At 37.5% G+C, this 288,358-nt stretch overlaps 10 protein-coding genes and 1 long non-coding RNA gene across 15 annotated transcripts; 6 read left to right on the top strand and 5 right to left on the bottom strand.

The window, feature by feature from the left end:
- The first annotated feature begins 5,933 nt into the window (after positions 1-5,933).
- Positions 5,934-11,898, top strand: LOC139144193 (uncharacterized protein TM_0508-like). The gene is made up of 4 exons (XM_070714844.1): positions 5,934-6,040; positions 6,929-7,117; positions 8,106-8,550; positions 10,413-11,898. The coding sequence occupies exons 3-4, from the start codon at positions 8,112-8,114 to the stop codon at positions 10,646-10,648; spliced, it is 675 nt and encodes a 224-aa protein (XP_070570945.1). The 5' UTR covers positions 5,934-6,040; positions 6,929-7,117; positions 8,106-8,111; the 3' UTR covers positions 10,649-11,898.
- Positions 11,899-26,994: 15,096 nt separating this feature from the next.
- On the bottom strand, positions 26,995-34,460 carry LOC139144191 (uncharacterized). 2 transcript variants are annotated; one of them, XM_070714842.1, is made up of 3 exons: positions 34,324-34,460; positions 29,817-30,037; positions 26,995-29,173 (listed from the first exon to the last, which is right to left on the bottom strand). In XM_070714842.1, exons 2-3 carry the CDS (start codon positions 29,910-29,912, stop codon positions 28,367-28,369), a joined length of 903 nt encoding a protein of 300 aa, XP_070570943.1. In that variant the 5' UTR covers positions 29,913-30,037; positions 34,324-34,460; the 3' UTR covers positions 26,995-28,366. The 2 variants fall into 2 exon arrangements, with proteins under 2 accessions (XP_070570943.1, XP_070570944.1); XM_070714843.1 differs by lacking the exon at positions 34,324-34,460 and adding an exon at positions 30,164-30,311.
- A 19,706-nt stretch (positions 34,461-54,166) lies between these two features.
- On the bottom strand, positions 54,167-69,578 carry LOC139144521 (uncharacterized). The gene is made up of 6 exons (XM_070715219.1): positions 69,434-69,578; positions 69,104-69,151; positions 68,074-68,139; positions 67,386-67,427; positions 66,940-67,008; positions 54,167-55,651 (listed from the first exon to the last, which is right to left on the bottom strand). The coding sequence occupies exons 1-6, from the start codon at positions 69,576-69,578 to the stop codon at positions 55,341-55,343; spliced, it is 681 nt and encodes a 226-aa protein (XP_070571320.1). The 3' UTR covers positions 54,167-55,340.
- An 88-nt stretch (positions 69,579-69,666) lies between these two features.
- On the bottom strand, positions 69,667-94,276 carry LOC139143142 (uncharacterized). The gene is made up of 4 exons (XR_011554544.1): positions 94,075-94,276; positions 86,012-86,130; positions 84,238-84,300; positions 69,667-69,755 (listed from the first exon to the last, which is right to left on the bottom strand). It is a non-coding gene; the product is annotated as an uncharacterized lncRNA (long non-coding RNA).
- Positions 94,277-98,736: 4,460 nt separating this feature from the next.
- LOC139144190 (TM2 domain-containing protein DDB_G0277895-like) lies at positions 98,737-101,191 on the bottom strand. The gene is made up of 3 exons (XM_070714841.1): positions 100,786-101,191; positions 99,602-100,122; positions 98,737-99,377 (listed from the first exon to the last, which is right to left on the bottom strand). Exons 1-2 carry the CDS (start codon positions 101,123-101,125, stop codon positions 99,647-99,649), a joined length of 816 nt encoding a protein of 271 aa, XP_070570942.1. The 5' UTR covers positions 101,126-101,191; the 3' UTR covers positions 98,737-99,377; positions 99,602-99,646.
- A 1,516-nt stretch (positions 101,192-102,707) lies between these two features.
- LOC139144189 (caspase-8-like) lies at positions 102,708-111,591 on the top strand. 2 transcript variants are annotated; one of them, XM_070714840.1, is made up of 3 exons: positions 102,708-102,826; positions 104,694-107,995; positions 109,245-111,591. In XM_070714840.1, the coding sequence occupies exons 2-3, from the start codon at positions 107,905-107,907 to the stop codon at positions 109,862-109,864; spliced, it is 711 nt and encodes a 236-aa protein (XP_070570941.1). In that variant the 5' UTR covers positions 102,708-102,826; positions 104,694-107,904; the 3' UTR covers positions 109,865-111,591. The 2 variants fall into 2 exon arrangements, 1 of the variants encoding a protein (XP_070570941.1); XR_011554783.1 differs by having other exon boundaries at positions 102,724-102,826.
- Positions 111,592-114,748: 3,157 nt separating this feature from the next.
- LOC139144199 (uncharacterized) lies at positions 114,749-123,657 on the top strand. The gene is made up of 4 exons (XM_070714852.1): positions 114,749-114,906; positions 118,611-119,098; positions 120,132-120,336; positions 120,992-123,657. The coding sequence occupies exons 2-4, from the start codon at positions 118,649-118,651 to the stop codon at positions 121,489-121,491; spliced, it is 1,155 nt and encodes a 384-aa protein (XP_070570953.1). The 5' UTR covers positions 114,749-114,906; positions 118,611-118,648; the 3' UTR covers positions 121,492-123,657.
- Positions 123,658-126,053: 2,396 nt separating this feature from the next.
- LOC139144198 (BTB/POZ domain-containing protein 9-like) lies at positions 126,054-228,019 on the bottom strand. 3 transcript variants are annotated; one of them, XM_070714849.1, is made up of 13 exons: positions 227,896-228,019; positions 226,674-226,855; positions 212,418-212,647; positions 185,442-185,615; positions 167,394-167,565; positions 136,776-136,915; positions 134,466-134,582; positions 133,772-133,881; positions 132,862-133,002; positions 131,316-131,436; positions 130,743-130,831; positions 130,214-130,306; positions 126,054-126,331 (listed from the first exon to the last, which is right to left on the bottom strand). In XM_070714849.1, the coding sequence occupies exons 3-13, from the start codon at positions 212,556-212,558 to the stop codon at positions 126,142-126,144; spliced, it is 1,488 nt and encodes a 495-aa protein (XP_070570950.1). In that variant the 5' UTR covers positions 212,559-212,647; positions 226,674-226,855; positions 227,896-228,019; the 3' UTR covers positions 126,054-126,141. The 3 variants fall into 3 exon arrangements, with proteins under 3 accessions (XP_070570950.1, XP_070570952.1, XP_070570949.1); XM_070714851.1 differs by lacking the exons at positions 226,674-226,855; positions 227,896-228,019 and adding an exon at positions 215,473-215,551; XM_070714848.1 differs by lacking the exons at positions 226,674-226,855; positions 227,896-228,019 and adding an exon at positions 215,458-215,514.
- Positions 126,374-128,529, top strand: LOC139144201 (uncharacterized). Its single transcript, XM_070714856.1, has 2 exons — positions 126,374-126,715; positions 127,923-128,529. Exons 1-2 carry the CDS (start codon positions 126,497-126,499, stop codon positions 128,385-128,387), a joined length of 684 nt encoding a protein of 227 aa, XP_070570957.1. The 5' UTR covers positions 126,374-126,496; the 3' UTR covers positions 128,388-128,529.
- Positions 228,020-242,142: 14,123 nt separating the features above from the next.
- Positions 242,143-245,082, top strand: LOC139144188 (frizzled-5-like). The gene is given in 3 exon segments (XM_070714838.1): positions 242,143-243,936; positions 243,939-244,124; positions 244,127-245,082. Coding segments are annotated over 3 exon segments (1,599 nt in total). The 5' UTR covers positions 242,143-242,597; the 3' UTR covers positions 244,201-245,082.
- A 38,208-nt stretch (positions 245,083-283,290) lies between these two features.
- LOC139144187 (uncharacterized) lies at positions 283,291-287,530 on the top strand. The gene is made up of 2 exons (XM_070714837.1): positions 283,291-284,095; positions 285,068-287,530. Exons 1-2 carry the CDS (start codon positions 283,360-283,362, stop codon positions 285,229-285,231), a joined length of 900 nt encoding a protein of 299 aa, XP_070570938.1. The 5' UTR covers positions 283,291-283,359; the 3' UTR covers positions 285,232-287,530.
- The last annotated feature ends 828 nt before the right edge of the window (positions 287,531-288,358 follow it).

The following is a 288,358-nucleotide window of genomic DNA, read 5'->3' as shown; positions in this document are numbered from 1 at the left end:
ATTTCTGTCATGATTAGAATCAATCATAGAGGGCCTATGTACGGAAAATAAGATCCTGGGGTTATCTATAGTAAAGGCAAGCAAACGCCTTTCACAATTTTAATTGTTTATTATCAATTACTAAATACTTCCGGTCTGAGATGACTTTACTCTCCTAGATTTGCTGTAATCTTTGACGCGAAGTGTTTTGCGCTGACCATTAACGTTTATTGTGGGCAAGGGCGAGAGGAAAGCCAAAAATTAACGGGCGAGCTTGCCGAGCCCGTTAATTTGGCTTTCCTCGAGCCCTCGCCCACAAATAAACGTTAATGGTCAGAGCGGAGTCTGTTATTTCCATTATATTATCAGCGAACGCAAGAAAACCGTCAAAATTTCCGAAAATTTCAGGAGCGAACTACAACTGGGCCCAGAAACTGAGCAATACGCGACGCACTGTCACGCGCGCTGTAAAAATTGGCAAATCCGGAGATGTTTTCAGAAAAAAAGTATCTCAACTTGACCTACAAGTGCTCCATTTTATTTGTGATTGATCATGATTTACATTGAGCTGTAAAGTTACGATACTTTGAGTTGCTTATCTTATTATTCATATTCAAGGGCCTGTAAACAAACCATTACGTATAGAATAAAGCCCGAGTACGAGGCTCTTCTGGTATATAAAGTCCAACCCAACGATAAAATGTCGAGGCCGCAGGCCGAGACATTTTATCATAGGGTTGGACTTTATATACCAGAAGAGCCCGAGTACGAGGGTTTTATCCAACTTAAAAACTATCGCCCCTAACTGATATATTTTTGTTTGCAATGTGTTTTATGTCAGCCGTCCCCTTTGTCAATGTAACATGTTTAGGATATGAATTAATACTTTTATTTGTGAAATAGCCTTCCAATGTAATGGAACATCCTATAACATGCCCTAGAGCACATTATATAAATGCCCTTGGGCACAGAAGATTTTTTGTTGCAGCTGGTTTCGGCTGTGTTACCAAATTTGAATATTAAAACGTACCAGATGTCTACAGATATGACATGTTCACTTTGATTGGACAGTACTTTACTATGGCGCTGTCATTCGTTTTCTGGAATTTGGTGACCAAGGCTTTACGAGTAGATAAAACACCCTGCATTGAGCACTCTGATTGTGGTCAATCAACAGTAGATAGTTTTAATGTGTATCTTGTGGGTCTCAGTCCACGTGGTCAGGATCGACCAATCAAAATGCGACGGGCAGGGCATGGTAATATCAATTGACTGAGGACGGAAAGCCTGGGCAACCAATCGTTTTAGACCTTCAACAAACTTACTGGGTTTCCACTTTGAGGGGGGTTCACTAAGTCATTTTCGTCAAGTCTATTTTCCACAATAATTAAAAACACGATTTTTTTCTCTATTACAAGAGAATACATATTAATTGCACTTTAACAACGGTCATGACAACGTGCGAGTTGTAAGAGAACTCAGTTGTTACAACGTTTGTATATAACCTGTAATTTCATTTACAATATATTAAGCATTTAGGTTACATTTTGAGTCTATTTTGAACAGAATAATATGAACGTTTTATTATATTACGCAAATAGAGTGTATTTTGAACCCATTTTGAACCGAATAATACAAGCATTATAGTACCCATCTACATAGTATTTGGAACTTATTTTAACTACACAAAGGGAAATCAACCGAAAGAGCTTAAGTCTTGCCATGGGAAAAATATTGTTACCAAAACGCCAGAAAAATATATTTTTAAATCCTTGATTTCAGAAATGAGTTCAATTATTTTAATTCGCCATGTCTGTGTTATAGTTTGTATTCTTGTCATTCATGTGAGAAAGACACCTTTATTATATTATGTCTATATGGATTTATTGTTTCCCAACTCACATTTTTATGTCGTCTTGCAAACCTCAGTGAATAGCTTATATATTTTGTATCGTTATTACGAATTCCTTAAGTCTTTTCGTTATTAAAATTTAATTATACATAAAACATTTATTTTTTCATTATAACAAGCTGTAACTCTTGAAATTCTTTGACCTGAAACAGGCTTTCTATTTCCTCTGGTTTTCTGTAAATTCTACCAATTTAAAGGATATATTCTTTTACTACTGAAATATTGAACGAGTAAATTAAAATTTTAACCGTTATTTTGATTTTCCGCCATTTTTAAAAATTGGTAATATTACAAATGAAAAAAAAAGCATACGATGTCCCAGTGGAAAACATTCAGCACTATGCATTAAATTGGACTACTCTGGTGTTTCTGTCAAGATTCGAATGCATATATGCACGACGTACAGTGTTTTGCTTTATTTGCGTGAGGGCGTCATTTTAAGTTTTGGCACACGTTTAGGGGAGAATTTTGCCGATCAGCCATATTATTTCAATAGTTACTGACGTAACTCTACATGAAAATGACTTTTTGACAAGTTTGTCGAAGTTTTTTTGTAGTACGAAGCTAATATTGAAATAGTTATTGTTCAAGTTTGTGCTGCTCTTCGGAATTTGCATTGAGTGGTCAATCGATCGAGTTATAGAGTGATTGATTGATTGCGAATGCCTTTGAAGCAGGGAAATTAGCAGACATGACTTGCACAGCAATTCTCCTTTGTGACCCCTTTTACTTACCTTTTTGCGCATGAGTGCATCTATGCTAACTGAATGCTAACTGAATCCGATGTTCTAAATGACACATTTGTCAAAAGCATATATATGCCAATATCGTCACCATTGGCAGGACTTTCCAGTTAAAATACTTACAGATATGCTAGCGTCGGTTTAATGATGATGGCGCTCTGTTTTTGTTTTATGTCATAGGGTCATTGTAATATTGGGTAAGCAACATCATTCGTTGTACATGAAAAATTCGGACCAGATGATTTGAGCACAAGACAATTTTTGAAGACAACGACCTGACCAAAGTAACTGACAGGTCCCTGAGTTTCCTGATCACCAAAACAAGGAATCACGGTGAAGAATATGTAAAACAAATTACCTTCAAACTACTGCATATGCGTGCGTCTGATGTACTGAGGCTTGGCGACACGGAGCAGTTTTAGTGTCCATCACGTGACAATGTAATTCAATCAAAGTAAGTTAAATAGGGAATACATTACCATATACGTCTATAGAGCTTTCATTTATTATGAAGGGATAAGCCAGAGGCAATCGGAGCAAGTTCTTACTTTGAAGTGTTGTACTCCCCCAATTTTCTGTTTCTCAAATACGACCCTTCCTTTACAAACCTGAACGTGACCCTCCCTCCAATTCTCAATTTTACCGCGACTTTGAAAAATTGTTCGATTTTGATGCCGATATGTCGTGCATGCCATTACTAGACACTAAGTCATTCCAGACATTAAGTAGCTCTAATGGATATTTGTGTGCAGGAGCGATCAAACGATAAAATATACATTGTTTTATTATGAAACCGTGATTTCCAGGTTGTACTCACTCTGCCTGACTTCGAAAATTTGTTTTTTTCAGTTCCGGTATCACTATCATTGTCTCTGTTGCAAAAGTCTATAGAGTTTGTATCATCGTCACTGTCTTGAACATTTAAACCACATCATCATCACTATCACCATGAACAACAACAGCTCATCTCATCATCACCTCACCCTCTCCATCTCTCAAATTGCCGGTTTTTTTCCCTTTGGTGTTTGGAAACCCTGAGTCCCACACAACAGTTGTCCTAAATGTCCTAAATTTTACTTTGTAATTCTTTCAAAGTCTCATGGCACTGACCAACCCTCACGGTGACATTGTCACATAAAGAGAATCAAAGCTCATAAAACACTTATTGTCGACTTGAAACGTTTCCTCTGTTTCCTTTGTGTGTTGGTGTTGATGATTATGATAGAGCTTAAACATCTTTTTTTGATATTTCAGTTATTTTTATCTACATACACGTTATATTGATTTTTATACTGTGAGAGGTAGAGACACTTTTAATGATATTTTGTATCAACTACAGCTTTGTGCAGCCAAATATTCTTTGTTTATCAGCCTGTTAATACAGCCTTAATATGTATGTTTATCCAGCGTCTATTTTGTTCACGTTTACACTTTGGAGGCAATTCAACAGTGGTTTACATAGCGGTCGTAGTATGTAGTGTTTCAAGTTACACATTGGTCGTATGTAGTTGTTTTATTATTCAAGGAAAGCGCCACCACCCATCCATCGACTTGAAACACATTCAAATATAGCAAATATATATGGACACAGATGTAAAAATCAATCATACTTTCAGTTGTTCATCTCTCACACAACATGACATTGATAGAGAGTTAATTCAGTATAGGAGGGATATCTGTCGAAACTAATGACATAACTTTATCAAGAGTTGGATGTTCATTGTGATAGGAAGGCAGTAAATTCCTATGAAGCTATGTGTACATTGGACAAAACAGAAGTGAATTCGTCTTCAACGCGTACTTGATATTCCGTTTTTCACAAAAAAGGACTATACCTATTTTGAACATTTTTGTTTAAATGTCTAGCTACTTCAATTTCGAGACCATGATTTGAATATCGAAATTTTCGAAAGTGCAATTTTAAACTTATTTGGCGAACACACAATATCTTTCTGATTCAAGTTGAAACTTAAATAACGAGTAAAATCTAGGTGATTCGTTGTCTATAGCTTCATTCTTGTCTGTAGCTGTCTTTCAACCTTTGTGTAAAATACAGATAAAAATAACTCGGAATTACCCACTTGTTGCTTACTTTTAATATGTTGATGTTTCTATTTACCACTGTGATCTCTTCTGATTTCCTTTATATCAGACTGAATACTTCTTAAAATGTCCAAAGCACTTTCATCATCAGTTTCTCCAGAAGTCAGAATTTCAAAGTCACCTCTCGATGACAACTTAGCTTGATGTGGTTTAGGTGGGCCCGGGTTCAGCTCTTTGTCTCCAGATTGTAGCAATAATAGAGTGATAAATGCAGATGGAGATAGAAAACCTCCTTAGGATGGATATTTAAGATGAAAAGACATTGTAGTTCGGTGAGGAGAGGGATGCATACATAACCTGCATACACCATAACTGGTGTGTCGAGCGTTTCTTTCACATCCAATGGCCATGGCCGTAGTTGAAACCCCAAGACATGGCATAAATTCATTCATATCGACTGTATACGTTCCAGAAGCCAATGTTCCGTAACTTTCTAACCAATTTTGCCAAAACAGACCACAGGCAGCACAAGATATTGAGTATGTAACAATGAAGCAGCATGCCAACCTGTAACCAAGTTCTGTGCGAGCTGATCTCGTTGTATCTGGTGTGTACTATGAGTCCACTACAACAGGTCGCCAACTTTTCGGTTGAGAAAAATACCAATTACAGCACTCCAGATTTCTATACCAACACCAAACCAAAACCTGCCGTTCAGCGGTCCATATGACAAGCTCTCAAGAAGTGGAATTGAGAGTTGTAGTTGGTATAAGGAACACAAATTCAAAATGCCATTTTCCACAAAATTTTATCATATAGCACTTTGTTGATTCATGTGGTTCTCATTACAAGGCAAATTGCTAATAAATTCAAGTGAAATTAATGAAAATAAGCTCTGAACTGCATTAAAAGGTGAATCTATCCTTCAACTGTTGGCAGTTCTCATTCGATTGTACATGTTTATTTCCTCTTTCCATAGGTGATTTAGAATATTGGGAATTTTGTTCACTTTAAAAATGTAAAATTTCCAGATTTACCCTCCCAAGGACTGCTTTTCGGAATGTGAACCCCCTCCCCAATTCCACCGGCCTAACTCCCTCAAAATAAATGAAAGTTTCAGTTCTTGTCACTGTGACTGTTTGGAAACTAAATCTGGTAATGCGTATGTATTGGTTTTTCATAAAAACTCACGGTTAATGTTTTCAGGTTGCATGAGTCACAGTACAGCTACCCATTTCTTTCGTTTCGTTTCGACTTGTGTTTTCTGCGCCTGCGCGAAATTGCAAAGTCCATTTTGTATTTCGTCTCGTCTCTCTGTTTGCTGTTTGGTTCCTGCATAAGAGGACCACGCACTGTTCTGCAGGTATTCTAAACTTACTAATTTGTCTTCAGATTATGAAAAAGTTTTACATTATCTTTCAATTTCGACTACTTCCGGGTTCACAGTTTCATTGATTTCACACGTAGTCGCGTTTACGTCGCTGATACTGTTAGCAGACCTTAGTGTTACAAATATACCAGATCAAGTGCTTGATCATTCTGAAATCATAAATTGCATACCCATGGTCCTAACTGCCATTGTATTTGCTTCATTCGTCCGGAGATTTGGTATTGAGAACCATTATCCGAACACATTAATCCATTGCTTTTTGTACTGCCTCGCAGTTTTTGCTGATCTGTCTGTGGTATCAGCTGACCTATGATGACCTGTACTTTACAATGCCATTGTTCCACTTGTATTTTACCGTTGCACATTATTTATTTTAGTTTACTGATTGTTCGTTACGTTGTTCCGTGTCAAATCTGTGTCTCTCATTTTTCTACTTCACGAATTTTTTGTCATTATTATACGTATATATATATATATATATATATATATATATATATATATATATATATATATATATATATATATATATATATATATATAAAGGACTCCATTGCTCAGTGTGTCGATAACAACGCTACAACGCCCAGCCTATGCCGTCATTGGACAATTCAGTGAGTTAAGCGGAAACCCCCAGGGGCAGTGTATGCATGCAAATCAATCTTCACCAGTCGGGTCAAAGTTCACTCGTTTGGAAACCGGGATTCTGAGAATATATATATATATATATATATATATATATATATATATATATATATATATATATATATATATATATATATATAGTATTGTTGCAGCATTTCATTATATTTCAGTTTGAACACATATTACAGCCTTGTTTATTTTCTGTTCGTTTCATTTTAGCGAATATATTCGGCATCATATTCCTCGTCGCCTTTGTCGCTGACATCGTGACCACTGTTGTAGTTTATTATTGCTCTTTGGTTAAGTTCAAGAAGCATAGATACTGTTTAAGCGCCAACCAGGAAAGACAGAGAACAGGGTTGTTCAGGGCCACATTATTGCAGTCGTTTCGGTTACAAAGGTCAAAAGGTAAGTTGGACAAGAGGTCATACCATACAATAAACTGGCTCAACGGAATGAGGTCAATCTTATATTGAAGAGCGAGATATGTTCAGTTTATCACTCGCTAGCTCTCTCAGATAGCTTTATACAAACAGTATTCTCTCAGAAATACAGCCGTATGAGTTTTGTTTGTCGTCCCTAAGAAAAAAAGCAATACTAACAAATGCAACGATATGTACAAAACCACTTTTGAAACTAATAGGGAAAGAGCAGTATATATGGTGGCCCCGCTTTTGGAGTTTGGTATATCACAGTCCCTCAGCAATGTGGGTATTTCAATGTTTTTCACCCACAATGCCTTCTTGCCTTGGTGTGAAAAGAATTAATTGCAACATTTCCAGTCCTTTTTTATTCTAAACCAGACTAATTACATACAGATATGGCGAATATTTCCAGCATTAAATTAGTATTTATCATTAACAAACTCACCTGAGAAGTGTTTACAAAGAGTCTCGTCAACATTGTTATTTTCAACCCTAATGTATAGGTGTCAATTGAGTCCAAAACAAATCAACACAACTACCAGCATGCACAATCAAAATGTATATATGATTGATGCTATCCTAAAAGGAATACGCTAAAACTGCCGTTCACACATCACATAGCTCCGAATATCATAGCCGCAATAAAAATATTGCTTTCGCTGCAGTCTGCTGTGGTTCTTCTCCGAAGACTTTTCTGTCGTCGTTGGTTGTAATATCATTAATATAACACTAAGCGAAACATTTTGTTCAGAAGTACATCCGCTGCCAAATGTTTTTTTGGACGATTGTCTTAAGGTCAAGGGGTAAAAACCTTATTGTATGTGCTTAGACCTAGTCACTGTCCCTCCACACACTGTGACCTAGTACATCCCAATGCGATGAGCTTACTAACATTGCCATGTTCACTTAGAAAGCTATCTTTTCTTGATTGACCTCTTTCAATTTAATGTGTAACTTTTATTTCATTGCAGAACACCATGGCTGAAATGTTTGTTGAAGATGGCGGTTTCAGTTTGACTCTGTGTGAATACAAAGCTTCGAAGGATACATCTGTGAGCGTTCGATGCGGCGACATAACATTGGAGAAGGTTGATGCAATTGGCAGCTCAGCGAACGCAGAGCTCATACACGAAGATGGAATAGCTAAAGCGATAGTCAAAGCTGGCGGAGACAGCATACAGACCGAGAGCGACAACATCGTCCAGGAACGTGGTCCTCTTGATGTGACCGAAGTTGTTTACACCAGTGCGGGCAAACTAGAATGCCAGCACGTTCTGCATGTTGTATGCCCAATCTGGAGGGTTGATTCTGTCAGTGACGTCACTGACAGGCTGTTTGAATGCTGCCTCAATCTTCTGAACACAGCAAGCAAAGATACGCGTTCAAAGTCAATTGCCATACCTGCTATAGGAACTGGTGAGTTCATTATCATGGTCTTGTTTGTAAAAAGAAAACGATTTTTCAAAGAATAACTACGGATTTTGTATTTTCTTAGATTCCGTAAAATGATTTTCTGTATCATCCTGGGCACTTTAAAACTAAGTCAACTATATTTTTCGAGCACATTATTTGCTGACGGTGAATAAATCAGCCCATGCATGCTGCCCCTATAAATCAATGCAGTGCCAGATGGCAGGGTTATTTTAGGTGTCGATACATCTGTTTCCTCTCGAATTGTTTTCACTAGTCTCCATTGGTTGCCCATAGACTTTCGTATTACTTATTTTACTGCTGTAGGCCTAATGACTTTTAAAGCTCTACACAATCTTGTACCTTCCTATTTATGTAATTTATTCCATCCTCTCACAGAAATGCATCATTTAAATACGCGCCACACTAGTCACGGTAATTTATACACGCCGTCATTTAGAACTGCTTTGGGTCAAAGATCATTCGCTTATCGAGCAGTTTAAATTTGGAACGCTATTCCCTCGTCCGTATCGAAACTATCTCATTGGGTTAATGGTGGGAGACAGTCACTCCTATCATCACAAATATTGTAGATTTGAGATCATACTATGCAATTTAATGCAACTCGAAACATTGGGAGGAATTTTAATTTTGAGGTTCCTTTTAAACAGGCAATTTTGCCCACTTTGATGTCTGATTTATTATGACCATTTTATTATACTGTATTACTGCCTCACCAAACTCAGTCAACATTCTGCAGGTTTTCCTTCTTTTTGATAAAATACTTCAATAGTGATTCCCAGTTCTCAGATGCGTTTTGTAGTTTCCAATGACTCGTTCCTAACCCACATAAGCTTATGGGAAATTTATGAATGCATTGCCAACTGTACACAACCCGAAAACATGCTCTGAAAGTCTAAGAGTTCACTCCTTTGCAGTAATAATAGTTGAGAACATTTTTCACGGTGAAGCCTCGAGGTGAGGCCAAAACGTGGTCTAATTATGACATCTCGGCCATTTTAGTCATATCAGAACTAACCTATTGGTGTGTGCCAAACAAGACATATAGGAAACATGTATGTACTAGGCCGGCGCAACGTGCACCTCAGCATTGTAGTTCTTGTATTTTAAAGTACTGAAAGGCAGATATTGAAAACAGAAACCGAAAGTAACAGTACTAGGCATGTCTTTACATCTATCAATCATTGGAAAAAATATATCCGTAACCTTTTTGGATTTTTTTGTTTCATTTCATAGTTTCGTTAGTTAGTTTCAACGGCCTTTCGCTCGAAAGCATATAAGACCTCGATATAAATATCATTTCAACAAAATACATCACGATTGTGAAAGTAAAAGTATGCCAGTCAGCATGTCTTTTATATATATATATATATATATATATATATATATATATATAATATATATATATATATATATATATATATATATATATATATATATATATCGAAGTATACAGATGTCCTCGTGGGAAATTACAGTGCTCAATGCCAAAGCAGAGCGTTATAAATAAATAAACAGATTACTTCAAGTACAAAGTAATGAAATCTATTACTTAAGCTTCATGCATCTTGCAATCCTCAGATATATATATATATATATATATATATATATATATATATATATATATATATATATATATATATATATAATCGATGATGTACTAATTCACTTAAGCACAATTAAGGCACAAGAATGTGCATCTATCTTTAGGTAGTTAATAAGGAAAAGCTGTTCATATTTAATCTATAATTTAAAAAAAAATTAAATATGTTAAACTTATATTTAAGGAAGTATATAATTATGAGCGAGTCATGGGGTCATATCTAATGCTTTAGGGTGTTTTGCAGGTATATGTGGCATTCCGGCTGATGTATGTGCTAAGACGATGTATAAAGCGGTAAACCAGTTCATCGCTAACAAGTCATCGGCCGATTCATTGAGCGATATCCGGGTCATCGGTCTTGACTGGGACACCATGGAGATATTTCAGAAAGTCTTTGAGGAGAAAGGTTCTTCTGGAAACCAAGATACAGCTATCTATGCTGAAATTGATGACGACGATGATGATTCATCCGATGGCTGATATACAATAGTTAATTTTCAAAACCTCTTTGACTGATTCATAATAATTATATATCCAGCGGTCAGATCGATATTTCAATAAAGCCTATCAATATGTTCATTATCATCATTCACTCTTTGATCACCCTTGTAAATACGTCGTCTTGAAGTTACACGCGCTACGAAACTTGAAGACTGGCGGAATATCGCAACAATTCTCTTTGAAAGTCAAAAGTAAATATCAGTTGCCATCATAGTAAAATTGGTATAAGTAAAGTCAAAGAAATTTGAACGTAACAAGGCCGTTGTTTCTATGCTAAGTTGGAACTGAAAACTTAATTTTCGAATTGCAATTTTCGTTCCTGAGATAAAGGGCTTTTGTAATTCACATTTGGCTTTCACTCATTAATGAATAGGTATCCTGTTACTTTTGCATGCCACAAGTCATGCATAATCTGCAAAACGGTATCAATTTAATGGCTCTTTGTGCCTTTTCGAAATCATTTGCTAAACCTGAATTTACATGTTTTTCGTTATTTTGGCGCACTGGTCGTCTAAACAACGCTAAATAAATATGAAAACAAGAGAAGGCATGGTCCATGTCAGGTATATTTAGACATTTACAGTCATCAGTAGTTAGTCATGTAACATGTAAATATCTGTAAACTTTAGTCGTTATGCGTGGATACTTACGTACATTTCAAGCACGTCAATTGATAAAAAGCGTACAAGAACCTAGGCGACATAGGTCAGATTAAGTGTATGTCGTATATTTCAAGATTGTTTTCCAACGAATCAGGTACCCCGAAGTATACTCGAAATTCGTCGTGACTTTGAAATTCACAATGAAGTTCACACTTCCTTTCCAATTCCTGTTTTACAACTCATATTCTTATCAGTCATGTTTGTCATTAGAAAAGCATTGGACTGGAAATTATTCTCGACAGAATATTCACATTGTGCACCGTGAGTTCGAGAGCCTGTTTGATTTACTACAATATATTTACACATGATGTATGCTTTATTATTTCCAATAAATAGATGGTTTTGTGATCAGATAATTCTGTTATTTTGTACTAAGAATTTGTAAGTAGCAACATCTCATCACCATGCTTTTTTATAGAATGAGAATATTTACATGTATTATAATCACTGATCCAAAAACAAATACATTAATTGATATTTAAACCCAAACTCGAAGATATTTTACTTCAAGCTGCTTGAGTTTTATTTCGTAGCGATATTTACAATAAAAGCTGCGATCACTCACTATTTGGTATTTATTGGTCTTGTTGTTGTACATGCCAAAGTCATACGCTTCGGGATTGAAAAGAAATTGCGAAAATGGGTGCCATATTTTATAACGTGGGGCTACTCGAACACTGTGGCTCTAATTCAGGTATGCACTCGGTTTTATTTACCAATTTGGTATGTTAGGTACTTTTTTAATTGTCAGATAGAGCTACTGGAATTGCCTCGTAAAATGTCCTGCTTTACCCGTCATACTCTCCAAGCCGGTGTCAAACAATATCTACTATTACTGCTTGAAGTCACCACATTAAAGCCTAACGTGTACTTGTATTCTAAGATCAATTTTCTGATACTTCGCAAAGGTCTTGATAAGAGCAACCTATTTGGAAAAAAACGTATTTAAAATTGTGTTATCGTGCTAGATTTTCAAGATAAAATTGTGTTAAACACAGTCTACCGAAATAGTATCGATGCAGCCATGATGGTTCTTCCGATGAAAATACAACTGTTTCACATACATACGTTAGCAAAGCCACTAATGAAGCCTTCGTACGTTTTACAATTGTATCTACGCCGAAACAAAACGATGGTGCTTCAAACGTAATTGGCTTCCCACTTCTTTCAAGGCTGATTTTTTTTAATTGTTAGAAAGAGAAGAGAAGGCATGAAATCAAGTGATCTCTTGCAATGTAGCTGAAAAAGTTCGCTTGTCATATTTCCTGTCTTCTGACTAACCCCAATACCATAATGAATACATGATGAAGATCACTACGATACCCTTGGATTCGGAGGGTTCTCCACGTCGACTTCGTGACATCTTTCAACGTTGCAGAGGTCTACATGTGACTTCAATGTGCGACTGCGCAGAGAAGAGAAGTGACTGTTGAGCTCACCTAATATTGGACAAAACCATAACATCACGGGGTGCCACTTTCTCTGCTGAGAAATTGAGCTTTAGTATCACAAAGCCTTCGACAAATTGGGCCTTGTTTACGACGAATAACCGAATGAATACTCGAATCGCTGACAAGTAAATCAAACCGAATGAATGAAAATCGACGAATGAAACACATAATGAATTTTCCTTTGATGTGAAAGACCTTTTTGCAGTAGGTGAACGGCCTTTCCAGAGTTGAATGCCCTTTCCCGGGGTTAGAGCCCTTTAAAATTGCATATTAATGTCATCAAATAATGTGTGCGCTGTTTCCGGGCATTTCCGAGGATTACATTGTGGTCAGCAGCCAAGTTCATCTCATTTTATAGAAACCACTTGGAAGGAGCGTAGATTTAAAAAACTGAACGAGTGCGAAAATGACAATCATCGGATCGCGGTTCCGAGGCTGGCCGTCAAACAACGAAAAATGCCCGTATGTGAGCAGATCAGTCTGCAATGCATCACCGCGCTGAAAAACAATACTATCGCCAATCTGAGGGGATCACTGTTCAACAGCTTCATATAAGGTTCTTTTTATGATATTTATTCATTTATGATAATCAGTTTACGAGTCATCCCAGCAGTTGCAAGGAAGAGAAGACACTGTGTTATTAAATACACATAATGTTGTCAACTTGAAGAGATGACAGGAATAGTGCTGGCACCCCTACACGCTGCAATGGTTTATGCCGTCTGTGTCCACATCTAATAGCATCTCATATTAACAAACGGGCCAATTTAGGAATCACTCATTAGATTTTGGATTGGATCGGTTGTGAATGGAAACGAATTTGTAGAGCACGATTGCCACAGAAAAAACAAACTTTTTGCATCCTCACTACATGAAAAAAACGGTGTTTGGCAAATAAATATGCCTACTGTTGAAGGGAGTGATGAAAAGTGTATTTATTCTGACTACCCCATAAGTTGTACAGGCGTCACTAAATAGTGCCCTAGGTTAAGTTTTCCCAACAAAGTGTTCCCTGTGACATAGATATCAAATTGAATATTAGTTGCAATTGTGCAGTTAATATTTATCGCAGGTGTACGGCAAAGCAATTACCTGTACCAGTAAACAAACCAACAAAATATGTTTCGGTATTCTGCCTTGCCTTATTTAACACCGCCGACCCTTAACTTTGCTTTGCAATTTTAACAAGCATTTGCGATTTTGCTAAATGTTGACAGTTTTTCGTTAATCGCACCCATTAATAATGAACAACTTAGAAATGTCCGACCGACCTACAGTATTTCCTAAAAGCATGTTGACGAATATTTTTGGTGTTTGACCCGTCTGTTACAGATAGTTTCTAGGATATAAGGACTACCAGGTTATGGTATCGTTTTACTGCATTCAACATCAGAAGCCAGAGACATATTTTGTTCCTCGTCTGTAATTTTATATATTTTAATATTTTAGTCAATTTATATTCAGATATAAATTATATCGGTCACACTTCCTTACGTTTCTACATAACAGCGCAAGTGAGAATACGGCGTCAACTCTTCCTCTTCGGAAACCGTCAGCTCACTGGAAAAAACCAAGCGGCGCCGACAGAAAGTTTGGCACACCATATGCCCAATGGCTACGGGTGGTTAATATAAAACGTAGGTACCATACTTAGAGTTTAGTCGGCGATGTTTATCAATCAAATCATATTTGAATCATGTAAAATATGCCGGTGAAAGAGTCTGCGCACATTTCCTTGTTGAGGCGTGTCTCAGTCGATTGTGGACATTGATAGATGAGATTTGATACGGGTAGACATGTGGTTTGCTTGGCAAATGTAGGTCAATCGTGATATGGGGCGCTTACGTAAATGTTATTCAAAACCGTTTATAGGCAAGACTCAGAAAACACATAAATTGCTTATCATCAATACTGTCCCTCCACAAAAGTGGACGGACCGTGTCATCAAAGTCCATTACTTGAAAGCCACAATAGCTGCGAATTTGTATGCATTATTTTCATTATTTTCATGATTTTATTTTCAAACCAAAGTTGGTTCGTTTAAATGTGCTAACTGAAGGATGTGTATAGATGTATCACTGCTTGCTTATTTGAATCATGCCTACACATTTTTGTACAGGTTAAAAATAAACGGGTGCCGCACTCATAAAATGGTGCCCCATGAAAAAGTATAAAAATGCAGTATTTCCTGCACATGATCATACAAGAAACTAGCATGATGCCATTTATTTGAATGCACAACACAACATTGCCAACATTTTGTTGTTGTAATCTTAATTGTCTCTGTAACAATCATGATTAGTTTTTGAAATGGCGGGAAATCTAAAATGATGTTAAAACGTTTGAATTTTCGTGCCACCTCCGACACTTACGACAATATCATATACTTTTTTTTTTATTTAAACTTAAGAAAACTCTTTGAATACTGAGGATATTTAAAGAAAGCTCTTGGAATACTGACGATATTTTGAGATCGATTTATTACACATTCGCAGCGTTTGTTACTTTAACAGATCTAAAAAAACTTTTAAGTTAAAAGCTGATGCCTGCTCGTTAATCAGCTAATAAAAGGAGAACAACGTAAATATTATTTATAGTTTATTGTGCTAACGAGTAATTCTGTCTATACACAAAGCATTGATACTCCAGATACTCGATGTCGTGGTATTTTCGATTTGATTGGCATCTGACTATGAACAGTATCCATCCATGGCAAAATAATAAAATTACTCAAAAAACCATCAAGAATCAAGTTAAGATTTCACAAAAATAGGGCCAAAGAACGCAGTAATAAGTTGTGCCGATGATGATTGTGATAATACAAAGCCCTTTTATAATTTCAAAGAATGGAATGGCTGAGACACAACATCAATTATATAAAATATTCAAATTGTAATTCAAATTTGTCTAAGAATGTTCTCCTTAAGATGCAAAACACCTGACACAAAACACATATCTTCATGAATATCAAACAATCCGTCTTTCTCTTGAGTCCTGTAGTACACAGTGAAGTTCTTCGATTTTTCTGTGTGTTCTATTTTTTTCAAAACCACTATGTTTCTAAAATCCCTGGCACTTCTCTCTCGGTGTGCTAAAGGTTCACACAATTCTGAAATAATGAGATGTAAATGATGAAAAGTAAGAAGCGGGTGAACTGTTCTCTTGTTGAGATTTGTTTTTTTTACGTCAAATCAATGGTTTCATAGTATTATCACCATTATTTACTTTCGTCTACAACAGCACTGTATTGACCAAATGTCCATCATATTTATGGAATCAGTCACTGTTATTTATTTATTTATTTATTTATTTATTTATTTATTTATTTATTTTGTCTTCTGGAAAGCTGTCAAAACAATATCCACATGAAGGAATTAGATCTCATACTCGTGTTTGCAAATAAATCAAAACTGAAACTGATATTCGTGATTATTTTCCTTCGCGCACATAAAGTTTATCATTGGTTGAGGTCGTAATAAGAATTCATGTTCTCACTTTGTTGAGCCATGTTTCTTCTTTCTCGGAGACCTACCAACGTATGACATTTCTTTAACATAGTATGAAGTCTACAAAGTGTACTTACATCGCCTGAACAATCTCCTGACAGCACCGATCATTCTAAACCAAGCGATGATACTGTCACCACAAGCCATGTCACGTGACCTTTCGTCCTCTTCGGTATCCTTGATATCCGCCTCTGCCTCGGAATCTGAATCTGAATCTGATTCTAAAGCAATATCAACAAATTCTGCCTCCTCACCCTTACAAAACGCTGTGTGGTTTTCAAGAGCAATATCACCAAATTCTGCAGCCACGTCAACACATGGTACCCTAACGTCATCAAATTTGGAATCAGCTTCAATACCTTCACAGGCTCCTTCAAAATCACAAAATTCCGCGTCTGTGTGTTTAAATGCTTCCTCCATAGCATTCAGTTCTTCCTGTAGGCTGAGCTCATTGCCATCGTCATCGTCATCGCTTTCTGCATTGAAAAGAAGAAAATAGCACAGGATTTTTAGACATTCGAATATTTTACAAGTTTTTTTGCATCAACAGGAAAGAGGCAGAAGAAAGGGATATTGAATAAATGGTCTTGTGATAAAGGTCTCTCAGTAACAGAGACATCAAGATAAGGCACAGTGATATAAACACCAATCTGAAGATGTCGCGTTGCGTCGTCATCGCTTTAAAAAGTCAATCAACTGGACGTACCAACGTGAGTTTCAAGTTTATTTCCTTCTTCTTCCTGTTCCTTGTCATCTTGTGCTGACGAATTACCTGATAAGGAAAGACAAGTAAGCAAGTAAGTAAGCATCTAAGTAAGATATCATTGCAGCAAAACTGCATTAACTTCGTGAGAGATAGGCATGAATTATGTGTTCAGGAATATTATCTACAGATAAATGAGGTTTAGAAGGTCGAAATTAATATGAAATTTGACCTGTTCAAAAGTTAAGAAAATGTTATAACAACCTGAAAACAATACTGAAAAATTTGCATCTATTCATCTAAAGAGTAGCGACATTTTTAATTTTGTGTTCCCATCGCTCGACCGACCGTAAATTTCAGCTCCGACATGAAAATAAAAAAAACTTTTTTATTTGCGCCGCCTCTGAGGCGATCATCCTAGCAACAGCACCACCATCATCAAATTGTGAGATTGCAGCGACTCAGACTGAAAGGACAGAGAGCTCAGAACACTGAACTGAAAGACAAGAAATTGCAGTGACAGTGAATGGACAGAACATTGAACTGAAACAAATACAGTTTTTTTTGGTACTTGTTTTTTTTTTATTTCGACCGCCCGCCCTGCCCGAGTATTCCTCTGGAGATGAGAAACAAAAAAAAATAAAAGGGTCACCACCCTAAAGAATAGCGCCATCAATGTCCACTACAGTTTGATTTCACTGTCCTAAGACATGTCGTTGGAGGTCATTTAATATTTGGTTCGAGTGTTTATAGATTAAAAATTACAAATTAGCTCGCTTTACCAGAGGAGGCTCCAATCTCAGGAGGTGCAATATTTTCATTCATTGCAGGCATGATATTTTTGGCAATCCATAGATTGTGAAGAGACCCCTTGATCTGTGTCGACGACGCTGATTTTTCATATTCTTCCTGATCATCAGACAACGACTCTTTCCTTGCTGCTGGCAACTCCTCTAATTTTTCACACTCTGCAGAGAGCGACGTCTGGCCAGAAGTTACACACAAGTCAGCATTGTCACCTCTCTCTAAATTTGCAGTCCTCGACGCCGCCAGGGCTTTAGCCTGATTGTCCTGCTTGTTACTTCCGATATTCTCAGAGGTCGAAACCGAGCTGGACACGGGCTCTCCTTCACATGATGAGTCCAAAGGAACTGACTCGTATTGTTCCCTGTGAATACGTTTGGCAGCGTCTGCTGCGAGATTTTCGAGTATTCGCTGATTTTGTAGGCGCTCGTAAGTTCCCATATCCAGCATGGTTGGCAAGGTTTGTGTCAGGTCCCTGTATTGATCTTTGCTGGTACATTGAATCTGTATAGTCTGTAAAAGCCGAAAGAGTAAGTGGAATTTAATAATCCTGATAGTGGTATGTTCTTTCGATGATTAACGTATATGGTTGAACGGTTGTGCTTTGTTTGAAATGACATGAAAAGAACTTTACGCTTTTATTTTATTCCGATTTTGGTGTCATCGATTATGTGAAGTTTACATCTACAAACAATCTGTCTTGTAGATCTATATTGCCAGAACACTCAAATAAATAGGGATGGAATAAATACAATGTGTATATGTCGTAGATGTATACCAAGAAATATTGGTATCGTTCTGCAATTGCCACATTTACGAACAACAATATTAGTCCCAATACTGTAACTATTCTGAAGGGGTGGGGAAGGGGGTTCACGCGAAATGACGTGTGCCGAAGATATCGAAATGCTAACGTTGGAAGCATCATGAATTGCTATCTGAAAAGCACATTTTACAATTACCAAACACGGTTTCAACTTTTGCTTGCAAGTTGGTAGAAACGTTGCAAAGTTTGTCAAGTTTCGTCTTGTACAAAATTCTCAAAGTTGTCTTACCATATCGGGAAATACAGAAACCAGTGTAATCTTCAGGAATTTCCTTCTGAAGCCTCGATTGGTTGGATGCGGCTTAATCTTCATTTCTGTGTAATTTACAAAGCTGTATCCAGCCGCATTATCCATGGTTTCCTGAAAATATAACATTTAACAAGTAGCAACAACAAATTGCATTTCACTAAATTAATTTGAGAAAGATTTGTCAACAATCGATTCACTAAGAGGGAAAAGTTGAAAATAAAGTAATTAATAATTGACAGAACGCAAGCAGATTAAGTTATAACGTTATTGCTCATGTCTTTCGTCATTCTTTAAGCTTTTATAGCAACGTAGTGTTTGTTTTGTAGATTCGCACTTTTCGTAAATCCAGTCGAATGCGTAGATATCTCTTTGCAAAGATTATTATTGACAAAAGAAATGGTTAACAATTTCACTGAGCAGATGTTCTCTGTAAACATCCATAGATGCAATGGTTCATTCCTGGATAACACTGAAAAGTCAATGTTTCTTACCTTCTTAGCAAGGCGTAAGTCTGCCGGAAATCGAAGTTCGAGAAACCTTTTCTGCCAAGAACGCAGCAACCCATGCCTTGACTTTACCTTCACTTGACCTTTGTATATTACACTTCCAGGCTAAAGGAATTAAAACAGTAAGACATACATCGAAATATGTTACAGAAACTTCCTCCCAAGTTAAAAGTCTTCATCATTTAGTGTATAATTCAATATTAAATTTGGTTTACATGATGCAGTCTGAACTAATGTCACTGTAATAAGGGTCACACACCTTTGTTTTGTGTGAAATAAGAATAAAATTTCACTAGTGAACAACATAATGTATTCATCATTGCTTGTAACAAGTTATTTCCTGTGAGCAAAAACCCCAAAACGGCGACTTTGCTTTGGTACAATGCCACGGCAGGGGAAATCCTTTCGGATGTATGTGACTACAAAATAGTTTATGATCATTCGGAATTATGAAACAAAGATTAAAAAATTCACAACTGCAATAATCTCATTAATGTGGTGATTACTTTTTTAGGAAATAAGGCTCACTTTCTTCGGTAAAGTTATGGAAGACTCGGTCAATAGAACGTTGTTGTGTTGATATCCTTACCGAATATAAACTTGCCAGCGCATTGATGTTAAGAAAAGTATCTCCGGCCTCCATGAAATCGATGAATTGATCGTCAGCGCTTTCCATTCTTCTTACAATACTAGGAAGTACTTTGATGATAATATGATGAACGCTTGTAAAATCAAAATATTTTGATGAAAAGAATTCAACAGCAAAGAAGGTTTTTCGGTAGACATAAGTGTTACGCACCGAATAAACTAAGTATGGAATACAGAACGTTCCGTTGTTCCTTTGTTGTTGCTATAGCAGCAGCATCAATGGTTCTTCTCCGGAATAAAATGAGTATGCGAAGTGTTCCAAAGTCTCGGAATGCCAAAGAGTGACGTCATTGCGCGCGGCATAAACCAACGACGCGTACTACGGAACTACACGTTCTTTCTATGAACGTTTGTGCACGTGGTTTAGAAGCACTTGTACCGTGTACGCGTGACGACACGGCGGTGCCGATTTGGTCGAAATTTTAACCAATATCTGTTTAATTATTCGTGTAACCCAATAGTCTTGCCAAAAGAGTACGCATACATGATATGAAAGGAAGACCCACCATTTCCCAAGATTTCGTTCAAAGCAAACACTGGAAAATTTACCTGTAGCAAAGTTTCAATTCTAGAGTTTTCTTCTCTAAAATTTTAGATATGCGTGTTTCATAAAAACCTACATAATCACTCGCTGCAAAAATAGGCCTAGATAATTTTACAGGTATGAATTTTCAGGAATGCGATGAAAATATCTCCGGTCAGCATTATTTGGAATGTAAAGACATCTGTCTAATATGTCTATGTACTTGTTGAATGCTAATACACTGTGTTATTTCTATACCGTTGACAAGAGATATTTTTGTCCTTTATTGAATACGTTCAAAATTTGATATATTCAGTGCGGACGCAGATACCCGAGACGCGCAAAATCGATTTTCCTACGTGGGTGGTATGGAACGCGAAAATTTCAAAAAAATCACTAAATCTAGCGCTACACATTGTAAAGAAATATCTCCTGTAGTTCACAAAGAATTCAACTTATGTTAATTATAACTAGGCGAATTGAAAGATAAATAGTTAGATTTACCAAATCGTGCATTATTTAGTGTCTTATTAGTTTATATCGCTGAAAATAGCAAAGTCAAAATGTTGTCTCGTGCGTTTTGACAGAAAATACAACTCATTCACTCCTGAATTTTCCGGTCATGCTCATTACATGTTTCTTCTCCAAGTTTGATTTTGTCACTGTCCTTTTACAAAGACATCCAACTGAAACGCTATGCCCTCAGTTTTGGCGATAAGGCCGTGAGACGGAAATGTTAACTTAAAATAGCACTGGCGGGTACAGGTAGTCCTTGCAAATTCCTAAAATAACAGTTAAAGCGCATGCGTGAAGGTTGCCCTCTAGCGACGATACTCATTGTAGCGTTTCTCAAATATAATTTTTACTATAACCCAAACGGGATTCGAACCCCCACACACTCACAGCAACATCGCCTAGCTGCTAGGCCTCAAACAAAACCAGTCGGCTACCGTTTACCGTTTCTCATCCTGAACTTTTGCGCCGGAGAAAGTATCTCCCCTATAAAAGTGCAGAAAATTAAGCATAAAAAATGAGGCGATTTACTGAAGCCTTGTATCTCTAAAGTGGCCAATATGAATTTACTAAAAAAGCATAAATGAACTATTACTGATTGTCACTGATTTTTCTGAAATGCACACTTGCATATTGAGCCAGAAAGGGAAAAAATTACAAGTATCACAGCTTCAAGGCTTTACCTGAGTTCAATTATTTTAACAATTATTGTTCTAAAAGAACAGGTTTAATTAATGATGAGGTTATGCGATTTACCTAAACTAAAATACGTATTTTTTATAAATCTTTTACAATTTGATGCAATAAGTATCTTACAACAATACAACAACAATAGGCCCTATAAACTTTATTTTAACTCTATAGCCATGATAGGTATACGCCTCTTTTCACAAGGGTCAAACACAAAGAAAACTTATACACAGAAGACAGAGTACAGGATAACAACAACATTACAACACAGACAGGTTTCATGTAAAAGTGTCGAATAAGCTTTGTCGATAAAATTTGTAACAAGCCTGCTTAAAACCTCTAACACTTGTACAACTTCTTATTGCTGAAGGCAAATTGTTGTACAGTTAATTACTCAAAAAGACTGCTTAAATAATTCGGTTCTAGCAAATGTAACTTGTAGAGCTTTATTACTAATAAATCTTAAAATCTTTGTGGATCTTTGTACTTCGTTGTTATATCCCGGATGTATGGAGGAGACTGGCAATACCATACCCTTGTAAACAGACACTATTAGGTTGTACTTATAGCGATGGGATAGCAGATACCATTGTAGAAGTGTAAACATTTCAATGTATGAGGTACCAATGTCACAATTCAAAATCAGTCACATTGCCCGCTTTAAAAGACAGTTCAAGTGATCCATATCCTTTTGACTACAACAACCCCATGACGCCTTGCTGAAACTGGTAAAAATGCTGAAATTCTGGCAAGAAGATACAGATTACTCTTTATTTTTCATAATACTATCATCATGTGATGTTTATGATAAATGACTCTGAATCTTCCACACCAAGCAGCTTTTCGCTTTCTACATTTTCAATATCACTGTCACCATCTTATGATGGAACTGAGTTCATTTTCAACCAAAATTCATAAAATTGCAGCAAATCTAGATTGTAATAATGATTAATGTCTTTAATGGCAATAAATCATTGTTGTAATGACATGTCAAAAAGAAATTTAAATGTTTAGTCTTGTCACGCCTAACGTTCACTGGCCGTCAGTCCATGTAGTGTTGATCTGAAAGAATAAGTTCACACCACTTATTAATATACATGCATATTAAAAACCGGCAAATTTATCATTTATTATACATATTTTTTAAAAGTATTTGTCAATGATTATTTATCAAGTCCTCAGTCAATTGTTACGACAATTTAGTGCGTAAATTGTATAAAGAATGACACTCTTTGAAAATTATCACTTCAATGGATAAACATGCATGATATATTAACAGATATCAGTAGCAATTATTGTTATATAAAACAGGATTTTCACAAAACATCCTTCCATATCAGCTGTTCTGTGGAATCGTCCGACTTAAATGCTCTCATTTGTTTCTGATAGGATCTCATCTCACAAACTTAATGCACATCCGATGTGAACTCCCAATAGACTCCCTATGCTTGATATGAACTTCAGCCTAATTAGTACACAGCATCGCCCTCTAGACTATCATTTTCTCTAATGTGTACAGGTGAAGCTAAAAAATAGTCACTGCTATGGCTAAAGACGCGGGTCATAGGAAGGGGACTTTGTTTTTTTTTCATGTTTAATACTACGTCACATTGTAGACACTCAGAGAAAAATCGAGAGAAGAATCGGAAATCGTACCCAAAAATGCAAGAAGGTCGTTATTGACGATAGACTATAACAGGTATGGATTCAGAGAGGTATTGGAAGCCATCGATGCTGGTTTATTAGGTAAACTATAGCTTTTTGTCAGGAAAATCCGTCTCCGAACTCGCCTGTACGTGCGCATAGCGGCTATTCCATTTCCCGACTTCCTATGTTTCTAATGCATATCAAAGCGGCCATCACCGTATATCGAACAGCAAGTGACTGTGGCTCGAGGGTAACTTGCATGGTATTGTTTTTGAAATACCGCGACGGTTATAGCTATTCTGCATGATAATACATCAAGTAAGCGACAGAAGATTGTCAACTTAATGCTTCCCTAAAAAATAACTGGATTAAACGACCGTGATACTAAATATGAATATTGTGAACGAAGTTATCATCAATTATATCGCCTGGAAAGTTAATGTACTTCCGGTTTTCAGGTGTCTGCATTTCATACGCTATCGTACTGTCAAATGACCTCCTCCAGAAGAGATATTCACAAAATCTATTCCTATACATAAACTGTTACGGAAATTACCAAAATTGTTCAAGGTAAGGCCGTGAGACGGAAATGTTAACATCAGAAAGCAGGACATAATACTGACAACTTTCTCCTAACGATGCAATCCACTATCCTCAGTAATGTCAATTTTCTTTAGCCATATTTACATTATTTAGAGGAGGATTACTGCATGAACGGTCAATTTTGATCGGAGACCAGTATTCTTAAAATAAGATTACTTAAAATATTCGATCTCAAACTTACTTGGCGAAATTAAACGAAAATTTGGAGAGCTCCACCTACCTGAACCGTCACCCAGTCAGTCTGATGTTGCTCTGAAGCGCACGCAAGACCCCTTGGCAACGATGGAATTTGGCATAAGCATGCTTAGCAACAACGGAAAAATCGCATATCTGCGTCCGCACTGATTGGCACAGAAATCTGACACAACCAGACTTTGGGTTGATAATTGGATTAGCGTTTATATGAATATTCAATAGATGATTTAAATTGTGAAATTTACTTCTGATAGATGAGCATGTTGATTAAAATTGCATGCATTTCACTGTTTACTGAGTTGTCAATAAATGGCAAGATAAGCATTGCAAGTTGTCTTCAGATTCCTTCAGATTACATTCAGACTAATAAGTTTTGGAAACACGTGGACTAATTAGACGCAGTGTTGAATAAATCCAATCAAAAGCCATCAATGAGGAAATTTGCCGAAAGCAACTTTTTTAACTTTACGGGAACTTTCCTCACTTCTATTTCCAAAGGCAATTATCTCCTCGTACAGCACTGAAAACTGACCCCGTTGTTTCAATTTAGTTGGTCATTTAATTTATTAAATCAACCTGTGTCAACGAAACGTTTTATTCAAGCTTGAACGTTAACAGAGAATAAGTTATGTACGAGATAAACACTGCCCTCAGTGGTAGGGTTTACCCTCTGACAGGTGAAATACATCCACTTCCGACGACGTGTAAGCAAGTCCTCCAAGTGGTGTTTCCAGAACAGTTTGTTTTTAACCGATGTATGTACTGATGTAAAATATTTTGGCTGGAATTTCGGTATAGAGTTATCATAGAAAGGCAAGCGGCTCGATAAATGAGTGGACTTAAGCAAAACGCAAGAAAATAGTTTGGGATCTCAACGGATGTACCTGCTTAAGCCTGCCGCACACGAGAGAAATTAGTTGAACAAAATATCCAACGTGTTAGGTACTTTTCCTCTTCGTCGCGAGCAAAATTTCCCAACGTGTGCTATAGAGACAGGATTTTCCTCGCATGTGTAGATGACTCAGTGTGCATGCGGTCCATACTTTCCTGCATTACAGAGCATCAATGACAAAATGATGTAGTAGATGTATTGTACTCTGCATCTCTAAAACGATAAGTTTCCGATGTGTTACGTACAGGCATTTAAATGTTGCTATTTAATCAGCAAGTGTTAAGATCGACGCGCTGAATTCTTTGTTTTAAATGCTGGAGGGACGTGTATTGTCATGTGATTTCCCCTCATGCACTTGAGTAAAAAAGACGCGGAGAAAATTGCTTTCTCCGGCGTTCACTTTGAAGAATTTTGAATGAATCTTTGCAAAAAAAGTTACTTTTATTAAAATACGTCGTATGGTTATGTGCAACTGCACCTTTGCTAAGCAACAAAACACGAATGAACATTGACTCAGCAATATTCTCTGGTGTGCGACAGGCTGGCGATGAGACATGACTTTTCTCAACACATCTTGAGTCTGCAGCGCCCTCACTATAGCAGTCGAGACCTGGTTCAGTGCCCTTGTCGGTCCATTGCCTGTGGAACCATCGCAAGCCGACCCACAATGCGTGATCTGCGGTGATCTACCATACAAATGCAGGTCATTGACCATAATAATAATTAGCCTCAGCGATTTATTGTTTAAATTTTCTTGAATGGTAATAATTTAGAGAATTGAACACCTGGCTTTATAATACTAGTGACAGCAATATTCCAATTACCGAAAACCTTTGACACACAGGCTGAACTGTGCAGAACAAGATAAACAAGATAAACCTCTGGAAATAATTCCTCAATTCTGTCAACTTCTGCTTACACTTGTTTGAATGAAAATTAAATTAGACACGTACAATTGTTTTTTATTAACAGTAATTTTTTGGTCAATAATTCTACAATAAAAGAACTACTCTGCAATGAAAATAGCAACTGCAATCAAATTTTTGGTTATGTCGCGCTCGTAGTTAGGGGAATCACGAGTTGAGGTACCAGTCTGGATCGTAATGTTTTCAGTAACTGGAGCTTACACACCAAGATGTAGATTGTAACACAACCGTATACTTTATTACAAGATGGCGACCGTATCCTTCCCCGTCAAAGGTCTGATCTGTAATCATCTAGTCTAAATTCTCTACAAAGTTAAATACGCCTCTAAATCTTACATACTTACAATGGTTATCACGTAGTTAATTTTCCCGCCAGTTTTTGATTGTTTCCTAAAATAAAATAAGATCACATCATGGAATATCCAGTTCTCGATTGTTCTATTGAAATCTTAACAAACAATTGATTTAAAATATCACACTATCTCTTATCTCCTATCGTACGATTTTGAGTCAATGACCTCCACACGCCTTGGCCACGGGAGGGCCGCTTCAATATGAAAACTCTACAGGGGAGGGCATTACAGTTGAAGCAAAAAAAATCATTTTTCGTTTGAAATCAGAAACTTTCGGTTAAACATACATACATACATGCATGCATACATACATACATACATACATACATACATACATACATACATACACACACACACACACACACACACACACAGGCAGGCAGGCAGGCAGGCGTGCGTGCGTGCGTGCGTGCGTACGTACGTACGTACGTGTACGTACATACATATATGCATACATACATACATACATACATACATACATACATACATACATACATACATACATACATACATACATACATACATACATACATACATACATACATACATACATACATACATACATACATACATACATACATACATACATATCTGGCAAGTGTGATGGTAAAGCAAAATAACACAATATCAAATTTGTACAGAACCTTGTAATTTTTTTAATAACAAAAACAATACGTATTTACATAAATATCGTAGAAACTCAAACTTAGCATGACCGGGTGACCAATAAAAAAATACACAACTCAACTGAAAGATAAAGTCGACAAATGACGGTACTAGGATTTTTATGCGGTATATCTGTCGGACGACAGTTTACAAAGAAGAGTCAGTTCCGATGGAGCACAAGAAGAATACTCGCAGATTAAATTCTTCATTCTAGGACAGTTCCAGTCAAGGTGACGTCATCTTAAGAACTCCATAATAACCTCGAAAGTTTAGAATACTTCAAGCAGAATACCCACAGACAAAATACCGAAAACTAGGACATTCCCAATCAAAGTTGCGTACTCATGAAAACTCCTATAACAGCACTTTCTCTACAGACCGCCGGCAGAGACTACAACTATAATATCTGTTGACAGTAACGGTACCACATGTAGAAAATTACAACAGGATTGGATCAAAAGGTTTTTCAACACTGAGACAGCATGACATGCTAATCCAGTACTTGTAACAGGCTCACGACGTGGTAGAATGCGTGTTTTTAGACAACGAAAAATGAATAATTAGTAAACACCTGGTCACGCAGAATGTTCAAAATAAAAGAGCTAGAACAAGGTGCATCTGGTCAGTTATTAAAGTGAAATGATAACATCCTTTATTGTCAACTGCAATTGAAATGATAATTATTATTAAAATTTAAAATGTAGGTTTGATTGTAAAAGACTTACACCTTCAATAGCCGGCACACATTAAAAGATGGGAAAACCAAACTAGTAAATTACACAACAGAGAAGTAAGAAAGAAAGACAGCAGTAAGTATATACAATCAGAGCATAGAACGTACAGTAAATTGATATAACTCTGATAAAAAAGAATGGTGGTTCAGTTGCCGTTACGGATTACTGACGCAATCAAAAACAAAGTGAAATAACTACCAAGTATTCTCAGAGTCTAGTTTCATAATATAGATTGTTACAGTCAGGAATAATGTAACTTTACATGTGTGCGAAAAAATATGCAAAATTATAACTTACAAACACCTTGAGAGTGATTCTTTTAAGAAATTAAGGTGAAAAGAATGACATTGAACTATTCGGGAATGGAACGATAAGACCGAAAGATGAGCGAAATTAACACAGCAGCTTCAAATCGACGAGTGAAATTTTGAACAAGATTATGAGTGACAATAGTGTGAACGGTACCCACGATGGTCAAAGTCAACGCAAAGGCCATGCCATATGGCATATGCGCTGTTCCCTAGATAGTGAAAAGTCCCTAACATAACAGAGAGATTATCTTCTTGTAGATTTAAAACGAACCCACGTATGCATTCCCTTCACACGTGTGCTAGAAGCGTGATTGATTCGTGTAAGCGCAATGTTGATTCACTGAAACTTCGTATTTTCTCCCTCAGTCTCCTGCGTCGTTCTTTTCGTTCTGCCCTGGGTGTGTTGTGTGAGTTGTAGCTGTTATTGATGTTGTGAAGTCGTTGCTTGTTTTTGTCCCTTGTGACGTCATTGCGGCCGGTGCACACATCACTGAAATTCTGGAGAATGACATCATCCGTAAAAGATCGATAGTCGTTTGTATATTCGGTCAAAAAATTGCCGTCCTGGAGCACAGTCACGTTATTAGTGGAGGAATGTAGAATTTCCTTTCCAAGGTATTCTTGTTTATGAGTACTCAATACTGAATCTGGCTCAGGCTGCTGAGATTGGTTCAGAGTTGCTAACGACGAATGTCTGTCGTTGTGTGAAAACGGAATCTCGACATTTTCACCAAAGTCTAAACGCTTCCTGTAATTGTTACGTTTTCCTTTAGAGCGTTCTCGTTCGTCATCCGTACATTGCAATGTAAGGTCTAACAAGCTATCCTCTACCCGTAGAAAAGAGTTGTCCAGAAAACTGTCGTCATCCTCGTCCAGATCCTCGTACCAGTGAGGAGAGCTGTGAGGAGAGCTGTCACCATCGCTCTTCTCATGACGTTCGATGTTCCCGCCTTTTCCGTACTCGAGAATACATGGGCTGCCCCATGATGTGTTGGAATTTCTTAGTGATTTGACTGTCCTTCTTAGCTGCCTAACATCTCTCTTGATTGCCTTTATCTCGCTGTGGTGACCTTTGAAGTCTTCTTTTGTTGCTCTCTGCAGTAAGAATTGTATAGTATGTTAGTTCTGACCTGCCGCACCGTTCTTTGCGATGTAACTGCAAAAGCATTTGTTTATATGAAAGATTATGGACCGCAGAATGTTCACATCGTTTTAACGTAATGACGTCCGATGTGTTAAGAAACGGAATGCCAAATTTCATGAGTTAAAGTTATATTATTGCAATCATATAAATAACATAATGTAAACAATGAAAAAGTTAAAACTTTTGATGTATTGTGAACCCCGTTAAATGTTTTGACTGTGGCTTGTGTGCGAGGAGTTTCATTGTTACTTAGATAAATTTTCGACCAGTATAGCTTAATTCTAAAAGAACAACATAAACGCATTTTCCGTGATAAAATCATGTTTATGCTTGTAGCATTGTTATCTCCCTGTCCCCGACAGCGACGTACGTTGGATCGAAAACGACAATATTATTAGTATCTGCTTTCCCATGCAGGGCATTGCATCTTTACCCAATGTCCGGGCAGGTCAATTGTAATTGCGAATTACTTGAAAGTAGATTTGGATTTTCTTTGTCACGATAATTACTTTTTTCCGTCTTTCTTCACTATTGTTCGGGAAAACACTGTCCGTCAGTTGTGATCACGTTGACATTGATCCTACAGAAACTTACCATTTCATCTCTTAGAACAAGAAATAGTTCTTCGGCAGGCAACTCATCATAGAGTTCTTCAACGTTGTCGTACCTGATTAAACCAGGTATATCCATGGGTGCTGTGTTATTTATTCAAGATGTCGCTATTGTAGTACCGAATGTATTATTTGCCAACACACAGCCCCAGTTTTCGTTTCCCGACAGATCAGTAGACGCTGTCTTTGTTAGTCTTCGTTGACCTAAAAAGTAGGAACACAAAGGTTAGCCAGACATAGAAATTTCTCTGATTTCTCTCGGTGAAAATATGAAAAAATTCCACTTTCAAAATTCTTTGTATATTTTCCCTGATCTTGTCCAAGGCTTACATTATACATGTATTTTGCGTTTCACCGGTGTTGACTCATCATATCCCTGAAGCAACATTTTCGATGGGAAACACACACTGAATTTGACACTACAAAAGTTCTATGTATAGGTAAGCCTATCGACTTGAGCAAGTCTACTCATGATATGTACAATATAAACTATTCGGAGTAGAACTAAAATCTCTCACTTTGTTTTTTAGCTACTATAGACTATAGTCTATAGAAGCTATTGGGATGGGTATCCGTCCGGCGTCCGTCGTCAGTCTGTATGTATGTATGTATGTATGTATGTATGTATGTATGTATGTATGTATGTATGTATGTATGTATGTATGTATGTATGTATGTATGTATGTATGTATGTATGTATGTATGTCCGTTTGTGAGGCGTCCGTCCACTCAAATATCTTGAGAACCGCAGTACTTACTGATTTGATATTTGTTGTGTAGATGAAAAATACGATTTTGAGAAACAATTTTTTTTAATTTTTTGATATTGTTGAAAATAGGCAAATTAATGCCAAAAAAGGTGTTTTTGGTGAAAAATCTTCTTCTTCATAACCGCTGGTCAGACAGCTTTGTTATTTGGTATACAGGTCCCTAGGGGTAACCCAACTTAGACTTTTCAAATTGTGATGAAATATGCAAATCTGTATTTTTAAGGAATTTTTTTGTCATTTTTGGTCAAAATTTGACTTACATTGTATGTAATTCTTGTACTGTATAAACCCTATCAATTCACCCAGAAAAAAATAATTAATATGATTTTAAATAATTGAATTAATTAGGAAATCATCAAAGCCAAAATAATTTTAGTGTAGAATTATCAGAAAGTTCAACTTTTTTTGACAGTTCATAGTGAAATGCTTACCATCTTGGAGGATTAAAACATGTAAAGGCAACTTTCCTGAATCCCAACTTTGACATATTCTGAACCGTCATTTATTGTGCCCTGTATGTTATCTAAAAGAAATTGCTCAAAATAGTCAATAGAGATAGAGATAGAGATAGAGAAAGTTCTAATTTCCATTTATGGTTGACTTGGTAAGGATAAAATAAAATTACTTTTTGAGGAAAAAATAGAGTGGTCAATTAAAAGAGTGGTCAAAGTGATAGGGTTTTTATGGTAAAGCTGGGCTGTATAAAGATTCCTCTTGTGCTATTTATAGCAATTATGCAATCTGTGTAAACAGTGCAATGAAAGTGTAACATGATTCCTTATAATGCTTTTGATGACCTTGAACTTCTTAAGTTTCAAACCTTTGTCTCTTCAGTGTGCTTTCTCTGAGTATGTACAGTCTCAACTTATTAAACAGAACTCACAATGTTAATCAAAGATATCCACCTTCTTCATCAATACATGTGTCACAAAAGGTTATTCTCTACATAACTCAACAGAGCTCTGTCAACTGTTGAGTTGCTTGTTCTTTCAAAACCGCTGGTCAGACAGCTCTAATATTTAGTTTACTTGTCCGTAGGATGACCTTAGTGAGATAATTTCATACAGTCAGGAAATACTTAATTTTGTATCCATGTCTATAGTAGCTTCAGGGACTTTGGCCCTATGTTTATGTTACACAATAATAAATACTAAATTTACGCGTACTTGTTCTGTCCCGTGTGACTGTACGCCATAAAGGCGGCTCTAAGTTCAGATCAATAACGTTTAGTGCATTTGTGCAAATTACACCCGAGTGTAGCCCAACTAATTACACGGGATTTGAATAAGAAAATACGCAAGTCAGCTTTCACGAATAATCCAGTGATCAATGCGTAATGTTTGTTGTCTGGCCAAGTTTGTATCTTTTTATTCAATAGAATCACACTGCTAGAGATAATTGCATTGAATTACGTGAGTGACGTCATAGAAAAGCTATTGACAAATATTCACATCTACGCTTTCAACAGAAATATTAACGAAGGACCCGGAATCTGTCACTTTTGCACGACATGTCCATTCATGGAGGTACCTAAAGGAGGGTACCTCCATGGTCCATTCAAGCACCCTCCAAAACTTCCAACAAGTTCCCTAGGAGAGTTTGACCACATAGGTGTAATTACCACCTCTTTATCTGTTCAAGGTCGGTCCCTTGTCCTTTTTGTTATAGTGCCTATTATTTTTCAGTGAATACTCCTTACGTGTCGCTGTACGACTGAAACCAATTTACACATGTACTCTCTAAGAATGTAAGACGATAAATTTTATCCTTCTTTACACAGATCTTCGTTTATGTGCCACTAGTACAGTGATTTATGATATGCTCTCGTTTGAAACGAAAAGTAAATACAAAGTCGCACAATGAACTGTCGAATAGTACAAACGTAGTCTTTGAGATTGATGGCTCAAGTGTGTGTAAACTTGTAATTTTACTTTTACTAAGGCTCACAACATGAGTTTCAGAGATTCCCTTAGAAACCGCTTAGTGATTGTTGGCGGTGATGTAGGGACCGTTGATACCATATATCGGTTTGAACATAAGTAGTAGAACGAATCCCCTCCATGGTGTGATGGTATGATCCGGCGATAGGTTCATGGTGTGACCTGGCTCGTATATCCTTATAGTCGACCACTACAGGGTTTCTGAACGTACTTGTACAATGTTTTTTCCAGCATAGTTAATATTGTGGTGCCGACGCGTCTTGGGTCCTGGGGCTGAGACGACTTGGATTCGGAAAATACAGTGCGGAAACAACGGCGGCCGAAGCGACCAATAATAATAAGCCGATAATAATAATACAACTGTGAACTCGCATACACTCTTTGTTATCAGACATACCAGGGATGTCTTATCTGCGAACGTCTCTAAACTGGAGTCTGCTACATGTAAACTGTAAGCGAGACCGAGGTGGAGAGGCTACTTTAACAAAGGCCAATTCCCTTGCAAGATTTTTCGCGAAAGTAATTAGTGGTAAATTTTACTTTCTCTCTGTTAAATCCATGGTTCGTGACTTTCTTTCACCAACTTTGCATATGCACATTCACCAGAGATTGGAATTTCAAAAGTCTTTCTGTTAAACTACATTCAATTTGTTATTTTCAATAGAGTTTTAGCCGACTCTCTGAAGGCTACCAACGTTCCTATTGTTGGACGGACAAGTCTCAACGGAGGGACTATTGAGTAACCATTGTCAGCTTTCTTGACTTTATGCAAAATTGAGTCAACACACTTTGACCATTTGAGAGTGTTTTTGCCAGCTTCGAATTTATGAAATGTAAAGACACTAACAATTGTTGTTGTTGTTCTTTTGCATCAGTGCAAGCTTCATGTATTTGCAGACTTTATGATTTTTCTCTTAAAATAGTATTTACAAAGTAAACAAGTTCAAGATCATGAATACATTCTGCAATTTGGCATGGACACAAGCAGACAGAAAATTGCGTGACAGAGTGACACTTAAGGACAATATTGCATAGATGTTGTATTCACATCAACCAAATTGCAGTATTTCTCCGTTTTATATACTTTCCAGTGTAAGTAAACTGTAAGTACTGAGATCTTGTCTCTCGTTCCATCTATGTGAAGAGTACTGCAAAGGCAACGGTTGACTCTTCACCGAAGGACTATACCTAGAGGGGACTGTGACAGGTCCTTTGCAATATGATTTATAGACAGACTCGTTTGTTTGTTTGCTTGTGTCTACAACGTCATGTCAAGTTGTTGTCACTGGTGGACGGAACCTGGTCAAGCTGACCGACATTATACACCTGCGATGTTAGAAATAATTCCGGCAGAATTATCCAAGTAGATTCAACACGAAATGCCTGCGTTCATGAACACAAAACCAAGATCTCTTTTGTACACGTTGAGTTACAATCTATATATTGTTTCTGAAATAACAGTACTGAACTTCACGGGCAGAAAAGTACAAAAATCTTTCAGGCACTTTAGGACGTAAAGCCCTTGTCTTCGATAATTGGGGCTATATACAAAGTGGACCATTTTTGAAATATATGATGGTGAAATGGTAAAGTGCGAAATTTAAAGATACAGTGCTATTACATTGCAATATAAAGGCTGTGTATGTTATCCCCCATGGAGTTAGTAGCTACAACTACTACTACTACCTCCATGGTTATCCATACAACTTCATAATGCCTTAATACAGAGAGTGTGAAAAATTCTCCACCGAGCGTGGTGTACAAAATGATAGAACCTTACCGTAGAATTATCGCTGTGGCTGCTGTGAAAATGAGCATGGCGTGGACGCGTCTTGATCGACTGACCACAGGACTGTAACTGCCCTGCTAATCCAGTCTGTAAGCTATCAAATGAACACTGATTGTTAGACTAATTTGTTCAGAATGACAATAGCCTGGGAGGTCATACTCCAAGGCTTACATAAGCCGTATCTGCCCCTTAAGTGGCTACAGTAGTCAGCCTCTTGTGATCTTTTCACCGTGAGTCATCAATGAAAGTGTCAAAACAAGCGATTCGTGAAATCTGCTCATCGACCATAGAGTCGCAGATGCGAATGAAGGTGATAGTTTAGAATAACAAGGTGATCTAAGCACTTCTTGACTCGATCAAAGTGCTGGGTTTGGAAGCCAGTTTTCAATTCTCTGTAGTGTTTCTCCACATTAGACTGATGCACAACAATCTACGCGTATTTTAAATTGAGTATTGTACCGACGTGACGAACATCCCCCACAAACTATCATATGGAGAGAGAGAGAGAGAGAGAGAGAGAGAGAGAGAGAGAGAGAGAGAGAGAGAGAGAGAGAGAGAGAGAGCCTGTTTTGCTCAAAGTGAGGGAGATAGAAACACGGGGTGGAAATAAACAGTGCGGAGAAGAAGCAGCGTAGACGGACGAAGACTAACTATAGATGCACAGCTAACCGTTGGCAATTATGCAGTGTAAGAGCGTAAAGGGAGTGTTTTCAAACATAAGAGAATTGTTATCTAAGACCTGCAATAAATGATTTTAGTATAGTGTCGTCATTTTATTGCTATATCAATGGCTAATGGTGAAATGGCTGCTGTAAGCAAACCATAACACTTGTGTGTATTTGTACATATTTCTGATATGTTAAAACGATGGACATGAAATCCCCTTAGACAGTGGAAACAAGCGTGAAGAAACGAATGGCGAGGTGTTAAATAATGCTAGCTATTTACGCCCCATTAACGGTTTTGCCAACATTAGAAATTGCAACTATTTGGCGACGAGGAAAGAGTTCTTCCACTTAACGGCATACAATCAACGTGTATTCATCGTAGTGCATACCCTGAGCGTTTTTGAGCGCGTTGCTATCGACATGGTGATACACCGTACAATAGTTGGTGAATTGCTAATACATTCCTGAGTGCCTGGGTGTAAAAAGACCAGTCTAGAGAAAAATAGACAGGTTTTGTATTACATATATCTGCCCTTACCAGTACCTGTGCATACCAGACAAAATGCAATAATTGACGGCATACAAAGATTCATGATGCCCTGTGAATTTAATGAAAGCTTCGCTTGCTAAAAGTTGAGATATTACATACTGATAGCTCAGTTATGGAGGTAGCTACCTCCGTGGCTCAGTCAAGAACTAATGTTAGAGGCTTAAAGGTGTTTAAATATATGGATAAGGACATTGACCTTTCGAAGAATAATATCAAGTGTAATTTGTGCAAATAGTTTCAATATCCGTCAAAAAGTTACATTTTCATTCGCCTTTCTAAAAACTGATACCCTGCCTTGTCTAAACACGCGATGTTAATTGATTTTGTTTGTCTTGCACAATAAACAGCTGTCTTCTTTCTTGGGCCTTGACTTTTAATGATTTTATGACCTAGGAGATGTACATTGTTTACCGCTTTCATTTATAACTGTTGATAAGGATATATCCATGAAAGAAGGCATGAAAAGTTGGAAAAAACACACAGACAGCATAGCGAGTTTTGTGATTTTGTTTGAATGAGTGTACAGGCACAAAGTAGAACTCTCACATCGTTTCAAGCCGATGGTTAAAGTATGACATCAGAGTGACACAAGTCCAGCAAATTGTTTTTAAAGTCTGAGCTGGACAGATACCAGAGCAAAACCAAATCAGTGTTCAAATAACAAAAAAAATCACGTTGCGATTTATTCACCTACTACAGATTTTTCCCACATCTCAATAGCCATGGAGACCTTTTGATGGATAACCAAAGCCGTTATTTCTAAGAGAGCTTATTGTATTATCCACGGTCCCTAGCCTCTATAGGCGGTGAGGTGCAGTTCGCTTACAAGAGATTGCAATCGTCTTGAGTTTATTGTCGACTTAGAATGCACGAGGTTACGGAAAGTATTTGTCCGTTTTCTTGTTAAAATGCCATTCTGTTGACTCAGGGTCATATGACTACGTCATTTTGTACTTTAATCTCTGACGAGCTTGAGTCCTCCGTGCACTTATGCACGACCTTGAAATCCCGAACTACCGTTGTGTAAACCAAAACAATCAGAAAACTTACATAAATAAATGAAAGGATGACCAAACAGACAGACAGAGACAGACAGACAGACAAACAAACAAACAAACAAACAAACAAACAAACAAACAACAAACAAACAAACAAACAAACAAACAAACAAACAAACAAACAGGGACATGGGGCAGAGGCAGAAACAGAGAGAATGAGACCTAAATAGAAAGAGTGACAGACAGGAGCTCATTTCACACTGCAACACTTATCAAAAACTTTACCAAAGAAAATGTTTCTTCGCACCGCCACCAGTTCCTAGCAGACAATCATGGCAGTGATAGGTCAGTCGATATATGTGATAGATACATGTACACTCAACATTCCCATTGCTACATATAGTTACGCAACTACTAAAATTCTGACCAAGAAACGATTATTTGCATGTTGCAGACAATACCATGGGTGAAAAACACACCCTCAGAGAGAGAGAGAGAGAGAGAGAGAGAGAGAGAGAGAGAGAGAGAGAGAGAGAGGGAGCAGGCAACCATTTCCCAACCGATTATGCTTTATTGCTCTTTGATTAGCTATATCGTGAAAATTTTGGTTTCGTTCACTGTCACTTGCTCGTTGTCGAGTTATAGGCTCAACCAAAACCAGAATGGACGTAATCTACCTTGTGACGTCGTGCGGACAAGCCCAGAGCCGCACTGAGGACTTCGCAAAGAAGAATGGCGAATATGACTTGCTGCAATTACATTCCTAAGACTAAATCATCCGAAAATGGCAGCGTTTCCGACTCTGAAGCTTTAAGTTCCGGTAGTGATCCCGATGTAGGAAATCTATAAGTCGATCGCTGTCGCTGTCAGTTCATATCAACGCCAGGTGCGTGTCTCTATTTTAGAGAGTTCACTTTGTGTTGCATATAATAAATCGCATTTGAAAAAAAAACAATTCGGTCATTTACCACGAATGAAAATTGACAAACCCACTCAAAATTCTAATTTCTGACACAAAACTACATAGAAACTATTTCGTTTGGAAGGATATCACGACTGATAGCTGCCATAAAATAATATCCTTCAAAGCAACACTTCCTTACATATTAGGTTTAACCAAGAATTCGAATGGACCAGGGTACAAACAATTACATGCACAATGCCACAAACACGCTTAGAAATGAGAGTATTCCATACTACATTCTCTCACGGCCCTCGTTTGCTCTCTATATGATCTTCAGCCATAATAGTGATGCGCCCTCAAGGGTCTTTTCCTCGCATGCGAGGCTCACCATAGAAGCTTTGCCTACATTGAGTAAGGGACTGGACGTAAATTAGCAGGGGGGAGGGCCGGGGGGATTTGGGGGAGGGTCACAAATTTTTGAGCCTCTGTTTAGGGGAGGGTCACAATTTTTTGAGCTCCTCTTAGGGGGAGGGTCACAAATTTTTGGGCTTGTTGTCGGTGCACTTAAAGTAGAAAAGAAATTGTATAGACAATTATGGTCACATGACATCACTCGCACACGGCCTCTTACTTTCTATTTAGTGCTCATTCCCAACTGTCTTTGTATCTCTTCCTCACCATTATCTTAAATAGGATTGTCTCTCTTGTTGCTATTCTTATCGCCATTAAGTTTATAGCAAATCCAATTTATTGTTCCTCAGCTAACCCACTTTATGATTTGTGGCATTCTGGCTGCACATTGTACATGTAGTGTGTTTTGTTAATAAACACTGGACAGTGTTTTTGCTAAGGTTGGGGAACATTGGGAACCCTGGTAAAATTTCTGTTGTCCGCTAGTATGACTGCACTGATATACCAAGGCTAACCCTGGTAAAATGACTGGGGAACCCCAGTAACATTTACCTAGGTGCGGACCTTAACAAAAACACTGCTGGATATTACCACAATATCTTACATTGTTCTACTGATGTAGTCAATCTTGAACCTAACTATTTGACAATATTATTTCTCATTCCACTTTTTGTTGATCAACAAAAGTTCCCTCTCTTGCATAGTTTAAGGCCAAGCTCCACCCTGCATCAGTCACTTTTTAGGTACATGAATTTTAGTTTTTAGAGATACTATTGTTTGAAATTAAGAGCAAGCTTTGGTGTGATAATTAATAGGCTCAGAAAAGTGATTTTAGTATACTTAAATATTAAGATTCAGTCATCTGATTGGTATGGCTATTTGTGGCATTTTTCAAGTTTATATTGGCTTTACCACATGGGTACTATCTTTGGAATGGATAGTGTTCATTTGTGTTGTGATGGCAGGATATATGACATTTGTTGAAATTTAATGTGGATAATTTATACAGTGAATTAGCCATGTTGATCACGTATTCAGATTGAACTTGATTAAATATGGTGAAATCCCAATGTCATTTCAGAATATGAAGACTTGATTGATCATGAAATAGTATAATTTGCCACTTCTGTGTCAAATCAGGATCAGTCTATCCTCTATCATCTAGGCTGCTTTCTGTGATATGTTTAAAATGCAAAGAAATGAGGCACAAATATGACAAAGTATTGTCAATGTTAAAACATCATAATTTCACACTATAGCATTCAATCTGTGACCATACTTTGAATTGTTTGCTTAAATTATTGCTTAAATAGGCATAGCCTTTCTGTTGACCTTTCCCCACAAACAGGGCAACATGACCAAAACTAATCTCATTGTCTACATGTACTCGAACACATGGTACATTTTGTAAAACTGGATTTGATATGAGTGCAATGAGCACGTGTACAGATATTTTCAGTTCTCTGACTACACAGGTCTATTGGAAATATAATAAATTCAGTGAATAACGGGGTCAAGCACACACATGTAGTTCTATATCTGTACCAGGAACACATTTTAAACATACTTTCCATATTTCCTCCCCAGGTAGAGATTGAACTGCTCAATACATTGTCCATGACCAAATTATATTGTTGTGGAGATCAGTGTCACATTGTGTTTCTGCAGTATTCCCTAAATGGTCAATGTGATACATTCCAAAATTATGAATTTCACTGATATTTTGATGAATGTTAAATTATAATTCCTAAGAAAAAATGGCAGGCACATGTGCATTAATATAAAAGAAAACATTTGAAGAGCATTATTTATTACAATCACTCTTAATGGAGTATAAGTGTGCTCTAGTCCATTATGAGCCAATTTGGGCATTCATTATTGGAATTATTGGACAGTCTGTTGAATCATAACATTCCACATCTGCAGTTCAAAGCCAAAGTGAAAGGGTACATATTTACTGCCTACTTTACATGATATATGCCATTGACTTGGGGAAGCAGTCTAAGCCCTACGAGAATGGTAAGAGTATTCAGCTATTGGCTGCTTTGATTGCCTCCAACAACGGCATACTCATCACACACAGGTGCAACCACAGTCGCAACGCGAAGGCCTATGCACCCGGTAGAGAGAGCTCTTCTGGGTAAGTAGCCTTCGCGTAGCGACAGTGGTACACATATCCTCCTAGCATAGGGCAATATTGCCACCTCACTATTTGGACTGGTGTTTAGGTAGGACGTCAACTTGATCAAACCCTAAAAACTAAAAGCTTAAACTCTAAAAAGGCAAAAACTTCAGCTTCAGAACTGCAGCTACATAAAGCAATATATGATACCAAAAGAGTGCGGCAGCTCCCAGCTTTGCATGGCAGGGCTGTGCGTTACCTGTGTTATACGGCCTGTGGTAGGAGGCCTTATAATGCCAGTAACACACAGCCCTGCCATGCAGAGCTTGGTAGCTCCACGATGATACTGATAGTGATACGCTCCTGCTGGGAAAACAACACCGGGACTTGTGAATTGCAATATCAACATCCTTCTGATCCGAATATTATATTTTTCATAAGCCAATAATCAATCATTTAAACATACAGACCTTTATTTCCTGAAAATGATAGGCTAAAATGTACAGTCTACGTCCAGAGAACTTCTTGGTACAGCGCGACACTACACTTGTAAACAAACTTGAATGCGTTGAGGTTATTTGAATATTTTTAGAATGATGTTCACAGTCACACTTGGCAGTAGTGACAATTTAGTCCAGTGGTAAGTGAAACATATTTATGAAAATCATCATTAAATTTATAAGTACTTTCAATACTTAGACCTCAATCAATTTTGACAGTCAGGAAGAACGGACAGAAATAATTGAGTGAAATTAATGACTTACATGACGAATCTCTGACTTAAAATGACGTTGAAATTACTGTCATTTCCAGAATACATACGTACCAACTGCAGGTCAAGTGCAGAGGTCAAGTATGATGTGAATAGGCCCAGAAGAAAGTTTTTAAATAGCTTTGAAACAAGCAGACTGCCGATCTTGTTTAGCAGTCATCTTGTACCAAGACTTTAAATTTTTTCACATGATGCTATGCTTGGTGTCTCCCTCCATGGTGTACAACGTCATACCGGTACATGATTCGGCACTCAGCAGAGGACTGCACTTTCATATTGGAAATATTTGTGAGTTCACATGGTGGTGTAATCTAACATGCTGTTCAGAAATTGCTAATATTATGCTACTTTGGACCAAGCTATTTTGTCAACATTTTACAGTAGTATCTTGTCAATGCACCTATATACAGGGTTTTCTCTCGACTGCGCGATTGCGCAAATTGCGCATTTCGAGCCATTTTCTGCCCTTTAAAAGTTACTGACTGCGCGAAAATCGCGCACAAAACACAGCAAGCAAATACGCCCATATGGTGGTGACTCAAACGCATAGTGTAGTGAACTGTGAATTTGCTGTTATTTCTATTCAGAATATTCCCCCGGAAAAGACAAAATATCGCCTGTCGTTCAATTTTGGTGACGTGCATAACGTGGAGTGGACGCACCGAAAAGAAAACACAGTAAAGGACATAGTTGTGCTTCAGTCTCCATGGATACTAGTGCCATTTTATGTTCATGTTTTGATAGGATATGTTGTTTAATGTCATTAGTAAGCATTAAATAATACTGCCCCCTCAAATGTCAAGTTTGCCCCTTAATTTTGATGAATGGGGCAGAAATTGCCCACTTCAGTGAACATGCAGAGAAAACACTGCTATATAAAAAATTTCATTGCCACCATTTTAATACTTGAACAGTGCAATGGTCATGCTGCTTGACACTTGAATTAAAAGAATCTGTACTAGATATGTACCAAGTCAAAGGGACAAAGTTGCTCATTTTTGACATTATTTTGCCATTTAAATTTCTTTTGATGGATTATTCTCACTGAAATTATACGCTCACTCTCTGGTTATTGCAATTCAATTCTCACTTTTTATATCACACATTAACATGAGAAATTTACTATGTTACAATTTTTAGTACATAAAAGTATTAAGTGATCATATGTTATATTCATGCATGCATGCACATGAGTTGAGCTCTGACAACCAGAGATTGCAATTTAGCCCATTTCAGTGAGCAGCAGAAAAACATATATATACTCAACGGAAATTAAAATGACCAAAATTTTGTCAGAAATGAGTGACTTTGTCCCTCTAATGGCCAATGAAAATGGCTAAATTCCATGTTTGCTGTTTGTTATTTTTGCCTGTCAGTCACTGTAATTTGAAACAATGGTGCCTGGGGGAGGGTCACAAATTTTTCAGCCTTGCTTTGGGGGAGGGTCATAAATTTTTGGACTAAATTTGGGGGAGGGTCATGATTTTTTGGCCACTCTCTTGCGAAATCCCCCCGGCCTCCCCCCCTGCTAATTTACGTCCAGTCCCTAAGCAAAGTGACTTTCGAAGCTTGTAAGAATGATGGCGTCATATTGTGAAGTCTTGCTTCTGATGACCATTATTGAACGAAGAATGTTTTTAAAATATGATATACCACCATTATGTACTGCTCTGTAAGTGAAATTTGATACAGAGCCTCATCATCTGCAATATGAATTCTACACACACAACCTGAAAACAAGTACATGCAAACATTCACCACTATTGGCATTGGCGCTCTTTATGAAGATCCAGATATTGTCTCGTACGAAGAACGTTCTTTAAAGTGCAGACTAATGTACACGCAAAGACTGATCAGATCTCAAAAGAGATTTAAAAATCTTCATACAAATCTCTATCACAGACAATTGTCTAAATTTGTGGCTACTTTATGAGCAGGTATTGAAAAAGTCTTCTTTGATGTTTTGAAATTCACCCGAACTAAACGGGCGAAATGTGGCGGCAACGAAACATTTCTCTCAACTTGCTCAGTCTTGTTTAAGGTTTGTATACTGCATCTCTTTATCAAAATGCATACACAAGGAAAATACCACACAATACAGATACCAAGCACCATGCAACATTGAATCTAAGAATATAGCAAGCTTATTGAAGATATTTTAAAACTAGAACTCAATGCAATATCGTCACAAATAAAAGGGATTTCAATGCCATATTAATTGTCGCTAACAGTATCATTGCTATTCGATGTGAAAAGGGAGATGCTTATTTGACCGCAAAACCTAAGACACTTGGAAGATGATGTCCAATTCTAAGAATGCATGATCTATTGTCTTTGAATTCTCAATTTTCAATCCATCGATCGACAGGCCTAAATATAGAAATAACAATACGCACAGAAATATTTACTGATGACAGTAACTTTTGTTTATTTGTTCGTTTTACGCAGCCAATTATTTTAATATTGGATAATATAAATAACGCAAGAAAGGCAGCACCTGAAGTCGATTGCAATCTACGTTCGATAGTATTTTAAATTTGGTCCTAGCATGACATTTATCAACTTTACACTCACCCTATGCCGAACCCTAGCCCCAACTAGTGGGTGATAAATGTCCAAGGTGAACAGTCCCGATGCATGTAGAGGCTGTGGTGTAAGTTGCCATTTGTGTGTTTTGTTTGGTTTATCAATGTAACGTATCAGAGTTCTTGACTCCTTCAACGTTCTCATATCTCACCGACCTGGATTCAGTTTTCTTTAAGAAGCAGCACTGTGGTTGTACTCTACCTTGCATGTAAGCCCGTTAGTGTGTTTTAGATGAACACTTGTTTGCATTCCTATGAGTTACTCTGAGTGAAACTGCGCCTTCTTCGTTGGGGTTGAATAACCCTGGTGAATCACAAGTCCTATTCTTGAGAAGTATTTGAAAATTGATCTCATCTACGGCAGGTGTACGGGTACGGGTCAGGGGGTTTGAACTCGACGTCATCATCAACAAAAGAAATCCCATGGTCCAATCTAAGTACAAGAGACCAAGTAAGCCTGAGAAAATCTAATTTGCTGGCTCGACGATCTTCTTTAATAGGCGACAATTATGACTGAAAATGACGCACATAGTGATGGAGATGGAGGCTACCGTGGATGGCTGGTTGTCCTTGGCTCCCATATTTGTACGTTCTTTGTGTTTGGAGTGTATCAAGCTTTTGGTCCACTATTTGTCGCTATTCAGAAACATTTCGACGCCTCTTCAGCGAGGACGTCATGGATTCTTGCTCTCGTTTTGTTCGTACAAATGAGTTTCGGTATGTATACGTCACGTGAGAGTAATCACAGTAATCTTAGTTCACCTGCAAACTGATAAAAATTTTAACTTCTTCACAGTGTTTGATCTGACAGGCCAGTCAAGCCTTGCTTACATAAACATGTTGCAGTAGGTCCTATGCATAGAACCGTAGAGCAGAGCATGGCATTAATAGTAATTACTTTTTTTGATATTGAATATATAATATCTTTATATATATATATATATATATATATATATATATATATATGTTATATATATTGTTTTATATATATATATATATATATATATATATATATACATATACATATATATATATATATATATATATATATATATATATATATATTGTTGTTCCCAGAAAGCAATTTTATCCAGTTTGCATTCCAATGGCCAGCAGAAGAAACAGTTCATGCTGTAGTCGAAAAGATCTAACCATAAACAGGTGATTGTCGCCAAATATCACTCTTGGTTTTGTAATCTTCATAAATACATTGTACCTGGAACAGGTATACAAACATTATGAGGGTAGGAATGCTATCGTTGCTTTAACGTTGAACTTGATCATTGCGTATCGATACAATATAAGCTTAATATGACGACAGTAAGGTTGACCGATTACAGCAGTGCAAAGTTGTTGAAAGAACCTTGATCCCTGCATTTCTGTATAGGGGACAATGATAATTTTAGACCCAAAACACACACATTGCATGTATTTGCAGTTGAAGTTGTTAAGCATTGTTTACCACAGTTGATCATGTTAACAAATACTTTTGCCGTACAGTAAATTGATATCCACGTTAACTGGATAGTGACAGTGAATGATCTGAAAACACGTATCAACGTCAACCAAACAATAAGTATCCAAAAGGGAAACCTATACTATACGGTAAGGGATAAACATGACATATCGCGGCACGTTATAGATAGTACGCTTTGAAAATTGATACTATTCAAATCTGTACAGCCATGAATGCAATACTTGTCTGAACCTGAGTTCAGCACCGTCAAGCGGATGGTCATTTGGACTCCCGACATTGAGCAAACAAAATAGCCTTCTGCCAAGGGGCATTGAAACCCATGTATTCCGGCGATACTGTTACTATTTTACTCATGCTAGTCTATTCTTTTCCAAAAATCGTCTCATTTTCTAACAATCTGTCAATTCGATAGAAGAATATAGATTTGTAGAATGTACATGTAAGTTTATTATTGGAAAGGGATGTTATCATATTTTGCACGTCTACTATTGAGCGATTATCTTGAGGACGATTTCTCATCCTAATCATGCGGATTGTAGCTGACACGTGAACGCACCGATAACCAAAACCAAATCGACAAACTTCGGAGATTGACGTCACCGATGATGCTCACTTATGCATAGGTCGGGTTAATGTAAAATTGCACGAAACATGAGAATTGACAAATATTACTAGGTCGACAGCATTGCCCTATTTGAGATTAACATGCTTCTGATACAGACTTCATATAAATCTCGAAAGAATGGCTTGACAGTGCAAAGTGATTTATTATTCCTATACTTTACAAGTTTGCTCGCCAAACTAAATTGTTACTACAAATTTGAAACGAATAGTAGCTATGCATTTGGTCGGGTAAATACATTTGCCATTTTCCCTGGGCCCCTCCTGGGGATATCTATTCCAGTACCGAAAAAAAATTGTTTGTTTCATCTACTTGATGACTGTACATTTCCGAAAGATTGGTAAATTTGGCATTATATTTTCATTGAAATTTACCTCGATTTATCAGTTCAGTAAGTTTGACTACTGAAAAACAATAGACGCAAGGTAGTCGATATATGTTATGCCCATCGTAGAGTAACATACTCGTATACTCAACACTAATATGCTGCATATATACTATGATATACGGTACCAAAACGTATCTCTTTAAAATCGACACATCACCATCATGGCTGTATTTTACCTTACTGTACATTGTGGCAATACAAGGGGCACAGTGTTTATGATGTACCCGTTATGTAGACTGCAGACTGTCTCGGCACCTTCACTGTAAGTAATTCAGAGATGCCTCTTAGGTAGATAGCACTGACAGAGTAATAAAACTTTACACAGGGCCTATTGGAAATGTAGCGGTGAAGAAGATTGGTTTCCGAATGACAGTGATGGTTGGGACGATGTCTTCTACGATGGGATTCTTCGTGAGTGCCTTCGCACCGAACTTGGAGTTCCTCTACTTTAGTGTTGGAATACTTGTTGGTAAGTTTCCAAATCGGATACTAGTGACGCAGCTCGGAAATATGATGGGGGATTTGTCAATTTCTAGAGTGATAAACATCTTGTGTAGATGATCACACGTATATAGAAAGCAAATTGTTCAGAAGGATTAAAATATAAAGGTTTCGAAGTGTTAATGACATAGGTACACACATAAAATAATATACTCACCATATAATGGGCTATTCCCATTAATGTAACGGTGTCCATGAACCTGCATTTTGCATTTAGGGAATTTGACACGTACTGTAAACGAGCCATTGTAATACATATTCAAAAGTTTGCACTATTTTTGATGTTAGAGAACCACATTGATGTCATTTTTGTTGAGCCTGGTGGTGTGATTGATTGATTGATTATTGACTGATTGATTGATGGATGGATCGATGGATCGATCGATTAATTGATTGATATTTTTCCTAAAATCTGCAGGTTTCGGTTACGGGCTGATTGTAGCACCCGGATTGGGAATTGTTGCTCATTTCATTAAAACTCGTTACGTCATAGCAAATGCCTTGGCATCTACCGGGGCTGGAGTTGGTATTTTAATATTTCCGCCAATCCTACAGAAATTGATCGATGTTTACGGCTGGAGGGGTGCCTCGATCGTCTTTGCCGGTATGAATGCGCACATGTTAGTCTCCGCAGCCTTGTTCATTACACCAGCCAATCACAAGTCTCCTGACGACATCCGTCAACCGTCAAATGAACACCAAAGAAAAACTGAAGAAGAGCAGAATTGCACATATTTGTCACGAAAATGGAAAAGTTTACGTCTAATTTGTGACTGTAGCATGTTTGCTGAACACCTTTCGTTCACAGTTTTTATGCTATCTAGTCTATTCGGAGTAGGAGGCGGGATTTATGGAGTCGCGGCACACTTGTTAGCGCGCGCTGAGACGCAACACCTGGCATCACTCAACGACATTGCATTGATAGTATCGATGATTGGGATAGGCAGTGTGTTGGGAAGATTATCACCAGCCGTTGTATCAATCTGCGATCGCTTTAGAATGACCAGTTCAAAATGGTTCGGACTATCTCTTTTCGTGAATGGAGGACTGACCATCTTAAGTTACTTTGCAAGATCATTTTGGGCACACTCAATATATGCCTTTTTCTTTGGTCTTCTCAGTGGATTTATCTACACAATCATTCCACAGGTTGTCAAGGAAATTATCTCGGCTGAAATGGTTGTTCCTGGTCTTGGAATGTTCTCATTTTTCACCGCACTAGGTGGTCTGTTTGGTCCACCCTGCGCAGGTATGTTTTAAAGTGTCACTATTTATATTTCCGCTAGATTTAAAATGTTACTTATGTCACAGCGACTTGAAACGATAAATATTCAATAAGCTACATTTTTATATAAATGACATGAATTACTAAAGGTCCCACATTTTTACCAGTCTTCATTAGTTTTTGCCGTTTTCTAAAGGTCTCTTGAACAATGTTGCCTTATAAACATATATGGCAGGGCATTTTGCAAAGGGTTACAAGCGATATCGAAAGAGAGAACGACGTCTTCACGCAACACTTACTCTGAAATTTTGTAAAATAACGCATTCAGCACAAACGATTTGCGAAGGAAGAGCATAACTGCGAATTTGAGACGTCGTAATGTGAAACGAATATGGCATTTAGATGGAATGGCCTGCCAGTTGGGTTTGGGATGAAATAATTGCGGCTCCCTCAGAGTCTTGATCATACAATGAACATCAGTCAATAATAAGAGCATCAGATATGAAAACAAATACTAAATAATTATTTATTACAATAACTAGAGTACACAGCAAAAAACATTTGCCCTTGCGACAGGGCTTGTACAGACCCTTACACAACCCCATGGTACAGGCCTGTGACAGCAAAGATGTCCCACTCCTGTGACAGGGGCTGATGTACAGGTCTGTGGCCAGTGCTGTGATGACATGGCTATATACAGTGCTGTAGACACAGTAATGTGACAGGACCTGAAATGTCTGTCTGTCGCATCACTGTATTAACCAATCTGATTAAAATCAGATGTAGAGTACGGCGACGTCTGTACTTTCGCGGTATTCTCTTGCTGTCGCCCCCACAGCAAGAGAATACCGCGAAAGTACAGACGTCGCCGTACTCTACATCTGATTTTAATCAGATTGTGTATTAACAGGACTGTACACAGCAATGTGAATACAGACCTGTAATAATGTGCACACAGATTATGGGCCAATTTGATGACACAAATTTTTGTCATCAAATTGGCCCATATTTCTGAAAATATACACCCCTGGTATTTGACCAATTTTACAGTTCCTGTAACAGAGGTTATTTCGTAGAGACTGTTACAGGTACTGATCTAACCCTGTTACAGGTATGTACTAAAATCTGCCGGTCGTTTTCTTGCTGTGTAGGTTTTACAATACTAAAAGTTGTCGTGTAACTTTTTACACTTCATTATAGGACTAATTTATGACGTCACGGCTGATTACAACAACTCGTTCTACTTCTACGGAGCGCTATCGATGTTTGGAGGTTTCATTTCGCTGATACTAGGGCCAGTCTTCACTCGCAGGAGGCAGTTAATGTCACGCCAAGAAACCGTGGATATGTACATGGGAGAAGAAACGTTGTTGGGTGAGATTCCACGTCATTATTCCACTGTGGCCACTCAGACAGGATGATACGAAAGGTGATGTGATATCCGGAACATTATGTGAACTGACTTGGGAGTATCACTCAGCGAAATGGCCAAAAAATGTTGACCCGTCCTTGCTATTTCGAAAGCTCCAAAAGAAACTTATTTCTTCATGGAGACTTCATGGAGACTTTATCACATCAACCTAACAGTAGTTATAAACTTTCCTATTCACCCCAGATTCACTGAAGATGAGGTGAAATGTATAAGCGTTCCACAAATACGCCAGATCGGATCTAGCATATTTGTGGAACGCTTTCCATTAACATTTACTTCAAATGTTTGAATTAATGTCAAGATCTTGGGCAAGGGTGAGGACATTATGGCACTTTGAACTCTAGCTTGGTGTGGGTATGTGCTAGAAACAAGTGATTCGGCTCTTGTTTAGATCAAACGTTGAATCAGAGAAAAGGAACTGAATCACTGCAAGAACGAATGTAAAGACAACGTGATTCAGTTGTTGATACTAGCCCGGTGAGTATAGGTCAGCAGACCATTATATAATGGCCTAGTCGGATTTGATAAAAATATTACTATCACTAGATAACGCTTTTTGTTTCAATAAGTGCACAGTTACCCATTACTGCTTCCACAATATGTTGACTTTATGAGGAATTCATCACGAAAGCTGGCGTAAGTTCTTTTTTGCACATGCCTCTGCCTGTCTATTTCGCTATTAATGTGAATAGCGCCGACCTGCTTTATTAGTATAGGATAAAGCCCGAGTACGAGGGCTCTTCTGGTATAAAGTCCAACCCAACGATAAAATGTCGAGGCCGCAGGCCGAGACATTTTATCGTAGGGTTGGACTTTATATACCAGAAGAGCTCGAGTACGAGGGTTTTATCCGACTTAAAAACTATCGCCCCAAAACTGATATATTTTCGTTTTCAATGTGTTTACGTCAACCGTCCCCTTTGTCAATATAACATGTTTAGGATATGAATTAAAACTTTTATTTGTGAAATAGCCTTCCAATGTAATGGAACATCCTATAAATGCCCTAGGGCACATTATATAAATGCCCTAGGCACAGCAGATTTTGTGTTGCAGCTGGTTTCCGCTGTGTTACCAAATTTGAATATTAAAACGTACCAGATGTCTACAGAATATGACATGTTCACTTTTGATTGGACAGTACTTTACTATGGCGCTGTCATTCGTTTCTGGAATTTGGTGACCAAGGCTTTACGAGTAGATAAAACACCCTGAATTGAGCACTCTGATTGGTCAATCAACAGTGGATAGTTTTAAAATTGATAAAATCTATTTCTGCACAATCATATTAGCCATGATTTCACACCGTTTATGCTTTGACCGATTACTACTTCAGTGTAAACATTTTTTGTGTAAGCATTATTTCGACTTGTCACATGCTCATCTAAACCTTGTAAACAACTGTATAGAATGAGTTTTAGTCGAAGTTGTTAGTGAGCTTGTCCCATATTTTGTGAATTCATATCTTGTTTTCAAAACTCTAGTGAATGACTTGAATTATGTGTATACACTCAATAAATTGAATGCATCACGGTGACGTTACCTCGCATGACCGAGATGCTTCGATTTAAGGAATGCATCAGTGTAGATGGACTATCCAGGTGATAAAATAAACACACACCAAACGAGTGCTCGGAGCATGGAGACGCCATCTTTGCACATACAATGGCAGCAAATACAAATACTACAACCAGGTAGGTTCCAGGCTGTCAACATATTGTTAAGGAACAATAATTTGTCCTTATGTCAGTTTGTAACTTCTTATTGTGTCTAAATAGCGCGGTGAACTACCGTCGACGTACGGTCCTTCCATTCCTGGCGCATCTTCGTCTCAATCGACCCTCCAAGTACTCTACGCTAGCACTCAGTATAGCCATGAGAGTTTGCTTGAGGCCGTTGTTGAGTAACACGTTTGATGTCTTGAGAATAAATATTCGCGATTGAATTTTGCTGAAAATGTTTGGTGGCTCTATTGTTTCCGAAGTACCAAGTAGACGTATACAGATCGTCGATTTTGCGATAAACATAGACTCTATAATCGGTAAGAAGGAGGCATTAGCCGAGGCGGCCTGTATGTGAAGTTGATTTTGTCCCGGAAGTCGGATTTTGTCCACGACAGGAACGCTTGCGCGTTTCAAAGAGGGAAAAAACCTCTTAAAGCCAACTAGCTTGCTCGTATTACAGGAGCATCCGTATTTGTGAAAGTCCATTATGGTAGGAGGAGGGAGTATTTTGGCACTGGCGATCTCACCACGGGGTTTGAAACTCTCCGTCTGGTATGTTCATGAGAAGACACCGCTATCGGCGATAAACGTGATCGCTTCTAGTCCTCTCAGAATTATGATGTCATTCCTGCCGATGTCAATCCCCTAAAGTTTCATATTACAGGAGTTGTCATCATTAGTGAGGGAAATGCCGCAGCTTTACTAGATAAACATATCGCCAACACCGGTACAGATAATGAAAATTCAGACCATACCTCCAGCATGCTACTTGACACTGCTTCTAATGAAGATGCATCACAGTCACCCTTCCCTGAAGCTAGTCAGATGGGCACCAAGATTCATTCACGGGCAATGAAAACTGTAGCAAACCTAAGAAGGTGGTACCTAGGGGACACAGAAGGGGTGCACTCATTTGGATTAAGTGTCAGAGTTGTCAGCAATGGTACCACACAAAATGTGTCATGATTAGACCACGGTCACTCCACAAACCGTGGTTAGACCAAGGGGATCACCTTTGTTTGCAATAATTGTCGTTATCCTCATCATTAAATATGGACAAATATTTGTTTCTCAAAGTTGTGTTTATCAATATTTTTTGTCGAAGATAGACTTGGTCAGTAAAATTATTCAATATACATGCAATTCATATAACTCAACATATGTAGAAATAAAATTGATTCATTTAAAAAGATACAACGTTTTGTGTGAATGTTTCACATGCATGGAGAAACTTGTCGAAGCACAATTCTGCCATGAAAACCCCTGGCTATCAGATTTTATAAATCAACTTGATATCTTATGTACCGATGTTAAATATCGTCTATGACTGATGGGATCATTACCATGGAGATTGAATTTAAATTATTTGTTTTATCAAAAAGTAAACAAATATACATTTCTCTATGAATTATTTGGTTGCATTCACAAATATTGGGGAGGGCGCTGGAGGAATCCAGGAGGTTGAAATTGGCGGGGGGGGGGGAATAGTAGAGGAGAGCCTGATGATTTGCTCTTGGTGTAAGGGGGGTCAGAATTCTTTCTTTTTTATTTCTTTATTTTTTTACATTTTCAGATTGCATAGTTCGGTAGGTAAATAAAAATGAATAACATTTTAATGTCAACTAACGGTTCTTATGTTAGTGATAATCAAACAAAATCTGGAACCATCTTACCGCATTTCATTTCTTTTATTTCGATAAAATCTGAAAAAGTATGAATGACATTTGATTTTCTTAAGGAAAACAAGAAGCAGACATTGCGACAGGACAAAGGCTGCTGCTGTTCATATTTTTTTTGGTATTACTACGCAATGTATCAAATACACTTTCTTACTATCTCCCTACAGTATGCTGAAACATAAAATGTTCAGTTTGTCAACAAAGCCTGTATATTTATACCATTATTGAATATTATATTATAGCTTTGTCAATACCAGTGAATTTTGTGACGTCATATCCATACATTATTACTGATAATGTATTCCATTATTCAGCACTGCGGCCCCACAGCGAGCAAGTTTTTTTTTTTGGAAAGCGAAAATAGGACTGCGCATTAAAAGGAGGGAAATATCGGATAAACCATGTAATACACAAAACTATAAATCTTGACAATGGTTCACAATATTGATAATAATGTCTTACTGTACGATTTCCTCACGCACGCACTTGCCGTCTGTCTGGCTGGCGCTCAGCATGCAGTCCCCGTCCGATACGCTGGTTGTAGTACAACGTTTGTTTACAACATGGTTCGCTTGGTATAGGTGAAACAGAACTCAGTACGTTTGCAAACTCCTAGACGATACTGGGTTTGCATATTATGTATGTCAGTGGCCATGTAAACGATGCAAGCGTGAAAGGCTACTCGAACCAGCCGTAAACGGGCCAACAACGGCAGCTTGCTGTCATCAACCTTGACCGGAAGTGTCTACGGAAATTACTACGGAGCCATTCAAAGTCTCGGTCCAAGGTCAGCTGCAACCAACATGACGACCGTGGACTCTCCGTTGATCTAACATTTCGGCCACCTAATTCTGATGCACTGACTGTAATCGGAGACAACTTTCATTCATCGTTTTTTTCTCCTTGTCTGTGGCTTTACCTTGCCTTGTTCTCGATATCGCGACGGTACCGAAACCCTCTAGTGTCAACTGTACCTTTCAAGCACCCGTTTACGTCAAGTTCTGTCGTTCGCCGAAATAAAATAGCTCTTCTCAAGGAGCCATCGAAAATTAAATTTATAGACACAGTTATTATTGAAATATAAACATTTGAATAACAATGTTGAACTCTGTTGATATCGTTTGCAATGAATGCTGTACGGTACTACTAGCGACATAATAATGATCGTATTGATCAGCTGATACCATGGCATGCAGCTCGCTGATCATGCTGATGTCGATGCATGAACATTCCGTTTTCTTCATCTCTGGCATTTCACCGTGTCGATTTTTTGAATGGCATGATATTTAAAGGTGATGTTTCAAGTTTGATATAGACGGTAGGGATGCAGTTACTTTTCATTTCCCTCGAAAATACATCGTTTTTCAATTCAAAATGAACCGTGAAAGTGCTGGTCAATTTTTGTGCTGAACGCGTGTTCAGTGCAGTGCACTGTGCAGTGTGGAGTGCATGTAGTATACATACATGTAGTCAGGGCCGATCATGCTGGACGACGCTCACTGCGCTGGCTTCAAACTCAGTTAAAATTTCTTTTTATTCGTTTTCTACAACAGCAAATTCACTGGCATTGCCAAAACTATAAATAATAGCAATAATGCACCCCCTCCCGGCCCATAATGAAAGCAAACTTTGCACTCCATAATGTACTCGGCTTCGCCTCGTACATTATGTCGTGCAAAGTTTGCTTTCGTCCATTATGAGCCTGGAGGGGGTGCATTATTGAATTAGAGTCCGGACTGAAAGTCATTTGTCAATGATACAAATGCACAGTGCACATTACAAAGGCTGTGTCGGCAAGCTGAATACTGGACAGTTCAACATATAGTAGAACAAGAACTCAATTGATAAACTTCACAAGAATATTGTCAAAATTATCAAAGTTAATGCACCTACTTCCCTACTACTGCCTACAGGCAGTGTCACTGTCACTGCATAGCGGCAGTGACAGTGATAGTTCTGACTCTTACGCTCCTGAAAACGAAACATATTTGTACACAAAAGGCCCGACAGCAACATATCAAGACGAGGATACTTGACAGTTATGAATAAACAATTGCCAAAGGTGACAATAGGTCAATCATTGTTTACAAAATATTGTCGACCATGGCATAAAAAAAATGCATCTCCTTGAATGTATAAATGGTACAATTTACTTCTCGCTATAACTGTATAATGAACTTAAATCAGGGCTTAAAGACTGTTATTGTTCACAAAGATCCAAAACGTCTACAGGTGCATTTACAAATGACAAAAAAGTGAAAAACTAATTACAACATTACAAAACTAGCTATATTACCTGGTCAAAACCGATTCGTGCTGACTTCTTTTATATGGTATTCTGGCAATACAAACATTTATGCATAGTACTAAGTATAGCTTGATTCGCTCAAATCAAGCGCATAACTACCAAGAGAAGTAGTAAAGGCGAAACCTTACAAGGAAATTCCCTCTTTTGAACCCGCGTGCGCGTAAGTTTACAGGGGTTCGGGTAAAAAAACTCACACGTTTTCTTTGTTTGAAATGTTCTATCAAAAACCAAGCCATAGTTTTTACTTTTTGGCACTTTTTTCTCATCGCACTGTCAGTTATATTCTAACAATCGATTTATGTGGAAACATAAAACGGTAGCATTCAAACAAAACTATGCAAGGATTATTAGTGAGTAGATTACTCAAGGAAGACGTTATCTGATAGTTTGGAAAGTACGCCGAAATCTTCATATATCCTAGTCACTCATATGATGTGTAACAATGTTACACTCATATGTGGAGCTTACGAAAGCATATGGTACAGTCGGTATTACTTTTGGGGCAACTTTAGGAGAAATTAAAACTGAGTACCGAGGAGAAAGTGGCATATCTTGGACATCTACTCTTGTTTTTGTAATTCAGAAAGGCCCCATATTGATGTCACAGTATTCACATGATGTAAATTTGCCCAAGCAAAGTAGCTAAGGTTGTTGTTCATTTTTTTTCTCTACCCATTCTTTTAATACATTGTCTGCATCCTTTAAATGAAGTTCGTTAAAAATGTCTCTCATACGTATGACAGAAAATGACGGGTTCTCTGATTTTAATATGTCGCACATATCATGAAAGGCATCACACTTATTTTGGTTCACTTTTAAGATTCGTTGCCTTTCACTATATTTGATACCAAATTTTTCGCCGAGAAGTCGTACTCTTGTGTCGTTATGGCTGATTCTGCCATTCAGCTCAATCATTAATGTTGATTCTTCCACCATGTCTGTGATTGTAAGTCCTGTATAAGCATAAAAAGAAATAGTGTGAAAGAATGTACAATGGTAATACTGATACAGCATCAAGTCATTCCCCTCATATTTTCAAATTGTTTAAGTTTAACCCACAGAAAGTTTGATCCATTTGATGATCATACGGGACATTGCACTGGCAATAACGCACCAACGTTTAATTTTGAAGTTAATTTGGAACATGGTCAAACAATAAATGGTTATACCCTATTAGAAAAGATATGAACTGAATATGCTCACGTGTTTTACAACAGGTTCATTAATAGTAGTACCCTTCACAGAACAATAAGATATATGTTATCACTATATGTAGCAGGGTTTTTTTTAACTTCGCACAGTACTCTCAGAGTTTAATCACTAATTACAAAACTTTATTTAATATGCAAATGAGCTGTTAATTAACTTGACACTGCTCAATGCTTCATGGGACAATTACATATCCATCAGATCAACATTTGTAGCACGTTTTATTTAATTTAGTGCTGTAATTTTAGAGTAATGTAACTAATTACAAAGTTCATTAAATATGCAAATAAACCCTAAATTAACTTGACACTGTACAATGATTCATAGCACAATTAAATATTTATCAAATCAATTTCTGTAGCACGTTTCACAAAATTTGGTGCCGTAATTTCAGAGTTATATACCTAATTACAAAGTTTATTAAATATGCAAATGAACCTTTAATTAACTTTACACTACTAACTGCTTTACAACACAGTTAGATATCTGTCGGATTAGTATATGCAGCAGTTTTCATGACGTTTGATGCAGTTATTTCGGAGTTATATGACTAATTATAAAACTTCATGAAATATGCAAATGAGCTAATTATTAACTTGACACTGCTCAATGCTTCTCAGTACAATTGGATATTTATCAGATCAACATCTGTAGCAAGTTTCATCAAATTTAATGCTGTAATTTTGGAGTAATATCACTCATTACAAAGACCATTAAATATGCAAATGAACCCTTAATTTAATTTCACATTACTAAATGCTTAATACTACAGTTAGATATCAGTAAGATCAGTATCTGCAGCAGATTTCATCACATTTGGTGAAGTTATATCGGAGTTATATGACTAATTACAAAACTTCATAAAATATGCAAATGAGCTATTTGTTAACTTGACACTGCCAAATGCTTCAAAGTATAATTAGATATATATCAGATCAATATTTGTTGCAAGTATCATCAAGTTTGGTGCAGGAATTTCAGAGTTATCTCACTAATAACAAAAGTTCATTAAATATGCAAATGAGAAGATAATTGACATGACACTCACATCTGTGAAAAGTTTCATGAAATTTGGTGTAGTATTTCTTGATATATGTCTACACTGTCATTACCGTCTCCATAGGGAAACCATTGTATGGAAAAAAACAATATTGCATAACTTCACTATAATATGCAAGCCACACTGACCAAAATCTAATCAGTTCTTGCAAGTAGCATATAATATCTGTCTACAAAATCTGACTTGAATCCGTTCAGGCGTTTTTGAGTTATCGTGTAAACAGACAGACAGAACACACACACACACACACACGGACAGACAGACAGACATCGCTATGACATTAGCCCATGTGTTTACACACGTGAGCTAAAAATGAAGATTACGAAATTGATTAACACCAGTGTATAGTTTCTGTAAAGTTATTGGTAATTTATTGATAAAATAGATACACACCAAATAGACGCGGCATCCACGAAGACTCAAAATGTGTCTTTAAAATAATCACCGTAAATTTGAGTTTTATGAAAGAACCAGATATGAACTGAATATGCTCACGTGTTTTACAACAGGTTCATTAATAGTAGTGCGCTTCACAGAACAATGAGATATATGTTATCACTATATGTAGCAGGTTTTTTTCCAACTTCGCACAGTACTCTCAGAGTTTAATCACCAATTACAAAACTTTATTTAATATGCAAATGAGCTGTTAATTAACTTGACACTGCTCAATGCTTCATGGGACAATTAGATATCCATCAGATCAACATTTGTAGCACGTTTTATTTAATTTAATGCTGTAACTTTAGAGTAATGTCACTAATTACAAAGTTCATTAAATATGCAAATAAACCCTAAATTAACTTGATACTGTTCAATGATTCATAGCACAATTAAATATTTATCAAATCAATTTCTGTAGCACGTTTCACAAAATTTTGATGCCGAAATTTCAGAGTTATATACCTATTTAAGTTTATTAAATATGCAAATGAACCCTTAATTAACTTTACAATACTAAATGCTTTACAATACAGTTAGATATCTGTCGTATCAGTATGTGCAGCAGTTTTCATCACATTTGATGCAGTTATTTTGGAGTTATATGACTAATTATAAGACTTCATGAAATATGCAAATGAGCTAATTATTAACTTGACACTGCTCAATGTTTCTCAGTGCATTGGATATTTATCAGATCAACGTGTGTAGCAAGTTTCATCAAATTTAATGCTGTAATTTTGGAGTAATATCACTAATTACAAAGTTCATTAAATATGCAAATGAACCCTTAATTAACTCCACACAACAAAATGCTTTACACCACAATTAGATATCTGTCGGATCAGTATCTGCAGCAGATTTCATCACATTTGGTGCAGTTATTTTGGAGTTATATCACTAATTACAAAACTTCATAAAATATGCAAATGACTTATTTGTTAACTTGACACTGCCAAATGCTTCTCAATTCAATTATATATTTATCAAAACAATATTTGTACCCACAATTTCACTGACTTGGGTGCCGTAATTTCAGAGTTATATACCTAATTACAAAGTTCATTAAATATGCAAATGAACCCTTAATTAGTTTCACACTACTAAATGCTTTACACTACAGTTATATATCAGTCGGATCAATATCTGCAGCAGATTTCATCACATTTGGTGAAGTTACATCGGAGTTATATGACTAATTACAAACCTTCATAAAATATGCAAATGAGCTAATGCTTCTATGTATAATTAGATATATATCAGATCAATATTTGTTGCAAGTATCATCAAGTTTGGTGCAGGAATTTCAGAGTTATCTTACTAATAACAAAAGTTCATTAAATATGCAAATGAGAAGATAATTGACATGACACTCACAGTATCATCATAATGTTTTTAGATTGTCATCTGTGGAAAGTTTCATGAAATTTCGTGCAGTATTCTTGATATATGTCTACACTGTCATTACCGTCTCCATAGGGAAACCATTGTATGGAAAAAAAACAAATTGCATAACTTCACTATAATATGCAAGCCACACTGACCAAAATCTAATCAGTTCTTGCAAGTAGCATATGGTACCCGTGTACAAAACCTGACTTGAATCCGTTCAGGCGTTTTTGAGTTATCGTGTAAACAGACAGACAGACACACACACACACACACACACACACACACACACACACACGGACAGACAGACAGACATCGCTATGACAATAGCCCACGTGTTTACACACGTGAGCTTTATGTAAGAAAAATATCGGTAGGTGATTCAAATAAGATTTGTCGTTTTCGAGAGTGGTTGATTATGAATAAGTGATTGCAATCATTTACATGATTGTTTGTGTACGGAAACTTTCTGTATTAAATATGTGTAAATTGATATCCGCATGTTCATTTGATGATATCTTTATCGGTCAAATTCGACACATAGCCATGGTATGGTTGGCTAATCGACTACTTCACGTAAAATGAAATCAGTGGTGATTATCACCACGCTACGATGAATACGAGAAGAGACTGCCATTCTTTAAAATTTAGATTTGCCCCTACTTTCAGTTGGCGACACTCGCCTTTGTGTAACACGTGACTCAATTTCGTCGAACTTGTCTTCTTTGTTAATTTTGATAACACACGATATGAATTTGTGTTCCTGTAGTTATTTGTCTTTTGGGTCCTAAAGTCTATGCAGGAAGCTAAAATATTAGTAATGACTTGCGATGGGATCAACGATATAAGCTACGCTGCATTTTCACGACTGCATGTCTTTCCTTGTCACTCTTTAGCTTTTTTGTCACGTGACACTGTCGGGTACTGTCACTTGGAGAAGTCGTGCTCCGCAAAAAGTTCTATTATGTGGTTAAAATACGGTATTTTTCCGGTGAATCTTTGTTGGCTGTTTTGATAAAGAACATTGAAACTATGGGTGTGGGAATGGAGACCTGGCGAGCCGCAATTGGCGTGTTTTGGCAACCGAAATCCTGGAGATCTGTGTCAACTTGGGATCCATACACGCCGTACACACAATGGTCAACGGTCAATGAATACATGTACAGGTGCGGGTGCTGCTACATAGTTTTGTGCTACGTTTGCATTGCCACGTATGGACTGCTGGCTGCCCATGACACATTGCATAGTTGGATGGAGTCAAGAGGTATGTTTGACAGGGCATCGAAATTCTGTACAGAATCTACCCACACCGATACTGCTGCAAGTAATTTGTGCAGAAACCGTCACAGTTACAATCGATGCCAAGGTGAGTGGAATGGCATGAACAATCCAATTATTCAGCCTCACGTCCCATGTCTACTGGTATTGGGTGGCGACATTGAGTTAAACCCTGGTCCAACAACTAGAACACAACAAGCCACTTTATCGAGCTCAGGGAATATTGTACCTCCTTCACGCAGTCCTTCACAAAATCCTGTTGGTGCCACGTCAGAAGTTGAGGGAAATCAAATGATGGCAATACTTACGGATATACAAAAAGAGATGAAAGAGATTAGGAAAGAATTAAAGACAGAATTGGCAGACGTTAAAAAAGACATTGGTAAAATCAATGGCACCGTCCAGAGTTTACAAGATGATTACCGAAAACTTTTGGATGAAAATAAACAACTAAGGCAGAAGGTAGACAATCTTGAAGTCAGTTGTGATAATCTGCGTGGTCACAGTGGTAGAAATAATGTTATCATACAAGGAATACCTGAAGATGCAAATGGGACGGAAACATGGGATGACTGCGAAATCAAAGTCCGTCAATTTTTGAAAGAAAAATTGCAGTTTGAAGATGCGGATAATGAGAATACGTTGCACATTGAAAGAGCTCACAGGCTGCCGGATAGAAATACCCATGGCAATCCCCGCAGAATCATTGTTAAATTCCTGTCATATAAAGCACGATGTCGTGTACTTCAAGCCGGTCGATCCTTACTGAAAGGCTCAAATCACAAGGTCATGGAAGATTTTCCTCCATCGGTTCGAGCTAGAAGAAGAAATCTGATACCGTTTTTGCAGAGAGCGAGAGACGAACATAAAAGAGCCACCTTGATATATGACACTATTCTCATTGAAGGCGAGAAGTTTAAATTCGACGAAACAAGGCAAGAACTTACTAAGATATAGGGACTCGGCCGGCCCAGTGCGTCTTTATCGCGAAAAAACGGTCATCCAGCAGCGTTAACGAACTCAAAACTTTCTGTTGTTTCCTGGAATTCAAATGGTCTTAAAAAATATCAACACAATCAAGAAGTTAAAGACTTTCTGTCAAAATTCGATATTGTTGGTATATGCGAAACATTTGCTTCATCGGACACTGATTTTGATCATTTTTACCTGGTTACTCAGCCTTTTCAACTTCTCGAAAACGACTCTCGCAAACTGGAAAATTTTCTGGAGGGGTCACCATTTTTGTCAGATCAAATCTGTCACGTTTTGTTAAGAGAATTCGTCATGTAGATGATGCAGTATTTCTTCTTTTTGGAAAAGACACGCTAAATTCTGTGCGTGATATTATTATTGGTATGGTGTATGTTTCCCCTGAAGGTTCTTCAATATACAATGTAGGAGAACAAAATGGAATTTTACGGTTAGAAAGTTATTTAGAAGATCTTTTTGCTAGTTTTGTCAATTTTGATTTAATTTTAGCAGGAGATTTTAACGCACGCACAGCAAACCAGGAAGATTTCATTGTTCAACAACATGATGACAAAGACCCTTTTCTATCACTGAATTTAGATATTGATGATTTTGACAGGGCACGAAACTCAAAAGACGAAGTGGTCAACAACTTTGGTAGAAGTTTATTGGAATGTTGCTGTACGTATAATTTACATATTTTGAATGGTCGCTTTGAAGGCGATAATGAGGGCGAATTTACATGTGTTACAAACCAAGGTTGTAGTGTTGTGGACTACATGATTGTCAACAGTAGTATGTTTGAATATATTCAAAATTTTAATGTTGGGTCTTTTGATTTTTCTGATCATTTTCCCATACAATGTGAATTTCACTTTCCTGAAGGTGTTAATGTATCCAGTAACACACCAGTTAAAGAGTCAGTTGTTACACCTTACTACAAATATGTATGGAATGGCGATCAGATTGATTTCTTCTTGGGAAAGTTACAAGACGACGGTACAGCCACTTTACTAAGAGAGTTTAATGATCAAATTCATCAGTTTAATGTTGATGAAGCCTTGCGTGTTTTCAACACCATTATTTCCAGGGCCAGTGAATTCATGAAAATTAAAGCTGGAGGTTCCAAGTGTGGAATGTCAAAACCCTGGTGGGATGAGGAATGCAGTGAAAGAGACAAGAGAAATTCAGATTATTACGTAATTTTCGCCTTTCAAACAAACCCGAGGATTTTGAGAATTACAAAAGAGCCAGAAGTAAATTTAAATATCTCTGTAAAGAAAAGTTGTCAAGTTATCAAGAAGATCAGAAACAAAAGATGATAAATCTTTGTAATGACCCCCAACAATTTTGGGCTGTCATTAAAAAGTTACGCGGTAGTGCTGGGGGAAGTTTACAAGCTGAAATTTGTCCTTCAGAATGGTTTGATTACTTTAAGAATCTGTTAAATGTGCGAAATATTACATCTAATGATAGTGATTTCAGAAATAGAGTGAGATCAGAGTTAAGTGATCATGACAACCACTGTTTACTATGTACAGAAAATCAACCTGTATTGGTCAATGATACAATATCTGTTGAGGAAGTCCATGACGTCATCAAGAGCTCAAGTAAACAAGAAAGCCCCCGGCCCTGACGGTTTTGTTTCTGAAATTTTAAATATTCCATTGACATTGTGTCGCCATTATTGTGTAAACTTTTTAATGTTATTTTCGACGTTGGACAATATCCACAGGAATGGTGTAAAGGTATTATTTTTCCGTTACATAAAAAAGGTTCACTTCTTGATGTAAACAACTACAGAGGTATTTCGTTGCTTTCAGTTTGCAGTAAATTTTTACAAAGATCCTGAATCAAAGGCTTGTCAAATGGGCAAATGAGAATCAAATTATTGTAGAAGCTCAAGCGGGTTTCCGTAAAGGTTACTCTACTGTAGATAACATTTTTTCTTTACAATCCCTTGTTCAAAAATATTTATCTGCAAAAGGTGGTCGTTTATATATAGTCTTTATTGATTTTTCTAAAGCTTTCGATAGAGTAAATCATGAGTATTTATGGCACAGATTAATTTCATATGGTTTGCACGGTAAGATATTGGAAATGTTAAGATCAATGTATTCACAACTCGAATCATGTGTACGATGTAAAGATGGGTTAACTGAGTATTTTAATTGTACAGTTGGCACCAGGCAAGGTTGCATGTTAAGCCCTTTTTATTTTCGTTATTATTAATGAGCTGTCACAATACATGTATGACACACAATCAGCTGGTATTTATGTAAATGAGAATTTTCCATCAATCAGCTTGTTAATGTACGCTGATGACGTAGCTGATGTAGCTGACTTACCGATAGCACTGCAACGAAAACTGAATCACCTGGAAAAATTTTGTAAAGATTGGGAAATGGATGTAAATCTCAAAAAATCAAAAGTTATTGTATTTAGAAATGGAGGTTACCTTAGGAGGTATGAAAAATGGTTTTTCAGTGGCGAAAGAGTTGAAACTGTAAGTTATTACAACTACCTTGGTTTAATTTTTTCATCTAGATTGTCATGGTCGCCAGCAAAATTAACCTGGCTGCGAAGGGCTCTAAAGCGCTTTTTCATTAAAAACAGCAATTAGAAAACTAGGAGGGATGTCAGTGGAAAAAGCTTTCAAATTATTTGACGCTGTTGTTGTTCCTACCATATGTTATGGGAGCGAAATATGGGGATTTGAATATTCAGAAATTATTGAACGAATTCAGTTAAAATTTTGTAGATTTTTAATGGGAGTGAATAGCAGTGTAAATTCAGAAGCTCTACTTGGTGAATGTGGCAGGCTACCTTTATGTTGTTTTTATTTTAAAAGATGCATCTCTTATTGGGTAAAACTTCTTGTAATGGAAGAGCATAGGTATCCAAAAGCATGTTATTTAATGTTGAAAAAATTAGACGATGCAGGTAGAACTACCTGGGCAACTTCTGTTAAAAATTTACTTTTTAGCTATGGTTTTGGCTTAGTATGGCTTGAGCAACAAATAGTGACCCAGGAGTTTTTCTGTTTCATTTTACACAAAGAATTCAGGATTGCTATAGACAAGAATGGCACTATGCTTTAAGTAACTCCCCTAGACTTGAGGTGTACTGTACTTTTAAATCATTACTTGAACCCGAAAAATATTTAAACTACTTAAGTTATAGAAAAAAGAAAGTTTTAGCTGATTTTCGCTGTTCAACACATAAATTAAATGTTGAGTTAGGGCGCCATTATAAAATTCCACGTCATGAAAGAGTCTGTATGTACTGTAAAACTGTCAGAAATGTTCAGCATATAGAAAATGAATTTCATTTATATTTATTTGTCCATTTTATGAGGATATCAGGGTAACTTACATTCCTCTATATTCTAGAATGCATCCAAGTGAGAGAACTTTTATAAATCTGCTCTCGTCACAAGATGAACATGTAATTTCTCAGTTTTCTCTATATTTGCTAAACGCATTGAAAAAACGTGAAGAGCTACCACGTTTACCAAGGAGCTAGCATCTCCTTGGTCAAGTTTGGATACTTTTGAAAGTACATACCTATTTGTATTTTCTTTCTCTCTGTTTTGTAATTGTCACAGACCTCCCTATTATTGTATTTTTCTTTGAAAAGAATGTGCAATGGGCTGAGGCCTTGCATTGAAATAAAGATACTTACTTACTTACTTACTTTAGCTTTTTTGTGTTAAATTTTCATCAAGATGGTTCAGTTATTGTCAACAAAGTGGCAGCATGATGAACTTGACACTTTATGGGGGGATGCAGTATGTAATGCTTCTGTCAAAAATTGTGCAGTAAAACGTCCAGCAAAGTATGGAGAATGTTTGTACAGTTGATTACTGGACTTCAAAAGAAAGTGTCTTGTCTGGAACGATGCCCCATTTCCAAGTTTGCAAAATTCAGGTAAAAATGGTAATAATTTATGTGATGTGATGTGATGAATTTATGTGACCCCTGAATGGAAGGAATGACTTTGAGGTTGACAAAATTATAAACTTAGTTATCAAGCATTGGATTGACTGCTGATGACTCGACAAGTATTGACACTTATTACATGCCTCGTATATCGAACGTCGCGCGCTCCATAGGATTCAATGGTAACTCGCTGATGACGTCGCGGGCCGCATAGTCATCACTGGACTGAAAGTGAACCGGAACTATTTTCAACTTGAAAACTTTTGGATGTAAAAGTCTTGAAATTTCATGTTTTGCACAGAAAATCGGTTTTTGGAAAATTTCGCATAAAAATATTGATAAACCGCATAACAGTAGTTTAAATATATCAATGCACCATTCGATGATGAAAATCGTTCTATTTTTAACCGTTTTTCGTCTAAAATGAAATAAAGCATTTACTATAATTTTCCAATAAACGTAAATATTTTGGTGCAAACTGAGTAAGAGGGGCATGTAATAAAAGCATTGTAGCCCAAACAAGGGACTATGTACCCTCGGGGCAGGAGATCATTTGCCCTCCTTACGTCGGGCAAATGGTCACCTACCCTCGGGCACATAGTCCCATGTTTGGATTATAATATATATTATCAGGCACTACTGGACGCATGAAATAATACAGTGTGACATGAATTACTGCATACTTTTTGACTGTTATGAAGTTGTGTAAAACAATTGTATCTTTGACCTGTCTTATATCAAAGTGACAAATCAACGAGCAAGGAGATGTTACGCAACATTTGCAGGCCTCAGGATAATCACTAACCAAAACACAAGAACACAGACAGACATTGTATATTCTATCAGCAGTTCAATTGAGCACACGACGCGGAGTGGGAGACAGACTTCTGATAAGACTAGACGTGTATACCGGGCGTGTATACGGCTTACTGCCAGAGTAACTATCTCTGACGATGATTTATTGTATTAGGGCCTATGTTTTTCAATATTCCTGTCAATAGACCCAATTCATACCAATATAATCGACACCCGTGTGAGGCGTCTAATAAGAACAATCAGATATCTGTTATATCATTATATGTAGCAGGTTTCATCAACTTTCGCACAGTACTCTCAGAGTTAAATCACTAATTACAAATCTTCATTTAATATGTAAATGAGCTAATTATTAACTTGACACGCCCAATGCTTCTCAGTACAATTAAATATTTATCAGATCAATATCTGTAGCAAGTTTCATCAAATGTAATGCTGTAATTTTGGAGTAATATCGCTAATTACAAAGTTCATTAAATATGCTAATGAACCCTTACTTAACTCCACACAACTAAATGCTTTACACCACAATAAGATATCTGTCGGATCAGTATCTGCAGCAGATTTCATCACATTCGGTGCAGTTATTTTGGAGTTATATGACTAATAACAAAACTTCATAAAATAGCAAATAAGCTATTTGTTAACTTGACACTGCCAAATGCTTGTCAGTACAATTAGATATATATCAGATCAATATCTGTACCAGATTTCACTGAGATGGGTGCCATAATGTCAAGAGTTACTGTAACAGCTAATGTGGCTTTAACAAGCGTTTTCCAGTCGAACGATGCAAATATCTGGTATACCCCGTAATAAGATGCCCCTGACTTTTATAGTGATATCCCACGTCCAATGGAACAAAACACTGTTCAAAGTTTGTTAGGAATGGCCGGTCTTTTATACTTATACTTTGAACAGCATAAGTGGAGCAACATCAAAGTTTTACTGCGTCTTGATCGTCACTGATTATTATTGTCTATTTTCCAAGGATCCATCGATATTTTCCTGGATAATGATAGTACCTACCCTATTGCTGATTGTACTGTCCTTTCTAGAGCTGCCAGCGACCCCTTCAAACAAGTAATACTTCAGTGCATGTATAGATTGAATTTCACGGTAGGAAATAGACACTCACCTGTGGCTGCTTCTAGTTGTTCTCCACGGCATGGACTAGTACTTTCTTGCTCTGGGGTTGTCAAAATGCCTGTCAAAAACATTATTATGTCTTATCAAGGTGTTCGTACCATTTGGATTGTTGCTGTGCTTCCAATGATGAAATACTGGCAATTAAGACCTCACTATTCAACACCTAATTTACATCGTGTGAAAATGAAAATGGTCATTCTGACCTTAACTATGAATTCAGTTGTGATCGAGTCTTTGAAAGGCTGAGCATTCACTCCTTCAATGTAGCTACTATACTGCAGCCGGGGTATAATCCAGTCGCGTTTAACGTTTCACATAGAATCTTATAACCTGTAAACGATTTACGGCCCGTCGGCTAATTTGTTCACTACCCATTCAAGCCTTCCGGCGATTTATATATGCAGAACTTGTCATATGCCTTTCAGCGACACTCACCTCCTCTGTTTCCACTTTCTTGTTCTGGGAGTTTCAAATTCCCTGTAAAAAGACAACACACGGTTATGATGTCTGTACCTTTCGGATGCGAGTTACCCTGAAGGCTTAATTGATGTTATTCATCATGATTAAAAACGCGCCTTTCATTTTATACACCTAGGTCCGTTCTCTTGTTATGAGTAAAAATCTGTCAACACCATGATGTATTATAAGGGTAATCCAACAGTATATACTGTTGTTGCTCATTTGTGCCAAGTAAGTGAAGAGATCTAAAAATAGAGACTGTAAATGGCTGCAGACACTTTGGCGGTCTGAACATAACTAATCTGTATGTATGTGGTTCTCAGTTGGATGTAAAACATTTAAAATTATCGTCTGGCTATCTTTTAGAAAACTATAAATGGCATTGTAAGTAAGGCTCCTTCAACAATGCGATTGAAAGTATGTCCGTGTAAATCAATCCAAAATAAATTACTTATTTATCACAATGCCTGCAACAACAGAGAAAAAAAAACCTTCCAACTCAATGATGCAGTTTGACACAAGCTTAGAGAAATCTCCTGACATAGTCTTCTTTAGACCATATTTACTCTAACAATCTAAATCACTCCTTAAACTATTGTATCATGCGTTGTATATTTGGCATGAGAAAACCCTATATCCCTGTTACTGACGAACCAACACTTACCCTCTCCATTTTCGGTAGGTAGTTCGGATTCTCTTGAAGCAGACCGAGCATATTCCAATTCTTCTTCTGTACGAATAATTATATTTTAGTTAAATATATCTATTGTGATTAGTTTGTCGAATTGAAATTGAAATCGAAATCAAGATACTTGCCATCTCATGACGCTAATATTTCGTGTGGACATAATTTGTATTTGTAGAAGATGAAACGGCTTTGTGGCGGTTTATCAATTATCACTTATCTGACATGTTTAAACCCATTAAAACCATGTGATCATGACATAGTCCTTTCTTAGAATGTATATTGCGCTGGATGTTATTGAGACAAGGACACTCTTCTCTAGCATTACGAATTTTCCAGCAATTTGATTATCTAAAGGATTTCATCCATTGGGCTCTAACGAAGGTATGTGTTATTATTAAATATATACCCCCTGTATGGGGTTGACAGCCTGTAAAGATTCAAAAGGTTGAAATCACTAAACCACGAATCGGATTTGTTGATTTGGCTCAAATACCTTCCAATATCGAGGAAAGTTTATGAATTTGAGTCAGATTTTACCTCGTAATTTCATGAGAATGGCAGGAGAACTTGTGTAATGCAAATTTTATTTATACTGAAATTAAGTACATCATACCGCAAAGCAATTATGGGAAAAATTTCAGTCAAAAAGTGAGCAAAATATGCTCATCCATGAAAAATTAGAAACATTGCCGTGATTTTCCGAAATAAAAAAAATCGTAGCAGGCACGGTACCTACAATCCAGCTGCCCTCTATAAGAGCACTTATAATTACGGTGTCAAAGATAAATGTAAATTCCTCGACTCAAAGTGGGAAGATATCCAAGATGAATCAGAATTGAACGTTTCACGTTGTTGACGGGATCATCGATATGGCTTAGCCTAATTAAATTGGACCGGAAAGAACTTATAAGCTATCACAAGAAACCAACAAAAACTTCTAGCACCATGGTTTTGTTCAATGTTACAGAGTGAAACAATGAAATATTAATATGTTCACAGCACTTACCAAGGCTATCACTGGCCACTCCACTGTCTGGCTGTATTCCCGCAGACCCTTGAAAGGAAGATGGTAGGTGGATTAAATTTCCTTTAAATTTCCTCGCGTTACAGATGCAACATTGGACACAATGAACTGAAACCCTAACAGCAGTTTTCATTTAATGAGTATGTTGCAATTTCAGTTATTTCACAGTACAAGTCCTTAAATTTTTAGGATTTAATTGCAAATATTTAAAACAGTCTACCATTTCATGAATTTTACAACTTCCCTAGACCGTATGCTTGAAAGATGCTACATCCGGGAAAGTACAAAATAAGGGGGCACAGTCGAATTTACCTTTCTGATGTTGTTGAGTGGTGTTTACTTCATCTGGTGCAGCTGATGCTCTCGATGATTCATTTCGTTCGGTGTCTATGACTTGTTCGTTTGTATCCGTACGCCTGTCCTTCATTAAATGAAGTTCTTCACGGAATTCTTGCATATCTTTCTTGATCTGCTGGTGCTCTTCATCGTTTCGTCGAGATTGTTCCTGTATTTTCTCTTTCAGGTCTGATATACTTCCTTCGATATCTGTGAACTTCCCAGCTAAATGTTTAAGATCATCATATTTCGAAATAAAGTCACGGAGATTGTCAGCATCTTGCATGACTTTTATATGCTATGAAGTGAGAAGAAAAGGAGAAGGAAAATAAAAGAATTATTTTTGAAGTGTGATTGTATTTACATTGGATGTTATTGTGAACAAATCAAGCTGTAATGGTAATAAGCAGAGAGTTTCAGATATCCTCCAGCTACCCCCCCCCCCCCCCGGGGTCCTAAAATCAACTATTTTTCACCCCTCAGTGAGGCGACTATTAGCTAACAAAAACAGCAAAGAGCGAGCAAACTTGAAGCGGGAACCTCGCCATGTAATCAGATATCCAGGCACATAGAGCCACAAGCCTCGTTCATCAAATTTGCAGGGATCTGACCAGGAAAGAGTATTTTCAGTCGAGACATTTGTAACTCATAATTACGTATGTGATGCTTGCTCGCAGCTTTATATATGAGAAGACATACAAATGTCCGAATAGAGAATACGACTTCTCACGCAACGCAAAGGAACCCTGGGCTACACCGAGCAATAAATACCGAATTCTTCAACAAAGTGTTTAAAAGAGTCTATGTCACGCCCCAAACAGCAACTTCTGAAATCACTCTCTATGCCTTTGAGTCAAGTGCTACCCAAATCTACATTGAGAGTTGCGCCGCTGTAGGTAGTTATCAGCAAGTAAAAGTGGCAGATGGGCGTGTCTGAAAGCCAAGTCAGTCGACGTTTTTCGCCTTTCCGAAGCTCACACGAACGTTTATGCAAGTTTTTCACAACTCAAAAAGTTCAGTCTGAAAATAATTGTGGTTCCATTTGTATAATGTCCAAACTGATGACCTTCCTAACTCAGAGACATTCTCCACTGACCATGGTTGAAAGCTGTTCGTTTGGTAGCTGCGAGGACAAAGGCGGTTCGGGTGTAAATTTTATCCCTTCCCTCGCAATTCGTACCAAGCCTCGCCAGGTGCCTGCAGGCGTCCTGCAGAATTAGCAAATCATGTCACGCATCGTTTACGTTACGCATCGATACAATAGATAAATGTGACAGAACAGGCCCCGAGGAAAGGTTTTGAAGATAGTTGCCATGGGCGTGACGTAGACTCTTAACAAAGTAATGACTTCTTTAATCCCTTCACACAAATCATATTTTACAAGTTGTTCATTCACTATCAAAATGATTACATATACACAAAATGTTCGTGACTGTTCTGGTTTTTTATCAATTTGTATTTATACCAAGTGTGACTGCCTTAAATTTACCAATTAAAACATATAAAAGGTCAAAACATCTCCTGAAATTCAGTCTCGTCATTTATACGCACATTATCAATGGGTCACAGAGACGGTGATTTCAACAACCTTTCATCAGTTTTCTCGGGTTATAGAAGAACTTGTAATTGTCATGCTACAGGCTGTTTCATACGCTAAGCAATCTTCAGCAAACCTGATGATTTCAAAATTTCCTACATTTTCAGTATATATATATATATATATATATATATATATATATATATATATATAATATATATTGTAAATATGTACGTATGTATGTATGTATGTATACAGATGTCCTCTCGATGCGGAAAGCAGAGCGTTATTTTATATATATATTTATCACATGAACTGGCCCGAGATCCTACCTGTGTGACGTAGAACAGGACGGATAAGAAATCCGAATTACTCCTGTTGTACGTCATCAACCGGAACTTTTTTCTTGCATAGACCATAGACGTGATCGGTGGCGTGCAATCATGACATTTTTACAAAAAGGTGACCCGATAAATCCACATATGGAAACATAGAAGGCATGTCAAGCGAAATTTGGAGTCGCTTAAACTATAGCTGTTCCCGAGAATCGAATGGGGATACCGCCGATCGCTTAGCTTACGTCGCAGCGCCAGTCGAGTCGCGACGTAACGCTCAATAGAGAGGTTCGGCTAAAGTAATATTTAAAGCCTAATCACTTCGCTCAATGATATTGCCTATTGTATGAAGGATTGGATAGGATGCGAGCATCGTTGCTTCACACCAAACACAACGTATTCCTTTACTGAAACCTAGTCTACCATAAACTCTCAACCTCCCAATCCTTATTCTCCCAATCCTAATTCTCCCATTCCTCAATTCTCCCCATCCTCACATCGATATAAAATAAAGGACATTGAAAAATCATTTCACAAAAACTTCCCAGCCATTATACTATACCCTGACTTATATAACCTCCGGTATCAATCTGTCATAGATAGCGGATGCAATGAACTCGCCGAATTATTTGCCTGACAAATTCTTCTGACGTGTCACAGGAGCTGGCGATGGGTAGTCGTAACAATCCCCTTTTAAAGATGCCCGTGCATGGAGTTCCGTACTCCGATACTTTTACCCCTTCGGAGAGCCAAAGTTAAAATGGGATTACCTGGCAGATTTTCAGTCAACAAATGCTAAGCTGCAATGATTATGTACTTCTCCTGCAATGAACATTGTAGACGCCAAATTACTCTTATTTCTTGTTTCATTTTGGCTGACCTCTTGTGCTGTATGAAAAGCCTAGACTTTTGTGAGTATCGTCTGCCATAGAGGGCGTAGCTCAGTGACATTGACTTTAGATCATTCTGGATCAAGGACTGAACGAGGCCAGAGGGTCGGCGAACCAAAACACAAAAGTTTTACGGTTTCGTCTTGGTTTTGCGTTATCTACGGTAGTATAGTTTTCCGTAGTGAGTTGTTATAGTATTTCATAGGCATTAAATGATGCAGAAAGCATCTTAAAATGCATCATAACGTGAACTGCGTGTCTGAATAGCGACAGACAAATGACCTTGGTTGAACTGACAAGGTGAGTAGCAGCTACCCCGTGGAGTTGTTTATTCAAGGCTAGGCTAGACGGAATCAGTAAACTTGGAAGGCCCGCCTCCCTCTGAGGAACTGCAAAGGACAAGGTAGGAACCAGTAGGTTGCAGTAATATAGTAAAACTTTTGTGGAACAGAGAAGAGACTCTGTACATAAAGGCCGATTGATGAGACAAATTTCTACGCTGAGTTTCAACACGTGCTGAACGACCGGAAGGCCTGCGTAACAGTGAGCATACTGCATGTAGGAGGACACCGTCTAGTGGGGCGTACAGAAATTCTGAGAGAAATGTTTCATCATCGGATTTGGAAACTTTCGGGCAGTTTACAGACAGTATCTAGCTCAGACTGCGGCACTACAAGGCAATGGGAATACATCATGTCGGCAGTGTATAGCGGACCATTGAAACTACCGCGTATTCATAAAACTAATTAATATTCAAGGTCAACCACGTTTACGCGTCTGGTAATATTGAAACAGTGACAATATATTTGAGCAATATCATAGCACCAAATAGTCACGATGAGTGTTAAAGGTGAAGAAGGAGTGTTGGAGGACACATACACTGTAGATAGTGAACACGGAGCAGAAGCTTCCAAGCATGAATCAGTACAAACTGATAAGACACGAGATGAAGAAAAGAGAATGTTAAAAGGTTCCAGATCAGCTGCTTGTGGTCAGGTGACTGGAAAGATGAATCAATTGAAAGTTTTAATGGAAAATACAAGAAATATAGAGCTAGTGAAAAATGAATTGCAATCATGGGATAAGACGTATGAAAACTATAAGGCAGCAGATAGTAAATATCATCAGACATTAGACGAAGTAGAAAGGAAACAAGATTATCAGAAGCTGGTAGCACCTCGTCTGCAAGAATTTGATACATTTAGAAGACAAGTGGAGAATTGGCTGGCAAAAGCTGAGAGTACAGCCCTACAGCCAGAAGTAGATGTAAGGCCTGTTGATAGTGTCTCACAGATTGGACAAAAGGTGCATGTGCAACCAGCAAAGTCATGGGCAGGACGAAGTGGAGTATCTGCTTGCAGTAAATCCAGTAGCAGATGTAGCAATGCATCAAAAATAAATGCAGCTGCAAAGAAAGCTGAGCTATTAGTACAAGCAGCAGCTTTAAAGGAAAAACAAGCTTTACAAGAACGTGAAGCCAAAATACGCAGAAAAGAAGAAGAAGAGATTGAGGAAATTCACAGGAAAATGGAACTTTTACAGATTAACACAGAAATTGCAGCACAGGATGCAAAAATCAAAGTGTATGAACAGTATGAGGACCATGCTAGTGGTGTCAATGTGGATCAGTATTTGTCTGCCGAGTCTCATCAGGTCAGTGAAGTTGAAGGACAACTAGACTTGGAAAATACCACACACAATAAACAAATAACTCATAAAGATCACCAAGACCCTGACAGTAACAGTGATCACAGTTCTAGTGACGAAAGGTTTTCTGTTGTGATGCATCAACAAAATCAGATGACTAAGTTACTGATTGACCACAATAAGAGGGCTGCATTGCCACCTCAGAAAATACCAGTCTTCAAGGGAGACCCATTGAAATACAGATCATTTATTCAAGCGTTCAAACATAGCATCGAATCGAAGACAGATGATAGTGAAGAAAGACTGTACTATTTAGAACAGTACACTGATGATGACCCTAAAGAAATAGTGAGCAGTTGTGTGCATATGACTCCAGTTGAGGGGTATACCAGGGCCAGAAAGATATTGGAAGAGAAATATGGCAACGCCCACAGGATAGCTCAAGCATACGCCAAACAAGCAGAAAATTGGCCAGATATTAAGTCTGAAGATAAAACTGCAATGAATAAGTTTTCACTTTTTCTAACAAAATGTGAAAATGCCATGACAGGTGATCTTCACTTGAGGGAGTTAGACCACTACAAAAATCTACAGATGCTCGTGGATAAATTGCCATATAAATTCAGAGAAAAATGGAGAAGGAAAACGCATGAGTTACTACAGACACGTCCAGTTGTATTCAAAGATCTGGTTGAGTTTGTGAGTAAAGAAGCGGAAGTAATGTCAAATGTGATATTGGAAATTTAAATAGTGCACAGCAAAAGGAAAGGAGCTTGAACTCAAAGCGTGAAAAGAAGTCAAGCCCAAGGCCTAAAGGTACAAGTTTCGCTGTAAGCACAGAAACCAAGTCATCTGTGGCTTGTACATTTTGTGAAGAGACTACACACAACTTGAACAGTTGTAAGAAATTGATGACCAAACCTTTTAAAGAGAGACTACAGTTCCTGCGGTCTAAAGGGTTTTGCTATGGATGTTTAAAGAAAACTAATCACCTGGTAAAAGATTGCAATAGTAAGCTGACCTGTGATACGTGTAAGCGAACACACCCTACAGTGTTGCACAGGGAAAAGACTGAAGAAGGTACCACAGCAAACAAAGATGACAGTGGTAGTGGTAAAACCAAAGTTGGATATGTTGATGTTGTGTGCCAGAATGTCACAGCCAAGGATCTCAGTGGTGTTCCAGTAATTATGCCAGTAGTGGTGAACTGTAAATCCACAGGTGTGTCTTTGCAGACATACGCATTTCTTGATAATGGCAGTGATGCAGTTTTCTGTACTGACAAACTTAGGCGGCAGTTGAACGTTGGAGGGAGAAAAACCAAGTTGAATCTCCAACCTAAACTAGTCGACAGTTCTATTGTGAAAGACCTAGAAGTCACAGATCTGGATGGAAAGAACGTGATAGAATTGCCAACCATCTATAACCAGGATGAAATGCCCGTTTCGAAACGTAATATAGTGACACAGAAAGACATAGCACAGTGGCCTTACTTGAGTGATGTACGTTTGCCAGGTATTGATGCGGACATAGGGTTGTTAATTGGAAACAACATACCGAGGGCATTTGAACCATGGGAAGTTATAAACAGCCAGGATGAAGGACCGTATGCTGTAAGAACCTTATTAGGATGGGCTGTAAATGGACCTCTTAAAGGGGCCGGAGACACAGCAGTTCAAGCATCAATTAACAGAATCAAAGTGGAACCACCAATTGAACAGCAGTTGGCAAACTTCTTCAATCAAGAGTTTAGTGAAAGAAGAATTGATGATAAGCCTGAAAGGTCAGTGGAAGATCGCAAGTTCATGGATATGATGGTGACTGACACAAAGTATGAAGATGGTCACTATCAGGTGCCCCTACCCTTTCGACATTCTGATGTAAAGATGCCAGATAACCGATCGGTAGTAGAGCAACGCATAACACATCTTAAGGGAAATTTTCCAAGGATCAACAGTATCACACAGACTATAAGACTTTCATGCAAATATTCTGAACAAAGGCTATGCTGAAAAAGTGCCAGACCTTGAGTTGCAGTGTGAGGAAGGATTGAAGTGGTACATCCCACATCATGGAGTATACCACCCCCAGAAAAGGAAGATTAGAGTAGTTTTTGATTGTGGGGCAGAGTTCAAAGGAACGTCTTTGAATAGAGAACTGATGCAAGGACCAGATCTCAGTAACTCATTGGTAGGAGTTCTCACACGCTTTCGTCAATCGCCAGTAGCACTTATGGCTGACATAGAATCTATGTTTTCTCAAGTGATTGTACCTAAGGCTAGTCGTGACTTTCAGCGCTTTCTGTGGTGGCCAGAAGGAGATGTACATCAACCTCTGGAGGAATATAGGATGAAAGTGCACATATTTGGGGCAACATCCTCCCCAAGTTGTGCCAACTACGCTCTAAAAAGAACAGCTGAAGACTGTAGAGAGCATTATACTGAAGACATCATTAGTACCATTCTAAAAGACTTCTACGTAGACGATATGTTAAAGTCAGTACAGACGGATGAAGCTGGAAGGTCTTTGTCAAAGGACATTTGCGCAGTGTGTAGCCAAGGAGGTTTCCGACTAACCAAATGGGTTAGTAACAAAAGATCAGTATTGGAGTCTATTCCAGAGAAAGAAAGGGCAAAGGAGATTAAAGATTTAGACTTGGACCAAGATCGCTTACCCATTGAGAGAGCACTTGGTATGCAGTGGGACATAGAGTCTGACAGATTTGGATTCAATATCAGGATGAAAGACAAACCAGCAACAAGAAGAGGAATTTTGTCAATAGTGAGTTCAGTGTTTGATCCCTTGGGGATGGCAGCTCCAGCAGTACTGCCGGCAAAGATCATACTTCAGGACCTGTGTAAACAGAAGTTAGGCTGGGATGAAGAAATTCCTGGTAAGCTCAAGAAACGTTGGGAGAAGTGGAGGAAAGATTTACCAAAGTTGGAAGAAAACTACTTTGTAGAGCGATGTCTGAAGCCAGATGATTTTGGAAAACTAGTAACTACCCAACTTCATCATTTCTCAGATGCTAGTGAGTTAGGTTATGGCTCCGTTACATACCTACGTATTGTAACAGAACACGGTCAAGTCCATTGTACATTACTGATGGGTAAAGCGCGGGTAGCGCCAATGAAGCAAATCTCAATCCCTCGTATGGAATTGGCAGCTGCAACGCTGGCAGTTCGGGTAAACAAGAGCCTGAAGGAGGAGCTAAATGTTCAGGTTGATGAAACGTTCTTTTGGACGGATAGCATGACTGTTCTACGCTACATCAGCAATGAAACAGCAAGATTTCACACCTATGTTGCAAACAGGGTAACCTTGATTAGAGAGGGATCCACGCCAAGTCAGTGGCATTATGTTGAATCCAGCCAGAATCCAGCTGACGAGTGCTCACGGGGACAGTCAGTCGACAAATTCATCAAAAATGAGCGGTGGCTCAATGGACCCAAGTTCCTTTGGAATTCTGGTGAGGTGTGGCTTTGCAACCAAGGAGTTGATCACTATCAAGAGTTGATGGGATTGCCGGATAATGATCCAGAGGTCAGAGGTGAAGCAACGGTCAATGTATTGTCTGTGGATGTGTCAAATGAGACTGTGTACAAGTTGATCGATCACTATTCCAGTTGGTGTGCCTTGAAGAAAGCGGTGGCATATATTCTGCGGATCAAACAGATGCTGACGGACAGAAGCAAGAGTAGAAAGAGAGAGGATGAGATCAGTCTGTATAAGCAGTCTAAATATCTCAGAGTCAAGGACCTGCGAAAGGCAGAAACAGCGATTATAGGCTTCATTCAACAGGACGTTTTTCAGGAAGAAATTTCCACATTGACCGGGAAAAAAGTTCAAGGAAGTGGAGTGAAACGTAACAGCTACATCCGCAAATTAGACCCAGTAATCAGCAGTGATGGTTTATTGAGGGTAGGTGGAAGACTCAGTCGAGCAGCGCTACTGAAGAGATGAAGCATCCACTGATTGTACCAAAGGGGACGCACGTGGCAACGCTAATCCTACGTGAAATCCATGAGGACGTCGGGCATATGGGAAGAAACAGTGTACTTTCTAGGTTGCGAGAAAAGTATTGGATAGTAAATGCAAATTCAGCAGCCAGGAAGCTCATCAGTAAGTGTGTTACATGTCGACGTCTGAAATCCAAGCCCAGAGAACAGAAATGGCAGATTTGCCAATGGATCGTGTGACACCAAACAAACCACCATTTACCAGTGTAGGTGTTGACTATTTTGGGCCTATCGGAGTAAAGCGAGGACGCAGCATGGTGAAAAGATATGGTGTAATTTTCAATTTCCATTCGCGCTGTACACCTTGAGAAGGCAGACAGTTTAGCATGTATCAATGCTCTGCGGAGATTGATAGCCAGGAGAGGTAACATAAGGGAGATACGATCTGACAACGGTACCAATCTGGTTGGAACCCAACGAGAGTTGAAGAAAGAAAAAGATAATTGGAATCAGGCCAAGATCCATGGTTTCCTGTTGAGAAAGGGTATTGATTGGATTTTCAATCCACTGGCAGGATCACATTTTGGTGGTGTGTGGGAACGCCAAATACGCACAGTTAGACAGCTGCTGCAAGCAATTGCAAGGGAGCAAATTCTAGACGATGAAGGTTTGGATACACTTCTTTGTGAGGTTGAATACATCATCAACAGCAGACCTATTGGTACACCATCAGATGATGTTAGAGATCTGCAGGTACTCACGCCTAACATGTTACTGACAATGAAAGGCTCCAGTTTATCACCCTGTCTGACGGAAAAAAGAGACTTATATTCAAGAAAGAGATGGAGACAAGTACAATATATGGCTGACTTGTTCTGAAACGCTGGACCAAGGAGTACTACCTACTATGTTGCAAGAACGACAAAAATGGTAAAGCAAAAACCAAACCTTGCTATCGGTGATATTGTGCTCATGGTAGATGACAGCTTGCCAAGATGTTGTGGCCGTTGGAAGAGTTGTAGCAGTTATGCCAGATAGTAAAGGTCTAGTACGACGCGTGAAAGTAAAAATAAGATCCACCATATTGGAACGACCGATCGATAAACTGTGTTTGTTGTTGGAAGCTGGTTAAGTAGTTGATCATGATAAATATAGTGGTGTTAACTGTGAACAGTTACAGTTTAATATTGTTGTTGTGTTTAATCAAAGTTCAATTTGAATCACTTTAAAAATTTCAGTAAAATTTCAAATTTTCTTTTCCGTGCTTAAATATTGAGAGAGACATCTTGAAGGCACACAACAGTTGTTCTCAAGTAACAGACATATGAAGTACATTTGTATGCAGCTTCAAAACATTCATTTTACAAGATGTAGTAATCATTTGGCGCCATTGTGTATTTATACAAGAAAATTGTCACATGGAACATTATTGACAATTAGGGGCCAGGATGTAGACGCCAAATTACTCTTATTTCTTGTTTCATTTTGGCTGACCTCTTGTGCTGTATGAAAAGCCTAGACTTTTGTGAGTATCGTCTGCCATAGAGGGCGTAGCTCAGTGACATTAACTTTAGATCATTCTGGATCAAGGACTGAACGAGGCCAGAGGTCGGCGAACCAAAACACAAAAGTTTTACGGTTTCGTCTTGGTTTTGCGTTATCTACGGTAGTATAGTTTTCCGTAGTGAGTTGTTATAGTATTTCATAGGCATTAAATGATGCGGAAAGCATCTTACAATGCATCATAACGTGAACAGCGTGTCTGAATAGCGACAGACAGATGACCTTGGTTGAACTGACAAGGTGAGTAGCAGCTACCCCGTGGAGTTGTTTATTCAAGGCTAAACTAGACGGAATCATAAACTTGGAAGGCCCGTCTCCCTCTGAGGAACTGCAAAGGACAAGGAGGAACCAGTAGGTTGCAGTAATAAACATATTTAGGTTTCTGAAGGTCAAGTCGTTATGGGAGACTTACTCCTTCCTGCCAAAACTGCTTCTATGTAGAAACACTCGTGTCCGATCCCCGTCTGGGGGCGCCCTCTGGCTTACCCAGGTAAAGTTATCCGACGCTAAACACTGATCAACTGTAAATACATCACTTAATACATCTTTCAGTTTTGGAATGCCAAACTGAGCAAAAAGCCCTTGTAAAATTTACAGAGGGCGCCCCCAGACAGGATCCTGCAACTGGCAGGCGGCCGTAAGGCCAGGGCTTTTAGTATTCGCCCCCCTGTCTAAGGGAACCACTACTGAGAAACGACAAACTATTTTGCATTTTACACTTTAATGATCTTCTGCAAACTTAAACCACAACAAAATTCCCTCGGGAATTGACACAACAGATAAAGCACTTCAACTCTGTCGCTGAGATGTACTAACTGACTTCTCCAACTCGTCGAACTAATTTTTTCTCTTTCTGTAACTCCGACAGTTGGAGCCGCATCTACAAGCACATACACAGAAAGGCAGTTTCACAATAGCACACCTCAAATGTCTACAAGTTTCCTCTCCGAAAACTGCAACGGTGGGCATCACATACATCACCTTGCTATAAGCTTACGTTCAATCCCTCACAGGGAGAAATCCGTAACCATTTAGCCGTGGCCGTGACCACAGTTACTACATCTTCCATACTCTCGCAGGGAAGATAGGGTGGGCATCGCATGCAGCCACCTTACTATACATTCCGTCCCTCACAAGGGACTACATCATTCCCTCGCAGGGAAGACAGGGTGGGCATCGCATGCAGCCTTCTTACTGTACATTCCGTCCCTCACAAGGGACTACATCATTCCCTCGCAGGGAAGACAATGTGGGCATCGCATGCAGCCACCTTACTGTACATTCCGTCCCTCACAAGGGACTACATCATTCCCTCGCAGGGAAGACAGGGTGGGCATCGCATGCAGCCACCTTACTGTACATTCCGTCCCTCACAAGGGACTACATCATTCCCTCGCAGGGAAGACAGGGTGGGCATCGCATGCAGCCACCTTACTGTACATTCCGTCCCTCACAAGGGACTACATTATTCCCTCGCAGGGATCACGGGGTGGGCATCGCATGCAGCCACCTTACTGTATATTCCGTCCCTCACAAGGGACTACATCATTCCCTCGCAGGGAAGACAGGGTGGGCATCGCATGCAGCCACCTTACTGTATATTCCGTCCCTCACAAGGGACTACATCATTCCCTCGCAGGGAAGACAGGGTGGGCATCGCATGCAGCCACCTTACTGTACATTCCGTCCCTCACAAGGGACTACATCATTCCCTCGCAGGGAAGACAGGGTGGGCATCGCATGCAGCCACCAAATATACATTCCACCCCTTACGGGGAAAAGAAAAATTGTGGGCGATGTAAGAAACTGTGCAAGAAACTCTTAGACTTCATTTATTAACTCGTAATTATATGCATTTTCAATTCTCTCACATGAAAATAATGGGACAACTGTGCCAAACGTGGGCAACTTGTATAGTTTGCCGCACAGCTAAAATGAGTGGCCCACTGCCATACACAAATTGTAATGATGAAGAGCTATGTCACTGTCATCGTGGGTGTGCATCCATGCTGTCATATGGTCTTCGTAATATCTGACATAAAATCCATCCACAATACTCGGCTCAGTCTAAAAATACACGTACCTGAACGCTTTCTTTACCGGAGGTTGGACATCCCCACTAATGATGGTGGACGCCATACCGGCAAACGCACGTGGCACAGTAAGGGGAGCTGAGTGCCCGGCACAGGTGGCCATGAACGTAGCAACTGCCAGAACTAATCGTTGAATCTGGATTTCTCCGTGCGCTGAAATGCCTGGGCAGTCGCCGAGGTTGCACTGTTGGTATGAAGGGTGGAAGCTGAAACCATCCTGAGCTCGTTGTCGTCGGCGCCCTGGCTGTGTGAGGAATGACACCTTGTGTTCCCTGGGGACTACTTTATACTTTGTTGTATTCATGAATATTTATGAGTTCACACCTGGCGGAATATTTTCGCTATGTGCTTAGGCTTTGAATACACGTTTTACGCGAACGTGAACGCGTAACGTCACGAATTTCTGCGATGATGTCATCGACTTGTGCGTACGTTCTTCACGTACACGGAGCCGGCGTCGCGTATTTACGTGGAGACAGCTGTTTTCACGTAATTTGTAAACGTGTAAATTTATTCTCATCTTTAGGTATCAAAACATGGTAAAAACTGTGAATCATTCATGCGCAGTGTTAGTTGGATATATGATAGTGACATCCTCAAAGATATTCATGTATTTTCGTTATTTTTATGTGCAATTTCTTCGTCGATTTGCGGCATACGGGCAAACCATTGAGCTATCCCTGTGATGCGGAAACAGACTATACGCGGACCCAAGCCGGGCCGAATCATTTCTTGCGCGTGCCAAAAGAACGGTTGGCGTATTGCGTAGCCAAACGGACTTTTGCACGCGAACGTGTACGCCAACGCCAACGTGGATTCTACGCGTTCACGTTCACGTAAAACGTGTAGCCGAACTTCTCTAATGTGGACGTCGTACCTGGCGATCCCGGTTGTATAAACCTGAAATGCACACCTCAACGGAAGTTTCAACTGAATAAATGAGTACAGTATAATCTTCGGGAAAGCGACATAGGAGGCATAAGCATAAAGTCATTCGACTAACAACGATAAATTCCTTCATCATACAAAAATTCTCGCTCGGAATCAAACCTGTAGTGCGGCGTAGGGCTGTACACAGCGAAGACATCAGCTGTTGAGCTGTGCAGTGCAGCGCTGTGGAACCCGATGTACTTCGAAAGTTGACTCAGACAACACTCAAAACAGAGTTTCCGTCAAGTAAAATTAGGATGTATCTACGGGTGAGATATATGTCACTGCAAACATCAAAGTCCTTAAGACGAAAACATTGACGACCGACATTGGGATTCACGAGTTGACACCGGCAAGGCAGAGATCAGAGACCGATGACGGCAGCGTTGCGGGTATAAACATGCAATGAGGTACACTGTCACCGAACGGAATCTTTCGCGCTCGCCACGGTCGTAAACTTGTGTGATATTTTGAAAAGCCACGGAATCTCTGAGAATGAGAATTACTATTTCGATCGTGTCGTTGCATTTACTTCATAAATCTATTTGTAAATATTCTGAATAACTCTGAATACTTGGCTATCCGTCGCTAGCACGATGAAAGTTATGTCCACCGATAGCCGACTCGCGACTTGCCTTGGCCTCAGTACAGCGTGAGACAATGAATGACACGTTCACGTGACCGAATCCGTACGTTTGGTTGGTTGAGATACCATTCGCTGTTTCCAATTTCAGCTTGATAGGATTTATGAATGAAAGTATCTCCTGGGTTACGGACCGCTTCACTCTTTAAATGAAAGTAATCCGAGTAAGTAAAACACAAATCGCGACGAAATCCATGCAATTTGTTACGACAATTTTGATCAATCTAGGTCAAAAGAAAAATAAGAAGACTGTTCATGTGATAAATATATAATCCCATGGTATTTTTATCTGTTTGACGTCATCGTATACAACTTCTCGCCTTCCGCTCGAAATTGTACGGCTCCGCAAAAAACACTCGTATACGATGACGTCAAAACAGAGAAAAATACCATGGGATTATATATATATATATATATATATATATATATATATATATATATATATATAGCATATATATAGGCATATATATAGGCACATATATATAGGCAAATATATATTATATATATATATATATATTTATAATATATACATAATTGTATATAATATATGGTATAATAACACAAATTACTGCAAGTACAAAGTAATAATATCTGTTTATATATATATATATATATATATATATATATATATATATATATATATATATCGGATAAATAATTTGCACGCGTCTACTGATCTGCTTGTATATTTTCTGTTTATTCTGTTGTAACTTTGATACAACGTTTCGTCCTAAAGGTAGGACTTCATCAGGTTTAAGATGCAGTTTTGTTGGAAAGTGGCTACTTTCCATCTGCGCCACACATAAACGACATCTTCAACCTGATTAAGTCCTTCTTTTAGGAGGAAACATTGTATCAAAGTTACCAACAGAATAACCAGAAAATATACATGCAGATCAGTAGACGTGTGCAAATTTATTTATCCGCTATTACCAACCACGCTACGAACAACACTGGGAGCTATCTGTACATCTCAAGTATACGATATATATATATATATATATATATATATTATATATATATATATATATATATATATATATATATATATATATTTTTTTTTTTTTTTTTTTTTTTTTTTTTTTTTTTTTAAAGAGATATTCTGACAATACAGTGTGTGCATAACATAAGAACGTGCGGGACCAACAATATACGTGCAATTTTTATGAGACTGAATACTTACCGTTCTGCGCATCTCGCTCTTTTCCATTTCATATTGATTTACGTCATCTGCATCGGTGGCTCCCTTTTTTCAAGGGAAATTAAAATTATTACTGACTTGACAGAAAAGTTAAATACAATTACATGATTTTCCGTGCCAGAAATAGGTATTATGTAAATGTTAATTAAATGTCTTATAGCAATTGTACTACAACACAACACTGTAAGTACAGGTTAACACATTACATTCAATTTCCATCAATAAATATGTGTGCCATATCTCTCAGAAACCATGAGATGGTGTGTACTTGGATTTGAAACAGAAACCAGAATACTATTCATATCATTGAATGTGAACTTTGTAGTGATAATTTAAGGTCGTTGACTAACTGAGTCTCCGGGCCGAGCTTTTCATGCGTACAGAACTGCGCGGAGAAGACTCCTCTCTACGGCAAGAAAAACAGACTGCTTTGTCCTAAGTTCAGACAAAATTGTTCTATATTCGCAAAAAAGTACTTTATAAGATTTCAGAATCATTATGGTATTTTCTTTTCAATTGTTCAAAAAATGATCTGCTACTTTTAAATCTAGCTTTTCAAAAGTTAACAAAATAATAGCAATTTCATGATACAGCACAGCGCAACTCATAACAAAACATTCAGCTTGCATTCTGCGACAAAAAGGTGCCAGAATTGTCCTCCGACTTTTGTCGAAACAGAAGTATACTGGTCGGAATTAGATTCCCATGTCTATCAGAGACAAAAGTGTTGGTAGAAAGAGACCAGGAATATCGAATATCAAATGCATACTGAAAGTCAGTGCGGAAACTTTGATTTTCTCACCAACTTATGACATTAGATTGCCGTTGCTATTGGTGAAATCACCGCAAGTTGGCAGACTTTGGGCAACTTTTGAATGCTGCTCTCTGTACAAAATTGGAATTCTAGAAGATATTCTAGAAGATATTATACATTATAGCAACACGATTGGAACTGCAGTGGGAGAATTGGATCATTATATTTTTCAAATTTCAAAAAAGTGTCAGGTGCCATATAGCTGAAAGTTGCAATTTTACAATTATCTCATAAAACAAGTGCATTGCTTAAAGAGAAAAGCAGATGAGCTTACATTGCAAATTAAACCGACATTAGTCCACTATCCAATTATGTCAAATTAGTTGCAATAGTGTTTAGCCAAAACAAGGCTCGAGGCAGAGGACCATTTGCTCGATGTCAGGAAGCAAATGGTCTCAGGCCTCAGCGTACATAGTCCCTCGTATGGGTTATAAAGTTTTTATTACATGCTCCTCTGACATAATTTTCACTTGAAAAAATTGAGTGTATTTGCATATAGCAATTGGGGAAAATCCGTTAAACAACGATTTTTATTACCGAATGGCGAATTGATATATATGAGTCACCGTTATGCGGTTTATGTCTAATTTTCCAAAATTGTAATTCCCATGTAAACTAAAGTATGCAATTTGATCCATTTTTAATTACGAAGTTGTCCAGTTGAAAATAGTCAAGCTTACAGGTCACTTTCAGTGAAATAATGACTTTGCAGCCAGCTATGTTATCAACAAGTTACAAGATTGGGCGCCATCACGGCATGTAATAAATGTAAAACGTCCAAAATTAATGATTATTTTACCTGTATGGCTACGGGATGATTAGGCTGCATTTCTGGGGCACTGGATTAAAATTTCTGTCACACTCCTTTAATACAAACTTTTAATACAGCTTTCCAAGTCAAAAGCTAGACGATGGTTTTAATAAAATAAGTGTAATACTTACTCCGCTGTTGAAGAATCCTCATGAGAACAGAATAAATCATTGAGTGAATTAATCATATTCTCAAGGAGAAGGTTTTCCTTTTCTTGTAAAATTTCCTTCCAGATGTCCTCATCCTTGACCTGTAGATATCATCATAGAGTAACCTACCTAATCGTATAAATTCGAATTTTTAAAGAGACATCAAAGGTAGTGTGTGTGTGTGTGTGTGTGTGTGGGTGTGGGGGGTGTGTGTGTGTGTGTGTGTGTGTGGTGTGGGTATGAGACACGTGGCGCGTGCGTCTGTGTCTGTGAGGTGGTGTACATACATGAACGCAATGCTACAGTGATTGTGGTGGTACCACAAGTGTGTATAACGACATCTACGGTGCAGTCATGCGTTGCACCTTTTATGAGGTGTTAAGGTTGCGTTGCACTTAACCAACTTTTTCAAACATGAAGAACACAAAACGACAATTTTGCTTTGCATATCTTTTCCCATCTTTGAATGGTAGCGGTTGAAAGACTCACACTCAAAAAAGTAATTAAATCATGATAAGCAAAATTGAAAATACTCTTATTCAAAATGTAAGAACTATATTGCCAAACAAAATTGTCGTTTATTATAAAGTATTTAAACAACATATTTTGAAAATTTCACAAGATTTGACCCAGCTAGAGTGGAATTTTTTCCCTCTATTTTGAAATGTTGAAAACGGGAGAAAAAAGAAGTCAGAAGCACGACTTTGCAAAACTGTACATTTCTTTCTCGTCAACTTACGACCGCTTGTCAAACTAAAAGTGAATACAACCGATATTTTAATCTTGCGTTAGCATATTAATTAAAATAAAATGAATCTATGCAAAAATGATTTTGAGCAAAATACGCTAAGTTATGTACAAATCAATACCACACTAACTGCGATTGTACCATCAAAATAATTTTCTAGCCAATCTAAAACTTGTGACAATATGCACAGTACAAATAATCAAGGCAGTCTGACGAGTGCATAACAGTGCTTACTGTGATTATGCATTATATTAGTTACACGTCTCGTTATAGTACACGTCAGACACCATGTTTTGCATCGCCAACCTTCAGGAGTGACATGAAACGGCCAACTCATACAACATTGATTGGTATGTCTCTGTATGTAGCATACGTCGACCATGACTCAATAATGACTAGATGTAACCCGATGATGTTAACTTACATGCGATGCGGTCGCTGTGCAAGACGTTCGTTCTTCTACAGGCAGTGTAAATGAGAACAGCACATATAGTCCGTGGGCTGGAGGGGCCCACCGTGCACCCCCCCCACATCCCTACTTCTTGGGTATTTTTTTGTTCTTTAGGACCTGCTGAACAAGAAAAAAGATGTTAACATTGGATATTTTGGGATGCACTACCTATCTGGGCTGGTTTTTGATTTGCATGTACCGCAAAAAATGGCGAAAAATGGGTAGGGGTAGGGGGTACTATATCCTCCCCTACATTGAGTAAACTAGCATGAAATAGCACAAACCATACATTTTTGGAAAGCTGAGATTCTGCTCTTTACGAGGAATACCAACTTTAGCAAAATTAATTTGTGTACACAGAATAGGACGACTTTAAAATGAATTTTTTTGACAATTTTGAAATTTTTTACCCAAAATACCATGTAACAATTGTGATTTACTTGTTATTAAGCAAAATTTTGACAGCTTTTTGTGTTTGAATTATTTATTCCCACATATTAAACAAGAAAAAAAGTGTTAACATTAGATATTTAACTATACACTACTTCTCTTGAGTCAATTTTGAATTGCGTGTATCTGTATGGGGTGTGCAAAAGCTAGGGGTAGGGGTACAACATTCTTACCTTGATGAAGTAAACTGGCTTGAAATGCCATATACCTTATAGTTTTAGAAAGCTTAGATACTGGTCTTTCTAAAATGCATAAAGTTTTAGTGAAAAAATATGACGTCATAGAATTGGATAACTTTAAATCGATTTTTTCTGGTAATTCAGTATTTTTAACTGGAAGAAAATACGATAACTATTGTTTCCTCCTTATGAAGCAAATCAAACACATTTATGGATGTTATTTACTAATTACAATGTGCTGAAGAAGAAAATAAATGTCAAAATTGGGTATTACCATGCATTATTGTCTCTAGTCACTAAAATAGCAAGTTTTGCTACATTGGTATACCGTGAATGGGCATTTTATTGTTATGCAATGAACTAATGCACAGCCTTAAAAAGAAGACTCGAAAACGTGCACACATAGTCATATTGCCATTTTCTCCTTCAAGTAAATAGATTATTGACGACTGTCTATTGTTATAATTTAATTTTTAAATATTTTTCTATAAAATAATTTTGTTAAGGCGTATTTGGAAAATTGTCTATGCCTCCTTATCTTACTTTATATACAGCAAGCATTACTAACAATCTGTTAGGCCGACGCTAGAGGGGGCGTCTACGTGCACCTCCCCCCTCACCCCACAGGATAACAAACCTGTAATTTTCAGAAGCCTTGGATCCCTAGAATAAGAAATGGGATTTTAACAGACAAAATATAGGGACTCAATAGCTGTTACGGTCATGTTTTGAAGGGTACCACAAAATCACGATTTTGTGACCCACGTGGATTTTTTGTCAAACCTGACTTCTTGTACGTGATCTGCTGAGCTTACTGTTTAACATGATCTAGGTTATGGGGTATCATTAGAAAGGTGATTTATTCTTCTTGAAATGGTATATAGCAATATGCAATATCTTCTATAGTTTTTATGAAATAGGGCCATAATTTACCCCATACCCAAAGTTTTATGTCACAAATTACTGTCAAAACTAATCTAAATTCCACCAATTATTTACCTATACATAATACAAAAGGCAATACTGTGTATTAACTTTGTGTTATTTGCTACAGGTACATGTTAGAAACTTGGAATAAACTTTTAACAGAAAAAATATTGGGATCCTGTAGCTGTAACAGTCATATTTTGAAGGGTACCGAAAATCACAGTATTACTGACTCGCATTCATTTTTGTTAAACCTGTCTTCTTGTAAGTCTTCTGCTGAGCTTATTTTGAACATAACGAGGCCAATGGGGTACCATTAGAAAGTTAATTTACTCTTCTTTAAAATGATATGTTGCAATATGCAATATCTTCTATAGTTTTCATGAAATAAGATCAAAACTTACCCCATACTCCAACGTTTTATGTCGCAAATTACCATCAAAACTAATCTCAAATTCTACCAATTATTTTCCTAGACACATTACAAAAGGCAATTCTTAGTATAAAATATATTTTATTTGGTACAGGGACATGTCAAAAATATGAGTTAGACTTTAAAGAGACAAAATATTGGTATTGAATGACTGTTACTGGCATGTTTTGAAGGGTACTGTGAAGTCAGAGTATTACCGACTTGCATATGTTTTTGTTAAATGTGTCGTCCTGTAAGTTTTCTGCTGAGCTTACTTTTTACCATAGCCTAGAGTATGGGGTGCCATTGGAAAGACAATTTATTTGGCTTTAAAATGACATATTGTAATATGCAATATCTTCTATAGTTTTTATGAAATAGGACCAAACCTTACCCCATACCCTAAAGTTTTATGTCACAAATTACTGTCAAAACTAATCTTAAATTCTACCAATTATTTACCTAGACATTATACAAAGGGCAATGATTTGTATCAAATTTGTTTTATTTGATACAGGTAAATGTTAGTAACTTGAAATAAACTTTTAACAGAAAAATATCCAGATGCTCTAGCTGTAACAGTCATATTTTGAATGGTACTGCAAAATCACAGTACTGCCAACTCGCATACATTTTTGATAAACCTGTCTTCTTGTAAGTCTTCTACTGAGCTTACTGTTTAACATAATGTAGCAAGTTGGGCATCATTAGAAAGGTGATTAACTTTTCTTTTAAATGATATATTGCAATATGCAATATCTTTTATAGTTTTCATGAAATAGGACCACAACTTACCCCATACCCCAAAGTTTTATATTCCAAATTACCGTCAAAACTAATCTCAAATTCTGACAACTATTGACCGGGACATAATATAAAGGGCAATGATTTGTATTAAATTTAGTATATTTGCTTTAGGTTCATGTTAGAAACTTGAAACGAACTTTTAACAGAAAAAATATTGTGATGCTGTAGCTGTAACAGTCATATTTTGAAGGGTACCACAAACTCACAGTATTGCCAACTCGCATACGTTTGGTTAAACCTGTCTTATTATAAGTCATCTGCTGAGCCTATTTTTTAACATAACCCGGCTATTGAGGTATCGTTAGAAAGGTAATTTTTTCTTCTTTGATATGACATATTGTAATATATAATATCTTCTTAAGTATTCAGGAAATATGACCAAAACTTACCCAACACCCCTAAGTTTATATTGCAAATTACTATCACTACTAATAAAAAATTCTACCAAACTTTTACCTAGACATACTACAAAAGGCAATGATTTGTATGAAATCTGTTTTATTTGCTACAGAGACATGTTACAAATATTAGATAGACTTTTAACAGACAAAATATTGGGAATGAATGGTTGTTGCTGTCATGTTTTGAAGGGTACTGTAAAGTCTCAGTCTTGCCCACTCGTATGTGTTTTTGTTAAATGTGTCATCTTGTAAGTCATCTGTTGAGCTTACTTTTTACTCTAACCTATCTTATAGGCTATCATTGGAAAGAAAATTTATTTTGCCTTAAAGTGACATATTGTAATATGAAATATCTTTAATAGTTTTCATGAAATAGGACCAGACTTACCCCATATCCCAAATTCGCAAACTGCAAAGTTTTCGAACAGATGTAGTTTGCACATAAAACTAAGGGCTGAGTAAGTTTTTTGCCATTTCATTACAACTACAGATGATAATGCACTTTATCATATGCTAAAATAAAGAGTGATAAAAGCTTTGATATGATACCCTATAATCTGCGTTATGGATAAAATAAAGGTTGGCAGATAAATTTCATGGAAACTTGTTTAATAAAATTTCACGGGTTTCAGCAACATATATCCTGCTATCCTTCAAACTATGATGCTAACAGCTATTAAATCACAATAATTATCCTGTTAATGGTATCTTTCATAGTTGGAAATGTCATTATAACAAATAAAATAGGTTTCATACAAAGTTTGTCTTTTTTATAGAATTTATCGAAATTAAATGCCAGTTTTGACAGCAATATACAACATAAAACTTTGGGGTATGGGGTAAGGTTTGGTCCTATTTCATAAAAACTATAGAAGATATTGCATATTACAATATGTCATTTTAAAGCCAAATAAATTGTCTTTCCAATGGCAGCCCATAATCTAGGCTATGGTAAAAAGTAAGCTCAGCAGAAAACTTACAAGACGACACATTTAACAAAAACATATGCGAGTCGGTAATACTCTGACTTCACAGTACCCTGCAAAACATGCCAGTAACAGTCATTCAATACCAATATTTTGTCTCTTTAAAGTCTAACTCATATTTTTGACATGTCCCTGTACCAAATAAAATATATTTTATACTAAGAATTGCCTTTTGTAATGTGTCTAGGAAAATAATTGGTAGAATTTGAGATTAGTTTTGATGGTAATTTGCGACATAAAACGTTGGAGTATGGGGTAAGTTTTGATCTTATTTCATGAAAACTATAGAAGATATTGCATATTGCAACATATCATTTTAAAGAAGAGTAAATTAACTTTCTAATGGTACCCCATTGGCCTCGTTATGTTCAAAATAAGCTCAGCAGAAGACTTACAAGAAGACAGGTTTAACAAAAATGAATGCGAGTCAGTAATACTGTGATTTTTCGGTACCCTTCAAAATATGACTGTTACAGCTACAGGATCCCAATATTTTTTCTGTTAAAAGTTTATTCCAAGTTTCTAACATGTACCTGTAGCAAATAACACAAAGTTAATACACAGTATTGCCTTTTGTATTATGTATAGGTAAATAATTGGTGGAATTTAGATTAGTTTTGACAGTAATTTGTGACATAAAACTTTGGGGTATGGGGTAAATTATGGCCCTATTTCATAAAAACTATAGAAGATATTGCATATTGCTATATACCATTTTCAAGAAGAATAAATCACCTTTCTAATGATACCCCATAACCTAGATCATGTTAAACAGTAAGCTCAGCAGATCACGTACAAGAAGACAGGTTTGACAAAAATCCACGTGGGTCACAAAATCGTGATTTTGTGGTACCCTTCAAAACATGACCGTAACAGCTATTGAGTCCCTATATTTTGTCTGTTAAAATCCCATTTCTTATTCTAGGGATCCAAGGCTTCTGAAAATTACAGGTTTGTTATCCTGTGGGGTGAGGGGGGAGGTGCACGTAGACGCCCCCTCTAGCGTCGGCCTAACAGATTGTTAGTAATGCTTGCTGTATATAAAGTAAGATAAGGAGGCATAGACAATTTTCCAAATACGCCTTAACAAGATTATTTTATAGAAAAATATTTAAAAATTAATTATAACAATAGACAGTCGTCAATAATATATTTACTTGAAGGAGAAAATGGCAATATGACTATGTGTGCACGTTTTCGAGTCTTCTTTTTAAGCTGTGCATTAGTTCATTGCATAACAATAAAATGCCCATTCACCGTATACCAATGTAGCAAAACTTGCTATTTTAGTGACTAGAGACAATAATGCATGGTAAATACCCAATTTTGACATTTATTTTCTTCTTCAGCACATTGTAATTAGTAAATAACATCCATAAATGTGTTTGATTTGCTTCATAAGGAGGAAACAATAGTTATCGTATTTTCTTCCAGTTAAAAATACTGAATTACCAGAAAAAATCGATTTAAAGTTATCCAATTCTATGACGTCATATTTTTTCACTAAAACTTTATGCATTTTAGAAAGACCAGTATCTAAGCTTTCTAAAACTATAAGGTATATGGCATTTCAAGCCAGTTTACTTCATCAAGGAAGAATGTTGTACCCCTACCCCTAGCTTTTGCACACCCCATACAGATACACGCAATTCAAAATTGACTCAAGAGAAGTAGTGTATAGTTAAATATCTAATGTTAACACTTTTTTTCTTGTTTAATATGTAGGAATAAATAATTCAAACACAAAAAGCTGTCAAAATTTTGCTTAATAACAAGTAAATCACAATTGTTACATGGTATTTGGGTAAAAAATTTCAAATTGTCAAAAAATTCATTTTAAAGTCGTCCTATTCTGTGTACACAAATTAATTTTGCTAAAGTTGGTATTCCTCGTAAAGAGCAGAATCTCAGCTTTCCAAAAATGTATGGTTTGTGCTATTTCATGCTAGTTTACTCAATGTAGGGGAGGATATAGTACCCCCTACCCCTACCCATTTTTCGCCATTTTTTGCGGTACATGCAAATCAAAAACCAGCCCAGATAGGTAGTGCATCCCAAAATATCCAATGTTAACATCTTTTTTCTTGTTCAGCAGGTCCTAAAGAACAAAAAAATACCCAAGAAGTAGGGATGTGGGGGGGTGCACGGTGGGCCCCTCCAGCCCACGGACTAATATAGATGCGTTGTGCTCATATAATGGGTTTATCATTGTCTTCGTAATTTCCTATATTAATTTGGATAGTGCATCGTATCGGTATAAGTCAAGGCACAGCTGCTCAGCTGAGAAAGTAACCTTCAGCAATCGTTCATCAAATTCCTGCCAACCTTTGCCCAAACAGCAGCATGTAATTAATTGACGAATTGCTTCAATCTTAAATGTTGGACAATGACATTGATAACAACTATCAAATTTATTTAATGTAGTTTACATATCTTATGCTCAATGTTGTAGGCTTTGGCATAAAATTACTTCATTCCAATCGCGCAATAGTTAGCGCTGTCAGGATTCAAATGTGACAAGTCTCTATTATTAGGTAATATGAAAATATATTTTTTGTTAGTAATACTAAGACATTGGGGCCATTGGTGGTTCCAATCCCCCGTTTGGTTGCGTGGAAGTTTCCGAATCTTACAAATAGAAACACAAAAAGATTCTTGCTGTTACGGGAAATTCCCACGTTTACCTTTTGTATTTCTTGTTTTGCTAATTCAATGTCTTCCATGTTATGTTCATACAATTTTGACTTCTCTGGTCTCTCTTTCTTGATCTCTTCCAACTTGTTGATAGCGAAGTTAAAAACCCTAGAAATGTTTTGCAACACTTGTTCAATTCATCATCTTTCAACTCCAACCAAAGAGGATGCTTGATGACATTTCTTGACTTTAGAACCTGTCAAAATTAAAATATGACATCATTACAACCATATAAAACTTTACTGATATGGTAAACAAATACTAAACTGCCTCCTTGTCAGATTTAAAACCATATTAGATAAAACAAGGCAAGCTAAATTTCTCCTCTCTAAAAGCGATGAATATAATCTTATTTTTCTGAGATGACCCTTAACTACTTCGGACCAACTCAGTCGCGCTACAGCTCTAAAAAACTTCAACGGCGTAGATTTTAGACCTTTTGGTTATTACCTTCTTGGCATTCTCTACGACTTCCGAACCAAAATGTTGTACGAAGTGGCTGCAATTGGTCATTACATTCAGCAATCCAGAGATGTCAGTGGTGTCAGGCCCTGTGCAAGTTTTTGCTCTCTCACCAAGTGATGACATGTACATCTTGGTCACTTCCCAGTAATCATCTTTCCATCTACGGAAGTCAGAGTTACGCCAGCTAAAGCTTGGCTTCTTTGAGCTTGTGTGTTCGGAAGCTATAATCTTCTCCCACAAACTATAATGGGCTTTACACGGTCTCATTTGGTGTTTGTCTTTACACGTGTGGCATTTGCTTTCATCCATGTCGGACGGGGCATCTTTTCCTGTAGTTACACCAGCTTTCATCATCTGTTGCTTTTCTATTTCAACAATGAACGATATATCCGAAAAGGCCTTTTTCATTTCCAGTCCGACAAAGTTTTTTATACCTTTTCTAATCTCGTCCATGAATAATTCACATTTTAACATGTTGACGTATTCTTTATTCTTCAACCGGTCAAAAAGATGTTGTGAGGGTTTTGATGTCATGATGGAAGGCCTATGATTTAAGAATACAAATTCGCAAAGTTGAAATGTGTGAAGCAAGCAATCAGAAAAGTCTATGCCACATACCATGGCGAACATATTCAAAATGCCATGGGCTCATATATGAAAAGTTAGATGTGTATTTAGTGAGCTAGTCGTTAAAAGGATTTATCATATGGTCAAATTACATTTCGATTTAACTCTATACATGTTATGCATAATATATACCCCTAATCCCAGGATTAGCCAATGGTATTGACATACTGGTGACCTGCTGAAATGGTGAAAAGCATTGATCTTAGAAGGCAAGTATATACACTTCAGGTCAAAGAATTTGTCGGTGTAAGAGCCATTTGACACCTATTAGGTCTGTGTTCAGCAGCAGTGGATAATTAAAACTCGCTTGACAAACGAAACTCGTTGCGGTTAGTGTGTGAGCTTTACTCTGATTACTGCTCACAAATTCGCACCAACTATGTGCGATAATCGATCATTGTCTAAGTTTGCTTTGAAACGATCATTCGTCGAAAACCCTTTTCCCAACAACTTCTTCCAGCAGTTTGTCATGTTTTGAGGAAAATCACATCATTCTTTCGTCGTTGCACTTCTGATTTTTCGCCAAGACGAGGGAAATTACTTTGCAATCAAACGCAATGAGTTCCGATTGCGATGCGCTTGTAGTTAATGATATCCTGACATCGTTGAGTCTGTTTTATAGTGAGCGCCATCATCTTTGCATTTGGTGAAAAAGCTGAAGCGGCGCGATGATGATCTTGTCCCCTTCCCCATTCGACCGCTGGCTGCGCTGTTCATGAAAATAAGATCAGGCATGGGCAAATATTCCAGTCAGAATTTTGACCGCTTATTAATGAGCAAAGTCACCTGACAAGATCATGTGATCACCTCATCTTTATAGTGGCAAGCTGTAAAATTAGACGACGAAACATCGAACGTTGAAGTTATTTGCACGACTATTCTTCCATGATGGTATTTAGCGTTGAAATGACGATTATCTTCTATGAATTTTTTCTCAGACTTGACCTGGTGACCATGGTGACCTTTAGCATGTACGGCAATGACTCAAAAATAAACGATTTTCATTTTTTTTATTTTATGTCGACATAGGATACTTGGTTCGGAACACTGTGGAAATACAATCACTTTATGGACATACGAAATGTAAATTCAGCGCAGCCAGCGGTAGAAAGGGGGAGAGTTCAGACCAGACTACGGCAGTTGTAACCGGAAGTCTCTCCGTTGTATGATTTGGGACTGTGTATCGCAATTAATATCCACTTGCGTATGGTACCTACAGGAACACAGTTTGACAATTTTAATCGAATACAAAATAACCCGCTTTTGTGAACTCACAACTTCTGCAGGACATGCTTTACAAATCTACGCCAAAATTAAGGTGACAATTTACGTGAGTACATAAATAGGAAGTCAAACAAAATGGCGATCGTATAGGCCTATTGACAAAATAGTACGAATCATTGATCACCGTCATGATCGCAAAATCTGGAAACTATTTCTCTCCACTGTATGTGGACATGGTAAGAGAAAAGAGAAGATGTTTTGAACACCAAGCTGAACTCACCTTGTCCAATTTCGCCTTTAAAGTACAGAGTCCTTTAACATATCATGGAGGTACCCCATGGACGGTACACGTTACTAGCGAATTAACATTACCTGACCCAGACTTCTGACCCGGCTTTGCGTCATCTTGTTCATGTGTTTGTAGGTGTTTACAACAATATGGTTCCCTGCCCCTATTTCCGTGAGCGCGCAGCCAGCGGTAGAAAGGGGGAACCAGAATATGTATGCAAAGGCGTAAGATATAATGCAATTGCTACAAATACATGTAGTTCTGGGCTCAATCGCGATCATTCTGGCATCAAATCATTTATACACTGTCCTACTTGGGGCCTTTATCATTTCAATATCTCGTTGTGTTAATAAATAGGCCGAATGATAAACTATTCAAGTCTAGGAGACTATGGTGGATGATAAAATGTCGGGGGACTTTTCTCCCAACATTTTTGCCGCCTAAGTTAAAATATCTGCCAATGAATATTCCAAAATATGGCCCGTTGTTATTGATTATCTTAGCAAATTGCAAGAAATGTTCAATCATTATGCATGTGAAGGTTATCCTTAAGGTGACAAAGTCGGCCATTTTTCATGAATTTTGTTTGACACTATTATATTGTGTGTATGTGCGATGTATGATAGTGAGCATGCGTGCGTGAGTGCTTCACGAACTCTACAACGTGTTGAGCGGTCTCAGTCAGAAAAATGTAACAACTTAGCCGGCTATTGAACCACTCTTTTTTGGGAGTGGAGATTTAGCCGACTGGTTCTGTCTCTGGCCTCTCAGCTAGGCGACTGATGCCGTATGTTGTGGGTTCGAATCCGATTGAAAACTATCCGTATTTGACAGGATGAAGATACTGAATGAATGGGTGACTATGCATATATTCCACCAGGTTTTAGACACGATACATGAAACCAACGCGAGAAGGAATAAATGGTCATGACCATTTATTCCTTCTCGCGATGGTTTCATTTAATTTGTCTAAAACCGGGGTCAAATATATACATAGTCACCCATTCATTCAGTATCTTCATCATGTCAAACAATATAAATAGTGTCTCGTACCGCGGCCGACTTTGTCCCTTTAAGTGTCGGGACATTTCTTTCGTTACTGACCCATATTCAGAATTTTGGGGATGAAAAGTGGCCCATGTTTGAGTGTTTAAGTGCCGCTCGAATGGGTCACTATTTCACAAAAATAGTCTAAAAATCCCTAAGCACCCTGGACATGGGTTGATAACAAAGCAAATGTCCCATGCCTTAGGAAAACCTTTACATAAAACAGAATAAAATTTGTAAAGCAAACACTCATGATTAGTCATATTATTGGAATATACATGGGTAGATGTTTTCAACTTGAGCTAGGAGTACCCCCCCCCCTCCGGAATAAAGTAGTCTCGTCAATGAAAAAATGCGTAGATCGTCACGTGAGTAAGTGTGAGATATGAGTCATCTGTGTTGATGACAACATCATACTTTACAACAGTTGATATAACGCAGAATGTTTCCAAATTTCTTACTTCTTTCATAATGCAAATGGTTACTTCACCGCAAACTACAACGACAATACCCGACTGCGTCTGCGAAATTTATTGAAAAGCTGCATGAATGTGTCCGGCATTCTCTTCAAAAGGTAAGCAGGGAAACTTAGATTTTGATGACGCGAAAATTTGCCGTTCCACTGACTCTAGGTGGAAACCGATAATAGTCCGTCGAAAAAGTAATTCTTCATAAGCAGGAAAATATGACACGCCAATTTAAAAATTATCCATGGACTTACTTCTTTACCATGATGATGTGTTATTGTACGGGGGAAATTGACGAGAAAAATTCACAGATATTATGAATTTACGTTATCAAATCCGGCCTGGTTCGCTGGAAATTAAGTTGATCTCAAATTTTACGTAGTCGATACTGATAAGAATAGCGGCTTTCACCATCGAAGAAAGTATCAACAATTAAGTCAGAAAGATTAAACGTCTCTTACCTGATTGACGCAGCAAGTGCTACACTTTTCAATGCCGAAGAAAGGGTTCCAAATAAGAGAATTTTAAGGAAATTTTAACAACTAAAGAACATGCTGTATTTTATTGCAATACAAATAAAAGTATTGTGCTGTCACAAACTTTGTAAATTTTCAAACCTTGAATAGTGAATGGACTATACACAAATATTGACCAAATGGAGAAAACCACCGCAATTGGCCGTCTTTGAGAATGGGAGATTAATAGCGGAACAAAAATAACTTGTCCTGACGTGTTATTCGACGGAATCATGTAATCATACTATAATTATAATTAGCTGGTAAACTGTGAAAAGTTTGTGTAAAGTGTGATATAAAGGTTGATGTTTATAGAAGTACACATTTGACAAGAATATTTGAACAAAATTATTTTATAGTTATTCTACGTTGACTATGGGGATGGAAATATTGCAAATATATTTTCGTTGTTTTTGTCTTTGTCTTTCCCAAACATGATAATAAAGTGCATTTCCAAGCATTTCCTGTCGTACAAGTACTCTGAACAAACTTACCAAAGTCAGTTTCAATTGGTTTTTTCTTCGATATTGTTCACTTTCAAAAATGAGTATGGGTTGCGGAACGTGCTCAACTTTTCGACCTTGATCTATTTCTCATGAACAAAACATCTTTTGAGTTTTCAGCCTTATTTTCTAAACTCTCTGAAGTAACATTACAGTCTTTATTGACGTCAGTAAAGACTGTAATCTTTCTTTTGACGCAAAAAAGTGTGGCGTTACTTTAACTGTTCCCAACACTTTCATTGACCCTTTGGAACTTAAAATCTACATAATATGAGCAAGTCTATGGGACCTAAAAATACAAGTATGATTATTGGAAATAACATATTTATCATAAAAAATCATGATAACTGCTTCACTGTAAAACACGAAGTAAATGTTACAGTATGTAAATTACTTTGATTTCTACTGGATGGTTACAAACAGATTCAATGCACTGGTTTTTTATTAACACCATCATTTAAGTCCGGATATATCGCGCTGTCAAAGCTTTGGTGTCTGCAGTCTGGTTGCTGTGAAGTTGCAGTGGCGCCGTAATTTGCAGATACGGTTGAGTCGTAGGGAGGTGGATAAAATGCGCTGTCCTGTCTGGGTTGGAACCCATCGCCATGCTGGTAGGTTACGCCGTGATATCCAGGTGGAACGTGATAAGTAGAGGACGCCCCCTGTGGTACCGTGGGAAAATCTGTCTTGGCTGTGTTTACAGTTGTATAGATTGTGGTAGTTGGTGGCGTTGTCGTAGGAAGTTGCTGGTGGTCATGATTCTTTCTGATTTGCCTATTAACACTTTTGACTAGACAGGGCATGCGAATGATGTCAATCAACCAACCAACACCCAGAACGCCCAAGGTGAACATATAGATGCAACCCCATCCTGGGCGATTAAGGTGGAAATTGTGAAAACCTGCAAGATCAAATTAGAGTAATAAACATTCAAATCAAGGCTACAAATATCTAGAACTCCTTTCGTTGCTTGGTTGGTGTAGTTAGAAACCTTCAAAAAAGCTTAAGCAGCTTTAAGTACTTATATATAGAAAATGTGCGCTTTTGTAAAAAGTATCCAATCATGTATTGTCGACTCCAGACAATGTCAAACTTTGGCACCTTAAAAATCATATTCTCATTCCGTCCAAAGAGCTACTTGTTTTCATTTTAAGTATCATTTCATGATTTTATTTCGTCTGTTACAAAACAAAGCATACCAAATATTTCTTATCCTGTCTCGTTTGTAAAAAAGTGAGGTTTTATAGGCTGTTGAAGTGTAAAACATATATCTTAATTTACTTTATGGCAATGATCCACCCAAGTGTTGACAGATATACATTCTGACTTAATTCTAGTCTTTCAAGTCAACTGTTGACTTTTAGAATATTACAAGTAGATTCATTATGTCGACAATTACACATATATGCAGGTATTTCGCAAGATTGGCATAACATTTGTATGTAAAAAGTGACCACGCTAACTACATGATGTTTACTCCATATAAAACTATGCTGGCGTTGTCAATATGATTTAGTGGTACACCTGAGACTTCACAGTAACGTTTGTCACCTGTCACACTTACCCAACCAGCCGAAGGGTATCACCAAAATGTAAGCGTCGCTCAGCTTCTTTGTTGGCGGCAAGTTGTGGCCCTGTGCTTTCTCGGCTAATTGTCGGTTGACATCTTTGACAAGCCAATACATTCGAAGTAGGTCAACCAGCCAACCGAAGCCTAAACAACCCACAGTGAACAGGTACAAAAGACCCCAACCGTTTCTTCCAAGATAAAACTGGTGGAGTCCAAGCCATCCTAGTGGAAGCCCTAACACGTAAGCTTCAACAACTCCTTTGGTTGGAACATCCACGACTTCTGCTTGAAGAAGACGCGATTCGCTGCCCTGGGAAGTTGTGAGAGTCCCCATAATAGTGCTTTCGAACAGTATGTACGTCGTATGATGTGGGCAGTGATATCTATAGCGTAGTCTATGTGTGATACAATGAACTTTGCCCAGCTTGACACCTCACGTGCCTATGCGTTCTACGCACGTATCTGTGTCACGAGGATATCACGATGCTTGTTGTCATAGAAACACTCCAATAAAAGAAATTCTTTGTGTTGTACATTTATATTGCTTCAGAGAAACAAAATCTAAACAATCGCCTTTATGGCACTCATCAAATTTGAAGTAAACGCACTGACTACTCTGTCGCGTGTAGGTTGATGTAAAACATCCATGACACCTGCCCTATTCAGGCCGGTTGCACATACAGCTCATCCTAAACACCTAGATCTATATGCATCGTTCACGCTCTGATATAGAACAAAAAAGCAAACGAATGTGTGCTACGTTTGTGCTTTTCAGGGTTCCTTAATTCATTAATTGAGACAAATATCGAAGGGTGTACCCAAATAACAATGTACGATAGTATTTCAGAAGCATTGGGATTTTAAATTCCGCCCTTAACTTTTTCCCGCCGTTATTGATCATACAGCTATGGCTTTTGGGTTTGAAATATGGACGACTATCCAGCGAAAGGTTGATCTTTAGAAACTGTAATTTTCATGAACATGATGAATTACATCGTGTCTCAATAATAGCTTCGTTTAGAAAGTTGGATATGTCTTCATAGATACGCGAGGTCCTTATCTGCGAGGGTGATGGTTAATTACAGACAGCTGTACCATGTATAGATCAAATGTAAAGGAATGGGCTTTGGTTCCTGACAGATATGCACGTGCTGAGAGATTTTTCGGGAGAAAATATCTGGAAACAGCTCCTCAACGTATAGTATATAGGAAGCACTCGCTCATCAATTTTGGTTTTTGCATATTTCACTTTTTCTTAGTCACCAAAATTTGATTTTATGAAGAAAATTTTTCAAAAAATATGTTCTACGGGTATTTTGCAGAAGACACAACTATACAATAGATAGAGATTTCTTTTTTAATCGAACGTTGTCTTTGAATGACTCGGCATAAATTACATTTGAAAAACGAAAGTAGTTAATGGGTTTTTCAAAAAATCGGTAATGTAAAAAGAACAAATCACATCAACTGGTGACAGGACATGCTGCTAGCCTATATATCTTGCAAGTTTAGCTGCCATCATAAAAGACTGACTCTAGTATGGAAAATGGAGATATTTCAATGGTGATCAAGTACGGAAATTTTATGATGTCACCCTTCTATATTTATGTAATGACGTCAGATGTTATTGCCGAAAATCCAGGTCACATATATGCTAAGCATGTACACTGACATAGTCTCACTGGCATGAATTTTTAAACATGAATATTCATGAAGGAGTATTCTACGCATACAGGTGATCCAATTCTCTGCAACAGCGTCATGCTGTAAGCAGAGTATTGCAACACCAGTCGTCTAGGTTACCCAGACTGTTCTGCGGAGTTCTTTACTGGCAACCCCTACGAGCGGTCGGAAGACAGCCTCGCAGAGCAGTCTGGGTAACCGAGACAAAAACACCAGGAAATTCCTTTTAAGTCATATACTTCGCCGCCATTTTGCAGGAACTCAGGTCGAACACTGCATGCTGTTGAAATTCTTTCTGTGGCCAGCCTCCTCCAAGTCTTTCATTTTTAGCACGTAAAGCAATAGACAGAAGGTGAGTGTGGATGCAATTGTAATATCCGATGATAGACAAAGCATTCTGTACTATTGTTCTGAATACGAAAGCAAAACGAAAGCAAAAAACTGACCACCTATAACGCAGTACCGAGCTCGACTTTCGATATCCTTTGGGTAGAGATCGTTGTCATAAAGACGTTGTTTCAGCAACGTTGCATATTCAAAAATAATTATAGCAAGGAATCAATACTTTGAAAGCAAGTGTTCATTGGCAGGTAGGAAGAGGAAATGTTGTTCTTTAGATGCGAGTCATATTCAACGAATTCAAAGTATTCGTCTCTAAGGAACTTGTCAGAAATCACAGGGGGAGGTGTTTTTATTCAAAATAGTGACCCTTCAAAAGTGTTTGCAACAAAAAGTGACCCCTAATTTGCATGCGCAAAAAACAGTGACCCTACCCTGAATGCCATAGTCCGTACCAATAATATATTTCTCATTTGACCTTTGAACTTTCAGCGAATACTTTTTAACTTTTACAAATAACAGTTTTATGCAAAGTTTCAACTAAGATCACGTTTCACAGTAAATAATTCTATCAACAAATTGCAGTAAAATAGTCTACTCAAGATCAAAATGGACAGAAGCTGTGTTATAGTTTGGTTGATAATTGTACAGAGAGCAATATTGTTTGTCAAGAAAATTATTACAGCCTATAAGTCACTATTTAACCCATAAATGCACATATAAAGCAAATTTTGTCCGGGAAATGTTTAACAGTTTACCCCTAGACTACCATGAGAAGTGAATTGATATATTTGGGTAAAATTTCAATGTCATATTTGTTGTTGACTCCAATGTATAGTGAATCAACATTTTCTATGAAATCCAATAATCGCATTTCTTAAACATGTACACACATGCACTTTTTACATTCCACTTCAAGTAAAATACATTTACATAAATTATCAAAAATATGTAAAAGTGCAGATATAATTTGTTTTGTGTGGGAGATTGTAAATAGTTTGCCCAATGGACTCCCTTTATTATGATTTGATATTCATGGACGAAGCACTATATCGGCCACATCTTGACTTTGAATAGTTGCACAAAAAGGGTAACTCTCCCAAAAAGGCATGCGTGAAATTTCATGACCCTTCAAAGATGCTTGCTCTAAAAATAACGACCTACCCTCCAAAACACTAGCCCCCACTGATCAAACTCGTGGATTCATAATGAGACAAATATTAAAGTCATATTTCATGGAATCCACAACAATATGACATTCAGAAGTATTGACAAGCGTGAGACAGAATGTTTCAATATGCGTAGCTTAATGTTATCCGCTGATTTGCCGTGTGTCCCAGAATTCTTCGACTCTTATTGAAATATTTCAATTCGTCCTTGTCGTGCCAAACTTTGTGTACACGTTACTGCCCCCACATGGACTGCACTATACAGTACAGAAGCCCTGCACAGGAGCCGTCATCTGATGAAAAATCGTCAGAGGCGGACTCCATGAGCTGTCTTTCATTTGATTAATTTGCTGTATTCCCATAAACATCTAGCTACTGTCCATTGACAGACAATAAGCTTATCTGTGCGTTGCATCTGTCATCGGTATACGTCGTACGAGTTTCTTACTAATATCGTCAAGTGCATGGTCCTTTCAGTTTCACATATAAACTCTACTTGTACATAATCCTGGAATTATAATATTTTCATTCAGTGTAAACAAACAAACAAAAAGACAATGTAAGGAACGTATTATGGATGGATGCTCTGAAGTACAAAAGCCTTGTGCAAAATAAAATCCCTGGCACTCATTTTCTATTAATGTGTTGTCAGTGCTTTACTCTATGCAATTAGCAATTTCCACTTTGAATTTGTTTTTGTTTTGTTTGTAGGAGCTATGGCAACAATTTGGGATCCAGACACTATGGAGTATGATGCCAGCAACCTTAACCTGGATGATGTACCTGAAGATTTATGGAAAAAGTACACGAATGCAAAGATCGTAAACCTGTCACACAACAATCTTACATCATTGCCCAATGAGCTGTCGAAGCTTTCGAATGTCGAAGAATTGATCCTCGCAAATAATCTATTTGACAAGTTTCCAAAGGTCCTCTGTAACATGAAAAATCTTCGAATAATAAATCTTGGCTACAATGTTATAAAGGCAGTACCGATGGAGCTCTCAAGTCTTCCAAACCTAGAAGAGCTTAATCTTGGATGCAATGCATTCAAGGAATTTCCAACCGAAATTTGTACCCTTCGGAAACTCAACTCTCTTCATTTGGGCTTTGGTCGTCGACTCACATTCGTCGGTTCTGGGCAGTTGCCGGTCACCAATATTGTGAGCAAAATAACTTTTCCTGAAAACATAGCCTCACTTCCCCTTACTTCACTTCATATAAGTCACTGTAATATGCAATCTTTCCCTGTTGCAATATTCAAGATAAAGTCTCTGAGAAATCTTTCCCTTGAATATTGTAAAATATCGTTGCTTCCCTCGGGATTAAATATCGCTTGTCAACTTCGGGAATTGAGCCTGGCTTACAATCAACTTCAGATGATACCGCCAGCAATATTGAACATTAAAACACTTACGAAGGTGAACGTGCAAAATAACCAGATACTCACAATATCCGAGGACATTGCAAAATTGCAGGAGTTGCAGCAATTAAACCTCTCATGCAATCGTATCTATCAGCTTCCATCTACTTTGGGTACACTGAAACAACTCAGGAAACTCTACTTGCAGCAGAATGAAATAGTGAGATTCCCTGACACATTTGGTTTGTTGTCATCTCTAGAAGATCTCGATTTGTCGTCAAACAAATTACAAGCTCTACCAACTCAGGTATCTTCCTTGAAGGCATTGCGTTGCCTCAAGATTGGCAACAACATATTGACAACACTCCCTGATACCATTGAACAACTGCAAGAACTTCGAGAACTTGACCTATCATCCAACAGCATCAAAACATTACCTGATGCAGTATGTGGACTAGCAAATTTGACCACACTTGACCTTCAAAATAACCGATTAGAGACTTTGCCCAAATCAGTTTCTAATCTTCAAAAGCTGGAATGTCTGAGCCTCGCTAAAAATTCGCTAGTTCACTTACCAATACCAGTCTGTTCACTGAAGGCGTTGAAGAAGCTGAATTTATGGGATAATACAATATCAACCGTACCCGATGAATTGGATGAACTTGACTTAGAGGAACTTAATATGGCACAAAATAGGTTGAAGAATATCTGTCCTCTGATTGCCACACAGACAAACTTAACAAGGCTCTTCCTACAGAATAATCACTTGGAATCATTACCTGACACAATAATTCAAGCGTTTGGTAAACTCAAGGAATTGGACCTTTCCAATAATGAGCTTAAGGAGCTTCCTCAAGACATGTCTGAAATGCGATATCTAGAAACGCTTGATCTTAGTTACAACCGCGTACGCCAGCTCCCCAAGACGATGGATTGCCTGCATCAATTATATTCACTAGACCTATCATGCAATCTTCTGGCAGACTTTCCTGAGGTAATATGTAAACTGACAAACCTGCAAAGTCTTGATGTAGGAAGCAACCACATCACTAAAATACCAAAAAATATCAGCAAATTGGAACACTTGAGCTCTTTTAACATGTCATACAACGCGCTTTCAGATATCCCTGAAAAGATATGCACATTGAAGAATTTGCGGAAACTTGATTGCAGTAACAACAAATTGAAAACACTACCAGCTAGCATGGGTATGCTACAGCGACTTCAAGATCTGACCTTGTCGTGCAACAAGCTTACTGGAATTCCTAACAGCTTAGGCTCAGTTGAGAGTTTGCATAAACTTGACGCGGACAATAACAACATTACGACATTGCCAGATAGACTCAGTACCCGATTGTTATCTGTCGATCTTTCCTACAATAATATCAGAGAACTTTCACAAGCTATATATAATGTAAAACATCTACAGAAATTATCAATGCAAGGAAATAACATTTCAGAAATTCCTCTTGAATTTGGAAACTTACAAATGTTGTATGAATTGGATCTGTCGTTCAATCAGCTGCACGAAATACCATCTTGCCTGGGTAGGTTGAAGAGTTTAAGGAGAATAAATCTTAGACACAACAAAATCAAGAAATTGCCCGCTACGTTTTGTGGCCTTCGTAAATTACGTGATTTCAACTTAGCATTTAATGGCATCGAAAGTAGAGGATGGCCCTTGGAGATTGATGTTCTCTCGGAATCGCGAGCTTTGCAAAAACTCGATCTCTCTGGCAACAACCTTTCCCAAATCATGCCGGTTGTCAGTAACTTCAAAAGACTGCAGACACTTAATTTGTGGAATAACAGAATCAGAACTTTACCTTCTGACTTTGGAAAATTGTCTGATCTGGAAGATTTGAATCTTGCTTTGAACCACTTCACCAGCATCCCTGATGTATTGACAAGATTGTCATCGCTAAGAAAGCTTCAACTCTGGAGTAACGAGATAGCTTCAGTCCCAAATGCGTTTGCCCAGCTCAAGCATTTACAAGAATTGGATATGTCTTCCAACAAACTCAGCGAAATTCCAAAGACGATCTGCATCTTGCCATCCTTGAGGAAACTTAACCTGAGTGAAAATAATATCAGCCAGGTACCTGATGCCATTGGAGATTTGCAACAGCTCCGGGATCTAAATCTAGCTTTAAATAAAATCGCTTTCATTTCATTTAAATTGTGTTCCCTTAAGGAGCTCAATTGGCTTGACTTACACTGTAACAAAATAGCTAAACTTCCAAATTACTTGGGCAACCTTGACAAACTCCAAGTTCTGCAGCTGTATAACACAGACAATATTCCTCAAAGGAATAACCTGACATCACTACCGGAGAGTATTTGTCAGCTGAAGAATCTACAGTGCTTTGATGTCGGTGGTAATAAACTTACCAGCATACCTAGCGGCATGAAGGATTTGCCAACCTACACACAGTCAACTTTTGTGGCAATCCTCTCTGCAATGGCCACGACCTGCATTGTCGTCAAAATCACAATAATGTTCAAGAAATCATTGAAACAATTTTGCATAATATACCGGAGCAACTTGATAGATATGTAATGAAGAATAACCAACGGGGAATAGCAGTTATCATCAATAACCAGAAATTTGAAAATCATCTGTTTAGACATGGAAGTGAGGAAGATAAAAGTAAGTTAACGTTCAATGATTCTATGCTGTTTCCTTAGTGTATTTTAGCAGCGTGCATCATCAGCGCATAGTTTTCTGAAGAAATAGTAAAATAGTTGACCAAAATGTTATTCAGATATAAAATATAGCGTAAATTTTACAACTATCGTTGATGAAAATATTGACATTGCATGAACAGATGCAAGACTTTGTTTGAGAAGCAGTTCCAGAGTGGTAACAGCCCACTACATTTCAACATTGGTCGCTTATACAGTAGGCAATGTGAAAACAGACAAATAGAAACGGACTTGCAACGGGTATTGTTCAAGGCGTGAAGCGGTTATGTAAGTCATCCATGTTCGCCTCGCCTCAGGTAGCTCTCGCCTCGCTTTTCCGAAGAGTGCCGACCATGCGGTAGTTTCCGGATTTTCGCCAATTTTTAAGCGAAAGTATGTTCGGCAAAGTTTGTGTTCGTTGTCATGTGGTGCTGAGTGTTATCCGCATGTTGGCGAAAACGCGAAAGTTTTGAGCTTTCGGGAAAGTGAGTTTTACCATTTTAAAAATTCCTCTCACATTTTCATGAATATATAATGAGTGTGTTTCGACCAAATTTGAAAATCTTCTATCGATACTGCCTGGTTTTTACTCAATGGTTTACGGTCAGTCATATCGTCTATTAAAAGGACGTGTTTATGAAACTGCGGGTGTGTTATGTTTTGATTGGCGTGAAGCAGTGTTTCTGCCCTGAGAGCTCACAAAGTAAGTATGGTTACTACGCGACTGGCAGCACGATGCCATCTCGTCGTACTTTTTGCATAATCTCGTGCAATTATCAACCACGAACAAAGGTCTCAAAAAATCTAACACCTGTGGAGCTCATTTTAATATGAAAAGGCCATAATCTACCGAGACGACCATGGAACAAAAGCCATGCCGCGTTGCAAGTCTGTTTCTTCTATTTGTCTGCGCTTTAACTTGATTCAGCTTTATATTAAAATCACAGAATAGAAATGTTTGCATTTGAAATTCATAAACATGAAGTTTTTAACCTGAATATCATCAACTTCTGTCTTCGTTGAAACATAGATAGTAGAGATATATCACTTTAAAACGTTTCTTACAAAAAGTAACCATCCACGTGCCTTATAGCATTAGTGGTGCCAATAGACTTAACAATATTGTTTCTTTGACATTTCTGTCCTGTTTGTTCATCGCAAATTAAAAGTATTTTGTTTTTAATAATTTCGATTGTTTTGCTTTACTGTTACAGAGCGACTGACGGACCTACTTAAGAAGTTACACTTCTCTGTCGAGGTATATACAGACCAGACCATCCGGGAAATTGATGACACTATGAGGGAAGTCAGTCGGAGAGACCATAGTACCAATGACTGTTTAGTGGTTTGCATTCTGTCCCATGGCTCTGGAGATAAAATCTGCGGAAAGGACAGTAGTGGTGGTAGAGGTGTGGAGATTCGGGAACTGACAAGATGGTTTACAGCTGATAGATGCCGTGGACTGACTGGTAAACCAAAAATCTTCTTCATCCAGGCATGCAAAGGACATGATCGGATGCCCGGAATTGAAACCGACAGAATGCAGCCGAGTGATGCAATAACAGTTCCTAACCTAGTCCCAAATGAAGGTGACTTTCTCGTAGGACTTTCTACAGTTCCGGGATATGTTTCATACAGATCACCAAGCAGTGGAAGCTGGTACATTCAGACACTGGTAGATATGATAGAGAAGTACGCAAACAATGAAACACTTCCTGCAATTCTCGAGAAAGTGAGCAACCATGTTGGACAAATGATGACTGACAAGCCAGGATTCACTCAGATGCCATCACATTTCAGCACTCTCAGGAAAAAGTTGTATCTCGCATTTTGAACTGAACTTTGGTGGGGAAGGAGAAACTTAACGGTTTTCGATTGATTGTTTTCACTTCACACCTGCTGTTCATGTAATTATAGAGCTTCTTCAAAATTGTGAAGTGAACACCTGAAGTGAAGTGAAGTGAACACAGTCAAAAGCCTACTGTGATCAACTATTACATAATCTACACTTTTATGAACCACAGTCCTAAAGTTTGAAATGTGGGTTTGAATTCACGAGATACATCGCACCGTCGAATTTCATAACGTGTATAGCATAACACAAGTAAATGATGCAGGAGGGAATATCGATCCGTGACATGATAATGCCTCTTTTCTTTTTTTCAAATTGTGTGTTATAAGTTTGGCCTGCCATTATGTACCATCAAATAACAAGGTACTTATAGATTTCCAGAAGGGTATGAAGAAGTTATGGTTTTTGTCATGTTCTGTTTTGAGTGTAGGTTCTCAGACTATTAACCAGTCTAGGTTCCACTTATCAATACAGATCGTGGTATTGGTACAAAAGACACACAAAAGGGACCTTTTACAATCCATTGTAAAATCGGCATGGCCATTAAAGGTATACAGTCACCAGTAATCTAAATATCCCAATATATATTGTTAAAGAGGCGTTCCTTGGTATTCCAAATGCCCATGTGAGGGCGCTGGTTTTATAAGTGCCACAAACTGGTGTATATAAAGTAGTGTTTATTTGTAAGCTAAAGATACAATCATTGCATTCTGTTTCGTCAACACAGCGATGACATTAACCTTCGCTGCTGGAAGAATAAGGATAAAAGTATCATTAAATTTACTGAAAAGTAGCTCTTTTGTTAAGCTTTAGATATTATTTCGGTGATGTGTATGACCCAAAACTGTTATATTGTCAAATTTGGTTAAAAAATGTACACGTACACAATCACGATACAATATATCTAGAATCAGACGAAGGTCACAACAACGCTGTTTACGTTTTTTACGGGTAGGTTTCACTGTAACTGGTAATGTCTCTATCTGCTGTGAATCAGCAGATCCAAAATGAAACAAAAACAGTAAACTTAACAACAGAGCTGTTACTTTGATCATAAAGTTGTTATATTTTTATATTGGGACAACGTCAGACACACTCAACAGAAACACTTATATTCTGTATAGCCTGGAAGCTCCATCACTCAAGAACACTCGCTCCCGCAGTCTTTCGACTCTTGGAGGGAAGAAAGAGAGGTGTATCTAGAAGTGTCAAAGTTATAAAATAAGGCCTACTGTAGTTGTATATTTCTCGGTATGATTGCAATCTTCTAGCATGTCATTTGTCACTCAGGTCCAGCTTTCTGTACGACCCATGTCGTTCAGCTGTTGATGAAGCCAAATCAAAGAAATCATAAAGTGTGTTTGTGTGACAACAAATCAACAATGCCTTTACAGACAGAATGGCAATTTACATATTACATTGGATATAAACGGCCTAGATGTATCCTAATTCAAAATGAAAACCGGGCAACGGTGGTGAAAAGAAATTTCCACTAAAAGCACCTTTTCTTCTGAATGTACAAATAATTTCTGCTTGTATAGATCAGCTGTTGCGTGACCTCTGCTGTATGTATCGTCTGACGAATATTTATGTTATAGTAATACAATGTATTTTCATATTCTTACTTAACCATGCATTTCAATAGTTGTGAAAGATCATTCGTGTATTCAGTGTTTTGTTTTGTTGTCCGCCTTCAAAGCTGTACTCAGCTTAGATATGCTATTTATCCTAAATTGTATTGATAGTTGGAGTATTGATTGTGGGAGAGTGGATGCAGTGGCCAAAATATTCACTATCAACTACATTTGCAGACATTTCATATGCTGTACAATTAAACATAATTATTATGACTAAGATTCGGTTGAAAAAAACGGTTGTCTTATTTCATCACAACACTCCATTGAGGAATTTTTATCGATAATACTTCAATGTTATCTCAGAAATAGCTGGACGTCAAACTTGTATTTTTTCAATTAATAGTGGTTTATACAGAATAAATGTACATGATGTATATGGAACAATGCTCGCTCTTTGGATTTTTTTTCAATAATTCGTCAGAATATGCGAGGTGCATGTAATATAAGTTGTATATTTTGTGTGCGTATTTTAATAAATCCCTGCGATATGTAGCTAGAGCAGATGGAGATTATGCATGCCAATGCCAAGAATTTTGGGATTTTTCAATAGATTTTATGCGTATTATTATTATTTATTTCAGACTCAATTGTCCATATACAGAAAAGAAATTAAGTAAATAAAAATGAATACAAAACTGAGACTGTTGCAAGAAAAAGAAAAACTACTTCAAATACAGTTGTTTTCTCCAGAACTTAAAGAATGCACTATCAATTACTCTATCTGACTGCAAGGCTCTACAATCAGTTTAAGCTGAGTTTCTTGTGCGTGTACCATGGCATATTGAATCTCTGTTCCATTATCTTATACAAATCAGTTAACGGCAGCTCTCGGCAGCAAGCAAAATAAGATTTCTTACAGAGCTGCTATGGAAACACAGCCGCACGTTTGATGACTCGGGAAACAATATCTTTGGTGTGGTGTTTATTCTTTGTCTGATGAAACCGAAACTTGTCCGTAGAATGCACCTCGAAAGTGAAAGACTTAAACCGTTGCTCAAACTGTACTCAAGATATATTTCAACCATTCTCTTTCAAAATCAAGAATGAAATCGGGGGTCACCGTGCAAATTGTGGTACTAGAGAAACAAATTACCCAAAATTTACCGATATTTGAAATTCAAATGGCCCTGTGTTAACTCTATGGAAAAATAATATTTAGGATTTTTGAAAACCGAGACAGCAAAAAGTTTTCTTGTAGCAAGAGCTTTAAAATGAACCTCCACCATGTAGAACTGAAAAGAAGTGGAAAAGTTTAAGAGTCCGAATATCTTCCCCAAAAAGCATTTTACCTTATGTCGACCAGCACGTTATTGATGTAAAACACGATTGGAACTAATTTAGGATAATTGGACAAAAGCGTTTGGTGCCATATAGCAGATTAAAACGACCTTACTTCACTATCCAATTATCCCAAATTAGTTGCAATCGTGTTACATGAGTAGCACTTTAAATATTTCTGAGTATGGCTTTTGACTCCATCTCTTTAAAATATACGAATTTTCCTCGATGATTGTCAACTGAAGATACACAATGCTGTGGGAAAGTCGAAACAGACTCATTCAAATTCAAAACAAATTATAAATGTGCATTGTGACTCTTTTACAATTTATGATCCATCAGGATCTTGTCACGATGAAAGAAAAGATCGATTTTCACATAATTTACACTGTAAATAATAATCGGGTAGCATGTAGGTATGTCTGTCATTGAAGAGAAATGTTTTAATTACGCCATAATTTTCAAAGAAGGGTTTACAAATGCTATGGAAAATGAACACAGCATATAAACAAGCGCGGCTCTGGAAAATAACAGTTTATTTAAAAGGGGATAATATGCAATCCCGCCACTTCCAAGAGTAATCTATCCCTTAAGATATGAAATATTGTTTTCCAAAACCATAGAATCTATTAAGTGTTACAAGAATTGACAAAAAAGTAAAAACAAAGTAACGAAATAATACATATCACTACAACGGGTGTTGACAGTAAAGTAATGGCAATCAAGGAAAATCGAGAAAAGGGATATATCAGTGTGAAACGCCCTCTCAGTGCTTCCACTTTGTTAAATATTCTATTGTTTTTTGCACAAATACAACTGCCCTAAATATGTTTAACCTTGCCCTAAATATCTTTAATCTTTTGAACCCTTATCGAACACGGTTGGAAGTAATTTGGGATAATTGGATCTTTTAATCGTTCAAATTTGTCAAAAATGATAGGTGTCATATAGCTGAAATTAGAGATATTACAAATTACTCATAAAACAAGTGAATTGCAAAAAGGAAAATTAGATGAGCTTACATTTGCAAACCAACATTAATATGATATCCAATTATCCCAAATTAGTACCAATCGTGTTATTGTTAAAATGATAAAGACAGCCACGCATATTCTCACCGAAGGAAAGGACATAGCCTCTTCTTCATAATATACGCATTGCTGAAACAACACCTAGGATACTTTTGTACCCAGACTTTGTTGACATGGATTTGCGACTCCAGCATTTAATTATTGGAGATAATGTCACATTGATATCTAGCTATATCTGCGATTGTGTGACTGTCTGTATTGTATGCACGTGGATTTGATATTTCAAGAACAATGGATTTGATTGAAATGGAATTTACCAGATATCTGTATATTTTGAAAATTGTTGGATTTTTTGTCAGTTTGCATTGGAGACAATGTTGGATATCATTCATCCAGGTAGTACATGACTTACAACCTGCTGGATACTTGGCAAGTAGAGCGGTCACCATAGTTACAAATGTTACCGGCATCCCCTTTAATATTTGCATTGTGACAGTCACTACCAGATCCAATGGCTGCTATCAAAACTCAGGGTGCTAGTGGTCTCTCGGTCAAAACACAGGACTCCCTGTGGGATTTACAAAACTCAATTACTTCCTGGTGAGATAAAAAACCTGTTACCTAGAAATCGTAGCTCTAAAGCTGAGTTGGTCATCTGATGTGTAAAAATGTGACTTTATTGCTTGACAAAATACATTGACGGATCTTGGAAACTAAACTCGACGGGAAAATGAATCTGTTATTACTCTGAGCAGTTATGCCGCCAAAACAAAGTTCACCAAGTCGATCGCCCTCCTATAGCACTCGTTATAACATCGAAACTACGTTACTAATACACCAGCTGTTCGGTTAACTAAAGTGTTTGAGTGGAACAAGTTATTGATTTACCTTCCATTCGTCATATCAGACTGCAGATCATGATGACGTATCGTGCAGCCCAAAGGTCTAAAGATCGTTAATTATCATTTGCCCTAAATTAGGCGTTGCCACAAGCTCTGAGACCTTACGTCTCTTACGATAGCAAATGTGATTTTCAGTGACGGTCTCGGTAAGTGCGGAACGTTGCCATAAAGGATAGGTAGGTAATGTTTGTGAATTTTTTAAATTAATCGTACATTATCATAAGTCAATTTTGGACGGTAGGCTAAACCGTACCAAACAGGACAACAGCATTTCTATTAATACCCTGTTTAGTCGAAATCGTAGAAACAAAGGTCGCATACCGCGGGCACATTCCATTTGTTGCCGATAAAGGTACCGATCGTTTTCTTTTTCATTGCATTTTGCATAGTAGCTCGACTATCTGGCGATAGGAATAAGACGTTAACCCAAAGCCAACTTTCATTGTATTAGAGAGATTTAGTTACACGTAACTACGTTCCATCAGTACACATAGCGTCTGTGTCACGTGATAACCAGACATCGCGTATGTGTAGTACTAGAGACAGACTGCGACTGTCACTGATAGCACAGACGTTCGGCATGTCAAACGACATTTCTACACGTAGTCATAATAACCTGTAGCAGTTTTAAGACTTTCTTGATGTTTTCCGTGAATTTTGACAAGCAACCTTGTAAAGTATCGTTCTAATTTAGCATACATCTTTGATACCAAAATATATTTGCAGAGTTAGTTCAGTACAAGAAGTACTTGCTATGATTTCCTGACATGAGTGGAATGTACTGGTCTCATATCCACTTTTCATATGACGCCTCGACAATTTTTTTTCCTTCAACCTCATAAACAACTGTATCAAAACAAAGTGGCCGATTTAATCTGAGGGTAGAACAAGGTATAAGACACATCCTTGTGCAGAGAAATTATCTCTAAAAAATTATACGAATTTTGCAAAAATGCAGCAAAATCATCGGGAAACCACATAGCACAGATACGCGTACAATCACGCTCGCCGTCAGATGTATGCGTAATTACGTGGAACTCACTTCTCCTAATAAAACACATGTGTGGAAGAAAAGACAAGGGATGTAATGCCTTCATGGTATTACTGCAACACTGATCGCTACGGTGAGCAGTTGTTCACTGCAAGTTTACCTTGAGATTAAAAGCTTTGAAGAACATTGCTCGCAGAATTAAGATACTATTCATTCAATCATGCTAAGAACTTAACTTACATAGGTAGTCCTTACAATCAAAGAGAAAGAGACTGTCGGTTAGATCAATTTATGGATACTCCACCCGATTTGACAGGGGCTTGTCAGTCTTTGTTATTTTTGTTTCTTTTGCGTTACCAACGAAATGTAAGCTGACATCCTTTTTCTTTAAATACAGCCGACTTTGTGACTGACATATCCCTATCCACTCGGTTACGCATTATTTAATTAACAGTTGAGAATAATAATTAAACGAGAGAGAAGTTGTGGCAAAAATGTTGTGGGTAAGTGATGACAAAACAGGAAGTGTCGATAGATTGGCAGATTGCAAACGCGTTCGTCCGGCACTCAAATCCAACACTAATCGAAAATTTGTTACGAAAAATCAAACAGGCTAGAATTTACAGGGTAGATCATTAACTAATTATCATTATTTATACCGACGTCATGAATGCTTGTTAGTTATTGTCGATATTGAAATGAAAATTGCTTTGACTTTTAATTCTATTAATGTTCTCCAAAACAGGTAGGTACATAATATTATTTTATTCCTAAAGCATTGACAAGATGAAAAGATCTAGTCACATAAGGTTCATATTGTTGTTTACTGGCGATTTCTTGTCTGGACCAAAATTGAAATGTAAAAGAGCATATGATGTTTTAAGTTTAACACTGCCTGTTGTCACAGTTTTTGAGAAGAGAAATTTTATTTACATATAGAACAAAAAATAATATAACATACAATAAAATGTACTGCTTTTTCAGCTGTAATTGTTGTCAGAGTGTCACATACACCAATGCTTTAACACCATTAGGCCAATAGCATCATACTTTCTGACACAAAGAAACATTCATCTGTTAGGAAGTATAATCCACCTCAGTTTCACTTCGTAAAATAGGATGTATTTGTCAAATTTTAGGGAACTTTGTTCCAGCGCTGCTATAATATTTCCATGAACTTAATTTGTATGTCAAAGGTTTCGATGTAAAAATAGTACCGATATTGAAGTGGCACACTGACAAATGGGAGCAATTTAGTTTCTACATTCCGATTATGGTTGCAGTTGAAGTGCAGGTATAGGCAATAGTGGGTTGTGTGACAGGTTATACAGAGGAAATGTTATGGCACGAATACAATAAAGTGTAAATACTTTAATATATGACAACCAGAAAGATTTCTCGAAATGTGAAATGTTCACTAAAACGTTCGTTAGGGAAACTGAACACATTTTATCTTTTCAGTCTTTTCAATCTTTTCAGAGGGGTCGTTGTGCACACTTTGGTATACAATCAAGACCATGAAAAAACTTCCTTTATAATAAGTCCACACAAGCAGGAGACAAGCCCAGTACGGCAAAAAGTCATGTCCCCGCACATTCTACCCTAATAAAACGACAGACTGAAGAATTATTTTTGTCAAAATCCAAACAATTCTAGATCCAAGCAGGTAGTCTGAAATTCATGAGCAATGGAGAATACTGGTTGTCAAAATTATACTCGTTCGGGCATCCAAACGTGAACATGCTGTCCTCTAAGTTGGCCTGTCATTCAAAACATGAAGTGGTAAAAGGTGAGGTGTCATTTAAAGATTGATCAAACCTTTCATCGACTCGGGAAAAGACGACAGCCATACTAGATTACGCTGAATCAGGTATGTACAAGGTTGGGCAGCAAATAAAGAGTGCGGGTCAAAGGTCATAAATTCCAAATGGTTTTAGGAAAACAATAATTAACAAAGTGTCTAGTTCACTAAGTATGTAATATGGGATCTCATTTGACAGCCTGCAGTTACACATGTGCATAATCGATGAGGAATTTAGGTCAAACCACTTATGATGAATGTATTCTTGACATACATTCAGTTCCAATGAATAAAAAGGCGTTGTAAATGTATGTCGTCTATGCTTATAGCATCGATGCAAATCTTAAAAGAAATAGAAATTTGATATTATATATTTATATATATATATATATAATATGTGTGTATGTGTGTGTTGCCTGTCTGTCTGTCTGTGTCTGTCTTTCTGCCTGTCTGTCTGTCTGCCTGTCTGTCTGCCTGTCTGTGTCTGTCTTCCTTTCTGTCTGCCTATCTGTGTCCATGGAAGACATTACATACAGAACAAAATGTTCATTAAATCATCGTTTAAAAAGCGCCTTTTCGAGACATACTATTTCAGTTCGCTAGGCTTTACAAAGAGACACTAGATTCTATTGTCACAGATATTGTGACTAATTCACCCGACCAATGAAAAATCGCATTCCATTCTGTACAAGTAAAAGTTTACATGTTATCTTTTCCCTCTCCTTATTTTGTCATCAGACTATTTCCTTGTTTTAACGTTTTAAGCCTGCTGTCTTTGACAGTTGAAACCGTCCTGTTATTAACTTTGAACTTCCCTGTTTAATCCTGCCGACAACAGAATAGATAAATTCAAACGATTCTTTGTGCCTGTTGATTGTCGTACCTATAGCTGGATTCTCTGTGACTTACGCACGTATTGCTAGTTTCATCACAGGTTCACTTTATGGCTCAAACACTGCGGATATTTAGGTTACATGTCACTGTCTGCACAGGAAATAACGAGTTTATTATATTTTACTATTGCGATTCTTTCGAAATTGGGGTTGTCATAAAATCTTAATATAAACTATATACCTCTATTCCTCCAGGGACATAATAATCTTACACACTGCCAAGTTGAAGAAACATGCCTTGGTTGTCAGTCCAATACTGGAAAGCATGTTATAAACGCCTCAAATCAGAAGACAGCCATGAAATCTCAGCCGTGGTTTCCATCGACAATTTTATTTTGGGAGGTATTGGTGAAGATGATCATGGTGTATTTGAAATTGTCTCGGGAAGTATAGACGAGTGTTCCATTGACTTTGTGATCAAATACACTGATCGCAGGGATAGCTTTACTGGTAAGATAATTTCTCGTAGCTCTACTTCGATGAGAGCCGAAGGCGTGTTTGAATCTTCAAGGAATCCGAAATTTAAGGAAAAGTGTCAACTGACAGTAGAGATTTCAGCAGAAGTACAACAAGAGACTGACAATGCAGAGAAATGGATACACGAGACACTTTCCTACATACCCGATATTGCAGAGGTACATGATCAGATTGCTATCTGGCATTCTTTAAGAAGGGGAGTAAAGGTAAGCGTGGTCGCGAGAGACTTTGTTGAAGTGGAATAATCCTAAACTGCCCCGAATACCGCTTTTATACGCCTTTCTATTCTTTACTAGGGAACATAAGTGATAGCCCTTAAAAGACACGGCGTGTTTGATAGCTTTACCTGAAAGCAAATTAATAAACTTAAAATTTCAATGGAAAAGAAAGGACTACCACCATGTTTGTAAGTACTCAATGTCAATGACTAATGCGAGGGCAGGGTATATAGGATAGCCCTTTGAACCTGCACAGCGCGAGAACACATTAAATAGAGCTGCATATTGGAATCAACAAAATACATAAAATACCCTGAGAACTATTTTTAATAACCGGATAACACTTCGAGGCGAAAAATCTACATATTTAATTTTTTGTGTGTTTTAAGTCTCACGGAGACTATATTTAGATGGAAAATGGTGATTTTAACTTTAGATAGACCATAAACGATGAGAAAAGGGAAATGTGCAGACCTCTTCGCCTTTAATGGCTATCCAATTTTATTCAAAAATAGTTCATGTCATGATATTCATAATACATGGTGATTAGACATTTTGAATTTTGTTACTAAAGGGAGATTCGAAGAAATAAACACGCATTTCTGCTATCAGAGGGTATCTAGAGATATAAGTGCAATTTACATACTTTCATCGTTTTAATGAATTCTGTTTGCTCCAATCACACAATCATTGCTTACAAAAAGTAATTTTTGGTTTGATCAATTGCGAGAAAACTTATTAAAGGGATAAATTGTATGGAATTTACATTGACAAGGCTTTGCACACTTCTCGTGACCTAAGCTGTGAATATTAAATTCTGATCAGTTCTAAGCATTCCAAAATAAACCTGCTGTCTTGGCATTTGACATCATTCCAACCGTCATTCTCGAATTACTGAAATTTACAATGACTGTAAAGCTGACAGTGATGCAACATTAACTTAAAACTGACAATATACACGAGCTAAAATGACAGTAGATTTTGTGTTGTAAACAGTACTGTCATCCGATGTGTTTTTTAGGATTCAGAAAGAAGGGAGGCAGTAAAGCTTGTCGAATTGAAAGTGACGGACGCTGTTCACATGGCGAACCGGTTGAAAGATACCATACACAAACACCGAAAGGGAGCTATCTTGGGACGAGTTGGGAGATTTGAGGATTTGACAGAATATTCACAGGCATGTGTCAGAGACGTGGACCATTTTCCTCCGGCCTTTTCTGTCAATGGTATTTATTAATACACGTTTTTAGAACATGCATTCCGTTTGGTCATTTATGACTGATATCGGTGGAACAGCTATTCAATGAACATGGAAAAGGGACATTTTCGCACAAAGTAAAATATGATGTTACTTATCCATATTATGCTTACGAACTATATACACGTCAGTTTACTTTTTCGTAAACATTACCATGGAAATAGCGATTCTCATGATATCAAAATATGATATGGTTTATCTACGGACTTACAGGATTGACATGTACATCAAAAGACTATAGAAATTCTTAGTAAGGGATGAACAATGCGATCTTGGAAGATGGGGATGGTCACAATCAGATTGTGAATATTTTTTTTACAATTGTAAATTTTTGAAATTTATTTTTAAGTGAGTCATGATGTGGTAATTTTTTTCGAAGTAAACTGTCATATAGATCCTTTTTTGCGTTCTGATTTTTTTTTCTTATTTTGCAAACTAGTCTGAAGATTATTTTTCCTAATATTTTTGCTTTGGATTTTTTTTTCTGTTTTTGACCACCTCCTCCCGAGATTTAATGGTCCATCCCTAACTAATGTGATTAATAACTTTGATAGGTCAATTTCTCCCAGATAAGAGTATCCGCTTTAAATCTGTCAATTTCTACCATTGATATATTTTTCCAGGTACTCCCTTTGATGTAGGGGAAGAAGATCTTCCTGCAATTGTCATCGATTATTTCCGCCAACAAGAACAAGAGCGTATGCTTGGGTTGACGGCTGCGCACAGAGTACCAATGACACTTAAACATGCCATTTACTGGTTCCTGCACCGAGGAGACATGGTGTCCGCATTAAAACTGAATATTCTGGTACCGTATGCAATTTGGCGCGTGATTAGGGTGTATTTTGATAGTTTCGTCGATATTCTTATACAGATGACATGTGATTTTACACAAACCAATGGGCAACCCTTTCTAACTCAACCCGAAGCTGTGGATCTCATTTCATGGCTATACGACTTATATAAAACTGAACAGTTTTTCGATCTGTGTAAAACAGACACGAATATCAACTATTCAGATGTGTGTGAAAACTACATCGAGAAAGTTACAGGACAAATACGGTTACTTTTGGAAATGTTTAAACGTGGATATGAAAACAAACAGCCAGGCTCTAGGCAGTGAGTAAATTTGACTGCAAATAATTATAATTTACCTAATTTTGTATATTATTATTGAATAAATAGCTATGTAACCCTATTTATTATGCCGATTTGATTACAGTTGAGAGTTATTAAAAAAAGAAAACTGGTTGGTCAAATTCAACAGGAATATGTACCTAAGTCTACCGTAGATGTGCCCGTAGAATGAGTCTTTTTTCGTGGATTAGAATTTTTGACTGTGATGTTCAGTAAATCGAAAGTGCAAAACAAAGCAACAAATTGTTTATTTTCAGATGTTGAAACAAGAATTATTCAGTATGAAAATCTTGCTAATAAAACCGACAAGAAATTTCACCACTTTTTCCAAGTAATTAGACTTCAATGGACGTAAATTTAATGCAGTTATACGGCCACGTTTATCTCTAAATCTGGGAAAACATCATGGTATATAATGACCAATACAGATTTCTAAGGCAAACGGTTGCACAGGGAAAGTGCAATCAAGTTTCTGAACGAAATTTAGTTGTTAAAAAAGAAATCATTGCCACGGCGTAACTATTGTTGTTTCACTTGTACTGGACTATGCCTCGTACTGATTTTGTCATTTCTGGTACGAAGATTTGCTGAACTTCTTGTGAAAAAGTCTTGTTCTTCACGGGCAAAGTCTGTCAGAATGTTACGCAGAGGCAAAAACCATGTAAGCTTATTACGAAAATAGTTCTTTTTTTGAACTACTTTCTATCATTTCCTATGCATTCACACTATTTTTCACAAAACACATTTTACTCAAAAACATAAGTAAACTTTCAGTCACTTAATTTTTACTAAAGTAAGGAATCATGGAATATGATGTATAGAGTGCACTATTTCACTTCTGTCGGCTTTTTTGTGTGTGCTTGAAGTCATGAGGAGTTAAAGGGATTTCTATGATACCTACATCACAGTTAAAATAGTTAAAATAACCAGTGAAAGCATAAAGTTGGCAGCTATTTGCCTCTTAAAATTTACATCTGATATTTTTTTATATTCTAGATTCAGTATTTTTTCATTGACAATAATAGTATGATTCATTTTTCACTGTGTAATTTACCTTTGATAATTTTAACTATTTGGAATAACACAATGGTCCAGTCTCAACATACAAAAATGCCTTCATAATATAAGCTTATCCACAAAATACCGGAATTTTCATCAGAGTACATCGTGCAGCCAACAGAAGTGTGCGATGTACGCGGATTTAAATCCTGGTATTTTGTGAATTACATGCACCTTTTTAGTCCAATTTTACAGAAAAACTCGAAATTATGGCGCTATGAGGATGCCCGTCGCGTCGACGCAACGCACCATAGCAAGCATATTGGGAATGCGTTCAGGGAGAAGTGCACACAACGCTACTTTTCCTGCACAGTGCACGTGCTAAAAATCGTAGTTCAGCAGCGTAAGAATAACTTTATTGTCCAAAAAATGAAAAATCGTCTTCCTATTCTCTACGTGACGTACATGTAAGCTTACTGAATGTCTAGATTTATATTTTTCATATAAAATGTAAAATCTTCCCTGTTTATCCCTGTGTTGACATAAAGGTGTTACGAGGTCAAATGTCAAATAGTGTCCAATAACACCTAAAGTTACTGTACTCCGTACTGTACTTTTTGTAGTCAAAGTTTTATATTGGACTCCTCTGATACCGAAATTTTCTATACGATGAAATTCCATAGGTTACAGACATAGGTGTGTAATAATAAACAAATATCATGTAGATTTGAAGCAATTAATCTGAAGATACATGCAGGATATCATGCAGGCCTCAGTCATTTGAAACTTCTCTTTGTCCTGTTTCTGGAACAAATATTTGTCCACTGTTGTGTGAGTTCGATATTTCATATGTACAGTAAAGTTTCTTCCCAGACTCCTAATAAAGTTGACGTTCCACACCATACAATATCATATTCACATACACAACACAGTTGAAAATGTTATTTTTATGTTTTTTTCTCCTTACATTTAAAACTTATTCTTATGAAGTATTCAGACATCAGTTTCAAGTTGAGTTTTATCCTCTTCTTTATTCATAATACATACACTGAATATAAACCATATACACCTTGTTTAATAGAAATGTACACCAATATAAGACATTTTACAAAACATGAACAATAAATGCTGCATCCTTACTGGACAAGTTTCACTGAATCTTTTGCTGGCCTTAATTTCTATATTTGTACATACCACTTGTACAGAAAGCCTCAGGATGGTTTTGTGTTAACATTCATGTGTAAGTTTGTACACATGTGTGTACATGTGTATGTAGGCATGTACAAATTACGCCCGTACAGTATCATGTCTCTCACAAAGTTGACGGAAAAATTCAATCAACAAAAAAATAAGAAAATTGTCAAAAATCAGTATCAACAGAAGTACTGATCTGATTGTTTTGATATCTGTACAGTTAAAAATTGAAAGTGTATACTGAGATTGTACGTCATACTGTATTGTTTGAAAATTACAATTTTTAGTTATTTTTTGTCATTTTTGTAGATATTCAAACAGGCATCTTCAGGTTGTACAGAGTTGATAAATTCAAAGTCTTGATTAAAATGTATTTTTGCAGAACTCAAAACAATCCTACCAAACACAGTGTAGCTGACTTCAGCCAGGCATATAGAAAGTATAGGGAAATGAATTAAATCTGCATCACAAGTAATTGTCTTACTGATTGAAAATACTGTACAGAAATGATTGATAGAGTATGTGATGTCACAAGATTAACTGTAGATTATCACTTTCCAAGTAATCTTCACATGACATGTCATTGGACAGATGTCATCAGACCCAAAATCAAAATTCAATACTTTCAAAAAAGCACAGGTGAGATTTTTTATTCTTGATCAAGAAAAACGTTTGACCTACATTTTCTTGTTGTCAAATGACAGGATACCTCAGAAAAGGTTTATTGACCCATTATTTACATTTGAAAATAAAAGTCATCAATTTTCATATCAAAGGTATAACAAGATGTGAGTAGCGCAGAGTGCAACCATTGTCTTTGGACAGAATGTGATCTGCATATTAATGAGATGTAATATCTATGAAAGAGAGCACTTCCTAATATTGTCAATCAGTCAAATTTAAATTTTGAAGGTTAACTACAAAGTCTATTGTCAAGAAAATATTTCTACCAAACACAAACTGTGAAAAACAGCTGCTCTAATTTTCTTAGTACCATACTTGAGACAGATTATCAAAACTTGAACAGTTCCAGTGTTATAGGTAGTACTTTTAAGGATTTGATGATGAGAGAGCAGAAATATGTAGATATCTGCATGTATACCACTGTGTTCCAGGACATGATATTCAAAAAATGACAATCTTTCATATTATCTGCATCTTCCAATGTATTGTCAAAAAGAACTTTGATAGAGAGTTAAATTTGATTTGTCAGTTGTGGTCATTTATGTACAGAGAGTGTTCTCAGCACAAATGTTGACAATAAAATGCTAAGACACTTTAACAAGTTGAAAACTGATGATGTAGATGAAACATCTAGAAGTACATGAACTGAAACATCTTTGTTGCAAATCAGAAATACCATTTTGTCTTTGCATAGTGATGATTTCCTAACAAAACTCTGCTGTTTCATCTGGTGTGCTTGGATCTATAGTATTCAGAGTGGCAAACGGTAACAATTTTGTCCTTCTATATTTAGAAGGCATAAGAAGCACATAATTCTGGAATCTATAGTACTGTTTTATTTTGATTATGTGAAGAGAAATAAGTCATGTAGTACACCATGGGCAGACTTTAAAGAGGTTTTTTAGATATTTAACATATTTCAGTTTAATAGACTGAAAAATTCTTGTATAAGGATCCATGAAAAAGGAAACCTCCATTGACATATTGTCCAGGTTGCTACTTTCGTAATATTCTTTAATTATCAAAATTATTTAATATTCATTTTTTCAGAGTTAATATTGAATGGCAAGGTTTTTGTTGAATTGTCTTGTGTAGTTGCAAATGTGTTAAAATATCAATTTATGACACCAATAAATTCTTGTAGTCTTTACCCTAGTAATTCAAGACCAAACTCTATCTCACTTTCTTCAGACCATTCTGGTGTTTGTGCGAAGGTAAAATTCATGTGTGATTGCCCTGGATTGCAGAAAAGTATTTCTTGTAGAATATCTAAATAAATACAAAAGCTCCAAAGTGTCAGTGGAAGTTGGGGAAAAGAGGCTAGAAATAATTTCCACATCAAAATGTTCTTGCATAGAAATACTTAACAAGACAACGGAATGATTGTTATTGAGTACAGAAACTCAAATGAGCCAATAAAAATTTGAATTCTGGATTCTATAATCTAATTTGATTATCAGTTTTTGCAAATGATGAAAACTGACTTGATAATGGAATAAGATTAATCTCATTCAGTTTTTATAGATATCTACCTGTAATATTATTTGGGTAAATATAACAGAAACTTTTAACCTCTGAACCCATTTTTGACTGCAATTACCGGTGTAACTCTCCAACCATACTAAAGAAAGCAACAGAACTCAACTAGATTGTTGTTATTAAAGGTTTGAAATTTAAATTTGGCAAGCGATAACCATGATCGCCTTTTGTCTATGACATTATTGACCATGATGATGCATTATGTACAGCGCCCTCAACGTCATGAAAAAATCTGCTTTGGTGTGAAGACTTCATAGTCCATTACATTGAAGTGATATTCACCCATCAACAGATTGTGAGTCTTATTGTCTGCAGCATAGGAATGTGGGAAGTTAGAATATGATTGTAAACCTTGGTTGCACTCTGAACTTATGCAAATATCAGCACCAGCACCAAAGATTGGTCCGTACCTGAGAATACAAAGAAGACATGTAACTCATTATTCAAAGCCGAATTACTACGCGAAATTACTACGCAGATTATGAATATTCATATATGGTATTATAAAAGGCCAGTGACCATCTAATCAGTGTCACTTGCTAACGACGGAGGCTTCTTACAACAGCTGCACTGCCATGGAACCAACCCCTACAGCTTCCACTGCTGCTCAGAATTTTGCCTCAGCGCACGTACAACCACCTGTTGAGCCTGCAACCCGCATGCAAGCAGAGCAACCTCCGTCCTCGGCCTTACCATCTGCGACCGCCGCGGTTCCAGTGCCGTCTACAAATGGTGCTACTCAACATGTAACTACTCCTCCTACTGTGCAAGCAGTGGCAAACCCTGTGCCACAGGTTAGCTCCTCCATTTGTAGTTATGCTCTTTTTTGTGTGAGTGGGATACTATTTGATACAGAGAGCGCCAGTATTGCCCCTCTTCACGCTTAGCTTACCTTTGTCATTATTATTTCTTTCACGGTACAAGTAGGAAAATTTTGTTCCTCAGGTGAGCCCCTTCATATTGTAATTTTACTCCTTTTATGAGTGGGTTACTCCTTCGTGCTGACAGCGCCAGTTTTGCTTCTGTTTGCGTTTAGCATACTTTTTCTTATTATCATAGCACTTTTCTAATTTATTTCATAGTGTTTCTTGGTTGTCTTTGCATGTAGACATTCCTCACCCCTGTGCTGACCACAACTTCGTTATGCTATGTCGCTCACCTGTTGTCCTTTGCTTTCACACCTTTGTTTGAATTTCACCCCTTTTCACACCTTTGCCTTCCTTACGACTACAGCTATTTTTTTTTCCTTTCCTATTCCATCCTATTATCTTTCTCCATACTCTCTACTTGTTCTTTGAAGTCTTTTTGGTTAAATATGGTGGGAGCATATGCATCTAAACTGACTAAGTATAAGCCACTGTAGAGACTTGGGATCACGTAGAGATTTTATGCACGTGTACGTTGTAGATTTGCAAAGTTAGGTAAGGAAGCTCGTGTATTATGCTGTCTACGAAGAGGTAGACATTAGGAAGACATGTGAATTCCGGGTGTAGAGGCGCTCTTTATTTATTTGTGAAATGAATAAAATCTACTTGTTTTTCTTATGAGAGATTTGGAGTAGAGCGAGGAGGAGGCTCTTGTAAATGATAATGTTCTACGACGAGGTAGACATTGTAGAGCGATGAGGCTCTTGTAAATGATAATGTTCTACGAAGAGGTAGACATTGTAGAGCGATGAGGCTCTTGTAAATGATAATGTTCTACGAAGAGGTAGACATTGTAGAGCGATGAGGCTATTGTAAATGATAATGTTCTACGAAGAGGTAGACATTGTAGAGCGATGAGGCTATTGTAAATGATAACGTTCTACGCAGAGGTAGACATTGTAGAGCAATGAGGCTCTTGTATGATGTTCTACGCAGAGGTAGACATTGTAGAGCGAGGAGGCTCTTGTAAATAATAATGTTCTACGAAGAGGTAGACATTGAGAATAAACGGCTATAGAAATAAGAGTTAGTGAGATATGACTGTCATTAATTAGATATCGGCTTTATGTTGCAGGTATCTGACAGGAATGCTCTGCACGAGTTACAGCAAAAAGTCGATAAGCTGCAGCAAGCTGCTGACACAGCAAATGTTGAAGAAGCGCTATTGAAATTGATGGATTTAGCCCACATGTCCGCGTCACGGTATCAATTGGTTAACGCCCTTAGAGTGTTGGTAGACAGGGCTACGATTGTCAACCATCCGACGTTGAAGCGATACAGAGCAGTATTGTCTCAGTTCGAGGGGAATGAATTTGGAAGCGATGCTGGAAAACTAATTGTGTTATTGCTCGGAAATAAGGAAGAAGAGGAGATTGCCTCCAAAGTTGGAAAATTTCTAAAACACACCAGACCTACAAGAGACTTTCGTCCGTATCCAAATTCTCAACGTCCACGATTTGATGATTACCGTCAAAGCATGAAATGTTTCGTATGTGGAAAATTGGGTCATTTAGCAAGAAACTGTCCTGATAAAAAATGATCTTTGCAGATGATGACGGACTGGAACTTATGAACTTAACTTCCCGTAGTTTGGAATCTTGTGTTTGTGATGTTACTTTGCTTAAAAAAAAAATAAAAATTCTGGTTTGTTGTTTATTATGGCATTAAAGTGATCAGTGAGATAGCATGTGTCATTTCATTTACTTCATCCACCCATGATTGTTGGTACTCCTTGACAGGGGGGCCTTCTGAGTGCCCTCCGCCTTTTTAGGCGGCCTGCCATTCGCATGGTCCTGTCCGGGGGTGCCCCCATATCAACATCCATTTCCATTTATACGGAGAGCGAGATATATATATATGCAAAAAAATTATATATAAAAGTATGTATATATACATAGTAATGAGAGTTACATCTGTCAACAAATTGTTCATAATTGGGGAAATGTCTCATCAAGTAAATAACAGCACGGCTATCAGAAAAAAGTTATGGATGGATAACGCTTGGGGGCGCCCCTGGACCGGATCCACCTAATCTAAACCTGGCCGAGATTTCAGCATTGTCGAAAGGCGAGAACAAAAAATCGGCAAAGCAGTAGTGGTTTCGTAATCCAGACGAATTTATGGCCGGGGAACTTCATAAACACATCGATGAATGGAATGAGATCACAAAACCTCAAGACAATTTAAATCACCCAGAGTATTATCTGCTTGTTTGATTAAGAGCAAAAAGCTAGAGAGAAGAAGGTGAAGGGTGTGGATGGATTTATTTTTGGGGTATGAAGGTATGGGAATATATATGAAGTGGTAGAATGGATGTGATATTTATGACTTATGCGCAATGCAATGGCAAAAAGATATCCCGATCCCATACCTTATAATAATAGGCTATATTAATGAGCGTAGTAATGAGGCTTTAAATATTATATTATTCAAAGCCGAATTACTACGCGAAATTACTACGCAGATTATGAATATTCATATATGGTATTATAAAAGGCCAGTGACCATCTAATCAGTGTCACTTGCTAACGACGGGAGGCGACTTAATAACAGAGGAACCAGGCATGATAGCAAGAGCAAGACGTCGCATAGTATTGGATGATAGATTTGGTTTTCCCTCCCACCCACCCTCTTGACCTGACATTCGCTCAATGTATAGCCTCAAAAGATATCCCGATCCCATACCTTATAATAATAGGCTATATTAATGAGCGTAGTAATGAGGCTTTAAATATTATATTATCAGATGCAACAAAATTTTGTTCTTAAAACCTTTGAGTGCTCTAATTTTTTCCAATCAAAATTTTTGTGTATCAATTTTCCAATTTTTAGGAATTTTTCTTAATTTTTTTTGATGATTTTGGACCAAATGGGCATAACTTTTTATTTGCTACAGGTTTTGATACAAAGAATTGACTTTGGCACTCAACGGGTTAAATTTTATTCTACGTGTATCTGTATATGTCTGGATGTCTATCTGTTTGTCTGTCTGTCTGGATGGATGGATGGATAGAAAGATATTATGGATGTATGGATGTAACATATATAAGTTACAAATTCTGTACACAAGAACATTAATTTTGTTCAACAAACAATACATCTTCTAATTCTTCTCCCTATACTATGTTGAAATACCCAGTATTAGCCTATGCATTACATACATCATACTATATGCTATTGTTAATAAATAAATTCTAGCTTAAGTTGTTAGTCATTCTGACAAGGACCTGTGTATCAGCGATGTAACAACAATACTGCTAGTAAAATGGATCAAAAGATAAAAACTTAAAGGAGTTATAATTCAGCCTTTCCTTACATCAGTGAATGGGAAAAAATACATTTACCAACTAATCTTTTGCTACTTACCCAGGATGATGACAAACTGCAAAGTTCTTGTTGACAATGTCAAACTTTGAAGCAGCTATTCCATGTGCGTTCACCAACGAAAACAAAAATGAACTGTAAGAGTAACATAAAACAAAACAAATCACATTGTTACAATACTCACAAAGTAAAGAAGCAAAGCCAAGGCAGAATGCTCAGCTACTTTCCATCCTCAGCTACTTTCCATGACACACACTAAGTTGACTAATGACAGCCCTCAGAATGGCTAGTATACCATTACATGTATTTGGCTAATTTTGTGCTGAAACAACCTTCAAGCGATAATAGTCATGTTCAAAATATCCATAATTTCTACTAATTCATTTAATCAATATTCCATTTCAAGAATGATGTTTGGTAAATACATAAAAATATTATTAATTGTATTGAATTTACTCACGTGTTTGAAGAAATTCTTAGATTGTTCTAACAAGAAAACATACAGAAATAGACAAATCATAGACACCCTTGTGAAAGACAAGTAGGCATCTCTCACATTCTGAACACTAACCTCCCTGAAGTGACATATCTGCCTCTAGGGGGCGTACTACTGCTCCATGGCACGTCAGTGAAACCCCCACAGATACTACCATTGGTACCCTGTTGGAATAATAGCAAATTGATACAAACCTATTCACATATGAACAAGTATTAGAAAGTCTCAACATTAAATTTATGATACGAACATAGCTAACACAATTGGAACTAATTTGGGATAATTGGATGGTGAAGTAATGTTGGTTTAGTCTGCAAATGTAATCTCATCTGCTTTTCTTTTTAAGTTATACACTCGCTTTTATGAGTAATTTGTAATATTGCAACATTCAGCTATAGGGCACCTTTTGAGAAATTTGAACATGAAGATCCAATTCTCCAAAATTAGTTCCAATTGCATGAGCTATTCTTCTAGCTTTCACCACGACATTGTACATGCTTTTTAAACAACCCAAAATGTTAGCATCATTTAACCTATAGGTCTGGAAAAATGGAATAATATGAATGTTCTTAAGTTCTTGATTGTTCCATCTTGAAATGCAAAAGGGGTGGCAGAAGGGAAGAATGACATGAGGTCATGACCTCTCACCTGGATTATGACAAATGTTGGTGAGTGTCCATCACAACACTGATGGAAATCACTGGATCTATAGCCATCTCTTGATGCTTTGTACAACAGCTTCCATTCTTGTTTACTGTTGCTGACATACCTGTAATGGAAACAGGGATAATTGTGAAACTATAATATCTTATTCATTTCAGTCATTATAGCACTGGCAATGCAAATAGCATGCTGATAATTTACACACTTAAAACTCATTATGTACTATCATTTCACTACAAACATCTATCTACATATTTACAAAAGTATTATAAAGTTTTATAAAGTACAAACACTTTGCCCTTCAATAATTATTCTATAATATCTTGATTGGAAGTCTCTTGCTGTTATTTGTAACTTACCAAAGGTAAAGTTAGTTCATGATAGGAAACAGAACCGTTTGTACATAGCATTTAAATCCATGTACATATTACTTCACTTGTGAAGCATAGGTGCCAGTACTAGATGAGGTGAGTGGAAATCTACACTTCCAATGCACCACCATTCACTGGCATAATACAAACATTTCAGTAATACCTACCATTATACATCTACATTTGTAACCAATGGAGGCTCACCACAGCGTAAGTTTCGGTATAACTAGAAATGGAGTCCAATAACTTTGAGTATTATTGGATGCTATTTGACCTTTGATCTCAAGTTTCTTGCATACACTCAGAAAATAAGACAAGATTTCACTATCATTTTCAAAAAAGTCATGCAGTGAGCCATGGCCAGTTCAAAAACTTTGAATTTACGTGAAATAGTCTTGGTGAACACTGAACTACAATGTCTTCAAGTGCATTGCCCTGCGCACATTGAATTTTTATTCTCTATGCTGAGCAGACACACTGAATGTTCCTAGTCTGCATGTGATCTTGCAACACAGTGTATGACAGGGTATTCTCAACCTGCTATACTTTCAACTTTTCCTTGTTCATTTGACATAAAAAAGTGTATAATAATAAGGCCATTCACAGAATACCAGGCATTATGTCCTCACACATTGTACACTTTGATATTATCATAGCATATCCGACAAAGCCTTTGTTGTACAATGTACTTAGACGTAAATTCCTTCAGAAACTCATCAGAACTAGAATTATCTATGAACATACCTAATACAAAACATCATTGCATCAGTTTTTTATATGAACTATCATGAACGGAACAAAAATTTAGTCATGGACACAGACAGACATACGACAGACACCTAGATATATGAAATGAGCCATAATGTAGGTGTACATTGTAGGCTAGGCCTACATGTGGGCCAAAAAGTATGACATTTTGAGACATTTTGAAATGTGGATATCTAATGTAAACTAAATTTGAGAAAACCAACAAAAACACAATCATGTACATTGTTCAAATGCATGTGCAGTCGATAAAATTCTGTGATGATAAAAGTGTGATTTAATGTGGAGTCAAAATAGAATAAAAACAGTACGCTCTGCCGTATGTTTTTGTATTGGTGGACCCATCACTTTGTGGCTTGAAGTTGAAATTAGTCAGTTTGGAAGTCATTACTTACCAGTTATTGAGAACTTGTTGATATTGAAAGAGATCATCTTTCAAGATCTGTGATCCTGGGAAAAACTTTTTACATACTCTTGGGCGAAGTCTTTTATCAACATTCTTGTCAAATCTAGCAGGAACAGCAGCAAAGCGATACCTGAAAGAACACAAATTGTATCACTCGCATATGAATATTTTACTTCTAACTTTAAAAAATCTATTACTGTTCCCTGGGAAAAGGGTAAAATGATAACAAGTTGCATAGCGCCACCAAACCAGCACTGAAAAGACACTTTTCTTTTTATCCAGTTTACAGATGTGAGAGCCCCATTACTGTAGCTGTATCTTTTTTTGTGCTTTGTTTACCAAAAAGATCTCATCCAATCATCTGGGAGATCTTTTAAATTCCCATTATTGAGTCATATTGTCCTTGAAAATGTCACTATTTCCATCCTTGTTGATGGATTTAGTCGTTTGAAATCAGGAACTTATATTAAGCAAGCATTTAATGGTCACTTTTGTACATATTTTACATAATTATGTTTTGATTTTAAACTATCTTATTGAAAAAATTAGATACAGCTGGTGGAGCTTTAAGACTACTGAAGGATTGAACACACAATATTACCCTATACTCCTTTCCCAGTACAACGGTGACACTGTCAAGAATAAAAGAACAGGCTTCTTCTTAGAGTGTGACAGGGTTGAGGAATTTCACGTTTGAAGAAGTGAACACAAATGACAGATAATGCAACAGGTGAAAGAATATGTGTGGTGTGATACATGATAGAAAAGAGAAAATCCCACGAACACTAATTGAATACACGGAGACTTCTATACTTTGTACAGGTCTGTGTGGTTGCAAAGATCATGTGGCAATATTGATTTCTGTCATCACAGAAGTTTGTTCAACATTAGGCACACACCTCTCTAGTGACAGTTCCATTGGCACAGCTCCTGTAGGCTCCACCTCCTCTGCAAAGACAGTGCTGTCAATCAGAAGTAACTTGACATGATTGATGACACCAGACAGATACTGTAAATAAAGATATAGTGTGAATTCTTACAAGAGTAGAAAGGTGGGTTTTCTCTCTGTGTCCAAGATAGAAACAATCAGAAGAGCATATCTGTCTCTTTCTTGCCAAGTAATATCAAGTTAATATATTGTCGTCCAATCTCTGATTTATGAATGTATTTGAACAGTGAAATAAGACTTTATGGTCAATAAAGAAAAGAATTAGTTTGGGTTCTGCATTGATATAATGTCATGATGACTTCCTGCAATAAAACTTCCCATTGTAACACTCTATCTCCAATTTGTCAGCATGAAAATGGTGATATTTCTGAAATTTTACATGTTTTAAAACTATCCAGAAATAATTCCTGTTGAATGCCCTGAAAAAGAAACACTTCATATTTCTTTGTTGTTCTTTGTTGTTCTGTCTGATAAGCCTCACATTTCGTTGTATTTCAGTGCAGCACCTAAAAATTTCACAGCAATGTACAATTCATTTCCATTCCCTTCCACCTCCACCATCCCTCCACTACGGAGGTTGTAACCACTCATACAGTGAAGAGGTATACATGAATTTCAAATAGCGCCCTCTATGGCCGCATTACCTGACATGTCTTTCTCCTTTCATCATCTGTCCATAGATGTGCTGGTTTAGTGACACCAGCTTGGTGCTTGGCCCAGTGTAGAACACACCTCCATACATCCTCCTCACACAGAGCAAACTGTAAAGAATGCATTCAGTGAATAGCAACGTTGGTGGCCTCATCAGACTATACACACTGGAATGGGTTACAATGAATGTCAAAGAACTTTACCTAAAACTATTGATATTACGGTTAGTTTCTGATTCAGTCAGCATGTACTATTGCATTTTGGATTCAAAAAAATAAAATAGGCAGCATGAACAGTTAGGGGTGGACCATTTGATATCCTGGGGGGGGCTTGGAAGATTTGGGGAAAAAAAAAGATGCCAGGTGGAGTTGCTCGAAAAAAAAAATCTGGCTCTAGGTGGCTGATGGAAAAAAAATTATGGACCATTGCGACTCGGAAAAAAAAAATCTTGGCAATTGTTCGATGCACACTGCAGCATCAATAAAAATCAAGCAGTAGCTCTAGAGTTTTATAAAGCATAAACCATTTCAAGCTTGAGGAACAATAACTGAATATGAACAATTGTACAGTATACATGACCTTCTGATTAGAGGAAGTATGCTGAAATTGAAATTGCTCACCAGTGTTTTCCAGAAATGTGTAAATCCGAATGTAAGGATTTTGTCAAAATACCACAAGAAGAGAGACAGCCTGCAAACATTTTACTATTATCGTTTGCGCATAGAAAACTCATAACAATGAAAAAATGCGTAGAGACTCAATCCAATGAGTAATATTATTACGCATTGGATCGACACTCTACACATTTTTTCATTGTTATGAGTTTTCTATATACGCATGTTTTATTCGTAAATGCGAACACTGTTATAGTGAATTATCTTACCAATGTTTTTCTTAACAAAAGCGAATGTGTTTTGATTAGAATTGAATGAGTTTGATGGTTTTGGGGAAACTACTATGTGGTAATGAAGAATGGGAAATGGGCAATGAAATGAGCAGACAGCAGGTGATTTAAGATTAAATGTTACATCTTCACTGCAAATAAAACCATAAGTGTGTCATAAATAATACAAACAAAACAAAATCATGTTTGTTTGTTTTGTTGTATGTGAGCCACGTCTAAGAGACACAACAAAAGTACTGTTTCAGTCAGTAAATGTCACCTCAGATGCCACCAGAGAAAACCATTTCCACTCCAAAATTTCATTTTTCGCCTTGCGAGAGGGGGGACACCCCCCTCTCGCGCTCTCCCCCCCTCGTTCGCTACGCTCACTCGCCACTCAGTCGCTTCGCTCCCTCGCAGTCCACCCGTCTACTTTCTTAAATTACCCAGCTACTTTCAATGTAAGGACAACAATAACAAGTAAATGCCATAAATGTACATGATTTTACAAATATGTTTTTGTAAAGTGAATCAAAAATGTACATGTATTTACATAACTTCATTTAGTTTCTTGAATATAGTCTGTGTGCGATAGAACAGCATCTTGTTACTGGGTGTGAAAAACCAAGCAAACAAACATTGCACCGAAATTTGGTAAAAAAAAAATATATCTCGAAGAAGGAAAGTGAAAAAAAAAGTTGCCAGCATATGCCCTGTAGAAAAAAAATAATTCATGGTGAAGCACGTGGGAAAAAAAATAATGGCTCTCCACCAATCTTCCAAGCCCCCCCCCAGGATATCAAATGGTCCACCCCTTACTAGCAATGATTTGCTTCATTTTGTCAAAATTTGCATAAGTGGGTGACACAAACACCTCTATGTCTTCTATCTTAATCATTCCATTCATAATTAGTTTACTTGTGATCCGACTAAAGAATTACTAAACACCATGTTGACTACATGTTGACTAGGAATTAATATTTTCTTGTTCACAGTGGCTGCACTATCCTAAGGTCTCGAGCAATCTCAGCATTCGTTGTACATGGTACAGGCAGTCCACTAGTGTGACAAGTTATCAAGGTTGCAATCACATCAGGGAATAGTACCAGGTCCATACACTCATATCAAGGACCTTTTCAGTAATTTTCAGGAACTTTTTGAGGTACAAAAAATTGTCAGTATCACTTTTTACAATATATCATTTTTACATAACACTTTACATATCGTTATCATATCATGACCAATCATTTCGCAATTTACAAAAATTGTGAGAGGCATATCGATTTTTGAAATCCAAGGACTTTCCAGGAGCATATGGAACCTGATAAAAAACGACATGACCATACTTCCAAATCATTTATTGTCTGATAACTCCAACTCTACATAACAACTTAGTATAGCAAATTTGCAAACGCCTAACCTCTTCACTATCCAGCAACCTGAGGAGGCCCTCTCTTGACAGGTCGAGAAATCCTCTCGTCTTTACACACTCCTCAGCATTCTGCTCTATATACATGGCACATTTTTCCACCAGGCTGCCAGTGCTACTGGTCTCTGAATCTGGAAAGGAAAGAATTGAAAGTAAAGGTAAAACACTGCAGTGAAGAGAAAAAGAGATTTTAACCAGCTGAGATCATTCAAATCAACTCATTCTACAAACCTGCATATAAAAGCAATCGGATGAGGAGATCCTAAGAAATTCATTGATTTTTGGAAATTTTTGATCACAAATAGTAAAAATTGCCCAAACGGTGCAGTTTTGTAGAATTTTTCACATTTTGCACATAACTTATATATATCATTCCAATAGATCTTCACATCTACTTTCAAAGAAATCTGATGAGCAGCTTCAGCTGTCTATAAAAAAACAAACCAAATAAACCTGAAAAAAAACCCAAAACATACAAATATGCAAATGCCGGTGTGACATGAACGAATCTTACTGAAGTCAATCCAGGGAAACGCAATAGCAAGTTGCAAATCAATCAGACAAAGACTTTCAGAGGAGAATATTTTTGACAAAAAATGGGGAAAATTGCCCAAAAATGCAAATATGCAAATTCTGCCACAATCTGAACAACTCTTACTCAGATCAACCCCAAAAACCTGCATACAAGTATTAATTTCAAAGCAATGGAACTAGCAGTTTCTGAGGACAAGGTGAATGTTGACAGACAACAACAGATAATCCAGGCCTATCTGATAAGCTCTGCATCGTTGATAGTGGAGCTGACAATTGCATATGGCCAATGGCCACGGTAGAGAGGTATTCATTTTGTAGAGGACTTTTAACATATAAAATATTACAGGACTGCCACAAGGTGACCACCAAATTAGGTAACAGCTCTGAAAGATAACCACTATGACAGATTTGACTGTATATCATTAAACAATGAACAAAACATTGAGAACTACTCCGAAGAGACAACCTTTCAAGAATATTAATTGTTGAACTGATAACATACCAGTATACCAGTACTACTAATCAGGGTAGATCACATTTTGATTTTTAGATCAACATAACATTTCAATATGTTTCTCACATTAAATCAACTTAGATGTCCATCAACAAGGCTTTTACAATGCACTGTAAGGTTTTGAAAGTGATAGAGCAGCATGGAATAAACCATCCTCTAAGTTCAAATATTGGATCGGCCACATGGTGCAATACTACAAGATTCAACCTAGGTATAATAACAAGGATAGAAGAAATGCTATGCACCTCAACTAAATTGCTGTCACTTCAATCTCAACCAGAAAAATATGAATATTTCTGATCAATAAATATTTTATTGACATAAATGCCTGGGAAATTTGGAATTGAATCACTGCATTTGTGCCAATTACAGACTTCAAATATTTTATTAGATCAAACAATACAGTTAAGGCTGAAGACCCACTGCCTGGTGTCATAATTTCTTGTGACAAATTGACTCATTAGCTGCGACCTACTAGACATGAATATGAAGTAATGGCCCATGGGGCAAGAAATAATTAGTCTAAAGTAACGATAACAGCAAATTAAGCATGCAATAATGACATTGCTCAGTAGACCGTGAAATCTTGTTGTGATGTATGCACTATTCTCTCAGGAGCTATGATCACATGCATGTATTCTAGGCAAACAAAAGATGAATACTGAGATCACTGTCATCTACCAAGTCTGAGATATTTTGGAGGTCGTTCACCCCCACAAAATTAGACAGATTTGATTATGAATCATTGTAATGTTGTTACTTGACTGGCAATGGGTTTACGAGTCCGGTGATTGATGTAGCAGATGATGTCCTATAAAGTCTATAGTGTGTGTTCAGTGGGCTTGGAAATATGAATCTCAAGTACAGTGTATGTATTTCAAAAATGACTTTGAACTTGGCATTTAGATCTAACTGTATGGATTATGGATGAGTTGAATCGATTATTTATATGTACATGTTGGGCAAAGTAGCCTTACTTTATTTGAATTGAAACGTGATGACACAGAAAGATGTATCCAATCAGAAAAGGATATTATTATAAAAGTAACTTTCAAATTACACATGCTGTGCTAGTAAGGCTGACGTTACACTGTGTTGTACACACTCTGTATCTAAATATCACTCCGATGTGACTGCACTTTGCAAAGTGACATCTCTGACACTGACTGGTGTTGATTTTCACTAGACAGAGCTTGTTCCAATCTTGGGATTAAAATAGTGAGACGATGATACTTTGTAACTTGGCTCTTTCAACTTCCACTGCATGGATGGTAAATTTATTCATGATGAGTCATATTATTGAACCAGTCACTCGCTGTCCAATATTTTTATAATTCCTTAATACTGTGTCAATGGGTCAAGCTTCATCTTTGCTAACAAATTACCTTTAAGACGCATCACAGTCCAATGCTTTACTACAAAAAATCCATAAATGCCACTCAAAGCTGGTCAGGCGTTGGCGATGGATTTTGCCAATTGCCGGTATGCGGAAATCACAGCCATGTAAAAACCACAGTGATGATATTGATTGGGTTGTCAAACTAAAATGAAGAAACTGATATCCTTTCAGATGTCTGTGACTTTCCATTTCAGGTTGACGGATTTGGTTACCTTCCATGCAACAAATAGTGAAACTCAAACATTGCATGTATATCACTCTATCAGATAATGCTTATCTGGAGAGATTATTTATAAATGTGTATTACACTGGTAGACACAAATATTGACCATCACATAACACACGTCAGATTCTCTTACAGTCTGTCTGTGGAGAATTTTTTTCATTAGTAAAAAAATGTTGGTGGCTCACGACTGATGTAGGGATACAATTCACAGATGGTTAGTCACCTTGGCCTTTTCAGGGTTAAAATGTCGGCATTCCCATCCAGGGACCCCGTCATGTTCAACGTATTTAATACCTTTTATCTACAGTCAGCATCAGTGTACTCACCAGGCTGTGTCAAGACGGAGATGTTTCAATTAGCGATGGAGACAGTGTCGGCCGGCAGAAAATATGCCTATCACTCCTCAAAGTAGAGGTAGGGTTTTAACGTGCTGATAAAGCAAAATGTAATTCTTTTGTTGAACCAGTGTAATGATTTGCCTTGATTGACAAATCAGTTTAACTAGTTTAAAAAGTTGTGCTCTCGGGGCGCACAGAAGACTCTGGATAATTGTAGCTGCAAGAGCGTATGAGTCACTCTATATTGATTACACCTGTCATGTTGATAAAAGCCAAGCCACACGGCAATTCCGTCTGACAAGCTCTCCGATATTCACTAAGTCTAGACGATATGATGTGTTGGATTTTTTTTTCTCCTGAAGCAATTGACAAAAAACTCTAACTCAAAGTACAAACCATACGCCTCGAGGCATTTGTCTTCCATGCATGCTCCAAGAGTTTAGTAGCTTAGGGAACACATCTTTGAAAATCGATGAGTGACATTGCAGAGAAGGGGCTTGTGTCTGTTCTCTACATCATACTGCCAGACTGTCAAACACATCTACACAAGCCAGCCAGTCTTTACAAAAAATATTCATGTCATGTTACTGCCATTTTACATGTAGAATATTTCAAACCAAATCAACTAGTTATATGTAACTAAAGAAAATATGCGACTGGAAATTAGGTCTGAAAAAATAAATCCAAAATGGCAAAATGAATCACTTTACACAGTATTAAAATTGGCTTACGTATAACAATTTTCTGAAGAGATCTTTTGGAATACTGGGACATTATCAAAATGATGGAGCCAAATTCTTGACGTTTCTATATAAACATCATCGCTTTTCATTCACGACATTGATTACCTCATGAACATTTCTTTATAACAATCATTTCATCAAGCCTCATCATTTCAGTAAGATCAACTGTGCTGAATATTTTTGAAAACAGCATCCCTTCCCTGGCAGCTTTGCGATACCTTCGTATGCATACTGCGGTTTAGCTCTTCTCTTACAAAGGCCATACCTCTTATATTCCAGTTATCAGTTTGTTCTTTCAGGCAATAAATAAATAACTAAATAAAGACAGGGTTGGTTTCCTGTATCTTTCAAGGCAAGCCTGTAGTGAGACAATGTATCTTGTTCTGGTTAGAAGGCGTGGGGTGACTAGCGCCCTCTAGTGACAATATTCTACTGTTTCTCACAATCACTTGCTTGGGTGTTTGCATCCCCAACTTAGATGGATCATTATATCACATGTGAAACCTTGATATGTTAAAAATCAAAACTTTTCTACTCTTGGAAAGGGAACATAAACATCGATATTTCTAAGATTTTGTTGGAATATTGCAGAATAATAGGAGAGCAAAGTCAAATTTCAATGTAGTGTACCATTTTCTTCATGTGTCTCAACAATTGGTTTGTGAATACATGCAGAATAAAAGAGCTTCTTTGCAATTTTCTCTCTTATTGTGATGTGAAAAACTGGCAAATACAGGCTGGTGCACTTTTTCTCTAGTCAGACATTCTCGATGCCAATGGAAAATACAAAATACCGTGTGAATCACAGAGATGTGGCTTTGTTGCAAAAAGGATGTGGAGAATGAGCACAGTGTGATGCCTGCCTATGACCCTGAGAGTGAATCAAACCAATTTGGATATCTTTTAAGTGCCTAAACTAGGGCACCTCCAAGGGTGGCTCTATTCATGAGTCTGAAAACAAGAGTACTTCATTCAGTATTTGTGATTTCAATGTGTTGCCTGCCACAGTTTCTCAGAGTATCTAAGTCCACGTGATACAATCTACTAAAAATAATACTATCTAATTTACAGCCATTTTTATTTCTTCTTTCTGATACCAGTGAAATCCCTTTCACCAAATGTACCAGTATTGGGGTTGTAATCTGCTAAAACTACATAAAATTGGTAATATCACATTTCTTTTAGTCTCAAAGGCACATCTTGTTCCAAATCGAAAATTTCTGGCGTACAGTAAAGCCTGTAGTTAATTTTGTTCACACTCTTGTAGAAAAACCCTCTTTTCTCAAAGGCAGAAACCTAGTATTTGCACAATTCAAAAGAGTGCAATGCCTTAGCTATTCACAATGTCACAAATTCAAATCATAAAAGTGGCTGTTCTATGCAGTCCCTGGGGATATGTTGATTTTCCAATTGCTACATAAAGACATAAAGCAAATCTTCCAGTAGAAACCATAGATACAGGACTTTTCTGTTGTTGTCTATGCATACCATATTTATTTTTAAACAACTCCGATGGTAGCCTAATCACAGTGTTTGTATAAATGATTTACTGTTTATAAACTGTTTTGCAATATTATTATCACACATACAGTAGGGGTGGTGTTGTGTAAACCTGGAAGTCCATGTTTCCTAACGTGAAAACAATAAACATTACTTATCAACTGTTGTGTATTTACACTCTAACTGTGCATTATTTGTCACCGTTCACTGTGACTTTTGACATATTGTCCGTTGTTTTATTTCTGTGTTTTAGAACCATTTCTTGTTCTTCTGGCAAACCATGACAGTGTCTGGCATTCAACTTTGTCAACACAGCCTGCATCTGTGTCATGTCATATGCTGTTGACAACTGAGATTTTCATCTAGACTGGAATGCACCCATCAACAAGACCATTGCACATTGTCAAGATGCTTTGTGTTAACAAGCCTATACAGCATACTAATATACAGGTATTAAGGTGACCAGCCAACGAAAACAGAAATATAAACTTATTTTATGGAAAAAATAATTGAAATTTCAAAAGTTATAGCAATTGTTGCTGTTGCGCTTAATTATTACTTCACAACAATAGTAAGGATTGAACCATTGTACTTTCTCAGATTCATGCATAGCAATAAAGTTTTCATGAAACTCAAATGGTTCTTTTACACGACTTCTTTCATCGTAATTGTTTTTTAATTTCTTTGTGATAAGTCTCCTGGTTTATCATCTTTCATAATATAACCAAACTATATCAAAGTACATACATAATTCAGAGAATATATACGGTTATTTGTCATCTGAAAAATAGCCTGCAACGTTTACCCATTTACTTACATAGTCATACGCTGTCAGGTTTTCTGTCAAGTGTGAAAATCAAAGCATTTCAGTAGGCTGTAAAAGACATCACAAAACTAAACAAAACAGAAAACTCCAAACATCCTAGAGCTATGGTGCAGTGTCCAGACTCACAGTGCACATGGCAGAACAATCTTTTCATTAAAGCCTTCATTTGCTTGAGAACACATTGTTGGACAATGTGAACATTCCTGGGTGGGTTTTACATGTACGTACAACAACAGAAAACAAGTTGTTTCAATGAATGACACAAATTGGCGAATTGTTCTCTCTTGCCATTCACTTGTTTTTCGCGTCAAGTGAGATAAAGGTCAGTGCATGAAGAGTCTGCTCTGTGAAGGAAGAGTCAAAATGTGTTTTTGTTTCAAAACTGATCATTTTTTTCATATTTTGAAAGGAAACATTCATCTATTGGATTATTGAAAATTGATCAACAAATAGTGACTGCATTGTCAGGAAAAAAGAGAAAATAGACAAAAAACTTTTGTTTGTTTTCTGATTCATTAGTGTAAAAAATATAAAAATCTATCACCTGCCAATCATGTTTTCATGTACTAGTGCTGACTATGCTCTCTGTCCTGTCTCTCTCTCTCTCTCTCTCTCTCTCTCTCTCTCTCTCTCTCTCTCATAAACAAAAAATCTCTTTAAAAAACTAAGTACATCACAGTTATGGCAAAAAACATAAGCCTTGTAGCTTTATATACCAACAATAGTCTCTACATCTGTCTATCATAACAACAGTTTTTCTTTAAAAAGACTGAATGGCATTTTAACAAATATTTTTTGCCTTGTACGGGCTATTATAACTCCTCCCTCACCCCCTCCCCTTCGCTCTCTCATAAACAATATTTTTGTTTATTTGATTCAAAAAGTATTAAATTGTACACACATTCCCTGTCAATTGCCCCAAACATGCTGTTACATGTACTTTTTAAGTACTTTAATAATTTGGACAGACGATACTCTATTTTTACACTCTGGGAAAAATTTACAAGCCATGCAAGTAAGAATGGGTCATCCTACCAAAATCTTTCCAATCTTCAACCCCTTCTCTATAAATGGTATGATCTAGAGACTGCTTAAAACTGGATTGATCCATTACAAAATGGGGAAGGCAGGTGTGTTTTATTCTAAATGCAAAGTGCTAACTGCTTTGGAATGTTTTGCAAATGATTCCCTGAACACACAGCATGGGTGGTAACAATCTGAGTGCTGTAAGTCTCCAAAACAAACAATGAAGTGTACTGCACCGTTGAGGGACTATACTTCTCTGCAATGGAATTTGACCAATACAAACAACTATGCGCATATTGGGAGAGTGTTTTTCCCAACGCATGTTGTGTGTGACAAACACTTTCTAGGTGAATGCATGGCTTCATATTTGCACTATAAAGGATACAAATTAGGCATACACTGCACTGATCAAAACATGTCATCGGCCACACTGCCTCCAATATTCAACTCAATTCAACCACAGTTCTCTGGCGCCTTCTCTAATAATTATAGGTGACGTTGTAAGTGGAACATGTACAACAAGTTTATTGTGTGAGATTGGCAATGTCTAACTGCTTTACAAAGTGATATCAAACTCTGAAAAACTGCATTTCAAAAAGTGAGTGCCACTTGTGAATTTGCCTCATCTCCAATGAACTAAGAAAAAGTTGTGTTTCATTGAAACTTTGAAACTGCAATATTTGTGAATATGACTAACATTGAACCCTGCGTTAGAGAGCTTATTCTTGCAAAGGAACTAATTGAGTCTTGTTGCTCCTGTGGAATGCTGTACAAAAATAACCTCTGAAAAGTGTAACAGGTTAATGCAAAACTAACTTTTATTTAGGTTAAGTAAAGTCTCTGCCTTTCCTATGGGATGTCTAGGTATGTGAAAATTACAGTAAATGTTGGTACAACAAGACCATTCTTGATTCCTCTGGGTCACACAGGTGTAGCTTTTAATTAAAACATCCTTTACAACTCTTAACTGTAGATGCATGACCACAAATGCAACGTTTGCTTTCGCACAACAACAACACAAACTTTCAGCACGGTTCACTGAATACGGTCAAATATGGAAGCAATGTCCCCCTCACTTGATGGCTGGGGGTAAAGTTTTCCTTTGGCATTAAAACACATTTTATCATGTAGATAAGAGACTACAGCATACCAAACCTTCACAAGACACTTTTGTCAGATGCTACATAAACATGTTTGAGATCTGTCAAAGTTAACAATTTCTTATGATTGGAATGAACCATAAAGAAATTCTCATAAGTAAAGCTTGGATAATCAAGTTAGATCAAGACTATGTGAAAAATTGACACATTAAGGACAGATGTTAATCCTCATACACAATGAGGTACTAAGAGATGTTCAATATTGTATCTCAGGTAACACAGTAACTTCACATAAAAACAATCATCCAGTAAAATTCTCAATGCTGGACAAATAACTTTCTATGTAGAGTGTATGAGCTATATATTGAATTGTTATATATGTAAGCTGTTAGACCAGCGAATACAATACTAAACAATGTCTTGGACCAATAGTGAAAAAATTTGCCCCCAAAATTTCACATCAATTGAATAACTTGAATGAGGGTCATCCCAGGGAACTTTCAAACCAAATTTGAATGATATTGGACAAACAGTTACATAGCAGAACATGTTCAGGAAGATTGTGTAAAAATGTGAGAAAAAATTCTCAAAAATTCACATTTGCAAATTTTACATTAATTTTGTCGAAACTTTATAAAGGTATTGAAAAGAAGCTACACATCCAATTTGAAAGCTGTCAGACAAGGGGTATCTGAAGAGAAGCTGTTTGACCAAAGATGAGAAAATCAGCCAAACAATTTGCAGATGCAAATTTCCTCAACACTGAACAAATCCAAGTTCTGTTGTCCTTTGTGACTTGTTGACAAAATATTAAAAAGTTTTCTTAGTTGTGTTTTCAGAGAAGAAGTGCAGAGTTAAAGATGGATGATGACCGTACAGACAATCACCTTATCTGAATAGCCCTGCATCACTGACAGCACAGCTAATTGATATCATATCACTTTAGCAATTCATTGATTGACCATCTTTATCGTGAAATTTGCATTTCTCTAAAATCTTTCGGTATTCATTTTCAAAATTTGAGTAGAGTCTATGAAGATGACAAATACTACACAAATCATTGCCAACTGTTGGGAATGCCTCGACTGCAACATTGATTGAATGACCCGAACTTGAACATCTCACTATAGATTCAAATAGGCATTTACATCATAAACTTCCAAATAGATTTTTGCAGTCTTAATGTAATCATACAATAATTTGAATTTGCTGTCAATACAAATTAAGCCATGCAACCCAGACTGATCATGGACAAAACTGACTTGCAAATTGAAATTTTGATTCCGATGAGCCAACTAACTGGTCATTCTGATGACTATGTGGAAATCTGAATCTGGTGAAAATATTTCTGTCCCAGTTTGGGAAAATTTATTTATAAATATTTGGGGAGACTTTGAGATGAACTGTTAATCTCCTTGAGAGGGATAATACTTGTATGATGACAGTTTTATGATATGTTCATGTTCTGCCTAAATGTATGTTGTAATATAAAGTATGAATCTTTCCATTGCAATACAATGTATATAAGATGATACCAATCTTGTTGACAACCAATACCAGTTTGGAGTGAATACAGTGGTCAACAGTATATTAGACATAACATACAGAAACTTTGTTGATTGGTTAAAACTTGGCAACTAGGCAATAGAGCAAGAACCTGTACCTTACTTTGAGTGCAAACACTGGAAAATACACATAGCTGTAAATTTAATATTTAAATTACTGAGTGGATGCACACAAACAGTGAGACATTGAAGTGACAGAATATAGTGGACAGTGTACTTAAGGTAAATACTTTAAGGAAATTAGGTGTCATAAAATATAAACGGTTTGTGACCCTAGCCTTTGTGCTGTTAACCTATTGAACTTACAGCATACTGCAGCAAGCTGTTTGTGTGTTGATGTGCAATTAGTGTCTTCACTGCACTTTATCAAACATCGTCAAAAGCAGAAACCTTTTAAATTAATAACTGCAAAATAATGGTTAATCAAATCATATTTAGTTTGCGATAATCAAATTTCACAGGAAAGTTGCTGTATCTTGTACAATACAAGGTCATGAAGGTTGTATATACCTGATATGAAATTCAATTTGTCTCTCATAAAAAAAGACCACTTCATCATGCAATGTTATCATAAATTGCACCAGATGTGAAACTTCTATCGTTTGTTTGCGTTATTAATTTTAAGAAGTATGCAAACACATCTGTACAAACACAATTCCCCTTTTGCAGTATATATGTATTGTCATATGCCAAACTTTAATAATGAAAGTTACAAACTGTGGTGAATAAATTATTGCTGAAGGAAAAGGACAGACAAGACTATTGTAGTTTGAAATAAGGGTGGTATGCATCTTGAAACTGAAGGTTTATAATTTTGTTTAAACTTTCCTCAATGAAAGTTTCAACCATTCTCTTTCATTATCAAGTATAAAAATCAAGGATCACCTTCAAATTTTAGTGACAGTGTAACAAATTATCCAAAATTTACCGATATTTTTGATTCAAAATAGCAGCTATTTCTATGTTGATTCTATGGGGAAAAATTACATTTTGGATTTCACAAAAACAAAACGGTGAATTGGTTACAAATCTGTCAACACTGCAATAACAAAGCATTAGCAAAGAGGAAAAAACACATTTCTATAATTTTCTTATTGTTTATGTTGTGTTATCTCTCTACAAAAAGTGTTTTTTAAGAGTTTCTTATTCCACTTCATAAGTTTACTCCAAACATTCATGTCAAAATACCTTGTGATCAACTTAGCAATACTGCCTGTAATGTACAATGTCTCCATTGTTATCATTGTTGACAACCGACTTATAGCCTTGACAAGAATTCATTTTTCATCACAACCATTGAAAATTGTACACAATACTGAGTACATACGCAAGGCTACAACTTTACATCTCAACATATTTTAGGAAGAAGAAAACAAGAAAATAGTTGTTTTCCAGAACAAAAATAATCAAAATATGATGTTATGACTAAAGACCAATCAAAGTAGTGAAATAAAGCAGTTCTCAGTCTGACTTTAATGGGAAAATAAAAACAGAACGATTACCAATAGCCAAACCTTCAAATTGTAGAAGACATGAATCAGCCTTGTCATATGAGTTTTGCTCTCTGGCTCAGATAAAGATGTATTGTTATGATGCAGCATCTCACTCTTGTGATCACAAGATTGTTCACTACTATATGCCAGTGGTGAAAAAACCAGCAGTATAGTAGATTTTTCATATGACTGACCGTAATTTTTGTAAAGACATGATGTCAAGTGGTCAGTTTTCTGAATAGATAAAGACTAAATTCAGCAAATTCCCAATTGCATTCAAACCCACCGTGTATGGTTCCTATTTGCCTGGCAAAGACATCAGTTATCTAAACCACTCAGCTTTCAGTCAAATTTATCAGAAATTATCATAAATATCAAACTATTTTTCTTTCTTGATATTGTGGATCTCTACTGTCATAAAATTCAAACTGGTGTCATTCTTGGTTTTTGTTTTGTTTGTCTTGTTTCATTTTGTCTGTTTGTTTATTGTTTGCACTGGATGGAATGTTTATGTGTCAGATCAATAACGGCTGGATGATGAAAATGATAGAAAAAATGTAAATTGAAAATAAAATGCTTGGACTGATGACTACTTTGTTGACTTCAAAGATATATACATGTCACTTTGCTTGGCTTTGCTTCAGAATTCAATTAGAGCAAAGAACTATACAAGAACTGACAGACAAAATAACATTTTTTCTCTTTAGAATTGTCTGACAGTTGCAATTAGCCCAGGGCACCTACTCTTCCTCATTACCGCAAAGCAGCCAGCATTATGACCAACATTCATGATTTTGCCCATCGGCGTACCACATCACCATTGAAGGGGGTTAATTTGATGAGATGCAGGCAGGTGTGTGAGACATTTCCTGTCATAATTCCCTTTCATGGAGTTGTCAATGGAGTTTAAGGTATTCCATTAATCATATTCAATATTTAAAATTAGATTTCTCTGTCTGTTTGGTTAGGAACAATCGGCGGCAGTGCCACTGTAGCAATCTCCACTGTCTCTTTCATTCAATATAGCATAGCATATTACAAGTTTGCTTGACTGTGTATCTTTTGACCGGTTTATAAGTTGCCCCCACATCAAAAATGCATAAAAATATTAATAATTCAGTGGTCCATTTACTGAGCGTAGCATTCAGTTGATGGCAAGTTGATCTGCGTAGGAGAGTTGCATCTGACTGTCATTAGCTTTTTAACCCAGTGTAAGAGTGCTCAATGGTTGTCTTTTCCCACACAGAATGCTGTCTGTGTATCCATTCTATTGAAGTGCAGCAACAAAAGCTATGCATCCGTTTTCAGTGCAAACAGAATGAAATGCCAGCTTTTCTCAGCACTGGTAGAGTGGAAACCATCTGCTTTTCTCACAGTACATGGTATACACTGTGTGGGCTTATCGGAAGTCTTTCATGTCTACCACATTTACACATTTTCAGATCTGCAGCTAAAATTTCAAAACTCCCTTCAAACAGTCACTAAATACTTCAAATTATTTTTTTCATAAAACTACATTGCTTCCTTGTGGCTCTGTATATTGTTACTTTTGTTTCGCATTTTAGAAAGCCTTCACTGATTTGGAAAGGCATGTATGTGATGGGGAATTAACAGTTTAGGGGAAAAACAGCAAAGATGGTAGAAAAACTCAAAGAAACATAATACAAAGTGTCTCGATACCTGTGACGTCAATAAAATCAAAGATGAAACAGTGCTTGCATTATCAGATTAGTTTCTCTGTTACCACAGAAATAAATGACGAAGATTATTACACAATCTGGTAAGGCAATGCTAAAATTTGGTAGATTTAGTCAACAGGGACATTATTTCTTGGCATGGATATGTTGATGACAATTAGTATTCTTGAGTTTCTGCAAAAGTTTTCAATGTCTTTGCAATTGATGCACATTTCAGAAATTTATGAGGTCTTGAAGCTTCCGTGAATGCCTGAGTGATACGGATCAATATTCCTTCAAGCTACAAAAAATATCCTGAAACAAATTTCAAAAAGTCTTCAACGGTATTGATTTTCAGAATGAGCAAAATTTGACAGAGTGTGAAAATCCATGACAGCAGAGACAACTTCAAGGTATTGGATAGAAATTGGAATAACACTTGTGTTTTGTGACAGGGAAACATTTTAATAGCTGCTATGCCCTTTTCAATCGGAGAGCTAGAATAATGGCACAGTGATACAACTCAAGCTGTTACAAAGATGTTGAAATAAGACAAGATAAAATGACGCTCTGTTACACAGCTTCATTGTCTCTGAAATGCCACTGATATCTTCTTTACTTATTTTTTGATCACTGAAGAGTTAATCAGTAAATAAAATCCTCTCAATACAGTCTCACTGTCCACGTAAATCCATTCACATTTTTTTTTGTCTGGGTAGAGATTTCGATCTTAAAAATTGAAGACTTGTGCAGCACATTTACAGCGAGGCAGCAATTGTCACCCATTATCCTGATAATCCGAGGACTTCAAGCAATTGACGGGCAGGCCATACTGACAGTTGCTATGACAACGACACTGCTGATCCAATCAGAGTGAGTCATCACCAAATGGTGAGAAAGAAACGATGAACACCAACAACTTCCAGCTGACGGGATTACATCCTCTTCTATTCGATAACATGTACCTTCTTTGCATGACAAAATACCATGCCTTGTGGCAGCTTTTTTATTTTACCCCACTCTTCTTCTACTTTGTAAAGGGTTATTAGCACAAATATTTATAACTAAAGTTGATTTCACATCTAGACAGGCTCAGTTGAACAAATCAGATTTCGAGCCCACAGTGATTTCTCCCAGGAATACCACTGCAGATCTTGACTCAAAAAAGTTCATTTCACTGGGGAATTTTCCTAGGCGCTACACTCATTCCTTTTCATTTCCCTCAATGTTTTCATTTCCTGAATACAGCTAACCTTTGCAGCTGAGAATTCCACTCCTGCAATCACAACTTAACTTGTGTCAAAGTGTCAAGAACAATGGTAATTTGTCAAATTCAACACAGGATCAACTCATTAGAATTTACTATCAAAGTTTTAATTCACTGAGTATTTTGCCAACTTAACTAAAGCAAGTATTTTCAATTGACAGTTATTTTAAACTTATACACTGTTGATATGATAGTCTTCTTAAATTCTAGTAACATGTTCAATTTCATTTTACATACTTTTGGACGAAAAATATGGCAAGGATTATCAAATACCAACAGTAGAGAATAATCATATTCAAAGGACAATTGCTGTAGCTTTGACAGTATTTTTATTATTTCTCATCTCGAAAGTTACACATGAGGCATTTTGACATAAATTTCTGAGAAGAACGAGAAAATATATTGCACAAAGACAATATTCATACTGGAAAATATGCAAAGAAAATGTGTTTTACAAGAAAGTGCATTTTACAGACAGAAAAAAAAATTTACAAAAAATACTTAAAAAGTTCGATCCAAAGAAACTTTAATTCTCACTTTAATAGTTGATGATAGGTACTCCTGCTGTGAATTATTATAAAGCAGCAATTGATCCAAGTTTCCTTTGTTAGCAACAACTATGCATCAACAGACCATAAATGCTTGAAAAATTATCACCTCTGTTAGAAATCTGTGAGACTTAATTTGTTTCTAGCCATCAGCCATTGATTTTGAGATTTAATTTTGTAAGGTAATATATCGACAAATAATAAATAATACTGCAAAAAACCTATATTATGTCGTCTTTGTTATCTATAGAACCAACAAACATCTTAACATCTACTTTTATTCATGGACACTTTAATATTTCTGTCAGCTGTACACACTTTAACTCTTTCCAACTAAAGATCTCTTACTCTACTTGCATATGTTGCAATTCTAGCTTAACTTTCTCCACTGTATATGCATATTTATCACATCTATTAATAGCACGACTGTAATTTCACTCGAAATTTCGAAGGAAAATGGGTTTTTTTTCAAGTTGTGTGATTACTTTCATCCATGCCAACAACTGAACTGGTAGAGCAGCAGTTAGTTTGGAGTTGATGAGGTGCTTGGCATTGTACTGACATTCCTACAGCAATAACATGACTGATTGGCTGTGTGGCTGTATTTAGCGGCAAGATTTCTCTACCACTTGGCCGCCATCCGACACAATAGTTTCTAAAAGCTAGAATTGAATAATTCTGCCTTGCTCCAAAATACCTTGACTAACCAAGCTAACTGTGTGACAAAGGCCGACCTCTAGCATTACATTCCACTGCCTTTCACATCTCTCATTGTCCCTGAACACAAGATTGGCTGCTCATATACACTGAAACTTTGCATGAAACAAAATATTTGGACTGGTCTCTGAACACCAAAGAATAACAGACTCCGGCGATTGCTCCCGTAGTCCTGATCAAAGCACAATTTTCACAATCAGTCCCAACTTACTGCGTTGTACATTTTATGCATTTGGTCTTTACTATAAAAACTTTCAAATGTTCTATTTTGACTCAGGCTCCAATGGTGCATGAAAAGACCGCTATTACTGTATTTTCTTCCCTCACTAGAAAGATCAAACTCGATGATTCAATCAACAACACTTTCTATGCTGTACATGTCAGAATGGAATAAACTCTAACTCACTTACGAACAATATCAATCTTGATGAGCTCATTAAAGATGACAAATCCGATTTTACTGAATAACTTTATAGATGTCTTTGCATAATTCTTTTTACGGGCCATCCTCTCAAAATCAAAAGAAATTCTGCTGGCTTGAATTTTCTTGTTCACACCCACTAACAAGCTATTCACCCAAACAAGGATGAGTTGTTGAAAAAACATGGCAATTCGTATAAGCAGGCAAGTTGAACCAATGTTTTGTTTTGTTTTCCAAGCTGGCCCCTGAAGCGCTGGTGGATACGAAGTCTAGAAATTAACAAGTTGCTTGTTGGCTAAGAAAACTGTCCAGTGTGCACCCGTCTGCTTCATTTGCCAACCATAATGAGCTTTCCAAAGCTGCTGTGATCAAATACAAAGGCCAAAATGCCTCAATTGCCCTTCAAAGAGCTGCCATTTGTGTTAGAGAAGAAAAGGTGTTTTGTGGACACACTGAATGACATTATCATCAGCTTGACTGGCTGCAAAAGGCTTAGAGAGAGACCATCCTTTCACTCCTATGTTTTTTGCCCCCGGCAAAGTCCCACCAAAGGTAATACCGACAAACCTGACTGGAATAGGTAACAACAGTCGGAGAATGTAATTACCATGGATTCGGTGCCCAGACAAAAAATGACGGACACACTGTCACTTTTGTGATGGAGCTATTAAACAGAGATGCCATCCTAAAATCTCACTTAACCTTTACTAGATGCTCTCTATTCCAAACTTTAATCCTAATTTGGAGATTTTCCCGGATATTTTCAGACAGCTATTCCCATCGAGTGCTATTCACAATGGTATCTCAAAAGCCGACACATACGAGCAATATACGAGGTTCCGATCGTTTCAGAGAAGGATTTGCAGAATCACTTGTTTTATTCATAGGGATATACATCTTCACGTCACAAGCTCCAGGCTATTCTACAAAGCTTGTTGTAGCATCTTTGGTCACTTCTTTAGTCAACCCAGCTTAGGTATTGTCATTTAATTTTTTCATCAGCTGAGCACGGAAGCAGTTTTTTTTTGCCGCCATCAAATTAGTTCTAATCTCAGTAAATTGCTGGAGCAGACGTTAGCTTCTTAGTTGACTTAATAAGTCATTCAACCAGCGATAACCTCACTGGATTCAATGTCTGAATAGCATAGGTTCTGTTTGGCAGGCCCTGGGTCCGTTTAAACCACATCAAATCCATCTTTGCTTAACCTTACAAAGCTACACATTTCAAACCACCCTACAGAAGAATTGAAGTTTCTAATCCTGTTTTGATATTAAACTCTGTCAGTTTCAACTTACAGGGGAAAACCGATTTTCACAAAATAGTAGGTTTCAAAAACTTGAAGTAAATCAATCTAGACCATAACAGTCTACCAGAAGTGGTTCACATCTAACTAGACTCTTTCACAGCCCCTCATTGTGGCTGATGTAGCTTGCCTCAGTAAGCTGGTATTTCCTCACTGGCTATGCCAGCTTTCTGTGCTGGCTGCACTGTTTGTGCTGTCAGCCTGGCAAAACCAGCTAGAGTGCAGAGGTAGTGAAGGCCTGTGAAATTTTCAGATCCAAGATGAGATAAAACCCACTTTTTGAACTCACAAACTTGTCAGTACAGTACAAAATGCTACAGCTCCCTCACAAAGTTATCCCAGTTGAAACAAACCAGCCTATTATGGTACTTCTAGAACATTATAGATATCAAGGCCAGCCATCAATCAGGGAATTAGTATTTAGAACTCACATTATCAGCATTAATAGTCAATTACATACCATTTACAATTAAAATAAAATAATTTTGAACTAATTTCTTCTTGAATACCAAAGCAAATACAGTGTGATAATATCAAATTTAATGATTTAGGTGTACATGTATGCTATTGTATGAACTCCAATTCCTTCATAATCTCAAGTTCACTTTTAAAAGAACTGCACTGTATGTAACAGTGCTTGCCATAACTATAGTCATAGTCTGTGGTCTTTTCATCTTCATCACAAGACATTCCTCTTTGACGTTTTAAAGCCATTAATCAGCTAGGTATTACAGAGTATTGATGGTTGATACTTGACCCTGCACCGTCTATGGTTTCACAACAAACTTTAGGGAACAAAATACAACTTCATTCTCAATTTCACGTAGATCTGAACCAACCACTGATAACCTTTCTGTCTCTGCAAATCTAAATAATAAACATTTTGGAGGTTTGGGTTCACTGGATGAGCTAAACGAACAGTACTTAACAAGTCTCTGATGAACAAAACTTGTATTCTTTGACTAAATATATCAAAGACATACCAAAGCTATTCCAGGCTACCAATATGAGGCAATCATTATTCAGCATAAAATTTGCATAAATTATCACACTGGCGTGCATTGCCATAAAGTACTTGGCACTAGCCAATCAATGCACTGAGTTTTGCAACTATGGTAAAACCAAAAAATGGAAGATAAATGGAAGAAAACGGCAAGTGAAAATAAAATTTGTTTGTGAAAGTTACAAAATATCTTCACTGCAGCCTTTACATTTTATAGTGGACACAGACTTGCTTAAAGTCTCAGGCCATATAAATATCAAAACAGAATAAACTGAAGGAATAAACTTCAACAGACTGTCATGTTAGTGGTATGTTGTTGGGTAGATCACAGGGTGAATGTAATGACTCATAGCCAATATCTGCAGCCAAGAAAGCCAAGCAACTAGGGTTTATACTCTATTACTGGACATAAAGAGACATTGCTAATGTGGCACTCGTGCACATGGTGAAGTTGTACAGAAGCCAAACATCTCTCTTTAGCCAGTTCAGTTATCTTTTCACATACACACTGAAACTGGCATGTTACTGTCTTTGATACTTATCACTATTAGATTAGCAATGGATATTCCTTAGCTTTGCTATTGTCAATAATTCTTTACCTTTTAGTGTTCACATCCATGTAATATTAGTCTATCAATTATCACTTTGTCATCAATTCATTCCATCCAATTAGCATGAATTACACAAAATATTAAAAAGAACCAACATATTTTTTACTAATTAAAAGTACAAAGCCCTCTGATACAACTGTTTTACTGAATTTATTAATTTGTCCGTAGTTTTTGCTCACCAATGTATGATCAGACTTGCTGCTTGTAGAGATTAATTCCGTCAAGATTTAGTTCAATCATCTGTATCAGACATTTTAATCCATGAACCATAAATTTTTCTTCCCTGTGGTTTCAATGACTTTGCTATTTTGACCATAACAACAAATTTCTAAACCTGCTTGATTTTAAAATCACCAGACATTAACACATGACTTTACCATGCACTTTTCATGAAAGAAGGAGGGACGTTTTCACGCCAGGTGCAAGCTTTATTTCATTTCAGTGCAGTCAAGTGCTGTCGAAGAGTGTCAAGAGAAGTTACAAGGCAGAACTGTGAATTTCTATCCTTTCTCTGTATTGATGCAGGCTGTGTTGGAGGAGCCAGTACAGGGTGTCAAGTGAAGTTACTGGGCGGAACAGTGACTTTTTTCTTCCTCCCCAGAGTTTCACGCTATTCATCTATTGTCAGTGAATTCTGTATTGCATGACATTTAACAACATTCACACCACAAAAATTAGTTTTATCCTGTAACTGCAAAGAGTTAACCATTCAAGCGCCAAAGTCAATTTTTGTCACCTCTATAAAATATTCCCCGATCAATTTTTTCAGACTTTTGCCAAAATTTTGATCCAAAAATGTGGCCAAAGAAATGTGATGTCCACTAGGTCCAAAATTATAAAAAAATTTACAGAAAAATTCATAAAATTTTTTTAAATGTTGCACTAAAATTTTGGCGGGAAAAATGACAGCACTCAAAGGGTTACACCACCATCCCTCCACCCACAGAGGGTGGAGGGATGGTGGTTACACCATTCCGATTGAACCTCAGCTGGACTTCAGTTCCTAATTCACAAAGAACCACTGAGACATTGATTCATTTGGATACATCCTACATTTCAAGACAGCACATGGCTATTTCATTTCATTGATCTGTTTTTCAGTTTAAAGAAGCCTTTGCTGAAAAAATTCCCTTCATTAAGAATATTACATTTGATACTGTAAAATATTGTGTCAGCTGTTACCATGGTAAAGTTCTACGATGCAACTTTGCTAATTTTAAACCGCGATATTATTTGTACAATATTAGTGGCAAAAGGGTTAAAATTAATTTACTGTAAACTGTGAGTTGTGGAAATTTGTATGCAAATGAATGGCATATTACAGAAGATTTCTGTGCATTACAATTCACAAACTGCCCTTGCTAAATAGACACTGTGAAAGCCAAGGACATCATTTTGCTCATCTGGACTATGACACTGATAAATTTCAAGCAACTTTGCATGTCAGTGATAACTACACTCAACAACTGTGAGAATCATATTCCAAATTTAAGGCAGAGAGAAAGGTAGCATTAACCTAGATGTAGATATGAAAAAGAAAAAGAAACGATGTCTATTGATGTTTGCCTGCACTGGGCATTCACTATTGAAAAGAAGACTTTTTGATTTCTTTGAGAGAATAAGTGAGTATTTCATTCAATGATATGTCACTCTGATAAACATATACATTTAATTCAAAACCTCTGCAAATGACTGATTAATGAACTAGGCATAGATATGTTTTATGCAGACTTACTGAAGTTTTATGACCAAAAGAACAACATAAAAACCACTTTTGATTTTCCATCTACACATACTATACACAATAAATGAATAAAGATCATTTTATCTCACAATAAACTCTACTACCACCCACACATGCAAATATCCCTTACTGTATCGTATCTAATATTTGATGTTTTCTATTTTTATTTGTCACCTCTGTGATATTCCAGTAGACTTTTTAAGAATTGATGTACCCATTAAACCATATTGTAAAAGACTGAATTTTACAAGACTGAAAACATGTTTGTGCATTTATCGAGCAATTTGCAGTGACATATTTCATCACAAATGACATTTTTTGGTTTCTTTTCATGATGACAAAAGACATTTGATTGTGTATATCAACAATTGGCACCTGACAGTGTCTGAATAGAATGCAATATGGAGCGTCAGAATGCCATTGCATCGACTATGTCAACATACCTTTATGAAAATTGCAAAATGGATTTGTTTGTTCAATAAAACATGTTCATCTAAACATTGCTTGAAAGACAGCAGATGGAAGTTCTTGTGAAATCACAGCATTGTGTATGTGTGTTATTAGCTAGATGTATGTATATGGTATATGATCTGACAACGAGATTGGAATAGTGATAAAACCATGATGATAATGATAAATTGGGCAATATCATTCACAGAGCTTTATATCAAACAATTTGACTACTTAATGGTTACCACTCTTGTTGTGATAGTTTTTACAAATAAGAATTTTCAGGCGGTACTTGTCATGAGTTTTCTGGGTTAGATGAGAAGTAGAAAAGATGGACTGATTGATGAGTGAAACATATGGACTGATAGAATGAGACTTGGATGAATGTACAGATGGATGGTTGATTTACGATGATTATTGATGTTGGAAGGACAGATGGCTGAATGGTGGAATGGATGGGAAGAGGGAAAGATGGACAGAGACAAAGGAAAGGAAGCATAGTGATGTGAATACAAAGAAGAACAGATACAGAAATGACCTAGTGGTAGTAAGATGGCAGTTTGTGGCATTGCGTTTCCTTCTGTATAACTGACCAAATTCAGAAACTTTACAAAATTTTCAAGGTTAGTCAAGCAAACTGTCAATGTCAATACTAGCAGACACAGAAACCAGGGATTGAGTTCTGTGGCTTCAATGAATTATTATGACGTCCATGGATGACAATATGCAAATGTCTGATCAATTAAGCCAGCTAATCACAGGGTAAGTTCAATAACAAAACAATAATGGTGCAAAAACAATTATCACAATACAGAAAACACTCTTGGTTCCACAGATTAGCACATTTTCTTCACAAATTACAGCCAGGGCCATTAGTTGGGTAATTGTCTCAATTCAAGGACTCTGCAAGTACTTACCCAAGACGCAGGTACTTTACACATCATTGTCTAATGAGTCAAGAGGTTTTCCATCAAAAATGTCCAATCAGTCGCGATTGTATCGAGATATCCATGAGCCATTCAAAGAGTGAAATATTGTCAAGAATCAAAAATAAGTATGTTGAGCTGGGTGGAGAAATATGGAGTTGAATGTCTGATGATGTGTGATCTCTTTACTCCATCTTCTATTAACTTTTCTCTCAGTCTATAACTGAGCGTGTCAACGAATGTCAGGGTATCAGTAGATGCACTGTCAGTGTTCAAACAGACACAGACAGAATTCGGCCACTATTATTTTATACAACAAGTGTATATGTATACAGAAAACAATTTATGCAAAGAGGGTGACAGGAATACCAGAATGGTTAGAATAGCAGAAATTTGTACTCTCTGAGATGTGAAATCACAGAATAATATAGGGACTATAGGCACATAGAAATTCATAAATATGTCAGTGTTGTAAAATTGTCATTTTCTTGAGCCATTCACAGATAAATCTAAAAAAGAAGCTATTTTGTAAACCATATTCCAAAAATGGTGTTGCATGTCATGGATTTCAAAGGTCTTGAATATTTCTTTCATTATAGAACAGGCCCTGTAAAAGTATGCTGACTCAACAGTTTTACTTATTATTTAATATAAAGTGTATGAAATTGTATATTAATTAGTTGGTCAGTAACAACCTATATCTTCATATATTTGTGAAGGCACTGTCTGTTTTCTATTTCTTTGTTGTGACAAAGCAATATCTGCAGCATAAAATCAAAGGCTATAAAGATATATCTTTGTGCAATCTATGTATAACTGTAGCACAAATTTTTGTCATAGTATTTCTTGTCTACTCCCTCCTCCCTATAACATACAGAAAATGCCAATATTTTTCATAATTAGTGTTTCTCCACCCTAAAAGTGAATTGCTATGATGTAACACTATGAAAAAAGGTCCAATAATCAATATCACCCAAGGTAAATAAATGATAGCCCATGTCCAAGGAGCAAATAACAATAAGATCATCTTAAACCACTGTTCAGTGATTGTATATTAAACATGATTTTCAGGTTGTTTGTTTTTTGCATGCATTACCATCAGAATCAGGCCATGGATTTCTAACATGATGGACTATATGTCCATTTTGATGTTGCATATATTTTCATATTGCAGTTTACACTGTTGTACCTTGTCAATCTGTCATTGGGATGCTTAACAGCGTCCCTAGGTGCTCAAAGCTGATTCTGTGATATTGTGTTGTGATGACATTGGAAACCATGGTTACCGCAGTGGAAGAGACCGATTAGCTACTAAATTATAGTGATTGTGTATACAGTTCTAATAACTGCAACGCCAAGTTTGTTTAATTTTTGTTTCTGTTTGGTCAAGACAACACACAGAAGTGTCAAAAAAATGCAATAATAAAAAGTCAATCTGCGTAGATGAGCTTTGAGAGATTAAATCTGCCAGAAGATATTTGATCAATAATGCTGCACACAGCTGTTGACTGTGAGATCAGCAATGGCAAAACAACCGCCATGTAAAAAGGTCAAAACACCATACAGATACACAGATCACCAAATGTATCGCTAGAAAATCATTTCATAACTCAAATCTGGTCAGTATATTTTGAAGAAAGTAAAGATGCTGCCTCCTTTGACACGGAATAGCCAAGAAAACGAGAGGTTTATTTTATATTTACGGTTAATTTATATCGAGGTAAACTTTATTGGTTAACAGACTACAACTTTTAAATCAATACAAACATGTGAATGGGTGTTGCCCAGATTAAAACACCCTCCCCTGAGCTGATATAAATTCCTTTATGATAATAATCATACACAATACCAAATAATAGCAAACAAGAGTCCATTTTCAAGATTAAATTTCACAGTGGTGTTTCATTATGATAGCATATATGACCGGTGCTTGCCTCTGGCAGGCAGCCCCTACAGTGTGTTGGATCTTTTCCCGCTTATCTGTTTGTTTTTCATTACAAATGAAATCACTGCATTCATTGTTCATATTGGCTCTGCTGGTCACATCTGATGCTTCAAACGCGATATCAAATTGCAAAAATTAACACTTTTAAAGCCATGTCAGTCATTTTGTGAAGCAAAAAGCTAAGCCTGTGAATAATATATAAAACAAAAGTGTCATATTCCTGTTTTTCCCAACGCTTTCCAAATATTTTTCTTTCTGATAAAATTTATACAAAAGATTGACTTCTGGTATTCCGTTCTAAATTTCATGTTTTTCTGACATACTACTGAATGTGACTACTGCAAACAAACAGAAAAGCAATGACAAAAAGCTTATACACAATGAACTGAACATATTGAAACAGTCAGTGACTTGTTGTACGTCATGAGCTCTAACATTTATAGTTTTTTTTTTTCTGTAAATTTTTCTTATCAGGAGACAATGAGAAAAAAGTTGAAAATTTAACAACCTTGCCTACACAAATGAAACAAAGAGATGGCTATGACAACACTCCATGTCCAATTATCTGGATTTCAACTGGCAATACAAAGTGACAACTCTCATTTAATAGTTTCCTTCCAAGTTTTGTCGGAAGGGACTACTATATAACCTGGTGAGAATTTGCTACAAACCGACCATTAAAATCTATATGATGAACAATGGTATTTTCAACGTCAAAATTCACAAATGCAAGAAGTTACAGGAGAGGTACACAGGTTGAGTCTACAGGTTGATTGTACAGGTTGAGTCTACAGGTTGAGAAAGGAAAAGAGTCACTTGTTTGTCCTTCAAAGACTTGGGAGGTACGGTATGTCTACTGTACACTATGAAAGTCTCACAAAGCGAACCACAAGTTCCAACATCCTCTTGCGTCGTTTAAAGTCAACTTATTCCTAATGAGGGTATGAACCTTAGATTAACAAATGTCAGTCACATGCGATTCTCAAGTCCTTTGAGCTTAACTTTTTTTGTCAAAGTGGTACAATGTACATTTTATCCAAATAAAATCTACAGTGGATTATCAGAGGGGCTGTCAATCACATGACTATGATGTCGCTGTCCCATTATGGGGGTTGTAACCTGCGTTTTACTCGGCATAATTAGAATTTCCCCTCACAAAGAGCAGCTAAGATTTGCAAACATTTGTGAGAGGGTGTCTCTTTTGTGTGGAGATCTCCCCCTTGATTAGCAGGATACGCATCCTGGATGTGGCTGGCGCTGCCATTCCTTGAACTTTGACCCCCGGAGAGCGCGGGGGACCAGTAATTGGCACCAGAGTAGGCATTAGGTCTGTGAAATGTGAAAGTTGTACAAGATAACCTGCTGATACTTCAGAACTTTAGGTCCCCAGTGTAAATTAACCCTGTCAATGATGATGTCATATCTTATCAAACTTGTCACATGTCATTTTCTTTTTCACTTTTCTGAAAACAGCTGTGATGTAGGCTACATGTCAATGTACAGAACAGCTACATCCATCATCTATCGTAGCATCTCATCATCTCCGTGCCTTCTTTCAGCATTTACTGTGAACTTTCTGTCCTAAGTTTTGACCATTCTTGTACACTAGTATGATTCTAGCATTATTACATTACTGATGCCACAACGTTTTCTGTTACATGACTGTTGGTTTGAGATTTTCAGTTTTACTATTCTCCATTTGCTGGACTTTGTGATGTATTTTACAGCTTTTTTCATAGTTTTCAGAAATGCAATTTGACATTCTAATTCCAAATTCATGTTGAAATGCCTAGACATCGACTTGTCATCATGGTCTATGAATGTAACGTCAATTCTTACAGTTGACCACTGAGGGGTTTTTGTAAACCAACACAGTGACGATGCATTTTGTACACAATGCATTGTGGCTTAATACTTTGCATTTCAAAACACTTTAGGAAGAACAATAAGAACATCAAGGTAATAAAAATATTATGAAAATAAATTGTACAGTTATTTTTTATTGAAAATATATAGTGACTTCTGTCACTGACTTCACTGTAACCTTTCAATCAAAGGTTTTGACATTTCCTAAACACTGCATGTTTAACTTTATCTTTGTGATGCAAAAATATGCACTGCAGTAACAAACATACTTTTGCATGTATTTTGATAAAAAATGGAGATTATTTTAATATAAGAGTTTGCAGTAAAGTGTTACTTTCAAATACAAAGTACCTAACGTCAGCATGCTTAAAGGACCAGTTATTGTTACTTGTGATGATTTTTCCTGAATTTTATTTTTTATGTCAACTACTTTCTTCAACTCCGCAAAGCATGTTACGACACCAATTTACATGTAGTTTGTCAACTTAGAGTCTATATTTGTCAAATGTTCTGTTATCACTGTACCAATAGGCTGTCAAGATGTAATATCAAACTGTGTGTAATGCTGGGGACGGGATGGGATGAACATAGCAAGGAATGATCAAGCAGACTTCTGACAGCATCAAAAGGATATCTTTCTGAAGAAGTGCGAAGTAAGTATTCAGTGAGTTATTCAACCATGAGTGCCTCTACCAGATGTTTTAAACGATGTCAAGCCAATGTCAAGGTTGGGTATTCATGGAGGAAATGGGTTGGGGAGAACCGGAACACAAGGTGGATAAGCTTATACCGTACATGTATGAACCTTATGTGAAAATACATATGAAAAAGAAAACCTTGAACCGTGAAAAACTCATTGAAATAGGCAAAAATGTTCATGAACTGGGTTCAGGAAGATTTTAGATCTGACAGAGAGAGACATCTTTTTTATCACACAAAACTGAAATGGTTTTATTTCCACAAAGATCCGTTTCCGACAAAATTTGAAGATCTGTCTATGGGTACAGTTCATTATACATGTAAGTGTCAATGTGCTAGTGACAATAAACATCCTTTGGGCATGATGGGTGTAACACACCAAGGACTGAGTGGCCCTGGAGTTTTGATTGTTTCCACTTGGGACACCAAATTACTAAGTGAGACTCTGAGGGACTTGACCTTGAGGGGAAACCAATTTGGCACAGCATGGGTACATCCACATGTTCTGCCCATCCAATCAACTCCTTGTGATTACACACAGTGGGACTTTTTTCTTTGAAATATACAAACAGCATGCTGTTAAGGCTGCGCTGCCATTGGTTGATGTAGCTTGGTGATTCAAAGATAATTTAAACTGATAAATACCAAGGAGAAACTATTGTATCAAGAAGCTGTGTAAATTTTCATGGCAGGTCAGCTGAGTGATTTTAATATCTTATTTTCAACCCAACAATGTGCATAGCAGAATATAGTACTGCAGAGAGGATTTCAAGATCAATGTGAAGATTGATTTTACGGTCAATGTGAAAATTGCTTAGTCTGCTATAATTAGTCCTGACATTCAAATGTAAGAGATTTATCATGACCAACTTGGCAAACTATAGGTCCATTGACAGTCCCTCATGGTCCAGGTGAAGGACTCCAGTAAGTATTAAAATAGCATTTACTTCTGATGCAAGTTACAGGGGCCTTCGCCATGTATCATACCAAAAGCACTGTGAAAAACATAGAGTTGTCAGATTTCATCTCTCCTTTCTATTATAAGTGATGCATCTATAATATTTACTATGTGGTTTTTTACCAAAATGTCTTTTTAAACGGTTATGTACTTCCAACTAAACCACGAATGGGGAACTTCCTTAGTTCATGTTATCTCTGTATGTGTGGGGTCTGTTTGTGTATGCACAGACATTTCAACTATTGCTGACTCTGTTTGCCAGGGTCCTGCTGAGAATCTGCTCCGTCAGAAGTCAAGCTAATTGCATTTTGGAATTTTCAACGACTGTAAACATTGAACACATATGCAAACTTGTTACCATGACAGCAAAAATCTAGAAAAGTTTAATGTCATCAATCTCCACTGGTATCATGTAGAAATCACAACAAAAAGAAACACCACTTCCTCATGAATTTCAAATGCCTCCTGGACTCACATGGCAAGTGGAATAAACTAGGCTTAGATTTCACATGTTTATACAACACACAGAGATTTCTACAAAGTTTCAATTCCACAGTAATCTAAAATATACAGTCATTAACACCCACGTATCAAAATCAATGGGAGACTAGATTCACTTTTCAAGGCTAAATACTGTTTGAAACTTGAATGGAGAATCTGAAAAATCAGCGGTACATTTATTGACATTGAGTGGTTAAGTTTACATGTACAAGAACAAAGGCACAGTAGGTCCTCAATTTGTGTCTTGGACTCCAACTCATCCACTGACTGGCTGCAATTACCCTCGAAAAAAAAATTATTCATACAAAGAAATGGACTGGTGTAATCAGACTTGTGATGCGATCACAGTGTGACTGCTTTGCTGTAAATTATCGTGCTCTTTTACCGAGACCTGATGCCAATTAATTGTGCTTACAATATCACTTGGTATTGATACTTCATTTGTATGCTCACAACATTGACTGAGAAAACACGGGCAAGCTCCCGGAGGCAGCCATCTGACACAAGCCGTGTAATTACAATCAGTGTCAGATAACAGTCTCCAATGCTGCTATTCAGTATGTGTGTGTGTGTGTCTGTCCCCCTCTCAGTACAGCAATGATGACATTGTCTCTCTGTAATGGAGAGATGCAAAAATCAGCCAGCTGATGTGATTTGATGGTAAAAGACATGCCAGAATGATCTACAAAGACAAGATACTCATATGAGTGGCAAGTCACCTTTGGTGCACGATGATGAACAAAAGTTTACACATTATCAAATTGTTTGTTTTGTAGCTTTACATGACACAGTTAGTCATCTATGAATTAGATTCATTATAGGTTTTGAAATTGTTTATTTAACATGAACAAACAGAAAAGAAGGGCGTGTCTTTAAAAACACTAAAACATGCTTTACTTTTCTGGTTTTCATACGCAGGAAGCTTCGTTGACACTTTGACCGTTTCTGGTAGTGTTCAGACATGAAACGTGAGGGACGACTTTCACCCTTCCTCCAGCAAAGGAAGCTGATGACAATCAGAGGGGGGAACACTGAGTGCCATCGACAAAATAGTTCATTTGTCACCTTTGCCACAGGAATCCCGCAAAGACACTTTGAATGGCACCCCACAGTGTCACTCGCTACCATTAACATCACTGTCAGGCTGCCATTGATGGGATGTCTTGCCGGGGAAAAAAAACCTGGTAAAATTACTCAGGGGTTTTATTGACCACAACTATGTCCTGCTTTAGAGCAAAGAAGAAAGAGTTCAATTGCTGGTGACCGGTTCAATGACTGGATTTTGTGTGCTTGAAAAAAAAAATCAATGCAAATACATTTAGAAGGTGTGACAACTGACAGGACCACACTCCGACTCCAACGCATTCAACCATTGACATAAACCTGGCTCATTCTCAAACCAATACCTACATACCAAAACAACAAAAAAGGCATACTCCAGGATCTCTAGAGCATTTTTGGAAGTTTTTTCCTCTGCATATTCCTGCATTCTAGTTCTGTTTATCAAGTACAGTTTCTTGTTCTACTGCCACACTCATGCAAACACCTCCATTGCTTAACTTGTCCTCACACCCAGCTGCATGCATGTAATATGCAGTGTTTGTGTTGACAACTTAAGTGGAGTCCATACTAGAATTTACTCATCAACAATTATACAGTGCAAATTAATGCATTGATTTACAAAGCCAATAACTTTGTATTTCAAAGTAAGTTAAGAAGATGAATAAGAATTTGATCTTGCTTTATAAAAATGAAAATTGTATCAAAAGTTCTAGTTACTGTCACTCAGAAATTGAAATGCCAGTCCATTGACACATACTGCAGCCAGGCAGACAATGAAATTATCTAGGCTGATTTATAGCTTAAAGAATCATCAATTCATTAGCAGAGAGCTGCAACACTATAGCGCTAATTAGCAGAGATAGCACAAAAACAAAGTATAGCTAGAGGGGGAGGAGTTCAAAGGTTTGTAGATTACCTTAATTCATGTGTGTAACCTTGTACTCACACAAAGGAAGTTACGCAAGTTCAACTAATCACATTGTGGCTTGGATAAACCTAATTCAACTAATGAGCTGTGTAGACAAAACCCACTTTCATCAGAGTTGAATTGATCAGGGATGACCAGCGACGGTGATCTACATTGGCAGGTATAAACACACTCTCATCCTTTTAAAACACTTGTTCAGAGAGACTGTCATCAGCATAGCTAGATTACTTAACTGTGTAACTTTTGCAATTGAAAGATTAAGTCAGATACACATTTGTTTTAAATAACTTTATCACAGATGGTGATGCAAGCAAATTCTAATATGACTTATTTTCCACAGCCAGATTTGTTCAACAGCCATTGAGAAATATTAATCGTAATATTAATAATTGGTGATACATCATGTGATGACAAATGATCTCTGTTAGCCAATCAGAAGTCCATTCTCTCAGCGAACAATTGGTATCATATGGTCATCAGATGATGTCATCATCGACCAATCATAATGAACCTTTCAAACTATTTACAGAATAAGGGTCAGAATACATCGTCAGACGTAAATGGTGAAAATACGATTATTTCAGATTCAGCCCGTTCATTGGCAAATCCTGCTGCAACTTTTCCCATTCCTATTGAGGTTTGCCATCATTACACATAGTCTGGAGGCTGCCTCCAATGCTGATTACCCGGCTACATTTGCCTGAACACCACTGGCTTACCTGCTGGTTCCACAGGCCCTGACATCTGCATAGCTGCATTCAGAAAGTGGCAAGCATTGGTCACAGACAGGGAATCAACTACAAACTCCTCACACATCTGCTGAAGATGATTTATGCCAAGAAACTGAGAAATGCCCAGTACGTCAAAAACCATGGATTTTTTCAGTTCAATCTGCAAAGGAAAAGAAAAAGGAAAGAATATTATATATCAATTAATACAAATTTGCATAAAAGGTTTTGAACAATGGCAGGCTGCAAAAAAAGTTCTAAAAAAGTGTACATTAAATGTGTAGGAGGAGACATATCACCATAACAGGTTTAAAGCTAATGTTATGACAATGACTTATGAACCTTGTCAGAGTTTCCACAAATTTAGATAAAGCCAACACCAGTCTAACAAATCCAGTATCTTCAACAGAATAAACAGAGGGGAAGTTTGTGATTTGCGTGAAGACATTTAACTCATCATGTCACTATAGTATTCAATCATCATTGCATTCTGTGGCACACAGTGTAACATAATCAAGCACATCTACAAACAATAATGATAAAGAGTAACAGTAAAAAAAATATTTGAAATTAAACGCAAAATCTAGTACTAGCGTCTGGCAATCAAGCGCTTGTTCTTTCGGTATGAATGTTCATTTTACTGAATCAACACTGACCATCATATGAAGATGAATTTTCTGTAGAGGATGAATGTTGTGTTACTGTTAGAGTAGGTAGGCTGTGGTGTTACTTTTAGAGTAGGTAGGGTGCTGAATGGTGACTTTAGGAAAGAATACCAGTAATGATGAAATTCAATATACTAAATTTCTTGAAAATCATGATAATAGTGCATTCACTTTGTGAGACAAATGTAATGCAGTTGTAAAATTAGTGAAATTTCAAATATCTCTTGCTTTCAGTTTATGAGATTTTTTGACAGAAGTCATTTGAAGTCAGATTTGTTGACATTACAGACTGGTTTTCTACAAAATTTGAAGGCCACTGACCACATAAGAGAGATTGTTGTTCTGTAGGTATTTGACACACAAAAATTACAGGGTAGCCACATGGTGACCACTATAAAGAGTTGACCATTCTGAAGGGTGACCACTTGAAAAGTTTGACATTTTTTGTCTTCAAATGCACATGAGTGTTTTTAAAAATACTATATTAGCACTGGAGCAGAGAATTTCAATTTTCTGAACAACTGAGATAAAATCTGTGCTGTAAATATTGGCATATTTATTTCTAGTAGCTACAGAGGTTGCATAAGTTACTTCACTAACAAGTCGGTAATTTGCGTTCCACCAGGCTTTGACGCTATTCATGGGGTAAGTTTTGCAAATGTTGGTAAGAGTTCCAATTAAATGTAATCCCCGTGTGAAGGGTAATGGTATTTTAATTACAGTAACAGAGTACATAACAGTAAGTGTTACTGTACAGCAAGGGTTTTGTGAAATGCCTTCTACAAAAGAATAAGAGATACATATCATTAGAGGTCAAGTAGCTGTAACTTTTGAAATTTGGGTTTTTTTATGTCAATCGTATGTTTTTGTTCTACCCCTACATCACATTAAAGCACCTAATATTTAGTTTGCCAACACATCATTCATAGTTAAGAGTGCACTGCTATACTGTTTATATTTGAATTCAAGTCTAAACCAGACTCTGCTTGTCAACAATAACAATACAGTTTACACATGTACAGGCTGAGTTGACGAGCTGAATACTGTGTATTTCAACACGCATTGGTGAGCAGAACCAGAACTGTAATTGACATTAAAAATGAAAATAGTGAACAAATAATTAAAAGTTGCAACCGCCCCGTTAAGATTCTAAAATTCACTGTTACCTTGATGATAGGAAAAAGAACTCAGATTGTCATCATAACAATGAAACTAACGCTGCATTAAGAAATAATTGAAAACATCATCAACATTTCAGGATTCAGTCACTGGTTATGCTTACATCCAGACATTGAAATCTTTTCAATTTTTCCCTATCTGTACCCACTAGCTTGTCAAAATATCCCCATCTTAATCACAGGAAAGGCCACACTGGGTAGTAACTACCAATGCACCATACACCAGATCACATTGAAGAAGGCCGATATCTCAACAGTGTAGTATAATACAAAGGTGTTAAGCTGTACAAGATATTTATTGGAGCTCAACCTTCAAGCAAAGACATGTCATTTAGATACCAGGTGATCCTAATGGAGGAATTTTTTGTTTTCAGAGAAAGCAAAATTCTTGAAAAAAAACCCTGAATTCTTTTAACTGCATATGTCCTTAAACATTCTCTGCAAATATTATATAGTTTACAGAGGAAGGTTGTGGCTGATTGTAGGATACCAGGGACATTACTGACTCAAGGCTGACTTTTCCATTTGTATTCTGATATCCAGAGCATGATAATGATGAGTGTTGTTGATGATTGTTGTTCTCTGAGAAAGATTGTCATAGTTGTATGTACTTACCAAAGCATGGTGTTGAATAGCAGATATATTTAAAAGGAAAACAATGTTTTTATCAGAGAACTGTCTGTGATATCCAGTATTCTGTACCGGCAAGAGTAGTGTCTGTGATATCCAGTATTCTGTACAACCATGTATTACTGGGCTAATCCTGTGTAGGCAACATCTGACGCTAAAACTAATATGACTACACTGAACAGTACATGATTCAGACAACAGCTCTAGCAGCTGTTAAGCCATGACTCAACAATCACAACCTTTTACTTAAAAAGAGAGACACAGAAAAAAGACGATTTTAATGGCTAGCTCTGATTTAGCTGTGAATTTGACTTCCTCAAAGTTCCTGTCCTTCAAGGTTTTCCTGTCGTACAAATGATGTTCATTTCCCCATACGGGGTTGGAAAAAATATTAAAAATTAAGTTCAGGTGCAGGTTTTTGTTCAATTAATCATCAGAGAGCGTGTTCATTATCAATAAATGTACACGTTAGAACAGTACACACTAATATACGCTAATTGCTACACCTGGGATACACTAGTTCATCAAGGCATCTTTCTTTCAATTTTTTTCAGTCAATCATATAAATTTCACAATACTCGGCTTTTATGCCAATATCTTTACACTATTTATTTAAGACTTATTCCAACACTTGTGATTAAATTTGGTTGATACAATGCATTATTTTCCTGTAGATCTACTGTCATTTTTTGTCTGTCAAATTACTGTTTGTACAGACACATAGGCAAACAGGGTTTCAATTATGACGTTTAAAAGGACCAGGAGCACCATCTGTCTGGGTTAAATCCAGCACAATATCAATTAGTCGTATAAAAAATTCATTTCTGCTTTTTTGTGAGTGGGCCCATTTGTGGTCCATTTGGAATGCCAATCAATGAGACTGGCAGCCTTTCCCCTATTGTCTTCTCTCATTTGCATAAATGATTGGCAGTCACTGTGGCTCTCGTGTTGTCATTTTCCATGTGGAAGATTGATCGTAATCTACCATTGTTCGCTGGCACACTTTGCTTCTTGTTAACTGAGCTCTTGACGTGTGCACTGCTCAGAGGCCGATCGACTCCTGGACCAGTGACGCCCGTGTCAAGTGACAGATTTCTGTAACACGACCTGTTCTCCATTTATTGGGAAAAATTCTCCCAATATTGTCAGAGGTGTCTGTCACAGATTGCCTTTCAAGGCAATCATGCTAAATGGCCTCTCGAAAAAACTACCCATATTACATAAAATGCGAACTGCAAATGGCACGACATGCTCATGAAACTCAAAACCAAACACACTAGGACTTCATTTCTGCTAAAGATCACTTTTTTTCTGAGATCGTCTTTCACTGCTGTCACTTAAACTAGAGCGCTGTGTTTTGCACTGCTCTGAAACCACAAAATAAGAAACATCATTAACACCACACAGATGATTTTAACAGTGACATTTTAAAATCTCAATTATACACGACAAACTGTTGAAATCTGACCTTGAGCGGTTCATTTTCACTATTTACATTGGTAGCACATCAACACCTTATTGGCATTGGCAAATACCAGTTTTTCATCGATACACTGCTGCGATGGATTACAGCTTTCTGTGATGAATGTCAAATAGTGTAAAGTGAGGAAAGTGCAGATTTCATGGTTTGCATCTCAGATAAATTGTACATGCAATTACACAGAGTTTGAACCTATGTTTACTTTCACACCTATCACATCAATATCACCAAGTCTCTTATTCAGTAATATACTACACCTGTCTTCAAGCAAATTCTATGTACAGTATCTCTCTCTCTCTCTCTCTCTCTCTCTCTCTCTCTCTCTCTCTCTCTCTCTCCTCTCTCTCTCTCTCTCTCTCCTCTCTCTCTCTCTCTCTCTCTGAATGTTCAATTACTGAATTTGGAGTTCTGGTTGGTATGGATTTGCCTCTCAAAATTTAATATTGACAAATAAACAGGAAAAAGTTTTCTCTTTGTAGTTTTGGTTTGACACCACCAAAGGCGTACACGTGTACATAATTTGTATGTCCAGACACTCCATAAGCAAAATTGGAGTGAACTCTACTACAACAGGGGTACCTAAGAAAGTGTAGCTTTTGAATGAAAACGATACCTTTGACACCGTGCAGGATAGCTTGGGTAGGGAAACGATAGTTGGTGGAATGGAATCCGTAAGTTTGGTCTTCTAAAATGATAGCTTTGAACATATTTTGATGTTAATTGCGTAAAACAAGATGGCTGACAGCAAAAGCAGTGGTAGCGGCAGTAAATATTTTACCCGTTTTCGACAAAAAATCAGCAAGTTGTGTTGTGTAAGATGCTGCGTTCAGTGAGGTTCAGGTTCGATTACACTTCTGTAAAGTTTCTGTTTCTGTACAAAGTAACAAAGTTTTAACCCATATAAATTTCTGAATTTCTCTTTCATTAGTCATGAACATTTCTCATCACCAATGCAATGATTGACTCAAATGCATCGATCTGCGGTGATTTTTTGGACTGAATTTCACTCATTTGGACAAAAATGACTTTGCAAATAAGTATTTTTGTTACAACTGACAAAACATGTACAGCTTTGATGAGTGTATGAGATTCTCTCTGTACAGTACAGTGCATTGAACAGGTTGAAGTTTTGTTCCGTGCTTAGTGGACAGTCTGTTTGCAATCTTGTGAGGCAGTGCACAACGGGCATCCTCAAAATGCTGTAATTTTGACTTTTTCTTGTAAAATTGGACTAAAAGGTGTAAAATAATAAGGTTATTCACAAAATACTGTATGGGATTTATGTCCTCCTACATCATACACTTCAGGATTGTCCTTGAGACTGCCTGTCTTGGAAAATACCTGGATGATGTCTTGGACATAAATTCCATTATTTTGAGAATAACCTTATATTATTTCATTTGATTCATGGCAGAGGTGTTTGTGAAATAAATGTTCAACGTTACAATCCATATAGCTATATAAGCATGCCTTCCTCTTGTTTTGAAATCAGCACATTATTTCCTTAACCGTAGCACTTCAAAACTTTTAGTCATACAGAAAAGAGGCTATCAAGTTGAACTGATTTCACTGGTATTTGTTTTCAACTTTTGCGCTTTTTAAAAGTTCAAAGGGTGATAAAGAGGATTACAAGCAATAACATTCCTAGATAACAACACAGTAAATGACAACTTTTTGTCAGGTCGTAAATCAACAATACACATGAACTGACAAGTGGAAAAAATGTTGTTTTGTCTTTAAACACACCTGCAAAAAACCAGGTTGGGAATTCTCTGAAGCATGAAACCCACGACGGAAAAAAGATTTGTTTCTTAGAAGGGCAAACCAATTAGGGAAAGTCATTATCTGCAGATTATCGGAAGTCTAAAGTATCCAAGCATCGGATTTTATGCCGGATAAACCTAAGACAATGCTATGACTTCAGACACTTGCACCAAGACGAAAGCAAGGAAACAATACCTCCTTTGCTTAAACAACAGACACCGTAAATCTTAAACCGATTTCCATACCTGATTAGTGAATTCCATTTACCAATACTTAGGGAGTATTAAGGATCAGCATGGGATCTTGTATTTGTACATTTTGTGCTGATGGAAATGTTATAACTGCAATGTTTGAAGAAAAATCAAGTTTACACAAATTTAAGATGAAGGGAAATAGTACCATATAGTACAAAAGCTCTATCATTGTGAAGTAATAATGCTTCAAATGGCTCAAAGAAATGAATAAATATGAATTTTAAGAAAGTGTTAAATGTTTGTCAAAGAATATTCTCAACACTTTGAATTTTGATATTCATGGCCAAGACTTGACTGAAATAGACAACCCTGTCCAGTCTTTAAGCAAAGTTTAACTGGTTCTATATTATTGATCTTTACGCACTCCACTGAACCAGAGTAAGATGAAGTGAAAGTTTTTGTTAAAATATTCATCAAATGGCAGGGGACAAACAAAAAAAACAAGAAAAATATTGAACAGGTAACATTAATCAAGTCAACAAAGCATGTTATTTTTTATTTTTGGAAAACTATGAGACCACAATATGATTTAAAGACGAAATAAAATTGTAGCCCACATGTATACTGGTATGTCAGGTCACTAAAATCCTGCAAATGTTGCAGAATATTTGACTTCAAACTGCCCTACCTCCAATGATATAATAGACTTGGCCAACTTCAAAGAAGGATATAATGGAAGGAATAAGGTGAAGGAAAAACAATTCTGTTCAATGGTAACATACATGTAGTTTCAAACTTGGGTAGGTAGGTCAGTAATTTTTTCAATCATTTTTTTTGTTTCTTTTTCAGAGTTCCTTTGCTAAGTGCCTTTTCTACTGAATTTTTTCCTCATATTAACAGCTGTTACATCTGTCTCGTACATGTTACTACAGTAGTAACATGTACTAGACAGATTTTAATATTAAGTTTTTTTATATGTTTTGTTTTCTTATAAAGAACATTTAGCATAAATTAGGTTTATGTATTCATGTGTGTCTGACAGATTAATACCTGGATAGTCAACAAGTCCATGATTTTTATTGACATTGATTGGATGTCTCACAATAGCTTCCTTGCCATCACTTCTGTGTAATGACTTGGGGAAATAGAAGAAGTTAAACTGAAATTAAACACGTAAATATGAAAAAAAATATGAATTCAATTTATTTGGACTCTTTCAATTTGGAGTATGTGATTGACAGCTGAATTTGTTTGTGATTTCAGCAACAAATAATTCAAATATTTTACATATATGAATCAAAAGCCCAGATATAACCAGCATTCTGCCTTTCCATTGTACGTAAGATATCATGTTATTTTTACATAACTTGTTATTTTTAGGCCCCTAACATTCAAACGTGCAATCTGTAGAATTCTCCAAACACAGGGTATTATGTGCAGAATTCCATTTGTGAAAATGATACTGTTTTGTAACCCTCCCACAGTCTATTGACAAAGATGCTATTAATAATTCAATTGAGGTTTATATCGACAGTTGTATTGAATACTATTATGTGCCAGTACCATGCTTGTCTCAGCATGAGTTTGTTGTTGATTTCAATACATCCAGTCAGAGACGAACACAGCCAGTCAAAGCATACTGCCTGCATATTCATCATTAAAACTGAGTTTTCTATGTAAGACTTTATATCAAAAGATTCTCCATTTCCTATCCTCCTCCCCCACCTAACCCTGCCCCTCCTATCTTTCTTTTGTGGCAATCAGAGATTCAATGCTGTTGTGTTGTTGCAGCTCTTGACAAATGAAACAACAACCTTCTGTGCATGTGCGATGTTTCTGTGAAGGCCAACTTCAGAATAAAATGACAAGCATTATTATTGAACACAAGGTGACAGGGGGAAAAAGCGAGCTTTGGAATTACATACACCAACATATACACACATACACCAGCACTGAAAAAAATGTATACTTCCATGCTCACAACACAAATACTTTGTTTTTATGACAATTTTTTACATTTCAAACATACATTGTATTTTGAAACAGAGTTAAAAGTCATGAGTTTTTCTTATCAAGACTATAAAGCATTCAAACATACCAGTTGGACAGGTAATGTTTTCTTAAAGTTAGCTTTTTTAACAAAAGGCATGAGGATGAATGTAGGTGTAGTAATCATACGAAATGAGTTTTGTTTCTTGTAAGCTTGATGAAGTTGAATTCTCCTCGACAATATTGGAGTATTTAACCTCTTACCATATTCCCACCATATTTCATGTACAAATGTGTCTGACAGACAAGCAAAGCCCTGGCAGGCTGTGAGGGATCTGTATTAAGTGACATCATTGTACAGGGAGATCTTCCAACAAAGAAAACCACAGATTATGTATGGATAAAATGCATTGCAAAAGTTTGTCGACAGCCAAACTACAGAAAAAGCAGTAATTGGTTTTGCTAAGGAAAGTTAAAGAGAGTTAGTCAAAGTACTCGTCAAAAATACACGTTTTTGATTCAAACCAGACCCTAACAATTGCATGTGCTAGACAAGTAGGTTGTAGGAGACACATGTGCCAGACAATGCCCTTCAACAACATCTCTTCAATTCCACTCTATCTTTGACTTGAACTTTTCATCGAGGAATAACAAAAAAAAAGCTACAGTGGCAGATGGGAATGGTAAACACTTCATGATGAGTAAAAGTGACTTGTTCATGATAATCACCACGCATGCAAAACACAAATTTGGCACTTCCCGCTGCAAGGCAATGAGACTAGACTTCTTTGTCTGGCTGATCAGTGGATGACGCTCAGGCAACCAATACTTTTGCTGGATCTGACTGGCAGGGCTGATCCAACAGTCAATCTCCATTACACAACAATAAGCCGTCAGGTTTTGCCCAGCTCTGGGAATAGAGCTCTGCCTCGGCAGAGAAAACTCTTCGTCAGCCAGCTCAATCATGGATGTGTCATTAGTAACAAGCTTTTTGACCGTGTCACAGGCATTGTCGCAAGTTACAATAGCGTCTACATGAAGCACCAGCTCAGCAACAAAGGCAACCTTTCAGAGTTGCCAACTTCGGAAAGCCCTGAAGCTGTCAATCAAATCTTATCAGTGCATTATCACACGTCATATCAAAGCTGACGTTTGAAAAACAGGTTCTTCACTAAGCAATGATGATGCACTTTTTCAAAAGACCTACAGAAATGCAATTCCCATCGACCTATTTTTATCAGAAAATAAAGGAAATTTTGTTCAGCCTGGCACCTACTTCAATCACTAACTGACGCTGCAGATGAGCAAAAGGTGAAAAAACATGTCTTTTGATTTGTTCTGTTTTGCAAAAGGTGAACAGTAATTCAGACTTCACTTTCCGCTCCACGGCACAAATATTAAAATAGGAAAGTGTGAAAATTGCTGTTAGGAGAGACTGAATGCATTCAATGACTAGAGTACCTGCTTTATGCTTTCAGCTTTTAAAAGGCAGATTGAGATGCAGCATTTTTCATTTCATTGGAGTAAATTCACAACAGACACACACATGAACAACACATGCAAAAAACCCTTGATCACTTTAACAACCCAACGGAGGAATAGTCCATAGAGATTGTGTCTTTTAAGCTGGTTTAACTCGTATCAAACAAAAAATAAATGTTTATCCTTGAATAATATTAATTTTGGAAGCACTACGCCGTTGCGGCTTCATCTAAAGGAGAATGGATGAAATAAATGCCCTCAGCTGGAAAAAAATGTAAGTTACGCCTACAAACATATGACATTTAACTAATTAATGCTGATCTGGGTGGAACATTTTATGTAGCTCACCATAATTGGTCAATATTTGCTGTAACAGCCAATTGGAGAAGATTTAACAGGCAACTGGGCAAATCAGCAGTTGTTAAAGTGGTACCATTCCTTCAAGGTCATTTGCTTTCCATACACATAAACAAATTCATGTTCCAGATATCAATTCATGTTGTTTCCAATAGTGTACAAAAACACATTATACAAATTCTGTTGTACAACCACTGCCCTCATTGTGGCCATATGTCCCTAGTATATTTGTGACAGTTTATGATGTCAATGTCAATATCAATCCTTTTTATTAAATTTAATCCTGTTGAAAGTCTTCTCTGCCCAGGACACTTCAAGAAACATCAAAAACGTGAGTTCCACATCAAAAACAATCTGAAGTGAAATTTTCACATTCATAAATGACAATTCAGATTACTGATGGGCATTGAACAATGACATGTCAAATTACATGAAGCATTTTGTGAAATGCTTGTAGTGTGCAAGATCTTCAAATATTGGACATATATCATACTTACTTTTTTAACTAAATGTTTGATGAAATAATTGTTTTCCTTACTAAGGAAAAGAGGATGAAAGTGGATTATAGTTGCAAAAAAAGCAGAAAAATCCTATGGAATACGTGCAAAATGCAAGAATATCATACCAGTTTTAAATAGTTGATATATGCAAAAGGGGCCGCCAAATTGCTTGGACCAATAACAACAACCTATCAATAATATAAATTGATGTCACCAAGCACTTTGTAAAACATAACTCTAACTATAATAATTTCTCATTTATCACAACTCAAATAGCTATGACTAGTTTTACAAAGTTTTTCTGTTCTGAGAAATCCATCCTCACAACATGATATACAATATTATCCGGTACTGGTATCTTATGTTCAGACTTTTGTTCACTTAGAACAACTTGTGCAATGATGTGTGCATTGTAAGTATTGATCTTTTGTGATATCAAAATGTGTTGTCAAAAAAATTTGAAAAGTATATTAAATCTGCCTGACACATCTTTACTGAAAATCTTGAAGTTACAAATGAGACTCTGAATGCCACATGTACAAGACATGGTTGGTAAACTATACATTGTCTTATTGCTGCATCTTGACAAAATGCTAAAAAGTTTCGGCTGTTACCTCAATTAAAAATAAAGCACAGGAAACTTCAAAATATACACATAATAACATCTAATTCAAACTGAGTGGAATTTCAAAAAAAAATACTAGGTGCTATGAATTCTTTTTAATTGTGAAATCTGCTTGATCAAGACATTATAACAAACTGTCATAAACAATGCATTGTATTTACACGACAAATCATGTTACCACAACATAGTTTAGGGTACAGAAAAAGAAAATGTTTGTCTTTTCTTAGACAAACAAAATAAAAGTATTTTCATAAGTTACTATTATGGCTCCTTCAATCCAAATGCTTTGAAGGACAGAAAATTCATTCAAGGCTATGACACCTTTACATCAGGATAGGAATGATATACGCAACAAATCAACCATTCAAACTGAGTTAACAGTACAAAGGTCACGGTATAAAATTCCATGGGCAATTGAACATCTGGAATTCTAGGAGTACACACTGTGACAAATACTTCTGTGACTGGAATTTCGTCTGTTTTAGTTGATATCATTAAATGCCCATTTGAACACCAATGTTTGTGCAAACTCTTTTGGGTTTTTTTTTTGAGAAAGTTACACTTTCAGATGTAGAGCCTTCTAAAGTCTACATGTATGTTCTGAAGAATGAAATCTGAGGGACAGTGGTTAGATCTGTGAAGAATGAACAGTATGTTTCAGAGTGATGTGTGCGGTAGACCAAGGAGAGCCCCTATGAACACTTTCATGCAAAACAGTTTTATTTCTGTAAACTCCTAAACTACAGTTTCAATAATATTCCTGTTATGTATAAAGGTAAAAACATCAAGCAATGACTGTTAGCATTCAATATGAATAGATTTATCAATATGCTACTATGAACACAAACGTGAGATTTTCATATCACAGATATGTAAATCTGTTTGTATACTTACACGCTATTAAAATGTTTGTGTTGAAAAGGTCTCTACAATGTAGAACAATAAACACACAGAAAATTAAGGAAAGAAAAATGAAGGCAAAATGACTCAAAAACTGCTAGAAAGTCATCAATGTACATGTAAGTATGCAGAAAATACATACTAGCCTCTCCTGATTTATGTACCACAGACACCTCAATGACGAATTAACAGCTAAAGATAGAAAGAAATGTTGCAAGATGCGAAACAGTAAAAATACCCTGCATGGTCTGGTAAAGTAGACCGGTGTGAATGAATAGCAGACCAACACGAGACTTAGCTGCTTGTTGTAGCAAAATAGAGAGGTCTTGTCTGAAAGAGACAGGGAAAATGCATTTAAACATTTTCAGACTGTTCTGTGGGGTTAATAGATGCAGTATGAGGTGTCAATAAAGCCTGGTGCAGTGTCGTAGCTGCCTGACAAATGGAAAATCTCAGTAGGGAGAGAAAACATGATGCAATTACCATGACAATGGTATTCTCAATTTGCTGATAATTGGGTCTTGCTTTTACTTCACGTTCACCTATTCAACAGTGTATTTCTGCTGTCACTTCCACAAATGATGGAGATTTCTCTTTCTCCGCTTAAAACATCATTAATTTCAGCTCACAGCTAGGGCACCTTCATCCTGGCATACATTTCCCGTCTAAAAAATCGCAGCATATCCCCATTAGGAAATCTCCCTCCTCTTCAAAGCCAAACCACAATTTTTTCTTTATTTTATTTCTTTTGCAAGGAGCTGTGGGTTAAGTAGCAAACCATGTTGCGATGGAGACAGCTATGTGGGAGTCTGTAAACTTGGTGCAGTGATCGGTAAAATGGAATCTGACGAGCAAAATGGCCTGTATGATTGGGTATTTGCCGAGATCTGAAATTGAAATCCACTCTGCCAAGACTCAACTGTTATGCCTACTGAATTTGAAGTGGCTGCCTATCAGTAGATGGGCAGTTGGGCAGCCCTCTACAGTTGGTAAAATGACGTTGATATGTTTTGGGAAGGCTTATTCCAAACTGCTCACTCACATCATTGTGGTAAGTTCTCACATTAATGAGGAATTTATACAGTGCTGATACCAAAAAAGTGCCATCAAAAGTTTTAATTCAATATTGCCTTTCTATTCTTGCAATGAGGCACTTCAGGGTGTGTTGTCACATGTTTAAAAACTCTCATGTTGACAGGTATATATTGACGCATGTACTCAGTATTACCGGTACACAAAATTGTCCTTTAATGACGACAGCCATATCTCTTGCAGACCACATGACAATATTTGGTAAAAAGAATCAGTTATCTTTGAGATATTGCTCGGGGGGGGGGGGGGGGGGGGGGGGGGGGGGGGGATGTAACAGGCAACAAATAAACATTTATTATACAAACTCTGAATTTGTGAACAATTTCAACAAACCAGAAACTGTGACATGATAAAGTACCAATACACTTTAAAGCTTTTGTTTCAACAGCAGTTGAAAATTTTCAAAAATAATACTCACTATAACAATTAAGAGGAAACAGTTGAAAAGGAGATAACTTTGTTTTAATCCAACCAGTTACATGATATCCATTGTAAGAACATCACTTTCCCAGTTTGGAATTATTTGTTGAACATCTGATAAATCAATTTTGATATCGCTTAATACGGCCACTCATGTTGAAAGAGTCTAGCCAAAATTTACACAGCTATTGTTTACAAGTTAGCTGGTTCCATATTCATGCATGACTACACACTTTAAAACACCGCGTACATTCTAATACAGATTACTGTTTGTTCTTTCTTTATATATGAAATGTCAATTAATTAAGAAATTAATTAATTAATGGCTGAAATTGTCAATGTTTATGAGAATTGACTGAGTTCCCCTGCGAATAAGTTGACATGCCCCCTCGTGGGCTTCTTATTGATAACTGCCGAAATTGTAATTGAAAATTTAATTTGTGCGAGTGGAACATTTCTCTAATGGCACACAAGTAATTTGCCGACAAATTCACAGTGTTGCATGCTTATTTTCATAAATAGTGTCAAGTACTGAGCAGTCCAACAGCACATTGACAGAAGATGCCAATTCACTGGTCTTCTCTGCTTTCCATTTCTGATATTTTTACAATCAAAACTTTCTCAATTTCATGAGGAAAAGATCAATGCTGCACTTGTTTCCAACTAAATACACACCTGTAAATAGTGTGGTTAAATTATACTGGCTGCAATGATATCTTGTTCTCAAAATCCTGGAAAAACCTGAATAGAGTACCTCCAATAGTAAAATGACAGTACCCAAAGAAAGCATGTGATCTACGGAATGTCACTAACACTGATGTCAGACTAACCCTTCATGGTTTGAGTCTGACTTTGAGATGGAGGTTTGACTTGAAACATCGACATCTAACGCTACTGTTATTTATTTTTCAAAATTGCTGGAAAATGAACCTATAACCAGCATATGAATGAAGCAACAGAAAGTTTCCAAAGGCTGGGTCCATCAGATGTGGAAGTTGAGGTTTTCTATTTTATCCCATACTGAAATTTGGATGCTGTTCCAAAGATGTGAAAAGGAAAGGAAGTTGATATGGCAATGTTTAGAAAGTCTAGTAGACATTGATCATGCTGTGCTAGGCAATCCAGAACAACTATTTTTGTTGAGATTCAAAAGTTTTCCTTGAACAGAAGAAAATGAATACATACCCACTGAGATAGCTTTTCAACATGCTGATCTGTTATCGATCAATCATCGTAGCTGTGAGACTAAAGTTACGCCAGTCAATAGAAATTCAGCCAATTTCAAACATCTGAGAAACTGTCAGTCAGCCAAATGCTTGGAATATTGCATAAGATCATCAAGAGTTATAAGCAGGACTATTTTTGAGAAAAAAATTGGATTAAAAGTTCAGTGACTTTCACCAGGATGTGAAAAACAGAAAAAAGTTGCCCATTCTTGACTCAGATGTTAGCCTGGGAAGAGTAGCTAGATTTTAAACTTGGCCAGCCTTTGAAAACACATAGAGACAATTCAATGACAGACCTGTCACGCGTAATTTTGTAAGTTTGAAGATACATCTGGAAAAAGGTCTTTGAAATTTGTAAGGCTAAGGTACTTATTCATCTCACCAAAACTAACTTCTTGAAGAAACTTACGCAACATGAGGTCATCTTTATCAAGTCAGCACCGGGCATTCATAAGAAGGTTGAAAACATCTCTTGAGTGAGATAAAGGCAAATCCACTTTGCCCTGATATTACCAAGCCTTTCTTAAGTAGATTTTGAAGAAAAGCGCTTTTCTGCACTGTCCTAATCTCGTGTTATCAGCCTTCTGTCCAGGTGGATGTACTTAAGTCACGAGAGTGAAAAGCATCTGGGAAAGACTGTGCATGTTTTGCTGAGAGAGGGAAAAAGTATGCCGAGTTAAATCTACCGTATATTCCCCTGACGTTTCTAACTCTTTGGAAGTGCGACATCGTAAAAGCACCATTTTGGCTTGTATTCTGCCAAAATTAAAATGTTCTTAATGTATTAATTACACTTCAAGTAACTCCTGGTTGTTCATTTTAAAACATTTCAAGGAATTGGTATTGTTGGCTCACTGAATGATAATTATCAACATTTCTCCTGAGAGGACAAAGTTGATAGTACTCTGTCCATTACAGCATGTACAATTTTAGAATCAGTGTAGCCGCCGATGCTTAGTTGAGCTTGCCATTAGCAATGCTGAGCCAATCTCACTCAAACTTTGGAAAACTTTCATTGTACCAGTTCATCAAAGGACCAGTGTATGAGACTTTGATGGTTTTTTTTAACACTTTCATTTTGAATGTCAACTACAGTTTCTTGTTCTACTCTCCAAAGCATGTTGAGATACATGGTATTCAGCTTGTCAACTCGGCCTGTACATGTGTAGACTGAGTGTTATTGTTGACACGTGAATTCTGATCCGGACTAGAATTCAAATGTAAACAACAACAGTGCGTTTATGTCATATAGACTCTGTGTTGACAAGCTGAATAGTCGATGTTTCAGCATAAGAAACTGCGGTTGATATTAAAAAACACAAATAGTGAAAAAATCATCAAAATTACAGCAATTGACCCTTGAACTCTCAGCAAGGGTACAAATATGCAAATGGGGCAAAAACTTGAAAAGTTTTTTCCGAAAGGTATGAAACAAATCACTGTGATGTCATATTCATTTTAATATGATTTCACTACTTTTTTAATGCACTGATGAAATCTCTTCATCACAGAGATTCAGTATTTTGTCCTGGAAAACAGGTACATTTTATTCTTCTTCTCCCTACAGTGTGTTCAAATACAAAGAACTAGCTTTGTTAACAATGTATCATGTACATTGTGTGGTGTCATTGTTGACAAATGAATTCTAGTATGGACTAAACTTCACCAATCAACAACAACATTGGGCATTACATGCATCTAGGTTGAGCTGACAAGTCAAATGTTGGGTATCTCGATATGATTTGGAATTAGGATAACTGCACTGTACCAACAGAGTAATACCACTGGGAAAATTATAGTTTATCAGGCTTGAACTTATCTCTGTTCATATCAGACTCTGGAGAATCTAAAACAATTCTGTCCTGATTCTGTCAGGTACATTTTGTGAGGGCAATGACCTGACACTCCTGGACAGAGCTGAATAATTTACACAATCCTCATTTACACACTTTAAGACTTCAGACTTGGAAACTCATTCAGTGATGTCGCAAACCATTGGCAGGCAAATCAACTCAGTATTTAGTAATCTAAAGGACCACAGCGGACATCAATACAGTGGTTTTTCAAACCAGTGTGGTGGTTCTCCAGGCTTTCTTGGCAATGCATTTGAAGTAGTCACCAATCTTTAAGATGTATACAGATAGAAATGACAAAATATTGGCCAAAAATACAAGAGATTCAAGAATCTGACCGCTGGATTTGCTATTTTTTTAATGAAAACCTGCAAACTTTTGAGTAACAGTAGTACACAATCTAGCTGTTCAGCTTTCAGCAAAAATTGTATTGACTCTTTCAAAAGGCAAACATGAGATTATCATTGTATATATAACTACATTGAGTTCAAGTTCCATCTATTTGCTGTTGAAATCTGTTATATTATTGACTTGGAAAGTCCTCTGTTTGGTACGTAATATAAATAAAACATGATATACCATTTCATCAAATCAAAACACAGTTTTAAATTAACTAAATTCTAAGAGACAATAAATTGCAAAAGCAACACCGCAATATTAAAGTGTAACTTTTTCCCAACAATCTCCATTTGTGTTTGCCTCCAATATCAATGAGTACATGTAAATGAGCTCCTTCGATAAAACAAGTAAATGCCGTGATTGTTGATAGTTCAATCGCCACAGTCTTCATCCATAAAACTATTGTACGGGAATTTCAATGACCATAACTGAGCTTGTCCACAGTCAATAGACATGGTAGACAACAACTGAATTTTTTCTCAAAGGGTAGATTACATAATTATATTGCATGTATAGGTTTGCTATATCAAATATTATTTTACCTACGAGCTAAAACTATCAAACAAGGCAGTTACCGAATGTTTGCATTTTAAAAACCTCACATTATTCAAATTTTAGTGCATCTACACAACAATCTTCATTTTGTTTCTCTCCTGTGACAAAACAGCTCTCCCTTCCTCATATCTAAGCAATGCACACTGCCTCCACTGCTGGATATCCAAAGTATTCCAAAGAATGTCGCTTGTGACTCAAGTATCACACGTGTGCACTTAAAGTTTAATAGCAAGTTTCTACTCTTAGCACTACGCTGGCTTTACTTTAGTGGTAAAAGTTTTTGCATACAAACAATTAACATTAGGGCATAATTTCACCTCTTAAGGTATTTCACACTTCAAAAATAAAAGACAAACTTTTGCTCAAACTTTTGCTCAAACTTTTCTTAGGCAAACTTTCAACCATTCTCTTTCAAAATCAATTGTGCAAATTTTGGTACCATAGAAACAAATTATCCTATATATATTTGAAATCTAAAATGGCTGTCATCCTTGTGTCATCTCCATTGAGAAAAATAAGTTGCTGTTAATAGTGACAACAGACCAATCAGATATAACCTTCCAAACACGCTGCACATCAGCAGAGTTAGTACTTTGTTATGGCATTCCAGAGATTTACTTTGTCATATCTGTATGGCCTGTTGCTGACTACTTACATTAAACTTACTACAACTCTCTGAGAACAAGTTTGTCACTGTTCAGACATCATACTGTACTCTGTTTCAACTCACCTTGCCTGTGTAGACATAGCGTAAGACATTTCTGAATAGAACTGCGTTTATCTGAGGTAGTTTGATGACTGTGACCGTGTCGTGTGTCCCACTCTGGTCCATCAGGTCATTCTGCAGATATCGGTACCTTCTGCTTCGTCTTGAAAGAATCAGTTTGTGTGCGTACACTGGAATCTGATGGTATTTTATAAGAACAAGAAAGGATAATTGAGATGAATTATATCGGTCAGAATTCTACATGAAGTTTCAACTTGTAATCATAATCCCACAGGACACACAGATAAATAAATGATGCCATATGATCCGTGCTGATTAAATATCTCTGTAAGGATGGAATGATTAATCAAATCCTGTTTCAATGTCGATATCAAAAACATATCATTCAAAACCTAAACTGCTGAAATTTTCAAATGCTTCTCAGAATAACAAACTTGACAATGAATGATACATGCTTTATATCAGCTTTCAATAAAGAGATTACCATCCCTGGACAAAAGGAAATGTATACATATTTTATGAACTGATAGAACTTGAAGTGAAAGCCATCACTACCAGCTATCTCAGTTTATGTCTGCACACTGTCATACTCTGTTGTAAAAATACTGTAAAACACTAAAGAATAGGATACAACAGCCTTAACAGTACATGAACATTCTGTGAGTATATGTTTGAAAATATTGTTATCAGTTAGAACACTGAAAGATATATTCACACCCACTCAAAAGAGTATTACTTTTATGTCTAAATTTTCAACATATCTCTTTGTTAAGAGTTCACTTTTAAAGGATCTGATTGTTTTAAATCTCTGTATGACATAGTTTGTTGTTGTTATTGCCATATTTGAGCAAATTCTCCAAATAACAAACTGACTACTGTATAATCAGTTTTATTACACATAAGTCAAACTATACCACCAAACAAAATAGTTTCAATCCAATATGAGACAATAGACCATAATAATATCTCCTGCAAAAACCAATTACGTATCAATACATCAGTGAGGCATTTGAATCTTCTGATTGGACAAGTTGTAATCACTAACAAGTTTCATTTCTGTTTGAAAAAATTAACTTAGGATTTACGAAATTGAAAATACCGTTATTCACAAAATGAATGTCTACATATTTACACCAAACAACCAATTTACATCATTTGAATTCCAGTAGCTGTAACCTTTGTCTTTTTGAAGTATTTTTTGACTCTAAAATCATGTCACAATCTAAAATGTTCAATTTGTCGACACATAGTTTGTACATATGTGTAATGTTGACCTTTGCATCTCTTAGTCTGAACTTGAACTTATTTGTCACATGAATGTAAAAAGCTTATGCGATTGTTCATGCTACTGATATGGAACATAAAAATCCTTTCAGCTGTATCTTTTTGCATTTTGCTTACCAAATAAATGACCATCCAACTTTAGAAAGATGTTTGTGATTACTGTTATTAGGCCATATTGTCTTTGAAAATGTAAAAAATAGCGTCAATGACACTGTAGCTCCCATCCTGGACTATTTAGTGTTTGTTCTCTGGTCAGATATTTGAACATGTGTGAAAGGGATAAAGTGCATGAAGTGAAAATACTTAAATGAAATGTACTGGAGACAGTGAAATATGTTTAATGTAATTATTCAGAATATAAATGGAAAAAATACAGAATTAGATATATCGAATACTGTGATACAACCATTAACTCAACAAGTCATTTACAATGACATAGTCCCCACTTGTAATAGGAGTATTAGTCTTGATGGGGCAGGAAAATGTGGTCATTAAGAAGTATCACTGGAGTGTATATGTTGAGATCTATGGGCACATAGGTCTATGTCGTTGTTCCCAATTTGAAACACATGAGGCATGTCTAAGTTATGGTTCTAAATCGGGAAAAAAGATCAGACCTCTAGCAGTATTGGCCGGCCAAGAAAGACATATGCGCATTATAAATGAGGTACAAGATGTGACATCTTAAGGTCTAATATCCTATCAAAATTGGAGGGTATAGAACTTGTGGTTACTGAAATGTGCATACATATGTATAATCAAGGTAAAAGGTTATCGAGTCACGTGACATTAAAAAAAATTGTATTGCTAATTAATCCCTATATGCCGAAAATCAGACCTCTAGCTCTATTTACTTGCCCAGAATTAGATGTGTGCATAATTAATGAGGTAAAGCGTGTGTTGTCATAAGGTCTCCCATCCTACTAAATACAAAGGACATAGCACTTGTGGTTACTTATTTATTGACATAAACATATATTTTAGGTAAAAGGTCATCGAGGTCACATGACATTTGGTCAAAAAATTTCTCTCCTATAGTTATCCCTATATACCAAAAATCAGACATCCAGCTCTATTGGCTAGCTCAGAATGAGATATGCGCATAATTATTGAGGTACAGTATGTGGCGTCATAAGGTGTCCAATCATACCAAACATGAAGGTGTAGCACTTGTGGTTACCGAGTTATGGAAAAATATGTATATTTGAGGTCAAAGGTCACCGAGGTCACGTGACATTTTGTCAAAAAAATTGTTTTGCTAAGTTATCCCTATATACCAAAAATCAGACCTCTAGCTCTATTGGCTCACTCAAAATTAGATATGTGCATAATTAATGAGGTACAATATGTGGCGTCATAAGGTGTCCCATCATACCATACATGAAGGCTGTAGCACTTGTGGTTACTGAGTTATGGACAAATATGTATATTTGAGGTCAAAGGTCACCGAGGTCACGTGACATTTTGTCAAAAAAAGTGTATTGCTAAGTTATCCCTATATACCAAAAATCAGACCTCTAGCTCTATTGGCTCGCTCAAAATTAGATATGCGCATAATTAATGAGATACAATATGTGGCGTCATAAGGTGTCCCATCATACCATACATGAAGGCTGTAGCACTTGTGGTTACTGAGTTATGGACAAATATGTATATTTGAGGTCAAAGGTCACCGAGGTCACGTGACATTTTGTCAAAAAAATTGTTTTGCTAAGTTATCCCTATATACCAAAAATCAGACCTCTAGCTCTATTGGCTCGCTCAAAATTAGATATGTGCATAATTAATGAGGTACAATATGTGGCGTCATAAGCTGTCCCATCATACCATATATGAAGGGTGGTAGCACTTGTGGTTACTGAGTTATGGACAAATATGTATATTTGAGATCAAAGGTCATCAAGGTCACATGACATTTTGTCAAAATATCCGAGATATCTGCGTGAACGGATGGACTCACGGATGGACGAACAGACGGACATGTCTAATCTATAAGCTCACTGGACTTCATCCGTGGGGACTAAAAATTGTGTCACTGCATCCTTTTTGCAATATGAATACGATGAGAAACTAAATTTTTATTTTTCGTGGCCTTATACATGGGAGTCTATGGAGATCTGCATTATACATGGGAGTCTATGGACGTGTAAACTAAAAATATGCAAATTTCACCACGATTTGCCCAAATTTGGGAAAGGTCACTCCTATGCACTTCCATACCAAGTTTCAAATCAATCGGACTTGTGGTTTCAGAGTAGGAGATTTTTTGACCAAAAATGGGAGAAAATTACAAAAAAATTCATGAAAAATAGCAAGTCCAAGATACTGACCCAAGATGTGCACAATCATTTTATGTCAGCCCAAAGTACTTACATGCTAATTTTTCATGTAATCTGTTCAGTGGTTATTGAGTTTTTTCAATTTTGACTGTTTTTACATTTTTTCACTTAATTTGCATATTTTTGGCAATGACAACTTCATTTGAACAAAATCTCATCTACAGCCCATCATCCATGTACACACCAAATATCAAGATGAAATGTACAGCGGTTTTGGAGTTTTTGATGTTGACATACAGACATACAGACATACAGACATACATACATACAGACATTTCCCTAGCCTATAAGAATAGCTTCCATTGCCATATATACATATGGCTATGGGAGCTAAAAATTGTTGGTGGATTCAGTTGGTTGTCCACAGCTTTTGTGTACTGGCTTGCAGTAGCTATATACAACTTGGAAGTTGAAAATCATTTACCTTGTTAAAATCTACGTTGTATGGTTATTGTCAAATTTGGAAAAAATATTCTGTGGTTACACTTTGATAAAAGCATTCTTATATTATGGGTAGTTGCTTTTAATATCAAACCAAGTTATCCCAAATAATTGCAAAAGATATAGCTAAGTTAAAGGGGAAGTTCATCAAGGATGATTTTTACATATGTGCTAGCTGTGTGGTCACTTACCCCGGAAAAGCTATTTTCGCCATTTATAACCTGCATGATTTTTTACAAAACACGATAGAAATAGTACAGGAAGTTGCCAATGTAATTTGAATCATGGGAAAAAGCTCCAAGCTTGGAGCTTGCATCATGTGATATGGAAGGGACCCATGGATATGGCATTGTCCACTCAGCCATGCTCAAACCAGGCTGTGCGTATTTACATAACTTTTGTTTATACTGAGTATCCTTGCATAAACAATGAATCATTTATAATAAACTGTCTACTGTCAGATTTTGTGTTGCTGTTTACTCCCATGTTTACTACTGTGTTACTTTGAGTGGACCTGTATTATCTACTCTTGCAAAACAAATTTTAATTTGTCACTGAATCCTGTTTTTCCAAAGGGCTACAGTGAAATCTTGTTTCACACAAACTGACAGCATGATGATCTTGCACTTTAGAGTACTTTCCAAAAGTTCCATTTGATTGTATCTGTCATCCATTGAACACCCATTGGTGTGATCTACATATCAATTTCAAAATTTATCATTTTTTAAAGATATCATAATAACATGCACACACAACAGTTATTTTGAACTCGACTAACAAAATTATCTGAGATGACTTGGGTATAGAGATGTCCATAACCAACTCATAACCTTCCTAATACAAGTGTAAATATTTAATCCATGGACTCTCTGAATGTTAGGAGCAGCTTATTACATCCCAACAACCGTTCCTATATTCAGGAGCAGATTTTTTTTTTCCTGGTTGTCTTTATCTTCAGAACAAGGTTTCCTTTGATACATGGTGCTTGGAAGCAAATAGTGCAAGTCAAGCAGAAGTACTTTGGGAAATATTCACCCAGAAATTCATGACAGACAGGTACATGTAGCTTAGAGCCAGGGGGTACATATACACAGTGTAGCTCACTGCCATAGGAAGTGGTGAAGTGTAGTGTAATATCCTGCATTAAAACACACGGTTTCTGGCTTTTTAGCAGAGATTGCGTTGATCAAGGGAGAGAGATGCACTTCGCATCACTTTATCCTGGAGCCAAAACAAATTTCTACCTCATTCACAAATTTGTTTAGAAGTTGCATACGCCATGCAACGCCGGCAGTTATTGATTAGGTACCACTCAACATGGAAAGGATTTGTGCCTTTTTGAGTTTTATACCCTAAAGCTGAAGAAGACGGGCTGGATGACTTCGTGCTGTATCCGTCTTGCAAACACAGACATCATCTTCTATCACAGAACAAATCAATTCACCTCATGTAGTAAGTGCCTCAAATTTGCAATTTGTCTACTTTCTTACTTTTTTGAAAAACTTGGTGGAAAGTCAGTGAATCGACATAAAAATATCAGTTTTGGAAACTGATTATGTAGTATAATTAAAACTTGCACACAGTGAAACCTGTTCAGTTCTTTAGAAGGACATCTCTCTGTAACTGTACATTTTTAAAGTTGACAATTGAAGTTGAAAAGAATTTTTCAATCTATGAAGGACAGATATCATTGCACTGAATGCCTTTAATTGACAGGTTTCATTGAATACACAAAATGTTCTTTCATATTAAACACCTTTGTCTGTCTCTATGATGGTTATTCATTCAACATTTATACAACTCTAAACTCAGGTAAATGTTGAAGTATATTCTCAATCATCTCTATTGCAATGCCACCTACCCACTCCATGAAAACAAGCACTCATGTCTACTACCATAGTTATGTTGGATACAAAGAAAAATATTAAGAAACAGAAATCTAGTGAATATTTCTTTCTGCCCTTCAGGGTGAATTTCACTTGGTTTGTCAGACAAGGACTCTTAAAAACCAAGCATAGGTACTGAACACCTTAAAGGTAAACCCTAATTCAATTTGTTGAAATGCCTCTTGACCTCTATGGTGACCCCGCGCATGTAATTTTTACATTTTGAAACAATTAGATTCAGTGTGTAGATGCCACAATGCAGAGTCATAGCCCAGATCTGCTCCAAGGCAAAAGAGAAATTTGCTAAGTAACTGTGATCTAATGGTGAGACTCCAGAGCAGATGACGGCGATGGTAAGCAGAGTTTTGCTTTTTAAAATGCACAGCCTGCAGTCATCTCTCAGAATAAGTTTAGTTTCCTAATAGTATTAGCAGAACAGCGTAAAGTAAGTATACACACATTTTATACATGTACTGACATGGACATATGAAATAATTCTATTTATTCTGGCAGTGTACAACTCTACTTTCAGATTGTATTTTGATTTAACCTTCTCTGACAGTTCCTTGGCAGGCAGGCTTGATAGCTCATTTTTCTGTAATTTGTGGGTTTTTTGTAAAATTCTGGCTGATGACAGAAACTGCCAAGAAATGTGCATCAGTAGGTATGGTCAAAGTAACTGTCATTGCTAAGTTTGACAGAAAGTAAAACTTTACTAGCTTCTTTTTGAAGTTAAAAAAAGATGAAAACGTCTAACTATTTTGACATTTACCATTCATATACATAATATTTGTTGATATTTGCTTAAACCACACATTTGAATCTCTTGTTATTTTCACACCATAACATAAGGTATGTTAAAATACCCAGTATTCAAATGATGAACACTGCCTTGTCATCCTAAACAATTATATATTAATTTCTGGCCAAACCTCTTCCCGGCCAGGCCTGTCACATCCCCATCTGCCAAGTCAGTAAAAACTGGTATTGAGCCAAAACCTACAGGTATTTAACCCACTTGGCATGCATGTCATAGCGGCTCAAATCAGTAGTAATCACATTTACAATATCTATTTTCAGGGGCCTTAACATGTTCAAGTTTTTGTGAAAGTGCACCATATGGGACATGCAGTGGTTTACTGGTTTTAACCAACTTGACCTGATAGTGACGTACATCCATGAACTTGGTAGGATAAGGGTTAAAAATTCCATTACTTATTAGTGCAATTGTCAGTGCTGGCTTTCTGTTACATCCTGAGGCTGTGCTGACAAATACTCTGCAATCAATATTCTTTAGGGAGCAGACCAAAAAACTGTACGGTTGGACATTTTGTCAAGCAGTTTTAACTGTGATGTCCTCCTTAGGTGACTGGGTGAAGTACTATATGAGTTTGATCAAGAATTTACTGATTTAAACATTGGTAAAACAAATATAATGAAAAGCCAGTATTGTGAGAAGTTACTAATACTCCCCTGTCAAAACAATCCAAGTGTAATTGACAAAGTATTGTTGAACATTTTGTTTCATCTACCTTAGCCAATCAGGATAGCTGTTACAGAGCATCATGGACCACAGATTAATGATTCCATGACTCACTGTAACGGACTTCAAAAGTAGACTCTGACTCAGTGGGAAAAATTGCACATAATTGGCAACACTTGACATAAATGGTTCTCTTATTGTTATTTTGAGATATTTGAATTTAAAGAGGTACAGAGAGTACATGATGGCAATGGACGTGAGAACTCCAACTTGAATCGACACTGACCGGGATAGGAAATTGCAAAACCAACACGTCATGACTAATGCAGGTTTAGAAATTGATGGAGCATTTTATTAAAGGAGTTGACAGGTAGTAATTACTATCGTGATGAACTTGACTGCCTTTTACACTCAAAGTCCATAGTTTTTGATTCTATGAAACCCATGTACTGAATCTTTTCCTCAATGATATTATTACATCGAATCTTGTCACTTGTCTTTTTATGAAAAAATAAGTTGTATCAAAAAATTTCTCACAATGTTTATATTCTATGTACTGGTATATGATACTTACCAAAATATGTCAACATGCCAATATGTACATAATGCAAAATTGATAATTTGGGCAACATAAATCATTGGCTTTTGACAATATAAAGGTAAATTGATTTCAGGCCTAAATTCTCTTTGACTAGCTCACGTAATTGATGTTTAGGCAATAAACAACCCAAGAGATGGGTACACCACAAGATTTTGACCAGTTCACAATGTAATTGTAAATAAGTCATAGCAGATGATGCAAATATGGAGTAAACTGGTCAAAACCAAATATTATATTATACCAGTATACAGACAGCGCAAATACCGCCATCTGATTGGTCGAGACACAAAGAGAACCGTGGTATATTCGCGATATACCACGGCTGGCATACACGCGAGCTCTCGGATTGAGCAAAAATCCGTTTTTGATATTCCAGGCCAGAATTTCAATAAATCACACCCAGCGACAGTATACCACTCGATTTTGACCAGTTCACTTCATATATGCACTCGCTATCGCTCATGCATATATGTCGTGAACTGGTCAAAATCTCATGGTATACCATCGCTGGGTGTGCTTTATTGCTTGTATAAGTATATCCATTGCTGAGGTGGGTTATTGCCATTATATCACAATAGTAAATAGATATTCTGGCATGCAATAGTGTAAATGTTTTTTTCTCTAGCTGTACTTGTGTGTGTTCCAACTGTGCTCTATTGTGAATATTACACTGTTATTGTCAAATCTAAACCATCTGATTGCTCCGTTTTCACCTTCAATATACTGGTATACCGGTAATAGAGTTGTACATGTTTCATTGGTCATTGGACTACCAGCATACAACATGTTCACAAATTTGGCTGGTCGTCATCTTTCAACAACAAAGAACAACTACATATACCAATAAATTATCAAAATTGAAAACTACAATCCTTTGAAGACATCATATATGTACACACCACCAGAACATCACTAATGCTAGACAGGAAATCTACACAACATGTTTGGTATCCTAACTTTAATGGAGTGTTCAAAAGATGTGAAACATAAAATTTATTGTTTTTGTGTTTGTATAGTGTAGTTAATTCAGTCACATTGTAGTTGTCACAAATCTACCACAATGCATCCACTATCAAAAGTAGACGTAGATATGTTCACATAATTCAAGAGACACACTTGAGGCCTTAACAACAAAGTTTTGGCAATAAACCAGTGTTTGTAATACAAACTTGTAATACAATTTTACTACAAGTCACACAGATATTTATCATGCCTTGTGACTCTCAAGTCATTCCTTAGTTCTATACAATTGTGAATGAGTGTGCACACATGCTGAATGGTTCTGTTTTCATTGAAATACACGGTAAGTCACAGCTGATGTTATGGATGTAAGTGTGGACAGGACTGGTGGCAGAGAACATGCGTATATGGAATGACATTCTGGATACAGGTAGAGGACATGAGTATGTAATCAGTGAGTTATCATAGGGAAGATAGGTATGAATAGAAATATTTATTTTGTTATTTGCCAATAGAAGTAAGATGGCTTGTTGTGCATACAGACTTAAACTGAGACTGAAAAAGAGAAACAGAATAGAGTTGCTTTCAATGGAATGGTAACTGTGAAAAAATCTTAGATCTGTCCCTCATTGAAATACCATTTTCAAACAGAATCACCTGCAATAAATAGCTAATTTTATACTAAATTTTACACCAGAAACGTGAGCATTTCCTCAACCGTGGTTTAAATCTACAACTGCACTTCCTGTATTGTCACTGTGTATACCAGTAATGAGTGACTTACACAATGCATACATTGAGGACACAGATTTACACAGTGAATGAACAAAATTTTCAACGCGACCGGAAGAACCTCAAGGATCAATCATTTAGCCTTGCTAAAGAATGAATCAAGACACACTCATCAGTGGAAATAATAGAGAATATGTACACACACTTTCTTAACATTTAAAACACCCTTTCTTCAATTTCCCAGATGACATCGCTGAAAAATACATGTATCGGATTTTCATTAAACAAGTTGGCCAAAATGAATCGAGAGAGAATATGTTATTTTCCTTGGATAACGCCAGAATTAATCAACTTTCCGAGCAGATAACAAAGTCATTACACAGGTAATTGCAATATTAACCCTAACCATTAACACCCAAATAGGATGAGTTAATAAAAAATCCTCAGTAATCAAATCTAACTCCACAGAGTTTAGCCCGTCTCTAACCCGTGCTAATGGAAAATTCATTTCCCTTTATAGAGTGGCTCGAATCCCAGTAATTGCTTTCTTCGACCTCTGCAAAATTGAATATGAGTTGTCTATCCTTTTTTCACCATTTGTATCTTTTTTAGTAACTGGGAATAAAAGGTCATTTTTCCCTCGATTACAAAATCATATTCCGTTTGATTACAATTCACTGTGAAGACACGCGGTCCATAAAAGTTCTCGGAGATGTTGGTTGACTTTTGTGACTTTTATGTCAAACTGAGATGTATGACTATGACGGTGGATTATTCTGAACAGCACGATGTACCTAGCATACACAAGGATGATCTCATCGAACAAACTCACCTTCAATATTAATAATTTTTGTCTCCTTTACTTACATCATCTAACAGCTTCTATCACATCTAAATGAGCCCCTATTCAGAGAAAAAATACTGATGTTCTATTTCTGTTAATAATTCCAATAGACAATAATGTCAACAAGTCATCGTTGATGACACAGTCCCCACTTGTTAATCGGTACTTTGATTACAGGTCCTCAAAGAGGATAGAGTCCTCTTCATTAGGTCTGTGATAAAAATACTTTTGAATGAATTCGCTTGATATATGTCTGAGTTATGGTTCAGGACATGAAAAAATCGTAACAAAATGGTCGCACAGTGGCCATATTGGATCGCATCACATAACAAATTGATGTGCATAGCTATGACATTGGTCGATGTCCTTGTACCAACTTTGAATAAAATTGGTCAAAACATGCGGATATGCCTGAGAAATGGCTCTGTACATGAAAAAATCGTAATAAAATGGCCGCCTGGCGGCCATATTGGATCGTATCACAAAACAGATTGACGTGCATATGTATGACATAGGTCAATGTCCTTGTACCAACTTTGAATAAAATCGGTTGAGATATGCCTGAGTTATGGCTCTGTACATGAAAAATCGTAATAAAATGGCCGCACAGCGGCCATATTGGATCGTATCACAAAACAAATTGCCGTGCACAGCTATGACATTTGTCAATAAGCTTGTACCAACTTTGAATAAAATCGGTTGAAACGTGCCTGAGTTATGGCTCTGTACATGAAAAAATCGTAATAAAATGGCCACCTGGCAGCCATATTGAATCGTATCACAAAACAAATTGATGTGCATATCTATGACATTGGTCAATGTCCTTGTACCAACTCTGAATAAAATCGGTCAAAACATGCCTGAGTAATGGCTCTGTACATGAAAAAAATCGTAATAAAATGGCCGCCTGGCGGCCATATTGGATCGTATCACAAAACAATACAAATGATGTGCATATCTATGACATTGGTCAATGTCCTTGTACAACTTAACTCTGAATAAAATCCGTCGAGAACATGCCTGAGTAATGGCTCTGTACATGAAAAAATCGTAATAAAATGGCCGCCTGGCGGCCATATTGGATCGTATCACAAAACAAATTGACGTGCATCTGTATGCCATATGAAGTAATCCTTCTATCAAGTTTGAATGAAATCGCTCCAGGCATCTCAGAGATATCTGCGTGAACGGACGCACGCACGCACGCACGCACGCACGCACGCACGCACGCACGCACGCACGCACGCACGCACGCACGGACATGACCAAACCTATAAGTCCCCCCGGACGGTTGTCCGTGGGGACTAAAAATGCATTGATTTACTTTTGGCTTATTCTACTTGGATAAAATTTTAATTTGTTAAGGATTACTTTTCTAATCTGATAATATAACCCAATCACTTTCTAGCATAGTTTTATCAATCATATTGAAAGCAGTTCTTTGGAGTCTGTTAGTACAAGGCTTCATTCAATTTCACTGTTTGATTTTTGCAAAACCTGATATTGATCAGGTAAGTCAAAATTCAGAAATGCTAAAAATTAAATTGAAATTAAGTTTCATTGAAGTCTCAGTTTCCTAACTTCAACAAAAAGGAGAATGAAAATGAGTAATTTTTTGTGGTAGAATTCTGGCGAGAAGGTGCTTACACTGTACACACAGTAGATTTGATGTTATTTAAAGTGAAGAGCTCTTTGATTCACTGTTTACTGGATGGCTGCAATTCAAGGGTATTTACTTCATCTCAGAAATCATGACTTGTCAGATTTAATTGAGACCCACGAGATCAATTATCAAATAATTCCAAGGCGGGATAACTTGTCCCTGGAAAAGCAACAGTCATTAATTTATAAATGTGGCCATTTTGCGCATCAGAAGAGATGACCTAACTATCTCCGGTCACAGCTAATCTGAGTTAATTCCAATCAAATGTCTGTGTTTTTCATTACACTTACAGTGCTGACAATATTCCATTAGATGTACTAATAGACTTCACAGACACTAATACCACGCGATGCATTGTGGGAGTCTGACATGGCTGGACAGTGGATTTTAAAAAAATTTCTTGAACAGCACCTTACGTCTGTCTAGATTTTTGTTGACTCGTTGATTTGATTTTGCATTTTGATCTTTTTTGTATGTGTTGCACTTTTATTTCTGAATTAAAGTGATATTACCTGTTCCTACATGTACTTTACTAATCTCATGGAGTCAAACTACCATTGGACAAATTTCTTGTGTATTTGTGATTGTATATGTAAAAATGTTTGGTTGAGTGAATGTGATACAGGAAGTTATCCTAGAATCTCAGAATGGCTGGCTGGATTTCACTCAGCCCTGCTGTGTAGATTCCACTCTGGTGTGTTTGTCATGAACTGATATTAATTTTGGCTTATAACCAAAGTCAAATGGTTTTGCATGAAATAAGGAAAGAGATATGACACACTGTTTCAAATGACAAATTTTCTATTCATGAACTTGAACCAAGCCTTCTCCTGTGTTCTTCATTTCTGATAGCTCATTCCATCATGGAATTTATTTAGTTCATATCCTGATTACAGGTTCTTAGATTCCACAAAGCAAGTCCATGGAAAGGTAGAGTTATTTACCCTTTCATGCCCAGACTTTGGTAGATTCCAATTGTTTTCAATAGGTTAGGTGGACCCATACACAGAGAATGGGGAGGTAAAGGATAAGCTGGTCTTCAACACATTTGGACCAATAACAATCATGTACAATCAAATACAAACTAATGAGGAAGAAATGTAAACATTATTTGTGAGTAAAAATGTTACTTTATCAAACCAATACAAAGAAACAGCACACAAATAATTAAATTAAACATTTTATTTTCAAACAGTGATGCACATTTTATACAAAATGGAAATTTACAATGAAATTTACAATGATTTCTACAGCTTAAGATTTTCAACTAGTACATTTTATGGATCACAAAACATTATCACCTATCAATGTTTGTGTTGGGCTAGGGTGTTAAGACACCACAATGAGAGAAGTGTTGCTGGTTTTACTGCTTCGCAAAGTCAATTACATCTTGATGTGATGTCTTGTCTCAGTACAGACCATTTACTGTTCCATTGCGATAGTTACATAATGTTTTGTACAGGGCAGTATACCAGTAAATATTACCGATATTCATGCCATTTCTCAGAGATTCCATACTCTTACATCAGAATAACCACATCACGCAATACCAGCAATTCCACTATTGTGCAAATACTGAATTTTGTGTTTCAGACAAATCACAGGTAAAATACAACAAAATATCTTGATTGAACAACAAAGCCTACGTAAGATAATCCCATCTCCTTCCATGTAAGATTCAGGATATGTCTATTTATTTTTTTATTTGTTTATTTATTTCAAGGAAGACCAACGGGAACAAGTCCCATTTAAGGCTCCATAAAAAAATTAATAAAAAAATACATAAAGTACAATAAAACAATAAAACGACAATGGACAGAAGACTAAAAGTATAAAACCATTAAATATCTACAAATTTAAGCATAAAATCCTGATTAGGCGTCTGAAACTTCGATAAAATGAACTGATATCAATGGCTGGGTTAGAAATGTACAATTCATTTAAAGTGGCCATACATCTTTGAAGTGCCGAGTATTTAAAAACATTGAGTTTACTAACTGCGAGTCTAAAAACAGTGTGGGTTCTTGTAGTTCTCTGGGCAACATTAAAATTAATACGAAAATAATTTGTGGACAATCATACATGTTATTAACACATTTGTATAAAAATATAGTATCTGAAAATTGTCTCTGATGATCAAGAGGCGAAAGGATAAAAAGCCAGCACAATTCTTCATAATTATCTAGTCTCTCTTTTGGTGACAGTAGAATGACCTTGAGATAATTTGGTGACAGTAGAATGACCTTGAGATTAATTTGGTAAATAAGCAAATTCAACAATAGTCTATTCCTCTGCTTCTCTTTGTGATAAATTCACAGACTGATCTGAAACTCAAGCTAAACCAGACACACTGGCCACGGTGACGTAGAGTAACCATGCACTGATTAAATCACCAACACTTGGCAGAAAGCACTCACCAAAGCTGAACACGTTAATGAAAGTAAACACAAGACAACAAAATCACACCAAACGGTAGGAGACAAACCTAACACTTTTATATTTAAGAAGACACACACTGGTATATGGTGAGTTAATGATAGCTTATTTGTCACAGTAAACATTGACAATGAGGTGTCTGTTCATCTAACTATTCTGACTCTGTGACACAACTCAGCTCTATTAAATCAATTGTTTATTTTCATTTTTTTACGGATTGAGGTGATTTGGGTGATTGGAAATTGTAATTTAATACAAAGCCAAGTTTATTTTTTTGTATTTTTTTAAAACCAGAGATAATTTGGGCTAAAATGAAAAGTTTATGTCAATATGGACAACTTATTTGCCCATTGTTATGAGCCATCTGCCGCAAAGCAAAAAAGCAATGGATGTCTGTTTTATCCTTGAAAGCGACAAGTCCTTTTCTCGCTCCAGGGTCTATGGTTTATGTCAGTCAATGAGAGATGAGACATGCAGGGAAGGCAAGGTTACAACAGATGGCATAGAAAACACTTGATGATAATGACTCCTCAACAACAGCGCGTGGCGTGACTCCCAGTCCTCTTTAACATGAAATTATCACATTGTTTTGCCACCACAACACCACTCTAATACCAGCAACTGGGATGATTGCGACCAAAGATGAGGGTCCTTGAGGTGTAGCAAAAACATGACTTGTGAATGGCAGCTCTTTATAAAATGTGTCCATTAAAATGGAAAGATCAGGAACCAGTGATATAAATGTACCAGCAGTGGCTGTGGTTTCAATCAAGGCTGTATCAGTAGCATGAATGTCCTACATGTACCAACACCCTTTTCTTGAGCAAATATTATTAATTCTCTACATCCTAAACTTTAACCAGTTTGAATTGTTTTCAATCATATTATATCTTTGTTGAAATATGAGATGGGATATGGATGGCAGGCGTTTTGGCAGCTAATCAGATAACTATTTTAAAATATCATGTGTATACTTGTGAAAGGTTGATCAAACTTTGACATGAAGGTTTCACATTCTATGGACCACAATCGAGACACTTGGACAAAATCCAAAGACATGAACAGAGAATTATGACAATGACACTAGTTGCATATCTGATGATGCTACGATAACAATATCATTTTCACTAAGAGATTAAAAAACAACAGATTTGTGTAATTGTGCAATGAACTGCTCTAAATCTTACCAGTCAATTTTGCCAAAAACATCTTCAACAAATACGCTTCTTTCATTTAGTGTAGCTCTCATCTCCATAGCAACTAACCTGATATTATCAGTCTCACATCATTACAGTTTTCATACACTACTGTTTTCTACAACAAATACATTACATTTGCACAACAAGTAAATCTTCCATTAAAAATTTTGGCCAAAATTGTGAAGAGATCATTCCCTCACAGAGGTCACTAGTATGCGTTGACATTCTCTGCATTCAATATTCAGTGTGAAATATGGCTAATCTCACACTTGATAGCTTATACCTGTTTCTCAGAGTTTGCACAATTTCTTTTAGCAGAGACTGGAGCAAGGCCACAGTCCCCGCAGAGACTGTGACAAGGGCAAACCATTTAATGCCTCCCTTGCAAAACTTTTTCATTTTCTATGAAAATGGTCATTTGTAAGTCAAACCCTGGATTCGAATAGACCATTGGTACACACAAAACCATGAGCACAAACGCACATAAAAATATGTGCATTTCTGTATGCGTTTGTACACACAGGTTTATTTGTACTGCCATCACATGGTCTTTTGGGTGTACTGGCTCTATGGAACTAATCACATCCTTTTATTCCAGAGTGGCACCATTGATCATTCATACTTCAGATTAGTGCATCAAAAGAACCAGGTATGGAAGTAATGTGAAAAAATATTATGTCGAATAAAAATTTAGATATGTCGAGGAATCGTGCTAGATTTGTCGAAAAATGAAGGATAGCACTGACTTTGGACTTAACATTGCAACCAGGATATTCTATGATTTTTAAAACTGACTGACCATCCATATCTGAATGCAAATGACAGGCTGGAAACCCATGAACAGGATCAACAAAACACCATCTTCTTCAACCTTTCCTCCCTTTTTTTTCTCTTTCTAGACGTCTAATTTGCTGCTGAAGACAATAAGTTGGTACCAAAACTGGTCGGGAGGTCTGAATGGCACAATGAACATAACTACATCCTTTGCATGGAGATGTAATTGTAAAAAGTAAGATTACCAGAGCAATGGAAAAAATACAAATAAAGTTCAAAGATGCTGACAACGATGTGCATCTTGTGAAGAGAAGCTATGTCTCCCTTGTGTTTTTTGCTTTCAGTCTCACAATATAGATTGTAAAACTGTAGCACGATGCAAACCACTTGCAGTTATCTCCATGACAACAAGCATACCATGAAAATTAGGAGAAAACCTTGCCACAATCTTAATAGAAATTAACAGCTTCACAAGAATGCCTTGAGAGCATTTTCCTCTGCTTTTGAAAGTGCCATGCGGGCTTATTGAAAATCAGAATAATACATTAAAAAGGAAAAATATCAAAATGCATCAGACATACAAGGGCCAGCAAATGACACTATGGAGACGTACTATTGGAAATTTTAGTGTAATCCGGGCATTGGTATGAGAAACAAGTCAAAATATTTCAAGCAGAAGATTGGTATGGCAGAATGGCCCAGTCAAAGATTGAGAATTACCATGCTCAATTTAACGTAAACTTCTCCAAACAAATATCCCCTACTGGCATTTGAAAACTCGTCATGCATGAAATAACGACATTTGATTGAAGGAAGGTGAGTACGGTCTCAGGTATTCACAAAAATCAATGTACAGTCACTAAAATTAGCTTAGCATTGGAAACTTAGATTTGTGTTAATGTACTAGGAGTGTGTGTATTTTGAAAGTCAATTCAAGCTATAGCACAACCATTACTTCAGTGCCTGGAGTAAAAGGCAAATCTGACCAGCAATCAGGATATTATTACCACTTTACAGTATTTTACTTTCTCTTCTTGCGACTTTTACATGCAAATTTGGCAAATCACTTGTCAAATTACATTCTGCTGAAGAAATTTTCCTTCACTTTTGATAAATTTTCTCATTTATTCCGAGCAACTGCTAGTAAGTTGTTCCATGCATGCATAAATTGCTACAAAGCAGTCTGTCCTCACAGTCCGTGTCTATGCTGATTTTTTTATCTTTATCGGTGATAAAATCCTTAGCCATAGAATTTCATGGCATATGCCACTATGAGCACAGCAAAAATAATTATTCCGACTGTTATACTCTGAATAATGTAACTTGTAAAAGATATCAGTTGCATTAATTTTCTATTTAAATTAAATATACAATAACAAAATTACTGAAATTTTGATTGACCAGATGACGGCATCTGAAAATCAATTAAAATAAACTCTTCAGTTCATATTGCAGTAAATATTGTAAATTAAGAGTAAAACTCAAATCATTTCAACGATGTTTCCCTACTTTCAAATAGATTCATGAGTTTATAGTACTGTTATCTTTCCATTAAACAGCTTCCAAATGATTAGACTATTGAAAAGGAGTTTCTAGCTGCTATTCTTTATCTATCTGATCAGGAATAATGTTTTTACAATAAATTGTTTCTATTACAAATTTAAAACTCTTACTCCAGCTTATATGATATATTTAATCTGTATCTTTGATGTTACCGCAGAGGACTGTAAAATTTTCCAACAAAATTCAGACCTGTATTTTCAATGTTAGTCCAGCAAACTGTCCAATTATCTGACTTCAAAGATTTTTCCTTGCTGGTATCAAGCTTATAAAATCTATAAAAAGTGCATTCTCTGGTCATATGGCAGTGCGACTGAATGTGAGTATATTGATTGGCGTCTTCTGGTTTCAGTTCCATGGAAATAAGCGGCATCACTTGCTCACATTTAAATTGCCTCGTTTCATCACACAGATGTACTCAATGCTATAATAAAACACTATACAGTGAAGAGTTTCAACATTCATAAAAGATCATCATATTTCAAATGGCCACCACTAAAACAGAAATTTCCATTCAACTTTCATTCTGGCAGTCCAAATGATAGTGCCAATATTACTAACATTTGCCACTTTTGGTAGCATTAAATATGAAATTTGTCAGTATTTTCAAAACAACAACAATTATATTCCCATTATTTACACATGCCAGTATATTTCATATTTTCCTCCAAAACATGATAAAATCTGAAAGACATAGAAAACCTGAATTTCAAATCTAGTAAATGTTTGGATGTAGGACTGTCATTTTATCATGTACAATTGCAAAGTACCCATACAAACATTTCATTCATGATAATTTGGTGTATTCTGTGAAATTTGCCAATCAAGATACAATGGCTGGCATAGGGTTACCAGGGCAATTCACTTTGCTGTATTTCCGTCTCAAAAAGCTCAATTATTTTACAGCCTGCCAAGTGAGCTACAGTAGCTGGGGAAATATACAAAAGATATTTCTGTTAAAAGCACTGCATGACCCCCATACAGAATGGTAGAGTGAATTGTACAGCAGGGAAAATAAACTCATAAAGGTGATAGAATACACAATATTTACATCTGTAAAATGAATGTATATGCTACTTCTCTGGATTTTCACACAAATTTAATAGTTTTTCTGCAGCTAATAAAGATATTTTGCCTATTTCTAATTAAATAGTCTTTTGTTATTTTCAGCAGCATGGTATCTTTATCATGTACCTTTATTTTACTCTCTCTCTCTCTCTCTCTCTGTCTCTCTCTCTGTCTCTCTCTGTCTCTCTGAAAATGAGGTTTTACAGCAATGTTAGTATCAATTCTTCTAAATGTAAGATGCACTGACTAACATGTTCAATTTCTTAAACCATGAAAACTGATGTATGATAACCATGCAAATCAGTCACATGATCTCTTCAGACCAATCAGCTGACTTCTTATGCAAGAGTAACTTCTGCATGTATAGTCATATTTCCTGGATATTCTTACCTACTTAAATGTAAACACTTTTTTCAAAAGACATGTTTATTAACCACAAAATAACAAACTACTGTCAGTTGATGGTTCACATAAATTTATTTTATGCATGTATTATCATCAAACTTTCATTACCGTAACCATGCACAGTAGTAAACTGGCTATATTGTTGTGTAATCCCTTCTTCTTCCCACACACTGTCACTCCCAAGATTTTTTTTTTCAACATTTTGAACACAGTCTTCACGGCATTGACTCCCCATGTTCCTAATATGCTATATACTTGACACTACTGGTAAAGCCACCCAGTCATGTTATCTATACTTTATGTGAATTGGAAGGTACGCTGATTTCTGTTGATACTTTTATTGCAGTACAGTTGCCTGGGTCTAACCTAGTACTGATATACAGCATATGTGTACTGTTTTCACATTTCATGTCATTCAACCCAGTATTGTGATCTGTACAACCTATTGTTGTGATCTGTCCATCCAATTCCACCAATTGACAGTTATATATCAGTCATGTCTTTGCTATGATTATCTGGTCTGTCATCATCACCTGTCATGCAGGGACAATGCTATGACCTAGCACTATGGAGTCCAAGGCACTTTGTACGCATCTCATTGAAATCCTTCACACATATTGCATTGAAATCCAGTTCGTCACCTCAGTGATGAAACTCCTGCACCCATAAGTCCTGCTCTGTGCTAACGTAAGGCTATGGTATCCCAAGATGCACTGTGGCCTTTTCCATTTCAACCTACACCCAGAAGGGATCCACCATTACATGTCAAATCAATACTATTTCAGTAGTCTTATCCTAGCAGTTTATTAATCCTGTGCTACCATCAATTCTTCAACATCCTATCCAATGTTGAATAGCCTATCTTTCGCCCCATTCAACCTCATGCTGTGATCTGACCCCCATGTTACCCAAACAATGAGGTCATGTCCCATTTATACCCTGTGCAATAACACTGGATACAAATTCACTGATATACTACCAGTCCTCCATTCCACACCATCTTACATGTATAAGGCAAACTGACTCAATGTTTGAAATAAAATGCACATACAAATAATAACGATTAAAATATGCAAAATATCAAAGGCAAGAAAACATATGATATTGTTTCACTAGTTACAGATTTCAAATGGACTATAAATGCTCAGAAGTGAAAATTCTTCTAAAATGAAAATATTTCCCCTGCATATGAATTAACCACTTTAATCAGACTGCTGGAACACTACAGTCTGAATAACACACACACACATTTGCTTAGATTTCAATTGAGCACTTCCATTCACTTTTATTGTGCAATGGCTCATATAATTTGAATAAAAGAGATGCACATATACATATAAACTCACATCAATGCAAAGTATTCTGTCACTATACTGTCAAAACCCACACATAAATCTGTTTGCAGGCAGGACAAATGTTGATTTCACTTTTAAAAACACAGAGAATGGACTCAGGGATTCAGCGAAACAAGAATTTTCTCAGCGGTGTCCTCGCTTAAATCAGCAATCTCACAATTGAAAAGCTTTGAATCAATGGCTGCTTAATGTGGGTATAATTCAATACATTTTCACTGGTTTATCGGTGAACCACAGCAATTTTCAAGTGGCATACAGTCATTTAGATTAGCCTATAGTTCCCTTTACAGACATGTAAGGCTAAGTGCACATCCATTTTCCTCGTTATACAGTTTTAATTTAAGTACCTTCCTGACACACTGTTTTGTGACAGACTAAAAATCAAATCATACTGTTTATATTTCTTACGATACAAAAGAAAAAGCAAACATGACTTTTACTGTTTAAGGACATGCATTTGTTAAAAAAAGCATTATTTGTTGATTTTTTTGAATTTTTAATTCAATAAATGTACTACTGCCAGCACATTTTTAGAATAAACTACACATATATCTCAGTTAACATGGTTGACAGTCCATGGACTGATTGTGTGGCAGGCCTAGATTCAGAATTGTCATTTACTACAAACACATTCAATACATGACTACAATGGCCTATTTCATAAAAGGTCTTCTAGCAAAACAGAAAACCATGTACCGGTACACATAATACTTCCACGACCCTCCCCTATTTCGTAGTAGTCCGGTCTGATCTGTATTCACTTGGATGAACAAGACCAAACCTCTGAGCAGATGCGAAAGGTTTTAGAGGTAATTTTGGTTTTTTAAATGACCCAATTGAAATCATTATATCATTAGTCATGGTCATCTGCAAAAAAGGACAATTCAAAACCAGGACATGGATCATGAACAGTATAGTGTGCAAATTGATGCTATATGAAATTCTCAATTGATAATGAGGCATAATCTTTGTTATATGCATACTGAAACAACGCTCATTAGTATATTTTGCATAAATGAATATTAATTAGTTGCTCCTCCAGAGTTAGGTGACGAACAGAGGTGTATCGGACGACAGATACACACTAACATGATTTTAAAACCTGGATTCTGAAATTGGTCATGAGTAGTACACATCAAATATTCCGAACAGGACATGTCTGAACAGCAATTTCAAATCCTGCCCTGAACACCAACCACTTGTTATGTTCCATCTAAGGCCACAGTGCTGGGCCTTCCAATGCATATTGTGTGGAGTTAAATAGGACTAATCACTGGAAATAATTTTATTATTTGCCAACTGAATCTGAAGCAAGGTACACCAACAGGTCTTCTGTGTGCTCTACAAGACATTCTACTCCTTGGTAAAATAGACAACAAACAGTGGACATAATAAACTGCTCTTCCGCCAAAAAGACGGGGTGGCCAGCTTGAGAGGGCATGCCATAATGAAATCCCACACCCTGGCAACTCCCAATGGTACAATTAGCACTTATTATTCCAATCATAACAAAAAATCTTGGCACGCTGACTGAGCACTTTTATTCCTATGCATTTCAGATTCACTTAAGCGTGTTGGTATCCCTTCGGCATGTGTTTGAATTTCTGCGTCCCACAATACAGAAATTTGAGGGGCTGAATTCCACACACATATCGTCACGCATAGTACTGAGACTCTGAGAGTCACCAACTTGAAATTTTGCCAATGGATAGCGCAGTCGCTAAAAGATCTTGATATCTTGTCAACTACCTCACAGCCACAGAATTTACAGAACAAATTGCAAACACTGCCTTGCATAATTTAATTTAGAGTCATGGTGAGGTGTTAAATTACCTGTTAAGTAGGCCACATGATTATACAGCATGGAAAAAGTTTGTGAAAAAATGGACCTCTCCCCTTCAGTCACCCGGAAAATTGCAAATCAAGCTGTAATAGAATAAAGTGAGCCACGTACACAGAAAGAACCCATTATATGTACAATTGCTGACTAAATCTTGTTGTGGCATGTGTTGATAAGCTCAACAACATGAAGAAACAGCACAATGTTTTAGGGAGATTTCCAACACCTTGATGATTTCTTGAAAACAAAAGAGGTGGCCTCTGAACAATAAGGCTAATTATCCAACTCACACCTTCATGTATTTCAAGAAATGTCCTCACACATGATGGAATCTGCCAATCAAATGAACCACTTGAGGTCACAATGAATATCATTTGCATACCTAATGAGAATCTGCAACAGCCAGTGTTTACTGTTTACGGTGTTACTAGGAAAGCCAGACAAAATATCACAAGTGAACGACAAAAGAAGTATCGTTTTGCTCCAATCACACAACAAATCAGTGAACAAACTGAACTACAACTACCTGTGTGGTAGCGTGAGCAGTTACAGTCATTTCAAGTCCTGGCAAGTTGTGTGTGATGCTTCAACAATCAGCAAACAAAACACATATGTTTTGCTTGTCAAATTCAACAACACAGTTCATAGGCTTCACCATGGCTATTTGTAATACAGTGAATAAAGTCATGACAGGGTTTGAAAATAAATACATACTTTTTGGTTCCAAAAATAACTTATTTTCATTTTTAAACCACCAAATAATAATGTTGTCTGCTCTTCAAGTTCTGACAACCATTCCAAGGATTTGGAAACTGTCACAGAAATTATTGAAAGGACAAAGCCTTGTGTTTGAGCCGAAGACATTTTGATTCTGAGGTTTCAGACAGTAGTCTTTCCAGCAAATGGTCTGTTCAGGCCATTAGACTAAACGCTAACCTCAGAAAGAAAGCGAAATGTTGGTAAGTATAAGGTGAAATTCTATTTTAAACAACTATGCATCCAATTTGTGACAAATCAGTGACAGTGTAACATTCACAGCTTTTAAAAGAAGGTCTGTCATAGCAGATTTTGACTTTGAAATTTCTTTTGTAATGATCTTTCTAACATTTCTCCAATGGATAACTAAAATACTACCAGGGGTAAGTATACTCCCATGCTCTGCATAGATCACTATACAAAACATAATTTCAGATCCTGCTTGCACTGTTGTTGAACATTTAGTGGTGTTGACTAAATGCTTTGATTTGCAGAATTTTAAGTCTTTCAACTTATAAAACACTGACAAAAAATACTCTCCCATGTTTGATATCATGCTAAGATTGTTTGTATGTACATTGCTGTTCAAAGCCAATGTCCTCCTGAAATTACAATAGCAATCCACATAGTCCATGAAGGAAAATTGAACTTGTACAGAGCACTGGTAAATATTGTGACAAACTGAAATTTCAGAACAAAATGGGATTCCGATTTTTGTTCATCTTGACCCACTTCTCTTGCCTCAAATAGGAATAATGAATTCAGATTCAGCTTATAGTAACGTGCCGGCTATCACATCAGTATGATAGTACACCTGGCATGAAAACAGCAACACCGGCTTGAATCCAACAGGTGGTATCAGCTATTACAAGCACAATTGCACATTTTCAAGATCGCACCACTTATCCTGAAACAAAATTTCACTTCCAGGGCCCTGCAGTGATATTCCCAATCAACAGGTTTTGTAGCCAAGGGGGAAAAGTAGCAATACAAGTGTTCATTATCAGTCATTTAGCAGCCGCTGGCAGCATAGCCCTTGGTGTGCAAGGCTTGGTCACAATACATCAGCATTTCAGACCACCAGCAGAGTCTGTCCCTGAATGTATTATTTTTTATTGAACATTTACAGTGTGAAAATTGCTCAGATTGCACAGAAATTCAGTTTACAGAAGTATTCTAACCATCACTTTGTATGTAATGGATTTTACAATCACACAGCCCAGAGCCTTGAATTTTCACTGAAATCTAGTTTTTACTGGTTATTGCTCCATCAAGGAATGCACATCCTCATTGCAACAAACCAAGTGATAATATCTCTCCATCATCTTCTACGCATTGGACAGGAAGATCTTAAGAATTTGTTCAATCACTTGCAAAATTTATTTTCGCATGATTTGTAATCTTGCCAGTTTTACAGTGTTATTATACGGGCACAGCTAACTATTCTCCGCGGCGTTCCTTTTCTTGTTTGACATGTTTACCCGTGTTGAGGATTATTTTGAAAATTTTTATTCTCTTTTCACCAACGGTAAACTTCCACATCCCTGCTAGTTTTCCATTTTTATTTGAAGTCAATGAGAAAGTGCAGAACAAAGAGCCCAAGCTGGGAACCCTACATCATCATATACCATATTTGCTGTAACAGTATCCCATGATGTCTATGTCAGCATCTCAAGTGACCCATTTTTTCAGTTTTAAATTTCCATTGAACTTGCATTTGAAACTGACAACATAATTTAATTTCCTAATCTTGCAAGGTCTATCATTTCCCCATTTGCCAATTCAGTAAAAAGTAATATTTTGCCAAAACTTTTATGTATTTTCACTCACATGAACTTCGCATGGTTTTATAGTAAGTTTAGTCTTTGAAAATCATGTTTACAGTATCTCTGTTTTCACAGGCCTTCAAATGTTCAAGTCTTTAGTAAAATGCAACATCTGGGACATATTATACGTCACTGGTTTTAACTAACTTGATATGATGATGACACATAAACTTAGCAGGATAAGGGATCACAGAAATGCCACCAATGTATCATTTTAAATATCTACAAATTTAATACTTCTGGTTTATGAAACAACTTTCTTCAGTTAAAGGGCAACTTTTGATGATTTTTTCACTATTTTTCATTTATAAATCAATCATAAGTTCTTGTTGTACTCCCAAAGCAAGTTTAAACACCTACTATTTATGCTTGTCAAAACAGCATTTATGCATGTAGAATGCACTGTTATTGTTTACGTTTGAATTCTAGTCCGGATCAGAATTCACTTTCAACAATAATAGTACAGTTAACACATGTAAAGGCTGAACCGACAAACTAAATACTGTGTGACATGCTTTGGGGAGTACAACAAGAAACTATAAATTGGCATCAAAACAAACATTGTAAAAATCATCAAAAGTTACAGTATCTGACCATTTAATATAATTCTATTTATCAAATTTTCTTATCCATTATCTAATGGCTGTTTAGACAAATGGAGGGCTATGTTATTTCTTAATATCAATGCTATCAAAGTTTTTTGCACCTTAACATAAACAACAAAAGCTTTAAAAAATCCCGACAAAAGCAATGGAATCATACATTTTATCACAAGCCTAGTCATTCAATGGCTGTAAATTTCCAGCACTTAAAATTTATTGAAGTCAATATTTTGGATCCTATTATCATCATACATGTATGAAAGTAGCACAGACTGGGTAAGCATACAGAGTAATAAACAGTCAATAAAACTAAATAGGACTGGTGTATTAAAGCTCAGTAAGCTTTAACTTTTAATGCATTTTATATTACTTTTGTTCTTTTGTAAAAATACAATCTGTTACACTACTCCCAAAAACATGTCAAAATGGGTAGAATTCAGTCCATCAGCACTACCTGTATGTGTGCCAAATCCAAAGTTGTTATTGACAACTGCGTTGTAGTCTGAACTTAATAGGTCAAACTCAGAATTTGAATGTATCACGGTACAAACAAACCCATGTGCACAAAGATTGAAAGAAGTATGTGTATTTCCGTACATGTATTATTACACATGCTGGCTTGTTTGTACCACCATCATGTGATCTCTTGGGCATACTGAGTCTGTAGAATGCATTGCGTCCTCTTTATTCCAGAATAGAACCATTGGTCAACAATAACATTGCATATACACACCGCATAGTGTTTGCAAGGCTTACAGTTTGTATATTAGGGAGTAAAACAAGCTGAATGTGTACTTGTTTGGCAGAACAAAAATTATGAAAAGATTATCAAAAGTTACAGATATTGTCCCTTCCATAAATATAAGACAATGCTCTTGATATGAATGAAGATATCATTGCAGCGAAAAATAAAATTATGACTCACCTCATTGTCTCCAACAATAAAATGAACATCAGCTGTAGTTCTGTCATTCAGCAAACTCTCCAGGTCCTGTAACAATGCCGGCACTCCGGCATACGCTTTATCTGCCGGAATCCAGAACGGACTGGCTACAGTGGTTCCCATGGTAGGTTAGTCATATCTCTGGGAAAGGGAATAATAGATTTTGGTGGATGCTCTTGTGTGTCATCTGGAAGTGAGTCTTGGAATGGTGCCTGTGAAAATGGGAATATCAAATTCAATGGATCAGGAATCTGCACACAATACATGATGCTAATGAACACTGAGTGCAAAATGAATTATGTGTAAAATTCACATCAGTGGTAATATGCACAGTTTATCCCTCCTACAGCTTTCCTTTGTTCATCACTGACATTGTGTTATCTAGTCAATAAATCTACTCAGCAGATTGAACCTGGTGAGTAATGCAGGCCCTTTGGAAGTTTGCAGTTACATTTGTTTGATGATAGCGATGAGGTTAATGATGGAAAAATCGCTTCCAAAAACCTCAGACAGATGACAATGCTCCACCAAAGTGATGACACTTTCCATTAAATCACATCTCATCTTATCAAACCCTAGTAACAGATTACCTCATATGAACTTTGACCCTACAGCCTAGATGATCTTCACGGATAATCTTGTTCATCAGTGTTTGTAGATTCTAATGAATTATGTCCTCAGCTTCAAGGTTACATTATATGGTGTGATCTGCTACTCTACTGAATTAGCTGTTAACATTGTTCGGTGCGGATAATATGAAACAAATAGCAACACAGATCTATCTGCTTTTCAATTGTGAACTTGCTATAGCTAATATAATCAGAGGGGGTTTTTTGGGGTTTTTTATGAGTGTATATTTGATATTGCTGTTTTCATTCAAACCAGTGATGCAAATACAAAGTGGCAAATACTTTGTGCACAGTGTCAGCGAGAGTTGAGTTCATGGCAGTTGTGAGCGAAAGACCATGACAAATTCTGAGTTGACACATAGGAAATGTTTGAAAATTTCTGTGACAATGGAAAATCCTTGGATCAGGAACAAAGGAAGTATTTTTAATCTACAACAGCTCAACTATAAAATGGCCTTGGACAGAATACAGCTGAGAATGATAGGCTGGAAAACATGGAGGTGTCCTTAGTGTGCTTGTAAAGGATCAGAGAGGATTTAGGGGGATTAAGGAGCCACCAGGGTACGGATTAGCCGATTCCACTCAATCTGGATGAAGATGCTACACAAGCGATCGGGAAATGAAATGACGGATGTCATTGAAACAAGGTTCTGAGTAATCACACTTTTCAAGATAGACGGTTATTACATGCACAGTCATACTACTACGATGGCATTGTGGTGTATTACTTATCAACATGTGAATATAGTGAATTGCCATTTTTTATAATCCCTTGTTTACTTTGTTGCATCACATATGATACCTTCCATTTGTGTAGACATAATATTACCATTGTTTTTTTCAAATTTGAAAAGCATTCAAGATATTATGTCTTCTGCATATCAATTTGAGTATCAAAGAACAACAACACTTTGTTATCTATCATTCTTGACCACAGTCTGAGAAAGAGTCTCTTGTTCTACAAATTTGCAATATCCAAGAATACAGTCCAGAGTATAGTTAATCATAAAGAAATGTATATGGTTTAACCATAGACCTTTGAGGGTCTACGATTTAACAACATGTTCGACATACTTCATGCTCTCATGTTTTTGCACCAAAAACAAGTTACACAGTTTACTAACTTAAGTAAGTATAAGGTGATGCATCCTAGGACATTTGAGAAGAATAGCGCAGCATATTATGATATAAAGTTCCTTCTGTGAGCCAGTGGCTCTCTGAATCGCTAAAATGCAATACCCTAAACTGGCAAAGTATTTTTACGACATTTTGACTTTCAACTGAGCAGATCACTGTTTGCACAAAATGCAGTGTCAATAATAATATCAAATCAAAATGACCTGATGAAAAAGGTTGATTTTTCCCATTACAAGTACCTGATTTGACCTTAGATTCGAGGAGGACAGAAATTTCTTTGAGCATTTCACCAGCATTTAAACAACTTCTGTGGTCCTCATCAAGCATAGAAATACACTAACCTTTTGGGTGAATAATACTGATATTACTGCACAAGTCATTCGATTGGTGAAGATTTTTTGTGATAGTATGTTTGCTCTGAAAACGCACCTTGTCATGTAATAATTGTAAAGACATGCAACACAAGAAGTTCATTGTGAGGTATAAGGCATGTAAATAAAATAGAAGACACCATTCTAACTTCCTTGGATTCGGAAGTTTGCATATGTTGTTAACAGAGTAATGTTTGGCTGCCTTTTAAGGTCACAGAATGCATCGTGCGCTCTAGTGGAAAATATTGAGGTTGTTTTGGTCAGAATTGCTTACAGAGGGCCATTGTACGGTCGCATTGACACCCAACAAAGGTCAGAGCTAGCTTAGTTAGATTAGCCCAGAACTTGAAATACTGCCTGAACACCAGGGTTGAGCCAGACTGTGTCCATATTATTATGGTTCCTTGCTCGTGCAGGGACCGCGATCTTACTAATGAGGGTGCCTCTTTCGGCATCCCGAGGATTTTTGACTGCGTGTACGTTTCTACACGACTGCGTTCACGAGCAATAATTTGATACGAAACTGGATCGTGCATGAATTGACTTAGTCCACGGAGAAGTGTCCACAGATGTTATGTTCGAGTATCATCGATGGTTAATTGGACTGTTCCAGCCGACAGATCGCGCAGTATCGATGAATCTATGTGACGCACGATTCAATGTAGGAATCTTGACCTTATCAGCGTGCTAACTTGTCCCGGCTTTTACTATGTCGGCCAGACGCGCGATAAGATCGATAAGAATCGTGCCGTTTTCAATTCAATCAAACTCCGCAATATATCTCTGTCAATCTGCACCTAAATATTGGATGACATGTCAACTATCTACGACGTAAGTGAGGTAATTTCGCTTGCGAACAAATGCAAAACGTAAACAAAATCATACCAAAACAAACTTCACCTGAACGACAGCTGGTGAGAGACGACTCCATGTCGTTAAGGGGTATGTAAGTTTTGCGACAATTGGACGGGAGCTTCGAACCGAATGTTCAGGATTTTTCCAGACAATTTAACACTATTACGCTGTTAGAAGGTGACACCAAATGACCAACAGATAAACTAAAACAACGTATGCGAACAACTGAGCAGGTTTCCGATATATAGATATGTCCAATTTTACGACATAGTGTCAACTGTTTACGACTGCGAGAATGGCGCCCTTTCAAAGGATTTCGAATAACCAATTCGATTAATATTGGTACTTTCAATACTAGAAGTGCCAAGGGAAACGACTTAATTTTTCTTATTATAATCGGAGCAACATTTCGCTTTATAACAGTCATTCGTTGCCTTTATAATTCAAAGTAAATATTTTTGATTGGATAGAATTTTTTACATTGACTCCCAGTTTCTACGTTACTTTTTTTAATTTTCAGATCCCCCGGGCACCGGGTAATTTGCTGTTGAAATTAAAACTCTATTGCACGACCTTTACATTAACGTTATTGCAATTATTTTCGCCTGTCGGGTGTTATTTGCAAATATGCCATATGTAATCCACAGCAACGCTTAATAACGTTCAGCTCTACTAATCATCTTTCAGTTCAAATTTTTTAGGCTTATCGGCATAATTCGGGCTTTTTTGATCTTTTGTTTTGTTCCAGTACCTTTCCATTATTACAATATTTCTCCTATTAATATATTTTCCCCGTTTTGTGTCTTTCTTCTGTGAATCCTCTCTGTGTACCCTTTTCTGCATCCTCCGTAGAACTCTGTAAAACCAATAGGGCCTAGGGACTAGTCAATTTCTTGGCCGGGGGGTCACCCTGTTTTTGACTTTGGTGATGGGGGTCACCATGTTGAAATGCCCAAATGGGGTCAATGTTTTTTGGGTTTTTTTGTTTGTTTTTTTTTTGTTTTTGAATTTCGACACCGACTCATAAGCTCTTACTTGCCTAAAATGCATCATGCCAGCCACAAATTTCATCATTCAGTTGCGGCCTTTGGGCGCGTAACTTTAATAATAATAATAATAATAACTTTGGTGATGATAAAACATATTTTTCAGATCCCCCATCAAGCGCGAAACTTTAATATATCAGACATATATATAAGATATATCTGTATGTTTAAAATTTTGGGCGCGTTCGTTTAAACATATTTTTCAGCATTCCCTTCAACCGCATGACTTTCATATATCAGACATGTAGGCCTATATCAGAGATAACTGGATGTTTAATATTTTCCGACGAGCCCTTGGGGCGCGTACTTTAATATATCAGAGATATATGTCAGAAATATCTTGGATGTCTCCATATTGAAAGTCTGTTTTGCAAAATGTCCTAATTATTAGGAAATCTGCAGTCCATATGAAAAGCATGACAAATTCCTGATACTTTTCTTTTTTCTCTATGAGAATTCAGTATAAGAAAGCAACATGCACTAATGTTTCACAATCACATTTTTCTTACAACAGTTCTAAACATCTGGTTATGCATAAAAAGTGTGGAATACATTCACAACTCATTCAAAACACTGTATTACAAACTTTAGAATACACACACATATACACACACACACACACACACACATATATATATGTACATATATATATATATATATATATATATATATATATATTATATATATATATATATATATATATATATATATATATATATATATATATATATATATATACTGAATTATTGAATTTATATTCCACCTTTTGTTTTACCTTTGTCAAGCGCAGGTGGTTCACCCTGTTTTCTAAAGTTGGGGGGTCAGCTACCTTTTGACGTCGACAAAAAATAATCCACGGCCCCCAAAGCAGAAGAAACTGACCAGTCCCCTAGGCCCTATAGGTCTATGCTTCATACATCCTGGGCATAGCCTACATCCATATGTGCGCGCACTCAGAGTTTATCGAAGGTTATATTATATAAGATTATAAGAAATGTAAGAGTGTACATATATATATGTAGGCCTATGTACGATTTTTTCAGCAAGAACCAGTTTACATACATACATACATACATACATACATACATACATACATACATACATACATACATACATACATACATACATACATACATACATACATACATACATACATACATACATACATACATACATACATACATACATACATACATACATACATACATACATACATACATACATACATACATACATACATACATACATACATACATACATACATATTTGTACATGTTTAATCCTTCATATTCACTATATTCCCTTCATCCCTCCATATATAAGTAGTTTTAATTGGTTGACTTCATAGCAATTCAGTAGCCACCGTCAGTCGAGCAAACCCTCCTGTTTTCTTGTTCGTCAAAGATGGTTTGCACCAGCCATACTAAAACGTGCATTCTGCAGGTTTTCAATGCTTTATGGAAATAAAAAGGGAAATTCGTCCGTGGGTCAAAACGAACAACATTCAGTAGAGAAGTAACATATTCCCCGCCGGCGGATTATCAACTTAGTTGATCATATTGACACAAATATCTTCAGACGCATGTCTATACTTTCTGCGGAGACTTGGTGGATTTCATCAACTACAGATTTCGATAAATAGCCGCAAGATGCAATTACAAGAATGGCAAAATGGTTAGTAAAGACTGAGGACGAACCACAGGAGATTACCAGTAAAACGTTTATGCTTCAACTTAAAAGGCTTCATGATAGCCACTGCAGAAATCCCCGAGCTATCTGCTATCTTCACTGTCATCACAGAGAAGATTTCCAAGATGTGATTGAGCAAACTTGAATTCAGAGCATGACAATGTACAATTGCTACACTAGTTCACAAACACGCGCGCACATTATATATATATATATATATATATATATATATATATTATATATATATATATATATATATATATATATATATATATATATATATATATATATATATATATATATATATATATCTGTTGGCTTTGCGGAATCCAACAGCTGCACAGCGTACCCAACATTTACAAATTTAATTGTGAATTGCAAAATTCGCCTTTTATCAATAATATCGATCATCAACACGGTGCTTGCATTCTAAGTTCTTTTGAGAATTTTAGGAGATTTTGCTATATTCCTGAGATCAAAGATCTAAGAGAGACAAATCTCTCTTGTTTTGATGTTTATTTGTATATGGTTACACGTAAATATACTGTACCAATGGTCACTCTTTGTCTGCTGCCAATATTGGTGTTTGTGTGTTTCATTAACCTGATGATAATTGGGGCTTTTGTACTTTACTTCTCTTATTCGTCAGGGGAAACATTTAAAAATACGGAAAATATGTTATTTACACAAAACAAATAAAATGGGTTCAAGTTGAGGACGGTAAAAGCATGGAAGTGAGGTCGAAAAGGACCGCTCAGCTGTCTAGTATGATCCTTATTGGCTGAATCTTGCTAGAATGCATTGTCTACCAGAGGTCTTAGTTTTGTTTAATATTCCAAGAAATACAGTTAAATAATGATATTAGGGTCAGTGCTTGATACGACGAAGTTTTTAATGATCAAGAAACTATTTCAACGAGTGGCAAATACCTAACCGTGTGGACTTTTCTGGGCCAAATGCAATCCGTGGGTCGAGAACACATCAAGTGTAGCATTCCAAGCTTCAATCACGCAGACTACAATTTCCACACGGTAATTTGAAAACCAATTACTCATTAATATGATCTATAAATACATCCTGACTCAAGTCTAGAGAGGAAAGGCCACAGCGCCGTAACTGGGTGAGGTTGAATAGGTGATAGGTGCGATTAACCCCCTGAATGTACGTCGGTCAGAAACAATTAAGCACCGTGTTGTGTCATTAGGAATAGTTAACCTCTCAAGTCAGCCATCACAAAGTTGTAGTTCAGATAATGTGATCGATAAAATAATTCCTACTTTCGTCATCTCGTTTACTGGAAAATACATGATGGGTTATCCAAGTTGAGTCGAAAGCCCGTCCGAAGGTTGTTTCCCGGGATCTAGGAATTCATTGGGTGACTGACTGATCACCAAGTAATTCCGTTTTTGCTATTATTATCGACGTGGCATTTCAGACGCGGCCGGCAATTGGCTTCATTATTGCTGAATGCAACAGCGACGCAGGACTACATCGGCTGAATGTCTAACATATCATGTCTTAAATTCCAAGAAGCTTGTACGAAGGCCCTGCGCAGGTAGCTGTCCGCTTTTGACTACACGCTAACCTTGCCACATTGAACCGACATCCAGGTCCTTTGTGTTTATCTGTGTACTAGCCGACCTTTTTATCCTGAGATATGCAAGCGCAGTACTGGTGTCAATCATGCAAAAGAGTCCGACAAACGCGATGAATCTTTTTATCGATTTGGATTCCTAAGCTGCTCAAACACGAAATCTTACACAAAAACCCAAAGTTCACCGCTCGCAATCCTCCTGCCGAGGACGTGAGATGCAGTGTATCACCCTCAGTCAGGATTCCGTGATAAAAAAAACAGACATCGCAACAACCAAGTAATAGTAGACAACATGCAAAAAAAGTGATAGCATCTTTAACTTTTCAAAGTTATTTTCTCATTTTATTGTCTCCGTTGTTTCAATTAAAAATGTCCTAATTCCTTATACGTCGACCTAAAGCATGGTTAGCTGTGCACATTGACTGAAAATGCGGCAACTTGGACGTGTGCGATATGCATTGATAACGGAATGTAAAAATTCACTGGTTGTCTGAACTTTGCATTCAAATTTCAACACTGGACTGGTACATTTACGCAGTTCATATACACAATCGTCCAAATGTGACAGAAGAAGAAAAACACACCGTACTAACTACACCGAGGGAACACAGAAAGTTATCAAAAATAGAGTTACTTACTCTCCTAACTGTTAGTTTAATTTCAAATTGTCAACGGTTATCATCATCGATGGATAATAATCAGGTTATTTGAAGTTTGTGATTATTTGCCGCGTGATGAGATGCAAAGATGGGTACAAATTGAATTGTAATTGATTCAGTGAGGAGACATGTTTAACCATTAGTGAATTCTTGGAAATAGATAGTCTCCCTGAGATAGTTTTAAACAACAACAACAAAACAACCATTGTTTTGGAATACTGCCTGTATACTTGAGGTAGTTTAACCCTTGGAAATGTGTTCACTATTGAATTCAATTTTCCCGCTCTGTTATTGCGGCCAGTGCACCAGACTCATATCGATTATAGACCAACTTAGTCGCATCATCTGTGTGTGACTTTACGATTATTAATCATTATAAATGTGAGCTTCTAGAGACCAGAAGTAGGTATCATTCGTTCTATCATCAAGTCTATTCCTTTACCAGTGCATCAAATATCGCCATATTCTTGGTACTATTTTAGTTTCATTGTCTCTGTATTCAAGGTGTTTTCGAACACAGCGTCAATGTATGCTTTTCAACCCCGTGTTACGCATGTGGCACCCTGTAAAACGGAAGATCCGATATTCTTAACCGCGATAAGCAAGCATTTCGACAAGGGAACTACAACAATGACAAAAAGATATGAAACAATGGTCAACAGGCAACCATAGCAAAAATAGTGAGAGTGCTTGCAAAAGTTACCGTTGTCGTCCCTTTCAGTAAGTAGGTCTGTTCTAATCAACAGATGCTGATCGTCGTCAGTTTTATTTCGTTTACAATTAAGGCTGGGAACCTCAAGAGTATGAAAATTGTGGTGCAAAAATATCAAGCCACACTAGGTGGATGATGGGGTCTTGCGCTGAAATCAAAATTGCGCATGCGTTTAGCAAAGATACCTTCTTGAACAACATAGGACCGGCATAAAGAAGATGATGTTGACATCGGCTAGACCGCAAACCACTGCCAATAAAAAACCCCTTCTCACATCTATTTCAATTTCACTTAGGTGCTCCGGTAAACACGTTATACATTACTTCAAATCAAGCACTTTAAAATCAACCCTCGAGTAGTTGTGTTTGCCGACAAGAAAATACATGAGTACAAAGGCTTCGGGCTAATATTTGTTCTGTGCCTCTACAACTTAGGGGAAAGAAATTAAGTATTATATGCTCTGAAAGGCTACCGCCATTCACTTAAGCGATTCGCTTGGATACACAGCCCGTACTGGTTTCAGGAGTCGCCATGTCACACTTTGTTGTCTTTGTTTTTGGCCCATAGATGACTAGTCGAGATGTTTTGTCTAATCGACCTACTCCATATACTTGACACGTAAAACCTAACTGTCTGGCTGGTGATACTTTTCCGTTTTCCTTTGAACAAGCTTCGACATGGCAGTTGTTTTGAAGCTGTCGTCAGATTGAAGTAGATAATGTTAGCATTTTACTGAAGTAAACGGTTATTGGGCATGTTCCCTTGGACAAGTCTTTTGAAGTGTATTCTCTGTTATAAAAGCCTCAGTTCTAAAGGTTGAAATTTGCTTCCAAGAGATTGTAAAAAAGTTATGACGCGTAACCAAAAGATTCTGCAACCAACATAATTATAGAAGCAGCTTCAGTTATTCCATACTTTGCACATTTTGCGATGGTGAATTATGTTCTTACCGCATCGTATGTCACTCAGAATGAACTTCAGGTTAAACCGTCACTGGGTCTGTAAATTAAAGATTTTGGTCCTTTCCATTTATGACGCGTGTAACAATTCGGCCCAAGATATTAGCTAGGGACGCTTTCCGAGCTCGGATTCATAAGGGCCTGTGACAGATATGTTGCTACCTGAATTACATGAGAACAGTCATAACCTTGACATTGATAACATTGATACACCGTCATTAGTTCTTCGGAGAATAAACAGCGATAAAATAATAGTAGCACACACAAACGAAAGTATTCATTAAGTAAGAAAAACAGATTCGTCGGGGAAAGATGGGCATCGTAGTGAGGTTTTGAAAACTCTGTGTGATATTTTTGTCAACGCGGGACAGGGAAGAAAGGAAGTTGTTAGTAATATTTGTAGATACATGGCCAGATATACATATCACAGCATATGGGTAGACAGCTTGGTAGTTACATGTACACAGATGGGTGGACTGCTTGATGGATGGATGGATGGATGGATGGATGGATGGATGGATGTTTGGTTGGTGGAGTCGGTCGCTCAGTTGACATGATAGATAGATAGATAGATAGATAGATAGATAGATGGTGGATGGATGGATGGATGGATGGATGGATGGATGGATGGATGGATGGATGGATGGATGGATGGATGGATGGATGGATGGATGGATGGATGGATGGATGGATGGATGGATGGATGGATGGATGGATGGGATAGATAGATAGATAGATAGATAGATAGATAGATAGATAGATAGATAGATAGATAGATAGTCTTGTTTGCTGATTTGGTGATGTAAAGTTACCGTTTTGGTTTCTAAATTGAAAGTGTCAGTGCAGACTTTATATTGCTCATCACTAACTCTGCATGCCTGGAATACAACCACAGTTTTACCTGAGCATTTGTATAGATTTGATGGTGAAAGAGAGAGTTTGTTCTGGACATCAGTGCATGTATCAGTTTGTTGGCCGCAGTTATTTGTCTGTTTGAGCTGCGAAACTGACGGACTATAAATTGTATTCATCAAGTGGTAAAAGACTGTTAGTGTCTACCCACTTGATATGTTGACGGTATGGAAGATGGATGAGCGTGTAGAATAAATGGGGGAAAAGTGGTTACTTTTAAAAGTCGTCTGCTGCATAGGCTCTCAGACAAGGTTGGCTCAACCTCAGCTGTTCTGGCCGTCTGCCATTAAAGCGACAACCGATAGTATTGACTTGCTGACCGGACTGTTTGTGTTACTGATTCAGTGTGGCCCAGGCTAATCGTTAACTGGTTGTCTGCTGCAAATCCCAAAATCAACAGAAATGAAAAGACACGTCCAAGCTGCCTTTCAACAACTCGCCTAATTTGCTTGTTGTTTCAAAGAGGCATTCAACCGTAGACTATGGAGATGCAGTCCCTGGTCCAACATTCAATCAATTGTCATTCCAATGATTTGAACTCCCACCTTCTTTTCGCCTCCAACCAGATATCTCACTTGTTTGCTCACCTTGACGTTTCAATGATGATCTTCAGCCTTTCTGAACAGTTTAGTTTATTCAGTGATTTCGAAATATTGTGTGGAAAATTATAACATCTTCCGAATTGAGAAGAACATTTTCGGGATCAACAATAAACTATCGTTTGTCATACTTGCGGATACTGCAATTACTGCGAAGGCCTAAATAAGCTCCCGTTCCACCCAAACAATTTCACATGATATTGGTCAAGAATGGGACACAATCTTTCTTTGTTCATGTATGCTTTAATGATCTTTTCAAATCATCAAACATTTGAAAACCACTGGCCATCGTTAGTTTTGCTCTGGAGGTAGTTTTCTTTGCAGAGATGAGGCAATTCAACTGATATTGCTCTTCGTTATTATGATTGATGTGCGTTTTGATATCTCACAAATCTCAAACAATGATTGAATCAATATGATTTGAATCAACTATAGGCCGCACATGCAGTCTAAATGATATTTCAAAGAAAGGGTAATTGCATGCAATTAGCAGAAAGTATAATTGAAATCATGTGAAAATGCCATCACGATGTGCATATTTGATATTTAACATTACCCGAATCAGTTGACATCGAATCAACTCGTCAGTGGAACAAATCACAGAGATTTCATCTCCGTTTCTTTAAGGAATTTTCAATAACAGTCGACTTTATATCAATGAAAACTCTTGCACCATTAACGACACACAATCACTTCGTGGCGGGGAAATGCCGTTCGTGAATTTTAAATTCCACTTGAAATGCATCAGCAGTCACTGCCACGTTACCCGGGAAACATTCTCCATTGTTGCCATTGGTAACGATGATTGACAGCGCAAGGAATCGAATGATTGTCACAGCGATAAACTCGAACATAATGGCAGTCGGTTTTACCTTCTAGAAGAAAAAAGACAGACATCTGAAAAAAATCTCTGCCTGGAGCTTTTCTTTGCTATTATGCTGTCTACTTCAATTTGCCGTCTTTCAACTGAACCCGCGGCAGGAGTGCAGTTTACCCAGAACTGTAAATGACACATCTTTAGATGCTAATTACCCATAAATCAATCGTTAATTGTGCCACCGGTTTCTTTCCCTCTGAAGATGTATTTTGAGAGATTTCTAGAACTCTCCGGGCACTGGTGAATGTTAATGTTAGACTGTCCCTGAGTTTAGTCGAGTAGGATTCCCTCTGATCGCTGTAAGCGGTTTTCTGCCGTGTGGAGTGGGCAAAAATCTCACCTAGACTCTCAAATCTAAATGTATTGTTCTCCTATTGAGACCAGGTAATTGCAAAATTGCTACCATTTTGACATCTTCCCCGCTAGACAAAAAATGTGTCGTCTTGATTTGCCTGTCACTTGTTGTGTAATCATAGCTTCTTCAAAGCTTTTTGTAAGGTAACACGGGATTTGTTAAATGTTATAGAATGTCAGAATTTTCGACGGGTACTTCAGAACATGCAATCAATGTTGCCTCCGAGACGGCCCTTCGATTTGTCTCAACTGTGTGTGGTTAGGGCTTTCACAGTATTTTCTCCATAATACTTGCACATACAGACTGTTTACGCACTTGATGTTTGCTTTTCTTAAGAGCATCTTTTAGTAGGAGACCACACGGCTCAAATTTCGAGTAAAACCGGATAAACGGGATTTTTTTTCTTGGGCTAGGTATTAGTCGTTATGCAACTGTAACTTTTGCCAAAACTTGTACGCTGATTGACGGTTGTGATGGGCATTACGTGGCGGAGCCATTGAAAAATGTGAAATTTTATACTCGGCTGATATTGAAGGAGGTCTTTACTTTGGCTTGATGGCCCTCTGCCCGTTTTGAGGGCCGACACCGATCCACTCTGCATGGTAAATACGGCACCCAAAACACACAAACTTGCATACAGCAAAGTAACAAAGCAACTTAAACAAGTGGTTCTAAACCTAGCACTCTACGATGACTTTTCGCCGAAAATGTTCAAGAAGTTGGTGCCACTTCGCTCCTTAGAAAGTCGGCCTCATGGAACTCTAAAAGGGGAGAGTACAGCCGGATGTTTAAGTAGTCCTTGTTAAGTACCATGACAACGGAAGATACTTGGTGCTGGGTGACAGTTGAGCATGTAATACGAATATCCAAAGAAAAAATGAAAATTATCAACAATGTGGTGTCTGTTTTGGCAAATATTAAGATACAAAACGTAAAATAAATGTTTACTCAGCAAACTTTGAGGGAAAAATGTCGACTTGAATATGCCAAGCAGCGCTAAGCGACCCAGGTGAAAGTTCAGACAATACACTTTCGTCTGAATAACCTGAACATGTTGAACCTGTAACCTGAATTGTGCTTATCTACTGGAATAACTAGAAAAGAAACAGATTTTTGCCAAAATCGCCGGGGATAGCATTTACTGCGTGAATCGGAAATGTGTCGCTGTGAAAAGGGTGAACTATTTCTAGTCAAAACACCAAACAATATGCATTCTCTGTTTTGTGACACAAGTTCCACCAAGTATTGACGGTTGTTGTGTGTTTTGGCGTCTCACAGTGAGGGAGGTCTGTGGTTCAAAAAAACATCAAACTTTTTGAAAGACTTGCCCGTGTATATCGCTTCCGTAGGCATTCAATTGAACCCTCCCACGGTAAACCTGCGAATAGAAATTCAAACGCTGAAGGGGTCGCCAACATCTCTGAATAAAGTTCACGGCATAGCAGTCTTCCCGCCTTTAGCAGTCAGCCTTATCGTCAAGGCCTGGCCTATTTACTTTAGCCACTGTGACGTGTAGGAATGGCCGATTTTGGGGCGTACTCCGGAATCGTCAGGTGATACTACTACATTGAAGAGTGAACATTTGTTACTTCCCACTTTTTAAAAATACTCACTTGTCAAAATTACGTAATCGACCGAAGAAGTCTGATCTCACTTTCAAAAGCCATGCAGATAATGTATGTGTTTCGGCTGTTAAAAGTAATAATTATTTGGCAAAGCTACTAATTTTACAGGCCAGAAAAAACTTTCCTCTTGACATCCAATTTTCAAGTGGATTCTTTCATCCTAAACATAGTATTTAAACGGTCAAAACATTTCCTTTCAGCCCAAATTCTTTTTCATACCTCATTTCACAGCATGCGTCCGAGGAATTTCGACCGTTCAGCTGGGAAAATGTGGCCGACTACGTTAAAACCATTAGCGGTCGAAAAGCAACTCCCTCCAGGAAACACCCGGAAGATTTACGTGTAGGATCGACAGTGAACGAATTTCAGATATCAGGTCCATCGGGTCCAGATTGTTTAGACTGCAATTAGAAAGGAATGAAAGTGAAGGTCTAATTTCTTTTCTTTTCTGAAAAAAATATTGTAACAAATCAACAAAGGTAGTCACAAAACTCAAACATGACGGCACAATGTTAAAAGTTTCTTCTCTGGAAATTGCTGATGTTCAAAACTTGAAAGGGAAAGATGAGAGTGGGTAAAAGTGGCCATGACCAGTACAAGAAAGATGGTGCACAATTTCAAAAATTGGGTAGTTAGGATCTGGTGTTGGTTCATATTCCTGCTATAGGTGTCTTCAACCCCTTGTTTGTCACACTCGAAGCAAGATACCTGAAACTAACTTTTCCTTTGTCAAACCACTCCCATTGTTACCGGAGTAAGGTTTATGTTTGAGATTTAAGGGACGGTAAGACTGAAAAGGGAGGGAATTAGTCTTTGCAACACATCTTGACGAGTTGAGCTATTTTTTTTCTAAGTTGTCTATCGGGAAAGTGTGTGTAGTTTTCTTTAGCCCTACAGACAGTTTAGAGTCAGGGCAGCACTGTTATAGTTTGTTAGTGTGTAAACCCGGTAACCCGACAACGCGGTTGAATACATACACTGCCCTGCCCTGACTGTCGTCTGCACTTCTTTTGGCTGCTATGTAACCTTCTTCTGTTGGAATCCACATTAATGCAGTTTAAAGTGTGTTCGAGTTGAATAAGATTAGTCCGCTGTTTGTTTATTTTCTGTCTGCCGTGCTTCTTAAAGGCTGTGTTGACTCAGTCCGTTTGTGCATACTTTTCATTTTCAAGTCTCCCTTTCAATGCAGTGCCAAATCACGTGGGAGGGGAGGTCGAACGCTGCACTGCGATGCCCAGCAAACAGTTCAATAAAAAAGATTATAAGCTCATACAGACACGGCATAAAAGTAGATGATTGACAGTTCTTGGGGACATTATTTGTGCACGTTTATCACTTTTCTATCATGTAGACGATGGACAGGAAACGGGTCCGGTGAGAATTTGGTGCTTTTTAATACAATTTATTTTAAATCGGAGTCGACGACCAAAAGTCTACGTACCATCGCTCTGTTTCTCTTCCTCACAACTGAATGGGACTAATTACGCTAATTGTGGTGCCAAAGAATGGATGTGATGGTAACAGCCATGAGCCAATTACGTACGCACATACCACGAAGGACACCTGTCGTCCCCTATTGCCACAATAGTTGTTTCCTAAAATATGCAAATCAAAGATTATTAATAGAAATGAGAAACTCGACATGATTTTATGAATCAACCTGAAATGTATGTCAGTTTAGTATAATGTTTAATCTTTCCTGTATTCGATATTAACATATTCTTTCGACGCACAATTTTCATTGGCGAAGGAATGGCTACTTTTACACTTGACACTGGCGGGAAAAACAGCGAATTTAGCGTTCAGCCAACGACAATTGGCGAAAAATCCTCTTAACAGCCAGACTACACCGACATTTTATGACTTCAAATACTGATTAACTGAGCTTAAATGATCCAACAATAGATTCAAATGTAAGTTGTTGTAACTAAATGATGTCATTGAGCCGACATGATTTCGATTTTTGTCACGTCCCTACGGCGTTTGTACCTTCTCCCCTGAGCTGGTCAACAGTACATTTAATTTGGGTCTTCCTTTCAAAACAGACTGTCCGTTTCCTTTGAAATCTTCAGCCAGACTTACTTTCTGAGATCCAATAACAATCAGTCTCACAAATACTTCCCTTCCGTTTTGCGCTGAAAAAATATTGGCGGTTATTCTACTACAACTACTTTGTCGTCTCTAATCAATCTCTCTCGATTGATCAACCGGCAGTCAGAAATATAATCCTGTTTAAAAACGTTTTATTTTATCAATAATTTGTTCAGTTTTCTTACGCAACGGCGAAAAAACAACGGCTTCCGCGGTTTCAGAATAACAATGGAGTCTGACAACTGGATTGGCTTACAATCGCTTTGGTTTGAAAAGTCGCTGCAAGGAACTTATAATCCTATCTCAACGTCTTGGAAAGAAAAAACAACGTAACAACAACATACACACCCGTCGGCCTTTCACTAATACGTTGGAATGTGTGACCTTTGACCTAGAGTACCAGTCATTCGTCATAATCGACTGTACGCTAAAAGCCGTGATTACATAACCCTATCGATAAAGCACTGCTGATGGGTTTATCATTAAAAATAATATTATTATTGTGAGTGTAATTTGTGAAAGGTATCGATCCCGACGAACTCTTTCAACAATAGTCAAAATCGAAATAACATCGGATTCATTTGTCTGCTGCGGACTGAGGTACATTCAGCTTCGGAATGTAAGCAGCAGTTTCGACGCCACACAGCCGCCACAGCTAGAGCTAATATACATCATGCTGTCTCCGAATTTAATTTATACAAAAGCTATTTTCATCTGTGGAGATCTACATTAAGTTATATTCGATACATCAATTACAAAAGTAATATAAATATTATTAGGTCTTTCCTTGATATTTTTGTTTCAATCATTAAGAAAATAATCAATTAAAATTTCTAGAATTTTCGATGGTTTAAATCATACTGTCGCATTTGATTGCTATGAACGTTGTCGAAACAATGCCTTCAATTTCAGAAAATGGGATACTCATTGTGGCAAACCTCTCCAGGAATGCCTGGTAAATTTAGATAATGTTGCAATTGTTTTCCAGAAGAGAAAAGAGGTAGCAGGAAGGGTCTGTAGACAATTCACTTTTTTAGGGAAAATAGGTACGGAGAAGGACATCGAAACCCTGCGAAATATGATATACATGAATGTGCTAATATCATAATTTCATGTTCAAAAGTGTGGATGCATGTCCCATATGTAATTTGAATTTCTCCTCTTCATTATTGACCAAAGCGGTGCATGTCATCGTAGCCTTCAGCAACGTCAGAGAAGGGACAATTGAATAAGGGTTAATGCTTGGCATGTATTGGTGTGTTTGACAGCTTTGTGTGGCTGATTTTTTCCATAAAATCCACTAATAGCTTCACAAAACTGTTTCCATCAGGCCATTGTGCGTAATCCCTGAAATCTGCCTTCTTGCACCATCTGTCTGCTGCGAGTTCCAAATAACCAAAGGACCTCTCTATTGATGTTGATAAAGTGGAAAAAAATGGAAAGAAAAAATACCATTTGACATGACGCACTGATTTGCAAAACTCCAAGCCGGTGCATCCGTGGAGTATCGTAAAATACATAAAACAGTAAGACAAAAGCGTTATGTTGATCTATTTGAGCTTACATAGTTCTGTTATCATGTTTTCTCATCCCTACTATGAGCCATATCGGTGAGTTATTAATACTAGGGTTGTTGTAATTGTGGTAATCACTATACAGAATAAACTTTTGCGTAGAGCCTTTAGTTTATTGAGCACAATATTATCAATTTTAATGGGCTATATTTTCAATCACAGTATTTTTATAGAGCCCGGCAAGCCGTCTGAAAACCAGTCTAGCATTAAATCTTACCTAGTTGTTGTTGTTGTTGTTGTTGTTGTTGTTGTTGTTGTTGTTGGTGGTGGTGGTGGTGGTGGTGGTGGTGTTTGTGATGGTGGTGGTGGTGGTAGTGTTGTTTACCAATCATGAAGCTGTGTCGCAAGGCTGGCACAAGGTACCATGCATATCTGCTATTGTTCTTTGAGTAAATAACGATGATTTGTGTTCCGTAACACTTTCACATCGAAAGAGAATCATTTTTTAGATTGATGTTCACAACTTTGCGCAAGCTGTCAACAAATTTGTTGTGCAGCACATTATTGTATATAAACTTTGAAATTACTTACGGATAAAGATTGTGTCCTGAAAAAAGGTAAACTGAAAAGGGTACAGTATGAATACTGAGTGTTGAGTTTTTTATGGATACAGAACATCACAGGATACTCGCATGATTAGCAAGCAACCTGTTACACCGAGATGACAATCAATGTTTAATCGGCAGAAACTATATTGACATTTTGGATGGCTTCGCTTTTGCAACGTACAGTTCATAAATGCATAGCAATGTACTGTCAGTGTATGGAGAAAACGTTGGCTCTCCTTGCTGCAAACCATTTCCAAATGGAGAGAAACGTCATGAAATATGTATTTGTAAGTTTCCTTTTCTGAAGAAAACAGAAAATGTAAAATATTTAAAATGAAAATGACATATTATACTTGTGTGTAATACTTACATCCCTTGGCCTACTGTACTTATTTAAATATTTTGAAAGAACACAAAACAAAAAAAAAACGTTTCATTTCGCTATATCGATCACGGTAGCTTTGTAAATCATGATTTTGCTTACCATTTTGAAACAGATTTCAAGACTTTGAACTTTATCGAAAGGGTTGCTGAACTGATTTGGGTATATTTGTTTTTTAAAACCTTTCTCTGGGGTCTCCTGAACTGTGGGTTTATTTTGAATTACAAAAAATATGTCGACAATGTCGGAACTAATTGTAATTATGTTGATTAGATTAAGCTGTCGGACAGCAGTAGCGCAATGTGCACTGGGCGTTCTTGCATGGCTAGTGTTAGCTTGATAAGAATGACGGCCCCATTATTGGATTCAGCTTGGCGTGGAGTACGTGTGTTCGCACAATCGCACCTTTCATCTGTTCAAGCATTCTATTTGGCTGTCATTCATCGAAATTGTCGATGCTGTTCTTATCACAACTGCAGAACGATGTGCTGACACGTTCTGGGAGTGCAGCATCCGTCAGCTGTGAAGATATTGCCGCCTGACTGCGTCCATCTCTTGCTTGTTTACATTTCATTTAATTTCAATAATTCTCATAATTGTTGTTTTTCTGTCCGAATGCTGATGCTTTCGTTTTGTTTCTCCTTGAGGAAACCAACTTTCTTCAGTCAATAACCTCCATTTCCGTTTGTCAGGTTACTTTCCCACTCTCTAACATACAATCAGATTTACAATTTTAACTTGAAGGAAGAGGACGTCCTTACCATGATGTCGGTTACAGTCAAATGCGCTTCGATTTTTAGCATATAGCAATCCTGACCTCATGTTCACAGCGTGATGTCATCCAAAGAAATATCGAAAATTTCGACCACATTTATCAAAATAAGGGATCCTCTCACCTGTAAACATTCGCCGGCGTATGGATTTCCCCGAGTTCGGCATCATCACTGTAAGATATCACTGGCCAAAATTATGCACATGGTGCCGATTGTGGAATGTCACGTGTTGAATATTGCTGGCATGAAAGTTGAAGCAAGTGTGACTTCAGTGCAACTAATTAATACAAAATGGTCTTCAGCAATACCAACGGGTATTCCGCATTGATTCAAGCCAGTACATAATTGCGCAATCTAATATGATCAATTAAGCAAATAAGAACGACAGCTGGTTGACGCAGGGCATACCGTGTCAGGAGAAAACATCTTTCATTCGAAGTGTTGCATTACTCACGTTTGAGGAGAAACTCCTGTTTTTACACTTGTCGCATTCATCTTCAAATACCTGAAACTTCTTTTAAATTTATAGTCATATAAAGACAACAAATGAATATAAAGTCATTTCTTTATATGTTCATTACATGCTACTCTGATCTAGCTGCTTTGATGGATTCTGTGGCAGTTGAGCCTATTGGGCAGCTGTACTTCGATGTCACTGGTACAAAACAAGTTGCTGGCAAGAGCGACGAACAGCAAGAAACTCATTATATTACCAAGATACGTTCGTAAAATACAAAAAGTAAGTACCACCTCCAATGAAAGGTTCATCAATTGTCGCTCTTATCCCTGACTGGATATAAAAAGTGGAATTAATAAACATGGCGATAAACATACAGGCGTTCTTCCAATTTTCGTCTTCGTCGGATCTTTAACCACGACTCGGCGACTACAACGATATTAGCAATGTATATTCAAGAACTCGTCGAGTATTATCTCTTACGATTGCAATTATGTGGCATCGCCTATAGTCGTGAAATATTAATGTAATCAAGAAAATCTTTCCGATATGTTGATCGCTTGAGCCTTTGATGGAATTTCGTTTTGACATACGCTATCTCCAGGATGGATAATTTTATATGCATTCCTGTTCTGTCACTCTACGCCTAGAGAAAACCTTATGAGTTTTCTTTCTCAAACACAATAATTATCATATAAACATCTTGACCAGATTTTTTATATTTGCGAAATATCTTCTAAACTTGGTAACAATCACTGATCAAGTTCATATTTGATTTGATTAATTCGTAACCGTCATCATTTGTTTTCTGACCCTCGAATATTTTATTCTAAAGAGAATTAATGTGGATATTTATAGACGTAGTATGACTTGCATAAATAGCGGAATAAACTGAAAGAAATGTGTTCATCAAGTCAAAAGTATGATTAAATGATGTCATCGTGGAGGATTTACACGAAGCATATGCACGCACGCGCAAAACACCTCCCGATAATCTACATTGAAGTGTTGTTCCACATATATTTGTAATTTCAATCGTGTACCAACACATCTGGTACGCAAAAAGTATGGCTGACGAACTCTTCTCCAATCTCTAATCATATCGGTATGAGATGTAATATTGAATGGCCTTTCAAACTATACTTCCTGTAATATATCACTTATGCCAGGAAGAGTTCAGAACTTCATCGAGTGCGTCACTGCCCATGGTTCACTTCTGGGCATAACATCGATGACAATTACCCCTTTGTGGTATGCAAACATAATTTATTGTCCGCTCTTGCCTTCATATTGATTCCCCTCCAACTCCTCTGATCCACATCCGCTTCAGTATCCCCCCACCATACGTCCGTCCGCAGCAGCGGTGTTCCTATTCCTCGCAGTGTTTCGCCGGTGTTTTCCAGTTTCACCTCCGACATATTGAGTTCAGTCTAGACAAGTCGTGTTGGTTTCTGGTGTGTCGATTTCACATGCCAGTCGCAATGTACATGCTGGGCATGACATGTTACGGTACTGGTGCCTTAATTTGCTTTTATAACACAGTTCGAGTTCTCGGCATGCCTCGAGTGAAAAACAAATACATCGCACCGTTGTCATTGCTCATAATGGTCTATAATAAATCCCACCAATTTTGCCTGTCACTCGAGGTATAAATTTCACTTTCATCAGATTGCAGTGGGCTGTTATTTTATTTTTCACTCCCATTGATAGAGGTATATTTGTACGTGACGGGTCGTTCGGGCAGATCGCTGCACAGGACTTCTCCCGTCCACCTCTGTTCAATGTGCATTTCATACTGAGAACAAACTCTGCATTTCTTGTTTTAAGTTTGACAGAGCTTTATGAAAATAATCTGAACAGCTTGTACAACTCAAGAGACAGGCTCGCACACATGACAAACAGTCCAGCCTGTCATGCGCTCAAACCAAAGATAAAAAGGACAGAAGGATGATATCTTTCCAAAAAATGACTCAATTTCCCTCTGGCTGTCCCTCCTTTATTATCCGCCGGTATAATTTGGACAGGTGTCTTTGAATTTCAGATCTATATATATATATATATATATATATATATATATATATATATATATATATATATATATATATATATATATATATATAATATATATATATAAAAATGATAACATTTATACATATATGTATGTATATATACATATATATATATATATATATGTGTGTGTGTGTGTGTGTGTGTGTGTGTGTGGTGTGTTTGTGTGTGTATGTATGTATACATGCCTATTCCATCAAGAGGATCATAGGGAGAAACACAGATTTCCCAGAGAGGAATTTCTGCTATGTGAACCCCGGAATCGTCATCAGGAAGAAAAATGTAGCGAGGAGAGTGACGTCATTGTCTGTGCGATCTATTGATGTCCAGTCGGACTATCATGGCATCCAGGTTTCCATGAGTGAAATTAGTGGGAACAGTTCCACCAGTGTCACTACTATCATCATCATCATCATCATCATCATCATCATCATCATCATCATCATCATCATCATCATCATCATCATCATCATCATCATCATCCGCTATCGCGTTCTCTGTGATAATTTCTTCCAATTCATTTAGCCAATTTCGCAACATTCTTTTTTTTGAAAATCAAAATATATGTAACAATCACTATATTTATTATTTTTGTTTTTGTTTATTATTTCACTGACAGTAGCAACCGTGTTTACTGATATGAAGATAGCATAGCCATCAACATTGTCTCCGTGCCTATTCTAAAGGTTGTCGTCGCAACCACAACCATCGCCGTCGTCTTCGTCATCGTTTACCCATTAATTCATCCCAAATTTAAAGATCCATTAGCTGTAACTTTGGTCATTTTCTCTGTTTTGTTTGTTTCTGAGTATCATCTGCAGTTTCTGGTGTGAATCCCTGAACCATGGAGAAATTCCTAATATTTAGCTCATAAATATACCCTATATGAGTATAATCTGCATTGTTATTGTTTAAATTTTGTATTCAGGTCCGGACTAGAATACATTTATCAACAATAACAATGGTCATTTCACATATACAGGCTGTGTTGGCAAGCAAGACACCAGGCATTGGTCATGATGATCGGATTATAGTAAAATTCTGTAGTTGATACATTGAAACAGAGTAGCGAAAAATGTCAACAGTTACTGCTAATGTCCCTTTAAAATCGCTATCTGCTCTAACTCCGATCACACTGCCAGTGCAATAAAAATCAGCTAGGGTCTAGGAAGTCCAATCACCATGTCTCCATTTCTATGTGTGTAGCTTTTCCCACTGAGTTGCAAATCATGTGTTAGGGCCATCAAGAGCTCGACGTTTGTGAATTTGACATCAAGTCGTGTACACGTAATTTCAAAACACGCAAAGGCATTTGTCGGAGTCGGTTAAGTGTGGTCTTGTTTGCAAGTGGTAAATGATCTCTTTGGAGAATACAGGGGAATCGCTTTTGATATTTTCTTTGGCCTGTGAACAAGTCGAATGTTTGAACTTTCTCATGGAGAGGTCTTGGAGAGGCAGTCTAACCAAGCCAAATAGAATGTCGGTATGAAACTCTATAGCGGTGTTGTCATAAACCTAATGCAGGCATCGTTCCATTCTTACGTATCGGCGTTTTCCCCTTTATTATTATATTTGTTATTTTGTTTTCATTCACTGGTATTTCATACCTTGTTTATGTTAATTTCTAAGGAGAAATCAAAAGGTGCAGTGTCTTGGGCCGTGGCATTTCCGAGGAATGGATGCCAGCAACATCATCGCTTGACTCCGATAACTGTCTGCATCAAATTACTTTAATTTGTCAATAATTTAATACAAAATATCCATCTTTTCGTTCAGGAAAACGTTTGACCTGATTTTACATTTATTATCTTTCTAATAATAACAACTTTTCTTGTATATTAAGAGTTCATCGGTAGCATCAATAAAAGGTTAAATTAAAATATTTGTGTTTCCGAACTCGGGGACTTGCGCGATTTTTGTATTTTGAAAAAGCGTTGAGCTATAAAGACCGGCAATACATTTTCAGGCAAGCCCAGTATATCTCGGTCTTGACAAAACGTTGCATTCTGTCGGACAAATGCTATTCAAATATTTATGACTGCGTTTGTCTTCGAGTGGCGTGCCATCTTGGTGTCAAAGCTGCTTTGGGGCGATCGCTACTTAAGAAGCTCTCTGGGAATCATTGATAGCCGGGATCTGTCGCTCCGTTGTACAAGAAAATCGGAGGTCGAATTAGCGGCTTGGGGGCATGATCGACTCACATTCACCGAAATCTTCACTCCGTGTACCGTTTCAATACCAAAGCCTCCAAGCAATAGCCAGTGAAATCGACCACAGTCTGAAATTTACAATACAGACTGAAATACACATCTCGGCTGCCGAGTCATTAAAAACGACTGGAGCTTGCGCTGACAGGTTCAACTTCTCTTCAACGGCTCCTTTTTTCTGCGCACAAAATTGACGTATTCCGGCAACTAACAAGCTGACAGTGACATTTTCCTCTGTAGATGCGATGTCGCCGATAAATTTCAATTATTTCGCCTTCTCTAGGTAGTTTAAATGTGATGAAAATCGCAGTGTTACAAAACGTCCAGCGTCCGTTTCTATTAGGTCATTGCGTCTAGGAAACGCGCCGGCATTGTTAGCGAGATGCGGCGAATTGCTGCAGGCTTGCAGAAAAGACTGGACACGATTTTGTCTGTGACAGTACTTAATCAAAATATTGTAAAACTTACTTGTGGGTGAATCTTTCGGCTGCCTTTACTGAGAGCTTTCTCTTGAAAATGTGCTGAAAGGAAGGTCATTGAAATGAAACGTGACTGTGGCCAAAGTGCTACGCAATCACAGAAACAGGATGATAATGTTCCTCGCCCTCATGTATTGAACATTATTGTTTTATAGATGTAACAAATAATACATTAAATAAAAATGGTGAGAGAAAAGGGCATAAAACACTTTAGTTTCATTTGATATCCTAATAAACGTAAAGACAACAAAACAAACTCCTTGGTGTATACTTAATGCATGCCTGACGGATATATCAGAGTTTATTCGGTGTTCCATGTAAGGCGTACAAATTCAATGCCGTTTATCCCTTGTTCGCACACTGAGATCACGACTGACAGTGATCCAAATCCGACGCCAAACTTTGATCTGTCTATCCAGAAGTTATGAAGTAAATTTCTTAATCGTTTGCCGCTAATTCTTGCCACTTCTAATACGCCATGCCATGCTGTCATGTTCTGACGGATGATTGACAGGCGTGTGATTGCCGTTATATTCTGCTACATTATGTTATCATTACTGTCGATTTCAGAATAACGCATCACGGAAGGGCTTTTGTGTCAGCGAGGTGTCTTTTCAAGACTTTTTTACGCGCCATACTTATGCGGAATTTAAAATTCTGCCAATTTGTCCTAATTGTTTCAATTGTTCAGCTACAGACTGCAGAGGCGCCAGCAATGTGCCCCTGGTTCTGTAACCAGAAACAAACGAGGAAAAACAAACTAAAAGCGATCTGTGAATCGCGGTTGAATAGGGGCATTCTACAGTAGCTACACAACAAGGTGCGAAGTGAGTTAAAACACCTCCCTTCTGACTGGACAATACCAAAGAACATTATTACTAGTAGGACGAGTCTAAATAGGAACAGATTATTCATAAAAGAGTACAAATCACGCCTACTGTAAGAAATACGCTCTCTATTTAGACAAGACGTTTATTTGTTTCTTTTTTTCTGCCCAATTAATCAAGAAATATTCTCTTGGTGAAGTCCATGAATTCAATGATCGACCAGTGTAAAGTGTGAAGATTACGCTGTGAATGGTGTTGGCTTTTGTGTGCATGAATTTAGTGTTGGAATGTAGCCGTAAAAGGGCTCGTATATTTAATTCATGATTCTGTGTGCACGGTACACTCTGTAACAGCACACTTAAATAGTTGTCTTTCTCTTTGAAAATAGTGAAATCCAAATGTTTCGTCAATTAAGAAATCATTACTGGTTACGTAAATGGGCATGTCGTACAATCGGACACCCGTCGTATGTCGCACAGTGCGGTTGTGGTAAATCTTCAAGAAATGAACAAGATATCAACTGCCACCAAAATACATTACACAAACGTGTCCATTGCCCGTGGCGTCCAAACGATACCGCATTTATAAAGTTTCACCTCTGCGCTCACCTCAAAGCTATTTAACACTGCAAATCCGTTTCAGTCACTGAAATCTGACCAGAAATCAAATCGGAGCGGCTAAATCGCTGAGTTTACGAGCGCCTGTTATCAAGCGATTAAAATCAATTCTCCGAGTCAAACAGGAACTAGGCAGCGATCTTGCCATGGTGTCGATGGTGCCTACACACAACGGACCTCGGCGCCAACCTTAAGAAATCTTACAATCGTAACATTGCATTATCTTGGGGCGAAAAACGAATGCGGGAAAATTTTCTGCAGTATATTCATTTCAATTTAACCCCGAGGTTAGTCCATTAGGTTGTACTAAGCTAATCGCTTGTGTGAACAATAAACGTGACGAAGTGGGAGGGCCTATTAGACGAGCGTGTCAATAGAAGGAGTAAGACTGAAAGCTGTCAAAATAGGTGAGATTCATTGTGCTCCAACGCAACCCTATTCAAATGGCGTGACAACTTTTCTACTGCACGATCATTAAAATCAACAGCTTCATCAAGGGGGGTGGGCTAACCAAACATTACAATTTGGTGTGAAACGTTGCGCGTCCCCTAGCCCCTCCTAATGAGTGCCACCGCTTTGACACAATCTGTGAGCTATGGTGGACAAGAGATTTACCGACAATACTTTTTCTGTAATATGATTACGGCTGCTCCGACGATTGGAAAATTTGACTAAGAAGATATTAAGGCTAACTTGCAAAACAAATAACCCAACCGGCACAAATTCAATTTCGATCTCGGCTAGTCTTATATGCAGCAACCGTTTTGTATCTATCAGCTATCCAACCCGCGGGACAAATCAAATGCAAAGTTTTCATTCCCAACTCCATTACGGAGAATTAACTTTATTAATATTCGACTGTACGCCAAGCCAGGACTAATACCCTTTTTATAAGAGTGTTTTCAAATGTAATAGACGGATAATTCGGCCCTAATTTTGTTGATAGTTGTCTTCTTATCGAGTGTATTTTTTCCAACATGGCTGCCGGGTGCCCAACGAACCGTCACGTTTCATCGCAGCTGGCTTATCACAGCGGGTTGTCCTCAACCAGTGACAAAATCCGCGGAAAAACGATTGCAAAATCCTGGTCAAATTCCAGTCAAATACCTGCCATGCGATCCACAAATTATTCATGAAATGCTATAATCTCCTGTTACTAACATTTTGGGTTAGCTACCCTCTCGACTTAATGCCCACGTTGTCGTCTTATATACACACCTTATTCATTCCTTTACATCGGTGTGGTTAGCTTAAATATTTTCTAGTTTTTAGCAATTTAAAAATCCTAAATTTACTTTCTTTTTTGTGTTAGCGTTGACGCAAATATTTCACTGAGCTATTTTCGTTTCATCAAAAATTCCTGGGCCTCGACTTCAATGGAAACAACGACAAATATGTTTACTGTGCGAGTCTATTGCACAAGGTAAGGAGATGTCGAGATATATATGTGAAATCCGACAGCATTCAGCTCGCTCAGTTAAATACCATGTACATTTCACTTGTAAAGTCTGCATGACAAAAAGATAGGCGAACTGGTAAATAAATATGACTGCAGCGTGTTATTTCGCATCGATTTTGGGCTCACTTCCACTCTTATCGCCATGTCGTGAATTACTTTGTCCTGCCCAGTCGTTTGATTTTCATTGAGTTGTCTAATGAGAATATCTTTCTAGCAGAAGACTGGTCGAGTTGCCTGACGAATCAATAAATCAACAAAGCCTCACCGTAGCAGCTAATACCATGACTTTGAAGAAGCTTCCGTAAGCCAGTGCTTAATAAGCTGAGCGCACAATATAGTAATCGCTATAGCTCTTTTACCTCGAAGAAATAAAGGTGTTTTCACTGCCCACCCTTTCAATTTACACTGTAAACATCCTTTACATTGACGATCGATGATTACCCCATGACAGGTCCCGTAAAAATCGCAGGAAATCTCCGACGTTAGAATTCGCCCCGTGTGTCGGGGACACATACAGTCACACTGACGGACGGTGGGGATAAACAGATTGACAGTTTTCGACATGCTCGGTCTACCAATTAGCGATGTAGTGGTTCTAGTGGGTTTCCATGGCAACCATAATTGGGCCCAGGGGTCGCCATTTTTGTTCTGCTCGAAAAGTATTGGAAATAATCAAGACGGGCAATGGCAGCTATTCATGTTGATACATAATACCTATTGATATCTCAATGAAAGGCCTTCCCTTCATGAAAGACCACGAGTTCATCTGTGCATCGCTCTATAGCAATCGCTTGACTCGGTAAACTTACCTTTGTCCAACGTCCATGGACAGTGGCATTTTTTTTTTATTTGCTAAGTTGCTGCATGATTCGACCAATGCTAAAATACGCGGGCAGGACTGATCCCACTTTCAATTTGCGAGACACTTCAAATATTGCTTTTAGTTGGTTTTTCCCAAAGAGACATAAAGCACTTTGACTAATGCACGCTTAAGAAGGCCAACATTGGCCTAAGCCCAGGTCGCTTTAGCTTTAGTTTTGATAACTGAAGAGCTGGGAGGGCCAGAGAGGGACTAGGACGACCAAACACGTCATTGGAAATGCAAGGCATGGGAGAACTACTTACACACATAGCGCTCGTTGCTATGAAATTTGTCATCGGTGTGCTGGTGCTGTGACCGCCTCCCTACTCGTTTTCCTCATTACGTTAAGTGCTGTGTGTTTTTTTCGGGGTCATGCCTCGGTTGCCAACCTCAACACAACTCACGTCAAAATACAGTCACATATTCCATCCATCCGTGAAAAAGTATTCTTTCATGAGAAAAAAACGTCGCACTTGCCAGCTTTTTGTGTGAAAACCTAAATACACGCACATTGCAGTTTCAACCGTGGTCGTTCCCCCGGGTACCCAGAGCCAAAACATAGTGAAATTTGAGTTCCCAAACTACATGCAGCGCATGGCAATCAACGACAATATATTTATTAACTCCCAAAATATTTATGTAGTTGAAAAGATTTTCACCACCTCAAAGCTACGGTTTTCATTCTGTTGTGATCTCCCCTTTGAAATCACTTTACTAGTAAAAGTAGCCGTTGTTTGCTCTTCGCTTTATAATTGTTTTGCGGAGATTTGCCGTCCGTGACTAGATAAAAACTTTTGTTTGCACTGCTAAATGCCCCAACCCCCTCGTCATTTGTGATGTAGCATTGCCTCTAGATATTTTGTGGACAAATTTGTACTACTTCTCTCTCTTTAGCCCCTGTTTCTCCCTGTCTCATCAAATAGAGTCAACAAGGGGGCTGGCTTCTCACGTTCTTTGGACTGCCTGAAACTGCCTGAACCAACCCACAGTAAACAATAGCAACTTGATTAGCACACCATAACGCACAGCGTGACTCCCTCCAACAAAAAGAGGGGCTGGGATGAGTTGTACAAAAGAGATTCAACACAACGAGTTTTTCCGTGCTGTAAATAAAAATAGTGGAGTGCGCCTGCTGTGTCTTCGCACAAAAAATGCGGAGAAACCCCTGTTGAGATGAATTCTATAGTGAGTGACGTCACGGCCAACTGTTACGCTAATTGGGAGATCAATTGCATGATTGACAGATTACGTCAGTTGTCAGTGTTCATAATGAGTTGACAGCTAAATGACAGCTCCGCTTTGACACCTAGGTGCAAGCTTGTTAGCTATAGGCTGTTAGAATCGTCACATCTTGTGCATAAACGTTCATCCGTGCCTGCCAGTAAGACGTGCCGTACAGGGCTTTCTTTTCGTACGGATTACGTAGTAGTGCATTAGTGCAGTCATGCCTCCTAGTCAATTTACAACTGGGTAACTGAACCTGACCGGGCAGCGGTGGAGAGTAGTCCGTGAGAGCGAAATTCCTGTTCTAATCCAGTTGGATTTCTACGTTTTAAGCTGCTTTGTGTTCGGAAATTGTGCATAAACAAGCGAGCTGGACCAAGCGATACCGACCGTGTGTCAGTACGGAATCAGCCACCATCGTTTTCGGCGAAGGGCAAATACGCTACCGTGACCTACCGAAAGAGAGTCGCGGGTGTTGACCTAGCCTCGCAGTGTGTGTACTGTTAAAATACCACGGGCAGGAGGGCCGACCCAGTGACTTTCACCAGTGTTTGAATTGCAGTCGGTCAGTACAAGATGGCTGTGAGGCGGTTAGCACCACTGGCCTTGCTTGTCTTTGTACTTGTGGCTCGAACATTAGCGGTCCGTGAAATGGTCTGTGAAGAGATCACGATTCCGATGTGCCGCGGGATAGGCTACAATATGACGTACATGCCAAACCAATTCAACCACGACTCACAGGACGAAGCAGGACTCGAGGTTCATCAGTTTTGGCCACTGGTCGAAATCCAGTGTTCCCCGGACTTGAAATTCTTCCTGTGTAGTATGTATGCGCCGATCTGTGTCTCGAACTACAAACAGCCATTGCCGGCGTGCCGATCGGTATGCGAACGTGCCAAGGCAGGTTGTGCCCCACTTATGAGACAGTATGGCTTCGCCTGGCCCGAGCGGATGCGATGTGACGATCTGCCCGAATATGGGGATGAAACGAAACTGTGCATGGACTTCAACAGCAGTGAAGCCACCGTCACGCCAACCCCATCTGTCATAGGTACACAACGGCCAAGACCAGAGGAAGGCTGTAGTTCGTGTACTTGTAAGGACCCTATGGTACCGCTGACGGAAGAGTCCAGTTATTATGGTAAAATCTCCACCGGCGGAGCGGAAAACTGTGCTATGCCCTGCAACGGGGCATATTTCTCTCCTGACGAAAAGACTTTCGCCTCTTTTTGGATCGGACTGTGGTGTATACTTTGCTTCATATCGACTTCAATGACTGTGTCAACTTTCTTCATCGACATGCAAAGATTCAAGTACCCCGAACGACCGATCATATTCCTAAGTGGTTGCTATCTGCTCGTGTCCGTCGGCTACATTGTTCGTCTCATCGTAGGACACGAAGCCGTCTCCTGTACCGATAACCACATCCGCTACGAGACGACCGGACCGGCAGTGTGTACAGTAGTGTTTTTGTTGATTTACTTCTTTGGTATGGCGAGTTCGATATGGTGGGTCATACTATCCTTTACGTGGTTCCTCGCCGCAGGCATGAAATGGGGCAACGAGGCGATTGCGAGCTACTCGCAGTACTTTCACTTGGCCGCATGGCTTATACCGTCAATAAAATCAATCGCCGTCTTGGCAATGAGCTCCGTCGATGGGGACCCTATCACAGGTATCTGTTATGTTGGCAACCAAAACTTAGGCAATTTGCGGGGCTTCGTTCTAGCGCCATTGTTTGTGTATTTGCTGATAGGGACCTCGTTTCTTTTGGCCGGCTTTGTTTCTCTTTTCCGCATAAGAAATGTCATCAAACAAGGCGGCACGAAGACTGACAAACTAGAAAAACTTATGATAAGAATTGGCGTGTTTTCAGTATTGTATACTGTACCTGCCACCATCGTTATTGCCTGTTATTTTATGAACAACATTTTCGACTGAGCTGGGAACAGTCGCATAACTGCCCTTGTATAGAGGACAAAACAACGCCGGACTACTCAGTGTTTATGTTAAAATATTTCATGTGCCTTGTCGTTGGGATCACCTCGGGATTTTGGATATGGTCGGGAAAGACCCTGGAATCATGGAAGAAATTCTACAACCGATTACCGGTAGGAGTGGAAGCACGAGAATAAGCAAAGCAACTAATCCAAAGCAACTTCCACTGACTCATGTGTAGTGTGCGTCAACTTGAAAGTGTACATTTCATAACAGACTGCTTTAATCACGAGACTCCAAGTCACAAGAAGACTGGAAAGCGACGAACGCTTGAACTGTCTCTTTTTAAGAACTGACATTCAAAAATTACTGTGTGTGTGTAGTTAGGCCACGTTCTGGATGAACCCTTGCCAATATTCACAGCAAAACTCAGCGAGGACGGCTGGCTGTTGTGTGTCTAAAAGTGCCTCCGCCAAAATGTCTGCCGTCGTTAGCAAATGGACCTACCGAACGCTGTAAGTTTGCAAAAGACAATTGTCCCGTCTCTTTTATGTGCAGCTTTTAACCACATTTTTTGCCTTGAGTAAACAGTGACAGATAAGCCAGCTTAAACACATATATACGGGTTGTGTACACTTAGGACATACTGCACAAAATTAACTTAAAGGTATACACAATCAGTGAGAGTAACCCGTTTCAACTGTACGCCAAGAGAGAAAAACAATTAGAGGGGGCAGAAAGGTTATCAAAACTACAGAAAACTATGTCAGACTTATTATCTCACCTCAAAAATACCACCAGCGTTTTCTTTGTAATATTATCCAAAATTGTCTCCTACATGTATAATAGTTTTATGTTACAAAGTTTTGAATTCGAAATTGTACGTTTTATTTATCTTATGTATGGGAACCCTACGCGACATTTGAATCTCGATGAAAAGTTATCTCTGCTGGTCTCCAGCATCGCTTTCCTATTTTTTGCATAACCCAGATGCTATATAGACTTTTTAAGTTTCGAAGCTAGGAGAAAATTTCAGAGACAATTCTACGAGGTCAATAATATTTTCTTCCCCTTTTAAAAGGGTATCCATTAGGATTTATAAAAAAACATTATCCGAACAAGATTGCTGGATGTATTGTGGAATCTATTATTTGCGTAATGCATTGGAAAAATATAAGAAACGTCTTTTAAAAACGTGAGAAACCCGTTTTCGTCGCTTTACGTTGTGTGTGTATCAATTAGGCTGTCGTTGTGTGTTGACCTGTATTTCGCAGCGTTTAGGTACCGTGTATATGGTCTTAATTGGGCGTGCTTGGTGTCTTGGTGACAGCGAAGGATAGTCGCTGTTCGCAGACACCGAGCGCGAAGGAGGTCAGTTTCTTTCACTCGCCAAACGTGTCGTCCTTTAGCCTCGCAATTTGTCATGGGGGCAAATCCATCGCAAATGAGGGGAATTAGACGACATTTGCACTTCCAAAATAGACAATTAGGGCCAGGGTCATTACATTCTGGAGAATAGTTCTGTGTGCTTTGTCAAAGGCAGTACAGAGCCCCTTCACAAAACAGTACACTTTTTTCAAGCCAGGCTGAAAGCCCCAAGGAGAGCAAAGCCGTAATCCCCACAAGTTCTTTCGCCTTTCACTGGGGCTTTTATTCTTATGTCACTGTTTCCCGCCCATCAGAACCTAATTAGTGCAAAAGTGAGCTATTGTTGTTTTTCAAAATGTAGGAGCCTAAACCCATTGTCGTTCGGTCGAACTCTTTGCTTGTCCTGTTTACTTTTCTCATTCACCGCCAGCAGTCGACGTAGTGACGCTTTTTAACCAACGTTTTGCTGCGGATTCGCTTGGTTGACTTCGCTCTAGCAAACTATGTGTGTATATCTAAGCAGAAATGTGGTCAAATGGGCCGGATTTGGTGACTATAGTTTAATTGTTTATCTGTTCCACGTTTTTCTAAAGGGCTTATCTCTCTACGGGCGCGACGTAATTACAGGGGCGGGGCTTAGCTTGGTATATGAGACCCCTCTGACACAGCCGTTGTCAGTCAACGGAGGTTGTATAGAAAGTGCACAATAGGGGTGTATTTACATAGGCAGTAAAGCCAACACTTAATGGCTGGCACATTATGCATGTGTCAACCCGCCCATTAATCACTTCAACCCGCCCACCTCATTAGCTGCATTGGTTGCTTGCTAGTAATGACTCTGTAATTAATTGCCCGTTAGGCTAGAACAATAAACAAAAGACACAGTCGTTAGGGGGCATTGAGGAACGAGCAGAGAATGCGAGACAAATTGTTTTACCAATGTACTCGTTTCAAATTCGACTCATTCACTCTTTTTTCCTCCCGTGTAACCGTCTGCGTAAGCGAGCTCAACAACGAAGACTGCATTGTGAGCGCTATACGAATTTACTTTAGAAATAAACATCGCCCTAAGCGCAATGGAATATACCGCGGATACAAGTAAATTCGTCTGTGCCTCGTAGCGAACGATAGTTAGGAGACTAAATGTTTCGTCGCCTCAAGAATGTAGTGAAATCAATATCCTAAGCTTGTTGACTGCAGTTTAGTGAATTTTAGCCGATTTCTGCGAGGATCTACAGCACACAAGAGTTGGGCTAACGGTATATTTAGAGCTAGTATAGAAATCCGACATAGAACTATTTAGTTTACATTTTGTTGCGGCACAACAAGCGAGCTAACCTTAGTTGAAAGGACTATATTGTTGTCTGATTCGAACCATTTTCGTTCCGCCGCTATTTTTTGGCTGTATAGAAGGCTTCCAATCCCGCTTTGTTTGGCAAAGTATGGAGGGCGCGACAAATACTTGGCAGGAATCTCCGTTGCTGGTGGAAAGGCAGAAATGGTAGCTTGTGATGGGAAATAACATCCCAACGAGGCGGGGAGGCGGGTTTTTCTATTTGGACTCGGTTTGGGGCTTGAATCCCCCGCTATCAATCGCCTTGGATCCAAACTGGGGCGACCGTGGGGAGGCATGTTTATGGAAAGTGAAATTCGAAACTGCAGCCTAATTACACCGGCAAATATGACACGTAAACAAAAAAGATTCCGATAAAAAGTTGGCATGCTTTAATTTGTCAACTTCTAGGGACTATTTTAAAGGCATTTTTGCTGGAGTCGTCAATCCACTTCAGTCGCTTTCGAGTAGACTCAAAACACATTTTTCAGACTCGAGTTCAGCGCGCCTGATATACACTTGAAATTTTAGCTTGAAACGCTATCCTTAAATATCTGGGAGAATTTGATAGTCGCTGGTTTCTAATGACACGGGGCTGTTATTGACACCCAAGACTTTCATCATGCAGCGACGTCGATTGAACTCTCGACAACCTAACTTGTAACATCATTAAACCATTTGTTCGGCCCAGTGTGTCTGCCTGGTGTGCATGCTGTGGGAACGCTTTCTTAATGAAGCCTTCATTTTTGTCACCGTGGGCTTCGATTTTGGCACGTACACTCAAGTCGCTTTGAAAGAATGGAGGTCATTTTCTAAATGCTTGGCTTTGTGGTATTGTATAAGCCTAACGGAGGCAATAGTTTGGTCAAGCAAAGCCTTTCATACAAACAAAATTGTCACCACCTGATGTGCGCATCTGTAACAACAATCATCATTGGCTTTGATAAAGGGAAATAGACATTTTTCCAAGTTTCAACCAATAGTGACCCTCCTTTCACAGTAGATAAGATGATACGCCCTTTTCGGCGACGCGCACAGTTGTTGGTTTCCGTCAATTGAAAAGCTGAATTCAACCATAGAAATGTCATTTCTTTAGACAGACAATCTCACGATGTCCAAAGGCGCCTAACCGACTCAGTCTACAAACGACAAATTATTCAGGAACCAAAAATTCACAAACGTTGGCAGAAAGAATCGAAACATCACGAAACACAATGTGAACTAATTTTGCTAGAATTATACCCCCTCCCCGTCTTTCCACTCACCCGGGAGATTTTCTCGTTGAATCACAATGCAATAATGCCACTAACGACGAAACAGAAAAGGACCATTATCAAATCAATAGTAATTAAACCTAAATTTGTTTTTGTAGATAATCTTTTTGCGGGATAAACTATAACGCGCCGTGAGCAGACGACACATGCTGTCCCTCGTGAGTCAACTTCAGTGGATGTCAAGCGCTGTTCGATAAATTTGCGCAAAAAGCCGTTCACTTATGTAAAATGTCGTCTGCTGAATATTTTGACATATTTTAGCCGTAATTTTGAGAATTTCCTACCTAAAACCAGACAGGTGACAAAATATCGTCGCGGGCATAGGGTATTTTTCACCAATTATGAATAATTACGTGTAAAATTTTCAGAAAATTTGAGCAAATCTATCTAGGGTATTAGGCATTTATGTTGCAGACAGGACGGAGTCTATGTACAATGAAGCCTGAACGATTTAACAAGCAAGTTTGGCATGAGATAATCGAAGTGATGGCACGAATCATCCATTTCTGAAACTATAATTTCACTTTAAATTCCCTTGGACTGGCGAACTGACCCGGGTCACGCCAGAGACAGCAACTAAATTTCGCTTATATATTTTGCATTAACAGGTTTTATATTTTAATGTTTGATCCAATGAAATTGTACGAACGTTGGAAATGCATCTTTAACTCAATGTTTAATATAGCTCCGATTTAAGGGATCAGTTCAATACAGCTAAGCTACCTTTTTGTTTTATTATCGCTAATATAGCTTTAACAAGTTAATTTACTGATGAGCTCGTGTATTTTCTTGTTGCAGCCTTTCCTGCAGTTTAAAACATGCCAGTGTGTGATACCTGTATATGATATCCATTGCATGGATTGTTCCAAAGCGCCACGATAAGCTCGTTATATCGAGTTAACACCTCGATTTATGTTTACAAAAATAATAATTCAGCTGCATTGAAATGTAAGAGTGGACAAAAAGATCGACACCCCTCATGCCCAACCATTTCTGATGGACACATTTTCGATATTATTAAGTTTGAATTCAAGTTCTTGTGTTGCATTGCAATTATTCTTCACGGGTGACAACGTATGCCAGAATACTTAAAGCCCAAAATATGTTCATCATTGTGGAATGCGACGACAGCGTTTGGTATAGTGGTGAGTGGATTTTTTTACATCAAGAGTTAGCGGTGACAAAATAGACTATTAATCCCCAAGATGGTCCAGCTTTTAATTCAAACAAAATGACGCATGCCAGCAAAATGAAGAGGGATGTGATTTTTATCTTTTCATAATTGCATTTAGGTCCATCACATCGACCAACTCGGAATCTGATAATAGCATATAATTGTTGCAGTGTCGCAGCTTGCATTCACGATCACGCAGACCGTGTTGTGGATGAGAGAGGAGCTAGATGCTAGCAGTGATGTCAGGTTTTTCCCTGCCCCTCCAAGCTTCCCCTGGAGGCCCCAACGACTGTTTATCAACTCGAACACAAGGTGCGCGCAAAGCGTGGCTAGGGGCAACACTTGGCCTTCGTGTGGTACACAGAAAATTTTTAGATTTGACCCGATAGTAAAAGCAGATCGGAACAGATCTGTGCACTGGCTAAAAAAGGCGCACACGCGGAAATAATGGCATTATTCTGATTTTAGCATATGTAGTGCATAAATATTTCAAAGCCCGTACCCTATGCATCCGAAATCAAAGGAGCACGAATAAATTGAGACGGAAAGGTTACCATGGCAATGAGGATAGGTTATTTATGGGAACTAACATCGCGTCTCTAGTGTAATAGACGAGTCTTTAACACTCTCCCGACAAATGCCGACTGTACTTAAGCTTTAGCCGGTGAAATCTCCCCGTATTACTGCAAGGAATTTGTCTACATGAAGTTTGGTATTTGTTTTCGTATTGTGCAAGTTTTGGTTGGTTTATTTTAATTCTTGTATTTACCTTGGCATGGCGAACGGAGCGTAAAGTTTAGCCCCGTAATAGAAACACGACACCCGTTGTATCAAACAGGGTTGCAAAAAGTCACACTATAGTTGTGGCTTGCTCTATTGAGAATTTATCAAGCGTCCATTCAGGTCGCAAATTAACTTCGATTTGTGTCAAAATTATTGCCATAATTATCGAAAATTACGGAAAATAATGTGACTGAATGATCACATGAGTTGTATAACTTCAGAAAGGCGCAAATTTGAGAAAAGAAAAGTAAAGGTACGTTTCAAAATACAGTGTTGTCTTCGAATAGCTCGCCCTCCGCTCTCCGAGTTATGCCGTGTTTGGTTTCGCGGAATTAGTTAATCTTCACGCAGCTGCCACATCAAGGAAGATTAACATACAGCCTAAATAACGCCCGGAAGATTTGTCTCGGGGTTTTAAAAACTGTGTCCAAATCTGCAGCGAGACTGCTATTATCGAAGTGGTTTTGTGTAGTGCATTAGGGGTCAAGACATGCTTTTCAAACGCAGTGGTCGATCGTTTGTGACACATTAATTCGCTCGGTATTAGCAGAAATTTTAATTTCGGGGAAAATGATGACCCAATAAAGCAGATCCCCGTTTATAAAAAAGGAATTAAACTGTCTAGGAACTTGAGGCGAAATGGAGCGTCTTTTATGCATTTTACTCGTCTGTTCCCTATTTCAGTACATTGATAGAAAATGCAGAAATAACTGCTTTACCTCTGTCAAGTCCGCTTGAGATCTATGTTGGATAATCATCACATTGCCTTTCCCGTAGATTGACTAGGCCCCATAGGAGAACTCCCGAACGAACCAACATTTAAAGCCAAATTTCTGCCAAGGCGACAACATAATTTGAAATGAAAATTTCTGCTTTTTTTAATTCTCGATATTGAGAAACGAGCATGAGCCTAATCGTGACCCCTTCCCTAACGGCAAGTTGAACTTATTTTTTTCGCATCATTTTGTTGGGTTGGAAACAGAGAGACTGGCAGACGATTAAAATGGCTGTTATGGATTTCAGCTCCCATTTGTGGGAATTAGCGCGTATGCTTGAATGAACCATTGGATGCAGGAACTTCTAAGCCCCGGAGCGATATCGTAGCCTGTTCATTCATTTCAGTGCAGGACTAGCGTGCTAGGCGCAACTTGACACCGAGAGACGTTTTGCACATTTACGCGGTCCATACAATATTTATAAAACGGCGAGAGAAATGCATTTTTAGCTGCTCTACGGACATGTACACACATGCAAATATGCTCTGTGCGCAGTGAAACTTGACAAATAGACCGGCATGTAAACTCAAAACAAATGTTGGTGTGATATTGTGAACATCAGTATAGTGTAAATATGGAAATATTACACTGATGATCAAAATGAATTATTGAATACTAATTGACTTTATTTAGATTTTCCTAGAATTGTGTGTACCAGTCACATTGTCGATGGTTGACACAGACTATATAGCCCGCCATTGCCCCGTAATAATGTAACCATGAACTAGGATTCCAGCTTACTGCTATTGATGGCCATGAGCATCGGAGCCTTCGTATATGCTATTATCAACCCACAAATGTACACAGTGCGACGCATAAGCCTGCAATATTTTTTGAATCCCACCAAATTATGCGGATTGTCAAAATGTGTTACATTCAACCTGGATTCCTATACGTGCTTGTCCGACAAAGCCAGCAACAACACAGAATAATTATTAACAACCAGCAAAAACTATTTGCGCGCCGCACACAATAGCCAGCCAAGTTAGTTTCTTTTCAAATGAAGTCTGCCTCTCTCTCTCCCTCTCTCTCCGTTATGAACAGATAATCATTATCGCACTTTTTCACGAAAGCTCATCAATACCGGAGAAACATGGCGCCTAGCATATTTCCACGTCACCATGGAAGCAAAGCGATGAGACGCTTCATCACGTAGTGAGAAACTACACAGATGCGGATAAGAGGAAAAATAAAATTAAACACCGTTTAATACACTTTTCTCGCTCATCTGTGACAATGCAACCTTGATTAATAGATTTCTTCGGTTAGTATCGGTTCAATACTGGCTGCTTGAATTGAGAAACGTAATTCTTTCGATATTTAGGCAATGAATATTTATAGAAAGTAAGAAAAAGTGGTTTGATAGACCGGTTTAAAGCCAACACATTACAATTTTTTCTGTACCTTAAATAATCCTAATTATATGAAATAAGAAGATGCGAAAAAAAAATCAAAATTGTGCCAATTTGAATGCGATTCTAGAATTGTATTAAGATCTTTTCCTCGATGACAATTTCCAGATTATCCCGTGAATTCGACAAATCCAAATTTGCAATAAAGAGACAGTGTAAACAAAACTATCTGTAGTATTTCTACGTACAAAACCAGTTAAACAAACATGTAAACCATATTTTATCGATCCATTATGCATGTATGAATAACTGTTTGAAATTTCGTCCAACAAAAGCTATATTTGCCGTGTTATATGCATGAGCATTCAGTGTTTACTCAATGCCTCTTTGTCTTAGTCGCCATAATATCTAAAGTGGAACATTACTCAGCGAGGAATTATCATTCGATTTTTTGAACATACTATTTTTATCTTCAGCCTTGAATACACATAAAACACTCATCATGGCAGAAGATAATACTTGTACAACGCCACATTCACATAGAATGGAATCGGAGGAAGCCGTATTTGGAGAATTTTTATCATTATAGCCATGTGCCTTTTCAAACTGGGTTAATATCAATCGTTTGATCTCATATTTTTATATTGAATAATTCGCATTGTTACGTCTAATCAGCTCAATATAGTTGGTGCTGAAAGGATGGCTCGCATGTTATTGCCCCCTGCATACATTATAGATGAAATATTCGCGCGTCTGACCTTTGACCCTGAAACTTATATCCGAAACTGACATCTTGACATCCAAGACTTGTGGTATTGCCTATGCACAGTATTACGCAAGTTTGGAACGCACCTCGGCAGAGAAAACGAAGCATATAACTCATAAGTGAGATGGAAGCGGTTGTTGGCAGAAAAATCTTCATTATGCCGCATTTCTGCCGTGCGTGTAATTTTATCAAACTTGCAAGCGACCTACGCCAACATTTCACCCGAGAAGTCGGACAACAGTCAATGATAGGAACTCGATTCTCCCAACGGAATCATACCCCGTGTTCTTTTACCTGCTGAAGTTTTTTTTCAGCAAGACGCCACGGCAGAAAAACACCAACTCCCATCACAGTACATGTGTGTATGCCTCAACGAAATAGATCCGAGGTACACTGCAAAGATGTGAAATATACATCTGGCGCGGAGGTAGCTCGCTGAATTCAATTGAAATGAGACACAACTGATCGCAGTGCCATCTGCATTGGATAATGACACACAGATAGCTTTCAAGCGAACTACACGTATTGATGATGTCACTGATGAGATACTTTTCAGAGCTGTGTTTTGAAGGGAAAAAAGGGAATTCAGTCGTGCGCTCCATTAGCGTTTTTTTCATCAAAAGCCTGCAGATCAATAGAAAGCATGGCTATTGCATATTGGGCACGATAATGCATTTCGGCTTGTGACTTGTCTCTCAAGTGCGCCGTTCGTTACGTTTTTCTTCTCTGGCTGCAAAACGCAACAACCCTATCATGCCACTGCTGTGGAAATCGACAAACGTGAAACCTTCACATTTCCAGACGTCAGTTTGTAAATGGTTCATTTTGCTTCGGAGATTTAACCCCGAGGCGATGCAAAAACAGGGTTGTTTGGGATTGATGATCTCGATGAGGCAGACTCGTTTTGACGTCGCCTTGACACCGATCCGTTCGTTACAAGGGAAGAAATTCACACTAAAACATACACAAAACTTGTTATGGTATTGAATTATCACCATTTAACCGTACAGAGAAAGATTCCTTTTCAAAGATCAGACGACACGATACTAAACTTTGGTCACAACACTGTACAGAGATTGAAACACGTGAAAGAATGCAAGCAGATCGTGAATGCGGCGTTTTTAGAGAAACCCGGAGTCTCCGATGCCGTGGTTCCTAGTGTTCGTTTAATTCACACCAGAAATAAATTATTAATACAAACTACTGTAATGCTTGAGATTATTTCAATCTCCTGTGAATTTAAACTTTGCGGAAAGAGACAAACTCAAAGTCTCTGAAATTAACCAATGGCAATGACCCAGTATAGATTTCAACCGGAGGAAATTGACATTAATCCCGCTTTCTGAGAACTATCCGGTCTTTGCCATTACTTCGCTCATTATTTAGTCTCCTCTTTGGAAATTGACATGACTTTACTACTAAATACCATATGCACTGATGAATAAATTATTTTTGCTATTTATATACAACACATTAATATCTCCCTGAAAAGATGGGAGAACACACTGAATACATTTTTAGACTGTCTGCTTAGAAATAAAGTTCTGATTTAGGAAGGATGGATGCGACGTGCATGCGCCATACAATGCTGAGTGGAGTAGTAATGATCAATTATGGAGAGAGAATATGGACAGAGTGTACAGCTTGGGTCATGTGGGGAAATTCAAAGACACTATTGAAATGTATTAACCTGTTTGCAGTTGAACGCCAATTATGATACAGATATCTGGAATTTAATCGGTGCTATGCATGAGTAGGCGATACAGTGCCAAGTTCACAATTGACAGGTACTGCGTGTGCGCAGGGCTTCGGCCTTGTTCACGTTGAGAAACCGCACTGTAAGTAATAGGCGTAAAACATGGTTCCATGCATGTGTCTGTAAATTTTAATAAAAACAAAATTCTAAAATCGAGAGTGAAATGTGCATTAAAAGAAAAACCAACACAAACTCAACAATCCGTGGCCGTATTTGCGCACAGACGTATTTGGAGCGATTGTGAATCTGATCACACAGCGAGATTACGTGATAATATCTATAAAAGTAAGCATGGGGAAATGTACATCGAAATGGTGACTGCTAAATTGTCAGTAATGGATAAGCAGTGTTGGAGAGAGGCAGACATGGGGGTAGATTTCCACCATGTGAAACGACTGCAAACAACACGCACAATGTAATTGGATTTGGGTCGACGGTGACATCCAGGCTGGCTGACTCTTTGAATAATTGACAGGGAAGAACTTCAAATCTTCGACCAAGGTATGTCTACGGGTCATGTCATAGCAGGCTATGAGCTACTCCGTTCCAAAAGCTACCTCTCGTTTATCCTTGAAGTATGATATCTTTAAAAATCCCTTTTGTTGAGTTTGACTGTGGCAAGATAATAAAGTGCCGTTTTTATGCCAAACTTCTGTCTGTACGACGTACTGTAACTCATCTCAAGATTTCAAATGGAATGAACAACCAATCACCGTGTCATGATGGATAATAACAATAAACACAATCAAAAGATGTTCTCTCTGTATCAGTGTTCGTTTGAATTTGACTATCTTTGTATTCTTTTTCACTTAAACTTGAAGTGTACAAATAATAGCAAAAATTCCAAAAAATTATTTTCCCAATCGTTTATTGACAAATTCTTTCCAAATTTCCACAAATCTTCAAATTCGTTGTTGTTTTTGTTGCACAAACTTCTTAGAAAATCTTGGTCGTAAATATCGATATTTTAAACTGATTTTTGTGGATTTTAATGCTTGGTGTAAATGAGATAATATGACTACTAAACTTCAAAAGTGAAATATAAAGATTGGAATCTGACTAGTAAACATGAAATTGACACCAGTATCCAAATGAAGGTTCATGAAGGTTAAACTAAATGTTTTCACTTTTTTCAAGATAACCTGTTATAAAGCTTTGTAGACTGTCAACACATAGTTAGCAACCTTCAGACGTTATTTGCCATGCGCACATAAACAAATACTGTAAACGTGTGACAGGTGTGAACGCCACACAAGGCTTGACACTACTTTAGCAGCCGGTCATTCCGTCTGAATTTGAACGAGAGCGAATGTTGTCCGTCTTGCTGACCTCCTTTGTCTTTTTTGGAGTATGGTACGGTTCATACCTGGAGAAGTACATCGCTAAGCTTCGACTGCGTTTTTTGTAAATCATAGCCTATTGTGTAAATTTTTATTCTTTCTCTATTTTAGCATTCTCATTGCCCACTGTCATCTGCTTTTGCTTTCTCAACCACTGCATCAGTCGTTGTCTGTATTGATATCCGCCTCAATCTCTGCAGCTGCAACCCTCTCTCTCTTCGTGTCTGTCTGTCTGTTTGTCTGTCTGACTCTCTCTCTCTCTCTATCTCTCTCTCTCTCTGTAACTTTGTCAGGTTTCTCCTTTCCAACTCCCCTCTTTCCCTTTTCATCACTCGATGCTCGATTCTTCTTCATCGCGATTATGGCAGTTTGCTAATATCTGAACAGAAGTGAACGTCAATTTGCGTTTTGTTTCGGACATTGAAGAAACTTCCTCTATGCTTTTACACAGGCATATTGATCGAGTAAACACTCAAGGCCAATCCTAGAAATAACCATCCCAAATTCTGTGAGAACAATACATAAACAAAGAGTTGAAACGACGTGGCCTGCATGATAGACATCGAGTCACCATGTATTGACTGCCTTCCAAAAACCAAGTCCCATCAGATGAATAGCACAAATGACATGACAGCTAGTATTTTCAAATAGGTATTATCGACCAAATGTCGACATAGAGCAATCGCGAATCAAAAGAAAAAACATCAGCTCACCCGTCTGCATACCATATGTAAAAGACAAAAGAAGAAAGTCATCGAGTATTGGAACAAAATGATCTGATCTGGTTAATGCGGTGAAGACGTCGCACGGACGACCCATTTGATTAAGTCGGATAGAAGAGGAACAAAAACGATGACAGGTGTCTGTTGACTTTGACATGAATAGAGAGATACATTGTCACAAAGCATTGAGTGCTTGGTATTAGAGGGATGAGACGGTTCATGAAATTAATCGATACACGTGGAAGTACAACAATTCCCGTCAATTAGTATGAAATACGCATGCGTTTCTACTCACAGACATGCGTAGTTCAGAGCCATCTGAGGGCGAATGAGAGTGGTAGTAAAGAATCAATTTTCTACAAGTCTTTCCATAAAAAAAGTAATGAGAGTTTATAAACAGCTACATCCACTCATGTAAACTTATTTCTGTATGTTTGGCAGCTACGGGAAGACATGTTTTCTGGAAGCCCTCCGCTACATCGTTGACACTATATATATATATATATATATATATATATATATATTATATATATATTATATATATATATATATATATATATATATAATATATATATATATATATATATATATATTATCGTTCTTTATCGGTCTGTATCCAAATAGATCGCTAATTGCCCTCTGTTTTACAGGTCGGAACGTTTGGCAACGACTTGATATTTCAATTTCAGCTTTGGTCCTTATGGTGTGGCAGTGTGCATCGTTGACGTCTGCTGATGCTTTTCAAAATGCAGTGACCGACACCTGAAGGTCAGCGACGTAATGGATCCCAGAAATGTACAATAGAGTGAATTGAGGAAAACGTGATTGTGTGTCGCTTTACAGCGGAATGACCTTCCCCTCAATGTGGCTTTGAAAACAAAGAAACGTCCTTACAGTAAAGATGCGTTTCCTGTTGAAAGCTGTCATTGTGACTACTCTACTAGTACAAATTAGACAAGGTTGTCAACACTTTGTCACTTACAGGAGTCTTTTCAATTACACTTATAAATTGATGTATATCCCGGTATTTTCATATCACCATTATAATACATGCATATAGAATGTAACTTCTTAATATCGACTGTCACTGTCCAGCAAGGGTACCACGTTAAATAGATCACATAGCGTAGAAGAAAAACACTTTGTGTACAAAATAATATTTTAATAACTCATGATGGTAACTCAGTACCGTTATTCAAAAGCTTTTACGATTTTGTGAGAGTGATGTCATGATGTGCGGATAATTTGAATGTAGTGTATGTTTGATGATGGGTAATATTAAGTCTTCTAACATGACTAAACTGTAAAGGAACAAACACTTGAAAGAAAGCAAAGGGTGAAACTGACAAAAAATTGCCGACTCTCATCTTCCATGCATATGATGATGTAATCAAATGTGCACAAAAATAAAAATCAACCATATATTTGTTTACACGTGATGGTCACATGGCCTGTATAAGTGACAAGTGTTTACTGTGTGAAGTGATCGATAGCAAAGTTTCGGGAATCTCTGAATCGTTACAAACTTCTCTTACTGTCAATGAATAAAAACGTACCGGGTTTGCCATTACTTTGATAATTGTCTCGTCCATTATAGCGCTGTAAGACCAAAAGTTTGGAAAGGTAACATATAGCTTACTCTCTTCATTGATGACACCATAGGCACTGGACTTATTCACTGTCTATTAACACACACCAGGATTTGGTTCATGTTGAAGTCAATGCTTGGTGTTCTGCATTAGTGCCTTGTTTCCCAGTGATATTCAGGTATGATACAATGAAGGATAAATATTCTAATGAAATGTGAACTTTTCAGAGTGGTCTGTTTTAATAGTTTTGTTTGGGAATATTTTGTATGAAATGTGATATTTACATTGTCAACGACGGTGAATGCTTTGAAGGATCAAACATTACTACAAAGTGGTCCACTTTATCCAATAATGTCGATTTTACAGACAGGCTTAACTATGTGGCAAAACTTTGTTCGTCTGACTCCACTGCATATACATTACGCATCGGAAAATCCATAACCTACGGAACAATCGATTTGAAATGTGATCCCAACTTGAAATATACACCTTTTTATATACCTTACAAAGCATATAATCGCAGAAGGACACGTTGAATACGCTGGGATGTGACATCTTTCAGTAAATATGAATGTACACCTTCCAATGATGCAAGTGAAATTGACATGCATCTGCGCACGCAGCTCTGAGGATTGTCTAAACGAGCAGAAATTAACACAGGTTACTTACACTGACAAAGCCATAGATGCAAAGATGGGCCTTAATCAAAGACGACAACTACTTGATGAGAGAGTCGCATTGATAGTGTAATTTGCTGTGGGGAATCAACAGTCGATTTGTTTCTCCTTATCTGTATTTCAAAGGAATGTCGTGTACAGAATGTGAGATGCAGCAACTTAAAACACTCGTCACGTAATTAATGCCCTTTTTCTCTGCTATCAGCTATCAAAATTTCATGCAACCGCATTGAGCTTCTTTAAATTTGGAAATCGCTGTCAAAGTAGGTAACTACTCAAATAATGGACACTTTCTCTTCGTGATGACGCCAAGTCATCTCTGAGTTTTGCTTTTGTGCACTTTCGTCATAGTTGCAGGCGGTGAATTAGTACAGTGGCAAAAAATGTTTATTTTAATCCAGTCATTCTTTATGAATAAAAATAAAATCTCATCGTTCTGTTTTCTGGATAATGCTGCTGTCCTTCCTTCTAATTGCAGTTTCCCCAATCCTAAAGTGACCTTGGATGAAAGTAAGGTGTCAATAACACAGCTTGCCCCTACTGGGGCGCCCACACTGTACAAATACAAGTGACCCTTGACCCTTGTCATTGGCCGCTCATGCGCCTCGGGCCGTCTCCTCTGAGCATGTCGTCTGCTGTCCCATAAACTTTTGTATGTAGTTCACCGAGCAATTCGGATCAGTGGTGTAATTTCCAGGAACAGAAATTTTGATTCAAAGCACTGACAGATAGTTATTGATTCTTGTACGTGGTAAAATATTGAGTTAATTATTCTTCGTGTGCTAATTTTCCCCCCAAAGTTGCTGTCATTTTATTTTTCGTGTATCTTTTGAATATTTCTGTTCTTTTTACGGCATTTGCCTAAACACGGTAAGTACCAAACTGCCGGTGGCGGCAGACGCTTTGCATATCAGTAGTGACAAAATCGTTTGCAATGCAGCAACATAAAGCGAAATGTACGTCAAGTTACTCTTATCACATGGCATTCATTAATGCAACGTAATGTCCAAAGATATTTTGAAACTTTGTATTTTTCAAAAAGATTGTCATTCTCGCCAGCAGAGACATAGAAGAGACCATGGTACACGTCACAATGCTAGACGTCATACGGCAAAGTCAAGACACAGCCACCTCGTCAGTATGGCGGATCGTTCCATTAACACAGTGTCTGATCGTAAAGTGGTCTGATGTTCAAGCCCGGTGGTGTCACTGTCGGGGGAAATGGGTATATATGTTACGTGTTCCTAAAATCACGGGGAAGGGAGAGTTTTTATTCCCTATCACGGGTCCGTGAAATCGAGAAAAAAGGTACTTTTCCAAAAACCTGGCCTTAAAAAAGGTTTGAAATATCCCAGGAAATACCTATCAGACACTCAAACTTCACCAAGTGTTCCAATGTGAGTTTCCTATGCTTTGATCTGCCTAAAACTGTGATTCGAAATCTAATGAATTTTAAGAGTTTGGCATTCCTATTCCAAAGTTAACAATATCATAATTCAGCATTGACCTGACCCTAATATTACGTCTCCCTCCCTGGATTTTGTAAGTAAGGGGGGATTTTTTGGTCGTATTTTCTCCTATATTTCTCAAAATATGGGGGGTCGTTTTGTTGAAAAATACCAGATTAGGGGTATCTTGAAATTTTGTGGAACGAGCATGGATGCCCATGCTCTCTGAGAGTGTCACCACCGGGTGTTCAAGACGATGAAAGGCCAAGGCCCTCTGAACTGTTGAGGATTGTGGTCTAGATGATCAGAGTTTTTGCGAAAGGTTTCAGTAAGCTCTAAAATTTTTCGATTTAGGACCCTACGACTCCTGCATGGTCAACGAAATTTAACTGTTGCGGCAAAATCTTTCGCCTGATTATTGCAAGATTGAAGATAGTTGGACTAAGCTACCGTGTGTACTAGTTACAAATAACCTAAAGAGTCGCTAGAATTAAGGTTAGGGATGATTAGCATGGTTAAAAACCAAGGGAAACCCCTTTAGTTCTCATCCAAAGATTTTTGTCCGATGATTTCACTCGTACTTATTACTATTCTACTTGCCAAAAGACAAAATTTTGACAAGAATTTTGTGATCGATCGCCTTCAGTATACAAATTTCGTAATCGTGGACTTTTTGCAAGTCAGCTGTAATCGTAATGAATACAATGAATTTTAACCTCTTTGACTACAACGATGATGATGATAATGATCATAGTTATGATGATGGCAGTGGCGATCCTCCTGTTCCTCCTCATCGTCATCATCAGTATCTTCATCATCAACAGTAGTAATAGTGACGTCGTGATGACGATGATGCTCTATTGTAATAATTACCAAGGCAATTATATCTGTAGTGAAGTTTCATATCATATTATGAGTATTTTTAACTAAGATACGATAGTTTCCCCACCAACTTACAAGATTGGTGCCTGATCGCTTGACGAGAAAATAACTACAAGATCGAACGTTGACTAAAGGCTTCCCACAAATCTGATATTTTCGTCGTCTCCTGTTTTTACAACAGATGTCGCAACAAACGGAGGCTCTTTGTGAAGTTTCCCGTCGATATATTGATGTAAGTTAGACGAAATGGACTGTGTTGTATATGGATGTGACTGCATCGCCACAGCTGATTGTCGAATTGAATAAAAGTTCTGATTTTAATATTAGAAATTACAAAAGCATTGGAAATTTAGCCAGTATAGCAACATATGGGCCAGTCAATAGCACGTAACCTTATGAAGGAATCGATAGACTTGCAATGCTATGATAGCTTTAAGTCGGACTAGCGACCCTCGTTGACCCAAAACGCTTCGTTCGAGTCCAATTTCGCCTTTATCTACGATCTCAATTCGTCAATAATTTGTTCGTGGTTTGCTTTCTATGGAGTGTCTCTCGTTTCCACGGCAAACATTGACCCGCTGCCCCTGAGCAAATTTTCCCGACAGACTTCTCCAATTGTACGCCAGGAAATTAGAGCCAGTGTAAACGCATTGCTGACACCGTGCTTAAATACAAATGGGATTATGGGCTCATTATCCACTCATTTGCTGGAATTAGGCAGACAATTACCGATCCGATGACGGCAAAATTAAAATTTCCTCGTCTGAACCTCTGTTGGCTGTTTTTCATTGTGTTTGGACGATAAAAATGACACTTCTTCCTTCACGACTCAGAGCAATTTATTTCATCCTATGTATGGGGCTGCACGAGAAATATGTTAGTTTCAGGCTACACGACAGTTGTTCACTTGAGAATATAAAATTTTGACCTGCATGAAATTCCACAGGTCAGTTATTAATTCATTAAAACTTAGAACAATGCCATAGTGATGCAGATCCCGTAATTTCTTCATTAAGCACTCTACTCTATCAAATATACATACACTGATCACTCGGCTAGAATACGTCGAGACTGGGTTACAAAAACAGAAAAAATGGTTGCCATGGTTTTTCTCTCATAAAATTGTCATTACGGCCCTTTTTGTGGACTTGTTACGTAACCGGATAGCAATTACGACCATACAAAACTGAGATTTCTAAAGATTTTACTTCCTGGTAAAGTTATTAGAGTGCTTCATCGCCTGGGGCAATAATCTAATCCTTCCCACAATGCCTCGCAATTGGGAAACAGACAATGAGATATACAAAACGTAGACTGTGAAACGTGATCAGTAATCGGTGATGACTTCCGTCATATAATCCAACACATCATAAACAAAATTGCAGGTGACGCTATTGTCAGGAAATTACCTCGTATTGTGTGTCTGCTGTACATCCCAAAATGTAGTAGGTTTTTATTCGCTGTTCATCCAATGGTTAGACTAGATCAAATTGAAAATGCAGGAGTCAAATACACAGGACCACTGGCCCCCGTGGGAGTTGTGAATGCGAGAAAACACGGCATATCTACCGTATATTTTAGAATTGATCCCAAATAATATCGTTTCCGCAGACTTCTCAGCAACTTGTAGCCCTTCCTTTCCATGTGTTTCCAACCGACGTGTAACTGATTAAATTATATCCATTCAAAATGTTTGCTTCGTTTATTCGACAAGACAAAGTCAAAACCCTGCGTCGCTTCTAAAGGTAAGACCGTAATATTGTAATGTCATCCGGTCGATAGGTGAATAATTTAGTTTATACGCCCGAGAGAAGAAACCTTTAATGTTGGCAAACATTATTTTTCTGTCTTGATCAAATTAATCGGTGGGAAGACTTTTATGGACAAAAGTTTGTGTCTGTACAAATGACACATGATATTGTTGAAATGTTCGCTCACTTCCTTCAAAAAGGGTCACCGGAAAGCGTGAGACCATTATTTCCCATCAGGTCAATATTCAGGAAAACAGGTCAATATCCATGGGGATGACTCAATGAGCGGTAGAAACAGGTCGAATATTTCGTAGAAAGGTATTTCCTTCTGGAAATGAAAGGTACATCGTCAATACGCTCTGCTGTGTGACAGAACATGTCCTTTTTGTTTGACATGTGAGTGAAATGATGTTTGTTTGGAATTTCATTTGAGGTTACTGGTGTTTTCGCTTTTTCTGAGGCCATATGCTGACATCGCTGCCACAATATGGGCAAAACAACACTGTTAGAGGCGGTACATGTGTACACTGGCACGTGATCTGAGACAGGCAAGCCAGCTGTCGCGGAATTGGAGCTGGCTGCCTGATTAGAACCATCTGATTGAGGAGTAACCGTGTGAATGATGAGTTCCCCGGCAAATGTCGAATATCACTGGTAGACCAACGCATTTCCAGCTAATACCTGAGTCTACCTGACAAAATGTTTAAACATTTCAAGTTGACAAAAATACAATGTCACCAGTGAATTGGCAGAATATGTTCGACAAAGTTTCCCCCGTAATATTTTATGACGTCAGAGGTTAAAATTGGCGGGGAAGACTTCTGCCTTGGTTTTCTACACGATCTCATCAATATGCTAACACACGTCATTTTGGGCAGAATTCATGTTACAGTAACTAATTCATTGAATTCAAGCCTTCTTAATTATCACCGCCGTTTTATTCGTGACAGTATTACATTCCTGAACTTGCAGATCGTGAAAGGGAAACTCAAATAAAAGATATCGGCGTCGATTGGAAAACTCGAATCCATAGGAATTAAACGAAAGCAGAACAGTGGGCTATCACAATCAACGTTACTAGACCATGCAGGTCTAACCCCGAGCTGTATTTAGTCTTTACATAAGACAGTCATACCAACCCTGGAGTTGATATTCAGCAGGTTATTTTCTGTGTCATTTTTAATATGTTGATCGGCCTCCCGCTATAATAGAGAGTCTTCGGGCACAAATTTGAAGGTATTCATAACACTGAATAAGGGATCGACTATTCTATCGATTCTTAGCTGTTCTGTTTTCCCAGTTTCCTCTACATTGGCGAGCAAACAGTTAACTGTGCTTGCTTTCCACGAATTCTCCCGATGTGTTCAGACACATTCCTAAACAAAAGTACCTGGAACATTTTATCATTTAGTCTGGTGATTTCCTTTAAATTCGTGACGCACAGTCATGAAATACAGACGATCCCTAAACATACCCTCACATGCTCGTCATACCTCTACAGAGGACGACTGCACCATTATAACTCCATCGATATTCCTCTCGCGTTGCCATGACAACAGCCAAAAATCTTGAGGAACACGTATCTGCAGAGTGTGTCACTGTGGCGCCAAGAAAGATACTCCGATACACAAACTAATAAAATGCTAAAAGTAATAATCTATAAGAATTTTGCGGAGGTTGCTGTAAGCAAAGCATCAAAATGCGTCACAGGCCGAGCATTCACCATTTCCTTTGTTATTTTCGCGTACAGAAGAATTTTTTACCGCAGAACTGACATTACGTCTATCAGTTTTCAGCTTTGTGAATGGGATAGAACGATGTCTTATTTGTGTTTTATTTGTTTTTCTATTGTTTTACTTTCAGAAAGGGTGATAGATGTGCTTATCACAAAAAAAACCAAGAATTTAAAAATAAAAATACAATGTTTGTAGCGTAACTTAGGTGTTGTGGTAGTTGTCCGTATCGTTTGAGCATTACTGTTCATACCCTGTTTAATATCTGTGCTTTTAATTTCACAGCCAGCTTTAATCAACGCCAAAACAAAAGTTGATATCAGAGTAAGTTTGTGACAGCTTCTTTTGTGCTACCCTTTCTGTAATTTATAGCTGGCAACGTCATGAATATTTCCAAAATCCAACCACACCCTTTGTTTTGCCAACTCCGGTGCATTTATCAATGAGTGATTACAAAGAGCGATACTTGTTCATAAGTTTGTTTGTTATTTCAGCATAAGATAAACATGAAGCATTTAGCCTGACTTATGTGCGCTAGTTCGATACACTTTCTCACAGATTTGAAAAATAAAAAAAAATTCTGATAAAACCTAAGTCTGCCTAAAGTTCGCGATTTGTATATTTTTCATACGTTTCCACATTTATTTATTCATTTATTTGCTGGTTTATTTATTTTATGAATTCGTCTCTGTCTCAATTTCTAACATGTTTTATAACGTATGTTTTGAGAAAAACACACTGAGTTTACAATCACGTTTTTTCATTCTTTCTGTAATTGTTTTAAATCAGATACTATATATTTGTCGCTTTCCTGATTAACTTTACCTTTCTGTTCATGTAATTCATGATAAATACAATGGGTGTTTTCTCTTTAAAAACAGCAAGTGAACAGACAAGGCGTTACATTTTGAAGATCGACACGATTACAGCGACAATGGACGAGGAAGTCGAACTATGCACACAGTTTGCCCTTGTGTTTCTCGTTGTGTGAAATCCGGATTTGAAAGATGTCACAGGCTTGGTTGTAATTCCTGGTGAATACTCTGGACGAATCGACAAGGTGGTCAACACGGAGATGGGAACAAAGCCACTAAGTTAAATTGATGACAAATGGCGTTTGATGAGAATGACGCTCAAAGTACTCGTAGTGGATGGAAGATATGCAAAGATAATGTTTTTCGTACACTTAAGGAAGTACTCGACTTGACTCGACAACTGTATACGAGTGTACGAAATCAGCTGGAAATAATCTGTCGTTGGCACGGAGACGTGACGCTTTCTCCTCTCCATCAATTCTCAAGATAATAGAAGAAACTACAGCAGATCTTTGCTGTAGGGGATAACATTAAAAAGTATCGCAATAACTTGTTTGTGGAGAGGTATCGAGCTACTCAAATTCATCAAGAGCATTTTAAATGAAGGATGTTCTCAACTTAAAAACCTGGCGGAAATGCCATCTCATCTAACTGATTTGAAGTCACGTTCTTAACATTTAGCAGAGCTATAATGAGCGACTTTGATTTTTGAGGGAATTACACACATATGACGTTGATTTTGGCGACTATTACAACGTGCAGTGCAGTGCAATGTAGAGACAGGTTGTGAAGAGTACTGTAATGTTGTGCAGTGTGTAGTGTACCGTACCATACCGTTCCGTTCCGTACCGTTCCGTACCGTACTGCACCGTACCGTACTGTACTGTACTGTACTGTACTGTACTGTACTGTACTGTACTGTACTGTACTGTACTGTACTGTACTGTACTGTACTGTACTGTACGTGTAGTGTAGTGTAGTGTAGTGTAGTGTAGTGTAGTGTATGTGTGTGTGTTGTGTTGTGTTGTTGTGTACTGTACTGTATGTTTGTACTGTACTGTACTGTCTTGTACTGTACGGTACTGTCCTATTGACTGTACTGTACTGTACTGTCCTGTACTGTACGTGTACTGTACTGTACTGTACTGTACTGTACTGTACTGTACTGTACTCTACTGTACTCTACTGTACTGTACTGTACTGTACTTTACTGTACTGTACTGTACTGTACTGTACTGTACTGTACTGTACTGTACTGTACTGTACTGTACTGTACTGTACTGTACTGTACTGTACTGTACTGTACTGTACTGTACTGTACATGCACTATACTGAAGCGAACTCTGTGGAGGAGTGTAATATATTTGCAAGAATTGTAGGTGCACTAAAGATCTTGTCGTTCGATCTTTGGATTGTACGGTTGATAGTCAATGAACTGTGCATATTCCGTGGTGACCAACGTAGAATATGAACTATAGGCTTGATAAAATGTTGTAACACGGTTTTGTTCTGCTACGGACCAACGTTACTCGACATACAGATCATAATTCAAGATAAGCTGTAAGCCTGCACTAATTCCATTCTGTTACCAATTATTTCCAATGGGTCGATTTCCCTCTCAAATTTTATTTTTTCTTTTGATTTTATCACGAAGAAATTTAGCTCTGTTAAAAGTTTCTCGAATGCAGGTTGTGGCATTTGATGTTTTCGAGGCATTTGACTTTATAAACATATAAAGCTAAAATTGTATCGCTTACGCTAACGATTCGGAGATACATTTTCCATCGTCTGTTCAACAAGCGAACACGCCAAACGCATTAATCAATTTTCCACAAGCAGTAATCAAAACACGTTTTGAGTATCACCAGAGATTAAGGCAATTGCTCCCTAGAAATATAACACCGAAGTGCGCAGAACGCCCAGCCACTGGCAGCTTGGAATTCCACTCTCGACTTTATGTACTGGGGAATTTATCACTATAAGTAATCTCGCATTTGCTTTGAAATTAATTTCTCGTCCTCCTGGTCTCTCGTTTGGCTCTTCAGCGGGAGGCGGCTGTAAATGGAAGGTCGTAACCTTCCGCCGCGGCAGTTGGTCCGGGATGCCACTCCGTGCAATCAGAGAAATGGCCCAATAAAGACACAGGAGGAGCATTACGTCACGTGATGTGGAAGTCTTTACAAGGAAAATGTAAGTGACACTTCATCTTCAGACACTTGACTTATCGCTTTCATTTGCGCTTGCGCGAAGTGAAACCTTTAAATTTGTGTCGAGGAAAAATCTGACAGAGGAGACAGAATTGGATGTTTGGTGAGTCAACGCAGTTCCTATTTTATATTCTCTCGAAGATCAATTATTTTAGTTTTATTTCGCCGACGTTCCGTCTCTGAAAAGAATGCGCTAATATTTCACAAGAGAGTGCTTCAAGTATTTCAGGAATTCGATGACTTGGCAATGTAGGGCAAACAGGAATTATACACTTGAACTCACATCCACTCATTAGTCTGATTCTGTCTTTCCTGTTTTAAGTTCGAGTTCTTTTTCTTGTCTTCAGCTCCTAATTTTTCTAGTCGGCAGAAACGAATTTTCACAAACGAAGACGTCTCCGAGTAAGGCGATGGCAGTTCGCTCATGGAAGTACCATCCATGCAATCCGGATGCTTTGTCTCCTAGGAAACGACGCTTCTCTTTTGGCGCATCCGCTGACGCGTTGCCCTGGACAACGCAGGAGAGAGATGCCACATTTCTGATGATGCACTTTGCCTAATGGAAGAACAAACTTTACACTGAATATAACAACTAAAATCGACCAGGGGGCAACAGAGAGGAGCTGAAATATTTTCTTGCCTTCAAAATTGTAGATAGGATTGATGTGAGAGTGCCTGACAGTTTTTGTCAGGAAATAGTGACCCGCCAAGATTTGTTAGAGATGACCCCACGAACTGCATCATTCCACTTATTTCCTGATTTTGTAAGTTTCAATCTGAAAATCACATTCGCTTCTCAAATAAAATCAAGGCAATGTCAAAGCCCTCCCAACATTCGATAAATATTGATGACGACATGATTGACACGGTTGTCTCTACAACATTAGCGTAATTGTGTTTTATATCTTAGAGATGACATTTCCAACTAATGTTGTAAATATGACCACGTTACGGTAAAAAAGTGCGGCAATCACATTACGTATTCCTTGGCAAGCGACTGTCTCTGTCAATTTCTGTCCCACATCTACTGGTTATTCAGGCTATCCCACAGTGCTCAGTGTCGTCTTCAAATCACAGGTTAGGAAGTTCACAAGAGGTGGATGGTGTTGTGCACTCCTTTTTATTTCTCGCTACGTCAAATAAATTCGGGAATTGAAATTCATCGCTAATACGTCAAGAAGGGAACACATAAATAAGAGAACCATAAATTGAATTTTAAATTTGTGCGGTGCCTTTTTAGATTGTAGGTTTGCTAATTGGGACTACTCTCGACAAATCTACTCTGGTTTAGACTAGATTCACTTTGTTCGGTCAAGCTCTACCCTAGTTAGCCACATCTGAGACAGTTTAAGGGGAATGCTACTGCTTTACGCAATTAATGACTATCGTGACAACTTTTGAAAGATATGATCTGTATCCGGTTTTGACTGATCTGAGTTAGTTTTGACTCAAAAGGACAAGTTTTGTCTTGCGCTGATCGTTGATACGTGTTTCAGATCCACATCGTCTGAAACTTGATAATCGAAGACTGCAAAACATGACCTGAGTTGATTTGACCGATATCAGAATTAAAATGTTTCGTCTCATCCCAGTTAAATTTCATTCATCCAAATTTGAATTGTTCGTTAATCAGTGTCACGGTTCATCCGGGTCATTCATGTTGGTTTTAGGACATTATCATTTGGACCTTTACATACGGGACATGTACTCTCACCGTACTCCTAACTCTAGAATCAACTTGTCGGTATGAAATGCCAAACGTTCAGGGTTGACCGTCCCGATACCTTCTTAGGCGTGTTTGTGTCGACGCTTCTTTTATATTTTCCAACACGTATCAGTGATATTATTCAGAGAGTCAATAGACAGTAAAAACGCCTTGTTCTACTGTCTATGGCAAGTCGAAGAAAAAGTAGCGATCTTCTTACACTTTTCAGTCACTGTGTTATATTATTGTCAGTTGGTAGAAGAAAAATAGCAATTTTCTGGCACTACCTTCTTGAAATCATTTTGCTGGTAAGTTACATTGTGAACAAACTGTTTTTAATAATCCGCATCAGTACCATAATTCTCTTGTTTTACTGTAGGGATCGTGATGATATCTGCAAATTTTGATAATTTTTCTTTTTGTTCTACAAAACAAATACCATACATATTCTGACAAATTCATCTCCCTTAGCTGTGTTGTAATACAAACTTCATTGCCGTGCCAACACAAGGTGATGCACAGTGTGCGATGTTATTACAGTCAAACCTGTCTTATTGGTCTCCCTTTCAGAGCGGTCACCTCTTAGTGGTCACCTTGCAGCGGTCACGTGGTAGTTTACATGTTAAAGGCCCTCTATAGAACAGCCACCTATCTTATGTAGTCAGTGGCATCATGGAATCGCTTTAACTTGGAGCAAAACATGTGTATAATGGTCACCATATCTGACTTTGAATAACCTTTGCCAAAATATGCTTAGAATGGAAAGCAAGAAATGGATTTCATGGCTGCAAAATGACTTTTTCAGAAATTAAATGCACGATTTTCAAGAGATTTATGATCTTGAACTTTATTAATGCTGCTATCTTTACCTAAATTCATCCCACAGCATAGACTTGGTTACCGAGACTGCTCTGCGGAGCTCTCTCCGTGGGCCGGAGAAAGCTCTGCAGAGCAATCTGGGTAACTGAGACTACTCACAGCACAGCACTCACTCTGGAAGTAATGCCATCCTCTACAGAAAGGTCACCTCCATATAATGGTCACTTTTTCTTGGTTCCTTATGTGACCACTATACACAGGTTTGACCGTATGTTGCCATTAGAAATAATTCTAATTTGGACTAAAATTCAGTTGTCCACAATAATTACTCACATGCAGGCTGGGGTGATATAGAACGCATTACGTGTAATTTTCGGAGCAGAACAAAACAATTTATTTTACAATAGAACAAAGCAAAACTGAAAAACAACCCCGAAAAGTTCAAGCTAATGGGGCTATAAGTCATTCGATAAGTTTCTTTTTAGCGTTTTTGTTTTTCTGTAGTCATTTTGGAACATAGAAATGATCACGACAACGTCCAATAGCCCAAGCTAATAGCCAAGGAAATGGCTATCGGTGGTTAGGAAATAACTCAAAACTGAAACAATCGTAACTTTTTTCTGACAAATAAAGTATAAGCAAGATTTCATTTTGAAATCTGTTTGCTTTCCAAGGTTAGCGGGCGCTCTTTGATTTTAAATAATTCAGTCGTTTACTCGAAGTTTGGACATTAAAAATATTGTTCCATATTTTGCGGTCAGTTTCCAACATCACTCCGTTATTCACAGGCTTCTAACGGTTTCTCTCGGCGCGGAAAATAACATCTGCAAGTGTGACACGCTCAAACGAAGACGCTTCCTATCTCGCTGTTAGATCTGTTGTCTCCGTGTTTTGGGGCGAAGTTGTGAGAAGAACGTGCTATCAAATGACATCTGCAGTAGTATCGACATGAAACCAACAAGGCACAACCAAATGGATAATAGTTCTATTTAAATGGAAGAAGCTCCGCAGGCTGAATTTGCAGCAAGCTGTTTGTCATTGCCAAAATTGCTCTCTTCTCTTGATTCTATCTTTAGCCTTGTCTACCCCTGAAGGCCAGTTTTCTTACTTCGAATTGACAGGTTCATTGGATCAGCACACTCTCGTGTGACGTCACGTCTTCAAGCTCAATACCTTGCATCCTTTGTCTCCCGCCGGTTGCCTAGGCAACCGAAGCCGGGTCCGCATCAGCTGGCAGGGAGAACGCCTGAATGCGCTGTATTGTTGTGCGCAAAATTAAATCCCAGCTACACGAAATTAAATTTTAGTGTATTTGCCGGAGTGTTTAATGGACCCTAAATTGTTGTATTGGTTGAGAATAACGAAAACGTGAATACGACTGGCACAACCAACCTTCAACATTACATTGTTCCAAACGACAAATGATGGCCATTTATTCTCTCTTCACAACTAAATACAAACGCATAATAATCCGAGTGTTTTTATTCATCAACCGATTCTTGATGAAGTTTCACCATCATTTTTTTTGCATTCAAAGAGTAGGTGAAGCGATGGCGACCAATTTCTTCCCTGCCATTTATTTTTAATGTAACACGGACGCTATTACTACACTGCAGTCACGCTTGTCATCTTATTAGTACTGAATATATTTTACGCCGTGACGAAACAAAAATATACAAGCCAGGTTTTTCAACTTTAATATAAAATTCTCATGATTTTTCCCTTATTTGAATTTCCTTTCTTGAATTTTTTATTACAAAAACAATGTTGCAGATGAGTTGTTTTCTTCATGTCGTAAACAGTGTCTTGAATTTCAAATATTATCTGAATAGAATCACTGTAAAGAGGAAGCTGAAAATGGCCTCCATTTGACCACGTCGGTTCTATTTTTTTTCAATTGACAGGATTAATTTCCAGAACACAGCAGGACAGTTGATTTGACGTGAGGTATGATAATTAATAAGCAGATTAATGAATTGACTCGCTTTCAGATATATTCTTGGTTAAGAATATTTTCTGTCGATCGTTTGTAAACGCGCCGATGTTGAGCCTCAACCGCTGCTAAGAAGAATATCTCATCGACATCTTTTCCGTAATTACCTGGGTGAAAAAATCGACACTTGAAGGATGCACTGATGGCTCGGCTCATTTGCATAGTTGCTGGGGAAGGTTAGGTCTGTCACAATTTTCCTACACGACTGACCCACTTATCGAACCAATCTAGTTACTCACAGGAAAGTCGATAAGGTTTCTTTTAGAACATTTTCAAACCCCTAAGGTCTGTGTTTGCTTTCCGCGAGTTCACCTGCGTGAAATGTGTCTTTGTCTGTCTGTGTGTTCTGCCGTCCAACTATCTCTGCTCTGTACCCATCTATTATTCCAGTGTGTCAGACACTTGAGCTTTACGTAATTTGATTGTTATCTTCAGCCACTCTTCTGCTTCGCCAAGACTAAATGTCGTTTTGATAATCTGGCGCTACCATCCCCATACATTATTTATTGCTTTGATGAACTTTTTGAGTTTGGACATGCCAAGTATATGTATTCTACCATCAAATATAGCAAGGCTTGCAGCGTGCCAGACCGCAAAGGATTCTGGGAACGTATTTCAATTTCTCTCACGGTTGATCGTGGATGAGATAAAAAATCGCCTAGGATGTCGGTTTGAGTTTATCTCCTTGTGTTATTTCTTTCTTGTTCGTCCAAGCGGCGATTTCATATTCAAATGTAACTGTCCTATCTCCTGGCATATTTTCTAAACATTTTCCATTTGGTAGAATGCGTAATGTACCAAGTAATGCCGCTACATGGTTCTCGAACTGCTATTGAAAATGGCTTTTCTCAAGACGAGGCGCCATTTGCATAATTGCATTGCCGGACCACTCATCGTACATTGACAGACGCGCAGACTTTTTATTCACAATTCTCTCAAATCATCATTTCTCCCCGACAACCATCGACTTTTGAATTCGTGACAATGGATGTCCCGTTTGATTGACAGGTTGGGTCAGCGTATCAATCCGTACATTTCCTTCGCTTCATTCAGCATAATTGCTCGCAAAATTACCTTTATTTTTCTTAGATGTCAATTACCATCCTCGTTGGGCTCAAATTTTCTCTTTTCACTGAAAGAGAACAAAAAAACTGTAGCAGCAAATGAAAATGATAAAATTGAGGCGATTGAAATTACATTCCTTAGATTGCCGTGTCGGGTTTCTAACTTGCTGGCAGAATTTGATTTGCTTTATTCAAAATGTCTTTATCGAGCGAAGACAAGGGGTACTTTTACGTTCGTCTCATCCATAAAATTGAGATATTGAGTTAGAGATTGTGTCAGAAATTCCCCTCATGTTTTGAATTGGTCGCTATTTGCATTCACAATTTTCAACTGACATCAATAATCGCGAAATAACGACCCTGCCTATTTCTAATACCAGCAAGTTTGCGAATTCAGAAAATTAGAAACTATTTGATGGACCGATTCACGTCGTATACGCGGCAATAATGCAGGGAGTTTTAAAACTTAAATCGAGTGATCGCTTTTTGTTGATTTCGTGCTTTTATCGCGCCATTTGAATTTTTTGCTATGGTGTCTATTATAATCGGCAGCAGTTTTATTGCTTCGGGGATGCGATGGGATTGGATCTTCAACAATGGAATAACATTTCCATAACCACCAAAACCCTTGATATGAATCATGAATTTTCTCATGACCGTGAACCCTTTCCTTTACAGACTCCGAATGAAAGGAACGGTTTCCAATATCATGTTTCATCTTATATTTACTACTTTGTGGTTACAACTGTTGTACAAGAAAGTGGCTCCTTGCACTGTTACAATAACCCCAAAGTTAATGTTACCTTAAGTAATCTGTAATGAAAACTTCTTTTGGCAAATTGTAATATAATAATTCTTAATATCTTAGCTTCCAAGAAATTTGATTTTAACATATTTGCTCATTTATAACCAATGTATTCATCGGACAAAGAGGTTGTTTTGTTTGAGCATGCGCTGTATCTCGGGACTGAATATGCCAAAAGTTTCCAAACCTGGCATTTGTTAAATTTGGACGCCAAGTGGACTGTGTTATTAAGTGATACAATTAAAAGAACATATTCATATAATTTATCAATTCGATTGAATCGGCCAATATCTTTGCGTCAAGTGTTAGCCAAATAGCATACTCTGTGCTGTTCTTTAATGCATGCATCGTGATGTAATATACAGCTATCTTCCGCTCTACAACGTTTTTGCCTATCCATTCCTGAGATGTTACGTGGATGCTCAAATATCATTGCCATGAAAAAGTCACCTAGATCACAGGAATTCTGAGAACTTTTCATATTAAAACATGCTTTTCAATGCTAATCAATGAAGATTTTCTTACATAATGAATTTTCTATAAATACATGATACAGAGTGGAGCTTCAGTCCTGTCATAATCTATGGTTCATGAGAGAGCTTTAAGTTTTCAACGAGTTCTTCGTATAGGCGAGGTTGTATGTCAAATAAACATGGCTATAAATTAAGATGTTACGACGTGTTGGCTTGCCCTGGATCTTGAAAGAGTTCTCCCCGATCCGATTAAAAACATCCAAGCAGAACTGAAGTGTTATTTTAAAAATTTAAAAACAAGTTAGAAATATTATGACTGCAAACACCTATGCGGATAAGAACGTTATAAATAGCAAGACGTCTAGTCTTTAGACTACAGACATTAGAGTGACGTCACTAAAGAATGACAAGAGGAATAGCGATGATTGGTGGAGACGATCACTGTCCTCGCCGTTTAAAAACGATGTCAAGGTTTCAGAAGGACTGATCATGTACAATGTCAATGTTTATTGGGCGAAGTGGTTTCTCTGGCGTTTTTCATGTTCAGTGAAACTAATGTACTTTTTAAATTCATCCAGGTACTCAAATATGTCGGCAGATAATGTAATGAGTGTCAAACGAACATAAGAGCTAAAGTTTTCAGTATTTTGAAGCGATTCTAAGTTCATTAAATTACACGCTTCTGCATAGTCCATACCATAAATTATGTCATCAATTTAAATATTTCTATCTGTTCAGTTGTGTAAGCGATGTCAAAGGTCAGTTTTGTAGATCTCCCTTTAAGAGGTTTGACTATGCCGAATAAACATAGGCCCAATGCATCCGAGTCTGAAATGTACAAAATTTATAGAAATAATATTTCTTCAAAGACAGAGACTGCAGGACTTTTTGTGTATCCTGAATCGATATGAAATTTGTGAAGACAAACCTTTATTATAAGCTTTGTCAATCTGATCCTAGAACTTCTTTTCTGTTGCCCAGGGGTAAAGTTTGTCCGACATAAACGTTGGTTTGACGGGTCAAGTTCATCTACCAAATTGAACTGTCAATTTCAAGCCATAAGTTTACAGTTCACAGTAATGTTTTCCTCCCTCTTCTACCCGTTTAAATGACGTCACCGATCTCATGTACTGCTAAGCCAAGTTGCCATTTACCGACTTTTATATATTGAAGTTAAAATGTGCTTACAAGTGATCACAAGCTGTCAGTGACCTAAATGGCAAAAGTACGATTTATATCGTAATCATAACTTCAGTTATCAAGTTTTTTTCGACAGTATTATGAGAAGTTATTTTCAACGCATTCCTTCTAGCAATGTATTTCATTCTGCCTCTCTATCTGTCTGTCTGTATGTATAGATGTCTGTCTGTCTGTCTGTCTGTCTATCTGTCTGTCTGTCTGTCTGTCTGTCTGTCTGTCTGTCTGTCTGTCTGTCTGTATGTATGTATGTATGTATGTATGTATGTATGTATGTATGTATGTATGTATGTATGTATGTATGTATGTATGTATGTATGTATGTATGTATGTATGTATGTATGTATGTATGTATGTATGTATGTACTGGTATAATTGTACTGTAGGTAGGTATATAGGAACGCACGTGTGTATATAGTGTGCATATTTGCACGCATGTCAAATTTTAATAATATAATATTGTTGTTTGTTTGATCAAATTCTGTCAAGAAAGTTTGTGACTGTTTAAAGAAAGAATGAAATAAATCTCAGTCTTTGAGTAACCATACATTTGAAATTAAACCTTACAAAACGTCTCAGAACAGGCAAAACAGTACTACAGAACCCATAAATGAACACACACCAACTGTAGCACTTACAAAACAATACATTGATTTAACGGAAACCGTGAATTGTTTTTACTTCAACGCCATTCAATTTCACGAAATCAATTGCATGTATGTCAGGACTGACTGAATAAATCCTTGAAACGCAATTTATTTCTCATAGACTACTCTGAAATTTCTCAGAGGATGGTAGCCACTGAACCCGGCAACTGAAAACCAATGTTGCCCACCCAAGTGATTGCCTACCTACTCTTGTACATCTGCTGGATTTCCATCGGAGTACTTGCGGTCCAAGTACACCACAAGAGCGTTGAAGTATTATTATTGCACAAATATTTACCGATAGAGTGGTGAAAATTGACAATTCTGAGGGTTTGCTCCGATCATGGGGATTACATTGGAGACCCATCGTCGCCAACCAGTCCAATATTTACGCCTACAGTAGAGTTTAAGATAGCATTTTATGTGCTTAGACTTGAACAAAACGGAAACGAAAACTCCACCAAGCCCCTTGAAATGCATTTTTTAATTACAAAAACAATAAGTACTTGAAGTAGTCGAATGTGAATTAAGGTAGGGATGTGTCTGTAATACCACTGCCACTGGAGATTTGTCGTCTATGGAGGCGCTGTTTATTCTTCTTCCCGGCCAGGGTCCAACAGCAGCTGGTGACAGAACGGTGTCGGTCACTGGGTCACTCAGACAGTCTATGAGCTGATTTATGTGTCACAGTGGGATACAGGAATGGAGTATAAGAAAGGCAAAAGGAATGTTATTAAGGGTACACGCTTGACATTAACTTCTCAAGTCAGCTCGGACAGAACATCGAATGAAATATCGATGCAGGCGCATGTATGTCAGTCGTTACCATAGACACTGTACACTGTTAGTACAGAAAAGGTGCACGATCTGTAACATACGCGTTTATATATATATATATATATATATATATATATATATATATATATATATATGTATATATGTATGTATATATATATATATATATATATATATATATATATATATGATATACACATATGTATGTATGTATGTATGTATGTATGTATGTATGTATGTATGTATGTATGTGCCTGCATACATGTATGATGTACGAGTAGAATCGTGCTCACAGAGTGTATAAATGTTGATCAGATTTTCACTTCAGGCTTCCAGCAACCCGGTAAATAGCATACCCGGAGGCGTATTGGCGAAGATATCAACCATGCAAAGTTACCATGAAAATATTCCTCTACTGTCACTAAAATAGCACGATGGTATAAGAGCTTAATTGAAAATACTTAAATCAAACAATATTGATGAGAAATCCAGAATGCACCTTGGTTTCTATGGTTTTACTTTTGCCGACCATACAAACCTGTCACAGTTTAATTGGATCGTCTGAGTGAAACATTAACATATCTTAAGCATAGCCCCACTGGAATGACTAGAATTTGGTTACTTAGTTTTCCAAATTTAAATTTCTTCGATAGGGTGCCCTTCAGAAAGCTTTCTTCGTGTGTTTACACATATTTTCTGATAGCTCCGTTTGTTGTCATCAGAACAAGGAAAGTAGTACATGACAAGAATTTCTCTTCGACGTTTCAAAGCACACATCAAAACTGTTTACATCAATAATCTCTCATTACACGTCCACTTCGCAGTGTTTACCGTTGTCCAAGTGTCCGGTGCGTCTGTGAACAGATAGGGAGTCAAAATTTCCGAGCCGCGGAGTCGGGCTTCAAAAAGTCGTGAAACCGTCAACAAAACAACGCCGAATTCCGCACGTGTTTGTTGATAATGCCATAGGCAGTCAAAGAGGATGTTATGGCTAGATCGTGTAGGTGACGCAAAGACAACGTCTAGATTATGTCCAAGTGAATAACTTGCAATTCACGATTGTTTTTCTGTTATTTTTTGTTTTTAATCTCATGCTATCTTGTCGAGCGACTTGTTTGTCGTCCACGGCTTTGTTGTAACCTTGCGGCTTATCATCGTGTTCATGTACCGAGAACGTGACGCCAGAAAGTTTTCCAGTTCTTGAGTTAACATGTGGGGTCTATTGCCATGTATACCGCCTTCTACATACAGTGACTTTTCCAAACATTTGCTTATGCGTATGTGGGATACAATAATTTTTATTTTATCACAAAAAGTATGCGTCTCCCAGCAACATCTTCCGAAACTGACAACCTGAAAAGTCATTCGTTTACTTGAATACATACACTGACTGCAATGCAAAGCCCCATCTCTCCTTCTTTCAGAATTTCCCCATGAGTTCTTCGAAGTGATAGATACAAGTATGCATTCCTCTTCCTTGAACCCCCTCCCATAATGCAAATTGGTCATCCACGTGTAATCGTATTTTGCAGATCGGTGTTGATTCGCTAAGCGCGAGCTGTAAGAGCTGTGAATAATTACTGGGGTGGTGGGCTGGTAGTTCGGGATTCGCTTTCTTTCATGCAAGGGATAGATGGAGCTTTGAATTTCACCGCAGGGGTGAGTCACATTTTCTTGCACAAAGGCCAGGATGAAACGGTCACTTTTGGCTAAATATCTGGCCTATTTCATATGCTTGATTTAGTCAGACCACGCTTTGCCTCAAATAGTAAGCATTAACTATAAGCTTACATTTAAACAGCAAAAATGTTGGCGACAGGGACAAGTTCATGGAGCAACTCAAGCTCTTGTACAATGTCAGGGATAGGACGTTGATAAGTCTTACTAACGCTATTGCCAGGAAAAACCAATCAGGCTCCACAACGATTATTATATACCTATAGAATGTAGGCTACGTATTTTATGACAATGAATGAATAGACAAAACGAAATATCAAGCACATGCAAGACATGCATTATATATGAAGCATACGCATTCTTTACTCAAACAGAAAAGTTCCCTACATGTAGGGGGAATTAAGAGACGAATCAGTGTTTGTTTGACGAGCAACACACTCCTGTGCATGCCCCGTGCGTGCAATATAAGTATTCACTGAATCCCTTTGTATTGACACAGAACCCAACACTCACTATCAATGACTTTCTCCACCATGAACACGTGGTATTTGCGTTCAAAACGGACAGATTGCTCTTGAAGTTTGGTCTTGTAACATTTGTCACCGAAGGCAACACAACCGTTACACAATATAATAGTATTCACACAACATCCCCCAAAAAAACCTCATAAACAAACTGCCTATTGTATGCCCTTAGTGTCCTGTATTGAACTTACCTATCTTTTGAAGATATTGACTTCTGCAGTAAGCGAAAAAATGTATGCCATGTTTTTGAATATATCGAATAACACTTCCTATCCTTTGAATTAAACACTTTATGTTGGTTTATTTGAGATGAAATCTGTTTAAAAAAACAACGCCAATGAAAGAATGACAACTTGATAGGCTTTATCTACTGCTACATAACTGTAGCTTGCCAGCTGAATGCAGGTCCTTTCAAACGAAAAACACTAGCCCTAGTTTATCTGCAACTATGCTATATTTTGAATAATTTTTGCACCATGAAACGTCCCAACGTTAATGCTGGACACGGTCCCTCAGTGGAGGGACCGTGTGTTGGAACATACAATTTAAAAACTACGATAAAACAAAATCTTTCCCCGTTTCTTCTACGATATACGCTTACAATTCGACAAGATTACTTGTCATCTTTTCCACCTGCTCTGTCACTGCTATCACTATGGCAACCAACATCAAGACAAAACTTGCTTTCCTTCGAACACTAACACAACCATGTTAACTACACGATTTTCACTTTATGTCATCTACATTCACGTGATCTCTTCTCGCCTTTCCGTCACTGCAACCACTACCATCCATATCCCAATTCCAATCTATTTTGGCCAATATGTATAACGTTTTCGTCATATCCTCTTGTCTTTTTGTTTTCCTTTGAACAACGGTATATTTTAAGACAAATGTTTGGAGACTTGAGTGGCTGCATGTCATTACAGTAAGTTTTCATGATAGTGCGTGGCATGTGAAGTGCTGTACATCTGTGTAAATATTAAAAACTAGTAAAGGATTGGTGATGGGAGGGAAAGGCTTCCATGTTGGATTAAAAGAGTTCAGCATCATTTTCTCAAATAACTGAACCCTCCACGTTGATATAAACATTAACCTACCCCCTGTACGTTAGGTTATATCATTGATAGTAATCGAATGTTTTCTTTCGACCACTTCGTGTGAGGATTTAGGGAGAAATTACACAACCAATAAACTACTAGTTGCTTTATCCGGTTTCATATTTCGCGCACGCCTCTGCTTCTGCTTGTGACCCACATCAGAGGTGCCCGGCAGCTGTGAATGGCAGAAGACGAGCGGGCAAAATTAGTGCGCCCTCAAGTCTTCAAATTGGAGAATTTGGGAAAAGTGGGGAAATTATAGGTGCTGGCGTCAGAAATGTTGATCTCTAACAAGATATCTTGAAGTAGTTGTATTTTATCTGAACCATTGCGATAGTACAGTTATGCACATATTTGATTTCCTGTTCAAAACGAGATTACATACATGTAACAAGCGATGTTATCGACGCTTTACAAAGTATTTTATCGATGTTAATACAATCTTATTGTGATCACATGAAATGCAGTGATCCTAATGTATAATGCTAGTCCCATGTCTTATCGTTTGCTAAGAGAGACGAACAACTTTCTGAAATAAGTTGTAATGTCGACACAAATCTTACTTGTAAAGCTCCTGGAGTCACAATAACTGCTGATGAATTTTCCATTGTTTTTCGTGAAGTATAGTAATGTTTCTTGTTCTACTCCTAAGGTTATGAAACCTGTTCAGAGTTCAACTAGTCCACTGGACCAGACAGCCTGTGTGCAATATATCGATGTCATTGTTGTTTTCCGGACAATAATTCGTTCTCAACAATGTTATATCGCCGATTGTTCAGAAGGTGTTGTTTGTAATGTCTAGTAGGATGCCTACACTATACTTCAACTACTCGAGGGAGGAATGAATAAATGTGCTTGTTGTCCAGAATACGATAATAATGAAAATATCACAAAAAATACAATCACATGACGAAACCTATAGTTTTCAAAAAACCTGGTTTATGAAAAATAAGTCCCTACCTCAAATGTTTGTGCTAAAATCGTTTACCTCCTTCTTCTGTTTTGGAATTTATGCTTGAGAAGAAATGGTCTTTCCCAAATCATGTCATGAAACGAGACTTTTTTGTTTCTCTGATTTTGCCCGGGGTCAACCTTTTGCAACCTGTCCTACTTAGTGTTTTTCAGAATCAAACAATCTTTGGTGTGTCTCAGCCATCGTTGTCCATTTTGTTACTAGCGTCTATACTTTGACCATTCCCTCATCTAGGTCAACGCATTTGTATTTCTTGTTGTTGTTTTGTTTCTGATTATCAACTTTCGCAGCATTGACCATACCGAGAAAGTTTTTTGCTCGAGGGTCTATGACCCGTACATACAAAGGTGGTTGTCAGGAAATTGGCCACTGAGATTTCCCTCTCTTCCACTGTTCGATGTTTAAATGTTTCTAGTTGTAAATTTTCGCCAAAAGAGAGCAACACGACGATGAGTGATCCGTGGGAATTAAACTGACTTGTCAAACTTTTACAGGTTGCTTTGAAATTTCCTTTTTTTACTTTGAAAATCCTGCCAATCTGTTGCAAACGCAGGCACACATCTCCACCAAATGATGGCGCTTTTCATACCGAAGGCTGGTCGTCAATGTGCCAGCGAAGTATGGGTTTGAAGAGCGGAGACGGACTAAGGACGACAGTAACGGATACACACACCAGCAATAGAATAGAAATGGAAAACGAAAGTGTGAATCACGTTATTGTTCCACGCTTGCCGAGTTTATTATGATGCGTAGGGTCAAAGGTTATCATGTCAAAAGACTCTCTTTACGTAACATCGTGACAGACCACCTAATTGCGTTAAGGGCAACATTAATTTCAAGGAGTAAATCTTGGCAAATATCCATATCAGAAGGTGACCACGGTACTTCAGTTGTCGACGAATCGACCAGAACGTTTGCGATAAGGTATTTGTAGTTTTATATTCTTGATGTATTTCTGCCTTTTTCCAAGAAATGGCGAATCCTTGCCGGAGTTTTCAGAGCTCTCAACTAAAACGTGATTGCCCAGAACAGGGCGTGTGTTTACTTTCACTACTTCGTTACTGTATACTTCTACAACATACTTTCTTCATCATAAACTTTTATGTCAATCGCTGTGATAATTCCGATTTTAACGATGAAGCAGGAATACGTTTGGCGTGTTGTATCAAGATAAAACTGATCTCTTATCTTTGGCTTTGCTGTCCATGGAATGACGTACCGAATTCAAATGCAAATATCCTGTATCAAAAAAGGTATTTGGTATTGTGTTGACGTGGACATTACATTGTTATGTCAGCTACTGCAACCAATGCCGAAGTCTTTACAGCTACAGGTTCAATTTCAATCATTCTTATACGAAGTCTAACTCGAGTTACGATGTACACATCAATTGGAAGATTGTATGATGTGAGATTCACTTGATCAAGATGTTCCATTTCATTAAAGCTGTCTGTATCAGTGTGAAATAGACACCTTACTCTGACTATTTGCATAACAATATCTTCCAACAGGTGTTTGTACTTGCTTTCAAGAATGGATACAGAGTTTGACCTCCGTGCCGGTGACCTCAGCTCCCTTCCCATGGTTATGTTCAGGTCGAAGAAATCTCAAAGCTGGATCTGAGCGTCAACCGGCTTACCTCGCTGCCTTGGCAACTGTCCGATTTTGCGCGCATGCACACACTTTTACTTCGATGTAACGAGTTCAGAGAAATCCCGCCCGTCGTTTTCAAACTGACGAACTTGAAAATTCTTGATGTCAGTAATAATCGTTTGACGTCTGTTCAGGATTTTGATAGCCTGTCTACAAATTAGAAACGCTGGACTTGAGTTTCAACAAAATAACGGGTCTGCCATCGAACTTCGGTGACTGTTTTACCAAAATGAAGATACTTGACATAAGCGATAATGCTCTAACTGCAATTCCTGAGGAACTGTGTGAGATAAAGACCTTAGAAGTCTTGAATATAAGTAACAACAACTTAAGAAAACTGCCCGAAGACCTCGCCAAATTGAGTAAGCTCAGAGTTCTTGGTATGGAGGGCAATATTCTCATGGAATTCCCTGAGTGTGTCTGTGAACTTTCGGATTTACTTGAGTTGAAAGCGAGCAATAACTGTTTTCAAGTTATTCCAGAAAACTTTGGGCAAAAGTTCAAGCAGTTGAATGAATTGCTTCTGAGCGACAACAAACTGAAATCGCTCCCGGACAGCATCTGTGACCTGGTCAATCTGACAACCCTCGACTTGAGAAATAACAAATTGAAACGGCTTCCCGCAAACTTTGGAAATCTAGAAAACTTGGGTAAAGTTGAAGACAGCACGTTTAGCGTTGAACATAACCCCTTGGAAGACCCACCTCTTGAAATTTGCATACGCGGCATTGACGTCATTCGCGAGTACCAGTCAGGCAGTGGCTTCCTAGCAGTACGCAAGAAAGTAGCTGAGAAGCAAAAACTCAAGAAATCGGAAGTGACGTCAAGCACTCTGTCATTGGCATCACAGGTATCGGAAGTTGATGACAAAGAGTACAGAATGGATCGCAAACCACGTGGTATAGCTATAGTCATTGATAACTTGGGAATATACAACACGGTAACCGGAAACGAATCTGATTCGGGTAAGAAGTGAATCAACAGGTGTTTGTTGTGACGTCACATCTGACAACTTCAATAACTACTCTCTTCTTTCACCACACACAGTTCTGAGTGAATTCCAAAAAAAAATAATACTTTTCTCCACTAATTGGTTATTAAAAGCATTTGACAATAGGCCGGCACAGACTTTAAAGATGTTACAGTTTTAAAAGACAGTAGCTTTACCGATAATAAACCTTTCTTTTGATAACACAAAGCCACTTGATAATAAAGTTCGATCCTTAATGAATTATGTTGAGTAAACCGTTGTCGTTATGATCGTCACCATCATTTAGAAGAAATTAAATGGTCGAGAATCTATTGATTTCAATCTCTAGTTTGCTAATATCGTTTCTTCCAATTAAAGTTAGCATTTTTGGGGGGCCACTTTTTATCTAGCGATACAGAAGTACTTATTGCGATTTATTATATTTGGGCTTTGCCTTTTTGGCAAATAGCGATAAAATAGCAATAGTCGTGAAATTTACTGACAAATCATATTAAATTTCCGGAAAACGTATCTACATGTCGTCCATCTTCTCTTTGGTTTTTGGATGTCAACTTTTGAGTTTGATGTCAAGAATTTAAGGTCTATGTGTGTATGAAATATCATTACACATCACCGTATAACAGTAATCTTAGTACAGTTGACCGACTGTGTCCACAGAAGTATGAGCAGCACATTAATTTTGTATTTTCGGGGTTTTTGTTTGTTTTGTTTTGTTTTGTTTTTCTACCCAGCGATGGACAAAACCTAGGGACACAATCGACTAGTGAAGTTCTCTTCCATAATATTGCAATGCTATTTCATAATGTTTGAAAAATGGGCTTGCAACCTAGTTAACAAGTCTCATACATCTATCTCGTACCGTGCCGTGCCCATTCCATTATTTCATGTCCTTCTGTTTTATCTTCCTTTGTCAGTAAAGTAATTATTCTCTCATTCCTCTCTTCAGAAAAACTCAGTGTAGTCTTCACAAAGCTGGGATTTGTTGTTCGACTATACAGAGACAGGACTTCAGAGGAAATAAGTCAGATCATGGAAGTGCTCGGTATGGAAGATCATCCCAATTCGACAGCATGCTGGCGTGTTTCATCTCACATGGCTCACCAGACATGATCTACGGTTACGACTCACTTCCCGTGCCCTTCCTTGACCTTGCAAAGCCAGTGACCGCCAGACGCTGCCCATCCCTCGTCGGTAAACCGAAGATCTTCCTTTCGCATCTGTGCTTAGACGAGCAGAGCGCAGAAGACGTCATAGATATGACCCCAGAGGTGCAGCTTCTCCCGAAATCGAAAAACTGGGAGGATTTTCTTTTCTGTTTCAACATCTTTTATTATTTAGGCTCTCTGCAGAGAACCGTGTACATGGAAAAGTTGGTGTCATTTTTAGAAGAGCATCCTTCAGAGAAGGATCTGAAAGCAACGCTGAAGGAAGTCATCGACGCCGCTGCAGAAGAGACAACTTCTCGCTGTGTTTTCGCGCCATTTTCCACACTAAAGAAGAAGATAATTCTACGCTGAATGGTTAAAACCTGATTTGGAAACTGTGAGTTGAAAGAAGTGCAGAAGGAATCTTTGAAAAGCTAAGAAAGCGAAAAAACAAAAAACTGTCTTTTGTGTTTGTGCCCCATGCTCTCGTGGTGACGTTGACCAAAATATTACATAAAAATCATGTAGCAGAAGAAAGTTCAATTTTTGAAAGCACATTTTAAACATTCAATGATAGTCTACTACGAAATGTTACATATCGTACACGAAAAGTACACTGACTGAATAATCATGTGACTTCATCAGCATTTGAAATAAACATCTTCGTGTCAGTTTTCCTGCGTTTATTGCAGGTATATTGCACAACTTCACGGAGTTTAGCTGATTTACTAGTTTCAACTCAAAATTTATGACGAAACTAAATAAGACCAAAAACTATTTATTTACCTTAGACTCCGACGAGCTAAACTGTATTTTGTTAGATTTTTTATCTGTTGTATATTCCACAGAACAGGGCTGTTTGCATGAGCCAAGATGAGCGGTTGAAACCATTGGACGTAAACTTAAGGGTCCTCCAGGGCTCTCTAGCTATTTACTCTGCCGAACTCTGTTTCTAACGACTCCCTACGTTGCCAGTGATAAACACAAAACATTGTTTGTGTCCACAAATCTTCATTCTTACTCAGGTACTTGCTTTCAAGTGTTTCCTGACGATCATGTAGGAATTTGTAATGTTGGAATGACGTCATGTCATACAGAATAGGAATACAGTGATTGACAGTACAGTTTTAAAGGACAAATCGCATAGTGTTTTTTCTTTAAATTTCTGCTATGTGAATTTGCACTAATTTAGCTCATTTACATGAACAAACTTGTGTCACAATAGGTACAACAAGGGCCTGTATATGCTCAGAACAGTACTTGGTCGACGATTATCATACGAAGTAATTAGCATTATACTGTATAGAGGGCGCTGTCACGCATCTCCCGGACAGTTTCGAAAGGACACCAGTCCTTGCACGGAACAGCTCGGCTGATTTTGTTCAAAAATAAATACTTCGAGAAACACTCTATCAGAGGCATGGTTATTTCACAAGAAATCTTACCAACTATTTTATATCTTATTCTATCTTATTTAACTACAGCAGCTGTCTGACAAAAGTGAATGGCAAATGGGTTAAATTGGGTATACATTAGAGAATACATTAGCTCTCCAAAATCATTTTAAGTAGAGAACAATCATTTAGAATCAGTAGAATTATGATTATTTTAGAAAGTATATGTATCACATTCATAAAGGACATGTATGCAAACTGAATAAAGTACATGGTATCCAATATATGCTACAATACTTGTGGATGTCATTTTTGTTAGCCTTTGAATTGAGTGATATGTCCATACTGACACTGTGATGTACAAAATAAAGCATTTCTATGTCAGAATCTTGCATGGTACAGGTGATCACCTTTATCACATCAGTAACAAGGGAACTTTATTCCTGGGAAAAATTAATTTTGCTGAAAACATGTAGCATGAAACTAAAATAATTACAGCTTTGTCTCTCATCCCTTGGCTCTCATAAACATGTGCCAGTCTAGGTTTTTGAATTTTAGCTGACCATAGCAAACTATCAACAAAAAAATGACAGAGGAATGTATTAATGCAGCTGTAATTCTTACATGAATTCAACTGATCAGAACTGTATAGACCATAAATGTGATCTGACAGATGATATTCTCCGCTGTCCTTATTGAACTGTATTTTTTGAAATTTCCAAGCAAACATGGAAAAATGGCAAACATGGCAGATCAAGATTGAAGCATACTGGGATGAGAAACAAACTTTTCCCCGTATTTGAACTGAGCAACCAGTGTTTGGGTTCATGAATATTGTAAAACATTGAATTGTAAACCTTGCAACCAAACTGTACATATTGGTATCTTTGGAATAAAACATTTTATTTTGAATATTTGATACAGCAAACACATTGCAGGAATTATATTATACTTTATATGAAGCAGTTTAGGAAAGTTCATACATGCGTATTTTTCTTATAAAAATGGATGGCATTAGACATTGATGTACAATATCGTAATCTTATACTTCACACATACCTCAAAGGGTGAGCAGCTGTGATTTTTTATACTTTTTTCACAATTTTTTTATGTCAATGGCAAGTTGGTTGTTCATTTTCCCAAAGCATGTTGAAACACCAGCTATTCAGCTTGTCAACACAGTGTCTATACGTGTAAAATGTGCGGTAATTGTTTAAGTTTGAATCCTCGTCCGAACCACAATTCATTTGCCATCAATAACAAAACGGTTTACACATGTATTGGCTGAGTTGACAAGCTGAATACTGTGTATCTCAACATGCTTTGGGAGTAGAACAAGAAACTGTAGTTGACATTAAAAGCAAAAATAGGAAAAAATCAAAAGTTACAGCTACTGGCCCTTTATTAAACTCTTCTCAAAGAAGAACCATTAATTTTTTAACATGATCACTTTATGAGAATGCACCATTACAGCTCTCTATACATGTTATATGAAAATTGAACTTGGGGCCTTCAAACAGACTCAGTAGTGACCTTTGACATGAAGTGATTGTTTGTGGATGTCATGAATTTTCCTCAAGTGATGTAAGTGCTTCTGCAATTTATTTCCTTTGAAATTTTAGACAATGGGTCAGCCTGTGTCAGTGTGGTCTCTCTATACATTCTAATCTTAAGGATATTGCACATAGACACATCTAT

Source organism: Ptychodera flava, chromosome 11 (assembly GCF_041260155.1).
Source record: "Ptychodera flava strain L36383 chromosome 11, AS_Pfla_20210202, whole genome shotgun sequence".
NCBI lineage: Eukaryota > Metazoa > Hemichordata > Enteropneusta > Ptychoderidae > Ptychodera > Ptychodera flava.
This window is presented reverse-complemented; position numbering and strand designations above follow the sequence as displayed.

What these genes read in the sequence shown, in the direction of transcription:
- LOC139144193 (XM_070714844.1), top strand. Translation starts at nt 8,112, where the DNA reads ATGGCTGAAATGTTTGTTGAAGATGGCGGTTTCAGTTTGACTCTGTGT. An exon ending in CATACCTGCTATAGGAACTG is followed by an intron (nt 8,551 to 10,412) that starts GTGAGTTCATTA and finishes GGTGTTTTGCAG; the next exon opens with GTATATGTGGCATTCCGGCT.
- LOC139144191 (XM_070714842.1), bottom strand. Translation starts at nt 29,912, where the DNA reads ATGGATATACCTGGTTTAATCAGGTACGACAACGTTGAAGAACTCTAT. An exon ending in TTGTTCTAAGAGATGAAATG is followed by an intron (nt 29,174 to 29,816) that starts GTAAGTTTCTGT and finishes TTCTTACTGCAG; the next exon opens with AGAGCAACAAAAGAAGACTT.
- LOC139144521 (XM_070715219.1), bottom strand. Translation starts at nt 69,578, where the DNA reads ATGCAAGAATTCCGTGAAGAACTTCATTTAATGAAGGACAGGCGTACG. An exon ending in ACCTACCGAAAATGGAGAGG is followed by an intron (nt 67,428 to 68,073) that starts GTAAGTGTTGGT and finishes GTCTTTTTACAG; the next exon opens with GGAATTTGAAACTCCCAGAA. An exon ending in ACAACTAGAAGCAGCCACAG is followed by an intron (nt 55,652 to 66,939) that starts GTGAGTGTCTAT and finishes ATGCTTATACAG; the next exon opens with GACTTACAATCACAGACATG.
- LOC139144190 (XM_070714841.1), bottom strand. Translation starts at nt 101,125, where the DNA reads ATGGGGACTCTCACAACTTCCCAGGGCAGCGAATCGCGTCTTCTTCAA. An exon ending in GATACCCTTCGGCTGGTTGG is followed by an intron (nt 100,123 to 100,785) that starts GTAAGTGTGACA and finishes TTGATCTTGCAG; the next exon opens with GTTTTCACAATTTCCACCTT.
- LOC139144189 (XM_070714840.1), top strand. Translation starts at nt 107,905, where the DNA reads ATGAAGAATAACCAACGGGGAATAGCAGTTATCATCAATAACCAGAAA. An exon ending in TGGAAGTGAGGAAGATAAAA is followed by an intron (nt 107,996 to 109,244) that starts GTAAGTTAACGT and finishes TTACTGTTACAG; the next exon opens with AGCGACTGACGGACCTACTT.
- LOC139144199 (XM_070714852.1), top strand. Translation starts at nt 118,649, where the DNA reads ATGCCTTGGTTGTCAGTCCAATACTGGAAAGCATGTTATAAACGCCTC. An exon ending in CTTTAAGAAGGGGAGTAAAG is followed by an intron (nt 119,099 to 120,131) that starts GTAAGCGTGGTC and finishes TGTGTTTTTTAG; the next exon opens with GATTCAGAAAGAAGGGAGGC. An exon ending in TCCGGCCTTTTCTGTCAATG is followed by an intron (nt 120,337 to 120,991) that starts GTATTTATTAAT and finishes ATATTTTTCCAG; the next exon opens with GTACTCCCTTTGATGTAGGG.
- LOC139144201 (XM_070714856.1), top strand. Translation starts at nt 126,497, where the DNA reads ATGGAACCAACCCCTACAGCTTCCACTGCTGCTCAGAATTTTGCCTCA. An exon ending in TGGCAAACCCTGTGCCACAG is followed by an intron (nt 126,716 to 127,922) that starts GTTAGCTCCTCC and finishes TTTATGTTGCAG; the next exon opens with GTATCTGACAGGAATGCTCT.
- LOC139144198 (XM_070714849.1), bottom strand. Translation starts at nt 212,558, where the DNA reads ATGGGAACCACTGTAGCCAGTCCGTTCTGGATTCCGGCAGATAAAGCG. An exon ending in TTATTGTTGGAGACAATGAG is followed by an intron (nt 185,616 to 212,417) that starts GTGAGTCATAAT and finishes AAATACCATCAG; the next exon opens with ATTCCAGTGTACGCACACAA. An exon ending in ATGGAACTGTCACTAGAGAG is followed by an intron (nt 133,003 to 133,771) that starts GTGTGTGCCTAA and finishes GTGTTCTTTCAG; the next exon opens with GTATCGCTTTGCTGCTGTTC.
- LOC139144187 (XM_070714837.1), top strand. Translation starts at nt 283,360, where the DNA reads ATGAAGATACTTGACATAAGCGATAATGCTCTAACTGCAATTCCTGAG. An exon ending in CGGAAACGAATCTGATTCGG is followed by an intron (nt 284,096 to 285,067) that starts GTAAGAAGTGAA and finishes TCCTCTCTTCAG; the next exon opens with AAAAACTCAGTGTAGTCTTC.